This window comes from Lissotriton helveticus, chromosome 7, assembly GCF_964261635.1.
Source record: "Lissotriton helveticus chromosome 7, aLisHel1.1, whole genome shotgun sequence".
NCBI lineage: Eukaryota > Metazoa > Chordata > Amphibia > Caudata > Salamandridae > Lissotriton > Lissotriton helveticus.
This window is the reverse complement of record NC_136068.1, coordinates 922,274,849-922,529,582: the sequence shown is the minus strand read 5'-3', so window position 1 is coordinate 922,529,582 and position 254,734 is coordinate 922,274,849. Positions and strand designations below refer to the sequence as shown.

The 254,734-nt window shown below is 46.9% G+C and overlaps 2 long non-coding RNA genes across 3 annotated transcripts; one reads left to right on the top strand and one right to left on the bottom strand.

Annotated features, from left to right (window-relative positions):
* Positions 1-13,565: 13,565 nt before the first annotated feature.
* Positions 13,566-189,446, top strand: LOC144767133 (uncharacterized). 2 transcript variants are annotated; one of them, XR_013598069.1, is made up of 3 exons: positions 13,566-13,582; positions 13,715-13,802; positions 188,585-189,446. It is a non-coding gene; the product is annotated as an uncharacterized LOC144767133 (long non-coding RNA). The 2 variants fall into 2 exon arrangements; XR_013598068.1 differs by lacking the exon at positions 13,566-13,582 and having other exon boundaries at positions 13,631-13,802.
* A 27,602-nt stretch (positions 189,447-217,048) lies between these two features.
* LOC144767132 (uncharacterized) lies at positions 217,049-236,646 on the bottom strand. The gene is made up of 3 exons (XR_013598067.1): positions 236,506-236,646; positions 217,683-217,763; positions 217,049-217,178 (listed from the first exon to the last, which is right to left on the bottom strand). It is a non-coding gene; the product is annotated as an uncharacterized LOC144767132 (long non-coding RNA).
* Positions 236,647-254,734: the final 18,088 nt, after the last annotated feature.

Below are 254,734 nucleotides of genomic sequence, written 5' to 3'. Positions count from 1 at the left end.
GATACTACAGACCATCGACAAAAGACATTGGCAAGTCACATGGTGAAAAAGGCAAAACCTATTGGCTTTGCCAATGCTTGTTTTTGTAACCATTATTTACTCTGCTAACAAAGTAATAAAACCGTATTTCTTAACATCTTGTGAATGGAAACAAGTATTACTACTGGAGGTCATCCTAGAATAATACTTCTGCATATTGACACCGCCATGCAGTAATACAGCCAGAACCCATCCTGCAGTAATACATACTCATTATTAATTAATCAACTACTACGGTTCCAGTCACGTTCTAAAGTTATCCTTGGATCATCCATGAGTAATGCAGCCTCATTCTGAAGTCATCACAAAATGATTCTGTAATAATACAGCCCCATCCTGAAATACTCAAAGGATCATCCTGGAGTAATCAGCCTAATCTGAAATCATCATGGGATCATTCTGGAGTAGTACAAGGTCATCACATGTCTTCCACTGAAGTAATCTGGGACCCATCCTGGAGTAATCCACCCTAATCCTGTAATCAGCATGGGATCATCTGGCAGTAGTTCAAGCTCATCACATCTTTTCCACTGAAGTAATCAGCCCCTAATCCTGGAGTAGTTTCTCTGATGACTCTAGATAAAGATTTAAATTTTCAGCCCTGTGGGCAGACTTTAGGATGGCTTCGGATGACATCCCCAGTTCATTGCAGGAATCGCCTGGCTGAAGTCATCGAATGACTTCAGAATCACTCCAGGATGATCTTCCTTTTTGACTAGGGACGTCACTGCTGTCTCTTTCATGATGGCTGCTTCAACGGGACAGATGATGTTAACGTGAAAAGGAGGAGCGTGAATACAGTAAGGATTGAATACTGAATGATTATTGGAGCCATTGATTGTCACGCAGTACACGTCACACAAAATTCCACCTATAGCTCTTGCAAACACTCAAGCAATTAGCACTTTGGACACCAACTGCCAAGTGAAAGTGAATAACTTTGTACATCTCGGCTCTTCTGAACTGAATTCCAAGTCATTGCTTGTGTAAAGTACAGATTTACTAGCCAATATCAGACTGCAATTTTATCACAAACCACACCATATTTATCAAAGTGAACCAATAAGCACCCAGAGCGAGGCACTGCTGAACTGCCACATAGTGATAGTGTTAAGATTACCCATCTGAATGGTTCTCATGAGGTTGACTTTGGAAAGATGAACATCTGAGTAGACCCTATCTGCAGTTGTATGCTCAGGTCACTGAGTTACCTCTCCTGCCAACACAATTGGAATAAGGGCAGCCAGTTTGCAACTTAACTCTGTCCTGCTAAGCATCAGTGCAACTTGCCAGTAGGAAATGGAATTTCATGTGCATTAAAGGTTGTTTGCATAGTAAAATAGTTTTCGTTTGTACAACTGACTGCTCATGCTAACCTCACATGCATAAAACGCATCTGCAAAAGAAGTGCCCCAGCGTCAACCTAAAATCTAATGGAAAGTACGTTTCCGACTGGTGCTGCTCAGTACACGTCTGCATTTCTGGGTTGGCCCGAGAGTAACTAAATGCAGATAATATGTACTGAAGTATTTAAAAAAAAAAAAGGATATGTCTGTGGTAGGTTTAGCAGCTCCTTACAACGGTTCCTAATATCAAGCTAATTTCATGTACTGAGGATTGTCTCTGTGTGATTTAATGTTATTTTATGGACTACAAATGTATAATATTTTCTTTGATTTTGTGCATTGCCTCGTGACTTCCTTTGAGTACATTTTCTCCCTAAGTGTGTCTGGTGCACAATTGTTCCTGCAACCTTTAAGTCGAAATGTGAACAAAACACAAACATATTTTTTTATGTTATGTTCAGTGAACAAATCTGAACAGTGACCACTTTACAATTATAGCCCAAAATCCAGGCTAACTTAGAGGAACTGAAGCCTGCCCATCGAGGCTTTAAACAACAAAACAAAAAAGCCTGTGGCTTTTCATATTTTAAAATATTTCAATTTTTAATTCTGATAGAGATTGCTGTTTAATTTTGGGTTACAGGAGTTTGAGATTTAAGATCCGATCATGGCTGTTGTCCAAGCAGCATGCCCCAACGGGTAAATCAGCACTGGATAGAGACTGACCTTGGTGTAAAGCCCATGGGCACATCACTGTTGCTTGGATGCTGGCCAGTCAGGTAGTTGTACATTGTTTTTGGAACTGGGTTTCTTTTTCCGCACAATGTGAACCCGCCATGTTTAAATTGGATTGAGAAGATAATGTTCCTTAGCTCTTTCCACTTGTTTATCAGAAGAATACATACCAGTTAGCAACAGAATGGAGTAGTAGTAACAGCGGGAGGAGGGCAGGGAGAGGGAGATGGACCACAGAGACAAGCACCCTGCAATGGTGCATGTTAAAAAGTGAAAAAAGGTACCTCTAGGAGTCTGCAGCCAGTAGAAGGACACTTGCCACAGATAGGAAACTGTACTTGGTCTATGCTCCATGGCAGGTACACACAGAAAGCCCCAGGAGGAAGCTGAGGTGAGGAGGATGCTCTGACCAATAAGAAACAAGGAAACAAGAGTGACTGGAGCCAAGCAATAGTAAGTAATGGGTGGGATATGAGCCCATTTTAAACTTTTCTTTGCATTCACAAGAGATTTCACAAGCGCCGTAGAGGCAAAACCTAAAAATGTCTGCAAATCTAGGCGGGCACATGCTCTGGGGGCTGACAGGGGCATTTACTGATACAGCATATAACCTACTTGTGGAGCAATGGGCTTGTAAATAAACCACCTTGAATGCTACATGGGCTACTGCACTGTTGAATATGATGAACGCTTTAATTCTGCAATAGATACATATAATTGAAGTTCTTAGTTAAAAAAACATAGAACGCTTTCCTTGGTTGTCTGTGATGAATTAACCTTCTGGTACTAAAAAAAAAAAAAAAAAAAAAATTCGACAATTGAATCCTGAAGATCATAAATCCATTTGTTCTTTTTTTTAAAAAAGAGTTATTATGTGCAGCATATCTATCTATAGTTCGAACCCCTCCAGAGCCGATCATCTCCGTCATTTCCCGAATTTAAAGTTATTGTTACAGCCCTACAGCCTTGACTCACAATTGTCTCGGGCCTTAAAAACCAGAACTGGGTTTTTCCTGAGTCCCAACCAGGAGACTTTATTTCTGCCTTAGTATCTAAGGAATGTAACTGATAATCGACTGAGAATAAAAGTAATGCTTTTTCCGGATAAAACGTGTACTCGTGGAGTTTGGGCACACTATGGGGTGAAACTTCGGGGAAGATTGTGCTCCTGGTCTTGAATCTCACAACACAAAAGCTGCACGTGCACGCGTTACTGGGGTAAAGAGAGCTGCACTGCAGAGAGTATGTCTCGGAAATATAATAACAGCAGTTAATACGGCCCTTTTACTGTGTCTGAGAGGTGTACATGTCTTCCACTGTGCTAGGATGATAACATTTTACACGGTATTACCAATAATTACCTTCGGCAGAATTTCAAGTAAAGTAACTGGCTATATTTGGCAGTGTTAACCTACTTTTTGTTTTCATTTTTCTCTTTTGAGGCCACCAACTTGACTCAATTTAAGTTAAATGAATAGTTTTTAGGAGTGGATGTCCTTTTCATCTTGCCGCCTTGTTATAGAATTATTAAAGACATCAGCAGCAGTTTGCTACTGTTGTAGCCTTGACGCCAGCGATTGCTTCCACGCAGGGCAGGTTGTTTCTGACTCGGGGTGGTTCCTTTATGTCCTGTGGAGATGGTGCTTTAATGCCTGTATTTATAAATCGGTGAGAAGCAGCAGGAGGTAGACACCGCACTCCTCTTCAGAGCACCCCTGCCAGGGCCAGTGTGGTCCTGGTGCCCGGCAGCAGTGTCTTATATCTACACAGCAGATCTTGTCTTGATGGGCCCAAGTGACAACTTTCACATCTTCGATTCCTGTGTTGTGTCCTTAAAAGAGTCACTCAGCCCTCCCAGTTAGACTCCCCTCCCCACTAGACTTCCACCAGGCCTGTTGTTGTTGTGCAGATTTCTCCTGTCTCCTGGCAAGGTCAGTCTGCTTGTAGCTGCAGTGAGGCCCACTCCCAGGGCCTCACTGGCAGGTGGTGAGAAAGGCCAACTGGAGCCTGGAGGCCAGCAGGCCACAGTCAAGAGAAACAAAACAAGGGAAAATAAGCATGAGCATAGCAAATAGTTCTCACCCTCGGGACCTTATAAGTGTTTATGAGCCAGAGCTATTGGCATTGCCAGTGTCCTTAATCTATGTTGTAGAGCAGTGTGGCTGCTGTGCAGCATGTTGAAAACTTATAATAAAAAAGTGTTATAAACATTTTTGTTACCTTATATATATAACCAAGAAAACATTAAGGACAGCTGAACGACCGTATTAAAAATAATTAACCTTAAAAATGTCTTCTAGTTTTTTTGTCCTTGCAATGCCGATAACTTCTTCCGGCCTTTTCTAATGCTGGTTTGTTATTTTTGTTTGGGGGGGACTTAACAATGGGAGGGTGGAGGTTGGGAAATAGAACCTAAATTACAAACACAAGTAGTTAGTGGACACTAGAGGAGAATCAACTTAAACTTAAAACATGAGAATCAACTAATGTCAAATTTCAAGGGCAGACTGAGGTGGTGCTAAGTGATGCTGAGGTAGTGCTCTGCTGGTGCAGAGGTGATGCTAAGTGATGCTGAGGTGATTGTGTGCTGCTGTGGAAGTGATGCTAAGTGATGCTGAGTTGGTGCTGAGGTGGTGGTGTGCTGGTGCAGAGGTGATGCTGAGTAATGCTGAAGTGGTGCTGAGTGATACTGTGATGCTGAGTCATGTTGAGGTGGTGGTGTTGCACTGGTACTCAGGTGGTACTGAGTTGGTGCTGTGCTGAGGTAATGCTGCGCTGATGCTGAAGTGGTGCTGAATTGCTGCTGAGGTGGGGCTTCGCTGGTGCTGAGGTGGTGGTGCACTGATGCGGAGGTGGTGCTATGCTGAATTGGTGCTGTGCTGATGTTGAGGTTGTGCTGCGCTGTTGCTGAGGAACTGCTGCTCTGATGCTGTGTTGGTGTGGAGGTGGTGCTGTGCGATGATGAGGTGGTGCTGTGGTGGTGCTGAGTGATACTGAGGTGATGCTGAGGTGGTACTGAGTGATGCTGAGGTGGTGGTGTTGCATTGGTGCTCAGGTGGTACTGAGCTGGTGCTCAAGTGGTGCTGATTGATGCTGAGTTGGTGCTATGCTGAGTTGATGCTGCACTGATGTTGATTTGGTGCTGAATTGCTGTTGAGGCGGTGCGACGTTGGTGCTGAGGTGGTTCTGTGCTGATGCTGAGATAGTGCTGTGCTGATGCTGAGGTGTTGTGGTGGTGCTGTGCTGATGCTGATGTGGTGCTGCGTTGGTGCTCAGGTAGTGCTGAGTGATACAGAGGTGGTGTTGAGGTGGTGGTGTGCTTGTGAGGAGGTGGTGCTCAGGTGGTGCTGAGTGATGGTGAGTGGTGTTGAGTGATGCTTTAGTGGGGCTGAGATAGTGCTGTGCTGATTCTGAGGTGTTGTGGTGGTGCTGTGCTGATGCTGAAGTGGTGCTGAGTGATACTGAGGTGCTGGTGTGCTTGTGAGGGGTGCTGTGCTGGTGCTCAGGTGTGGCAGAGTGATACTGAGGTGGTGCTGAGTGATGCTTAGGAGGGACTGAGTGATGCTGATGTAGTGGTGCTGCACTGGTGCTCATGTGGTGCTGTGCTGGTGGTCAGGTGGTGCTAAGTGATGCTGAGTTGGTACAGCGCTGGTGCTGAGATGGTGCTGCACTAATGCTGAGGAGGTGCTGCGTCGGTGATTGTCATCTTGTTCATGTCTGGTTGTAGGGCGCAGCACTCTTCTGTGGTGGTCATTCCTCTCGGTCTGTATAACCTCGAGCAGGCCCAGGTAATCCTTCCACATGGCAAACTCCATTGGATCTCTGCTGCTGGAGCCTTACACGGAAATGAAAAACGGATGAATTGTGACACTGAAAACTAAACACAACCGTTGGTCAAAACCTCGAGACATGTCAGAAAAAATGATTGGCACCTGCGCCTCCAGCGCATCGTAACTTGTTTTGCAAGCGGAACTACAACCACTAACCGCCATATGCTGCATTATAACACATTAGTTGAAAGGCAAAAGGCACACGTCTGAAGTACAGAGCAAATACTGTCGTTCATTTAAAGCTGGGATACCCCTGCTGAGTGTTCAAGAGGAATGGTCTGGTGTGAGAGAGCCAGGTGATATCAATGAACAATCCTCATCCACTCTACAGTTTCTTTAACAGTGACATTTTAAGCTGGTTCGCTTACGTGGGCTTTATTCACTTAACTTTGGGGATGACACTGACGTCACACCGAGGCTTATTTCACCAAACTCACCTTCACTTCACCAGCTCACCTTGCACATAGTATGAAAGATGACACGACACCAAAGGATTTGAAATGGAATCCTAGTGAAATAAAGGTCTTCATTTGTGGCCCATTGTGGCTTTTATTTTACAGAGTTTTATATAGCGGGAACTTGACCAGAATTGGGTTTAAGAGCGCTTTAAATAGCACAAGTTGCATTACATGAGGATACATTCATGTTTGTTAGGCACGGGGAGATTAAGTGATTTGCCCAGAATCATAGGATGCTCAGCGTCATTTCCGAGACTCGAACCCAGTTCCCCCGATTCGAGGTCGGCCGCCCAAGCCGTTAGGCCAACTCCTGGCCAACTCCTCTCCACTCTCCTCTTCTACTTGCCAATGTGACCTAGACCATCACTAAAGAGAACAATCATTGGCAAGTCATTAGATCTGGGTGTGATGGGCCAAAACGTGCGGTATTAACATGCTACGGTGAGACAAACCAGGAGGAGCCAGTAGGAGCGGCTCACTGCAGACACTGGAGGGAGGAAGGTAAGCAGACAGGGCCCAGGCTGCAGCACATACACATCAACCCCCCCAACCTGCCACCCTCCCATTCAGGCAAGAGCTGACCAATTTAAAGCCAGTTTCCTGCCTCCCGATCCTGCATTCAAAAACCTGATTCCTCGGAAGGCTGCAGCTGGGACTGGTCTAGTCATTCTCGTAGTATTCAGTGACAGCAATTGTAAAGTGGGTAACTTTATATTAAATAATTGACATGAAGAGGAAATGGTTGTAGAACAAATCCTTGAGGTTTTATTCATAAGTAAAGCGGCATATACAGGAGCGCATCTGAACCAGTTGAAGTCCAACAGCTGAATGCCCAATACAGCAGTTGGAATACATAAGTTAACATACTCCACGAGCTATGCACTTTTGAAGACAAACACTGTCTTCAAAAGTGCGCGCCATGGAATCAAGCACTACATCACCAAGTACATCAACATAGAAGAAGTACAAAGAAACTTACTTGTACTATACATCTTCTCCCTTTATACATAAATGAAAAGAAAACAATTAACAAAAATTTAAATAAACTTAAGACAAATAATAGTCTTTAAAACATGAAGGAAAAGAACAATTCCTATGACTCCTAGATGTGAGAGTCAAAGAAGCATTAGAAGAGCTAGGTACAATATGAGGATCAATAATGGGTTCAACATCCACATCAGAATTGTTATCTGAAGTGCACATGTTTTGTGCATTAAACAAACTATTATTATCAGAAGAAGTACCTATAAAGGAAAATAAGAGCAAGAAGAAACATCATCAACATGTTTAGTTGTAAAAATCTTTTTTGCCTGTTCTGGGGTAAGTTTAACAATCACCCGTTTATTCCACCACCCTTTTCTGTCAAGAAAAAGAGACCCTTTTGAAACCTTTAGAACTTGTGTAGGTAATGAAAATGTTGACATACCTTTCCTAACTCTGTCATGAAATTTGACCATGACCCAATCCCCAACTTCAAAATTTTGTGATGAGGAAATAACCTTGGAATCAAAATTCTTCTTTTGGATCATTTGTTGACTTGACACATTTTTCTTAACAATATCCCTATCATGACAAGCTAAACAAGGTCTGTCTTTAATTTTTAAATCTTTGATCCAAGATGGGCAAATGTTCGCATTTGGATTATGTTTCTTTAATAATCTAAAAGGAGAAATCCCCGTGGTGCAATGAGGAGTGACCAAATAAGACCACAACTTCCTCCTAAGAAACTCCTCCACATCTACTTTAGAGGCAATAGCAGTCTGTATTCCTTCTTTAATAAATGTATTCATCCTTTCTATCAAACCATTTGAAGAAGGCGAATAAAGTGCCATCCTGAGATGTTTAATATCATGAAATTTAAAAAAAAATTCAACCATAGAAGAACAAAAGTGAGAACCATTATCACTCACTATTTCTTCAGGAGTACCCTTTGAAAGAAATACTTTTTTCAAAAAGTGAACAACAGTTAATGAATTAGGATTTTCAAAAAAGTCAAATTCACACCACTTGGAGTGATAATCAATCAGTGATATGATGTAACGTTTGTCATTAGGCAAAATCTCAAATGGTCCCGAAAAATCAATGACTAATTTTTGCCAAGCTTCCTCTGGCAAAGGAACTGTATGCAAAGGCAATTGAGGTGTCTTCCAATGTTTGTCTGATTCTAGACATGTGGCTCAAGAATGAATCCACAATGCGACGTCTCTATCGAGACTAGGCCACCAAAAATGTTCTTTTATCTTTCTTGAAGTACCCCCAATTCCTAAGTGTCCCTGATGAGCTGAATCAAAAAGTCTTTTACGAATGTCATTAGGAGGGACACATAGATCACCTCTAAAAACAACATCTTTTATGATTGAAAGTTCTTCTGAAATTTGTGCATAAACTTTTAAGGAAGCAGGAAGAGCGCAAACTTTCGGCCAACCTGAAACAATCATGTTTTTAACAGCAACTAATACTGTGTCCTCAGAATAACTTTTCAACCAATCAACCTCTGAAATAGAAAAATGTGATAATACTAGCTCTTCAATTGAAGCTACTACACACTCTATATCATCTGCATTACAGTTTCCATCATCATCATTCTCAAAACTCAGTCTTGAGAGAGCATCTGCTCTTGAATTATTACCTCCTGATATGTGTTTAATGATAAAATTATACTCATGAAGTCTTGATAGAATCCTAACCAGTCTGGCAGAAGCTTTTCCTGTTCCGTTCCCATTATGAAGATGTAAAAGTGGTGTGTGATCACTAAGAAGTGTGAAATGTGATCCCCAAATATACGTCTTGAACTTTTCTACAGCCCAGGAACAGGCAAGAGCCTCTCTCTAAATGGTGTTATAGTTTGATTCAGCCCCACTGAGAGATCTCGATGCAAAACCCACGGTATTTTCTTTGCAACCATTCCTTTGACAAAGTACTGCACCTAAACCTTTTTGACTTGCGTCTACTGAAATAGTGCATTTTAAACTTGGGTTGAAGGAGGACAAAGCCGGTGCTTCTACAATAACTTTTTTTACCAGATTAAAAGCACAGTTTGCTTCCTCAGACCACACAAACTTTACCTCTTTTTTAAGAAGAATGCGAAAGGGCTGAACAAGTTGTGAGTAATTTTGTATAAATCGTGAATAATATTCTGCTGAACCTAAGAATGATTTTAGAGAGTCCTTATCTTTAGGGATGGGAACATCATAAATAGCTTTTGGAAGACAAACTTTAGGTTTAATTCCCTCAACAGAATTGCTATGTCCAAGATAATCTAACTCTTTTACCATAAATTTGCACTTCTTTTCACCCAGCGTTATACCAACTTCCTTGAACCGTGATAACACTCTTCTTAAAGTTTTTAAATGTTCAGATTTATCTTTAGAATGTATCAGAACATTGTCCTGATAAGCTTGGACATTTTCAATGTCATCCAAAATTGTATCCATGAATTTCTGGAATACACTGGCAGCGGATGCCAATCCAAAAGGAACCCGTAAATACTTAAATGCCCCAAATGGAGTTATAAATGTGGTAAGTTCAGATGATGATTTAGTGAGAGGAATCTGATGATATGCACTTCTGAGATCAAGAAGTGAAAATATCTTTGACTCAGAAATACCTGTAAGTAATTCTTGGATTTTGGGCAATGGATGACAGTCCACATTTATATTTTGGTTTAGAGAATGTAAATCCGCACACAAACGGATGCTTGAGTCCTTTTTTTTAACTACGACTATGGGACTGACCCAGAGTGATGAATCTGTGGGCACAATGATGCCCTCAGATACCAATTTGTCCAAGACTTTTTTTAATTCATCTCTCACATTTAGCGGAATATTCCTTAATTTGTGAACAACAGGAATAGCATTAGGTTTTAATCTAATCAAGTGTTCAAAATTTTTAATATTCCCAACGGATTCATTGAAAGCCTCAGGAAATTCAGATATCAAATCATGAATTTCATTTTTTTTACTATCATTCACCATAAGAATTGGAGTATCATTTATCTGTACTGGTGAACTTGAACCCGCACTAATTTTAGTCCCATTTTGTCAAGATCTTGCCACCCAACAATACACTTACCATCAATAGCTACATAAACCTTTGTTAAAATACATCTTCCTAAACATGAAATTTTGGTCAAAAAATATCCCAACGTATCAATGTCTTTCCCGCCATATGCTTTCGGAATGATATCTAAAGGTAACAGCTGTACTTTCTTGCACCAATGAGCATTAAATAAAACATCAGAGATGATGGTTACAGGAGCCCCAGAATCAGCCATCATATCTAACTCCATATGATCAACAATTACATCACATGTTGGTTCTTTCACACGACTATTGTCAGATGAGGTTTCCACCAAATCAATAGACAATATCTTATTTCGAAATACATTTGAATGAGTATTAAAGCTTTCAACAGTATTAATGTGAACATCATCTAAGGATGATTCAAGAGACGAAACATCAACATTAGAAACATCAACATTAGCATTGTCAAATGATGAAAGAGTGCTAACTTGAACTGTTTTCCTATTTCTACAAACTATGTTGAAATGACCAATTCTACTGCAGAATGTACATTTTTTACCCAATGCAGGACAAATTGGGCTATTGCTGAGGTGAGTCTTGGAACCACATCTGAAACAGAACGAATTATGCTTTTTCTGAAAAGGTTTCACTGCTCTGTTCTTTGTAAAAACAGCATTGACTTGCATCTCACTATCTGGTTGCGAAATATTTCCATCAGCAATGCATCTTGAAGAAACTATAGACCTTTCCACACTTTTTGCCATATCTATCACTTCAGTTAGGGATGGATCACGACAACTTAGTATTCTTTCTTGAATCTTTTTGTGGAAACATTTATATACAAATTGGTCCCTGAGAACAGTATCCAAATATGGACCAAAATTGCATTCTGCAGCTAGATTTCTTAATGCAGATATAAATTCCTCAACGGACTCATGGTGTTCTTGCTTTCTCCTCATGAAGTTAAACCGTTCCAACATAACGCTAGGTTGTTCTTAAAAATGTTTGTTCAGTCTCAAAATTGCATCTGTAAACTCATTCCATCCTTCTCCATTACCAGGTGGAGGTTATGAATTTGGGAGGTTATTAAAAATTTCTCTTCCAGCAGTTCCCAAATGACTGTACAAAATTGCGAGTCCTGCCCCTCCTTGCCCCCCCCTGCGGACGCCCATGCCACGTGCCCTGAAGACCTGACGTACTTCTCTGCAATGCTGTACATACCGGCATTGCACCTCCACCTCTGCATTTTGTAAAATATACCTTAGTAAATGTTGTAAAATTTGAGGTAGTTACCTATGTAAAACATTGTGTGCACCAGTGTCAATGGGTTTGACTGGCCAATGTACCACAATTATGTCTGATTTTCACTACATAACTTGGTGATGGGTGATGGGAATATTTTTCTTGCTTTATTTACGAGATGATACCCATGCCTCACCACTGCACTCCAGAGATCTTTGGGGCTTATTTATGAGCCGCTTGCGACACATTTGCACTGTTGTTGCATCACTTTTCGTGACGCATTGTCAGCGTAAACAATGCTCCATGTTGCGCCATATTTCGCGACACTTTGTGCAAAACCTATGCTAGACACATGCACACACCCTTGCTCTATTACACAAAGGTGTGTGCATGGCGCTTGGCAGCAAACCTTGCGCCGGCGCTAGGGAGAGAGAAGGAGAAAGACATATATTTCTGTAGGTATGGTGCTCTCTCCTTCTCATGCAGCACAGCACAGCATTTTTTGGCTGCTGCACTGTATTTTGTGAGAATTTGGTAAATCTGGCCCAGAGTCTCAGACCCTTCAAATCTTTGAAGGCCCAAACCAGAAATATGCCCTTAAGTTACTGCCCTGTAGCCAGATGCATGGGCTGCGCACCGGTTGATTGATACTACCCTGACTTGGAACCAACAAAGAAGACATGAAATATATAACACGGTTTCCAGTGTCTCTATGTGCAGGGTACAACATTTATTTAGGCGACGAGCGGACCTGGACTCAAGCGTGTTTAAGGAGAGTACCAAGAGAAACTAAAAGACATTACAAGGGACTTGTCTACCAAGTCAGAAGAAATTAACTGTAAAAAAAGTAAAGAGCATCTTGTTTGGAGCAACAGGCAAGCCAGCCCCACCAGTGTCCATGTCATCAGACGGCCCCTACCAGCGTGTTTGACCAGCCTGAACTTGCTCCATCGATTTGACCACAGGTATAGTCTGTACGTTAGGGTATGTCTGGATTATGTTTCACCCTACCACATTCTTTTGTATATGTTGCATGGATGTTCTATGGCATAAAGGAATTGTGGCTGCACAGATATGAGTTATTGACTAACTCAGTTTATGTAATTCACTGGTACCACACAGGAGCTAAGTGGCTCTATTAATTTTGTGCCTTGGATAAACATGGAGTGCGCAAGCAGTGGGTATGAGGAGTATCCCAAATCACTTGCTGTTATTTACATTGGAGCTGGTTTACCCTTCTCATTGTCTGGGACAGCAATCAAATGATCAAACTGTGTTTACAGTTTTACACGTTTAATACAGCGGTCTACCGGCGATCTCCAGAGTAACTTAAAGATGTTATTTGTTACTGATAATTCGAGGTGAAAGTTACTCTACACTACAGCAGTGGTCTGCATGTGTATTGGATTGGCACACATCTGCACACAGTGCCATCATGTTTTGGACGTCGATGACAGAGTTTGGAATGGGAGTGCAACTTTTTTTTGTGTGTTTTGACAAGGTTTGTGCTCCCAGCCTTCAACTTTACAAGTACAGTGGCATGGAGCACTTAGTCCACGTCTAGTGTACTTGCATCGAACCATTGTAGAGAACGTTGGAGGTGAGCCCCTTTTTTTTGTCTTTGATTGTTACCTTCCTTTGAGCAATCTTGCTGCCTGCACCTGTTCAACCGTCTCTCTAGTTTTTTTCTTTTAAATGCTGGCGCATGTCAGTATTAGTGCGCGCACTCCTACCTGCATGATGACGCAGACCTTCTGACTTATAGCTCTTCATGAAGCTCTGTGACGCCTGTCTTCGACCGACTCCTTCTCTTCTTCGGATGTTTTGGTGCACGCACGCATCGTGAACCACTTTGCACCAGCGTGACACAGCGTGCCGTCATATTGGGATTGGTGTATTTCACCAAGGCGGTAGGCTGTGTCTGTTCTGCTTTGCCTGTCACGTTTTTCATTTGCATGGAGTTTTTTCTGTCATCGACAGCTTTGCAGTATTAACATTGGTGAGATTGGCTCCTGCTCTCATGATTTGTCTGTTGTCCGCAGGACAGTGCAGGTCTTGATCTGCTACGCCTGGTTATGGGCTCCACTGCTTTGGTGTGTTACCCGCCGGACTGGTCAGGAAAAAGAAAAGGTATTTCTTTGCATTTGTTGACTTTCGCCAACTTTGTTCTATATCCCTGTGCAGGATGTGATCTCTTTAGTCACACGCTACATGAGGAGCCACAGGAGAAAAAACACACAGGAGACAATATTTGTGTGCTTATATGTTTTTGTGTTCTTGTTTGGGGGATATAGTAATCTTTGGTTTGCATTTTGCAATGCCAAGGTGTTACATGCTTCTTTTGTTGTGATTGACAAGTTTCTGGTAGGGTGCACTATACCTGTGTGTGTGCCCAGAGTAGCACAACTCGGGTGAGAGGTCGCTCACTGGCGAGAGTTATAGGTTTTTAAATTATTACAAGAGTAATTCTTGAAGTGATTACACTGTCTTTTAGTTTATTTTTAGCAAAGTTTAGTGATGCCACAGTTTTTGTCTCTTTTCACTTAGGCGGGATTTACATTACACTTCCTTACATGAGGGTGGTTCTGGTCTTGGCGGGTGGTTTTCAACCTCTATGTGTTGTGGTTACGTTACATATGTGGTTTTGTGTCATGATCAATGTGTGTAAGTCGTCTTGGCTGCATCTTTGGTCTGCACGTTTGGTCTGATGTGTTGGTAAGTCGCCTTGCTCTGCACGTTTTGTCTGTTTGTATGTGTATAAGTCGCCCTGCGCATCACATGTTGCAGTTTTGTGTGTACATCACCATGCGCATCACATTTTGTTGTCTTGTGTGTAAGTCGCCCCGCGCATCACTGGTTAGTGTTGTGTCTGTAAGTCGCCCGGCGCCTAACATGTTATACTGTGTAAGTTGCCCTGCGCTTCAGGTGTTGTTGTGTGTAAGTCGCCCTGCGCATCATGTGTTGTCCTGTGTAAGTCGTCCCGCACTTCAGAAGTTGTGTGTAAGTCGCCCTGCGCCTCACTGTGTGTACCCTGTGTGTGGTCCATTTTGTGGTACACGTGTAGTTTTTGGTGTTGGTTCACCCTTGTTATCGGTTTCTGGCCTGGATCAATGTGTGTAAGTCGTCTTGTGCTGCATGTTTGGTCTGCACGCTTGGTCTGATGTGTTGGTAAGTCGCCTTGCTCTGCACGTTTTGTCTGTTTGTATGTGTATAAGTCGCCCTGCGCATCACATGTTGCAGTTTTGTGTGTAAATCGCCCTGTGCATCACATTTTGTTGTCTTGTATGTAAGTCGCCCCATGCATCACTGGTTAGTGTTGTGTCTGTAAGTCTCCCCGCGCCTAACAAGTTATACTGTGTAAGTTGCCCTGCGCTTCAGGTGTTGTGTGTAAGTCGCCCTGCGCATCACGTGTTGTCCTGTGTAAGTAGTCCCACACTTCAGATGTTGTTGTGTGTAAGTCGCCCTGCGCCTCACTGTGTGTACCCTGTGTGTGGTCCATTTTGTCGTACACGTGTAGATTTTGGTGTTGGTTCACCCTTGTTATCTGTTTCTGGCCTTAGGTGTTAGTCGTGGGGTGTCCACCCTTCACTATATTATTTTCTAATCATTTTTTGGGAAGGATGGGGTTATTGCTTGCATGGTATTTATTATTGCTTGACAATTTTATTCCTTCCTAAAGGTATGCAGTGTTTCTACTGTAGCAAAGTTGCTTTTAGTTTGGCTTCTCTGAGTATTAACCTTTTCTGTGATTGGATATTTTATGGACGGTTCAAAATCTCATTATAATTTTTCATGGGGGATATTGATGCTCATATTTCTTGATGTCGTAGTTTTCCCATCTTTTCTTGATTTGTATTGTTCGCTCTCCTGTGATGTTTTGCTTTGAGTTGCATCCCTGAGTTACGAACATTACTGCTTTCTTGTGTATATTTCTCTCCTTTAGAATTATAATTTTTATTTTTATTTAAAGGAAAGGGATAATGTTATATCCTAAGTACTACATTCATGTATAATCAGCCTAGATCCTCCTAGCTGCTCAGCCAGAGTGAGAGATGGTAACGGAATGTTGGTGTGACTATGATGCATGGAATGCCTGGGTGCCTGTGTCGATGAGTGGTGACAGTTGTAGATGGGCTGAGTAGCTAGGCAGGCTGCTCCTGGTGGGGCTGGTACATGGCTAGTACCCGACTAGAGCTGGCTGAACTAGGATTGATTCTACCCTGACTTGGAACCAATTAAGAAGACATGAAATATACAACATGGTTTCTAGTGTCTCTATGTGCAGGGTACAACAAAGATCCTTTGAATGCTGATAATATTATCACATAGAGTGGATTCAAACAATATTGTATTCTTCTGTTTGTAAGATAAGTTCAGTCCACAAATTCCCCCTAGAAGAAACCCAGAAAAATATCTGTACTAAATCCTTCAGTCTCGTCAATGGTAGTAGGCGTTAAAATACCCATGTGGAAGGTCTTATGCTAAGGGACAGAACATCCCGGCTTGATTCTGATGTATTTTAACTGTCCGAAAGGATAGCAAGAGACCTAATTACCTGAAAATAAATACCAGCAAACCAAAGTTTATGGCATATGATTAAAAAAAAATCCTTTGGTTGGAAGTTAAATGACAGTTGAGGTCGTGAGACGTTACCAAAATGTCGGCTGGTCTTCGGATTGTGCAATAAAGCCGCAATGTTCTTCGGCGGGGGGCAGTGTGAAACTAGCAATGCCTCACACGGAGCAGGAACTTGTTTTGGGAATTAAAAGAAATTGGGCTTATTTACAAGCCCGTTGAGCAACCGATAATCTCACTTTTTCCCATATTAAAAGTGAGGCACTGGTGGCGCAATGGGCTTGTAAATAAACCACCTTGAATGCTACATGTGCTACTGCACTGTTAATTATGATGAACGCTTTAATTCTGCAATAGATAAATATAATTGAATTTCTTAGTTAAAAAAACATAGAACGCTTTCCTTGGTTGTCTGCGATGAATTAACCTTCGGGTACTAAAAAAAAAAAAAACTTTGACAATTGAATCCTGAAGATCATAAATCCATTTGTTCTTTTCTTTAAAAAGAGTTATTATGTGCAGCATATCTATCTATAGTTCGAACCCCTCCATGGCCGATCATCTCCGTCATTTCCCGAATTTAAAGGTATTGTTACAGCCCTACAGCCTTGACTCACAATTGTCTCGGGCCTTAAAAACCAGAGCTGGGTTTTTCCTGAGTCCCAACCAGGAGACTTTATTTCTGCCTCAGTATCTAAGGAATGTAACTGATAATCGACTGAGAATAAAAGTAATGCTTTTTCCGGATAAAACGTGTACTCGTGGAGTTTGGGCACACTATGGGGTGAAACTTCGGGGAAGATTGTGCTCCTGGTCTTGAATCTCACAGCACAAAAGCTGCACGTGCACCGCGTTACTGGGGTAAAGAGAGCTGCACTGCAGAGAGTATGTCTCGGAAATATAATAACAGGAGTTAATACGGCCCTGTTACTGTGTCTGAGAGGTTTACATGTCTTTCACTGTGCTAGGATGATAACATTTCACACGGTATTGCCAATAATTACCTACGGCAGAATTTCCAATAAAGTAACTGGCTATATTTGGCAGTGTTAACCTACTTTTTGTTTTCATTTTTCTCTTCTGAAGCCCACCAACGTGACTCAATTTAAGTTAAATGAATAGCTTTTAGGAATGGATGTCCTTTTCATCTTGCCGCCTTGTTATAGAATTATTAAAGACATCAGCAGCAGTTTGCTACTGTTGTAGCCTTAACGCAGTCTTCGCTTCCACGCAGGGCAGGTTGTTTCTGACTGGGGGTGGTTCCTTTATGTCCTGTGGAGATGGTGCTTTAATGTCTGTATTTATAAATCGGTTAGAAGCAGCAGGAGGTAGATACCGCACTCCTCTTCAGAGCACCCCTGCCAGGACCAGTGTAGTCCTGGTGCCCGGCAGCAGTATCTGCTATCTACACAGCAGATCTTGTCTTGATGGGCCCAAGTGACAACTTTCACATCTTCGATTCCTGTGTTGTGTCCTTAAAAGAGTCACTCAGCCCTCCCAGTTAGACTCCCCTCCCCACTAGACTTCCACCAGGCCTGTTGTTGTTGTGCAGATTTCTCCTGTCCCCGGGCAAGGTGTCAGTCTGCTTGTAGCTGCTGTGAGGCCCGCTCCCAGGGCTTCACTGACAGGAGGGGAGAAAGGTGAACTGGAGCCTGGATGCAGCAGGCCACAGTCAAGAGAAGCAAAACAAGGGGGAAAAAAATAAGCATGGGCATAGCCAATAGTTCTCACCCTTGGGACCTTATATGTGTTTATTAGCCAGAGCTATTGGCATTGCCAGTGTCCTTAATCTATGTTGTAGAGCAGTGTGGCTGCTGTGCAGCATGTTGAAAAGTTATAATAAAAAAGTGTTATAAACATTTTTGTTACCTTATATATATATAACCAAGAAAACATTAAGTACAGCTAAACGACCCTATTAAAAATAATTAACATAAAAAATGTCTTCTAGTTTTTTTGTCCTTGCAATGCCAACAACTTCTTCCGGCCTTTTCTAATGCTGGTTTGTTATAGCTTTTTTTTGTTTGGGGGGACTTAACAATGGGAGGGTGGAGTTTGGGAAATAGAACCTAAATTACAAACACAAGTAGTGAGTGGACACTAGAGGAGAATCAACTTAAACTTAAAACATGAGAATCAACTAATGCCAAATTTCGAGGGCAGACTGAGGTGGTGCTAAGTGATACTGAGGTAGTGCTCTGCTGGTGCAGAGGTGATGCTAAGTGATGCTGAGGTGATGGTGTGCTGCTCTGGAAGTGATACTGAGTTGGTGCTGAGGTGGTGGTGTGCTGATGCAGAGGTGATGCTGAGTAATGCTGAAGTGGTGCTGAGTGATACTGTGATGCTGAGTCATGTTGAGGTGGTGGTGTTGCACTGGTACTCAGGTGGTACTGAGTTGGTGCTGTGCTGAGGTAATGTACAGGAATTTATATAGCGCAAATCACCGAGCGGTTTCTAAGCGCTTGCTTAGGGAACCCGTCCTGGTATTCCCCTGTGAGATAACCCCGGCAGGGTATCCGCAAGGTGAAAGCCAGGCATCCCGCCGTGAGGGGCCGTTGTGGAGATTAAGCAAGCTATTGCCCAGAGTCGCAGAGTGTGAACCCGTGAATCGAGTAGGCACCGGAGCGAGAATTGTCGAGTCCATGGACATTTTAGGACTCAAGACCCCGCCGAGCCGGGAATTGAACCCTGGTCCCGGGCTGACCTCTGCTTCCAGGTCTGCCTCCTCTAACCAGTGAGCCACACTTCTCCACGATGCTGAAGTGGTGCTGAATTGCTGGTGAGGTGGGGCTTCGCTGGTGCTGAGGTGAGGCTACACTGGCAGTGGTGCACTGATGCGGAGGTGGTGCTATGCTGAGATGGTGCTGTGCTGATGTTGAGGTTGTGCTGCGCTGTTGCTGAGGAACTGCTGATCTAATGCTGTGTTGGTGTGGAGGTGGTGCTGTGCTGATGATGAGGTGGTGCTGTGGTGGTGCTGAGTGATACTGAGGTGATGCTGAGGTGGTACTGAGTGATGCTGAGGTGGTGGTGTTGCATTGGTGCTCAGGTGGTGCTGAGCTGGTGCTCAAGTGGTGCTGATTGATGCTGAGTTGGTGCTGTGCTGAGTTGATGCTGCACTGATGTTGATGTGGTGCTGAATTGCTGTTGAGGCGGTGCGAAGTTGGTGCTGAGGTGGTTCTGTGCTGATGCTTAGATAGTGCTGTGCTGATGCTGTGATGTTGTGGTGGTGCTGTGCTGATGCTGATGTGGTGCTGCATTGGTGCTGAGGTAGTGCTGAGTGATACTGAGGTGGTGTTGAGGTGGTGGTGTGCTTGTGAGGAGGTGGTGCTCAGGTGGTGCTGAGTGATGGTGAGTGGTGTTGAGTGATGCTTTGGTGGGGCTGAGATAGTGCTGTGCTGATTATGAGGTGTTGTGGTGCTGCTGTGCTGATGCTGAAGTGGTGCTGAGTCATACTGAGGTGCTGGTGTGCTTGTGAGGGGGTGGTACTCAGGTGGTGCTGAATGATGCTGAGGTGGTGCTGAGTGGTGAGTGATGCTGAGCGATGCTTTGGTGGTGATTAGATAGTGCTGTGCTGGTGCTCAGGTGTGGCAGGGTGATACTGAGGTGGTGCTGAATGATGCTTAGGAGGTACTGAGTGATGCTGATGTAGTGGTGCTGCACTGGTGCTCATGTGGTGCTGTGCTGGTGGTCAGGTGATGCTGAGTGATGCTGAGTTGGTACGGCGCTGGTGCTGCACTAATGCTGAGGAGGTGCTGCGTCGGTGATTGTCATCTTGTCATGTCTGGTTGTAGGGCGCAGCACTCTTCTGTGGTGGTCATTCCTCCTGGTCTCTATAACCTCGAGCAGGCCCAGGTAATCCTTCCACATGGCGAACTCCATTGGATCTCTGCTGCTGGAGCCTTACACGGAAATGAAAAACGGATGAATTGTGACACTGAAAACTAAACACAACCGTTGGTCAAAACCTCGAGACATGTCAGAAAAATCATAGGCACCTGCGCCTCCAGCGCATTGTGACTTGTTTTGGAAGCGCAACTACAACCACTAACCATTATAAAGCATTAGTTGAAAGGCAAAAGGCACACGTCAGAAGTACAGAGCAAATACTGTTGTTTATTTAAAGCTGGCATACCTTTGCTGAGTGTTCAAGAGGAATGGTCTGGTGTGGGAGAGCCAGGGGACATCAATGAACAACCCTCATCCACTCTACAGTTTCTTTAACAGTGACATTTTAAGCTGGTTCGCTTACGTGGGCTATATTCATTTACCTATGAGGATGACACTGACGTCACACGGAGGCTTATTTCACCAAACTCACCTTCACTCCACCAGCTCACCTTTCACGTAGCATGAAAGATGGTCACACGTGTGTGACACCAAAGGATTTGAAGTGGAATCCTAGTGAAATAAAGGTAATCATTTGTGGCCAGTTGTGGCTTTTATTTTTGTTTTAAAGCGTTTTATATAGCGATAACTTGACCAGAATTGGGTATCAGAGCGCTTTACATAGCACCAGTTGCATTACATGAGGATACATTCATGTTTGTTAGGCACGGGGAGATTAAGGGCCATATGTATCATACTTCCGTTTAGCGAATTCCAAATAGCGAATTTTAAGGAATCGCTATTTGGAATTCACAAAACGGTATGTATGTACAAAATTATTATTTAATAGCGATTCCTTACCATTCCTAATTTGCGATTAGCAAATTGCTAATCGCAAATTACCCATTCATTTCTATGGGCCAGGAGGCCCATAGGAATGAAGGGGCAATTTGCGATTAGCTATTAGCTAATCGCAAATTAGGAATTTTTTCAAGGGTGCAGGGGTGTCTCAAGAACACCCTGCTGCACCCCTGAAAAAGACATTTGGGGGCATATGGCGCACATACATGCCCTAAGGGCATGTATGGGCGTCATATGGCACCTTTTGTTTTTTGGAAAAAAGATTTTTGAAAAGAATTCGCAAATTACCACCAACTAGAAGTTGGTGGTAATTTGCGATTCCTTAATGGCATTTTTTGAATATTTTTTGTTTGATACATTGCATTTAAGGAATCACAAAATTTGCGATTCCTTAAGTGCAATCGCAAAATAAGGAATTGCAAATTTTGCTATTCCTTATTTTGCATCAAACATGTTTGATACATACCATTTGTCTAATTAGCATCCACAAAAGCCTTTGCGAATGCTAATTAGCTTGATACATATGGCCCTAAGTGATTTGCCCAGAATCGCAGGATGTTCAGCGTCATTGCCGAGACTCGAACCTGGTTCCCCAGATTCGAGGTCGGCCCCCCAAGCCATAAGGTCCACTCCTCTCCACTCTCCTCTTTCACTTGCCATTGTGATCTACACCATAACTAATGAGAACAATCATTGGCAAAGTCATTCGGTCTGGGTGTAATGTGCCAAAACGTGCGGTTTAAACATGCTACGGTGAGACAAGCCAGGAGGAGCCAGTAGGAGTGGCTCACTGCAGACACTGGAGGGAGGAAGGGGAGCAGACAGGGCCCAGGCTGCGGCACATACACACCAACCCCCACCCCACCACCCACCCTCCCATTCAGGCAAGAGCTAACCAATTTCAAGGCTAGTTTCCCGCCTCCCGATTCCTGCATTCAAAAACCTGATTCCTCGGAAGGCTGCAGCCGGGACTGGTCTAGTCATTCTCGTAGTATTCAGTGCCAGCAACCTGCTCCTGCAGGACAGTGCACAGTAATTTTGTCACAGACTCTTTTCCTGCGCTTTTTCCATGATCCCTCAGAGGTAAGGGAAAAAACATGTATCTTTCCGTTCCTGCAGCAGCACTCAAAGTCCCATTCAGGACAGTAGTCCCTCTTTCCTCTTTTAAAATGTTGGCATGTATGAATATAGCATGCATCCCTCATATGCAGGCAAAGGCAGCAGGAATGCAACACTGCCAGGCACACATGGTCCACACCAGGTAGGAGCTTTGTATGGTTCCCTCACACACAGAACACGTAACGCTGTGGGAGCAGGTGTACAACGGTCTCTGATAAACAGAACACACACTAAGCACCACCACCAGCCCTGCCGGCACTCATCTGCCTCAGAATAAAATGGAGCCCTTCATTTGGCTACCAGGGGGGAACTTCATGGGGGTGTTTGAGGTGCTGCATCCTCTCTATAAATATATTCTGGGGCAAATAGTTGGGTACAGGAGCTTTCAACGGGTATGGTGAGGTGTCTATTGAATTTCACTCTGGATTTTTACATGCACGCACTGACAAAAACACACTCATACACACACACACTCTCTCACACTCGTCTCTGCCTTAAAACTAAGTTGGTTTCAAAGCAATTATGTTTTAAGTGTCCTAACAATCCTCACGCCTCTCTCTTGCCACGGCCTCTAAAGCCCCCCTAGTGTCCTGATTCTTATATTGTATTTTAACCAGTAGCGGCTCCTGGAGGGAGTGCTGCGGGTGGTAAGGCGGGCCGGGGGAGTAGCAAGGTGGGGGTTAGTAAACTCTGGCATACGGCCTAACGGAAGTAAGTACATAAATAAATTAATAAAACTAATTTAATTGTGTTGCCTTGCCAAATGCGATGCAGCGCGCGCAACGAAATTTGTTTTATTTATTTATGTGTTTACTTACCTCTGTTCGGCCATATGCCTTAGTTTACTACCTCCCCCCACCCTGCTCCTCCCCTGCCCCGCCACACCGCCCCACAGCACTCCCTCCAGAAGCCGCTACTGATTTTAATAAGACATGCCAGAGTGATTGTTGGGAAATCTGAAGCTCCCCCCCCCCCCCCGCCATCTTACTGACCAAGCTACAACCCTGGTGGCTACATGCCAATTGCACAAACAGACTTTGTTTTATCGCCCCTCTGAGAGCACATGGTGCCTGTGCCAGCACCCCTCGGGCGCGAAAGAACATAAACAAGAGGGGAGGTCGGTGAGTGAAAGTCAGCCACGGCCCATGCACAGGTAAGAGCGGTGGAGCCGGGTTGGTGTGCGTGGGGGGGGGGGGGTTTGACAGATGACGATTAGACAAAATGTAATAAATAATTCATTTTCCCTCGTCATCATCTATTGAAATACCCCCCCCACACACACACACACACACACACCTGGCCCCACCGCTCTTACCTTCATGGGACCGGCAGCTGAAAGTCAAGTGTCACGCGTGCAGGGCGAGGCTTCCATTCTGCAGTATGGGCTTTCACATGCTGGTGCAGCAATAACTGACGACATGTCTGCGTAAAAGCTGTGAGGATGTATTATCTAAGTGGTTAGCATATCCACAAATGTGTTTGCCCATTTGAGTTTTACTTAGATCTTCAGAAACATACTTAGGATGTACAAAAGCTGGATTTCTGGATGAATAAACGATACCAAGGCAGTATCATGAACACTGACCCAGAGTCGTGCTGCGCACCTTTTGGATGCCTTTTCAGTGCAAACTAATTTTGTTGCGTGCACTGCATTCCGATGCAGTGCACGCAACAAAATGCGTTGTAAACCTCCGTAATACATAGTTTACTACCCCCCCCCACCCTGCCCCTCCCCACATCACCGCCCGGCAGGTACTCCTACTACCGACCACGGCAACAAGGGCTGTATCAAGAACACTGGCCCAGAGTGGTGCTGCACACCCGTTTGGATGCCTTTTCAGTGTCTAAAGCGCATACGTTGAACTCTGGATTTTTCTGGGCAATACCATGAGCTGCAGACAGCACGATGTGGAAACAGACAGAGGCAACCACTGCTTCGTTTCGCTGAACAGTATGCAGCAGCTCATGCAGTAACTCGGGACATTCCGAGCTCAAAGTATGCTATATAGATAATGCAATCACATAAAAAGCATTGGCAAAATCAATAGGTCTCTGCTATGCGAGAGCTATTAGCTGTGACAATGTCTCTTAGCCATGTTGTACAGCAGTGTGGCTGCTGTTCAGCATGGCTAAAGGTTAGTGACATGGAACACAGTGGCATAGAAAACGGGACATCAAGTGGAGTGACGTACAGTAGTGTAGAGTACAGTGGCAAAGAATAGAGTGTCGTAGAGTAGAATGGTGTAAAGTAGAGTGGCATAGAATGCAGTGGCGTAGACTACAGTGGCTTGAAGTGGCATAAAGTAGAGTTGAGTGGAGTGACAGAGTGGACTGGCGTAGAGTTGTGGAATGGAGTGGAGTAGCATTCAGTTGTGTAGAGTGTTGAAGGGTGGTGCAGAGTGGTATGGAGTGGTGTAGAATGAACTAGCATATAGTGGATATATATCTAATGAAAACATGAGGCCAGACCTCCTAGAAGCAGGCGTCAGTGTAAGGTCCATGCATGTCTTGCTAGGTCTGAGATCATAGGAAGGATAGATACATAAGCAGTGACCCCGCCATGACAGCGTCCTCACCGGGTGAGCAGGAGGCAGTCTTGCTCTAGGGTCCCCCCTAGTCCTGGAGAAGGCCTCACTAGGGGGCTGAGGGTGTCACCTGCAGTAGGTGTGCACTTACTCATGCTAGCATACATGCCATCATTTTAGGACAGGGACATTGGAGATTTTATTAGGAGGGGCCCTTTTGTAGGTACAATTGCTGATATAAACCAACATAAAGCTGGAACAGGACCCCACCCCTGGAAAGTACAGAGGCCCTGCTGGGACATTGCAGTACTGTTCACTTAAAGGTACAGGGGCCACAGAACCTGCCAGCAGGGGCCACTTACAGTACAAAGGGCCCAGCGGTAAGGGCTGGTTCAAGCACCTCGTTTAATTTTAGGATTCCTTAAAGCAGGAAGTGCAAATTCATGAAGAAGAAAGAAAGATAGAACGGAGGGGAGAAGATTGAGAGAGGGGACGTGCAGCATGAGAAAGAGGTGCACAGTATCAGCCGTGGCCGGTAGTAGGTGTACCTGCAGGGCAGTGACGTGGGGAGGGGGAGGGGCAGGGTGGGGGGTATTAATGTATGGATTACGGTGGACTACAGGTAAGTAAACATATAAATAAATAAAAAGAATTTCGTTGCGCGCACTGCATCGCATTTGGTGATACAGTGCACACAACAAAATGTGTTTTATTTATTTATATGTTTACTTACCTGTTAAAGTCCGTAATCCATACATTACTACCCCCCACCCTGCCCCTCCCCCTCCCCACATCACCGTCCTGCAGGTACACCTACACCCGGCCGCTCAGTTTATATGTCCAGTTACCTGGGACAAGACAAGGGGTCTACCTCCGCCCACCCGAGCCCATCAAAGTGCTGATTTCTTTGCAGATATGAGGGGATGCGCTTACTTTTAATGCCAGCAGCTGCGACCCCCCTTTCCCCAGAAATGCACCCCCAATCACCCCACCCACAGCTCTGAATTCGACTTGGGGAAGGGCGCAGCCTGCAGACCGCCCACAGTGACCGAGATCTGGGTCAAAATCCGCAGGTTCCAGGAGTAACTTTTACTTGTTTCGGTACAGATCCAAGCGGTGCACTGAGCTGGGTAGCAGTGGATATTTGAGGCGCCTAAATACGGAGAGTCAGCACTAGAGCTATGTGTAAAAAAAACATTATCCCTATGAACACTTAGTTACCGCCGGCTTCCTCTTTGTTAACACAGAGCACACTGTGTGCTCGCCTGCAATGGATTAATTACCAACTCTCTCATCTCATTTAAACATAGCGTAATTCCCTTTTATCAACACATAGAAGCTGCTTTTATAAGAAGCGCCTAGAAAGCAGTTTTATCCATGCAAACTCTTGTTCAAAAAACAACGTATTTTTTGATTGTGCTTGCTGCCTCCGGGCGCTAGATTGTTCTTGCAGCCTCTGGGCGCTAGCACAGGAAATGAAGACACACTGATCTCTTCTACCTTCTCCCAACCTTCCTTATATCCATATGTTGACATGTCCGAAGAAGCGCCAAAGGCTGGCCTTAAGGCGGTTTTGGTGAAGGGCAGATTTACAAGCCCCTTGCGCCAATTTTGCGTCACTTTTCCCATGTTAAAAGTGACGCAAAAGTGGCGCAAGAGGCTTGTAAATATGCCCCCACTTGTGTAGTGCAGAGTTCTTCACGGGTTTACGTGTCACTGTGCGGGGAGCGCAGCCGCCTGTCATCCCATGCAAATATGATCTGGTTTGTTGGGGGCTCTTTTACAGCTCCGAGCAGCGCTTGGAAGGCCTGCCCAGGTTCCAGGGATTCATGGGGGGGAGGTTAAAAGCGGGTGTTGATAAAAGCGTGAATGAATCGGGTATCTTTTAAGGTGTGTATACGCTATATGTTTACAAACACGAACGAAAAGCCGAACCCTTAAATGTATGTATGTATTCACCTATACAGCCAAACACAGAGCAACAGGTGTTCATACCCTCGCAGAGTTGAGTTTGCTGATTCCTCTTTTTATTTCAATGTTTATACATAAATGACAAAGTACTTAGTGTTCGAACAGTGTCTTCAATAAGAAACAGGGTGGTTTAGTTATGAGCTAATTTAAAATTTAGAAATATTGAATACGCAAATATTTATGATAAAGATGAGCGTGAGTAACTTTCTCAGACGCTGAATTATCTACACCTTGACAATAGCATCGTAAACATTTTGCAACAATTCCATAGTTATACCGCCGTTCGAAGTCAGATTGTAAAATATAGTTTATATTCTCATAATGTTCACGCATTGAATGTATTCAAATAAGGTGTTATTCTTATATTTCTCAGATCGCTTCGAATATTTTCGTTCAATTTACTTTTTTCCTCCGAGATAGAACCCCGAAAATATCTGCACTAAACACCTCAGCGCCTCGTCAGTGGTAGTAGGCGCTATATAAATACCCATGATGCGAAGATCTGATCCCACGGGTCAGAACACCATCCGGCTCGGTTCCCATGTATTTAAACTGTTGAAAGGATGTCACGTCAGGAGACATAATCACCTGAATATAAATATCAGCAATCCGAACCTTACGGCATTTGCTAAAAAGAAATGTGTGCAGAAATGAAATGACACTCGAGTTGAGGTTGTGATAAATTACCAAAATGTCGGCTGATCTCCGGATTGGGCATTAAAGCCGGAGTGTGTGTAAGCGGAGGGCAGCGTGAAACGATCAATGCCTCTCACGGAGCAGACACTTGTTTCGCGCATTTTAAGTCCTGGAATGCAAAACGGACAATGACGAACGCTTTCATTCTGCGATTAATATAATTGAATTTCTGGAGAAAAAAAAAGAAAAAAGCCTTTCCTTAGTTTTCTGTGATAAATCAACCCTTTAATACATAAAAAAAAAAACTCTTTGACAATCGATTCCTGAATGTCATATATATTTTTTTCCGTAGGAAAGAGTTTTGTACAAACTATAGGAGCCTTTCGTGCAACTTTCTTGCAAAAGACGTCACATACGCATAATTTGAACCTCGGCCCTGCTGGAGCCCTGCGCAGGGGAGACGGTGCTTCCAAGCGCCTGGCGGCAGCGACTGCTATCTACGCAGCAGATCGTGTCTTTAAGAGCCCAAGTGACAACTTTAACATCTTCTCTTCAAGTGTTTTCATCTCTAAAGAGTCGCTCAAGCGCTCCCCGGGAGACCCTAACCCCCCCACCCCCTACACTTCTGTTGTGGGTGTGTGTGCTGGGCCTCCTGGGGCAGGTGAAGCTTGCGCAGGGGCCTGACGAGGTGCCGCGGCAGTGAACACACACACACCTCGTCACTGTCGGAAGTGACGTGCACGAGCGCCCGTCCTCCTTTTATTGGACCCCGCAGGCCACGCCTGGCCTGCGGATGTGTGGATGCGTGTGCGCAGATAAGCTAGACCGTTACATCCCTACATCCCTATCCAACTCTATAAACATTTTCAATGAAGTCCAATGTTTTCTTATACACTTTGGTGCGGGTTTCTAATCAAAATGCTCCTGTCCTTGCATGTCCCTTGGTGTCAACATCAGGGCCTCAGCAGACAGGCATAGTCCTTTAACTTTTGACTCGGTGGTGGTTTGGGTCGCAGGTTGTACCTTTGAGCGTGGCCCCGGCCACTTTCCATGCTCTGATAGCTGTCTGTGACCGTGTCCGGCGGAGTCGTGGACATCAATTCCGGCTCGACTCTCTCCGGCTGACTCCCGGATGGCGAGCAACTTTCTTCTTCTGGCGGGGATGCCACCTGTAGTCCGCGGCTCTCGCCTGGGACTTCCACGTTTGGTCTCGATGTTGGTGAGATTGCTTTGAACCAAGAGACATTCCTCGATATTTCCTCTTCGCCTTTTCTCGCCGTGATCATGGTGCCTTTGGCGGATGTTATAGTCCAAATATCTGGTTCGTATCGTGTTTGGAATTTTCCTCCCGGGCGCCTATTCCGTAGGACCACTCGGGTCCCCTGCATCAGGAGTCTTGGAGTCGCTCTCCGGCGTCTGCTCGCTCGCTGATTCCCTTGGCGCCTCCGTTCTTGAGTCTCCCTGGTGGACGCTAGATCCGGTGTTGGCTCCGGGACGCTGGGAAGAAGGTCACGTCGTTGGCCCTGGAACATGAGGGTCCAGGGGCTCCTTTGCGTAGTGCAATGAGGAGTTCCTCGATATTCCCGTAGGAACTCATGTAACCTTTGTTCGGGGTCAGCTTGCTCCACCACTGCTATCCTGAATGTCTTGTTGAGTGTTCGCATAAACCTTTCTACGTCCCCATTGGGTTGGGGCCATTGGGGTGTTATGCGACGGTGTTGGATGCCTCTGGATCTCAGGAAAGTGGCAAACTCAGCTCCCTGGAAGGGCGGTCCGTTGTCGCTTCGTACTTCGGTAGGATAGCCAAACATGGAGAATATCCTTTCTAGTGCCGGGCCAACATGTGTGAATGCAGTGGAGACAACCCTCTCCACCAGAGGGTACTTCGAGTAAGTGTCAATGACCACAAGGGTGTGTCCTTCCCCCGGGAAACTGCCGAAGTCTATGCTGACTTTGGTCCATGGTGCCGTACAAGCCTCTTCCGTGATTACAGGTGCGGGTCTCTCAAGATCGCCGGTCAGCTGACAGGATAGGCAGTTTTTCACGCAGTCTTCCACGGCGGTCTCCAGCTCCGGGAACCACACCTTCTCCCGCATGCGTGCCTTCATTTTCGTCGCACCTTGGTGTCCTCCGTGGGCGAGCTGCGTTGCCCGGTGCCTCAGGCTTTGTGGGATCACCAGCCGGGATCCTCTGAGTAGCACTCCGTCTTCGGTGGCACTTAGCTCGTGTCTGACGCGCCAGATCTTCGTGAGCGCCTCTTTGTCTTCCGCAGCCCAGGAGTTGGGTGGGTGTAGGTAGTCAGCCCACGAGTCTTCCTGAACTGCCTGTAACGACCTCAGATATATGTTGTCGGCGGTGGCCGCTTCCTTGATATCTTCTATCGACAGGTGCTGAGGGCAGGAGGTGAGCGCCACCCATTGTGCGTACTCCTCACAGTCGTCATCCACGGGGGCCGGCCCCGGCTGTGTGGGATGGCGCGATAGATAGTCTGCAGGATTCTTGGCCCCTGGGCGGTACACTACCTCCATTTCGTACGACTGGAGTTGGATCACCCACCGCTCAATGCGAGGGGGGGGGTGCGGAGCAGATCCTTTGAAGAAAGGCACTAAAGGTTGGTGGTCGGTGACCATGACGAAAGAGTGTCCTTGTAAGTATAAGTGAAAATGACTGCAGGCCCATTTGATGGCGAGGGCCTCTCTCTCGATTTGGGCGTACCTTGTTTCGGTAGCGGTCAGAGCCTTGCTGGCGAACGCTAAAGCTGTCCATTGGCCGGGTTCATATTCTTGGGTCAAGACGGCGCCAAGGCCCACCGGGCTGGCGTCGACGATCACCTCTGTGCGCTTGGCGGGATCAAAGTAGGAGAGAGTGGCCTTCTCCAGGAGGGCGTCCTTGATCCCCTGAAAAGCTTCATCCTCCCTCCGACTCCACTGCCACGTGGCGTCCGCCTTGGTCAGGGCTTGCAGTGGCTCGCTTCAGGTAGCCAGTCCTGGAATGAACCGGCCACAGTACATGGCCATCCCCAGGAAACTTCTCACTTCCGTCAGGGATTTCGGTGCTGGGGCGTCCTTTATGGCTTTTGACTTCCTCGGGTCGATCTGGATCCCCTCCTGGTTGAACACATAACCAAATAATTCAATTGATGGTTGAAAGAATTGACATTTTTCTCTGTGGAGTGTCGCTCCAGAGGTGCTCAGTCTCTTTAGGACATCCCGGAGTTGCTTGTAATGTTCAGACGCGGTGGCAGAGTGTATCAGGATGTCATCGCTGACATTTATCACCCCGGGTAGTCCAGATAGTAGTTCTCTGATTGTGTTTTGGAACACCTCTGCCGCTGATGAGATGCCAAAGTTCAGCCGCTTGTAGCGCCGGAGACCTAAGTGGGTACTGAAGGTGGTGATGAAGCGACTCTCTTCCGCTAATGGCAGTTGGTGGTATCCCGCGTTGAGGTCAATTTTGGAAAACCACTTCGACCCATTGACGTCGGCCACTATGTCGTCCATAGTCGGGGTTAGATGTCTTTCCCTTCGAATGGCGGTGTTTGGTAGCCACATGTCGATGCACAGGCGGATCTCGCCCGGCTGCTTTGGTTTCTCTACAATCACCATGGGTGAGACCCACGGAGTGGGTCCGGTGACCTTTTCGATGACGCCCAGGCCTTCTAATTTCTCGAGTTCCTTTTCCACGAGGGTGCGGAGGTGAAAAGGTATCCGCCTGTGGCATAGTGCAGTGGGAGTGACGGATTTGTCAATGTGGGGTTTGACAGGTTCACATTTTATACATCCCAGGCCTCTGAAGAGTTCCGGGAAGCGTCCTAGTAACTCATCCACTTGGTGTGCTTGTATGCGGTTGGCGAATGCTATTAATTTCAGACCCTCCGCCGTGTGGCTGCTTAGCAGCGTGTCAGCCTCTCGGTTAATGATATGGACAGTTGCCATTACTGATGACTCGTCGGCTTGGATGGGTATTATGATTTTTCCCTTGAGGGGCAGTGGTGTGTCAGCCCCATAGGCGAAGATCCTTGTCTTGGATGGTAGTACCTCAGGCCGGGGGCGTAGCTTGTTAAATTGTTGCAAACCCATTACATTGACCGTGGCACCTTTGTCAATAATGGCCTTGACCTCGTTGTTCCCCATCTGGACAATGCATGTTGGTTGCGGTCGTCGTCTTTGTTTGAGTTCCCGTGCGAACGAGACGATGTAGGCCTCTTCATCCTCCGACTCAGAGTCGTCATACAATGTGGGTAGGTGTCTTTCTGTTTTCACCGGGGATGGTTCAGCTAGTGATAGTTGGCGAATGGCCTTGGTAGGTGTTCGTGGTCCCTTGAAGTTCTTGGATTGATTCTTCCTGCGACAGACCGATGCAAAGTGGTTTGGGATCCCACAATTCGCACATGTTTGCCCCTGAGATGGGCAGTCTTTTGCTGCATGGGGCTCATGTCCGCAATATCCACACTGAGTTTGTGGTGGATCTCTCCGATTTCCCCTCGGTGGCGGTCCACGTGGTCGCGGCCGCACGGCGTCTGCACGTTCTGCCTTGATAGGTTCAGGCTTGACTGATGGTCTGTGTAAGGCCTGTTCCATGGCCGTGGCTCTGACGCTTGACAGTTCGTGGGACCTGGCCAGGATTAATATGTCTTCCAGTGATATTCCGGGTTTTCTCAGGATTAACCCTCTCAGTGTCTTGTCTCTACACCCTTGAATGATCTGTCGTCTTATGGCTCTTGGTTGGTCTTCGTCAGTGGAGCTGGCTAGTTCCCTGACGCGGGTGTGGAATTGGTCCATCGACTCACCCTCTCGCTGGCGTGCCTGGCCCAATTTGAATACTTCGAAGTCTACGTTTCATTGAGGGTCAAAATGGCCATTGAGGGCTGCAACAGCCGCGACATAGCTGTCCGCAGCACCCGTATTGGGTAGGTGTTTGAAGAGCCTGAAGATCTCATCCCCCGCATAGTGGAGTAACAGCGATCTTTTTACTGCATTGTCTGTTTCTCTCGTGACCACTAAATAGTTCCCAGCCTCTCAAGCCAAATTTTCCATCGCGGCGAAGCTGTAGAGAGGTCCGCTGCCTCGCTGAACGGTGGTAGCACCCCCGCAGCGGCATGCTGAAACGGGATATTGATGACGGGGGCAGGTGGATCTTCGTCCCCCATGTCGAGAGTGTTTCCGCAGGCACGTGGTCCGCTGCAGGAAGCGTTGCTGTCTTTCCGGCGCCGCTCTGTGGTGCCACATGGAGGCTGTGCGGCCTACCTCGGTTCCGTTGCGGTTGTGGCAGTCCTCTCGAGGCTTGAGGGCGTGGTGTCGCCTCCTGGGATCTTCCTGCCAGTACCAGGTCTTCAGAAGTGTCCCTCTAGGACGTGGCAGGGCCTTCTCTTGCCAGCATCCAGCACACGCGCAAAGCGTGGGGGACCACAGGGCGTATTTCCGTGGCTCACGCGCAATGCGTGAGCATTGGCAGGGTGTTGTGCCGATTCTGCGCTAACGCGGGATGCGTGACACTTGGCAACCGGTCGCGTATCTAAGCGGCCGGAGCAGTTTCAGCGTCGGATGAGGTGCCGATGGTGCTGTCCCTTTTCTTTTCCCCCGCACCTCTCCCCAGGAGCGAGGGCCAAATGTCCCAGTATCTGTAGGGGGAACGGAGAGGAGGCACTCACGGCCTGAGCCAGGGACACGTGGGCCGGCCCAGGGAGGGCAGGCGGCGCTGCTCGGAAGCGCGCGGGCAGGCACCGCGGAGATCAGCAGACCGCTCCGGGCAGGCTGTTGGTGGACGGGCGAGGGTTGGGCCCCCTCCGCTCGTCGCCAGTGTTGTGTGGGTGTGTGCTGGGCCTCCTGGGGCAGGTGAAGCTTGCGCAGGGGCCTGACGCGGTGCCGCGGCAGTGAACACACACACACCTCGTCACTGTCGGAAGTGACGTGCACGAGCGCCCGTCCTCCTTTTATTGGACCCCGCAGGCCACGCCTGGTCTGCGGATGTGTGGATGCGTGTGCGCAGATAAGCTAGACCGTTACATCACTACAACTTCCACCAGGTCTGTTGTTGTTGTGCAGATTTCCCGTCTCCAGGCAAGGTGTCCGTCAGTCTGCGCGGAACTGCAGCCCCGCTCCCTATGGCCCCACTGACAGGAGGTGCGAAAGAGGCCGAGAAACCTAAGGAACAGAAACAAAAAAACAAGCACTGGCAAAAACCAAGAGTTTTTTCGCCTATGCGAGACCTTTTGATCTTCTCAATGTTTTGCAATACTTTGAAAAATTGCTGTGCCACGTGCCTTAAAGGAAAGGAAATAATAGCGCTACAACGCCACCAGTGTGTGAACAGTGTCATACCACTATTGCTTTCTTTACTTCTAGCCAGAGCTTTAAGTGGGATGAAAAAAGCAGGGAATCCGTTTTAAGAGGTTGTCGTGTTCCCCGACCCCAGGAACACACAGGAAGCGGTAGGGTCATGCGGTTACTTCTTTTATTGGTTGCTCTGATACATGCATGCAGCCCGCTGTGTCCCCGACCTCTCACCCCGAGGTCCTGCTCCTTACTGTCCCGTGGTCCCCTCCCTTGACCGGATGTGGTGTCCGGTGTCCCCTGTCCCCCACCCTGTGCCCCAGGTTCCTAGTGCCATTCCCACGGAACGACATCTCCCCCTTTGTTGTGAAGATGGAGAGATCTCTATCCCTCGGACATGTACGTGTCTACCTCTTCTATCTCTTTACATCTCCTCAATCTGTCTTTTTGTCTTCTTGCACTCTCTTCTTGGTCGTGGTTCTCTGACGTCAGTTGGTGATTCTGTTTGTGGTGTGTCTTCCTTCTGTTCTTGCTTTGGTATCTCTTCTTCTTTTGTTTTCAGTTCTCTGAAGTGGGAGCTGTTCCGCGTGATGTGATATCTGCCGGCTGATGCCGTGACAATTGGCCCCTTGACTTTGGTCACCTTCAAAGGTTCCTTTGAGAAGGCGCTGTCCGACTTTTTTACTCGTCTCTGTTTCACTAGCACGGTGTCTCCTTCTTTTAATGTTGTGCTTGTCGCTTGTCTTCTCTGGTCAGCATATGCTTTCATTTTTGCTTTCTGTTCCTTGTCTTTTGCCGCAATGTCTTTTTGTTCTGTTTGCTCCACCTCTTTTACTTGTGGCAGTCTTGTTCTGCTGGAGCGTCCTAGTACCAGTTCTGCAGGGCATTTCCCCGTGGAGCTGTGGGGGTTTTTACAATAGTCTCTTAGTACCCGACATAGGGCCTGCCCAGTTGATATTTGTATCAGTTTTGCTCTCTGTATCGCCTTCTTGATGGTTCCCATGAACTGTTTTGCCATGCCGTTTGCCTGTGGCCACAGCGGCGTTATTCTTCTGTGGCTTACTCCCAGGTATGCCATGAACCTTTTGAAATCCTCGCCGGAGAATGGCGGGCCATTGTCTGTTTTTAGTGTCTGGGGTGAGCCCCATGCTGCGAATACATCATCTAGCACAGGCAGTGTCGCATTGGCTGACGTTGAGGCTACTGGTCTCACTATTGGGAACCTTGAGTATTCATCTATGATCACTAGCAGGTAACTTCCTGTTTCCAGGGGGCCATAGAAGTCTGCTGCCAGCTCTGTCCACACCGCCTTCGGTAGTGGGGACATTTGCAGCGGTTCTGGTTTTGATGACGGTCCTGTTATTTGACAAATGTGACAGCGCATCACCATTTCTTCCACCATGTTGTCCAGTCCCGGAAACCACACTTTTTCCCGCAACATTTTTAGGTCGAGCCTAGACGTGCAATAAATGCGAAGCATTGATTCTGTCTGCTCGACGACTATTGTTATCCGTTTCTGGGAATGTAGACATGAGTCGGACGCGCGCTTCTCCAGTGTCAGTTTTGTCCGTGTGAGCGCGCCTCTGAGACGCGCTTGCGCAGACGCACACACAGCCACACTCACGCATGCGCACATACACAGCCACACGCATACACAGGCACACACACACTGCATACACACACGCACCCCCCTTAAACAGACCCACGCGCACACAGACAGACACACGCACAGACACACTCGAACACACACAGACACACGCGCGTACACCCCCCATCCCCCTCCACTCACCGGGCTCTTTCCGCGTGTCCCTCGGCAGCCAGCATTCAGCGTGCAGTGTTCCAGGATGTTCTCCCGGCAGTTCCTTCCTGTTTCTTTGCAGGCCCCACCCACGTCCCAACGAAGGCTGCCTGACTTCTGCTAGCTCTTTCGGTCATGAAGCAGACAATGCCGGACACGGGTGAGTGACGACAATGGCTGCAGTTAAAAGTGTCCGGGTTCGAGAGCCCGGCGAATAGATCCGAAAGTGTGTAGGAATTACAAAAGGAAAGGTAAAAATCGCTTAGTTCCAGGCGGGTGGCCTTACTTGCCGGCCGCACGTTCAATGTCCTACAGACCTAATCAGCATCGTCCACTCTGAAGCACTAATCAGAATACGGGCTAAGGGGGTAATCAGAGTTTTCTAGCTGACACACAGGTTTGGTAACATTTCTTAGGAAAATATCCTTTTTGCCAATTGTGTGGTTGCTCCGTGAGGAGGAGCTGGGGGTGGGTGGGAGGAGGTGGGCAGCCGCAGGTGCAGGGGGAGAGGGGCTGCCACCCATCGCGGCCAGGAGCCCCTGCTCCTTCTCCCGGGTCCTCGTCAGGTTGCCTCAGCGCAGAACCACAGGTTATCAGATAGCAGGATGGCGAAGAAGAGCAGGGAGGCCAGCGAGAGGCGCCATTTCTGCGCCCTCTCCGAATCAGTGAAGGGCTTCTCGTTTTCCTGCGGTGCGAAACAGATCCGCAGGCCGGCATCGTACTGTCAACACATCCAGACGCCCCTGCCCATATTTTGGGATCGGGCTGACTCCACCGCCAGGGCTACGCTGCTCCCAATGGCTCCACAATATTCATTGGTCCGGGTCTAGGTGGCCACCATCTTTGTCCTGAAACTCTTTTTGGGGGAGCTGCCTCTTCTACGTCATCCCTGACACAGAGTGCTCTCTGCCCTGGCGGCTATGCTTCATGCTTGAGGAGGAGAGGGAGAGGGTGGGGGATCGCGGGCAAACACATGTCAGTTGCCTCATCATTTCGGCGTTTCCTTGAAATCCCCCCATTTACATAGTGCGGTGGAACGGCGAGGAACAGAGAGGGTCCCCAGGCATGCGTTAATGGAGTGCTGTGACTGGCAGCGAAGGGGATGGTGGGCGACTCCTGTCTTCATTAAAACCCCAACACAGACCAGGAAACAGCGTGCTGGCGAGTTTTATTCACTCTCACATGCATCAGCTATGACTCTTAGCACCCGCAATTTTATGGTCCCTCTGACCACCACAGTCCCTAAAAAGCGATGACAAAAGCAACGGGATGTGCAGATGAACCATCCTCGGACCTTTCGAGCATGCAGACACCCACTAATAATAATAATAATAATAATAATCCACATTTGTAAAGCGCACAATCACCCGTAAGGGTCTCTAGGCGCTGGGGGCCGTCGGGAAGATTAAGCAAGCTATTGCCCAGAGTCACATGGTGCTGGGCTAACCTGCCGCCGGAGCCGGGGATCGAACCCTGATCCCCAGATTCCAGCGTCAGTCGCCCTGGCCGCGGCGCCACACCTCTCCCTCAAACATCTGCAACATTTCCCATACAAAAATCTGCATTTGTGCTCTTATTGCCCTTCTGCAGCACGCGTGCCACGAAAGGGGAAGATTTCTAGAAGTTCTTGTGTCTTGTGGTCCCATTGTCCCGGTTACCACCGAACCCGTCGTTACTCCCTTGCGCTGTTTTTTTCTGAGCACCTTTCCCTCGTATAAGTTATGAGTTCACTTCTGCAGGAACCGGTTACTGGTGTATTTCCCTGCTGTAGCCCAGATCTCTGGTGCCCCTTAGTGTTAGCGTTTTGAAGCCCAGCATAACAAACAAAACCAGCATTTGCAATGCAATAGGTCTCGCATTGGCAAGAGTTGGGGCTATTGGCATTGTAAATGACAATGCTTTTTATTAATTTGTTTATAAAACCTGCAATCGGTGCATAAATACGCACTTTGAACGTATAGTCCTTGCTTACGAGAAACAAGGCTGGCAGTAAAAGACTGCCAGCCTTGCTTTTCATAAGCATGGACTATAAGTACAAAGTGCTTGTTTACGCACAGCTTGCAGGTTTTCAAACGCATAAATAAAAGGCATTGTCATTTACTATGCCAATAGCTCAAACTTTCGCAAATGCGAGACCTATTGCATTGCAAATGCTTGTTTTTGTTGCTACAATTCCTCTGTGTGATTCATGTGCCAGTTCTACTGTCCTTTTTCTCAGTCTTGGGTCGAAATAGGCCAGATGATCCACTGCTGTTACGGCCTGTCTTATTTCTTCAAATGCTTTGCTGCATTCGTCGGTCCACAAGAAACTTTGTCCTTGCTTTGTCAGCTCTCTTAGCGGTGGCAAAGTCTTTGATGTACCTTGCGCAGTAACTTGCTAGACCAAGAAATGACCTTACTTCCGCTACATCCGTTGGTTTCTTTGCTTTTTCCAATGTTTCTACCTTGCTTTGATCCGGCCTCATTCCTTTCCTGGAGAAGATGTGGCCGAAGAAAACCAGTTCATTTCGCCCTAGCTCGCATTTATCTTCATTCAGTGTCAGCCCGGACTGCTCCAGGTGTGAGCACACTTCTCTTAGAGCTTTGTCATGCTCTTCGTCTGACTTGCCAAATACTAGAATGTCGTTGCTATAATTTAAACTGTTCTTTATTGGCCTTATTATCTGTCTTATTGTTTCTTGGAATATCTCTGCAGCCAATGAGATTCCAAAGCTCAGACGTTTGTATCTAAACAGACCTAGGTGGGTGGAGAATGTTGTGATATACCGAGATTGAGGATCCAGTTCTAGTTGATGGTATCCTTTACACAAGTCCAGTTTGGAAAAACGCCTTGTGCCTGTAAGATAGCTGATCATATCATCCAAGTGTGGTCCAGGATGTCGTTCACGTTCAATGGCCTTGTTCGGTATCCTCATGTCTACACATATTCTTATTTTGGATGTGTCTTTCTTTGGGACAGCCACAATGGGCGACACCCAGGGCGTCGGTCCTTCCGCTGGTTCTATTATGTCTTGTTTTAGTAGTGCTTCAAGCTCTTCTTCTACCTGTGGTTGCAGATGTATCGGCACTCTTCTGTGGTGTTGTGCGACTGGCCTCACTGTCTCGTCAATGTGCAGCGTAATTTGTCGGTCTTTCAGCTTTCCTAGTCCTTGTAGTAACTTGGGGTATTCTCTCAGAATATTTTTCTTTTCTGACATGTTGTATGTCATTGCCATGAGACCCATTACTTGAGCCGTGACATTGCTCAGCAGGCATGGTGCTGGGATGTCTCCTTTTAGTACGTGTATCTCTTCAGTTGTCCTTTGATCTTTGTACGTCAGTTCTTCTTTGAATTTTCCCATGTTTGTCACTGGTCTTTTGGCCCCCCACGTGAATACTCTGACCCGAGATGGTCTTAGAATCGGCTTTATTTTCATTTTTTCATATTCAGAGACGCACATAATGTTGCATGTTGCACCGCTGTCCAGGACAAATTCTGCTTCATGTGGCCCCACCTTTATGTTCACCGACTCTGTTTTCTTTATTTTCTTTTTGTCTATCAGGCATATCCTTTCTTCATCTTCCTCTTCATCTTCCTCTTCTGTTTCTGAATCTGCGGTAATGAGATACAATCGTTCCGGTTTTTCTTCTTCTTCCGACTCTATTGATGAGCTTCTTGCCCCTGTCTCGACATGCCTGATGTGTCTGTTTGTTGGCATTCGTGCTCTTCCCGGCCTTCCTCGGTCGTTTCTGAACTGCCTCCCTTGGCACACACTGGCATAGTGGTCTCTTCCATTGCACTTTCTGCAGGTCTGGCCAAAAGCCGGGCATGGGCCTCTGTGTGGGAACTCAAGTCCGCACCTGTAACATGTTCCTTCCGGCTGTTTCTTCGCCATCTGTTCACTCTTTTCTTTTCTCCAGCTTCCTGAGCGGTTGTTGTTCGTCATTCGTTGAATCTGTTCTGTACCTCTTGCTTTACCTCGTTCCATTTCTTTTGCATGCGCTGTCGCTCTGGCTTCAGCCCTTCCCAGCGCCAGGATGTTTTTTCGATGTAACGACAGCCTTCGATGATGGGCAATCTTATTGCCTGTTCATTGTCGAATTTGTCAAATTCGCAATGAGTTACCAGTTTCTGCAGCCTTGTTGCAAACTCATCCAGAGACTCTTCTGCTTGTTGGAATACGATCATAAAGCTGTATCGTTCGAAATCAACATTTCTCTGGGGATCAAATTTGTCCGTTAAGCATTTCTTTAGTTTGTCATAGGTGGCAATCTCTTCTTTTGGCAGTGTCACCAGTAGGTCCTCCACTTCATCTCCTACTAGGTTCAGAAATAAACCTTTCATCTTTGCTGTTGTTACATCAGTTGCTTCCACATAGTTTTCAAATCGTCTGACCCACTTTTCCCATCTGATTCCTGTTTGTGGTTCAGATAGGCTGAATGGTAGTGGCCTTCTGTATTGCGCACTTGGTTTCGGGTCTGCCATTTCTTTGTTCCTCCTTCTTTTATGTCCTTTTGTTCCTGACTTCTTGTCTTTCTTTTTGCTCTTTTTCTATTGGTTTCTCTTTCTTTACTTCTATCTCCTTTGTTTGCTTATTAATGTCCTTTATTTCCCTTTTTATTCCTTTGTTTCCTCTTTATTTCCTTTTCTTTTCTTCTCCTTGTCTTTGCCTGTGCTTTTTTTTTCTTTTCCTTCATAAATCGGCACTTTCCTTTGTTTTTCGATCTTTCCTGACCTTAAGATGGCCGCCGAGCTGTTCTCGGTTCCTATTGGTCGATTTGCCTTACTCCAAGATGGCCGCCGATAGTCTTGCGGGACTTCGCAGCCAATTGTGGTGTTGCCTGACTTTAAACTGGCCACCCGGGCTTTTCTGCTCGCTGATTGGCCCTCGCACCTGACTCCAAGATGGCTGCCGAGACTCTCGCGAGAGCTCGTGCCAATTCCTTTAAACTTCGCGCTTTGTTACACGGCGCTTACCGGCACAATCAGTCTTTTCTCGCAGCGGTCGGAGTGGGCTCCCGTGTCGCTGTGCTTCTTTGTTGGGCACTTGCTGCAGTCTTCTCTTCTGGGCACGATGCGATCCAGGGTGCGCTCCTGGTGTAAAATCGCTATTTTCGTCGATGGGCACGCAAATGGATGCCGTCGCCTTCGTCGCCAGATGTTGTGTTCCCCGACCCCAGGAACACACAGGAAGCGGTAGGGTCATGCGGTTACTTCTTTTTTTGGTTGCTCTGATACATGCATGCAGCGCGCTGTGTCCCCGACCTCTCACTCCGAGGTCCTGCTCCTTACTGTCCCGGGGTCCCCTCCCTTGACCGGATGTGGTGTCCGGTGTCCCCTGTCCCCCACCCTGTGCCCCAGGGTTCTAGCGCCATTCCCACGGCACGACATCGGTGACCCCTGTAGTTATAGGAGTGGCTTAACCACGTGAACATATACACTAATTTTCTGTCATTTTCATAGTGTGCCTCCAACCGGTATTTTGGTGTCTCTCTGAGCTTTCTGTTATTGAATCTAGATAAATTAATATAACAACTGACACACACCTAAAACCAGGCAGGATTATTCCTTTTCTTTGACAATGGTTGTCAGTGTGTGTATGCTCTGCAGAGAGGCCAACGATTGGATAATCATGCAATGTGTACATGTTTTTGGGCAACTGACAGGTAATGTAAGAGAAACTCACACTGCCTTCGGCCTCACCTCTAGTCCTCTTAAGCGTGGCTCTTATAAACATCTGGTGGCAATTCTTTTCAAAGCATGCGCTTTATAAGAGTAATAAGCTAGATAAAAAAACACAACATCTTGGGAATACCTAAAGCTCTAATAGAGTGCAAGATTCAATAAGACCTCTGAAATATAAACTGGAAGTGAATCATTGACATGGATTAAATGAATATTTATTACACTTATTGCTCAGAAATTATCTGTGTTTACCCAGTAAAGTTAAGGACATGACTAGGGTCTGAGACTCGGAGGGACCCGGCCCACTTAAAGCTCTGCTTTCAGCCATGTTCCACAGCAGCGGGGTCGCTGCTTTTGATCATCCCTAAAAACATTGACAAAGCCAATATATCTTGCATGGGTGAAACCAGTTGGCCTTGCCAATACTTGCTTTTTAATGGTGTCTGGGAGGTCACATAGAGTGGGGAAGTCTCGTGGCACCAAAGAAATGTAGCATGAAACTTTCATTTTATGGGGGGGGTTCATATTCATTAGCCCTACGCAGTGCCGTCGAGCACAGATTTAGTGCAGAAACTATCACTCAGTGGCATAGCACGTGGCTGCTGGAGGGGTCCCTCCCTTCGGTGGCCGCAGAAAAGGGGGGAGGGGGAGTGCTATTCCTCGGATTGCCGCCAGGCGAGGGCCTCACTGAAGAGCGGAGGGTGCTGCTGGCGACTGCCACCCTGAGACTGCAGGTAAGAGTGTGTGGTGGGGGTGGGAGGCCCAGGGCGACCGCACCAATGCCCCCTCATGCCCCCTCTTGCTACGTCACTGCTGTCTCTTTCATGATGGCTGCTTCAACGGGACAGATGATGTTAACGTGAAAAGAAGGAGCGTGAATACAGTAAAGATTGAATACTGAATGATTATTGGAGCCATTGATTGTCACGCAGTACACGTCACACAAAATTCCACCTATAGCTCTTGCAAACACTCAAGCAATTAGCACTTTGGACACCAACTGCCAAGTGAAAGTGAATAACTTTGTACATCTCAGCTCTTCTGAACTGAATTCCAAGTCTTTTTTTTATTTTTTTTTAAGAATCTTTATTCGGTGATTTAAAAACACCATAAAAGCACATATATATATACATAGATAAAAGGTCATTAAACATTAATCAAGATCCTTATACAAAGTTAATACAAATAGATATACCGACATATAAGTCCATAAATTTAAAATAGAAAATCCAAAATCTTTCATTCCTAACCCCTAGTCATCCTTAATCGGACCGCAACCTTAATAAAATTCATAATACAACACAAGGTTAGGGGATCAGAGGCTTTTTGCAAAAAGACTAATGCATCCCTGGCATGTTCCTGTTGGGCTTTTTTTAAAATATTTACAAGAAATCTGCGCCTGGGCATGGAAAAATAGGGACAAAGCAAAACAAAATGGAGGGAATCCTGCGGAGACCTGTTGTCGCAGCCGCAGGGTCCCTTCTGCTCAATTGATGTGGTGAAACCTGCTGGTGAAGCCAACAAAAAAGGAAGTAAATTCAGTCTAAAACGGCACATAAGAAATCTATCCTGTGCATTATGCACGAGGTACAGATAAGGCTCCATACCCTCCACGCTCTTCACCAGATTATGAGCCCTCACAGTCTTTTTAACTCCTTCAGCCTCAGCTCTGCGTTGGATTTTCCGCTGTAGGAAAATTTCCCCTACTTGTTTCTTGTGCTGGGCTGAAATTGTTGTAGGGTTCGTGAAGAGGTTTCCAAAGCCTAAATCCTCAAGGGTGTTTTTCACGTATTTAAGCCAGGGGATGCGCATACAATTAGTCCTATCTAAGCAGTCCAATAAAATTTCTCTGCTTAGATGCGCATCCGGATTAACCCATATTTTTAGCCAGGCCACAATTGGCCTAAGTTTTAACAGGTCATCCAAGTATGGCCTCCCTAGCTCCCTGTGAGCTATGATTCCAGCGGTGCTGGGTGGTGCCCTCAGGATAGATTTCAGATATTTGTTTTCTTCCTGTTGGATTCTAGTGGTGTTCACAAAGCCCCATACTTCTGCCCCATAGATTACTTTGGAGCATGATACGGAGCAATACAAGTTCATCACCTGTTCCAGGCTCCATCTACCTAGCCTCCTGCCATATCCAGCTATTGCCCCATTAGAGGCAATCATTTTGCTACAACGTTCCGCCACCAAGGAGTTAAACTTCAGAGCGCCGTCAAAGGTTACTCCAAGATAAGCGAACGTTTTGACCTCCTCTAAAATATGGGTGCCTATTGTATAAGTAAATTTAGAGGAAGCTTTTTTGCCGGCCAGGAGCACATAAGATTTACCCAGGTTGACAGATAGATCCAGGGTACTCATGAACTTAACAAACCCATCTATCAGGATTTGTAAGCTTCGGGGTGTACGTGCAAGCAAGACCGCGTCATCTGCGTAAAGCAGAACAGGAATATGCCGCGGCCCGACCCTAGGGGAATCTGCCTTTAAACCCAAAAGAAACTGCTCCAAGTTGTTAATATAAAGGGAAAACAAAAAAGGGGCAAGAATGCAACCTTGTCTGACTCCGCTCTTACATGGAAAAGAGTCAGACAATCCTCCCTCCCTATTAAATCGAACCTTGGCCGTGGTGTCGCTATGCAATTCCCTTAATATGGTAATTAAACCACTCTCAATCCCCATACTTGACATCATGTCCCACAGCTTTCCTCTATTGACGTGGTCAAATGCTGCTGCCAAATCCATGAATCCCATATAAATGGGTTCATCACTGGTCACAGTATATTTGGCAGTCAGCATATAAAGGTTCAGGCATTGGTCACTAGTGGACCTCCCTGTCCTGAACCCATATTGAGTGTCCGAGAAGGTGTTATTCTCTTCGGTCCACTCGGACAGTCTGTTAAGGATTGCCCTACCCAAAAGTTTGGCCGATACGTCAATCAGGGATATAGGCCGATAGCACTTGGGGTCATCACTATTGCCCTTTTTGAAAATTGGCACAATAATCGCTTTTGACCAAGATGGTGGCAGGCCACAAGAGATAGCAGTATTTATTACCCTGGTCATCAGAGGGGCCCATAGTTCTATATTGCTAAGAAACAGGTCAGGGGGAATCCCATCCGGACCCGGGGCTTTATTTTTAGTCAGACCCTCCATCCCTGCAGTAATCTCCTTAAGAGTAAATACTACCGGGGAAACCTGACTTGGGGTTACCGGTGACTCTACGGGGATACCGGGCTCATAGTTATATAAACCCCTAAAGTGTGTGACCCACTGCTCCGGGAGGATGTTAGCCCCTATGTCCGGGGAATCATTTTCTTGAAAGGTCGGTTTATTAATGATTCTCCAAAAACCCGCAAGATCCTTTCTTTCCCCTGCCTCTCTTAGATCTGCCCATGCTTCTGCCTGCAGGGCAAGTTTCCTCCTTTTAGTCTCTTTTTTGTATTTTTCTCTGCACACCTTGATTTTTTGAGGGTCCCTTGGTTTTAGCTTAAGGCAGCATTTCAACTCCCTCAATGCCTTAGAGCAGTCTTTATCAAACCACCGGGGATTAACCAGGTTACGTGTGGGCGCACTGGTCTTAAGTAGGCCATCGATCAGGTTAGCGATCTGGTCAAATGCTTCCAGTAACCTTGATCCCTGGACTTCTAAATCTAGACAGTCATTAATGGCCAGTAGGCCCTTGTCGCCCAAAGTTTTATAAAACTTTACCCCGTCTATTTTGGACCATTTCAGTCTCCTGCCTTGGTCTATGGCCCTCTCCTCAATTGTGTGATGGACTCTGGTTCCAGTACCCACCCTATACGAGAGCACCAAAACAAGAGGGTTGTGGTCGCTGAAGCTGCTCCATTCTATCCCTACACTGATTATTTTATTTATCAGGGATCTCCAGGCCAGAATATAATCTATAATAGATGAGCAACCCCTGCCCTTAAAAGTTGGTGGAAGTGTACCATCCAACTGTGGGTCTATCATATTAATGGTATGCTCTAAGTCATACTTAAGCCGAAGCAAACTGAGAGCCGACCCAACAAAAAAACAAGCACTGGCAAAAACCAAGAGTTTTTTCGCCTATGCGAGACCTTTTGATCTTCTCAATGTTTTGCAATACTTTGAAAAATTGCTGTGCCACGTGCCTTAAAGGAAAGGAAATAATAGCGCTACAACGCCACCAGTGTGTGAACAGTGTCATACCACTATTGCTTTCTTTACTTCTAGCCAGAGCTTTAAGTGGGATGAAAAAAGCAGGGAATCCGTTTTAAGAGGTTGTCGTGTTCCCCGACCCCAGGAACACACAGGAAGCGGTAGGGTCATGCGGTTACTTCTTTTATTGGTTGCTCTGATACATGCATGCAGCCCGCTGTGTCCCCGACCTCTCACCCCGAGGTCCTGCTCCTTACTGTCCCGTGGTCCCCTCCCTTGACCGGATGTGGTGTCCGGTGTCCCCTGTCCCCCACCATGTGCCCCAGGTTCCTAGTGCCATTCCCACGGAACGACATCTCCCCCTTTGTTGTGAAGATGGAGAGATCTCTATCCCTTGGACATGTACGTGTCTACCTCTTCTATCTCTTTACATCTCCTCAATCTGTCTTTTTGTCTTCTTGCACTCTCTTCTTGGTCGTTGTTCTCTGACGTCAGTTGGTGATTCTGTTTGTGGTGTGTCTTCCTTCTGTTCTTGCTTTGGTATCTCTTCTTCTTTTGTTTTCAGTTCTCTGAAGTGGGAGCTGTTCCGCGTGATGTGATATCTGCCGGCTGATGCCGTGACAATTGGCCCCTTGACTTTGGTCACCTTCAAAGGTTCCTTTGAGAAGGCGCTGTCCGACTTTTTTACTCGTCTCTGTTTCACTAGCACGGTGTCTCCTTCTTTTAATGTTGTGCTTGTCGCTTGTCTTCTCTGGTCAGCATATGCTTTCATTTTTGCTTTCTGTTCCTTGTCTTTTGCCGCAATGTCTTTTTGTTCTGTTTGCTCCACCTCTTTTACTTGTGGCAGTCTTGTTCTGCTGGAGCGTCCTAGTACCAGTTCTGCAGGGCATTTCCCCGTGGAGCTGTGGGGGTTTTTACAATAGTCTCTTAGTACCCGACATAGGGCCTGCCCAGTTGATATTTGTATCAGTTTTGCTCTCTGTATCGCCTTCTTGATGGTTCCCATGAACTGTTCTGCCATGCCGTTTGCCTGTGGCCACAGCGGCGTTATTCTTCTGTGGCTTACTCCCAGGTATGCCATGAACCTTTTGAAATCCTCGCTGGAGAATGGCGGGCCATTGTCTGTTTTTAGTGTCTGGGGTGAGCCCCATGCTGCGAATACATCATCTAGCACAGGCAGTGTCGCATTGGCTGACGTTGAGGCTACTGGTCTCACTATTGGGAACCTTGAGTATTCATCTATGATCACTAGCAGGTAACTTCCTGTTTCCAGGGGGCCATAGAAGTCTGCTGCCAGCTCTGTCCACACCGCCTTCGGTAGTGGGGACATTTGCAGCGGTTCTGGTTTTGATGACGGTCCTGTTATTTGACAAATGTGACAGCGCATCACCATTTCTTCCACCATGTTGTCCAGTCCCGGAAACCACACTTTTTCCCGCAACATTTTTAGGTCGAGCCTAGACGTGCAATAAATGCGAAGCATTGATTCTGTCTGCTCGACGACTATTGTTATCCGTTTCTGGGAATGTAGACATGAGTCGGACGCGCGCTTCTCCAGTGTCAGTTTTGTCCGTGTGAGCGCGCCTCTGAGACGCGCTTGCGCAGACGCACACACAGCCACACTCACGCATGCGCACATACACAGCCACACGCATACACAGGCACACACACACTGCATACACACACGCACCCCCCTTAAACAGACCCACGCGCACACAGACAGACACACGCACAGACACACTCGAACACACACAGACACACTCGCGTACACCCCCCATCCCCCTCCACTCACCGGGCTCTTTCCGCGTGTCCCTCGGCAGCCAGCATTCAGCGTGCAGTGTTCCAGGATGTTCTCCCGGCAGTTCCTTCCTGTTTCTTTGCAGGCCCCACCCACGTCCCAACGAAGGCTGCCTGACTTCCGCTAGCTCTTTCGGTCATGAAGCAGACAATGCCGGACACGGGTGAGTGACGACAATGGCTGCAGTTAAAAGTGTCCGGGTTCGAGAGCCCGGCGAATAGATCCGAAAGTGTGTAGGAATTACAAAAGGAAAGGTAAAAATCGCTTAGTTCCAGGCGGGTGGCCTTACTTGCCGGCCGCACGTTCAATGTCCTACAGACCTAATCAGCATCGTCCACTCTGAAGCACTAATCAGAATACGGGCTAAGGGGGTAATCAGAGTTTTCTAGCTGACACACAGGTTTGGTAACATTTCTTAGGAAAATATCCTTTTTGCCTATTGTGTGGTTGCTCCGTGAGGAGGAGCTTGGGGTGGGTGGGAGGAGGTGGGCAGCCGCAGGTGCAGGGGGAGAGGGGCTGCCACCCATCGCGGCCAGGAGCCCCTGCTCCTTCTCCCGGGTCCTCGTCAGGTTGCCTCAGCGCAGAACCACAGGTTATCAGATAGCAGGATGGCGAAGAAGAGCAGGGAGGCCAGCGAGAGGCGCCATTTCTGCGCCCTCTCCGAATCAGTGAAGGGCTTCTCGTTTTCCTGCGGTGCGAAACAGATCCGCAGGCCGGCATCGTACTGTCAACACATCCAGACGCCCCTGCCCATATTTTGGGATCGGGCTGACTCCACCGCCAGGGCTACGCTGCTCCCAATGGCTCCACAATATTCATTGGTCCGGGTCTAGGTGGCCACCATCTTTGTCCTGAAACTCTTTTTGGGGGAGCTGCCTCTTCTACGTCATCCCTGACACAGAGTGCTCTCTGCCCTGGCGGCTATGCTTCATGCTTGAGGAGGAGAGGGAGAGGGTGGGGGATCGCGGGCAAACACATGTCAGTTGCCTCATCATTTCGGCGTTTCCTTGAAATCCCCCCATTTACATAGTGCGGTGGAACGGCGAGGAACAGAGAGGGTCCCCAGGCATGCGTTAATGGAGTGCTGTGACTGGCAGCGAAGGGGATGGTGGGCGACTCCTGTCTTCATTAAAACCCCAACACAGACCAGGAAACAGCGTGCTGGCGAGTTTTATTCACTCTCACATGCATCAGCTATGACTCTTAGCACCCGCAATTTTATGGTCCCTCTGACCACCACAGTCCCTAAAAAGCGATGACAAAAGCAACGGGATGTGCAGATGAACCATCCTCGGACCTTTCGAGCATGCAGACACCCACTAATAATAATAATAATAATAATAATCCACATTTGTAAAGCGCACAATCACCCGTAAGGGTCTCTAGGCGCTGGGGGCCGTCGGGAAGATTAAGCAAGCTATTGCCCAGAGTCACATGGTGCTGGGCTAACCTGCCGCCGGAGCCGGGGATCGAACCCTGATCCCCAGATTCCAGCGTCAGTCGCCCTGGCCGCGGCGCCACACCTCTCCCTCAAACATCTGCAACATTTCCCATACAAAAATCTGCATTTGTGCTCTTATTGCCCTTCTGCAGCACGCGTGCCACGAAAGGGGAAGATTTCTAGAAGTTCTTGTGTCTTGTGGTCCCATTGTCCCGGTTACCACCGAACCCGTCGTTACTCCCTTGCGCTGTTTTTTTCTGAGCACCTTTCCCTCGTATAAGTTATGAGTTCACTTCTGCAGGAACCGGTTACTGGTGTATTTCCCTGCTGTAGCCCAGATCTCTGGTGCCCCTTAGTGTTAGCGTTTTGAAGCCCAGCATAACAAACAAAACCAGCATTTGCAATGCAATAGGTCTCGCATTGGCAAGAGTTGGGGCTATTGGCATTGTAAATGACAATGCTTTTTATTAATTTGTTTATAAAACCTGCAATCGGTGCATAAATACGCACTTTGAACGTATAGTCCTTGCTTACGAGAAACAAGGCTGGCAGTAAAAGACTGCCAGCCTTGCTTTTCATAAGCATGGACTATAAGTACAAAGTGCTTGTTTACGCACAGCTTGCAGGTTTTCAAACGCATAAATAAAAGGCATTGTCATTTACTATGCCAATAGCTCAAACTTTCGCAAATGCGAGACCTATTGCATTGCAAATGCTTGTTTTTGTTGCTACAATTCCTCTGTGTGATTCATGTGCCAGTTCCACTGTCCTTTTTCTCAGTCTTGGGTCGAAATAGGCCAGATGATCCACTGCTGTTACGGCCTGTCTTATTTCTTCAAATGCTTTGCTGCATTCGTCGGTCCACAAGAAACTTTGTCCTTGCTTTGTCAGCTCTCTTAGCGGTGCGCTTACAGTGGCAAAGTCTTTGATGTACCTTGCGCAGTAACTTGTTAGACCAAGAAATGACCTTACTTCCACTACATCCGTTGGTTTCTTTGCTTTTTCCAATGTTTCTACCTTGCTTTGATCCGGCCTCATTCCTTTCCTGGAGAAGATGTGGCCGAAGAAAACCAGTTCATTTCGCCCTAGCTCGCATTTATCTTCATTCAGTGTCAGCCCGGACTGCTCCAGGTGTGAGCACACTTCTCTTAGAGCTTTGTCATGCTCTTCGTCTGACTTGCCAAATACTAGAATGTCGTCGCTATAATTTAAACTGTTCTTTATTGGCCTTATTATCTGTCTTATTGTTTCTTGGAATATCTCTGCAGCCAATGAGATTCCAAAGCTCAGACGTTTGTATCTAAACAGACCTAGGTGGGTGGAGAATGTTGTGATATACCGAGATTGAGGATCCAGTTCTAGTTGATGGTATCCTTTACACAAGTCCAGTTTGGAAAAACGCCTTGTGCCTGTAAGATAGCTGATCATATCATCCAAGTGTGGTCCAGGATGTCGTTCACGTTCAATGGCCTTGTTCGGTATCCTCATGTCTACACATATTCTTATTTTGGATGTGTCTTTCTTTGGGACAGCCACAATGGGCGACACCCAGGGCGTCGGTCCTTCCGCTGGTTCTATTATGTCTTGTTTTAGTAGTGCTTCAAGCTCTTCTTCTACCTGTGGTTGCAGATGTATCGGCACTCTTCTGTGGTGTTGTGCGACTGGCCTCACTGTCTCGTCAATGTGCAGCGTAATTTGTCGGTCTTTCAGCTTTCCTAGTCCTTGTAGTAACTTGGGGTATTCTCTCAGAATATTTTTCTTTTCTGACATGTTGTATGTCATTGCCATGAGACCCATTACTTGAGCCGTGACATTGCTCAGCAGGCATGGTGCTGGGATGTCTCCTTTTAGTACGTGTATCTCTTCAGTTGTCCTTTGATCTTTGTACGTCAGTTCTTCTTTGAATTTTCCCATGTTTGTCACTGGTCTTTTGGCCCCCCACGTGAATACTCTGACCCGAGATGGTCTTAGAATCGGCTTTATTTTCATTTTTTCATATTCAGAGACGCACATAATGTTGCATGTTGCACCGCTGTCCAGGACAAATTCTGCTTCATGTGGCCCCACCTTTATGTTCACCGACTCTGTTTTCTTTATTTTCTTTTTGTCTATCAGGCATATCCTTTCTTCATCTTCCTCTTCATCTTCCTCTTCTGTTTCTGAATCTGCGGTAATGAGATACAATCGTTCCGTTTTTTCTTCTTCTTCCGACTCTATTGATGAGCTTCTTGCCCCTGTCTCGACATGCCTGATGTGTCTGTTTGTTGGCATTCGTGCTCTTCCCGGCCTTCCTCGGTCGTTTCTGAACTGCCTCCCTTGGCACACACTGGCATAGTGGTCTCTTCCATTGCACTTTCTGCAGGTCTGGCCAAAAGCCGGGCATGGGCCTCTGTGTGGGAACTCAAGTCCGCACCTGTAACATGTTCCTTCCGGCTGTTTCTTCGCCATCTGTTCACTCTTTTCTTTTCTCCAGCTTCCTGAGCGGTTGTTGTTCGTCATTCGTTGAATCTGTTCTGTACCTCTTGCTTTACCTCGTTCCATTTCTTTTGCATGCGCTGTCGCTCTGGCTTCAGCCCTTCCCAGCGCCAGGATGTTTTTTCGATGTAACGACAGCCTTCGATGATGGGCAATCTTATTGCCTGTTCATTGTCGAATTTGTCAAATTCGCAATGAGTTACCAGTTTCCGCAGCCTTGTTGCGAACTCATCCAGAGACTCTTCTGCTTGTTGGAATACGATCATAAAGCTGTATCGTTCGAAATCAACATTTCTCTGGGGATCAAATTTGTCCGTTAAGCATTTCTTTAGTTTGTCATAGGTGGCAATCTCTTCTTTTGGCAGTGTCACCAGTAGGTCCTCCACTTCATCTCCTACTAGGTTCAGAAATAAACCTTTCATCTTTGCTGTTGTTACATCAGTTGCTTCCACATAGTTTTCAAATCGTCTGACCCACTTTTCCCATCTGATTCCTGTTTGTGGTTCAGATAGGCTGAATGGTAGTGGCCTTCTGTATTGCGCACTTGGTTTCGGGTCTGCCATTTCTTTGTTCCTCCTTCTTTTATGTCCATTTGTTCCTGACTTCTTGTCTTTCTTTTTGCTCTTTTTCTATTGGTTTCTCTTTCTTTACTTCTATCTCCTTTGTTTGCTTATTAATGTCCTTTATTTCCCTTTTTAGGTCTCGCCTGTCGATGCGCATGCGCATCGAGCAAGCGAGACTATGGGGGCTTATCCACTCTTTATCCACTGCAAGGAATCGTGGCGATTCCTTGCAGTGCCCGTGACTTTTAAGCTCAATGCGCATGCGCATTGAGCTTAAAAGCGCGTGCACGTCCGTCTTGTTTTACCCGCTCCGCCCCCTCCCCTTCCCGCTGTGTACCATTTCTCCTCCCCCCTCCCCTCTCCTCCGTCCGTCTTGTTTGTTTAATTTAACCCGCTCCGCCCCCTCCCCTTCCCGCCGTGTCGCATTTCTCCTCCCCCCTCCCCTCTCTTCCCTCCGTCTCGTTTGTTTAATTTAACCCGCTCCGCCCCCTCCCCTTCCCGCCGTGTCGCATTTCTCCTCCCCCCTCCCCTCTCTTCCCTCCGTCTCGTTTGTTTATTTTACCCGCTCCGCCCCCTCCCCTGCCCGCCGTGTCGCATTTTTTTTTATTCGAAGCCTAGTTCAGACTATCGAGGTTCCTGCCATTGTGCCGAGGACCGGAGCCGCACACCGTTGCAACCTCCACGAGACTCCTAAGAGGTAAGCCCTTATCATCATGCTGAGCGCACCCTTGTGCTCCCCATGCCTTCTACCTTTCAATGGTAAAGGATGGCACCGCTGACACAACCTACACCCTTTCCCACTCCCCAGCTCCAACAGCAAGAAACCGCTAATCAGCGAGGTTAAGCTGCCCTACCAGCAACTCCGAGCAAATACGAACCATGGAACCACTTCCAAGGACCGCACTGAGCGAAGAAAAGGTAATGCTCAACCCTTGGCTATTCACATTCTTTTCTGACGCCATATGCCCGGCAACCAGCCCTGACATTCATCACTTTCTTTCAAAAGGAATGACGCAGCGCTCTATACACCTTAATCATTCGGATTCAAGCAATATTTCGCTTGAACTAGGGTAAGGCAGTCCATTTACGAAGTTCCGCCCATTCGTTCACTTTACCCTGCCGCCTTGCAAACTTCTCTTCCCACGTCTCGCCACTAAATTAATTGACCCTCCGCATACACTCGATCACCCCCATAAATCCATTAGAACATAAGTATCACCTTCTTGAACACTTGTGAAAACACTTGCACAGTATACCTCGCCACGAATAACACAAAGCTAGCAGTTTTCCTGACATGCACAAGTGCTATCTAGGAGCACACATCTCACAGGTGGCACGAGTACCCGACTCCAACATTGTTTTAACTTATGTTGTCTACAAATATGGTGGCACTTGATCCCTACACCAGTTGTTGACATATTGAAATGCAACTATTACAGTAATTCTGACAGGTCGCTGTTGTCTGTTTTTCCTCCCCCCTTTTTCCTGTTCCTTATCCCAACAGGCTCCAACGATAGACACCAGGCAATTGTATTTAAATTAGTCCTGATGATGATCCCCCTTATCTAGGAGCTAGGGATCGAAACGTCGACTGTTCTAAAACAATGCCACAAACTGACCATTGAGTGACATTATTGTGGACATTGTTTGGCAAAGCTTGCTTTACTAGATTTCAAGTGCAAGCCACCGTGGCTCCAAAGTTATTGCCTGATATTTTGTATGTTTTGCACTACTTAGTTCGTTCAGCTGTTTTGTAACTGAACAATTCTTGCCCCCTTTTGTTTGGAAAAAAAAAGTTTAGAATACAGTTATCTCGCACCGTCTTTAACTGAGTTCTTGCATTGCCTTACTTCTGGGGCACTTTAAAATAGAATTAATGGATGACTCCCAGGGTAGAAACTATATTCATTTTGCCTTCTGGTTTGATGAGCATTCTTTGCAGAGATGGCGTACTTACTCCTGCCTAGCGCCAATGTGACATGTCTGGGAGCACTATTTCGAATTACTGATTCGATTCCCTCTGTTCCAACCCAGCCTCACCTCCTTCGGAGGGCCCAACAAGTAGGGTTGAGTTTGACATAGTAAGGGGCCTTGTAAAGCTCCAGTACGCTTTATAGAAATATAATCTTCGCAGGGCCTGATACACTTTCTCTGACTGTCGCAACTATTCACCCATTTATCTACGCCCGCTGCATACTTCCTGTAAGACAACTGGACGCTTCTGCTTTGTTCGCCCACCGCATGGCCCTATTTGTGCACATTTTACTTTCGTGCATACCCTTACCCGCAGCCTCTCCTTCCCCACTTCTGCCTTTTCGGGTCTCGCGCTCACCGCAGACCCCTTCACATGGCTCACACCCACCTTTTTTTTCAGGTTACCATGCCATTCCCCACCTATCCCCCAGTCATTTCCGGGTAGGACGCGTGCAACCAGTGGACTCTCGGCCTTGGCCCGCTTATTCTGCCAGACGCTTCTGCTTTGGTCGCCCACCGCATGGCCCCATTTGTGCACATTCACTTTCGTGCACACCCTTACCCGCAGCCTCTCATTCCCGACTTCTGCCTTTTCGGGTCTCACACTCACCGCAGACCCCTTCACATGGCTCACACCCACATTTTTTTCAGGTTACCATGCCAGGTTACCTCACTCACCCTCAACCCCTCACCTTCACTCACCCTCAACCCCTCACCCTCACCCTCACTCACCCTCACTCACCCTCAACCCCTCACCCTCAACCCCTCACCCTCACTCACCCTCACCCTCACTCACCCTCAACCCCTCACCCTCACTCACCCTCAACCCCTCACCCTCACTCACCCTCACTCACCCTCACTCACCCTCACTCACCCTCAACCCCTCACCCTCACTCACTCACCCTCAACCCCTCACCCCCTCACTCACCCTCACTCTCACTCATCCTCATCCTCACTCAACCACCCTCAACCTCACTCACCCTCAACCCCTCACACTCACTCACCCTCAACCCCTCACCCTCACTCACTCACCCTCAACCCCTCACCCTCAAACCCTCACCCTCACCCTCACTCACCCACCCTCAACCCCTCACCCTCACTCACCCTCAACCCCTCACCCTCACTCACTCACCCTCACTCACCCTCAACCCCTCCCCCTCGACCCCTCCCCCTCAACCCCTCACCCTCACTCACCCTCCCTCACCCTCAACCCCTCACCCTCAAACCATCACTCACCCTCAACCCCTCACTCACCCTCAACCCCTCACCCTCACTCACCCTCAACCCCTCACTCACTCACCCTCAACCCCTCACCCTCAACCCCTCACCCTCACCCTCAACCCCTCACTCACCCTCACTCTCACTCACCCTCACTCAGCCTCAACTACTCCCCCTCACCCTCACTCACCCAAAACCCCTCACTCACCCTCACCCTCACTCACCCTCACCCTCACTCACCCTCAACACCTCACTCACCCTCACCCTCACTCACCTTCACTCACCCTCAACACCTCACCCTCAACCTCTCACCCTCACCCACCCTCACTCACCCTCACTCACCCTCAACCCCTCACCCTCACTCACCCTCACTCACCCTCACTCACCCTCACCCTCACTCACCCTCACCCTCACTCACCCTCACCCTCACACAGTGCAATAGTTCTCAGACCATTTCAGTTAGAGCTTTTAGAAATGTTTATGGCTTTTTTTATTTGTAATACTTTAGCATTGGCTACAGGAAACAAAAATGCTAAACATTTACAAAAAAAACCCATAAACAATTCTAAAAACACTAACTCTAATGGTGCGAGACCTATTGCATTTCCAATGCTTGTTATTCCTTTGTTTCCTCTTTATTTCCTTTTCTTTTCTTCTCCTTGTCTTTGCCTGTGCTTTTTTTTTCTTTTCCTTCATAAATCGGCACTTTCCTTTGTTTTTCGATCTTTCCTGACCTTAAGATGGCCGCCGAGCTGTTCTCGGTTCCTATTGGTCGATTTGCCTTACTCCAAGATGGCCGCCGATAGTCTCGCGGGACTTCGCAGCCAATTGTGGTGTTGCCTGACTTTAAACTGGCCACCCGGGCTTTTCTGCTCGCTGATTGGCCCTCGCACCTGACTCCAAGATGGCTGCCGAGACTCTCGCGAGAGCTCGTGCCAATTCCTTTAAACTTCGCGCTTTGTTACACGGCGCTTACCGGCACAATCAGTCTTTTCTCGCAGCGGTCGGAGTGGGCTCCCGTGTCGCTGTGCTTCTTTGTTGGGCACTTGCTGCAGTCTTCTCTTCTGGGCACGATGCGATCCAGGGTGCGCTCCTGGTGTAAAATCGCTATTTTCGTCGATGGGCACGCAAATGGATGCCGTCGCCTTCGTCGCCAGATGTTGTGTTCCCCGACCCCAGGAACACACAGGAAGCGGTAGGGTCATGCGGTTACTTCTTTTTTTGGTTGCTCTGATACATGCATGCAGCGCGCTGTGTCCCCGACCTCTCACTCCGAGGTCCTGCTCCTTACTGTCCCGGGGTCCCCTCCCTTGACCGGATGTGGTGTCCGGTGTCCCCTGTCCCCCACCCTGTGCCCCAGGGTTCTAGCGCCATTCCCACGGCACGACATCGGTGACCCCTGTAGTTATAGGAGTGGCTTAACCACGTGAACATATACACTAATTTTCTGTCATTTTCATAGTGTGCCTCCAACCGGTATTTTGGTGTCTCTCTGAGCTTTCTGTTATTTAATCTAGATAAATTAATATAACAACTGACACACACCTAAAACCAGGCAGGATTATTCCTTTTCTTTGACAATGGTTGTCAGTGTGTGTATGCTCTGCAGAGAGGCCAACGATTGGATAATCATGCAATGTGTACACGTTTTTGGGCAACTGACAGGTAATGTAAGAGAAACTCACACTGCCTTCGGCCTCACCTCTAGTCCTCTTAAGCGTGGCTCTTATAAACATCTGGTGGCAATTCTTTTCAAAGCATGCGCTTTATAAGAGTAATAAGCTAGATAAAAAAACACAACATCTTGGGAATACCTAAAGCTCTAATAGAGTGCAAGATTCAATAAGACCTCTGAAATATAAACTGGAAGTGAATCATTGACATGGATTAAATGAATATTTATTACACTTATTGCTCAGACATTATCTGTGTTTACCCAGTAAAGTTAAGGACATGACTAGGGTCTGAGACTCGGAGGGACCCGGCCCACTTAAAGCTCTGCTTTCAGCCATGTTCCACAGCAGCGGGGTCGCTGCTTTTGATCATCCCTAAAAACATTGACAAAGCCAATATATCTTGCACGGGTGAAACCAGTTGGCCTTGCCAATACTTGCTTTTTAATGGTGTCTGGGAGGTCACATAGAGTGGGGAAGTCTCGTGGCACCAAAGAAATGTAGCATGAAACTTTCATTTTATGGGGGGGGTTCATATTCATTAGCCCTACGCAGTGCCGTCGAGCACAGATTTAGTGCAGAAACTATCACTCAGTGGCATAGCACGTGGCTGCTGGAGGGGTCCCTCCCTTCGGTGGCCGCAGAGAAGGGGGGAGGGGGAGTGCTATTCCTCGGATTGCCGCCAGGCGAGGGCCTCACTGAAGAGCGGAGGGTGCTGCTGGCGACTGCCACCCCGAGACTGCAGGTAAGAGTGTGTGGTGGGGGTGGGAGGCCCAGGGCGACCGCACCAATGCCCCCTCATGCCCCCTCTTGCTACGTCACTGCTGTCTCTTTCATGATGGCTGCTTCAACGGGACAGATGATGTTAACGTGAAAAGGAGGAGCGTGAATACAGTAAAGATTGAATACTGAATGATTATTGGAGCCATTGATTGTCACGCAGTACACGTCACACAAAATTCCACCTATAGCTCTTGCAAACACTCAAGCAATTAGCACTTTGGATACCAACTGCCAAATGAAAGTGAATAACTTTGTACATCTCAGCTCTTCTGAACTGAATTCCAAGTCTTTTTTTTATTTTTTTTTTAAGAATCTTTATTCGGTGATTTAAAAACACCATAAAAGCACATATATATATACATAGATAAAAGGTCATTAAACATTAATCAAGATCCTTATACAAAGTTAATACAAATAGATATACCGACATATAAGTCCATAAATTTAAAATAGAAAATCCAAAATCTTTCATTCCTAACCCCTAGTCATCCTTAATCGGACCGCAACCTTAATAAAATTCATAATACAACACAAGGTTAGGGGATCAGAGGCTTTTTGCAAAAAGACTAATGCATCCCTGGCATGTTCCTGTTGGGCTTTTTTAAAAATATTTACAAGAAATCTGCGCCTGGGCATGGAAAAATAGGGACAAAGCAAAACAAAATGGAGGGAATCCTGCGGAGACCTGTTGTCGCAGCCGCAGGGTCCCTTCTGCTTAATTGATGTGGTGAAACCTGCTGGTGAAGCCAACAAAAAAGGAAGTAAATTCAGTCTAAAACGGCACATAAGAAATCTATCCTGTGCATTATGCACGAGGTACAGATAAGGCTCCATACCCTCCACGCTCTTCACCAGATTATGAGCCCTCACAGTCTTTTTAACTCCTTCAGCCTCAGCTCTGCGTTGGATTTTCCGCTGTAGGAAAATTTCCCCTACTTGTTTCTTGTGCTGGGCTGAAATTGTTGTAGGGTTCGTGAAGAGGTTTCCAAAGCCTAAATCCTCAAGGGTGTTTTTCACGTATTTAAGCCAGGGGATGCGCATACAATTAGTCCTATCTAAGCAGTCCAATAAAATTTCTCTGCTTAGATGCGCATCCGGATTAACCCATATTTTTAGCCAGGCCACAATTGGCCTAAGTTTTAACAGGTCATCCTAGCTCCCTGTGAGCTATGATTCCAGCGGTGCTGGGTGGTGCCCTCAGGATAGATTTCAGATATTTGTTTCTCCAGTATTAGGGGTGTCTTTCATAGATTCACATGCTTGAATATTCCCCGTCGTCGAAGTGGGAGTCCCACGGTAAATAAAATAGCAATAATGCTAATAAATATATATATATATATATACATATAGTATCATATAAGTAATAAAACAGATAAAATATGTACTGAAAAACCTTTACAAAGGTTACTACATAGAAATGCATTAGAGAGAAAAAAAAACTCATTTGTAACATATCAGTGTCATTATGTTAGTCCAAACTGCAGCCAATCAGGCTCAAGCACCCTCTAGAACCTTCTCCTCAGAAGCTCAAGCCCTCAGATTTTCTACCGCACGTCGTGTGAAGGGAGTCTCCCTGAGCTCTGCTCAGTTCTTTTCTACATTTCTACTCTTCACAGGTTTTTGTTTTACACAAGATGTCAAGTAAGAAGTCTTTATTTAGACCTTGTTCCTCCTGTGGGAAATTGCGTTTATTTGAGAAGGACCCTCATGACAAATGTATTTACTGCCTGTATCCTGCTCACAAAGCGGTTGATTGTAGGTTCTGTAGAACTTTCAATCCTAAAACCCTTAAGGACAGGGAGGGTCGCCTTCTACTTTGGCTTAAGCGCCTTCAAGATAAGGAGGACGTTGTTTCTGATGCAGAAAGCCTTCAGTCAGTTCCTTCTTCTATGGCTTCTAAGCGTGGCAGTGTTCAGGAGTTACCATCTCCTTTCCTGAAGAAAAGAAAGCTGGCTTTAACTGTGGCTGCAGTGCCACCTACTGCTTCTGTGCCTATTATGACTACGCCCACGAGACCTGGCTCTCAGGCGCCTTTTCCAGCTTCTGTTAAAGTGGTTACACTTTTAACAGCGCGGTCGTCGACGGGCTCGTCGACGACCACTCCAACGACGAGATTGGCTGCTGTGGCTTCGTCTACGACCACAGTCACGACGACGTCGGCGTCATCATCGTCGACGAGAGTCTCGACGACGGCTTGCACGTCGACGAACGCCTCTGTCTCTTCAATCCCGTCGACGATCCCCATTTTATCGTCGACGAAGAAGCCATCGTCGACGAAGAAACCATCGTCGTCATTGCCTTCGTCGACGAAGCTCCCGTCGACGACACAGCTACCGTCGACGACGACGAAGATTCCGTCGACGAAGATTCCGTCGACGAAGATTCCGTCGACAAAGATTCCGTCGACAAAGATTCCGTCGACGAAGATTCCGTCGACGCAGGCGCCGTCGACGCAGGCGCCGTCGACGAAGACGCCGTCGACGTCAAAAATGCTGTCAACTACATCGTCGACGAAAACATCGTTGACGAGCTCGTCGACGAGCACATCAGCTACACTAGTGCCTAAGACTTCTAGGTCTACGGTGACCCCTACAGACTCATCGTCTACGACGACTGCTTCCAAATCGTCATCGTCTACGCAGGGATCTGCGTTGACAGAAACTTCTGGTTCTTCATCCTACGCCAACGTGCCTTTAGTGCCCTTGGACACTTCAGTTTCTGCTGTACAGTCCTCATTCAATATGGAGGAAGATTCTGCTTTCCATCTACAATCCCCTGCTCCACAACCACCACTTCAGTTGTTTGTCTCAGACCATGAGACTGAGTCTGTCCCGGATGACACTGGGTATGGGGACGCCCGGAGTCCATCAGATTTGATAATTAAATGCCAAGACACTACTTCGGAGGAAGAAGAAGAAGATGAGCAGGTAGATCAGCACGAGGACCAATGCGTGCAACTTCCGATGACGTCTATTCCAATGACGCTTTTCTCTAACCTCCAACACATGTTGGATGATTACAATAGACGCTTTCCGCCTACCCCCCAGGGTACTCCGGTTCATGAATCTGCTGAGGTACCAGTTTCGCATCAACCTCTACAATCGCCACCTAGACCGTCGATACATTTGAGCGCTCCTCTATCTCCTAATCCACAGATGGACACTGACTCAGAACCAGAGAGAGAGGAAGGCGAGGTTTATCCAGATACAGATGGTGAGCAAGACCCTTATATGGCGGAATTCGATGATTATCGAGTTCAAACACCCTCGCCACAACAGGGCACTTCAGGTGATTCACCTCCTGTGGACATCGCTAGTTTTCATAAGCTTATGGACAAAGCGGCGGACCGCTTCAAGTTGACAAGGGTCCAGCGAGACGAAGAATGTTTCCTGTATGATTTTAAGAATCAGCCTTATAAGCAGGTACATACCATACCAATTATAGAATTTATTTGGAAGGAAGGGCAAAAGATTATGAAGGCTCCTAACTCTTTGCCTGCCCAAATACCTAGGTTGGAGAAGAAGTACAAGGCTCCAACAGGCTCGCCTGTTTGTCTGCTATCTCATCCAAAGCCAGACTCTGTGGTGACTCAGGCAGCACAACGTCGTGCGCGCAATCCTGCAGCGCCTGTCACTTCCCCTCCCGATAGAGAGGGTCGACGATTGGATGCAATCGGAAAGAAGTTTTCATCCATGGCATCAACCTCAGCCCGTGCTGCGAATGCTCTCGCAATTTTGGGTCGTTTCGACCGACAAATGTGGTCAGACATGTCCATCTTCCTTGCACAGCTTCCAGAGTCATCCAAAGCAGAAGCGCTCCAGGTCCTTCAGGATGGACAAAGAGCTTCGGAGGAGATTATAGACTGTGCTGTGGATATTGCGAATACTGCATTCCGTATCCTTGCCAGTGCTGCGGCGCTCCAACGCCAGGGATGGTTAAAATCTACATCTTTCAGGCAAGAGGTTCAGTCAAAGATAATTGACATGCCGTATGATGGCCAATCTTTGTTCGGTTCCCAAATCGATGCGTCTTTGGAAGCCATAAAGAAGGATACCGACACGGCAAAATCGCTTGGATCCTTACAATTTAAGAAACAGCCCTTTCGTGCAGCACGGGGACGGGGCACCTCGTCCACTTTTTCCCGAGGAGGACAGTCACAGTACCGCCAGTACAATCAGGGAAACCAACGGTACTCAAATCAACAGTCTTCTCGTCAACAACAATCCAGACCCTATAGAGGAAAGTCCAACTATAGAGGTGCCAACAACGCCAACAAACGGCAATGACTTGCCAGTTCAGCAGGATGTTGGAGGTCGAATCTCGCAATTTACTCTCAGTGGTCTCAAATAACATCGGACCAATGGGTGTTGGACATTGTGCGCAAGGGTCACGCCTTGGACTTCACAGAGTTTCCTCCTCCATTTCCACCTTCGGGTCCGCCACCTCCCCACCTGGAAGAACTGCATCATCAAGTTCTACTTTTATTAACAAAGGGTGCAGTCGAAGTGGTTCCTGTATCTCAGCGGGGGAAAGGCTTCTATTCGAGGTTCTTCCTCATTCTAAAGAAGACGGGGGAGTGGCGTCCCATTATGGATTTGAGGTATCTCAATCTATTCCTGAAACAACAGTCCTTCCGGATGTTAACGTTGTCAGAAGTCTTGCGACTTCTCTGCAGCGGCGATTTTTTAACGACAATAGACCTGCAAGACGCCTATTTTCATGTACCAATTATTCCTCAGCATCGGAAATACTTGAGGTTCACAGTGGGACACAATCACTATCAGTTCAAAGTCCTTCCTTTTGGCCTCAGATCAGCTCCTCGTGTGTTCACGAAGGTTCTGGCCCCGGTCATGGCTTATCTGCGTCTTCAAGGAGTCCAAATATTTCCTTACCTGGACGATTGTCTTTTAAAGTCCCAATCCGCAAGCCAGCTGCATCACGACACACGTCTGTGCCTCACCCTATTCAATTCTCTAGGGTTGACCATCAATGTAAAGAAGTCACATTTCACACCTCTGCGAAACAGGACATTCCTCGGAGCTGTTATAGACACGGACGTGTCAAAAGCGTTCATCTCCGCCGAGCGGAGACAGAGGATACTTCATCTGGTCTCCACCATCAGATCAAAAAAGTCAGTTTCAGTGCGAATGTTAAAATCATTTCTGGGAATGGCATCATCTTGTATCGCACTGATCCCGAATTGCAGGTTACGTACCCGTCCCATTCAGGAGGAATTGGACCTACAATGGCGACAGGTGTCGGGGTCGTTCAACGACCAAGTGACAGTCACATCTTGCATGAAGAGCAGTCTGCTCTGGTGGGAGCAACGAACCAATCTGATCCAAGGGGCCTCCTTCCTTGCCCAGCCTCCAGATCTAACATTGACCACGGATGCGTCCATGGACGGATGGGGAGCCCATCTCATGGAACTTTCCATAAAAGGCAAATGGACAGCGACTCAGAAGACCTGGCATATCAACAGGCTAGAATTACTGGCAATCTTCCTAGCGCTAAAGGCTTTCTTACCAGTGGTGCGCGGAGAATCGGTGCTGGTTCAAACAGACAACACCACCAGCATGCACTACATGAACAAACAGGGAGGCACAAAATCTCAGCCCCTGTCTCGTCTTGCCCAAAAGATTTGGGAATGGGCACTTCGTCATCACATTTGTTTGACAGCAGTCCATCTGCCGGGAGCGTCAAACATACTGGCAGATTCCCTAAGCAGGTCGGCGTCATCCACTCACGAATGGGAGTTACACCAGCCGACTCTGGACCTCGTGTTCCACCAATGGGGTCATCCCAAGATGGACCTCTTTGCAACTCCAGTGAATCGGAAGTGCCAGACTTTCGCCAGTTGGCATCCACATCCGGACTCCAGCGGCAATGCCCTACTCATGGATTGGACCGGCCTATTTGCTTATGCGTTTCCACCACTCCCATTGGTGCCAAGAACGTTGTGGAAGATGCGCAGACAACCCTGCCGCTTGATTTTAATCGCCCCACGTTGGCCCAGACAGGCGTGGTTTTCAGAACTCCTTCTAATGTCCCAATGCAAACCCATTCGTCTCCATCCACGTCCGGATCTTCTGACAATGGACAATGGACAAGTTTGTCACCCAGACCCATCAACGCTTCAATTGTGGGCATGGAACCTGAATTCATTGAATTTGCCTCTTTAAATATACCTCAAGACTGTAGAGACATTCTAGCGTCGGCTAGAGCTCCATCCACCATCAAGACATATAGGTTAAAGTGGAAACGTTTCTGTCATTGGTGCGCAGCATCCAACGTACACCCTATCAGTTCCACTCCAGACCAACTGTTACCGTTCTTTTTAAGTCTTGCTCAGTCTGGTCTTTCACATGCCACATTGAGAGTCTTCTTGGCGGCTATCTCACGCTACCGTCATGATGGATTTACGTCTCTCTGTTCATCCAGAATCATCCGACAGTTCTTTAAAGGACTTTTCCGGAAGTTCCCTCCGTTAAGGCGCCCTCCTCCAGCGTGGCACCTCAACGTGGTGTTATCCCAACTTATGAAACCTCCATTTGAGCCAATTCATCGCTCACACCTCAAGTTTCTGACCTGGAAAGTGGCTTTGCTTTTGGCTTTGACTTCGTCTCGTCGCGTAAGTGACTTGCACGCTTTCACAATCAAACCTCCATATTTACAGTTCAAACCAGATGGAGTATCACTTCGTACCAATCCTTCTTTTCTTCCAAAAGTACCTACTGACTTCCATTTGAACGAGCCAGTGTTCTTAAAGACTTTTTTCCCGGATCCTAAATCCCCTGCGGAACAGCGACTACATTCTTTAGACATCAAACGTTGTCTAAAATTCTACATTTCAAGAACAGCCCCTTTCCGTAAATCCAATCAGCTATTTATAGCATATGGACTACTGCGCAAAGGACACTCAGTGACTAAACAAACAATAACACGATGGCTCTCTTCAGCCATATCATTTTGCCATCAGCAGGCTGGCAGGCCTTTACCTACTCCAGTGAGGGCACATTCTACGAGAGCGATGTCGTCGTCCATCGCATTGTTTGCCGGAGTGCCTCTACACCAGATTTGTCGTGCTGCGACATGGTCCAGCAGGCACACCTTTACCAGACATTATTGTTTGGAAGCTGTCAACGAAGCGGATACCGCAGTGGGGCAAGCAGTGCTTCGTCATCTTTTCAAATAAGGTGAGCCTCTTTCCCTCCTCCATTCTTGAGATTGCCTTGCTTTTATGCTATATATTGTTTCTTCAATGCTTTGGAAATATTGCAATCTCAGCTCTAGGAGGTTACTGCTATCTATTCTATTCAAGCATGTGAATCTATGAAAGACACCCCTAATACTGGAGAAGAACAATTGTTACTTACCTGTAAACAGGTGGTTCTCCAGTATTGGTGTCTTTCATAGATTCACATGCGACCCACCCATCCTCCCCTCAGAGGCTCTGTTCTCCTCATGCGCTATTATTACTAGTGCTACGAAAATCTGAGGGCTTGAGCTTCTGAGGAGAAGGTTCTAGAGGGTGCTTGAGCCTGATTGGCTGCAGTTTGGACTAACATAATGACACTGATATGTTACAAATGAGGTTTTTTTTCTCTCTAATGCATTTCTATGTAGTAACCTTTGTAAAGGTTTTTCAGTACATATTTTATCTGTTTTATTACTTATATGATACTATATGTATATATATATATATATATTTATTAGCATTATTGCTATTTTATTTACCGTGGGACTCCCACTTCGACGACGGGGAATATTCAAGCATGTGAATCTATGAAAGACACCAATACTGGAGAACCACCTGTTTACAGGTAAGTAACAATTGTTCTTTCTTCCTGTTGGATTCTAGTGGTGTTCACAAAGCCCCATACTTCTGCCCCATAGATTACTTTGGAGCATGATACGGAGCAATACAAGTTCATCACCTGTTCCAGGCTCCATCTACCTAGCCTCCTGCCATATCCAGCTATTGCCCCATTAGAGGCAATCATTTTGCTACAACGTTCCGCCACCAAGGAGTTAAACTTCAGAGCGCCGTCAAAGGTTACTCCAAGATAAGCGAACGTTTTGACCTCCTCTAAAATATGGGTGCCTATTGTATAAGTAAATTTAGAGGAAGCTTTTTTGCCGGCCAGGAGCACATAAGATTTACCCAGGTTGACAGATAGATCCAGGGTACTCATGAACTTAACAAACCCATCTATCAGGATTTGTAAGCTTCGGGGTGTACGTGCAAGCAAGACCGCGTCATCTGCGTAAAGCAGAACAGGAATATGCCGCGGCCCGACCCTAGGGGAATCTGCCTTTAAACCCAAAAGAAACTGCTCCAAGTTGTTAATATAAAGGGAAAACAAAAAAGGGGCAAGAATGCAACCTTGTCTGACTCCGCTCTTACATGGAAAAGAGTCAGACAATCCTCCCTCCCTATTAAATCGAACCTTGGCCGTGGTGTCGCTATGCAATTCCCTTAATATGGTAATTAAACCACTCTCAATCCCCATACTTGACATCATGTCCCACAGCTTTCCTCTATTGACGTGGTCAAATGCTGCTGCCAAATCCATGAATCCCATATAAATGGGTTCATCACTGGTCACAGTATATTTGGCAGTCAGCATATAAAGGTTCAGGCATTGGTCACTAGTGGACCTCCCTGTCCTGAACCCATATTGAGTGTCCGAGAAGGTGTTATTCTCTTCGGTCCACTCGGACAGTCTGTTAAGGATTGCCCTACCCAAAAGTTTGGCCGATACGTCAATCAGGGAAATAGGCCGATAGCACTTGGGGTCATCACTATTGCCCTTTTTGAAAATTGGCACAATAATCGCTTTTGACCAAGATGGTGGCAGGCCACAAGAGATAGCAGTATTTATTACCCTGGTCATCAGAGGGGCCCATAGTTCTATATTGCTAAGAAACAGGTCAGGGGGAATCCCATCCGGACCCGGGGCTTTATTTTTAGTCAGACCCTCCATCCCTGCAGTAATCTCCTTAAGAGTAAATACTACCGGGGAAACCTGACTTGGGGTTACCGGTGACTCTACGGGGATACCGGGCTCATAGTTATATAAACCCCTAAAGTGTGTGACCCACTGCTCCGGGAGGATGTTAGCCCCTATGTCCGGGGAATCATTTTCTTGAAAGGTCGGTTTATTAATGATTCTCCAAAAACCCGCAAGATCCTTTCTTTCCCCTGCCTCTCTTAGATCTGACCATGCTTCTGCCTGCAGGGCAAGTTTCCTCCTTTTAGTCTCTTTTTTGTATTTTTCTCTGCACACCTTGATTTTTTTGAGGGTCCCTTGGTTTTAGCTTAAGGCAGCATTTCAACTCCCTCAATGCCTTAGAGCAGTCTTTATCAAACCACCGGGGATTAACCAGGTTACGTGTGGGCGCACTGGTCTTAAGTAGGCCATCGATCAGGTTAGCGATCTGGTCAAATGCTTCCAGTAACCTTGATCCCTGGACTTCTAAATCTAGACAGTCATTAATGGCCAGTAGGCCCTTGTCGCCCAAAGTTTTATAAAACTTTACCCCGTCTATTTTGGACCATTTCAGTCTCCTGCCTTGGTCTATGGCCCTCTCCTCAATTGTGTGATGGACTCTGGTTCCAGTACCCACCCTATACGAGAGCACCAAAACAAGAGGGTTGTGGTCGCTGAAGCTGCTCCATTCTATCCCTACACTGATTATTTTATTTATCAGGGATCTCGAGGCCAGAATATAATCTATAATAGATGAGCAACCCCTGCCCTTAAAAGTTGGTGGAAGTGTACCATCCAACTGTGGGTCTATCATATTAATGGTATGCTCTAAGTCATACTTAAGCCGAAGCAAACTGAGAGCCGACCCAGTAGGCGTATGAGAAAAATGCGGCCCCTTCTCCATTGGGCATTGTGACCAATCTGAGTTTACCTTGACCAGTGCCGGACAAAGATGGCAGTTAAAATCTCCCATTAAAAGCAGCCCATGAGACTGCCCCTTATTTTGGAATGTTGTTTCTTGTCCCAGCCTATGGTCTAGTTCAGCTAGTAGCGGGGTATGGTTGTTTGCTATCTCTGTGTTATATAAGTTAAAAACAGAAAATCTTAGCCCCTTTCCGAGGAACCGAACTGCCTGAATCCCATGTGAATTCCAATCTGGGGAAGACCAGGTGCCTGGGAGGTCTAAATCTACGTAAATGGACAACCCGCCCATTGCTCTCCCTGATCTGGATTTTCGGGCGGGAACAAAGAAACACTTGTACCCCTGTAGGTGATAATTGTTCACCGAGGCCCATGTCTCCTGTACACATATAACATGAAATTTTCTAATAAAATCAACCCATTCCTTATTGCTAAATTTGCCCGCTATGCCTGCTACGTTCCAGGAGATCAGTCTCACTCCCTCCCCCCTCCATTCTGAACCCCTCTGTGGCCTTGATGGTATCTCCTGTATTGACCCTTGCGTGGCCAGCCCATGTCCCCCTCCTATACATTCTATGGCTGTAGCCTTAGGTTCAACATACACGGATTTCCCAACACCACTCCGTAGAATTTGCTGAACCTGAGAGCTTTGCTCCACCAACACCTTTGCCACAACGCCCTTTTCCATATAACCCTGGGGGGCATTATCCATTTGTCAGTCTACCCCCTATAGATCGTTCAGGGAATTAAACCGATTATAGGTGTGAAAGGGTGATTCTGGTCGGCCAAATAATGGCCTAGGATTAAAGTCCTGGTGTCTCCCCCTCCTGCCAACCCTCTCCCAGTTGTTCCAAGTCATTGCTTGTGTAAAGTACAGATTTACTAGCCAATATCAGACTGCAATTTTATCACAAACCACACCATATTTATCAAAGTGAACCAATAAGCACCCAGAGCGAGGCACTGCTGAACTGCCACATAGTGATAGTGTTAAGATTACCCATCTGAATGGTTCTCATGAGGTTGACTTTGGAAAGATGAACATCTGAGTAGACCCTATCTGTAGTTGTATGCTCAGGTCACTGAGTTACCTCTCCTGCCAACACAATTGGAATAAGGGCAGCCAGTTTGCAACTTAACTCTGTCCTGCTAAGCATCAGTGCAACTTGCCAGTAGGAAATGGAATTTCATGTGCATTAAAGGTTGTTTGCATAGTAAAATAGTTTTCTTTTGTACAACTGACTGCTCATGCTAACCTCACATGCATAAAACGCATCTGCAAAAGAAGTGCCCCAGCGTCAACCTAAAATCTAATGGAAAGTACGTTTCCGACTGGTGCTGCTCAGTACACGTCTGCATTTCTGGGTTGGCCCGAGAGTAACTAAATGCAGATAATATGTACTGAAGTATTTAAAAAAAAAAAAGGATATGTCTGTGGTAGGTTTAGCAGCTCCTTACAACGGTTCCTAATATCAAGCTAATTTCATGTACTGAGGATTGTCTCTGTGTGATTTAATGTTATTTTATGGACTACAAATGTATAATATTTTCTTTGATTTTGTGCATTGCCTCGTGACTTCCTTTGAGTACATTTTCTCCCTAAGTGTGTCTGGTGCACAATTGTTCCTGCAACCTTTAAGTCGAAATGTGAACAAAACACAAACATATTTTTTATGTTATGTTCAGTGAACAAATCTGAACAGTGACCACTTTACAATTATAGCCCAAAATCCAGGCTAACTTAGAGGAACTGAAGCCTGCCCATCGAGGCTTTAAACAACAAAACAAAAAAGCCTGTGGCTTTTCATATTTAAAAATATTTCAATTTTTAATTCTGATAGAGATTGCTGTTTAATTTTGGGTTACAGGAGTTTGAGATTTAAGATCCGATCATGGCTGTTGTCCAAGCAGCATGCCCCAACGGGTAAATCCGGACTCCATAGAGACTGACCTTGGTGTAAAGCCCATGGGCACATCACTGTTGCTTGGATGCTGGCCAGTCAGGTAGTTGTACATTGTTTTTGGAACTGGGTTTCTTTTTCCGCACAATGTGAACCCGCCATGTTTAAATTGGATTGAGAAGATAATGTTCCTTAGCTCTTTCCACTTGTTTATCAGAAGAATACATACCAGTTAGCAACAGAATGGAGTAGTAGTAACAGCGGGAGGAGGGCAGGGAGAGGGAGATGGACCACAGAGACAAGCACTCTGCAATGGTGCATGTTAAAAAGTGAAAAAAGGTACCTCTAGGAGTCTGCAGCCAGTAGAAGGACACTTGCCACAGATAGGAAACTGTACTTGGTCTATGCTCCATGGCAGGTACACACAGAAAGCCCCAGGAGGAAGCTGAGGTGAGGAGGATGCTCTGACCAATAAGAAACAAGGAAACAAGAGTGACTGGAGCCAAGCGATAGTAAGTAATGGGTGGGATATAAGCCCATTTTAAACTTTTCTTTGCATTCACAAGAGATTTCACAAGCGTCGTAGAGGCAAAACCTAAAAATGTCTGCAAATCTAGGCGGGCACATACTGTGAGGGCTGACAGGGGCATTTACTGATACAGCATATAACCTACTTGTGGAGCAATGGGCTTGTAAATAAACCACCTTGAATGCTACATGTGCTACTGCACTGTTGAATATGATGAACGCTTTAATTCTGCAATAGATACATATAATTGAAGTTCTTAGTTAAAAAAACATAGAACGCTTTCCTTGGTTGTCTGTGATGAATTAACCTTCTGGTACTAAAAAAAAAATTAAAAAAAAATTTGACAATTGAATCCTGAAGATCATAAATCCATTTGTTCTTTTTTTTTTAAAAGAGTTATTATGTGCAGCATATCTATCTATAGTTCGAACCCCTCCAGAGCCGATCATCTCCGTCATTTCCCGAATTTAAAGTTATTGTTACAGCCCTACAGCCTTGACTCACAATTGTCTCGGGCCTTAAAAACCAGAGCTGGGTTTTTCCTGAGTCCCAACCAGAAGACTTTATTTCTGCCTTAGTATCTAAGGAATGTAACTGATAATCGACTGAGAATAAAAGTAATGCTTTTTCCGGATAAAACGTGTACTCGTGGAGTTTGTCCACACTATGGGGTGAAACTTCGGGGAAGATTGTGCTCCTGGTCTTGAATCTCACAGCACAAAAGCTGCACGTGCACCGCGTTACTGGGGTAAAGAGGGCTGCAGTGCAGAGAGTATGTCTCGGAAATATAATAACAGGAGTTAATACGGCCCTGTTACTGTGTCCGAGAGGTTTACATGTCTTTCACTGTGCTAGGATGATAACATTTCACACGGTATTGCCAATAATTACCTAAGGCAGAATTTCAAGTAAAGTAACTGGCTATATTTGGCAGTGTTAACCTACTTTTTGTTTTCATTTTTCTCTTCTGAGGCCACCAACTTGACTCAATTTAAGTTAAATGAATAGTTTTTAGGAGTGGATGTCCTTTTCATCTTGCCGCCTTGTTATAGAATTATTAAATACATCAGCAGCAGTTTGCTACTGTTGTAGCCTTAACGCAGTCTTCGCTTCCACGCAGGGTAGGTTGTTTCTGACTCGGGCTGGTTCCTTTATGTCCTGTGGAGATGGTGCTTTAATGCCTGTATTTATAAATCGGTGAGAAGCAGCAGGAGGTAGATACCGCACTCCTCTTCAGAGCACCCCTGCCAGGGCCAGTGTGGTCCTGGTGCCCGGCAGCAGTGTCTGATATCTACACAGCAGATCTTGTCTTGATGGGCCCAAGTGACAACTTTCACATCTTCGATTCCTGTGTTGTGTCCTTAAAAGAGTCACTCAGCCCTCCCAGTTAGACTCCCCTCCCCACTAGACTTCCACCAGGCCTGTTGTTGTTGTGCAGATTTCTCCTGTCTCCAGGCAAGGTGTCAGTCTGCTTGTAGCTGCAGTGAGGCCCACTCCCAGGGCCTCACTGGCAGGAGGTGAGAAAGGCCAACTGGAGCCTGGAGGCCAGCAGGCCACAGTCAAGAGAAACAAAACAAGGGAAAATAAGCATGAGCATAGCAAATAGTTCTCACCCTTGGGACCTTATATGTGTTTATTAGCCAGAGCTATTGGCATTGCCAGTGTCCTTAATCTATGTTGTAGAGCAGTGTGGCTGCTGTGCAGCATGTTGAAAACTTATAATAAAAAAGTGTTATAAACATTTTTGTTACCTTATATATATAACCAAGAAAACATTAAGTACAGCTGAACGACCGTATTAAAAATAATTAACCTTAAAAATGTCTTCTAGTTTTTTTGTCCTTGCAATGCCGATAACTTCTTCCGGCCTTTTCTAATGCTGGTTTGTTATTTTTGTTTGGGGGGGACTTAACAATGGGAGGGTGGAGGTTGGGAAATAGAACCTAAATTACAAACACAAGTAGTGAGTGGACACTAGAGGAGAATCAACTTAAACTTAAAACATGAGAATCAACTAATGTCAAATTTCAAGGGCAGACTGAGGTGGTGCTAAGTGATGCTGAGGTAGTGCTCTGCTGGTGCAGAGGTGATGCTAAGTGATGCTGAGGTGATTGTGTGCTGCTGTGGAAGTGATGCTAAGTGATGCTGAGTTGGTGCTGAGGTGGTGGTGTGCTGGTGCAGAGGTGATGCTGAGTAATGCTGAAGTGGTGCTGAGTGATACTGTGGTGCTGAGTCATGTTGAGGTGGTGGTGTTGCACTGGTACTCAGGTGGTACTGAGTTGGTGCTGTGCTGAGGTAATGCTGCGCTGATGCTGAAGTGGTGCGGAATTGCTGCTGAGGTGGGGCTTCGCTGGTGCTGAGGTGGTGGTGCACTGATGCGGAGGTGGTGCTATGCTGAATTGGTGCTGTGCTGATGTTGAGGTTGTGCTGCGCTGTTGCTGAGGAACTGCTGCTCTGATGCTGTGTTGGTGTGGAGGTGGTGCTGTGCTGATGATGAGGTGGTGCTGTGGTGGTGCTGAGTGATACTGAGGTGATGCTGAGGTGGTACTGAGTGATGCTGAGGTGGTGGTGTTGCATTGGTGCTCAGGTGGTGCTGAGCTGGTGCTCAAGTGGTGCTGATTGATGCTGAGTTGGTGCTGTGCTGAGGTGATGCTGCACTGATGTTGATTTGGTGCTGAATTGCTGTTGAGGCGGTGCGACGTTGGTGCTGAGGTGGTTCTGTGCTGATGATGAGATAGTGCTGTGCTGATGCTGAGGTGTTGTGGTGGTGCCGTGCTGATGCTGATGTGGTGCTGCGTTGGTGCTCAGGTAGTGCTGAGTGATACAGAGGTGGTGTTGAGGTGGTGGTGTGCTTGTGAGGAGGTGGTGCTCAGGTGGTGCTGAGTGATGGTGAGAGGTGTTGAGTGATGCTTTGGTGGGGCTGAGATAGTGCTGTGCTGATTCTGAGGTGTTGTGGTGGTGCTGTGCTGATGCTGAAGTGGTGCTGAGTGATACTGAGGTGCTGGTGTGCTTGTGAGGGGTGCTGTGCTGGTGCTCAGGTGTGGCAGAGTGATACTGAGGTGGTGCTGAGTGATGCTTAGGAGGGACTGAGTGATGCTGATGTAGTGGTGCTGCACTGGTGCTCATGTGGTGCTGTGCTGGTGGTCAGGTGGTGCTAAGTGATGCTGAGTTGGTACAGCGCTGGTGCTGAGATGGTGCTGCACTAATGCTGAGGAGGTGCTGCGTCGGTGATTGTCATCTTGTTCATGTCTGGTTGTAGGGCGCAGCACTCTTCTGTGGTGGTCATTCCTCTCGGTTTGTATAACCTCGAGCAGGCCCAGGTAATCCTTCCACATGGCAAAATCCATTGGATCTCTGCTGCTGGAGCCTTACACGGAAATGAAAAACGGATGAATTGTGACACTGAAAACTAAACACAACCGTTGGTCAAAACCTCGAGACATGTCAGAAAAAATGATAGGCACCTGCGCCTCCAGCGCATCGTAACTTGTTTTGCAAGCGGAACTACAACCACTAACCGCCATATGCTGCATTATAACACATTAGTTGAAAGGCAAAAGGCACACGTCTGAAGTACAGAGCAAATACTGTCGTTCATTTAAAGCTGGGATACCCCTGCTGAGTGTTCAAGAGGAATGGTCTGGTGTGAGAGAGCCAGGTGATATCAATGAACAATCCTCATCCACTCTACAGTTTCTTTAACAGTGACATTTTAAGCTGGTTCGCTTACGTGGGCTTTATTCACTTAACTTTGAGGATGACACTGACGTCACACCGAGGCTTATTTCACCAAACTCACCTTCACTCCACCAGCTCACCTTGCACATAGTATGAAAGATGACACGACACCAAAGGATTTGTGGCCCATTGTGGCTTTTATTTTACAGAGTTTTATATAGCGGGAACTTGACCAGAATTGCGTATAAGAGCGCTTTAAATAGCACAAGTTGCATTACATGAGGATACATTCATGTTTGTTAGGCACGGGGAGATTAAGTGATTTGCCCAGAATCATAGGATGCTCAGCGTCATTTCCGAGACTCGAACCCAGCCGATTCGAGGTGGGCCGCCCAAGCCGTTAGGCCAACTCCTGGCCAACTCCTCTCCACTCTCCTTGCCAATGTGACCTAGACCATCACTAAAGAGAAAAATCATTGGCAAGTCATTAGATCTGGGTGTGATGGGCCAAAACGTGCGGTATTAACATGCTACGGTGAGACAAACCAGGAGGAGCCAGTAGGAGCGGCTCACTGCAGACACTGGAGGGAGGAAGGTAAGCAGACAGGGCCCAGGCTGCAGCACATACACATCAACCCCCCCAACCTGCCACCCTCCCATTCAGGCAAGAGCTGACCAATTTGAAGCCAGTTTCCCGCCTCCCGATCCTGCATTCAAAAACCTGATTCCTCGGAAGGCTGCAGCTGGGACTGGTCTAGTCATTCTCGTAGTATTCAGTGACAGCAATTGTAAAGTGGGTAACTTTATATTAAATAATTGACATGAAGAGGAAATGGTTGTAGAACAAATCCTTGAGGTTTTATTAATAAGTAAAGCGGCATATACAGGAGCGCATCTGAACCAGTTGAAGTCCAACAGCTGAATGCCCAATACAGCAGTTGGAATACATAAGTTAACATACTCCACGAGCTATGCACTTTTGAAGACAAACACTGTCTTCAAAAGTGCGCGCCATGGAATCAAGCACTACATCACCAAGTACATCAACATAGAAGAAGTACAAAGAAACTTACTTGTACTATACATCTTCTCCCTTTATACATAAATGAAAAGAAAACAATTAACAAAAATTTAAATAAACTTAAGACAAATAATAGTCTTTGAAACATGAAGGAAAAGAACAATTCCTATGACTCCGAGATGTGAGAGTCAAAGAAGCATTAGAAGAGCTAGGTACAACATGAGGATCAATAATGGGTTCAACATCCACATCAGAATTGTTATCTGAAGTGCACACGTTTTGTGCATTAAACAAACTATTATTATCAGAAGAAGTACCTATAAAGGAAAATAAGAGCAAGAAGAAACATCATCAACATGTTTAGTTGTAAAAATCTTTTTTGCCTGTTCTGGGGTAAGTTTAACAATCACCCGTTTATTCCACCACCCTTTTCTGTCAAGAAAAAGAGACCCTTTTGAAACCTTTAGAACTTGTGTAGGTAATGAAAATGTTGACATACCTTTCCTAACTCTGTCATGAAATTTGACCATGACCCAATCCCCAACTTCAAAATTTTGTGATGAGGAAATAACCTTGGAATCAAAATTCTTCTTTTGGATCATTTGTTGACTTGACACATTTTTCTTAATAATATCCCTATCATGACAAGCTAAACAAGGTCTGTCTTTAATTTTTAAATCTTTGATCCAAGATGGGCAAATGTTCCCATTTGGATTATGTTTCTTTAATAATCTAAAAGGAGAAATCCCCGTGGTGCAATGAGGAGTGACCAAATAAGACCACAACTTCCTCCTAAGAAACTCCTCCACATCTACTTTAGAGGCAATAGCAGTCTGTATTCCTTCTTTAATAAATGTATTCATCCTTTCTATCAAACCATTTGAAGAAGGCGAATAAAGTGCCATCCTGAGATGTTTAATATCATGAAATTTAAAAAAAATTCAACCATAGAAGAACAAAAGTGAGAACCATTATCACTCACTATTTCTTCAGGAGTACCCTCTGAAAGAAATACTTTTTTCAAAAAGTGAACAACAGTTAATGAATTAGGATTTTCAAAAAAGTCAAATTCACACCACTTGGAGTGATAATCAATCAGTGATATGATGTAACGTTTGTCATTAGGCAAAATCTCAAATGGTCCAGAAAAATCAATGACTAATTTTTGCCAAGCTTCCTCTGGCAAAGGAACTGTATGCAAAGGCAATTGAGGTGTCTTCCAATGTTTGTCTGATTCTAGACATGTGGCACAAAAATGAATCCACAAAGCGACGTCTCTATCGAGACTAGGCCACCAAAAATGTTCTTTTATCTTTCTTGAAGTACCCCCAATTCCTAAGTGTCCCTGATGAGCTGAATCAAAAAGTCTTTTACGAATGTCATTAGGAGGGACACATAGATCACCTCTAAAAACAACATCTTTTATGATTGAAAGTTCTTCTGAAATTTGTGCATAAACTTTTAAGTAAGCAGGAAGAGCGCAAACTTTCGGCCAACCTGAAACAATCATGTTTTTAACAGCAACTAATACTGTGTCCTCAGAATAACTTTTCAACCAATCAACCTCTGAAATAGAAAAATGTGATAATACTAGCTCTTCAATTGAAGCTACTACACACTCTATATCATCTGCATTACAGTTTCCATCATCATCATTCTCAAAACTCAGTCTTGAGAGAGCATCTGCTCTTGAATTATTACCTCCTGATATGTGTTTAATGATAAAATTATACTCATGAAGTCTTGATAGAATCCTAACCAGTCTGGCAGAAGCTTTTCCTGTTCCGTTCACATTATGAAGATGTAAAAGTGGTGTGTGATCACTAAGAAGTGTGAAATGTGATCCCCAAATATACGTCTTGAACTTTTCTACAGCCCAGGAACAGGCAAGAGCCTCTCTCTCAATGGTGTTATAGTTTGATTCAGCCCCACTGAGAGATCTCGATGCAAAACCCACGGTATTTTCTTTGCAACCATTCCTTTGACAAAGTACTGCACCTAAACCTTTTTGACTTGCGTCTACTGAAATAGTGCATTTTAAACTTGGGTTGAAGGAGGACAAAGCCGGTGCTTCTACAATAACTTTTTTTACCAGATTAAAAGCACAGTTTGCTTCCTCAGACCACACAAACTTTACCTCTTTTTTAAGAAGAATGCGAAAGGGCTGAACAAGTTGTGAGTAATTTTGTATAAATCGTGAATAATATTCTGCTGAACCTAAGAATGATTTTAGAGAGTCCTTTTCTTTAGGGATGGGAACATCATAAATAGCTTTTGTAAGACAAACTTTAGGTTTAATTCCCTCAACAGAATTGCTATGTCCAAGATAATCTAACTCTTTTACCATAAATTTGCACTTCTTTTCACCCAGCGTTATACCAACTTCCTTGAACCGTCATAACACTCTTCTTAAAGTTTTTAAATGTTCAGATGTATCTTTAGAATGTATCAGAACATCGTCCTGATAAGCTTGGACATTTTCAATGTCATCCAAAATTGAATCCATGAATTTCTGGAATACACTGGCAGCGGATGCCAATCCAAAAGGAACCCGTAAATACTTAAATGCCCCAAATGGAGTTATAAATGTGGTAAGTTCAGATGATGATTTGGTGAGAGGAATCTGATGATATGCACTTCTGAGATCAATAAGTGAAAATATCTTTGACTCAGAAATACCTGTAAGTAATTCTTGGATTTTGGGCAATGGATGACAATCCACATTTATATTTTGGTTTAGAGAACGTAAATCCGCACACAAACGGATGCTTGAGTCCTTTTTTTTAACTACGACTATGGGACTGACCCAGAGTGATGAATCTGTGGGCACAATGATGCCCTCAGATACCAATTTGTCCAAGACTTTTTTTTAATCCATCTCTCACATTTAGCGGAATATTCCTTAATTTGTGAACAACAGGAATAGCATTAGGTTTTAATCTAATCAAGTGTTCAAAATTTTTAACATTCCCAACGGATTCATTGAAAGCCTCAGGAAATTTAGATATCAAATCATGAATTTAATTTTTTTTTACTATCATTCACCACAAGAATTGGAGTATCATTTATCTGTACTGGTGAACTTGAACCCGCACTAATTTTAGTCCCATTTTGTCAAGATCTTGCCACCCAACAATACACTTACCATCAATAGCTACATAAACCTTTGTTAAAATACATCTTCCTAAACATGAAATTTTGGTCAAAAAATATCCCAACGTATCAATGTCTTTCCCGCCATATGCTTTCGGAATGATATCTAAAGGTAACAGCTTTACTTTCTTGCACCAATGAGCATTAAATAAAACATCAGAGATGATGGTTACAGGAGCCCCAGAATCAGCCATCATATCTAACTCCATATGATCAACAATTACATCACATGGTGGTTCTTTCACACGACTATTGTCAGATGAGGTTTCCACCAAATCAATAGACAATATCTTATTTCGAAATACATTTGAATGAGTATTAAAGCTTTCAACAGTATTAATGTGAACATCATCTAAGGATGATTCAAGAGACGAAACATCAACATTAGAAACATCAACATTAGCATTGTCAAATGATGAAAGAGTGCTAACTTGAACTGTTTTCCTATTTCTACAAACTATGTTGAAATGACCAATTCTACTGCAGAATGTACATTTTTTACCCAATGCAGGACAAATTGGGCTATTGCTGAGGTGAGTCTTGGAACCACATCTGAAACAGAACGAATTATGCTTTTTCTGAAAAGGTTTCACTGCTCTGTTCTTTGTAAAAACAGCATTGACTTGCATCTCACTATCTGGTTGCGAAATATTTCCATCAGCAATGCATCTTGAAGAAACTATAGACCTTTCCACACTTTTTGCCATATCTATCACTTCAGTTAGGGATGGATCACGACAACTTAGTATTCTTTCTTGAATCTTTTTGTGGAAACATTTATATACAAATTGGTCCCTGAGAACAGTATCCAAATATGGACCAAAATTGCATTCTGCAGCTAGTCAAGTCAAGTCAAGTCAAAGATTTATATAGCGCACTACATACCCGTAGGGTCTCAAGGCGCTTGAAAAGGGTGGGGAATTACTTGTCGAATATCCAAGTTTTAAGTTGCTTTCTGAATGCTAGGTGGTTCTGAGTGAGGCGAAGGTGAGTGGGAGTGAGTTCCAGGTTTTAGCTGCGAGGTAGGAGAAGGATCTACCTCCCATGGTGGTTTTGTTGATGCGAGGTACGGTAGCAAGGGCTTGGTTGGAGGATCGAAGCTGGCGGGAGGGGGTGTAGAAGGAAAGTCGTGTGTTGAGGCATTCGGGTCCAAGTTCGTAAAGTGCTTTGTGTGCGTGGGTTAGGAGGCGGAAAGTGATCCTCTTATTGACGGGAAGCCAGTGAAGGTTTTTCAGGTTACTAGAGATGTGGTCTTTGCGCGGAATGTCTAGTATGAGTCTGGCTGATGCGTTCTGGATTCGTTGGAGTTTTTTCTGGAGTTTTGCGGTGATACCGGCGTAAAGGGTGTTTCCGTAGTCTAGGCGGCTTGTAACCAGTGCATGGGTGACCGTTTTTCTGGTTTCGGTGGGGATCCAGCGAAATGTTTTTTTGAGCATGCGGAGAACGTTGAAGCAAGATGATGAAACGGCGTTGACTTGTCTGTTCATAGAGAGTGAGGAGTCGAGGATGACGCCCAGGTTCTGTGCGTGGTCCGTAGGGATGGGTGCTTTTCCAAGGGTCTCTGGCCACCAAGAGTCATCCCAGGAGGAGGGGGAGGTACCTAAGATAAGGACTTCTGTTTTGTCTGAGTTTAGTTTCAGACGGCTGTGCTTCATCCACTCGGCCACTTCCTTCATTCCTTCATGTAGGTTGGTTTTGGCGGTGTTAGGATCTTTGGTGAGAGAGAGGATCAGTTGAGTGTCGTCAGCGTAGGAGATGATGTTGAGGTTGTGTTGGCGTGCGATGGTCGCGAGGGGGCTCATGTATACGTTGAAGAGGGTGGGGCTGAGTGAGGATCCTTGTGGTACGCCGCAGATGACTTCTGTGGTCTCTGACTTGAATAGTGGGAGGCGGACTCTCTGGGTTCTTCCGGTGAGAAACGAGGTGATCCATTCCAGTGCTTTTCCTTGGATTCCGATGTTTCTGAGGCGCTGTAGAAGGGTGCTATGGCAGACTGTGTCGAAGGCTGCGGAGAGGTCGAGGAGGATGAGGGCGACTGTGTCTCCATTGTCCAGTAGAGTTCGAATGTCGTCTGTTGCTGCGATGAGGGCGGTCTCCGTGCTGTGTTTTGCTCGGAAGCCGGACTGTGAGGAGTCGAGGGATTTGTTGGTTTCGAGGAAGGCGGCGAACTGGTTGTTGACAGCTTTCTCGATGACTTTGGCCGGGAATGGAAGGAGCGAGATGGGGCGGTAGTTTTTGAGTTCGGTGGGGTCCGCTGTGGGTTTTTTCAGAAGGGCGCTGAGTTCAGCGTGTTTCCAGCTTTCTGGGAAGGTGGCGGAGTTGAGGGAGCAGTTGATGACGTCTCGGAGGTGCGGTGCTATGATGGAGTCTGCTTTGTTGAAGATGTGGTGAGGGCAGGGGTCTGTGGGGGATCCTGAGTGGATGGAGTTCATCAGGCGGATGGTGTCCTCAGTGGAGATTGGGTTCCAGTCATTAAGGATGTTCAAGGGGGGTGAAGGTCCTGCAGATGGTTGGGTGGGTTGGTCTCTGGGTCGGTTGTCGAAGCTGTTGTGGATGTCTGCGATTTTGTTGTGGAAGAATGAAGCTAGGGAGTCGCAGAGGGCTTGAGAGGGGGTGATGTCGTTGGAGTTGGCTGAGGGGTTGGTAAACTCTTTGACGATGTTGAATAATTCCTTGCTGCTGTGGGCGTTGTTGTCTAGTCGGTCTTTGAGTGCAGCTTTCTTGGCAGACCGGATTAGTTGATGGTGTATGCGGGTGGCGTTTTTGAAGGCGTCTCTGGTGCTGGTGTTTGGGTCTTTTTTCCAGGCCTTCTCGAGGGTGCGACAGAGTTTTTTCGATTTCTTAAGATCATCGTGGAACCAGGAGGCGTTTTTGCTGCCTAGTTTGATTTGATGTTTTTTCAACGGTGCTAGGATATCGGCGCTGTTGGATAGCCATTGGGTGAGGTTGGTGGCTGCTTGGTCAGGGTTTGAGGAGTGGGCAGGGGGGTTTTGAAGAAGCGATGAGGAAATCTGGTCGATGGTGATTTTGTTCCAGTTTCTTCGCAGAGTAGGTTGAGGATGGTTGTGAGTTGTGGTCTTATTGTAGAAAAAGTGTACGCAGCTGTGGTCCGTCCAATGGAGAGCTGTGGTGTGGCTGAAGGAGACATGTTTGCTGGAGGTGAAGATGGGGTTGAGTGTGTGACCTGCGATGTGGGTGGGAGTAGTGACAAGTTGTTTGAGTCCGAGGTTGGTGAGATTGTCCAGAAGGGCGGTGGCGTTGCTGTCATTGCTCTTTTCCAGGTGAAAGTTGAGGTCTCCCAGAAGAATGTATTCCTCGGAGGGAAGGGCATGTGGAGTGATAAAGTCCGTGATATCGTCGCTGAATTGTGCACGGGGTCCAGGTGGTCTGTAGAGGAGGGTGCCTCTGAGTGTGGTCTTGGGGTCGGTGTGGATCTGGAAGTGAAGGTGTTCGGCGTTGGCAAGGTTGGCGTCTGAGCTGGTTGAGATGCGGATGGAATTCTTGTGGACGATAGCGATGCCTCCTCCTGTATGGTCGGCGCGGTCCTTACGAATGATCTTGAATCCTTCCGGGATGGCAATGGTGATGTCTGGGGCTGAAGAGGCGTTCATCCATGTTTCTGTTAGGAAGGCGACGTCCGGGGAAATGGTGTCTAGTAAGTTCCAGAGGTCGATGGCGTGTCTGTGGACTGAGCGGGTGTTGAGCAGGATGCATTTTAGGTGGTTGGAGTCAGATATCTGTTTAGTGTTAGTGGATGAGGAGTTTTTCTTGGTGCCGTCGAACTTGCAGGAGTAGCATGTGAAGGGTCCATGGGTGTGTCCAGGAGAGGCTTGGGCGCAGTTGGAGAGTCGGCCGGGGTTGAGTGCTAGGAGGGTGGAGGAGTCATAAGTAATGCGGGGGGATGGGTGGGACGGGCGCCAGGGGGTCTAGCTCTGGGCGCGGTCCAGGGGCGGACGGGCGTAGACGGGCTGACCTTTGGCGCATCTTCGGCGCGGCCGCAGCGCGTGGACGCTGCGCGTTGGGGCATCAGACATAAATGGAGAGTGGAGGGGGCGGAGCGTGGGAGGGGGAGCTGGGAGGCGTGGGCGTAGGGGGAGGGACGGGCTGCAGGCACAACAAAATGGTGTCCAAACAACAACAAGAAGGACAGCACTACGCTATGGGCGCAATCAGGCAGCAATTGACCTCAGGGGCAGTGCGGGAAAAGCGGACTAGTGGTGTAACACAAGATAAGAATAACAATACTTGAAATCACCAGACAAAGCGATGCGGAGCACTACGCCACCGATCGGGTTCTAATTCTATGTCCTTAAAGCTATGGCAGAGGAGAGGAGCAGCGCTACGCACACAGCCACAATATTAATGGAATATGCAAAGTAAGCAGTGCGGAGCGCTACGTTACAGATCGGATGTAGAGGCAATTTAGATAAAATATAAGGCAATGCGGGGCGCTACGTTACAGCTCGAATGCTAAAGCAATTTAGATAAAATATAAGGCAATGTGGAGCGCTACGTTACAGCTCGAATGCAAAAGCAATTTAGATAAAATATAAAGCAATGTGGAGAAGCAGCGCTACGATACCACAGCAGCGCTATGAGGTCGGGAGGAAGGCTGGAGCGACCGCTTTCCAAGGAGTCAAGCTAGTCACGCTAGATTTCTTAATGCAGATATAAATTCCTCAACGGACTCATGGTGTTCTTGCTTTCTCCTCATGAAGTTAAACCGTTCCAACATAATGCTAGGTTGTTCTTAAAAATGTTTGTTCAGTCTCAAAATTGCATCTGTAAACTCATTCCATCCTTCTCCATTACCAGGTGGAGGTTATGAATTTGGGAGGTTATTAAAAATTTCTCTTCCAGCAGTTCCCAAATGACTGTACAAAATTGCGAGTTTCCTTTTAGGAGAGTATTCATCTGCCCTAATTGCTACCAGATGATTCTCAAAATTTTTATACCATAGCTTCCATGCTTCTTTTGGTTTCCCCGGCATTGGAAGGAAAGATTCAAGTAAACACAGCCCGTCCCGTGCAGGGAGTTGCGGAGGGGCAGGGAGGCGGGGCAGGGGAGGGGCAGGGTGGGGGGTGATAAAAACCGGCATATGGATATTTCGAGGTAAGTAAACAGTTTAATTAATAAAACGAATTTCGTAGCGTGCCCTGCATCGCAAAATGCAATGCAGCGCGCGCTACGAAATTTGTTTTATTAATTACATTGTTTACTTACCTCCAAATATCCATATGCCGGTTTTTATCACACCCCACCCTGCCCCTCCCCTGCCCCGCCCCGCCTCCCTGCCCCAGCGCAACTCCCTCCACGGGCCGCGGCTGAGTAAACAATCTGTTGATTTGTAGCCATTTTAATAAATAGATAAATATCCCTTGCAGATCAGAATATCTCCTCTCCTTTAACTTTTAAACTCTACCGATGCTTTATATGAAATCTTATTTTCAATTAATTCTGTCTTTTGTATTCCTGCTCCTGCAGGACAGTGCACAGTAATTTTGTCACAGACTCTTTGCCTGCGCTTTTTCCATGATCCCTGAGAGGTAAGGGAAAAAAACATGTATCTGCGTGGCTGATATCCGTTCCTGCAGCAGCACTTTCAGTCCCATACAGGACAGTAGACACGATTTGGCAGAAAAACAGTCTCCTGATTATTTTCCTGAAATTTCCCTCGTTCCTCTGTTAAAATGTTGGCATGTATGAATATAGCATGCTTTCCTCATATACAGGCAAAGGCAGCAGGAATGCAACACTGCCAGGCACACATGGTCCACACCAGGTAGGAGCTTTGTATGGTTCCCTCACACACAGAACACGTAAAGCTGTGGGAGCAGGTGTACAAAGGTCTCTGATAAACAGAACACACACTAAGGACCACCACCAGCCCTGCCGGTACACATCTGCATCAGAATTAAATGGAGCCCTTCAGGTGGCTACCAGGGGGGAACTTCATGGGGGTGTTTGAGGTGCTACATCCTCTCTATAAATATATTCTGGGACAAATAGTTGGGTACTGGAGCTTTCAGTGGGGTATGGTGAGGTGTCTATTGAATTTCACCCTGGATTCTTACATGCACGCACAGACAAAAACACACTCATACACACACACTCTCTCTCTCACACACTCGTCTCTGTCTTAAAACTTAGTTAGTTTGAAAACAATTATGTTTTAAGTGTCCTAACAATCCTCATGCCTCTCTCTTTCCACTGCCTCCAAAGCCCCCCAGTGTCCTGATTCTTATGATGAATTTTAACCAGTAGCGGCTCCTGGAGGGAGTGCTGCGGGTGGTGGGGTGGGGCAGGGGAGGGAGGAGCAGGGTGGGGGTAGTAAACTCCGGCATACGGCCTAACGGAGGTAAGTACATAAATAAATTAATAAAACTAATTTAATTGCGTGCTGCATTGCCAAATGTGATGCAGCGCGCGCAACGAAATTCGTTTTATTTATTTATTTACCTCTGTTCGGCCATATGCCGTAGTTTACTACCCCACCCCCCTCACCCTGCTCCTCCCCTGCCCCGCCTCACCACCCCACAGCACTCCCTCCAGAAGCCGCTACTGATTTTAATAAGACATGCCAGAGTTATTGTTGGGAAATCTGAAGCGCACCCTCACCCCCAAATCTTGCTGACCAAGCTACAACCCTGGTGGCTACATGCCAATTGCACAAACTGACTTCGTTTTATCGCCCCTCTGAGAGCACATAGTGCCTGTGCTAGCACCCCTCGGGCGCGAAAGAACATAAACAAGAGGGGAGATCGGTGAGTGAAAGACAGCCGCAGCCCATGCAGGTAAGAGCGGTGGAGCCAGGTTGGGGGTGGGGATTTCACAGATGACCACGAGGGAAAATTGAATAAATAATTAATATTCCCTCGTCATCGTCTATCGAAATCCCCTCCCCCCCCCCCCACCTGCCCCACGGCTCTGACCTGCATGGCCCTGGCTGCTGAAAGTCAAGTATCAGGCGTGCAGGGCGAGGCTTCCATTCTGCAGTATGGGCTTTCACATGCGAGTGCAGCAATAATTGACGCCATGTCTGCGTAAAAGCTGTGAGGATGTATTATGTAAGTGGTTAGCATATCCATAAATGGGTTTGCCCTTTGAGCTCTACTTAGATCTTCAAAAACATACTTAGGATGTATAAAAGCTGGATTTCTGGATGAATAAATGTTACGAAGGGCTGTATCATAAACACTGGTCCAGAGTGGTGCTGCGCACCCGTTTGGATGCCTTTTCAGTGCAAACGAATTTCATTGCGTGCACTGCATCCCGATGCAGTGCACGCAACAAAATGTGTTTTATTTATTTATATATTTACTTACCTGTAAACCTCTGTAATCCATAGTTTATTACCCCCCACCCTGCCCCTCCCCACGTCACCGCCCGGCAGGTACTCCCACTACCAACCGCGGCTACAAGGGCTGTATCAAGAACACTGGCCCAGAGTGGTGCTGCACACCCGTTTGGATGCCTTTTCAGTGTCTAAAGCGCATACGTTGAACTCTGGATTTCTCCGGGCAATAGCATGAGCTGCAGACAGCACGATGTGGAAACAGACAGAGGCAACCACTGCTTCGTTTCGCTGAACAGTATGCAGCAGCTCATGCAGTAACTGGGGACATTCCGAGTTCAAAGTATGCTATATAGATAATGCAATCACATAACAAGCATTGGCAAAATCAATAGGTCTCTGCTATGCGAGAGCTATTAGCTGTGACAATGTCTCGTAGCCATGTTGTACAGCAGTGTGGCTGCTGTTCAGCATGGCTAAAGGTTAGTGACATGGAACACAGTGGCATAGAAAAGAGAGAATAAAGTGGAGTGACGTACAGTAGTGTAGAGTGGAGTGGCAAAGAATAGAGTGTCGTAGAGTAGAATGGTGTAAAGTAGAGTGGCATAGAATGCAGTGGCGTAGACTACAGTGGCTTGAAGTGGCATAAAGTAGAGTTGAGTGGAGTGACAGAGTGGACTGGCGTAGAGTTGTGGAATGGAGTGGAGTAGCATACAGTTGTGTAGAGTGTTGTAGGGTGGTGCAGAATGGTATGGGGTGGTGTAAAATGAACTAGCATATAGTGGATATATATATATATATAATGAAAACATGAGGCCAGACCTCTTAGAAGCAGGCGTCAGTGTCAGGTCCATGCATGTCTCCTTAGGTCTGAGATCATAGGAAGGATACATACATAAGCAGTGACCCCGCCATGACAGCGTCCTCACCGGGTGAGCAGGGGGCAGTCTTGCTCTAGGGTCCCCCCTAGTCCTGGAGAAGGCCTCACTAGGGGGCTGAGGGTGTCACCTGCAGTAGGTGTGCACTTACTCATGGTAGCATACATGCCAACATTTTAGGACAGGGACATTGGAGATTTTATTAGGAGGGGCCCTTTTGTAGGTACAATTGCTGATATAAACCAACATAAAGCTGGCACTGAACCCTACCCCGGGAAAGTACAGAGGCCCTGCTGGGACATTGCAGTACTGTTCACTTAAAGGTACAGGGGTCACAGAACCTGCCAGCAGCGGCCGCTTACAGTACAAAGGTCCCGGCGGTAAGGGCTGGTTCAAGCACCTCGTTTAATTTTAGGATTCCTTGAAGCAGGAAGTGCAAATTCGTGAAAAAGAAAGAAAGATACAATGGAGGGGAGAAGATTGAGAGGGGGACGTGCAGCATGAGAAAGAGGTGCACAATATATATGTCCAGTTACCTGGGACAAGACACGGGCTCTACCTCCGCCCACCCAAGCCCATCAAGGTGCTGATTTCTTTGCAGATATGAGGGGCTGCGCTTACTTTTAATGCCAGCAGCTGCGACCCCCCTTTCCCCAGAGATGCACCCCCAATCACCCCACCCACAGCTCTGAATTCGACTTGGGGAAGGCCGCAGCCTGCAGACCCCCACAGTGACGGAGATCTGGGTCAAAATCCGCAGGTTCCAGGAGTAACTTTTAATCGTTTCGGTACAGATCCAAGCGGTGCACTGAGCTGGGTAGCAGTGGATATTTGAGGCGCCTAAATACGGAGAGTCAGCTCTAGAGCTATGTGTAAAAAAAACATTATCCCTATGAACACTTAGTTACCGCCGGCTTCCTCTTTGTTAACACAGAGCACACTGTGTGCTCGCCTGCAATGGATTAATTAACACCGCTCTCATCTCACTTAAACATAGCGTTAAATCCCCTTTATCAACACATAGAAGCTGCTTTTATAAGAAGCGCCTAGAAAGCAGTTTTATCCATGCAAACTCTGGTTCAAAACACAACGGATTTTTTGATTGTCCTTGCTGCCTCTGGGCGCTAGATTGTTCTTGCTGCCTCTGGGCGCTAGCAGAGGAAATTAAGACAAACTGATCTCTTCTACCTTCTCCCAACCTTCCTTATATCCAATATGTTGACACGTCTGAAAAAGCGCCAAAGGTTGTCTTTAAGGCAGTTTTGGTGAAGAGCGCTCGCCAGTGGTAGTAGGCGCTATATAAATACCCATGATGCGAAGATCTTATCCCACTGGGCAGAACACCATCCGGCTCGGTTCCCATGTATTTTAACTGTTGAAAGGATGTCACGTCAGGAGACATAATCACCTGAATATAAATACCAGCAATCCGAACCTTACGGAATTTGCTAAAAAGAAATGTGTGCAGAAATGAAATGACACTGGAGTTGAAGGGTGCACAGACATAATATCGACTCCAAAATATCGTTTGGACAGAATATCGAGGAAAAAATATCGTTTGGACAAAATATCGACTGGACAGAATATCGACAGCCAAAATATCGTTTTTAAGGTAAGTGCAGTAATATCGACTGTAAATAATATAGAAAGTGAAAATATGTAAGTATATACTATAGATAGTAAAATAAATTGTTTTTATTTTTAGGGTTCAGGGTCAGTTTTGGGTTTTTGGGTAAAGGGGTATTTTTAGGGTTCAGAGTCAGTTTTGGGTTTTTGGGTAAAGGGGTATTTTTAGGGTTCAGGGTCAGTTTTCAGTTTTTGGGTAAAGGGGTATTTTTAGGGTTCAGGGTCAGTTTTCAGTTTTTGGGTAAAGGGGTATTTTTAGGGTTCAGGGTCAGTTTTCAGTTTTTGGGTAAAGGGGTATTTTTAGGGTTCAGGGTCAGTTTTCAGTTTTTGGGTAAAGGGGTATTTTTAGGGTTCAGGGTCAGTTTTCAGTTTTTGGGTAAAGGGGTATTTTTAGGGTTCAGAGTCAGTTTTCAGTTTTTGGGTAAAGGGGTATTTTTAGGGTTCAGGGTCAGTTTTCAGTTTTTGGGTATTATTTTATTATATTTTATTACTATATATATATGTTTAATAAATATGAAATAAAAAAATATTTATTTAACTTTCATTAATTATTTAATTATTATAAGTTAATTTAAGTAATTTTAAGTATATTTTAGTAATTAATTATTAATATTAATTTAATTTAACACTGTTTTTAGTAAATACGATATTTTTTACAACTATATTTTTGTAAACGATATTTTGTACTCGATATTTTTGTACTTACCTGTTTGTACATACAAACTCGATATTTTTGCTGTAGATATTTTTTCCTCGATATTTTGGGTAGTCGATATTTTGGTAGTCGATATTCTTTCAGTGATCCGAGTTGAAGTCGTGAAACTACCAAAATGTCGGCTGATCTCCGGATTGGGCATTAAAGCCGGAGGGTGTGTAAGCGGAGGGCAGCGTGAAACGATCAATGCCTCTCACGGAGCCGACACTTGGTTCGCGCATTTAAAGACCTGGAGAGCAAAACGGACCCCTGTAGTTATAGGAGTGGCTTAACCACGTGAACATATACACTAATTTTCTGTCATTTTCATAGTGTGCCTCCAACCGGTATTTTGGTGTCTCTCTGAGCTTTCTGTTATTGAATCTAGATAAATTAATATAACAACTGACACACACCTAAAACCAGGCAGGATTATTCCTTTTCTTTGACAATGGTTGTCAGTGTGTGTATGCTCTGCAGAGAGGCCAACGATTGGATAATCATGCAATGTGTACACGTTTTTGGGCAACTGACAGGTAATGTAAGAGAAACTCACACTGCCTTCGGCCTCACCTCTAGTCCTCTTAAGCGTGGCTCTTATAAACATCTGGTGGCAATTCTTTTCAAAGCATGCGCTTTATAAGAGTAATAAGCTAGATAAAAAAACACAACATCCTGGGAATACCTAAAGCTCTAATAGAGTGCAAGATTCAATAAGACCTCTGAAATATAAACTGGAAGTGAATCATTGACATGGATTAAATGAATATTTATTACACTTATTGCTCAGAAATTATCTGTGTTTACCCAGTAAAGTTAAGGACATGACTAGGGTCTGAGACTCGGAGGGACCCGGCCCACTTAAAGCTCTGCTTTCAGCCATGTTCCACAGCAGCGGGGTCGCTGCTTTTCATCATCCCTAAAAACATTGACAAAGCCAATATATCTTGCATGGGTGCAACCAGTTGGCCTTGCCAATACTTGCTTTTTAATGGTGTCTGGGAGGTCACATAGAGTGGGGAAGTCTCGTGGCACCAAAGAAATGTAGCATGAAACTTTCATTTTATGGGGGGGTTCATATTCATTAGCCCTACGCAGTGCCGTCGAGCACAGATTTAGTGCAGAAACTATCCCTCAGTGGCATAGCACGTGGCTGCTGGAGGGGTCCCTCCCTTTGGTGGCCGCAGAGAAGGGGGGAGGGGGAGTGCTATTCCTCGGATTGCCGCCAGGCGAGGGCCTCACTGAAGAGCGGAGGGTGCTGCTGGCGACTGCCACCCCGAGACTGCAGGTAAGAGTGTGTGGTGGGGGTGGGAGGCCCAGGGCGACCGCACCAATGCCCCCTCATGCCCCCTCTTGCTACGTCACTGCTGTCTCTTTCATGATGGCTGCTTCAACGGGACAGATGATGTTAACGTGAAAAGGAGGAGCGTGAATACAGTAATGATTGAATACTGAATGATTATTGGAGCCATTGATTGTCACGCAGTACACGTCACACAAAATTCCACCTATAGCTCTTGCAAACACTCAAGCAATTAGCACTTTGGACACCAACTGCCAAGTGAAAGTGAATAACTTTGTACATCTCAGCTCTTCTGAACTGAATTCCAAGTCTTTTTTTTATTTTTTTTTAAGAATCTTTATTCGGTGATTTAAAAACACCATAAAAGCACATATATATATACATAGATAAAAGGTCATTAAACATTAATCAAGATCCTTATACAAAGTTAATACAAATAGATATACCGACATATAAGTCCATAAATTTAAAATAGAAAATCCAAAATCTTTCATTCCTAACCCCTAGTCATCCTTAATCGGACCGCAACCTTAATAAAATTCATAATACAACACAAGGTTAGGGGATCAGAGGCTTTTTGCAAAAAGACTAATGCATCCCTGGCATGTTCCTGTTGGGCTTTTTTTAAAATATTTACAAGAAATCTGCGCCTGGGCATGGAAAAATAGGGACAAAGCAAAACAAAATGGAGGGAATCCTGCGGAGACCTGTTGTCGCAGCCGCAGGGTCCCTTCTGCTCAATTGATGTGGTGAAACCTGCTGGTGAAGCCAACAAAAAAGGAAGTAAATTCAGTCTAAAACGGCACATAAGAAATCTATCCTGTGCATTATGCACGAGGTACAGATAAGGCTCCATACCCTCCACGCTCTTCACCAGATTATGAGCCCTCACAGTCTTTTTAACTCCTTCAGCCTCAGCTCTGCGTTGGATTTTCCGCTGTAGGAAAATTTCCCCTACTTGTTTCTTGTGCTGGGCTGAAATTGTTGTAGGGTTCGTGAAGAGGTTTCCAAAGCCTAAATCCTCAAGGGTGTTTTTCACGTATTTAAGCCAGGGGATGCGCATACAATTAGTCCTATCTAAGCAGTCCAATAAAATTTCTCTGCTTAGATGCGCATCCGGATTAACCCATATTTTTAGCCAGGCCACAATTGGCCTAAGTTTTAACAGGTCATCCAAGTATGGCCTCCCTAGCTCCCTGTGAGCTATGATTCCAGCGGTGCTGGGTGGTGCCCTCAGGATAGATTTCAGATATTTGTTTTCTTCCTGTTGGATTCTAGTGGTGTTCACAAAGCCCCATACTTCTGCCCCATAGATTACTTTGGAGCATGATACGGAGCAATACAAGTTCATCACCTGTTCCAGGCTCCATCTACCTAGCCTCCTGCCATATCCAGCTATTGCCCCATTAGAGGCAATCATTTTGCTACAACGTTCCGCCACCAAGGAGTTAAACTTCAGAGCGCCGTCAAAGGTTACTCCAAGATAAGCGAACGTTTTGACCTCCTCTAAAATATGGGTGCCTATTGTATAAGTAAATTTAGAGGAAGCTTTTTTGCCGGCCAGGAGCACATAAGATTTACCCAGGTTGACAGATAGATCCAGGGTACTCATGAACTTAACAAACCCATCTATCAGGATTTGTAAGCTTCGGGGTGTACGTGCAAGCAAGACCGCGTCATCTGCGTAAAGCAGAACAGGAATATGCCGCGGCCCGACCCTAGGGGAATCTGCCTTTAAACCCAAAAGAAACTGCACCAAGTTGTTAATATAAAGGGAAAACAAAAAAGGGGCAAGAATGCAACCTTGTCTGACTCCGCTCTTACATGGAAAAGAGTCAGACAATCCTCCCTCCCTATTAAATCGAACCTTGGCCGTGGTGTCGCTATGCAATTCCCTTAATATGGTAATTAACCCACTCTCAATCCCCATACTTGACATCATGTCCCACAGCTTTCCTCTATTGACGTGGTCAAATGCTGCTGCCAAATCCATGAATCCCATATAAATGGGTTCATCACTGGTCACAGTATATTTGGCAGTCAGCATATAAAGGTTCAGGCATTGGTCACTAGTGGACCTCCCTGTCCTGAACCCGTATTGAGTGTCCGAGAAGGTGTTATTCTCTTCGGTCCACTCGGACAGTCTGTTAAGGATTGCCCTACCCAAAAGTTTGGCCGATACGTCAATCAGGGAAATAGGCCGATAGCACTTGGGGTCATTACTATTGCCCTTTTTGAAAATTGGCACAATAATCGCTTTTGACCAAGATGGTGGCAGGCCACAAGAGATAGCAGTATTTATTACCCTGGTCATCAGAGGGGCCCATAGTTCTATATTGCTAAGAAACAGGTCAGGGGGAATCCCATCCGGACCCGGGGCTTTATTTTTAGTCAGACCCTCCATCCCTGCAGTAATCTCCTTAAGAGTAAATACTACCGGGGAAACCTGACTTGGGGTTACCGGTGACTCTACGGGGATACCGGGCTCATAGTTATATAAACCCCTAAAGTGTGTGACCCACTGCTCCGGGAGGATGTTAGCCCCTATGTCCGGGGAATCATTTTCTTGAAAGGTCGGTTTATTAATGATTCTCCAAAAACCCGCAAGATCCTTTCTTTCCCCTGCCTCTCTTAGATCTGCCCATGCTTCTGCCTGCAGGGCAAGTTTCCTCCTTTTAGTCTCTTTTTTGTATTTTTCTCTGCACACCTTGATTTTTTGAGGGTCCCTTGGTTTTAGCTTAAGGCAGCATTTCAACTCCCTCAATGCCTTAGAGCAGTCTTTATCGAACCACCGGGGATTAACCAGGTTACGTGTGGGCGCACTGGTCTTAAGTAGGCCATCGATCAGGTTAGCGATCTGGTCAAATGCTTCCAGTAACCTTGATCCCTGGACTTCTAAATCTAGACAGTCATTAATGGCCAGTAGGCCCTTGTCGCCCAAAGTTTTATAAAACTTTACCCCGTCTATTTTGGACCATTTCAGTCTCCTGCCTTGGTCTATGGCCCTCTCCTCAATTGTGTGATGGACTCTGGTTCCAGTACCCACCCTATACGAGAGCACCAAAACAAGAGGGTTGTGGTCGCTGAAGCTGCTCCATTCTATCCCTACACTGATTATTTTATTTATCAGGGATCTCGAGGCCAGAATATAATCTATAATAGATGAGCAACCCCTGCCCTTAAAAGTTGGTGGAAGTGTACCATCCAACTGTGGGTCTATCATATTAATGGTATGCTCTAAGTCATACTTAAGCCGAAGCAAACTGAGAGCCGACCCAGTAGGCGTATGAGAAAAATGCGGCCCCTTCTCCATTGGGCATTGTGACCAATCTGAGTTTACCTTGACCAGTGCCGGACAAAGATGGCAGTTAAAATCTCCCATTAAAAGCAGCCCATGAGACTGCCCCTTATTTTGGAATGTTGTTTCTTGTCCCAGCCTATGGTCTAGTTCAGCTAGTAGCGGGGTATGGTTGTTTGCTATCTCTGTGTTATATAAGTTAAAAACAGAAAATCTTAGCCCCTTTCCGAGGAACCGAACTGCCTGAATCCCATGTGAATTCCAATCTGGGGAAGACCAGGTGCCTGGGAGGTCTAAATCTACGTAAATGGACAACCCGCCCATTGCTCTCCCTGATCTGGATTTTCGGGCGGGAAAAAAGAAACACTTGTACCCCTGTAGGTGATAATTGTTCACCGAGGCCCATGTCTCCTGTACACATATAACATGAAATTTTCTAATAAAATCAACCCATTCCTTATTGCTAAATTTGCCCGCTATGCCTGCTACGTTCCAGGAGATCAGTCTCACTCCCTCTCCCCTCCATTCTGAACCCCTCTGTGGCCTTGATGGTATCTCCTGTATTGACCCTTGCGTGGCCAGCCCATGTCCCCCTCCTATACATTCTATGGCTGTAGCCTTAGGTTCAACATACACGGATTTCCCAACACCACTCCGTAGAATTTGCTGAACCTGAGAGCTTTGCTCCACCAACACCTCTGCCACAACGCCCTTTTCCATATAACCCTGGGGGGCATTATCCATTTGTCAGTCTACCCCCTCTAGATCGTTCAGGCAATTAAACCGATTATAGGTGTGAAAGGGTGGTTCTGGTCGGCCAAATAATGGCCTAGGATTAAAGTCCTGGTGTCTCCCCCTCCTGCCAACCCTCTCCCAGTTGTTCCAAGTCATTGCTTGTGTAAAGTACAGATTTACTAGCCAATATCAGACTGCAATTTTATCACAAACCACTCCATATTTATCAAAGTGAACCAATAAGCACCCAGAGCGAGGCACTGCTGAACTGCCACATAGTGATAGTGTTAAGATTACCCATCTGAATGGTTCTCATGAGGTTGACTTTGGAAAGATGAACATCTGAGTAGACCCTATCTGTAGTTGTATGCTCAGGTCACTGAGTTACCTCTCCTGCCAACACAATTGGAATAAGGGCAGCCAGTTTGCAACTTAACTCTGTCCTGCTAAGCATCAGTGCAACTTGCCAGTAGGAAATGGAATTTCATGTGCATTAAAGGTTGTTTGCATAGTAAAATAGTTTTCTTTTGTACAACTGACTGCTCATGCTAACCTCACATGCATAAAACGCATCTGCAAAAGAAGTGCCCCAGCGTCAACCTAAAATCTAATGGAAAGTACGTTTCCGACTGGTGCTGCTCAGTACACGTCTGCATTTCTGGGTTGGCCCGAGAGTAACTAAATGCAGATAATATGTACTGAAGTATTTAAAAAAAAAAAAAAGGATATGTCTGTGGTAGGTTTAGCAGCTCCTTACAACGGTTCCTAATATCAAGCTAATTTCATGTACTGAGGATTGTCTCTGTGTGATTTAATGTTATTTTATGGACTACAAATGTATAATATTTTCTTTGATTTTGTGCATTGCCTCGTGACTTCCTTTGAGTACATTTTCTCCCTAAGTGTGTCTGGTGCACAATTGTTCCTGCAACCTTTAAGTCGAAATGTGAACAAAACACAAACATATTTTTTATGTTATGTTCAGTGAACAAATCTGAACAGTGACCACTTTACAATTATAGCCCAAAATCCAGGCTAACTTAGAGGAACTGAAGCCTGCCCATCGAGGCTTTAAACAACAAAACAAAAAAGCCTGTGGCTTTTCATATTTTAAAATATTTCAATTTTTAATTCTGATAGAGATTGCTGTTTAATTTTGGGTTACAGGAGTTTGAGATTTAAGATCCGATCATGGCTGTTGTCCAAGCAGCATGCCCCAACGGGTAAATCGGGACTCCATAGAGACTGACCTTGGTGTAAAGCCCATGGGCACATCACTGTTGCTTGGATGCTGGCCAGTCAGGTAGTTGTACATTGTTTTTGGAACTGGGTTTCTTTTTCCGCACAATGTGAACCCGCCATGTTTAAATTGGATTGAGAAGATAATGTTCCTTAGCTCTTTCCACTTGTTTATCAGAAGAATACATACCAGTTAGCAACAGAATGGAGTAGTAGTAACAGCGGGAGGAGGGCTGGGAGAGGGAGATGGACCACAGAGACAAGCACTCTGCAATGGTGCATGTTAAAAAGTGAAAAAAGGTACCTCTAGGCGTCTGCGGCCAGTAGAAGGACATTTGCCACAGATAGGAAACTGTACTTGGTCTATGCTCCATGGCAGGTACACACAGAAAGCCCCAGGAGGAAGCTGAGGTGAGGAGGATGCTCTGAGCAATAAGAAACAAGGAAACAAGAGTGACTGGAGCCAAGCAATAGTAAGTAATGGGTGGGATATAAGCCCATTTTAAACTTTTCTTTGCATTCACAAGAGATTTCACAAGCGCCGTAGAGGCAAAACCTAAAAATGTCTGCAAATCTAGGCGGGCACATGCTCTGGGGGCTGACAGGGGCATTTACTGATACAGCATATAACCTACTTGTGGAACAATGGGCTTGTAAATAAACCACCTTGAATGCTACATGGGCTACTGCACTGTTGAATATGATGAACGCTTTAATTCTGCAATAGATACATATAATTGAAGTTCTTAGTTAAAAAAACATAGAACGCTTTCCTTGGTTGTCTGTGATGAATTAACCTTCTGGTACTAAAAAAAAAAAAAAAAAAAAAAAATTGACAATTGAATCCTGAAGATCATAAATCCATTTGTTCTTTTTTTTTTAAAAAGAGTTATTATGTGCAGCATATCTATCTATAGTTCGAACCCCTCCAGAGCCGATCATCTCCGTCATTTCCCGAATTTAAAGTTATTGTTACAGCCCTACAGCCTTGACTCACAATTGTCTCGGGCCTTAAAAACCAGAGCTGGGTTTTTCCTGAGTCCCAACCAGGAGACTTTATTTCTGCCTTAGTATCTAAGGAATGTAACTGATAATCGACTGAGAATAAAAGTAATGCTTTTTCCGGATAAAACGTGTACTCGTGGAGTTTGGGCACACTATGGGGTGAAACTTCGGGGAAGATTGTGCTCCTGGTCTTGAATCTCACAGCACAAAAGCTGCACGTGCACCGCTTTACTGGGGTAAAGAGAGCTGCACTGCAGAGAGTATGTCTCGGAAATATAATAACAGGAGTTAATACGGCCCTGTTACTGTGTCTGAGAGGTTTACATGTCTTTCACTGTGCTAGGATGATAACATTTCACACGGTATTGCCAATAATTACCTTCGGCAGAATTTCAAGTAAAGTAACTGGCTATATTTGGCAGTGTTAACCTACTTTTTGTTTTCATTTTTCTCTTCTGAGGCCACCAACTTGACTCAATTTAAGTTAAATGAATAGTTTTTAGGAGTGGATGTCCTTTTCATCTTGCCGCCTTGTTATAGAATTATTAAAGACATCAGCAGCAGTTTGCTACTGTTGTAGCCTTAATGCAGTCTTCGCTTCCACGCAGGGCAGGTTGTTTCTGACTCGGGGTGGTTCCTTTATGTCCTGTGGAGATGGTGCTTTAATGCCTGTATTTATAAATCGGTGAGAAGCAGCAGGAGGTAGATACCGCACTCCTCTTCAGAGCACCCCTGCCAGGACCAGTGTAGTCCTGGTGCCCGGCAGCAGTGTCTTCTATCTACACAGCAGATCTTGTCTTGATGGGCCCAAGTGACAACTTTCACATCTTCGATTCCTGTGTTGTGTCCTTAAAAGAGTCACTCAGCCCTCCCAGTTAGACTCCCCTCCCCACTAGACTTCCACCAGGCCTGTTGTTGTTGTGCAGATTTCTCCTGTCTCCAGGCAAGGTGTCAGTCTGCTTGTAGCTGCTGTGAGGCCCACTCCCAGGGCCTCACTGGCAGGTGGTGAGAAAGGCCAACTGGAGCCTGGAGGCCAGCAGGCCACAGTCAAGAGAAACAAAACAAGGGAAAATAAGCATGAGCATAGCAAATAGTTCTCACCCTCGGGACCTTATAAGTGTTTATGAGCCAGAGCTATTGGCATTGCCAGTGTCCTTAATCTATGTTGTAGAGCAGTGTGGCTGCTGTGCAGCATGTTGAAAACTTATAATAAAAAGTGTTATAAACATTTTTGTTACCTTATATATATAACCAAGAAAACATTAAGTACAGCTGAACGACCGTATTAAAAATAATTAACCTTAAAAATGTCTTCTAGTTTTTTTGTCCTTGCAATGCCGATAACTTCTTCCGGCCTTTTCTAATGCTGGTTTGTTATTTTTGTTTGGGGGGGACTTAACAATGGGAGGGTGGAGGTTGGGAAATAGAACCTAAATTACAAACACAAGTAGTGAGTGGACACTAGAGGAGAATCAACTTAAACTTAAAACATGAGAATCAACTAATGTCAAATTTCAAGGGCAGACTGAGGTGGTGCTAAGTGATGCTGAGGTAGTGCTCTGCTGGTGCAGAGGTGATGCTAAGTGATGCTGAGGTGATTGTGTGCTGCTGTGGAAGTGATGCTAAGTGATGCTGAGTTGGTGCTGAGGTGGTGGTGTGCTGGTGCAGAGGTGATGCTGAGTAATGCTGAAGTGGTGCTGAGTGATACTGTGATGCTGAGTCATGTTGAGGTGGTGGTGTTGCACTGGTACTCAGGTGGTACTGAGTTGGTGCTGTGCTGAGGTAATGCTGCGCTGATGCTGAAGTGGTGCTGAATTGCTGCTGAGGTGGGGCTTCGCTGGTGCTGAGGTGGTGGTGCACTGATGCGGAGGTGGTGCTATGCTGAATTGGTGCTGTGCTGATGTTGAGGTTGTGCTGCGCTGTTGCTGAGGAACTGCTGCTCTGATGCTGTGTTGGTGTGGAGGTGGTGCTGTGCTGATGATGAGGTGGTGCTGTGGTGGTGCTGAGTGATACTGAGGTGATGCTGAGGTGGTACTGAGTGATGCTGAGGTGGTGGTGTTGCATTGGTGCTCAGGTGGTGCTGAGCTGGTGCTCAAGTGGTGCTGATTGATGCTGAGTTGGTGCTGTGCTGAGTTGATGCTGCACTGATGTTGATTTGGTGCTGAATTGCTGTTGAGGCGGTGCGACGTTGGTGCTGAGGTGGTTCTGTGCTGATGCTGAGATAGTGCTGTGCTGATGCTGAGGTGTTGTGGTGGTGCTGTGCTGATGCTGATGTGGTGCTGCGTTGGTGCTCAGGTAGTGCTGAGTGATACAGAGGTGGTGTTGAGGTGGTGGTGTGCTTGTGAGGAGGTGGTGCTCAGGTGGTGCTGAGTGGTGTTGAGTGATGCTTTGGTGGGGCTGAGATAGTGCTGTGCTGATTCTGAGGTGTTGTGGTGGTGCTGTGCTGATGCTGAAGTGGTGCTGAGTGATACTGAGGTGCTGGTGTGCTTGTGAGGGGTGCTGTGCTGGTGCTCAGGTGTGGCAGAGTCAAGTCAGAGAATTTATATAGCGCACTACATACCCAGAGGGTCTCAAGGCGCTTAGGGAGGGGAGGAGGATTACTTGTTAAATATCCACGTTTTAAGTTGCTTTCTAAATGCTAGGTGGTTCTGGGTAAGGCGAAGGTAGGTGGGGAGTGAGTTCCATGTTTTAGCTGCCAGGTATGAGAAGGATCTGCCTCCCATGGTGGTCTTGTTGATGCGGGGTACAGTGGCGAGGGCTTGGCTGGAAGAACGTAGTTGGCGGGAGGGGGTGTAGAAGGACAGTCGTGAGTTGAGGCATTCTGGTCCGATGTCGTAGAGTGATTTGTGTGCCTGGGTTAACAGTCGGAAAGTGATCCTCTTATTGACGGGTAGCCAGTGGAGGTCTTTCAGGTGGCCAGAGATGTGTTCGTTACGCGGGATGTCTAATATGATCCTGGCTGAGGCGTTTTGGATTCGTTGGAGTTTCTTCTGGAGTTTAGAGGTAGTACCTGCGTAGAGGGTGTTTCCGTAGTCCAGTCGGCTCGTGACCAGAGCATGGGTGACTGTTTTTCTGGTTTCGGTGGGGATCCAGCGAAATGTTTTTTTGAGCATGCGAAGAATGTTGAAGCAGGATGAGGATACGGCGTTGACTTGTCTGTTCATTGAGAGAGAAGAGTCCAGGATAACGCCTAGGTTCCGTGCGTGGTCTGTCGGGGTGGGTGCTTTTCCAAGGGCTTCCGGCCACCAAGAGTCGTCCCATGCAGAGGGGGATGTACCTAAGATGAGGACTTCTGTTTTATCTGAGTTCAGTTTCAGACGGCTTTGTTTCATCCATTCGGCAACTTCTTTCATTCCTTCGTGTAGGTTTGTTTTGGCGGTGCTGGGGTCATTGGTGAGAGAGAGGATCAGTTGAGTGTCATCCGCATAGGAGATGATGTTGAGGTTGTGTTGGCGAGCGATGGCCGCGAGGGGGCTCATGTATACATTGAAGAGGGTGGGACTGAGTGAGGATCCTTGTGGTACGCCACAGATGACTTCAGTGGCTTCGGACTTGAATGGTGGAAGGCGGACTCTCTGGGTTCTTCCGGTGAGGAACGAGGTGATCCATTCGAGTGCTTTTCCTTGTATTCCGATGTTTCTGAGGCGTTGTAAAAGGGTGCTGTGGCAGACTGTGTCGAAGGCTGCAGAGAGGTCGAGGAGGATGAGGGCGACTGTGTCTCCATTGTCCAGTAGGGTTCGAATGTCGTCTGTTGCTGCGATGAGGGCGGTCTCAGTGCTGTGTTTTGCTCGGAATCCAGATTGTGAGGAGTCGAGGGATTTGTTGGCTTCGAGGAAAGCGGCAAGTTGGTTGTTGACAGCTTTCTCGATGACTTTGGCTGGGAAAGGAAGGAGCGATATGGGGCGGTAGTTTTTGAGTTCGGTGGGGTCCGCTGTGGGTTTTTTCAGAAGGGCGGTGAGTTCAGCGTGTTTCCAGCTTTCCGGGAAGGTGGCGGAGTTGAAGGAGCAGTTGATGACGTCTCGGAGGTGCGGTGCTATGACGGAGTCTGCTTTGTTGAAGATGTGGTGAGGACATGGGTCTGTGGGGGATCCTGAGTGGATAGAGTTCATCAGGCGGATGGTGTCCTCAGTGGAGATTGGGTTCCAGTCGTTAAGAGTGTTCGAGGGGGGGAATGTTCAGCATGAGGTTGGGTGGGTTGGTCTTCGGGTTGGTTGTCGAAGCTGTTGTGGATGTCCGCAATTTTGTTGTGGAAGAATAGAGCTAGGGAGTCGCAGAGGGCTTGAGACGGGGTGATGTCGTTGGAGTTGGCCGAGGGGTTGGTGAATTCCTTGACGATGTTGAAAAGTTCCTTGCTGTTGTGGGCGTTGTTGTCTAGTCGATCCTTGAATGCTGTTTTCTTGGCCTTTCGGATTAGTTGGTGGTGTGTGCGGGTGGCGTTTTTGAAGGCGTCCTTGGTGCTAGTGGTTGGGTCTTTTTTCCAGGCCTTTTCAAGGGAGCGGCAGAGTTTCTTGGACTTCTTAAGATCATCGTTGAACCATGAGGCCTTCTTGCTGCCAGGTTTGCGTTGACGTTTTTTCAGTGGTGCTAGGATGTCGGCGGTGTTGGATAACCATAGGGTGAAGTTGGCGGCGGCTTGGTCTGGGTTAGAAGAGTGGGCTGGGGTGTTTAGAAGGAGTGATGAGGAGATCTGGTCGATGGTGATTTTGTTCCAGTTTCTTTGCAGAGTTGGTTGGAGGTGGTTGGTGGGTTTCGGCTTTTTGTAGGTGAAGTGAACGCAGCTGTGGTCAGTCCAGAGGAGATCCGTGGTGTGGCTGAAGGAGACATGATTGCTGGAGGTGAAGATGGGGTCGAGTGTGTGACCTGCTATGTGGGTGGGGGAAGTGACCAGTTGTTTAAGTCCGAGGTTGGCGAGGTTGTCCAAGAGGGTGGTGGTGTTGCGGTCGTTGTTATTTTCAAGGTGAAAGTTGAGGTCTCCCAGAAGGATGTAATCTTTGGAGGGGAGCGCGTGTGGAGTGATGAAGTCCGTGATGTCTTCACTGAATTTTGCGCGGGGTCCTGGTGGTCTGTAAAGGAGGGTGCCTCTGAGTGTGGTCTTGGGGTCGATGTGGATCTGGAAGTGAAGGTGTTCAGAGTTGGCGAGGTTGACGTCAGAGCTGGTTGAGATGTGGATTGAATTTTTATGAACGATAGCGATTCCTCCTCCTGTGTGGCTGGTACGGTCCTTGTGTGTGATCTTATAGTCTTCAGGGATGGCAATGGTGATGTCTGGGGCGGAGGAAGCGTTCATCCATGTTTCTGTAAGGAAGGCGATGTCTGGAGAGATGGTGTCTAGTAGATTCCAGAGGTCAATGGCATGCCTATGGACCGAGCGGGTGTTGAGCAGGATGCATTGTAGGTGGTTGGGGTCGGGAATCTGTGGTGTGGTTGTAGCGGAGATGTTGTCGGTGCCGATGAATTTGCAGGAGTAGCAAGAGAAAGGACCATGGGTGTGTCCAGGAGCGGCTTGGACGCAGTTGGGGGCGCGGCCGGGGTTAAGGGCTAGGAGGGTGGCGGCATCGTAGGTGATGCGGGAGGGCTGGGCAGCGCGAGGGGCAGGGGGTCTGGCACTGGGCGCGGTCCAGGCGCGGACGGGCGTAGACGGGCTTACCTTTGGCGCACCTTCGGCGCGCATGGGGTGCGACCGCTGCGCGTGAACGCTGCGCGCAAAACCATCTGTCATATATGGATAGTGGAGGGGGAGGGGCGAGGGCGGCTCAGCTGGGAGGCGGGGCGGGTCCACGAGGACGACAACAACAAACAAAATGGAGGCGGAGGGGGGAGCACAGCGGAGCGCTAGGGTCAGACGCGCAAACCGAGTACAAACTACAGTTTTAAATAATAAATGTGCAAATGCAGCAAAAGCGGCGAGCAGGCAAACAGCAGGCAAAACAAATTGGCAGTAGCAATTGAAATACAAATCGCAATGCAGCACAACGATACCAGATGCCTACAAGGGACACTGGGAGCGACCACTCAGCCCGAGTGAGAGGAGCGAGTCACGGCGCCTTCAGGTAGGAGAGCGCTGTTGTAGTCAGTGGGAGGGCGGCTCAGCTGGGAGGCGGGGCGGGTCCACGAGGACGACAACAACAAACAAAATGGAGGCGGAGGGGGGAGCACAGCGGAGCGCTAGGGTCAGACGCGCAAACCGAGTACAAACTACAGTTTTAAATAATAAATGTGCAAATGCAGCAAAAGCGGCGAGCAGGCAAACAGCAGGAAAAACAAATTGGCAGTAGCAATTGAAATACAAATCGCAATGCAGCACAACGATACCAGATGCCTACAAGGGACACTGGGAGCGACCACTCAGCCCGAGTGAGAGGAGCGAGTCACGGCGCCTTCAGGTAGGAGAGCGCTGTTGTAGTCAGTGGGAGGGCGGCTCAGCTGGGAGGCGGGGCGGGTCCACGATGACGACAACAACAAACAAAATGGAGGCGGAGGGGGGAGCACAGCGGAGCGCTAGGGTCAGACGCGCAAACCGAGTACAAACTACAGTTTTAAATAATAAATGTGCAAATGCAGCAAAAGCGGCGAGCAGGCAAACAGCAGGCAAAACAAATTGGCAGTAGCAATTGAAATACAAATCGCAATGCAGCACAACGATACCAGATGCCTACAAGGGACACTGGGAGCGACCACTCAGCCCGAGTGAGAGGAGCGAGTCACGGCGCCTTCAGGTAGGAGAGCGCTGTTGTAGTCAGTGGGAGGGCGGCTCAGCTGGGAGGCGGGGCGGGTCCACGAGGACGACAACAACAAACAAAATGGAGGCGGAGGGGGGAGCACAGCGGAGCGCTAGGGTCAGACGCGCAAACCGAGTACAAACTACAGTTTTAAATAATAAATGTGCAAATGCAGCAAAAGCGGCGAGCAGGCAAACAGCAGGCAAAACAAATTGGCAGTAGCAATTGAAATACAAATCGCAATGCAGCACAACGATACCAGATGCCTACAAGGGACACTGGGAGCGACCACTCAGCCCGAGTGAGAGGAGCGAGTCACTGAGTGATACTGAGGTGGTGCTGAGTGATGCTTAGGAGGGACTGAGTGATGCTGATGTAGTGGTGCTGCACTGGTGCTCATGTGGTGCTGTGCTGGTGGTCAGGTGGTGCTAAGTGATGCTGAGTTGGTACAGCGCTGGTGCTGAGATGGTGCTGCACTAATGCTGAGGAGGTGCTGCGTCGGTGATTGTCATCTTGTTCATGTCTGGTTGTAGGGCGCAGCACTCTTCTGTGGTGGTCATTCCTCTCGGTCTGTATAACCTCGAGCAGGCCCAGGTAATCCACTCCATTGGATCTCTGCTGCTGGAGCCTTACACGGAAATGAAAAACGGATGAATTGTGACACTGAAAACTAAACACAACCGTTGGTCAAAACCTCGAGACATGTCAGAAAAAATGATAGGCACCTGCGCCTCCAGCGCATCGTAACTTGTTTTGCAAGCGGAACTACAACCACTAACCGCCATATGCTGCATTATAACACATTAGTTGAAAGGCAAAAGGCACACGTCTGAAGTACAGAGCAAATACTGTCGTTCATTTAAAGCTGGGATACCCCTGCTGAGTGTTCAAGAGGAATGGTCTGGTGTGAGAGAGCCAGGTGATATCAATGAACAATCCTCATCCACTCTACAGTTTCTTTAACAGTGACATTTTAAGCTGGTTCGCTTACGTGGGCTTTATTCACTTAACTTTGAGGATGACACTGACGTCACACCGAGGCTTATTTCACCAAACTCACCTTCACTCCACCAGCTCACCTTGCACATAGTATGAAAGATGACACGACACCAAAGGATTTGAAATGGAATCCTAGTGAAATAAAGGTCTTCATTTGTGGCCCATTGTGGCTTTTATTTTACAGAGTTTTATATAGCGGGAACTTGACCAGAATTGGGTATAAGAGCGCTTTAAATAGCACAAGTTGCATTACATGAGGATACATTCATGTTTGTTAGGCACGGGGAGTTTAAGTGATTTGCCCAGAATCATAGGATGCTCAGCGTCATTTCCGAGACTCGAACCCAGTTCCCCCGATTCGAGGTCGGCCGCCCAAGCCGTTAGGCCAACTCCTGGCCAACTCCTCTCCACTCTCCTCTTCTACTTGCCAATGTGACCTAGACCATCACTAAAGAGAACAATCATTGGCAAGTCATTAGATCTGGGTGTGATGGGCCAAAACGTGCGGTATTAACATGCTACGGTGAGACAAACCAGGAGGAGCCAGTAGGAGCGGCTCACTGCAGACACTGGAGGGAGGAAGGTAAGCAGACAGGGCCCAGGCTGCAGCACATACACATCAACCCCCCCAACCTGCCACCCTCCCATTCAGGCAAGAGCTGACCAATTTCAAGCCAGTTTCCCGCCTCCCGATCCTGCATTCAAAAACCTGATTCCTCGGAAGGCTGCAGCTGGGACTGGTCTAGTCATTCTCGTAGTATTCAGTGACAGCAATTGTAAAGTGGGTAACTTTATATTAAATAATTGACATGAAGAGGAAATGGTTGTAGAACAAATCCTTGAGGTTTTATTCATAAGTAAAGCGGCATATACAGGAGCGCATCTGAACCAGTTGAAGTCCAACAGCTGAATGCCCAATACAGCAGTTGGAATACATAAGTTAACATACTCCACGAGCTATGCACTTTTGAAGACAAACACTGTCTTCAAAAGTGCGCGCCATGGAATCAAGCACTACATCACCAAGTACATCAACATAGAAGAAGTACAAAGAAACTTACTTGTACTATACATCTTCTCCCTTTATACATAAATGAAAAGAAAACAATTAACAAAAATTTAAATAAACTTAAGACAAATAATAGTCTTTAATACATGAAGGAAAAGAACAATTCCTATGACTCCTAGATGTGAGAGTCAAAGAAGCATTAGAAGAGCTAGGTACAACAATAATGGGTTCAACATCCACATCAGAATTGTTATCTGAAGTGCACACGTTTTGTGCATTAAACAAACTATTATTATCAGAAGAAGTACCTATAAAGGAAAATAAGAGCAAGAAGAAACATCATCAACATGTTTAGTTGTAAAAATCTTTTTTGCCTGTTCTGGGGTAAGTTTAACAATCACCCGTTTATTCCACCACCCTTTTATGTCAAGAAAAAGAGACCCTTTTCAAACCTTTAGAAATTGTGTAGGTAATGAAAATGTTGACATACCTTTCCTAACTCTGTCATGAAATTTGACTATGACCCAATCCCCAACTTCAAAATTTTGTGATGAGGAAATAACCTTGGAATCAAAATTCTTCTTTTGGATCATTTGTTGACTTGACACATTTTTCTTAATAATATCCCTATCATGACAAGCTAAACAAGGTCTGTCTTTAATTTTTAAATCTTTGATCCAAGATGGGCAAATGTTCCCATTTGGATTATGTTTCTTTAATAATCTAAAAGGAGAAATCCCCGTGGTGCAATGAGGAGTGACCAAATAAGACCACAACTTCCTCCTAAGAAACTCCTCCACATCTACTTTAGAGGCAATAGCAGTCTGTATTCCTTCTTTAATAAATGTATTCATCCTTTCTATCAAACCATTTGAAGAAGGCGAATAAAGTGCCATCCTAAGATGTTTAATATCATGAAATTTAAAAAAAAATTCAACCATAGAAGAACAAAAGTGAGAACCATTATCACTCACTATTTCTTCAGGAGTACCCTCTGAAAGAAATACTTTTTTCAAAAAGTGAACAACAGTTAATGAATTAGGATTTTCAAAAAAGTCAAATTCACACCACTTGGAGTGATAATCAATCAGTGATATGATGTAACGTTTGTCATTAGGCAAAATCTCAAATGGTCCAGAAAAATCAATGACTAATTTTTGCCAAGCTTCCTCTGGCAAAGGAACTGTATGCAAAGGCAATTGAGGTGTCTTCCAATGTTTGTCTGATTCTAGACATGTGGCACAAGAATGAATCCACAAAGCGACGTCTCTATCGAGACTAGGCCACCAAAAATGTTCTTTTATCTTTCTTGAAGTACCCCCAATTCCTAAGTGTCCCTGATGAGCTGAATCAAAAAGTCTTTTACGAATGTCATTAGGAGGGACACATAGATCACCTCTAAAAACAACATCTTTTATGATTGAAAGTTCTTCTGAAATTTGTGCATAAACTTTTAAGTAAGCAGGAAGAGCGCAAACTTTCGGCCAACCTGAAACAATCATGTTTTTAACAGCAACTAATACTGTGTCCTCAGAATAACTTTTCAACCAATCAACCTCTGAAATAGAAAAATGTGATAATACTAGCTCTTCAATTGAAGCTACTACACACTCTATAACATCTGCATTACAGTTTCCATCATCATCATTCTCAAAACTCAGTCTTGAGAGAGCATCTGCTCTTGAATTATTACCTCCTGATATGTGTTTAATGATAAAATTATACTCATGAAGTCTTGATAGAATCCTAACCAGTCTGGCAGAAGCTTTTCCTGTTCCGTTCCCATTATGAAGATGTAAAAGTGGTGTGTGATCACTAAGAAGTGTGAAATGTGATCCCCAAATATACGTCTTGAACTTTTCTACAGCCCAGGAACAGGCAAGAGCCTCTCTCTCAATGGTGTTATAGTTTGATTCAGCCCCACTGAGAGATCTCGATGCAAAACCCACGGTATTTTCTTTGCAACCATTCCTTTGACAAAGTACTGCACCTAAACCTTTTTGACTTGCGTCTACTGAAATAGTGCATTTTAAACTTGGGTTGAAGGAGGACAAAGCCGGTGCTTCTACAATAACTTTTTTTACCAGATTAAAAGCACAGTTTGCTTCCTCAGACCACACAAACTTTACCTCTTTTTTAAGAAGAATGCGAAAGGGCTGAACAAGTTGTGAGTAATTTTGTATAAATCGTGAATAATATTCTGCTGAACCTAAGAATGATTTTAGAGAGTCCTTATCTTTAGGGATGGGAACATCATAAATAGCTTTTGTAAGACAAACTTTAGGTTTAATTCCCTCAACAGAATTGCTATGACCAAGATAATCTAACTCTTTTACCATAAATTTGCACTTCTTTTCACCCAGCGTTATAACAACTTCCTTGAACCGTGATAACACTCTTCTTAAAGTTTTTAAATGTTCAGATTTATCTTTAGAATGTATCAGAACATCGTCCTGATAAGCTTGGACATTTTCAATGTCATCCAAAATTGTATCCATGAATTTCTGGAATACACTGGCAGCGGATGCCAATCCAAAAGGAACCCGTAAATACTTAAATGCCCCAAATGGAGTTTTAAATGTGGTAAGTTCAGATGATGATTTGGTGAGAGGAATCTGATGATATGCACTTCTGAGATCAATAAGTGAAAATATCTTTGACTCAGAAATATCTGTAAGTAATTCTTGGATTTTGGGCAATGGATGACAGTCCACATTTATATTTTGGTTTAGAGAACGTAAATCCGCACACAAACGGATGCTTGAGTCCTTTTTTTTAACTACGACTATGGGACTGACCCAGAGTGATGAATCTGTGGGCACAATGATGCCCTCAGATACCAATTTGTCCAAGACTTTTTTTAATCCATCTCTCACATTTAGCGGAATATTCCTTAATTTGTGAACAACAGGAATAGCATTAGGTTTTAATCTAATCAAGTGTTCAAAATTTTTAACATTCCCAACGGATTCATTGAAAGCCTCAGGAAATTCAGATATCAAATCATGAATTTCATTTTTTTTTACTATCATTCACCACAAGAATTGGAGTATCATTTATCTGTACTGGTGAACTTGAACCCGCACTAATTTTAGTCCCATTTTGTCAAGATCTTGCCACCCAACAATACACTTACCATCAATAGCTACATAAACCTTTGTTAAAATACATCTTCCTAAACATGAAATTTTGGTCAAAAAATATCCCAACGTATCAATGTCTTTCCCGCCATATGCTTTCGGAATGAATCTAAAGGTAACAGCTTTACTTTCTTGCACCAATGAGCATTACATAAAACATCAGAGATGATGGTTACAGGAGCCCCAGAATCAGCCATCATATCTAACTCCATATGATCAACAATTACATCACATGGTGGTTCTTTCACACGACTATTGTCAGATGAGGTTTCCACCAAATCAATAGACAATATCTTATTTCGAAATACATTTTAATGAGTATTAAAGCTTTCAACAGTATTAATGTGAACATCATCTAAGGATGATTCAAGAGACGAAACATCAACATTAGAAACATCAACATTAGCATTGTCAAATGATGAAAGAGTGCTAACTTGAACTGTTTTCCTATTTCTACAAAAACTATGTTGAAATGACCAATTCTACTGCAGAATGTACATTTTTTACCCAATGCAGGACAAATTGGGCTATTGCTGAGGTGAGTCTTGGAACCACATCTGAAACAGAACGAATTATGCTTTTTCTGAAAAGGTTTCACTGCTCTGTTCTTTGTAAAAACAGCATTGACTTGCATCTCACTATCTGGTTGCGAAATATTTCCATCAGCAATGCATCTTGAAGAAACTATAGACCTTTCCACACTTTTTGCCATATCTATCACTTCAGTTAGGGATGGGTCAAGACAACTTAGTATTCTTTCTTGAATCTTTTTGTGGAAACATTTATATACAAATTGGTCCCTGAGAACAGTATCCAAATATGGACCAAAATTGCATTCTGCAGCTAGTCAAGTCAAGTCAAGTCAAAGATTTATATAGCGCACTACATACCCGTAGGGTCTCAAGGCGCTTGAAAAGGGTGGGGAATTACTTGTCGAATATCCAAGTTTTAAGTTGCTTTCTGAATGCTAGGTGGTTCTGAGTGAGGCGAAGGTGAGTGGGGAGTGAGTTCCAGGTTTTAGCTGCGAGGTAGGAGAAGGATCTACCTCCCATGGTGGTTTTGTTGATGCGAGGTACGGTAGCAAGGGCTTGGTTGGAGGATCGAAGCTGGCGGGAGGGGGTGTAGAAGGAAAGTCGTGTGTTGAGGCATTCGGGTCCAAGTTCGTAAAGTGCTTTGTGTGCGTGGGTTAGGAGGCGGAAAGTGATCCTCTTATTGACGGGAAGCCAGTGAAGGTTTTTCAGGTGACTAGAGATGTGGTCTTTGCGCGGAATGTCTAGTATGAGTCTGGCTGATGCGTTCTGGATTCGTTGGAGTTTTTTCTGGAGTTTTGCGGTGATACCGGCGTAAAGGGTGTTTCCGTAGTCTAGGCGGCTTGTAACCAGTGCATGGGTGACCGTTTTTCTGGTTTCGGTGGGGATCCAGCGAAATGTTTTTTTGAGCATGCGGAGAACGTTGAAGCAAGATGATGAAACGGCGTTGACTTGTCTGTTCATAGAGAGTGAGGAGTCGAGGATGACGCCCAGGTTCCGTGCGTGGTCCGTAGGGATGGGTGCTTTTCCAAGGGTCTCTGGCCACCAAGAGTCATCCCAGGAGGAGGGGGAGGTACCTAAGATAAGGACTTCTGTTTTGTCTGAGTTTAGTTTCAGACGGCTGTGCCTCATCCACTCGGCCACTTCCTTCATTCCTTCATGTAGGTTGGTTTTGGCGGTGTTAGGATCTTTGGTGAGAGAGAGGATCAGTTGAGTGTCGTCAGCGTAGGAGATGATGTTGAGGTTGTGTTGGCGTGCGATGGTCGCGAGGGGGCTCATGTATACGTTGAAGAGGGTGGGGCTGAGTGAGGATCCTTGTGGTACGCCGCAGATGACTTCTGTGGTCTCTGACTTGAATGGTGGGAGGCGGACTCTCTGGGTTCTTCCGGTGAGGAACGAGGTGATCCATTCCAGTGCTTTTCCTTGGATTCCGATGTTTCTGAGGCGCTGTAGAAGGGTGCTATGGCAGACTGTGTCGAAGGCTGCGGAGAGGTCGAGGAGGATGAGGGCGACTGTGTCTCCATTGTCCAGTAGAGTTCGAATGTCGTCTGTTGCTGCGATGAGGGCGGTCTCCGTGCTGTGTTTTGCTCGGAAGCCGGACTGTGAGGAGTCGAGGGATTTGTTGGTTTCGAGGAAGGCGGCGAACTGGTTGTTGACAGCTTTCTCGATGACTTTGGCCGGGAATGGAAGGAGTGAGATGGGGCGGTAGTTTTTGAGTTCGGTGGGGTCCGCTGTGGGTTTTTTCAGAAGGGCGCTGAGTTCAGCGTGTTTCCAGCTTTCCGGGAAGGTGGCGGAGTTGAGGGAGCAGTTGATGACGTCTCGGAGGTGCGGTGCTATGGTGGAGTCTGCTTTGTTGAAGATGTGGTGAGGGCAGGGGTCTGTGGGGGATCCTGAGTGGATGGAGTTCATCAGGCGGATGGTGTCCTCAGTGGAGAATGGGTTCCAGTCATTAAGGATGTTCAAGGGGGGGTGAAGGTCCTGCAGATGGTTGGGTGGGTTGGTCTCCGGGTCGGTTGTCGAAGCTGTTGTGGATGTCTGCGATTTTGTTGTGGAAGAATGAAGCTAGGGAGTCGCAGAGGGCTTGAGAGGGGGTGATGTCGTTGGAGTTGGCTGAGGGGTTGGTAAACTCTTTGACGATGTTGAATAATTCCTTGCTGTTGTGGGCGTTGTTGTCTAGTCGGTCTTTGAGTGCAGCTTTCTTGGCAGACCGGATTAGTTGATGGTGTATGCGGGTGGCGTTTTTGCAGGCGTCTCTGGTGCTGGTGTTTGGGTCTTTTTTCCAGGCCTTCTCGAGGGTGCGACAGAGTTTTTTCGATTTCTTAAGATCATCGTGGAACCAGGAGGCGTTTTTGCTGCCTAGTTTGATTTGATGTTTTTTCAACGGTGCTAGGATATCGGCGCTGTTGGATAGCCATTGGGTGAGGTTGGTGGCTGCTTGGTCAGGGTTTGAGGAGTGGGCAGGGGGTTTTTGAAGAAGCGATGAGGAAATCTGGTCGATGGTAATTTTGTTCCAGTTTCTTCGCAGAGTAGGTTGAGGATGGTTGTGAGTTGTGGTCTTATTGTAGAAAAAGTGTACGCAGCTGTGGTCAGTCCAATGGAGAGCTGTGGTGTGGCTGAAGGAGACATGTTTGCTGGAGGTGAAGATGGGGTCGAGTGTGTGACCTGCAATGTGGGTGGGAGTAGTGACAAGTTGTTTGAGTCCGAGGTTGGTGAGATTGTCCAGAAGGGCGGTGGCGTTGCTGTCATTGCTCTTTTCCAGGTGAAAGTTGAGGTCTCCCAGAAGAATGTATTCCTCGGAGGGAAGGGCATGTGGAGTGATAAAGTCCGTGATATCGTCGCTGAATTGTGCACGGGGCCCAGGTGGTCTGTAGAGGAGGGTGCCTCTGAGTGTGGTCTTGGGGTCGGTGTGGATCTGGAAGTGAAGGTGTTCGGCGTTGGCAAGGTTGGCGTCTGAGCTGGTTGAGATGCGGATGGAATTCTTGTGGACGATAGCGATGCCTCCTCCTGTATGGTCGGCGCGGTCCTTACGAATGATCTTGAATCCTTCCGGGATGGCAATGGTGATGTCTGGGGCTGAGGAGGCGTTCATCCATGTTTCTGTTAGGAAGGCGACGTCCGGGGAAATGGTGTCTAGTAAGTTCCAGAGGTCGATGGCGTGTCTGTGGACTGAGCGGGTGTTGAGCAGGATGCATTTTAGGTGGTTGGAGTCAGATATCTGTTTAGTGTTAGTGGATGAGGAGTTTTTCTTGGTGCCGTCGAACTTGCAGGAGTAGCATGTGAAGGGTCCATGGGTGTGTCCAGGAGCGGCTTGGGCGCAGTTGGAGAGTCGGCCGGGGTTGAGTGCTAGGAGGGTGGAGGGGTCATAAGTAATGCGGGGGGATGGGTGGGACGGGGGCCAGGGGGTCTAGCGCTGGGCGCGGTCCAGGCGCGGACGGGCGTAGACGGGCTTACCTTTGGCGCATCTTCAGCGCGGCCGCAGCGCGTGGACGCTGCGCGTTGGGGCATCAGACATAAATGGAGAGTGGAGGGGGCGGAGCGTGGGAGGGGGAGCTGGGAGGCGTGGGCATAGGGGGAGGGACGGGCTGCAGGCACAACAAAATGGTGTCCAAACAACAACAGGAAGGACAGCACTACGCTATGGGCGCAATCAGGCAGCAATTGACCTCAGGGGGCAGTGCGGGAAAAGCGGACTAGTGGTGTAACACAAGATAAGAATAACAATACTTGAAATCACCAGACAAAGCGATGCGGAGCACTACGCCACCGATCGGGTTCTAATTCTATGTCCTTAAAGCTATGGCAGAGGAGAGGAGCAGCGCTACGCACACAGCCACAATATTAATGGAATATGCAAAGTAAGCAGTGCGGAGCGCTACGTTACAGATCGGATGTAGAGGCAATTTAGATAAAATATAAGGCAATGCGGGGCGCTACGTTACAGCTCGAATGCTAAAGCAATTTAGATAAAATATAAGGCAATGTGGAGCGCTACGTTACAGCTCGAATGCAAAAGCAATTTAGATAAAATATAAGCAATGTGGAGAAGCAGCGCTACGATACCACAGCAGCGCTATGAGGTCGGGAGGAAGGCTGGAGCGACCGCTTTCCAAGGAGTCAAGCTAGTCACGCTAGATTTCTTAATGCAGATATAAATTCCTCAACGGACTCATGGTGTTCTTGCTTTCTCCTCATGAAGTTAAACCGTTCCAACATAACGCTAGGTTGTTCTAAAAAATGTTTGTTCAGTCTCAAAATTGCATCTGTAAACTCATTCCATCCTTCTCCATTACCAGGTGGAGGTTATGAATTTGGGAGGTTATTAAAAATTTCTCTTCCAGCAGTTCCCAAATGACTGTACAAAATTGAGAGTTTCCTTTTAGGAGAGTATTCATCTGCCCTAATTGCTACCAGATGATTCTCAAAATTTTTATACCATAGCTTCCATGCTTCTTTTGGTTTCCCCGGCATTGGAAGGAAAGATTCAAGTAAACACAGCCCGTCCCGTGCAGGGAGTTGCGGTGGGGCAGGGAGGCGGGCAGGGGAGGGGCAGGGTGGGGGGTGATAAAAACCGGCATATGGATATTTCGAGGTAAGTAAACAGTTTAATTAATAAAACGAATTTCGTAGCGTGCCCTGCATCGCAAAATGCAATGCAGCGCGTGCTACGAAATTTGTTTTATTAATTACATTGTTTACTTACCTCCAAATATCCATATGCCGGTTTTTATCACACCCCACCCTGCCCCTCCCCCGCCCCGCCCCGCCTCCCTGCCCCAGCGCAACTCCCTCCACGGGCCGCGGCTGAGTAAACAATCTGTTGATTTGTAGCCATTTTAATAAATAGATAAATATCCCTTGCAGATCAGAATATCTCCTCTCCTTTAACTTTTAAACTCTACCGATGCTTTATATGAAATCTTATTTTCAATTAATTCTGTCTTTTGTATTCCTGCTCCTGCAGGACAGTGCACAGTAATTTTGTCACAGACTCTTTGCCTGCGCTTTTTCCATGATCCCTGAGAGGTAAGGGAAAAAAACATGTATCTGCGTGGCTGATATCCGTTCCTGCAGCTGCACTTTAAGCCCCATACAGGACAGTAGACCCGATTTGGCAGAAAAACAGTCTCCTGATTATTTTCCTGAAATTTCCCTCGTTCCTCTGTTAAAATGTTGGCATGTATGAATATAGCATGCATTCCTCATATACAGGCAAAGGCAGCAGGAATGCAACACTGCCAGGCACACATGGTCCACACCAGGTAGGAGCTTTGTATGGTTCCCTCACACACAGAACACGTAAAGCTGTGGGAGCAGGTGTACAACGGTCTCTGATAAACAGAACACACACTAAGGACCACCACCAGCCCTGCCGGCACTCATCTGCCTCAGAATAAAATGGAGCCCTTCATTTGGCTACCAGGGGGGAACTTCATGGGGGTGTTTGAGGTGCTACATCCTCTCTATAAATATATTCTGGGACAAATAGTTGGGAACTGGAGCTTTCAGTGGGGTATGGTGAGGTGTCTATTGAATTTCACCCTGGATTTTTACATGCACGCACAGACAAAAACACACTCATACACACACACTCTCTCTCTCACAAACTCGTCTCTGTCTTAAAACTTAGTTAGTTTGAAAACAATTATGTTTTAAGTGTCCTAACAATCCTCATGCCTCTCTCTTTCCACTGCCTCCAAAGCCCCCCAGTGTCCTGATTCTTATGATGAATTTTAACCAGTAGCGGCTCCTGGAGGGAGTGCTGCGGGTGATGGGGTGGGGCAGGGGAGGGAGGAGCAGGGTGGGGGTAGTAAACTCCGGCATACGGCCTAACGGAGGTAAGTACATAAATAAATTAATAAAACTAATTTAATTGCGTGCTGCATTGCCCAATGTGATGCAGCGCGCGCAACGAAATTCGTTTTATTTATTTATTTACCTCTGTTCGGCCATATGCCGTAGTTTACTACCCCACCCCCCTCACCCTGCTCCTCCCCTGCCCCGCCTCACCACCCCACAGCACTCCCTCCAGAAGCCGCTACTGATTTTAATAAGACATGCCAGAGTTATTGTTGGGAAATCTGAAGCGCACCCTCACCCCCAAATCTTGCTGACCAAGCTACAACCCTGGTGGCTACATGCCAATTGCACAAACTGACTTCGTTTTATCGCCCCTCTGAGAGCACATAGTGCCTGTGCTAGCACCCCTCGTGCGCAAAAGAACATAAACAAGAGGGGAGATCGGTGAGTGAAAGACAGCCGCAGCCCATGCAGGTAAGAGCGGTGGAGCCAGGTTGGGGGTGGGGATTTCACAGATGACCACGAGGGAAAATTGAATAAATAATTAATATTCCCTCCTCATCGTCTATCGAAATCCCCTCCCCCCCCCCCACCTGCCCCACGGCTCTGACCTGCATGGCCCTGGCTGCTGAAAGTCAAGTATCAGGCGTGCAGGGCGAGGCTTCCATTCTGCAGTATGGGCTTTCACATGCGAGTGCAGCAATAATTGACGCCATGTCTGCGTAAAAGCTGTGAGGATGTATTATGTAAGTGGTTAGCATATCCATAAATGGGTTTGCCCGTTGAGCTCTACTTAGATCTTCAAAAACATACTTAGGATGTATAAAAGCTGGATTTCTGGATGAATAAATGTTACGAAGGGCTGTATCATGAACACTGGTCCAGAGTGGTGCTGCGCACCCGTTTGGATGCCTTTTCAGTGCAAACGAATTTCATTGCGTGTACTGCATCCCGATGCAGTGCACGCAACAAAATGTGTTTTATTTATTTATATATTTACTTACCTGTAAACCTCTGTAATCCATAGTTTATTACCCCCCACCCTGCCCCTCCCCACGTCACCGCCCGGCAGGTACTCCCACTACCAACCGCGGCTACAAGGGCTGTATCAAGAACACTGGCCCAGAGTGGTGCTGCACACCCGTTTCGATGCCTTTTCAGTGTCTAAAGCGCATACGTTGAACTCTGGATTTCTCCGGGCAATAGCATGAGCTGCAGACAGCACGATGTGGAAACAGACAGAGGCAACCACTGCTTCGTTTCGCTGAGCAGGATGCAGCAACTCATGCAGTAACTGGGGACATTCCGAGTTCAAAGTATGCTATATAGATAATGCAATCACATAACAAGCATTGGCAAAATCAATAGGTCTCTGCTATGCGAGAGCTATTAGGTGTGACAATGTCTCTTAGCCATGTTGTACAGCAGTGTGGCTGCTGTTCAGCATGGCTAAAGGTTAGTGACATGGAACACAGTGGCATAGAAAACGGGACATCAAGTGGAGTGACGTACAGTAGTGTAGAGTACAGTGGCAAAGAATAGAGTGTCGTAGAGTAGAATGGTGTAAAGTAGAGTGGCATAGAATGCAGTGGCGTAGACTACAGTGGCTTGAAGTGGCATAAAGTAGAGTTGAGTGGAGTGACAGAGTGGACTGGCGTAGAGTTGTGGAATTGAGTGGAGTAGCATACAGTTGTGTAGAGTGTTGAAGGGTGGTGCAGAGTGGTATGGAGTGGTGTAGAATGAACTAGCATATAGTGGATATATATCTAATGAAAACATGAGGCCAGACCTCCTAGAAGCAGGCGTCAGTGTAAGGTCCATGCATGTCTTGCTAGGTCTGAGATCATAGGAAGGATAGATACATAAGCAGTGACCCCGCCATGACAGCGTCATCACCGGGTGAGCAGGAGGCAGTCTTGCTCTAGGGTCCCCCCTAGTCCTGGAGAAGGCCTCACTAGGGGGCTGAGGGTGTCACCTGCAGTAGGTGTGCACTTACTCATGCTAGCATACATGCCATCATTTTAGGACAGGGACATTGGAGATTTTATTAGGAGGGGCCCTTTTGTAGGTACAATTGCTGATATAAACCAACATAAAGCTGGCACTGAACCCTACCCCGGGAAAGTACAGAGGCCCTGCTGGGACATTGCAGTACTGTTCACTTAAAGGTACAGGGGCCACAGAACCTGCCAGCAGCGGCCGCTTACAGTACAAAGGTCCCGGCGGTAAGGGCTGGTTCAAGCACCTCGTTTAGTTTTAGGATTCCTTAAAGCAGGAAGTGCAAATTCGTGAAAAAGAAAGAAAGATACAACGGAGGGGAGAAGATTGATAGAGGGGACATGCAGCATGAGAGAGAGGTGCACAATATATATGTCCAGTTACCTGGGACAAGACACGGGCTCTACCTCCGCCCACCCAAGCCCATCAAGGTGCTGATTTCTTTGCAGATATGAGGGGCTGCGCTTACTTTTAATGCCAGCAGCTGCGACCCCCCTTTCCCCAGAGATGCACCCCCAATCACCCCACCCACAGCTCTGAATTCGACTTGGGGAAGGCCGCAGCCTGCAGACCCCCACAGTGACGGAGATCTGGGTCAAAATCCGCAGGTTCCAGGAGTAACTTTTAATCGTTTCGGTACAGATCCAAGCGGTGCACTGAGCTGGGTAGCAGTGGATATTTGAGGCGCCTAAATACGGAGAGTCAGCTCTAGAGCTATGTGTAAAAAAAACATTATCCCTATGAACACTTAGTTACCGCCGGCTTCCTCTTTGTTAACACAGAGCACACTGTGTGCTCGCCTGCAATGGATTAATTAACACCGCTCTCATCTCACTTAAACATAGCGTTAAATCCCCTTTATCAACACATAGAAGCTGCTTTTATAAGAAGCGCCTAGAAAGCAGTTTTATCCATGCAAACTCTGGTTCAAAACACAACGGATTTTTTGATTGTCCTTGCTGCCTCTGGGCGCTAGATTGTTCTTGCTGCCTCTGGGCGCTAGCAGAGGAAATGAAGACAAACTGATCTCTTCTACCTTCTCCCAACCTTCCTTATATCCAATATGTTGACACGTCTGAAAAAGCGCCAAAGGTTGTCTTTAAGGCAGTTTTGGTGAAGAGCGCTCGCCAGTGGTAGTAGGCGCTATATAAATACCCATGATGCGAAGATCTTATCCCACTGGGCAGAACACCATCCGGCTCGGTTCCCATGTATTTTAACTGTTGAAAGGATGTCACGTCAGGAGACATAATCACCTGAATATAAATACCAGCAATCCGAACCTTACGGAATTTGCTAAAAAGAAATGTGTGCAGAAATGAAATGACACTGGAGTTGAAGTCGTGAAACTACCAAAATGTCGGCTGATCTCCGGATTGGGCATTAAAGCCGGAGTGTGTGTAAACGGAGGGCAGCGTGAAACGATCAATGCCTCTCACGGAGCCGACACTTGGTTCGCGCGTTTAAAGACCTGGAGAGCAAAACGGACAATGACGACCGCTTTAATTCTGCGATTAATATAATTGAATCTCAGGATTAAAAAAAAGAAAAAAAACTTTCCTTCGTTTTCTGTGATGAATCAACCCTTTAATACTTAAAAAAACTCTTTGACGATCGATTCCTGAATGCCATATATTTATTTTTTCGTAGGAAAGAGTTTTTGTACAAACTATAGGAACCTTTCATGCAACTTTCTTGCAAAAGACGTCACATACGCATAATTTGAACCTCGGCCCTGCTAGAGCGCTGCACAGGGGAGACGGGGCTTCCTGGCGCCTGGCAGCAGCGACTGCTATCTACGCAGCAGATCGTGTCTTTAAGAGCCCAAGTGACAACTTTCACATTTCCTTTTCAAGTGTTTTCATCTCTAAAGAGTCGCTCAAGCCCTCCCCGGGAGACCAGGTGTACTGTCATTGTGCAGGTTTCCCGTCTCCAGGCAAGGTGTCCGTCAGTCTGCGCGGAACTGCAGCCTGCCCCCCCTCCCAGGCCCCACTCCCCTCCATACCCCCACTGACAGGCAGTGCGAAAGGGCAGCCAGAGACCGAGAAACCAAACGAACAGACACAAAAAAACAAGCACTGGAAAAACCAATAGGCTTTTCGCCTAGGCGAGACCTTTTGATCTTCTCAATGTTTTTCAAACAGGTTGCACAGAAGCGCTGGCTGCAGTGCAACGTGGCATAAAGGAAAGAAAATAATAGCGCTACAACGCCACCAGTGTGTGGACAGTGTCATACCACTATTGCTTTCTTTACTTCAAGCTAGGGCTACATTCTACCATTCTCATAGTGTGCGTCCTAAACAGTATTTTGGTGTCTCTCTGAGCTTTCTGTTATTGAATCCAGCTATAATAACATAACAACGGACACACACCTAAAACCAATCAGGATTATTCCTTTTCTTTGACAATTGTTGTCAGTGTGTGCTCCGCAGAGAGGCCAAGGATTGGATAATCATGCAGTGTGAACACGTTTTTGGGCCACTGACAGGTAATGTAAGAGAAACCCACACTGCCTCAGCCTCACCTCTAGTCCTCTTAAGCGTGGCTCTATAAACATCTGACGGCAATTCTTTTCAAAGCATGCGCTATATAAGAGTGATATGCTAGATAAAAAACACAACATCCTGGGAATACCTAGCACTCTAATGGAGTGCAAGATTCAATAAGACCTCTGAAATATAAACTGGAAGTGAATCATTGACATGGATTAAATGAATATTTATTACACTTATTGCTCAGAAAGGATCTGTGTTTACCCAGAAAGTTAAGGACATGACTAGGGTCCGATAGGGACCCCTTTCAATGACCGATCTAGAATACTACCAGGTCTGAGACTCGGAGGGACCCGGCCCACTTAAAGCTCTGCTTTCAGCCATGCTCCACAGCAGCAGAGTCGCTGCTTTTCTTCATCCCTAAAAACATTGACAAAGCCAATATATCTTGCATGGGTGAAAACAGTTGGCCTTGCCAATGCTTGCTTTTTAATGGTGCCTGGGAGGTCAGATAGAGTGGGGAAGTCTCGTGGCACCAAAGAAATGTAGCATGAAACTTTCATTTTCAGGGGGTCTCATATTCATTAGCCGTACACAGTGCCTTCGAGCACAGATTTATCGCAGAGCCTGTCACTCAGTGGCATAGATAGACACGTGGCTGCTGGAGGGGTCCCTCCCTGCGGTGGCCGCAGTGAAGGGGGGGGGGGGGAGGGGGGTACTATTCCTCGGATTGCCGCCCGGCGATGGCCGCACTGAAGAGCGGAGGGTGCTGCTGGTGACTGCCACCCCGAGACGGCAGGTAAGAGTGTGTGGGAGGGGGGGAGGCCAGGGCGGACCGCACCAATGCCCTCCTCTTGCTACGTCACTGCTGTCACTTTCATGATGGCTGCTTCAACGGGACAGATGATGTTAACATGAAAAGGAGGAGCGTGAATACAGTAAAGAATGAATGCTGAATTATTATTGGAGCCATTGATTGTCACGCAGTACACATCACACACGATTCCACCTATAGCTCTTGCAAACACTCTAGCAATTATCACTTTGGACATCAACTGCCAAGTGAAAGTCAATACATGTGTACATCCCAGCTCTTCTGAACAGAATTCCAAGTGATTGCTTGTGTGAAATACAGATTTACTAGCCAATATCAGACTGCAATTTTATCACAAATCACATAATATTTATCAACGTGAACCAATAAGTACCCAGAGCGAGGCACTGTTGAACTGCCAAAAAGTGATAAAGTTAAGATTACTCATCTGAATGAATGTATGACGTTACAACGCATACTTTTACCACGCATGCCTTTACAACGCGGTATTTACAACGAATACATTTACAACGCATACTGCTTTGGGGCGCTGGATAGTGAATAGTTTAATTTACTATTCCAACTCCAGTCCCCGTGGACACTAGGGAAGGTGTTGGACAGTAAATTAAACTTATTCCCTATCCTAGAGCACCCCCCAGCGCAATGCGTTGTAATGATTTGCGTTGTAAAAGTTGCGTCGTAAAGGCACTGCGTGGTAAAAGTTGCGTTGTACAGGATGTAAACCATCTGAATGGTTCTCATGAGGTTGACCTTGGGAAGATGAACATCTGAGTAGACCCTATCTGCAGTTGTACGCTCAGGTCACTGAGTTACCTCTCCTGCCAACACAATTGGAACAAGGGCAGCCAGTTTGCAACTTAACTCTGTCCTGCTAAGCATCAGTGCAACTTGCCAGTAGGAAATGGAATTTCATGTGCATATTAAAGGTTGTTTGCATAGTAAAATAGTTTTAACTGACTGCTCATGCTAACCTCACATGAATAAAACGCAGCTGCAAAAGAAGTGCCCCAGCGTGAACCTAAAATCTAATGGAAATTACGTTTCCGAATGGTGCTGCTCAGAACACGTCTGCATTTCTGGGTTGGCACGAGAGTAACTAAATGCAGATAATATATACTGAAGTATTTAAAAAAAAAAAAGGATATGTCTGTGGTAGGTTTAGCAGCTCCTTACAACGGTTCCTAATATCAAGCTAATTTCATGTACTGAGGATTGTCTCTGTGTGATTTAGTGTTATTTTATGGACTGCAAATGTATAATATTTTCTTTCATGTTGTGCATTGCCTCGTGTCTTACTTTGAGTACCTGTTCAACCTAAGTGTCTCTGGTGCACAATTGTTCCTGCAACCGTTAAGTCGAAATGTGAACAAAACACAAACATATTTTTTATGTTATGTTCAGTGAACAAAACTGAACAGTGACCGCTTTACAATTATAGCCCAAATTCCAGGCTAACTTAGAGGAACTGAAGCCTGCCCATCGAGGCTTTAAACAACAAAACAAAAAAGCCTGTGACTTTTCATATTTTAAAATATTTCAAATTCTAATTCTGATAGAGATTGCTGTTTAATTTCGGGTTTCGGGAGTTTGAGATTTAAGGTCCGATCATGGTTGTTGTCCAAGCAGCATGCCCCAACGGGTAAATCAGCACTGGATAGAGACTGACTTTGGTGTAAAGCCCATGGGCACATCACTGTTGCTTGGATGCTGGCCAGTCAGGTAGTTGTACATTGTTTTTGGAACTGAGTTTCTTTTTCCACACAATGTGAACACACCATGTTTAAACTGGATTGAGAAGATAATGTTCCTTAGCTCTTTATGCTTATTTATCAGAAGAATACATCCCAGTTAGCAACAGGACAGAGTAGTAACAGCAGGAGGAGGGCAGGAAGAGGGAGATGGACTACAGAGACATGCTCTCTGCAAGGGTGCATGTTAAAAAGTGAAAAAAGGTACCTCTAGGCGTCTGCGGCCAGTAGAAGGACACTTGCCACAGATAGGAAACTGTACTTGGTCTATGCTCCATGACAGGTACACACAGAAAGCCCCAGGAGGAAGCTGAGGTGAGGAGGATGCTCTGACCAATAAGAAACAAGGAAATAAGAGTGACTGGAGCCAAGCAATAGTAAGTAATGGGTGGGATATAAGCCCATTTTAAACTTTTCTTTGCGTTCACAAGAGATTTCACAAGCGCTGTACAGGCAAAACCTAAAAATGTCCGCAAATCTAGGCGGGCACATACTGTGGGGGCTGACAGGGGCATTTACTGATACAGCACATAACCTACAGATCACCAGCTCCCAGGGAATGAAAAACAACTCCACAGGAGTACAACAATTTTAAAGCACTCGCTACAATAAAAGATCACAGAAGCAGGACTATTAGAAGACATCTTACATCGTCCTGCCTCACTGCGAGTACATTCTGGGGGAACCCCCTTGCCTCCCGACACCTGTTTTCTTTTACCATGATCTTGCTAGCGCCTATATGCTTCCCCCCCACAGTTCCGTCCCCCCCTGTTACCTGGTGACACCGCTATGCAAACTGTACAGACCCAGATCCTACACCCTCGTGGCGGGAAATCCCATGCCCTATGTTATTCTCCGTCCCCCTTATGGAGCACACTCACTGTATCCCAGCCCGATGACCTCTTTGATTGAACTGTACTGTTTAGTGGAGGAAGTACCTACTTGCACCAGTCTATATATAGAAATGTTGCGCGCATGGCTGCCCGTGGCTGAATGTTGACGCCTCGCCAGCAGCGGATCCGCTCTGTACCCATGTTTTGTGATGCAACAATAAAAACAAATGTACAAAAAAAAAAGAAGACATCTTACATACCTTAGGACGTGCACATGCAAGTCTACCCAACTATCTTCATATGTAACGATATGTGTCACTACTTAAAAGTGACATTGTGCATATCCCACCATTTTGCCAGATGCCAGGCATTACCTTTGGCAACTCGCAGTGGTGTTAAAAAAGCGCTTGGAGGTGCATGGCTCCCTGGATCCACAGTACCCTATAGGCTCATAATATGTGCAGGCAAGGCTACTTCCAGCACGACTATACACATAATTCTAAACTGAAATGCGCTTTTCACAAATGAGTTCCCTTTCAATGAGTGTTGCCCCTCCTTTGAGTGGGGTCTAGCGTGCACTGAAAGGGGGAGAAAAAGGTGGGAGTACAATGTATCATACTGCTTTTCTGTTCTTGAAACTGTTAAGCACATCCACGTGCCCTGAAGACCTGACGTACTTCTCTGCAATGCTGTACATACCGGCATTGCACCTCAACCTCTGCATTTTGTAAAATATACCTTAGTAAATGTTATAAAATTTGAGGTAGTTACCTATGTAAAACATTGTGTGCATCAGTGACAATGGGTGTGACTGGCCAATGCACCACAATTATATCTGATTTTTACTACATAACTTGGTGATGGGTGATAGGAATATTTTTCTTGCTTTCTTTACGAGATGGTACCCATGCCTCAACACTGCACTCCGGAGATCTTTGGGGCTTATTTATGAGCCCCTTGCGACACTTTTGCATCGTTGTTGCATCACTTTTCGTGACGCATTGGCAGCGTAAACAATGCTCCATGTTGCGCCATATTTTGCGTCACTTTGTGCAAAACCTATGCTAGACACATGCACACACCCTTGCACTATTACACAAAGGTGTGTGCATGGCGCTTGGCAGCAAACCTTGCGCCGGCGCTAAGGAGAGGGAAGGAGAAAGGCATACATTTCTGTAGGTATGGTGCTCTCTCCTTCTCATGCAGCACAGCACAGCATTTTTGGCTGCTGTACTGTGTTTTGTGAGAATTTGGTAAATCTGGCCCAGAGTCTCAGACCCTTCAAATCTTTGAAGGCCCAAACCAGAAATATGTCCTTAAGTTACTGCCCTGTAGCCAGATGCGTGGGCTGCGCACCGGTTTAAGATGAACTGGTTTAAGTATAGGGGAGCAATGTATTTGATATGAAGGAGGACTCTGTTTTAGCTGGGGAAGGAGTGGTTGAGAGGGTAAGTGTGGTTAGTCAGGCAGGGTTGCGGTGCAAAGCCCCACCCAGACACCCTGATCTGATGTCCTCACTCCTGATATGTGGCAGCACGTTGTCACTACCAGATTATTTCCACCCACTGTTTGGGAGGGAAGGCTACGAGAGAGTGCATGAGTCCCTTAAAACTCCGCTCCCAGCAAGCGGGAGCAGTTTGATAGTTCTCGTTTGCTGGGAGCACAGTTAGTGTTTGGTCTGACTTGGCGAGAGCGGTCAAAGCTCCCTCAAAGTCAGACCAAACAGCTATGTCCAGGAGGTGTGCACCCCGGGACATAGGGAGCAGGCCCTGGGTGATACACTGGGCCATTAATGACTCCAGGAGACGGTTGCGTGTCCCCCTCCTTCTTTCTTCTTGGACTGGCCCCTGGGAGGTGGTGGTCCCCGGGGTCATATATGGCTCTCCAAGTTTTTTATTTTTGCATAACCCTAGAGAAGTGGTACCCCGGGCTTCTACGATGCCCTGGAGGGGGGTCCCGTGCCCCCCTCCTTTTATAAAAATAAAGTCCCAGGGAGGTGATGGTGTCCGGAACTCAAAGAGCCGTACGAGGGGGCCCCTGTTCGCCCCCTCCTTAAAAAAAAGAAGGCCCTGGGAACCTGTCCCAGCCGGGGGCTTTTTTCAAAACAAACATGAGAGGCCATGCTTGAGAGGTGTGCCGGACAAATACGAATATTAGTAGTCTGTTAAGAATAAAATCCTTATTTATTGAATCCAGCGTAAGTTCTAAAGGAGACTCTTTGACTCTCAGAGTCTTTCAAGACAAAGTAAAAATAGAAACAAAAGGTTTGTGGCACAACCAACGTGTTTCGGCCCCTATAATTGGCCTTTCAGCCTGGGGCTTCTTCAGGGCGCGAACATTTAATACACTTGGGGTTCCTTTCGAGGTTCAAATATTGCAAGAAGTGGACCTTCTCGTTTCTTAATACCTGAAGGTTCTACGTTGATTGTACGAAAAAAACATCAGTTGGCGGGAGGCTGCACTTTTTTTTTTTTTGCAGGAGTCGCTGATCCGTTTTGCTGAAAATAAAAATGCTTTTTAGTCCTGGCAGGGTCTAAAGGGTATCACAGGACCAGAGGTAGGGCTGCAGGGTATTTCTACCCTGCCCCCTTTTCTTTTTTTGAAACATTTTTGGGGGACTCAGCTGAAGTCAAGTCCCAAGATGGCTGCCAACACTTCCTGACTGAAGTGTTGCCAGCCAATCAGATATCAGCACGAGATCGGGAGGGTTCGCAGAGCCTTCGCGTCCCTAGATATTCAAATTAGAATTTCCCTTAATATCTCAAAAACTACTGAACAGATTTACACCAATTCATAAAACAGTCACTTTCTGGAGCAAGAGCTACCTTTCTGCCAAATTTGGTGTAATTCCGTTCCGCAGTTTGGGCTGTAGTCTAGTCTAAAATGCATTTGGTAAATTGCATAAGGGAAAAACATGTTTTGGGATCCCCCCTAAAACTACCCACTGGCGACCACCAGTAGATTATTTATGTGTGTGTGTGAGTGTGTGTGTGTATATATATATATATATGTACAAACAAAAGGAGGTCTCCTTAGAAATCCATCAGGGGACAAGGAGAAACAAGTTAGAAAATAAGCAAACGTCCCTAGAGCCCTGTATCGGAGAGAGGACTGGTAGCTGATTACAGAGCCCACTAGTGCCAAATGATTACCGGTTTATCTTCAAGTTATACAATTGTAATAAAGAGTTATTCCACAAAACATGTTTTGGGACCCCCCTTTTTTCTCAGCCCCCACGTCACGAATCCCCCTGAAACTTTCAGGGAAGGAGTGCAGCGGAGCTGGCCAATAATTTGTAAAATTACACGCAAATTCCTCAACCGGCGCCAAAGTTATTCCCAATAGAATGTTGCGGATTTCCTATGGTAGCTAGGTCCTAACTATATATACCTACTGGCTATCGCCAGTAGGTTATATATATATATATATATATATATATATATATATATATATATATATATATATATATATATTTCACAACAGGTTTTCCCCGATCCTGGGGATGGGTGGAGTCACAGAAAAAAACGGCAATCAATCGCTTACTTTAGTGAAAGTTCCATATTTATTTCATAAATCCATTGGGGGGTCAAGAAACAAAAAAACAACTAACGCGTTTCGACAGCGTCCGCTGTCTTGATCACGGTCAGTTTAGTGCGTGAAGCTCGCAATTTTAAAAGGACAAAACAATGTTTGAGCTACACCCCGTGGTTGCTAGGTCCCTCCCACAAGTGTTGACCCCCCAATGGATTTATGAAATAAATATGGAACTTTCACTAAAGTAAGCGATTGATTGCCGTTTTTTTCTGCGACTCCACCCATCCCCAGGATCGGGGAAAACCTGTTGTGAATTGTCAGCGGTTGGCTCAACCGCAGGAGTAACGCGACCAAGGGAAAGTAGCGCCTAACGAAGAGAAAGGGAGCCAAGCGGTGGATATTGTTTACTCCTCGAGGTGCTCGCCGGCATACCATCAGAGACTATTGTGGCTCACCGGGTAACGGACGATCGACGGAAGAAAGCGGCCATTCACCTACCACGGAGGGAAGACTCCAAGGTAAGAGTGTCTGCCTGCGGGAGTACGCCGATTAAAATGTTGCTTGGGTGCATCTGTTGAATGAACGAACAGACGAAGAAACGCAATAACATGCTAGCCGGTTGCTTGGTTTTCAAGTCCTCTGAACTGTGATTAAGTGCCTGCCAATTTCTAAATCGCTACACGAACCCGACTGAGGGAATTAGCAAAACTGAAAGATTTTGAGGCGCAATCAACGGATACAGAGGGACGAAATAAAAACGGACTTGCTTTTACTATCACAGCTTAAACAGTGTATATCCACTACAGGGGGATCGAACAAAAGAGAGAAATATCATCATGGATAGGCGGGATGCTAAAAGGAAGGAATTCATTGTCACCATGTTCAACAAACGTGATATGAATAAGCCCATTGAAAGTAACAAGGAAACGGAAAAAAACGACACGAAAGACAAACTCCGTCTTTGGGAAAAATTAAACAAAAAAGAGATAAACAAATCTTGGGAACTAATTTCCCTACAAAAATACCTGGAAGTGGAGAGGGTGCCTCGTGGCTTACGAATATTAATAATGCCAAGCCAGCAGGATGTCACAAATGAATTACTCCAGGAGTGGGGTGAGCATACAATTAATTCCTCTTTGGGACTGATAAAAATACTGGTGAAGCACATCGAGGTAGCCCTTGAAAAAATAAAGGAACAGTTGCGAATACTGGAAAAAGAACTTGACAGTCTCAAACTCAATACCGAAATGACAAAATTTAGGGAGGATTTAAACAAACAGATTGAAAAACATGAGGAGGAAGTCAGAATGAGAAAGCAAACCAAATTTGAAAGGGAATGCTAATGATTATGCGCAAGGGCGCATATTCACGTTTGCCCGCAAATATGACCCCTTCAGACCATCCAAAGCCAATATAGCCAGCTCATCATCAAGCATGGCATCCTTAACATCAGCAGACTTAAGTGAGGATGATGCTAACTTGGACCCACAACAAAAAGTTTTTTTAGGGGATATGCGCCTGGTCCTATCACAGCAGAAATGGAAACAAAATCACGGGGCGCAAAGAAATACACGTGGTCGAGCAAGGGGAAGGGGGAGATCCTGGCAACCAAGGTTCACAAAGCCCACACAAGGAGGGGCCGAAGGCGAAACGGCTACAAGCGAAAAAGTTGGCACGGAGACCAGATTAATGAAACAAAAGAGGGGGAAGTGAATGAGGAACTTCAGATAATTAACCTTTCTGGGAAGGAAATTTCGGAAGCAGAAATATCATTACTAAAGAAAGGAATCAATTTCTGCCCAACCGCGCGCATAGACTTGGCACAAACACGAATTGACCTATACCTCTATATTCGAAAAATCAAGCTTGCAAAATTCTTTGCCGAGAGAAAAAACAAACCTAAAATATCAAAATGTCAACCCAGACCAACATCCACACTGTTAGCAAAGGAGTCCGAAGCGTACTTGACAGTATTAAACTTAAACGCACAAGAGGGCCAAGAAATCAATTTGAAGACAGCCATACCACAATTGGGAGCAGGAACCAGTGGATTAAAAGCCAAATCCAAGTTCTACCCCCAGCTAGCGCCTGGAAATAAAATAGACATGTTTCAGGAGGCGGTCATCCATGATCTATACAAAATTAACATCAAAGCCAACGCCAGGGATAACTTATCCAAAAGTGAAAGAGAAGCCCTGACTTCATTACGAAATAATGAAACTTTTGAGATCAAAGTAGCCGACAAGGGCGGAAACATAGTGTTATGGGACCGAAAACTATACACTATGGAAGCTATGGACCAATTGAACAATCCTTATTACTATGAAAAACTGGAAAAAAATCCGATTGATAACATAAAGAGAGAATTGGACAGGAAAATAGACCAATGGGAAAAGGATGAACTTTTGGATTTTGATGAGAAAAAATATCTAACAGTAGACTTCCCAAAAACAGCCACTGTATATTTCCTACCCAAGATCCATAAAAATGCCACCAAACCACCAGGGAGACCAATCGTGTCGGCTAATGGCTCTTTACTAGAACCCTTATCGAATTTCATTGACTTTTACCTAAATCCATATGTGAAACTTCTAAAGTCATACATAAAGGATACTACTGATTTTCTGCATAATCTGAAACAAATAGAGTGGCAACCTGACTTCATTATGATCACAATGGATGTGATCTCGTTATATACAAACATCGATAATGACATGGGTCTCAATGCATGCAAACATGTTCTCCAGGAACGGAACATTCACTATCAACATCATAACAATATGCTATCAGAAATGATTCAGTACTTGCTATGCAACAATGTTTTTATGTTCGGTGACACACTGTATAAACAGAAAAATGGAGCCGCCATGGGCTTTTCTTTTAGCCCTAACTATGCCTGTACCGCCATGGGATGGTGGGAGGAAAAAACGGCATGGAATGAGAGTCTTCAAACATTCACACAGCACATTATAGTCTGGAAAAGATTCATAGACGATTTGTTCATAGTGTGGAATGGCGGGGAAGAAAAATTCCTGCAATATTTCCAAATACTAAACAGTAGTACACCGGGCATAAAATTTACCCACAACATCAGTCAGGTGAAAGCGGTTTTCTTGGACACGGAAGTGTACATTAAAAACAATCAAGTTGAAACAACTCTTCATCGCAAAAGCACGGCAACCAAAGCAACATTGGAGGCCACCAGCTTCCATCAGCGATCGCTCATTTCAAGCATTCCGTACGGGGAATTCTTACGTTTAAGGAGAATATGTAGTGAAGAACAAGAGTGGCAAAAACAGAGCAAAAGCGCCATGCAACGCTTCCACAACAGACAATATAATCAACAGTCCACAAGAAAATGTTGGGAAAGAGCTAATCAAACAGCAAGAGCAATTTGCTTGATGCCAAAAGAAACCCAAACCCCAACGGGAGATGAACCAATCAGATTTATCACAGACTATAGCAAAGAAACCAAACAACTAAATCAAATCTTGAAAAGAAATTGGAAGCTCCTACAGCTGGACCCAGTGATAGGTGAAAAAATGGGTAACCACCCCACGATAACATATAGGAGAGCCAAAAATCTCCAGGACCAACTGATCCACAGTAATTTCCAACCTGCTGTGAAAAAGAAGCAATGGTTACAAACTAAGGGTTTTGTAAAATGCTACAACTGCAAAATCTGTGAAATTGCAAAACCGACAACTGAAATAGTCATGCCAAACAATAAGATCTGGAAAGTCAAGGAATGCATTACATGCAACAGCAAATACACCATATATATGATCGAGTGCCCGTGCAAGTTAAGGTACATAGGCAGTACAATCTGCAAACTAAAAAAGCGCATATTGGAACATGTTCGGGCCACTGTGCACAAGGACAGAGGCAACGCAGTCGCTAAGCATATGGAACTGAGTCACAGTGGGGACTGGAAACAACTTCGCTTTTGGGGCATTGAAACCATGAGCCTCTCAGCAAGGGGCGGCCATAATGAAAAATTCCTTCGACGTAAAGAGTCAAAGCACATTTTGAATTTCAGAACTATGACACCTTTTGGGCTTAACCAATCAGAGGAACTGTATATACACCTATAATTAGTGTAAAAATGAACTACTGAACATTCCTATACCATCCTGCCTATCATAATTTATTCTAACCCCTTTTGTCCCTTTGATTTTCATCACCTCACCTTTTCTCACTTTTGTAAAAAGCTCACAGAATGAAATTCATTGTTAAAAATGTCGGCAGACTTTGCATCGCCCACTAGAGGGCAGTACAAATTGCAAATATAAAATATATGATAAACAATAATTCCAGGCATATCAGCAACCAGCCCACCGGAGGGCGGTATTTTGGTTTATTTTGATTTGGCTTGCTGTAAATTAACAAATTGAATTTTGATTGGGACAAAATGTAACCTTTGAACTAAGAAAGTCAATTGTATAAATCCCCCAGGGTGTGTTTTTTTGAGAGTTTGTCAAAATGATTAATCCCAAATCGAGATAATTAAGAAACTTCCAGTCCCAGAATACCCAACACTTGTGGGAGGGACCTAGCAACCACGGGGGTGTAGCTCAAACATTGTTTTGTCCTTTTAAAATTGCGAGCTTCACGCACTAAACTGACCGTGATCAAGACAGCGGACGCTGTCGAAACGCGTTGGTTGTTTTTTTGTTTCTTGACCCCCCAATGGATTTATGAAATAAATATGGAACTTTCACTAAAGTAAGCGATTGATTGCCGTTTTTTTCTGCGACTCCACCCATCCCCAGGATCGGGGAAAACCTGTTGTGAATTGTCAGCGGTTGGCTCAACCGCAGGAGTAACGCGACCAAGGGAAAGTAGCGCCTAACGAAGAGAAAGGGAGCCAAGCGGTGGATATATATTACCTACTGGCGGTCGCCAGTAGGTATATATAGTTAGGATTTTTTCTCTATGGGATTTTTGAAAATTCTATGTCTAATAACTTTGGCGTTTGTGGACGGAATTGGCTGAAATTTTCAGGAAAATGGAACATTTTGTTTCTGAGCAGCCCCTGAAAATTTGGGGGGGTTTCGTCAAGGGGGGGCCGAGAAAAAAGGGGGGTCCCAAAACGTGTTTTTAACATTGAGTTTTCCATAGGGCGGTTGGCCTCACTTTTAGCCCGAACGGCTGAATGGATTTGCACGAAACTTGGCAAAATTGTAGGGACTGGTAGCCCGATGTGCCTTTGCTAGGTCTCAATATATGTGCTCCAGTGGATTTTGAGAAATTAACGTTCAAAAAAAGATATATATCTGTAACAGCGGACCAGGCAGCGCTCCAGTTCGCGTACTTTTCGCGTTACGGAGCTTTGTGAAGCGAAGCTGATTGGTTCTCCGGCGTCTGTAAACATTCCAAACAGTCCGTAGCGGCCGCCATCTTGTCTCTCGGTAGGATCGAGAGACAAGAGGAGGCCAAAGCGAAGGGGCAAATGACCATAAGGGGGCATAGTAGATCCTCCCTGACCCTCTAGGTTTGATGTGGAAGTTTTAAAAGGGCCCCGCGGGGCAAAAAAAAAATAAAATAATAATAATCGAACGGCTGAATGGATTTGCACGAAACTTGGCAAAATTGTAGGGACTGGTAGCCCGATGTGCCTTTGCTAGGTCTCAATATATGTGCTCCAGTGGATTTTGAGAAATTAACGTTCAAAAAAAGATATATATCTGTAACAGCGCTCCGCTTCCCGTACTTTTCGCGTAACGGAGCTTTGCGAAGCTGATTGGTTCTCCGGCGTCTGTAAACATTGCAAACAGTCCGTAGCGGCCGCCATCTTGTCTCTCGGTAGGATCGAGAGACAAGAGGAGGCCAAAGCGAAGGGGCAAATGACCATAAGGGGGCATAGTAGATCCTCCCTGACCTCTTAGGTTTGATGTACCATTTTGCCAAGTTTGGTGTAATTCCGTTCAGCCATTCAGGCTGTAGACGTATCTAAATGTCCTATGGAAAATTGCATGGGGAAAACACATTTGAAAGTGTTGAAATTTAGAACCAATTAAAATGTTACTTTGGTTTTGTATTTGTGTGTGATGAAAGTTAATTGGTTATGTATATATCTAAAATGAGAGGAAACCACAGCCATTTTGTGATACTACTGTCTGAGGTACATTTGTGAGGAATTTTTGGTGCTCAATTTCTGGTGTTTGGTTTACACAGTACTAACACTTCTCCTACTTTTAAAAAGGTGAGTTGTTAATTTGTAAGGGGAACTATGTTGTACACTTTAAGATAATTTGAAAAATGTTTTCTGTTATTTATTTACAGTCCTTCTGTTATACTAAATACTTGATAAAGTTAGTTTTATATTATGTATTACTAAAAACGATAAATGAAAGTGATTATTTTTTTCTGCAATTTACAGCAAGCAATTTCAAAATAAAATGGCTCACAATGAAGAGACCGTGGCAATTTCTTTTGAATTATCCACTACATTTATTGAAATTGACAGCACCAATAATGAAGTATTCTCACAAGGAGGAGATGACTTGAATGATTTTTTGGATCAATCTCTTGATGGCGAATTTATCGAATGTTTGGAGACCATAGAGTTACAAGAATCATCATTGCAGACTTTTCATGAGGAGATTCCAGATGAGATGATTGAAGAGGAAATTCCTGATGAGGACATGTTACTAGTTCTTTCAAATTTTGAAAATTCAGAAGAATACATTTATATTTAGAAATACAAAAATTGTTTGAGACATTATTCATTTTTATTTTTAATTTATGAGGTTGTAGCGAAGTGATTGTAATATAAAATGAGACTTATAGTATAGAGTGGAATATTTTTATGTTACATGGTAAGTTTACTCATATTTACTTTCCTTCTTCCACTATATTATCTCCAATGTGTATTTGACATCTCTTCTTCATCTCCGGCCTTCTTTCTCTCACTGTCTGTCTCTGATGCATCTTATCGCTGCCATTTTGTGTAATTACAGAAGAGAGTAAAATAAAATAGTTCGGAACGTGAAAAGGGGGCAAAGTAGAGTACCCCTCACCCCCTAGGCCTTCTCAGGTGGTCCCAGGATCAGTTTCTGCTTTCCTGAGAGATTATGGTATGAGTTCCATATACCACAATAACTTGCATTACAACATGCAAGATATCTATCTCCTATTACCAACTTTTGGAGATTTTCGCGCTAAGCGCGAATATCTCCAAAAACTAACACCTGCCCTGAGCAGTTCTTAGCCATGTTATCCAATGGGAGGTGGATAACATGGCTAAGAGCATTAGCTCGGTAATGCATGAATATCGCTGACTTTTTAGCGATATTCATGCATTGCGCCGTTTTTTATCGCATTTGCGATAAACCTTGATAATAGCAAGGTTTATCTTCGATAATTTCTGACGATGCTTAGCGGTAAAAAAAATCGTTGCTAAGCATCGTTAGCGATAAATATCGCTTAAATTTGGCAATATGCACCAACGTCTGTTAACGTTCGATTCGAAGGAAATGAGGAAGTGTTGAAAAACATTGTCTGCGCCATCTTGCCTTTTTTGAAATGCCACACTTTTGTTGTGCACGGCAGCCATTTTAGATGCCTTGACCAGACCCACTCTCTGCACGCTGTCGATTCGTAGCATGGCTCCCCACCCTCGCAAGCATCTTCCCCAGGCACTGCTCACCCCCGCTCTCTGTCTTATGCATGGGCAATAAACCTTCCCCCATCTGCGCTGCTCTTCCCTGAGAATCACACTCTGTGCCCGCCCGACACCTCCCTTTCGCCCTATTCACTACCGCACCCTCTGACACTCCTCTTCTTCTGTGTCCGATTGTCCAGGCCGGTCCTAGGCTATCAGCTAGCCCTGCAGATGTAGTTTATGGCCCCAGCTGTAAAGAATCACCCCTCTTCAAAGGAGTTATAGTAGATCAAGGCCCACACCCGATGAGATCCGTCACACCACACGTGTTCATACTATCTGAAAACCATCCTGTATTGTGATTGGGGAGGGGACCGAGCCTGAAGCGGAAGATTCCAGGGATGACTCTTTGTACATCAAAGTTTTTACAATTATGTGTCACATTAAAAATATATAGCACTCCAACAAAGTAGTAGGAATATAAAACTTTAATAACTTATAAATATATACAACAAAACAAAAACAGTAAAAACATTTAAACAATGAAGAGACCGTGGCAATTTCTTTTGAATTATCCACTACATTTAATGAAATTGACAGCACCAATAATGAAATATTCTCACAAGGAGGAGATGACTTGAATGATTTTTTTGATCAATCTCTTGATGGCGAATTTATCAAATGTTTGGAGACCATAGAGTTACAAGAATCATCATTGCAGACTTTTCATGAGGAGATTCCTGATGAGATGATTGAAGAGGAAATTCCTGATGAGGACATGTTACTAGTTCTTTCAAATTATGAAAATTCAGAAGATGTTGCCTGGGGGTGGGTCGTCAGTAGCAGTCTGTTGTGCGAATAGTTCCAAGGCAGCAGAACGCACTGAAATCTAGATGGCACGAAGGTGATGTCTAGTAAGTTGCCGCCCAGCAAATAACGGCGTGGGGCGCCGCGGGGGGGGGGGGGGGGGAGGCAGTCCAAAGTTCCGTTAAAAGGGCAAAGGAAAGGATCGGTGGTTTGAACCATCAGTCAAAAAGGGGAGGGGGTGCAACAATTTTTCCTACCGGGTCACACTGTGCTTTCACCGGAACTGAGGTCTGCAGGATTCTAGTCATTCAAACTGAGGCTGGCGCCAGCATGGGAGCGCCGACGTCCCGCGGCTACAGTTTCGTCACTCCACGGGCGATCATGGCAGTCATTCCCCATCGGGGGTGTCTGCGGGGGTCGGGGACTCCCGTGGCTCCTCTAGAATCTTCAAGGTCGTGGAGGACTACGGTGGTGGAGTCAACCAGTGACCGGGCCATTTCTTTATGCTGGGCCCGCTCTTGCCAGGTCGACCGCCATTTTGAGAGTTCGGTAGCTACTGGCGATCGCGGGGTCAAATGAGCGGACGGGCTCCACCCTGCCGGGCGAGACGTTGCAGCATCGCCACAGTGGAAGAACCCTTTTCCGGGCGCCTGGAGCGCTGAGGGTGCAGGTGGGAAGCCTCCACCTGGGGAGGCGGGAGAGGCCTGTTCGCACCGTCTCTCCCTCCCAGTGCACCCCACGGCGTCTCGCTTGAGATTTGTTATGGCCGGACCAGGCGATGAGGACGAGAGGGGGGGGGGGGGGTCGGAGGCATGTGCAAGACATCCCCCCCCCAGGGTTGTTGCAGCAATTATTCAAGAAAGAAGAAATGTCCCGTCCGTCTTTGGGCCGGACCTCCGGTGGATGGCGGCCGGACGCCCTTTGCTCTGGCCCCATGAACGGGTTCCTTGGCTCATCGGCTGCAGCCGGATCCCGTCGGCCCCAGCCCCCGGCCGTTGGTGGCCGGACCGGGAGAGAGTGTGGAGGGACAACCTGCAACTCTCAAGGGCCACCGCGGCCGGACTGGGAGAGAGAGGGGAGGGTCGAGGACACGGACATTCCCCCCCCCTAAAACTCTCCAGTGTTGTCAATCCCCCTGGCCGGGTCCCGCTGGCCTCGGCCTCTCCTCCGGCTACACCCTACGTGATGATCTCCTGGCCGAGGCGTGGCAGCAGGACCCGCCTTATATGTGTTGCTTCCGGCTGGGCGTAGCCGAAAACCTGTTGCCCTTTGGAAGTTTCTAGAATGGGGCGGATGTCTGCTGACTTCTATCTTTCCCAGTTTGCCGTTATTTGGCCGTGGCAGGCGGTGGGACAGACACGTTTTGGGGCAGTGAGGGGCGATGTTTTCAGGTTTCTTATTACGGGCTTACTTCTAACGTTTCTTGTTTCTAGGACAATAATAGGTTTTATCATTACGTATTGTTATCGTTTCTTTGTTTGTTATTTAATAAAAAGTTCATCAGTGGCCTACTGATTTTCGTTTTCCTATTCTTTTCTTTCCAGGTTGTTTCATGCTAAAGTTTCTGTTAACAGGATACAGTGATCACTTCGTTATTATTGCATATGTCCTTTTCACTAGGGGTGCTCTCTTGTCGGGCCAGATGACCTATCTCTAGTAAATGGTCCGGGTGAAACAGGTGCATCAATCAGTGGGGAGTAGATAGGCATGACAGATTACAACGGGGGAGAAAGGTCCGCATTACGTACCCTTTCACTACTTGCAAAGATTTTCCTACGTAATACCTCCAAAAAGAACTAATTCCCAAACAGTCAATGTTCGGACAATCAATCAATCAATGAGGAATGAAATAGGTACGACGTGTTAAAGGCTTGCGTTACCTACCCTTCACTATCTGCAAAGGGAGAGAGAATATTCCTATTCTTCCTCGTTTGCAGGCAGAGAAGATCCTTAAGAGAACCAACTTCGAACAATTCAATGCTCGATTCAAACAATCAACAAGGGGTACTGTGAACACAAATGAACGCCGCTTATGTACATACACATTGCTATTTTCAACAGATTGTTCCTAATGTTTCTATTTTAGCGAGGTCAAAAAGAGATCCCATTAGTGGCCTACTGATTTTGCTCGATTTCTTTTGTTTTTTTACACGATTTTTCGCTATCTGCAAAGACTAAACAGAGTATTGCGACTCTGTGCTTGTTTGTAAATAGAGAATGAACCAAAGAGAACAATCAATCAAATGGAGAGAGAAGCAGGCACGACGGATTACAACGGGGGCAAAGGCCTGCGTTAACTACCCTTCACTATCTGCAAAGAGAGAGTACTCCTAATAGAAATGAGGGGTGGGGGGCAGCATTCAAAGCAGATCAGTGTGCATAAACACGAAAATGTTTTTACTTACCACGTACTTGACATTCGACAGCTTATGATATTTGCTATTAAAAAAACATTGAAATTCACTGAAAAAACCATAGGTTATAGACCATATATAGTTAGGAATTAGCATTTACAAAACCTTGAAAATTCACTGAAAAAACCATAGGTTATAGACCATATATCGTTAGGAATTAGCATTTAAAAAACCTTATTTTACTCACACAAAACCATTGAAATTCCATATATAGTTAGTTGCACTAACTATATATCGCGCACCCGTAATCCACTGCTGATGATGTCACATATTACATCATTCATGACATGGTCAGTGACATCACTGATGACATCACTGATGACATCTCAAATGACATCACTGATGACATCACTGATGACATCTCATTTGACATCAATGACCACATCACTGATGATATCATTCATGTGACAATACAATGCATCTCCTCACATTTTAATATAACCTTTGTTACACCCAGTGTTAAATACAGAGTATAATTTTTGAAACCATTCACACACCAATACTAGTTACTACATACGCACTCACTGATTCCTACGTCTACACACACATTCACTTATTCACCCATACAATCATTCATACATACAATCACTCATCTTTACAACACTATCATATGCACTCATACACCTATACAGATACTCACACTCTGCCACTCATCCATGGAGTTACTCACACACCTAGTCAGTCCTGTAAAGAATCAATCACACTTCCATTTTCTTGTCTATACAGTTAAACATAGAGCACCTTACATTTTCAAACATATACTAACACATACTTACTCTCTTATACAATCATTGATACAAGTACACATTGATCTGCACAGAGTCACACACCTCCCAGCCAGCCACACACACACTCAGTCTCCCATACAAATACTTGGACAATCAATCAATAACCCATATAGTTAATCATATAGCTACTGATCAACACATGCAGCAGTTTACAGAACAACAGACATAATGATGCACAAATTAAGACAGTTTAGTCACTAACCCATGCACTCAGTGAGACACATTTAATCACTCACTCATACATTCAGTCATGCACCTACTAAATCCTTCATCCAGACACTTATACTTCCACTCATTCTTCAATATGTAAGACATATTTTAACTTTACAGAAACATACAGTCACTGGATGTTGTCATCAGTGATGTCATCAGTGATGTCATTTGAGATGTCATCAGTGATGTCATCAGTGATGTCACTGACCATGTCATGAATGATGTAATATGTGACATCATCAGCAGTGGATTGCGGGTGCGCGATATATAGTTAGTGCAACTAACTATATATGGAATTTCAATGGTTTTGTGTGAGTAAAATAAGGTTTTTTAAATGCTAATTCCTAACGATATATGGTCTATAACCTATGGTTTTTTCAGTGAATTTTCAAGGTTTTGTAAATGCTAATTCCTAACTATATATGGTCTATAACCTATGGTTTTTTCAGTGAATTTTCAAGGTTTTGTAAATGCTAATTCCTAACTATATATGGTCTATAACCTATGGTTTTTTCAGTGAATATATATATATATATATATATATATATATATATATATATGTATGTATGTATGTATGTATATATATATATATATATTAAAGTTCACATCCTCCGCATAGCCACCGGGACACCAAGACAGCGGTGTATCACAGGGGCCGAGGTAACCCTGTAGCTAGATTCAGGTTCACAGCGCGTAGCCACCGCTACACAGATACACTCTCCTCCGGTAGGTAATAGACCACGCCAGTCACCTTTTGCGCTTTCCAAAAGTGTTAATTAGTTCAGTTGCTGCATGTAAAATACGGGCAAAGGAACAAAACCCAACGCGTTTCTGCGAGCCTCTCGCCTTGGTCACGGGTCACGGGTATATATATATATATATATACCACTCCTGGTATCACTCAAAGTTTTGTTCAACAAGAACCAGAGCCGGGGCCCAAATGGTGCTCAATGCGGTATTTATTAGGCACACGAACAACAAACCCTACGCGTTTCGAAGCACAAACTTCTTGCTCACGGGTAATTTTTTGTTTTAGCGGCCATTCTATTTAAAGTGCTCGATTTTCAAAACAACGTGCACGTGATTAAACAACATAGACAAGATAGTATGTTGCATTGTAAGTCCGATTTTGAAAACAATAAAGTTCAACTTGAAATGTGAACCCGAGTTTTTGCAAACAATTAAATGGCACATTACAATTACATTGAAATGATATAGACCACGTTATGGTAATCAAATTGTCAAAAAGCCACTTATGTATTGCCCAAGTGGGCGCAATATGTTCAGCTATTTGTAAATACAAAACATTCAATGCATTTGATCACGAATAAAGTCACGTGGGCTAGATGAAATCGTCTATGCCAACAATTGTACTTCATGGTGTATCGCCCGAGTGGGCTGTAAAGATCCAACTGCGGAACACATCTTCAAAATTAATCTGTAAATTAAAGGGACAACATGCAGAATATTTACTGTTATAAGTCAATAGATCACGGTTTTGACTTATAACAGTAAATATTCTGCATGTAGTACAATTGTTGGCATATTGCCAGTAGTGTGCACTCATCTTCTGAGCACCGTCTGCTGTGACTAGTCTGCTTTTAAAAAGGCTTATGGGAGGTTAGTGTCTTTATATTGGGTATGTTTTTGCCTGCAGTTAATGGCAAGAATACACTTTATTCCTCAGCAAGGGCATCTTTGCAGGGGCGACGGCGTCCACCCGGTAAAATAAATGGGAGGACGCCGTCCACCCGCGTGGTACCCCGACTCGAGCCCTGATATGAACACACAAATGTGTCGATCTCCAGGTATGTGAACAAGGGCACTAGTTACTCGAAACGCATCGTCAGAGGAGGTGTGAACAATAAAGAACATCTTGCCATCTATCCGGGTTTCAGTTGCTGTCCTTTCGCCGAGAGGAGGTCTTCGGAGCAGTTTTTGTTGTGAATATATATATAGACTTTGCTGTAGAAATGAAAAAAGACTTTGTCCTTTTCTATCTCGGCGTGGATAGCACTCTGCTAATCCTATGCTTAAAAACTTTGATAGAAAAGCAGACATTTGAGGGGAGCAAATTTAGAGTGTAGCTGGTGTTGAGGGTGCTCTATACAGGAGCTGCCTTCTACCCAAACTTGGGAACTACCCAGAGTTCTCTCCTTCTTTTTTGCATAATTTATGCTTCACTCTATGCCTGCAAGGGTATTGTTTTGACTTATACTGGGTGCTCCCTTGTGTCTGGATAAAGCTAAACCTCTCTGAAGAGCTGTAATGACAGCGAACCACGTGTCAGGGGTTGCTGTTATTCATTTCAGGTTGGCTTGGATGGTATTTTACCACTCCAAAGCTTTAATACTGTGCCTGGAGTGGTAAATGTCTTTTGTCATTTTACAGCTCGGCAAGGATAGCATTGTCTAATACTATGCTTAAAGACTTTGCGGTATAAATGAAAAAATACTTTGTCCTTTTCTATTTTGGTGTGGATAGCACTGTGCTAATCCTATGCTTAATAGCTTTGATAGAAAAGCAGACATCTGAGGTGAGCATATTTAGAGTGTAGCTGGTGTTGAGGGTGCTCTATACAGGAGCTGCCTTCCACCTAAACTTGGGAACTACCCAGAGTTTTCTCCTTCTTTTTTGCATAATTTATGCATCACTCTATGCCTGCATGGGTATTGTTTTGACTTATACTGGGTGGTCCCTTGTGTCTGGGCAAAGCTAAACCTCTCTGAAGAGCTGTAATGACAGCGAAACACGTGTCAGGGGTTGCTTTTATTCATTTCACGTTGGCTTGGATGGTATTTTACCACTCCAAAGCTTTAATACTGTGCCTGGAGTGGTAAATGGGTTTTGTCATTTTACAGCTCGGCAAGGATAGCATTGTGCTAATCCTATGCTTAAAGACTTTGCGGTAGAAATGAAAAAATACTTTGTCGTTTTCTATTTCGGCGTGGATAGCACTGTGCTAATCCTATGCTTAAAAACTTTGATAGAAAAGAAGACATTTGAGGTGAGCAAATTTAGAGTGTAGCTGGTGTTGAGGGTGCTCTATACAGGAGCTGCCTTCCACCTAAACTTGGGAACTACCCAGAGTTCTCTCCTTTTTTGCATAATTTATGCATCACTCTATGCCTGCAAAGGTATTGTTTTGACTTATACTGGGTGCTCCCTTGTGTCTGGACAAAGCTAAACATCTCTGAAGAGCTGTAATGACAGCGAAACACATGTCAGGGGTTGCTTTTATTCATTTCAGGTTGGTTTGGATGGTATTTTACGACTCCAAAGCTTTAATACTGTTCCTGGAGTGGTAAATGGCTTTTGTCATTTTACAGCTCGGCAAGGATCTCCACCCTTTCCATGATGAAGCAGGTCAACACCGTCTCCTCCACCTGCTTCAACACCCTCTGCATGCTTTGCAGGATCTTCAAGTGGATCCCCACCAAAACAAGAAATCAATCAATCAATCAATCATGGACATTTATATAGCGCACTACTTACCCGGAGGGTCTCAAGGCGCTTGGGGGGGGGGGGGGGGGGGTGCTGCTACTGCTTGAACAGCCAGGTCTTGAGCTTCTTCCTGAAGGAGAGGTGGTCCTGGGTCAGGCGCAGGTCGGGAGGGAGGGAGTTCCAGGTCTTGGCAGCCAGGTGGGAGAAGGACCTTCCTCCTGTTGTCGATCTTCGGATGCGGGGGACGGCGGCGAGGGCGTGACTGGCTGATCGGAGGTGGCGTTTGGGAGCGTAGAAGTTGATGCGGTTGTTGAGGTAGCTCGGGCCTTGGTCGTGTAGGGCTTTGTGTGCGTGGGTGAGGAGACGGAAGGTGATTCTCTTGTTGACGGGGAGCCAGTGCAGGTCTCTCAGATGTCCGGAGATGTGGCTGCGTCGGGGGATGTCGAGGATGAGTCTGGCTGAGGCGTTCTGGATCCGCTGGAGTCTCTTCTGGAGCTTGGCGGTGGTTCCGGCGTAGAGGGCGTTGCCATAGTCCAGTCGGCTGGTGACGAGGGCCTGGGTGACCGTCTTCCTGGTCTCGGTGGGGATCCACCGGAAGATCTTTCGTAGCATGCGCAGGATGTTGAAGCATGACGAGGAGACGGCGTTGACTTGTCTGGTCATGGAGAGGGAGGAGTCCAGGATGAAGCCCAGGTTGCGTGCGTGGTCTGTCGGTGTGGGTGCGGTGCCCAGGGCGGGGGGCCACCAGGAGTCATCCCAGGCGGAGGGCGAGGAGCCCAGGATGAGGACTTCCGTCTTGTCTGAGTTCAGTTTCAGGCGGCTGGTCGACATCCATTCGGCTACATCTTTTATCCCTTCGTGAAGGTTGGCTCTGGAAGCGGCGGGGTCGTTGGTCAGTGAGAGGATCAGCTGGGTGTCATCGGCGTAGGAGATGATGTTCAGGTTGTGTTGGCGTGCGATGGGCGCGAGGGGGCTCATGTAGACGTTGAAGAGGGTGGGGCTCAGCGAGGATCCTTGAGGGACGCCGCAGATGACTTCGGTGGCCTCTGACTTGTACGGTGGTAGGCGGACTCTCTGTGTTCTTCCGTCGATGAAGGAGACGATCCATTCCAGTGCCTTCTCCTGAATTCCGACGTTGCTGAGGCGCTGCACTAGGGTGCGGTGACAGACAGTGTCGAATGCCGCGGAGAGGTCTAGGAGGATGAGGGCCGCTGTTTCTCCGTTGTCCATCAGGGCTCGGATGTCATCGGTGGCAGCGATCAGGGCGGTCTCGGTGCTGTGGTTGGCCCGGAAGCCAGACTGTGAGGGGTCGAGGGATCCATTCGTCTCGAGGAAGGCGGCCAGCTGTTTGTTGACGGTCTTCTCGATGACTTTGGCTGGAAACGGGAGGAGCGAGATGGGGCGGTAGTTCTTGAGTTCGGTGGGGTCCGCTGTTGGTTTCTTAAGTAGAGCGCTGAGTTCGGCGTGCTTCCAGCTCTCCGGGAAGGTGGCGGTGTCGAAGGAGGTGTTGATGATGTCCCGCAGGTGGGGTGCGATGACAGCGTCGGCCTTGTTGAAGACGTGGTGAGGGCAGGGGTCGGTCGGAGATCCGGAGTAGATGGAGTTCATCATGCGGACGGTGTCTTCGGTGCTGATCGGAGTCCAGGCGCGGAGGGTGGTGGTGGGTGGCGTTGCTGTGGTCGTTGTGTGCGATGGTTGACTACTGAAGCTGTTGTGTATGTCCGCGATCTTGTTGTGGAATTAGGAGGCGAGGGAGTTGCAGAGGTCTTGCGATGGGGTGATGTCGTTGTTACCGGCGTTGGGGTTGGAGAGCTCTTTCACGATGTTGAAGAGTTCCTTGCAGTTGTGTGCGTTGTTGTCTAGTCGGTCCTTGAATGCAGTTTTCTTGGTGGCGCGGATCAGTTGGTGGTGCTTCCGGGTGGCAAGCTTGAGGCTGGTCATGTTGTCCGGTGTAGGTTCCCTTCTCCAGACTTTCTCGAGGGCTCGGCAGCTCTTCTTGGAGCTCTTGAGTTCGTCGGTGAACCATGGGGCTTTCTTGCTGCCGGGTCTGCTGGGCGGGGTCCTCAGAGGGGCGAGTTCGTCCGCGCAGTTGCTGATCCACTTCGTGAGGTTGTCGGCGGCCTGGCTGGGGTTCGCTGAGCTGGCGGGAGGGTGCGGACTCGGAGGCGGTGAGCTGGTCGGCTGTGATCTTGTTCCAGCTTCTTCGGGCAACCTGTTGCTGGTGGTGGTGGGTCGTCGTTCTTCTGAAGGTGAAGTGGACGCAGCTGTGGTCCGTCCAGTGGAGTCCTGTGGCGTGGCTGAAGGCGATGTCTTTGCTGGATGAGAAGACGGCGTCGAGTGTGTGTCCGGCGAGGTGGGTGGGGGTGGTCACCAGTAGCTTGAGTCCCAGGTTTGCGAGGTTTTCCAGCACGGTGGTGGTGTTGCGGTCGTCGTTGTTCTCCAGGTGGAAGTTGAGGTCCCCGAGGAGGATGTAGTCGGCTGAGGGGAGGGCGAGCGGGCTGATGAAGTCGGCGATGTCCTCGCTGAATTGTGTGCGTGGTCCCGGGGGTCTGTAGATGAGGGTGCCTCTGAGAGTGGTCTTGGGGTTGACGTGGATCTGGAAGTGCAGGTGTTCGGCGGGTGCGATGGTGTCGTCGGTGTTGGTCGTGATGCGGATGGTGTTCCTGTGAATGATGGCGGAATGAAAGACGGTCACCCAGGGCCCCGTCAGCAGTAGACTGGACTACGGAAACGCACTCTACTCAGGAGCCCCGGCCAAACTCCTGAAATGGCTCCAACGAATCCAGAACACCTCTGCACACCTGATCCTGGACATCCCTCGCTGCAGCCACATCACACCCCACCTGAGAGACCTGCACTGGCTCCCCATCAACAAGAGGATACCTTCAAACTCCTCACCCACGCACACAAGGCACTCCACAACACCGGACCAGCGTACCTCAAAAGCCAACTCAGCCTCTACACCCCCACCCGCCAGCTCCGCTCCGCAGACTGCGCCCTCGGCACCGTCAACCCCGCATCCGGAGAGTGACTTCCGGCGGCAGACCCACTTCGTAACCAAAACATGGAACTCCCTCCCCATCAGCATGTGGCCGACCGAAGACCTTCTAACCTTCAGGAGACTTCTCAAGACCTTGCTCTTCAAACAGTGCAGCTCCCCCCAGCACCTTGAGACCCTCACGGGTATGTAGTGCATTTTATAAATGCTATGATTGATTGATTGATCGGTAAAATTCAGATTTAAGGTGTTCACATTAAGGGAAGCAAAAAACATTTTGGCATTTTCTGATGACCCATTCCATATAATAAACAGGTCATCTATGAATCTTACCCACAACTTGATGTTATTCTCCTACTCATTCCTGCATGTGGTCCTGAGCACCTGCTCCTGCCACCAGCCCATGTGAAGAATCGCATAGCTGGGGGTGAAGCAGGTACCCATTACCGTTCCCCTTAGTTGTCTGTAGGTGTCATTACCATACTGGAAAAAGTTATTTTCTAAGCATAATTCTGCCATTCTCAATAACATTTCAGAATGTTGGTACGACTGTAAGGGACTGCTCCCTAAAAAATGTCTAGGCGACCTTAGTCAATCCTTATGACCAATACACGTATAGAGCGAGGTGACATTAATCCAGCAGCTCACCAGCAACAGGTACTCCAATACCATATACTCACCTGGGCCCATAAACACACTCACACAACCTGGCAATAACCTCTGGAGTCAAAGTGTATGATTTCAAGATTAGTCACCTTTAGTTTCAACTAATCTTTCAATGATCAAAAAGCACTTTCCTCTGGTCAATGGACCATTAGCTGAACTAGTTGATAGAGATATGAAATAAAATAATCTTCTTACATTTATGAAATGACCACAGACTCGGGAAGTATTTTAGATCTTTATCTAACTTAATTTCATATGAACCACTTACAAAGTACAGTACAGTCTCTGTCTCTCATAGGAAGGAAGATTCAATTAATCAATCATCAAACGCATACTTTTATACCTTGCAATGACTTATGCTCAGAAAGGAGAGGATAGAGAGAAAAGAACATCGGCACATACACAGACATAATAGTTACCTAGAATTGTGTGAAAACCAACCCCCTGACCAAGGAGTTGGGAAAGGTCCCCTGGGAATGATCAGGCGACAAAGGCTTCAGGACAGGAGTCAGGACAGGATAGATGACCTCTCTACCACCGACGCTTGCATAGCACGCCTCTCTGACACTCTCTTCCTCCTCGTGATTCTTACGCGATCTTCTTCCAAGTAAATTCATTTAGGATAGATGGTTCTGCATTCGATTCTTCTTCAGCATCTCTCGTCGCTCTGACAGCATCCCGAGCTCTGCAGCATTCAGCAAATCTCCATCTAACTAACTAAGACTACCTCAATTATACTCTTTGAGATTCATGTACCACCCATTAATGTTTCAATATCGTAAAAACACTAACTCTTATTGGACAGGCAAGAAGGAAAGATCATCACACCATGCTTATTTTTCATCTTAGTCTATCAGTCTATTGTTCATAAATCCAACCCCAAAATCTTTATTCCCACTGTATTCACTTCTTTATTATAAATAAATGTTAAAGTTTCCATGCTTGTCCATTCATTCAGGAGTCTTCAATGCTAGTTCCCAGGGCATGTATCTTTTGTGTCGTTGGAAGGCGTTCAAGAGTCTCGCCACTCTTCCTACTCACTTTCACTAGGCATGCACTGAGGTCAGGTGGGTAAAAGACTCTGGACTCACAAGAAAGGCCCAAAATACGCACTAATAAAAGAATCAAAAAGACAAATATTAATTACAAAAATAAATGGTTTCACCAACTACTCTAATCCCATTTCATTTATTAATGCTTTTCCCGCATTAGCATTAGTAAAATTAACTTGTTTAGTTTCAGCAAAGCAGATGCCAAGCATGTGAGCTTCCAAGCCGCAATCTTAATAGCGTCTGTTCATGCGCAAGAAATTCCCTCAAAGCGACAGCTCGTCATACTGCGCAGATGCAGCTGACACATTAGCAATAAAGATTTCCAGTTAGCAGCCATTTTAGAATTTTGCTCGAGTTACTTATTAGTAAAAACGTAGCCAAGCTTCTCTATCATTTATGTTCAATGTGGTGCGTATTAGTTTTACACAATACATAATTAATCCACTATTAGTAGTTAAATGAGAGGATAGCTTCCAAGCAAGTCTCTTTTCTACGAGCCTTTGCTCCATCAACATGCAAAGTGATTTGCAAGTCAACATCTTCCCACACCAACTCATGTAGCTTCCTCAGGAATACTCCTGTATCTTGAATATGTGATGGCAAAGTTTTAATGAAATCCTGCAAGAAGTGATCTAAAAACCTCGAAGTGGTTTCAAAGAGACTGCCAATGGCTGAATTGATCGGCCTTCCTTGGGGTGTCACCATATCTTTGTGCACTTCAGGTATCAAATATTATATGGGCGTCACTGGGTATCCACTTTCAAATATTGGAGTTCTGCATCGGAAATCAACCCAATGCCCCTCCATCTTGCCAATTCTTTATGATACTTTGCTTTCACTTCCAAGACATTGCTTTGTGGTACTTTCTGGTAACACTATCTCTCAATTTAAATTTCGCTTCAGCATCATATTTGCAAAGAGGCCATAGGACTACATTGCCCCCTTTTTTCTGATTGTCTTATGACTATGTCCTTTCTTGATTTTACTTTATCCATTGTTTTAACATAGTTTGTCTCTTCTTCTTTCATATTTTTGTTGAAGGTTTTACTTGATTCTTTCGCCAACTCTTTGAGGTCTGTGACTACCCCTTCCGCAAATAAATCAATGGAATCTTTTGGCATGATGGGTGTAAACGTTGATTTATTTCTAAATTCAGTGGCACTAGTCCCATAAATGTTAAGCCCTAATCTGTTGACAATGTTGATACTTGATGGTTCCCCATCTGGATTACTAGCATTCCTTTCCAGGACATCCAAGTCTCTAAGCAAATTCAGATCTTCCACTGCTAAAATGCCTCCATTCACATATTCAGATCTAGCCTGATCCTGTCACTTCCGTGTGGCCTGGTTGTTAAAATATTTACTCAGTTTGAGCTTTTGCACAAATTTGAAAAAATCAATACGGGTTTGCGCATAATTGAAATTAGTGTGACTAATGATAGAATGTTCAATTCTGCCTCCGACAGGTCTAGATCTGAGAGATTGATTACAGTGATGGATGTTGGTTTTATTATTTCCGTTTGTTCTCCCTCTTCCTGGAACCCGTCCTTAGTTCCATGCCTTCTCCGCCTTCTTTTTCGTTTCTGTTGTAAACCCCTGCCTCTTCCTTCTCTTGATGGTCTTTGTCTGGCAGTGATATTTCGATCCATACCTAAAAAACACAACGCTTGGACAACAGTGGAGGGTTTATTCAAGTTCCCACTGAGTTCCCAGCTTCAACCATGTCCATGTCCATCTCTGAGCTCCATTCCGAGCTCGTATCAGTGTGTTTTCTCTTTTCTTTATTTTTACTCAGGGATACAGGGTTATAGGACAACTCTTGTCTGCACAGGGTGTCAAACCTCTTGGCAAAAGTAAAGATTTTTCCCCGTTGGTAGACCAGGCGGTCTCTTGTGAACCTGGTCACTTTACTCTCTTTGATAGTGTTTTCATATTTGCTTAATTTGCCAAGTATATTCCGAATTTATGAATTGCCTTAGGGGTTGAAATGTTACTAGTTCTTATTGTAATTTTTTTAATCTCCTCTAGGATCTTCTCTCTATCTTTCTTTGCATATTTTATAAGAATCCTTATCATATTGTTAGAGGATTCAGCACTATTGGTTACCCACTCTTGCAGCATATCGGGGTCCAGATTTTCAAAGGACGGTGCAATCAGAATTCTTAAACCTCGATGGACTCTCCCCACCTCGAGGTATTTATCCAATGATCTGATTTCCCACCATTTGGATATCTCATTATGCTGTAATTTCTCCAGTTGTCGCATGATAGAATGAACATCATTGCCTTTTGTGCTGCCTCTGGCTCCTGCCTCCTTAATGGGACTGCTAGTTCCTGGTCTTTCCTCATCAAACATTGTTCCAACAGCTTCCTCTTGTAATCTGACCCAGTTCTCCATTGCCAATAAGCCTATTCGATAATATGAATCTGTCACTTTAATAGACTGCTCCAACTACCCTGCAGCGTTTCAGATGACGAGCAGAAAGCCCTTGTCACTGCTGTTTGCTTTTTATTTCAACAATGAACTCTTTAAACAACAATGCGGAACTGCCATGGGATTTCCTTTTCTCCAAATTATGCTAACATCACAATGGGGTGGTGGGAGAAAACAGTAGCGTGGAGTGCAGAAAATCAGGAGGATTTGCAAAAGGTAATCCTGTGGGTCCGCTATATTGACCACCTTTTTAGGTCGAGGACCGAAGGCTGGCTTGCCAGCCGGAAGTCGGAGATTTAATGTCTTTCAGTAGGGTGCTTAAACCCGCCTCTCTCCTCGTCTCTCCTCCATTGGCTGGCTTCCTAAACAGAGGCCAGCCATTGGAGGAGAGAGGCGTCCCTCGAAAGAAGCTCCATCTCTTTCGGATTCGGGGGCGTGTTTTTTTCGTTCTTTAGCCCTGTGACGTCACCCGTCACTCAGAACCCAAAAACACGCCCCCGAATCCAAAAATGTTCGGAGCTTTGCGCCGCCATTTCTGCCTGACCGCCTGACGCGACAGACCGCTTCCCTGCCCCTGCTCTCTCCCTCCATTGTTTAATCCTCACTCTCTCTGCCTCCCTCCCTCCCCGCTCGAGTGGTGACGCGCCCCCTTTGCATGCTCTGTCCCTGCTCCGGCTCACTTAACACTTAAATAATACAGCTGGGGAGCATGTGCGTTGATAAGCGGCAGGGAGGCTTGCGGCCTTTGCCGGTATTCACTGCGGGCTCTGCAGGGATTTACCGATGGGGTGCCCTGGAGTGGCCCGCTGTCTTCCAGCTCTGCTGGTGGTGTTGCAGCGCGGCGTGGTTCTCCCCTCATGGCCGTGGTTCCCAATCTGTGCGCCGCGGCGCCCTGGTGCACCGTGATGAGCAGCCAGGGGTGCTGCGCCGCCACGCAGGAAGTGGGTCATATGAATTGCAGCCCAACATGCGGGGGGGGTTTAAAACACTACCTTTGAAATGGTTTTGCCCACACACTGCCGCCATACGCTTCCGTGCGTACGTACGCACGCACGTACGTACGCGTTGTACTTAAGCTTGGGGCGTCCGAGAAATGTGGCTGGTGACCCCCATGTTGTGCCCTGCTTGGAGCGTCGGTGAAACGTGGCTGGTGACCCCCGTGTTGTGCCCTGCTTGGAGCGTCGGTGAAACATTGCTGGTAACACCCGTGTTGTGCCCTGCTTGGAGTGTCAGTGAAACGTGGCTGGTGACCCCCGTGTTGTGCCCTGCTTGGAGCTTCGGTGAAACGTGGCTGGTGACCCCTGTGTTGCGCCCTGCCCTGCCCTGCCGTGCCTCGCCTGATCAAATCGGTAAGTAAGCGGTGTTCTCTGTCTGATAGGATTATTCCCCATACTGCTAAACTTTTATTCATATTATTATTGGAAATTCACCCGGAAGTAACTATCGCACAGAATCGGTCAAAAACCGGCATCTTGTACAATGTTTTCGGACACAACCGGCATTGAAGAGAATGGTCCTGAACAGCGCACTCAGGAATTGAAGTTAAGAAGGCAGCGGCTTGTAAAATCTACTGAGGCTTTTAAGTTGCTAAACGGATGTAGCCAGTTTGGCCGTGTCTCGAGGAGTCCAGATATTCTTTATGACAGCGGCATCCGTGTCTTCTTTTTTTTATATCGCTTTGAAGTGGAGTGACAATTGGTTCCAGTGAACATTGGCTGTCTCCCGTTGATTAAAAGGAATATGCTGATTATAACAGGCTCACAGCGACGCTACACTGCTGATGGAGAGAGACCCTTTGTTCAGTGTTAATCTAACAGCACCTTCCATCTCTGTCCATGGTTAATAATGAGCTGGAATAAATGCAGGACTGTTGCACTTTCATATTAATATTGCTTTAGAATTGTCTGCCTTCCCTTAAACCTGCTTACTCCAAGTGGAAGAGGAGAGAGGTGACATGGGGGTCTGTCCCTTCTGCCTGGTGCTCTGGGGAGCTGTGACCCAGTTTATATTTTTCTGCCCCATGTGCACTTCCCCAGACACCGAGGGGTTAATCCGATCTGTGTCACCTGGGTGTCGGGACCTGCACAGAGGCTATTCTTAGACAAGAGACACATGAACCGAGGGTCTTCGCCACTACAAGAGGTTTAAACTGCCACAGCATACAAGGGCTTGAAGTCTTAACTAGATTATTTTGTCCTCAAACCCACCTGTACCGTCGGCAGGGACATTAATATGATGTTTTAGCCTGGTTTATCTTTTATTTCAGGTTAAAGCAGGGCTCACTTTAATATGATTCCATGACCATCCTTATGTAACGAGTGTTCATTCTAGTACCACTTGATTCTCTACAAGCCATACATTTTTAAAAGCGAGCCAGATGATCAAACCCTTCAGAACAGTGGCTTTTCTAAGTCTTTTTCCAGCTTTCCGGTGGCTTTTCCAGTCTTCCTTGTACCCGTGTGTTCTCGGCTTTTCAGTGGGAGATAGTGTGAAGGGAGGTCTACGTGGAATGCCCGAAGATGTCAGAGCGCTTCACAATAGGAACAGTAATGATACATGAGAAAATTACAAGTGACCAAATTACAAAAGCAAACGTTAAGTTACATGAGGCAGTAATATGAGCAAACAAAATACAAGAGGTAGCAAAAGGTACATTACAGGGGGCGCACGGTGGCAGGTCTGGGGGGTGTTAAATAGTCTAAAATTAACCAGGACAGGTGGGAACAAAGCCAAGCACACACAAATGAAACATCTGTATTTTGCAGTCATGATTGCACTCTTGCAGTTTTCCACTGATGGGTTTCCAAAAATGTATTTGCAAAAACTCAGGGTAAAAAGGCAAAACAACAGAGTCTGGTGCTTTAATGCCACACCTTCATGTTATGCCCCATTTACAATGGAGTGGAGCTCAGAATTTGGAGGTATTTACCACTTCCAGTAAATACCCGATCCTCATCTTCCAGTATTTGCAGGTGCATTAACTGCCCCACCCTATGCCACCCTGCTCAAAATGAGGGCATCGTTATATGTAATAACACCTCACATGGCTATTGTGAAAGTGCTGCACATGTCAGGCACTTGTGGGCCTACGTGGAATGCCCGAAGATGTCAGAGCGCTTCACAATAGGAACAGTAATGATACATGAGAAAATTACAAGTGACCCGATTACAAAAGCAAACGTTAAGTTACATGAGGCAGTAATATGAGCAAACAAAATACAAGAGGTAGCAAAAGGTACATTACAGGGGGAAAAGTGACATGTGTGCAAGTTACAAAAATGTACAAACTACAAGTAGAGGTATAATACTGCAATAAATGGCACCACTGAAGCACGGCTACTTGGGAGTGTCCCGGCGCCAGCTTCCAAAATAGACAAATGCCCGCACAACTGATTTACAAGTCGACCTTCCAAATGGTCATCATCATCACGTGCTGCTATTGGAAATTAACATCAATGATAGATCCATCATTAGAAAGAGGATAACTTTTGTTCTTCTTATACTTGTCTTACCTGGATGTTTTGTACTTCAGACTTATTATACCGTGGAGAATGGATGAGACCCGGAGGAAACCTGGAAATACTTGAGCAAAGGAAAAGAAAAGAAGACCAGGAACTTTACAGATAGAAAGACCTCTCCATCTGAATAATTCAGACACGTGGAACTGATTCCCATCTTTCTGATTGACAATGAAGAGATTTCTAATGCCAAGTTCAAGTTCATCTGCACAAAGTGAAGTTGCAGGTTCTTCTGACAAAGACGATGGGAAACGAAAGGCCAAGTACAGAAAGTACGATGACAGGTATCTGGATTATGGTTTCACGTGTGTTCAGGTTAATATTGAGGAACGTCCTCAATGTGCAATCTGTTTAAAAGTTTTGGCTCTGGAATCCATGCTTCCAAGTAAACTTAAGTGGCATCTTGAAAATCTTCACCCAAATGTGGTCGGAAAGCCAAGGGAATATTTTGTAAGAAAAGTTGCAGAAGCCAAACTACAAACGTCCACTTTCTCTAAACAAACCAAAATGAATAGTAATGCCCTCCTGTCCTCATATCAAGTGGCCTATCTAGTTGCACAGAGTAAAAAACCCCACACAATTGCAGAAGAGCTGATTTTGCCTGCTGCTGTTAAAATGGTAACAAACATGGTCGGCGAAGATGCGGGTAAACAGCTGCTGAAAGTGCCTCTTTCTAATAATACTGTCAGCCGGAGGATAAATGATATGGCTGAAGATATTAATGAACAGCTCATCTGTAATCTAAGAGGAAACGACTTTGCACTCCAGTTGGATAAGGCAACAGACAACCACAAAGACACCCATCTTATTTGCTATGTCCGGTTTCTACACGAAAAACAAATTGTTGAGGATTTGTTGTTCTGTAAAGAAATCAAAGGTGGAACTACAGGTCAAGACTTGTATGTAGTTGTGGATGATTTTATGCAACAGAATCAAATTGACTGGGAGAGATGTGTTGCAGTTTGTACAGATGGGGGTTGTTCAATGGCAGGATGCTACCAAGGACTTTAAGCTCGCATACGATCTAAAGCGCCCAATGCTGTTTGGACACACTGTATAATACACCGAGAAGCACTGGCAGCAGGAAACCTCAGTGAAGAACTGCATGGTATTTTGAAAATAGTAATCAAAGTGGTAAATCATATTAAAACAAGACCAATGAAAGCACAATTTTTTGCTAAACTGTGTGAGGACATGGGTGCCGACCACTCATGCCTCTTGTTCTACAGCAGCTCTCGGTGGCTGTCTCTTGGTAATTCCCTGCTTAGAGGGTATGAGCTGAGGAATGAAATATACTCATATTTACATGATGGTGAACATTGTTTTGCTGACAAATGTATTGATGCAGACTTTCTAATACAAATGGGTTTTATTTTCTGATCTATTTGAAATACTGAATGTACTGAACAAGTCCTTGCAAGGCAATAACACTAACATCTTGCAACTGTCAGCCAAAGTTTCAGGCTTTAAGAACAAAGTGATCCTTTGGGAAAGCAGTGTAAGCAAGGGTGACTATAAATGTTTTCCTTCATTGGACCAGTTTCTGCAGGAGAATAGAATGGTGTTAAAGGAGGAACTGCAGACAGTTTTTGTTCTGTATTTGTCTCAACTGCGTTTTTACCTTGACAAATATTTTCCAGAGGATGAAGTGGAGCCAATAGAATGGGTGAGCAACCCTTTCAATGCTGAGAAACCTCAGCATTTCAATAATGAGGAAGCAGAACAGCTTATTGATGTTGCAAGTGACTTAGCATTGAAAGTAAGGTTCCAGTCTCAGTCACTGTTTGAGTTCTGGTGCCAAGCTGGGGATGAATACCCAATGATAAGCAAGAGAGCCCTGCATGTTTTGATCCCGTTTGCTACTTCATACCTTTGTGAAGCTGGTTTCACAGCAGTTGCAGTAATAAAGTCCAAATATAGGGCAAAAATTAACCTTGAAAAGGAAATGCGTGTTGCGATCTCACAAATAACTCCAAGATTTCAGGAGCTATGTACGGAAAAACAAGCACATCCATCTCACTAGGATTTGCAAGGTAAATTCGGACTCTGTTGTTTTTCCTGGTCATTAAAAACGTCTGTATAATAAAATATCTTTTTCAAACTATTGTTGTGTGGTCTAAAAAAGTCTTGTATTGTTTCTCACTTAACAAGTTTTTATTAAACAACTGTTATCTTCTTATTTTGTTACTAATATCATTATAATACCTTCATTGCGTCGCAATTACTTTAAGGAAGACAACTGGAAGTACTCCCGAGGTCGGGCTTACATCCCGTCCACCGGTAAAAATAAATAAATGGTGAGGAGCCACGGCCAACTGCCGATTAGGTCAAGGGAGCCACTGGTCAAAAAAGTTTGGGAACCACTGCCTCATGGTGTGAGACACACCGATGGCTGGAGTGGCGCTCCGGCTTCAGTGCAGGCTGCGGGGCATTGTCTGGCTAACGTGGCATCTTGTGGACTGGAGACGGGGCACACCGAGATGCTAGAAAGGTCTGCCGGTGCACACGGGGGCACGCATGTATCTGTCAGTACGGTGCACACGACAGGGCCCTGTTGGTGGAGACGGGGCACGCACACATCTGCCGGTGCCCTCCTAGTACAGACGGGTCTCCTGGGGCAGCAGCCGGCAGCGGACCTGCTCCCCCGTGTACAAGTGATGGCGAGCTGAGTGCGCCAGGATTAACCTCCTAAGTGGCGAACATGGGCCTCTGCCATCCGATCTCACGGAGCAGGAGTGGGCGACTGCTGAGACAGCAGCCTGTCCACGGCACGTGTGCCCGGAGTCCGTGCCTACCCAGGGTCTCAGAGCGAGCCCCGCTCACCCACAGCCCCGAGCAGGGGTGGGAGCAGGCGGGGCGCGGCGTGGTTAGTGGAGAGATCCTCGGAGCTCTGCTGTCTAGGAATAGCGCCTAGAGGGCTGCGCTCTACCACAGCCGAAAACAGTTGTGGGGGAGGTTAGGACGGGCAATTTACTGTGTGCAGGGATATCAGGGGTTACGGGCAGTAAACCAGTACCCACTCCAGGGCATCCAGCAGGGGTGGCACACAGCGCATAGAATCGGAATAGCGCCCAATGCGGTGCTCATCGAAGCAGCGAGCAGGCGATGTGAGAGGACGAGGCAGTGTAGGGTGGGTGAGTCCTCTCCATCAGAGAGAGGGGGCAGTCATGCGACCCTGGCATCCGAAGAGGCAGCATCTGATGCGAAGATAGCGCCCAGAGTCGTGGATGCGCAGAGCGGGCACACCGAACTATTTATCCCCCCCACATCTAACATCCACCCCTCACCACAAGCATACCTCATCCGCCCATAGCGCTGCATTTTCACGCTGGTGGGGGCCTCGCTGGCAGCACGCCCCCTACAGGAGAAGTCAGTAAATTCAGGTAATGTTAAGGGAGCGCTCCTCCATGGAGCCAACTAGCTCAATAACGTCTTGAGACAGCAGGACCAACCAAAGTTGGCACGGTACTGGGACGTGAAAGTGAAACATGCAGGTACATTCCTAGACACTACAGGTATCTCACCTGCAGTTTATCGTTTTAAGGTGTCTGTTTTCGCACATCTGGAAAATGAAGCTTTAGCAGTTGAACTGTTTTACCGAGGATCACACAATGTGGTGAAGCAGAAATGGTAACCTTGTAACTCGGGTCTCTAGCGCCCAGTCAGTAAATCAGTCACTAGTAATGCCTCCTATTTAGAGCATGCTTTCATTCTCTAAAATAATCTGCACACAGAACACTCTCTCTCACCAGTGTCCAAATCCAAGGCGAGGTTTCCATACTAATTTGGAAAAAAAACATCACCCCCGCCCCCGAAGACCATCCCCCAAAACGGCTTTATACTGTCCAAGACGCCACCCAACAACTACTGCGAGGGATAGTATAGCTATGTTCACAAAAAGAAATACAGCTTAATCCATCAGATTTAGGTGTACACACTGAAGACTGCTTGATACCCACGTATACCTTTTAAAACTTGTTCACCCTGAAACTAGACTTTCCCCTGCTTATGCCTTCCTGACTGAATTTGAACCGAACGGGTTAACCGCACGCACAGAGGCCTCAATAGTTCTTTATTTTGAAAAGAAATGTATCAGATTTTTTTTTACAGGGGTGCTCAAAGGGTACTCCTTTTTCCAGAGACTCCATCCATCCACAAGCAGGCCAGAGCTAAAAATACAAAAAATGTGTTTAAATTGAACTCCATTTCGAAAACACATCCCTCACACCGCATAAAGGTGGCCTTTGTGCAGCGCAATGGAAATATTATACAAATAAGTCTTTATTAATGCCACAAAAAGTACTTTAATTATATTTACGCAGATCAGAGAACGGGGTCACCTGATTCTTTTCTTGAGATTCACAGCCGTGGGTCTGTTTCCATAAACTGGGCTCTTTAATCTGAATTTCCAGCCCCGGCCTTGTTCATATTACAGCCACTTCTTTCGGCAATTGTAGACTTCTTTCTGGTACCCCTCTGGTTTGCCTCCCCCTGTCTCCTGCCCTCCCCTCCCACGAGCCCCCTTCCTGCTCCTTCTCCCTATCATGGTAGGCGATCACAGTAGCTTCAGCGGGGACCGTCCCGGACTCTCTCCCAGATCCAAGACCGGGTTAAGTTGCAGAACTCGAGCCGCAAACATCCCAACATACGAGTTGAACAGATGATGTACTACAACAGGTTGCCCAACGCCACAGCGCATCAGCCCACTGGGGTGTTTTATTTAATTTTACATTGCTGCCACTTTGAAGAGGCTCACTTGAGACATTATCATAATTGCAGCACCACAAGAACCAGAATGCCGTTTTTTGGACACGCCCACTGGGGCAGGCTCTTAACATCAGAGTGCACGCAAGATTTTCAAAGTGACCAGCTGCCATTGAGAAAGGGATGATGATCCCGAAACCGTTCTGGCAAGAAGAAAGGGAGATGACTGTGTCCGGATGTGTCTCCTGTTACATCTGCTCGAATAAAGAAATGGATGCAAAATTTCCGACTAAGTTGCTGCTTCCTACTGAGGGCTCAACTCGTATGTTGGGATGTTTGCGGCTCGAGTCCAGCCGCGGGGAGCAAGCAAGCCGCTTCAGGGCGGACCCGTGATGGCGCCAACCGGCGTTATCTGTACGGGAGGTCGGAGTCCTTGAACAGATGATGTACTACACCAGGTTGCCCAATGCCACAGCGCATCAGCCCACTGGGGTGTTTTATTTAATTTTACATTGCTGCCACTTTGAAGAGGCTCACTTGAGACATTATCATAATTGCAGCACCACAAGAACCAGAATGCCGTTTTTTGGACACGCCCACTGGGGCAGGCTCTTAACATCAGAGTGCACGCAAGATTTTCAAAGTGACCAGCTGCCATTGAGAAAGGGATGATGATCCCGATACCGGTCTGGCAAGAAGAAAGGGAGATGACTGTGTCCGGATGTGTCTCCTGTTACATCTGCTCGAATAAAGAAATGGATGCAAAATCTCCGACTAAGTTGCTGCTTCCTACTGAGGGCTCAACTCGTATGTTGGGATGTTTGCGGCTCGAGCCCAGCCGCGGGGAGCAAGCAAGCCGCTTCAGGGCGGACCTGTGATGGCGCCAACCGGCGTTATCTGTACGGGAGGTCGGAGTCCTTGAACAGATGATGTACTACAACAGGTTGCCCAACGCCACAGCGCATCAGCCCACTGGGGTGTTTTATTTAATTTTACATTGCTGCCACTTTGAAGAGGCTCACTTGAGACATTATCATAATTGCAGCACCACAAGAACCAGAATGCCGTTTTTTGGACACGCCCACTGGGGCAGGCTCTTAACATCAGAGTGCACGCAAGATTTTCAAAGTGACCAGCTGCCATTGAGAAAGGGATGATGATCCCGAAACCGGTCTGGCAAGAAGAAAGGGAGATGACTGTGTCCGGATGTGTCTCCTGTTACATCTGCTCGAATAAAGAAATGGATACAAAATTTCCGACTAAGTTGCTGCTACCTACTGAGGGCTCAACTCGTATGTTGGGATGTTTGCGGCTCGAGTCCAGCCGCGGGGAGCAAGCAAGCCGCTTCAGGGCAGACCCGTGATGGCGCCAACCGCCGTTATCTGTACGGGAGGTCGGAGTCCATGAACAGATGATGTACTACAACAGGTTGCCCAACGCCACAGCGCATCAGCCCACTGGGGTGTTTTATTTAATTTTACATTGCTGCCACTTTGAAGAGGCTCACTCGAGACATTATCATAATTGCAGCACCACAAGAACCAGAATGCCGTTTTTTGGGCACGCCCACTGGTGCAGGCTCTTAACATCAGAGTGCACGCAAGATTTTCAAAGTGACCAGCTGCCATTGAGAAAGGGATGATGATCCCGAAACCGGTCTGGCAAGAAGAAAGGGAGATGACTGTGTCCGGATGTGTCTCCTGTTACATCTGCTCGAATAAAGAAATGGATGCAAAATTTCCGACTAAGTTGCTGCTTCCTACTGAGGGCTCAACTCGTATGTTGGGATGTTTGCGGCTCGAGTCCAGCCGCGGGGAGCAAGCAAGCCGCTTCAGGGCGGACCCGGGATGGCGCCAACTGGCGTTATCTGTACGGGAGGTCGAAGTCCATGAACAGATGATGTACTACAACAGGTTGCCCAACGCCACAGCGCATCAGCCCACTGGGGTGTTTTATTTAATTTTACATTGCTGCCACTTTGAAGAGGCTCACTTGAGACATTATCATAATTGCAGCACCACAAGAACCAGAATGCCATTTTTTGGACACGCCCACTGGGGCAGGCTCTTAACATCAGAGTGCACGCAAGATTTTCAAAGTGACCAGCTGCCATTGAGAAAGGGATGATGATCCCGAAACCGGTCTGGCAAGAAGAAAGGGAGATGACTGTGTCCGGATGTGTCTCCTGTTACATCTGCTCGAATAAAGAAATGGATGCAAAATTTCCGACTAAGTTGCTGCTTCCTCCTGAGGGCTCAACTCGTATGTTGGGATGTTTGCGGCTCGAGTCCAGCCGCGGGGAGCAAGCAAGCCACTACAGGGCGGACCCGTGATGGCGCCACCCGGCGTTATCTCTACGGGAGGTCGGAGTCCTTGAACAGATGATGTACTACAACAGGTTGCCCAACGCCACAGCGCATCAGCCCACTGGGGTGTTTTATTTAATTTTACATTGCTGCCACTTTGAAGAGGCTCACTTGAGACATTATCATAATTGCAGCACCACAAGAACCAGAATGCCGTTTTTTGGACACGCCCACTGGGGCAGGCGCTTAACATCAGAGTGCACGCAAGATTTTCAAAGTGACCAGCTGCCATTGAGAAAGGAATGATGATCCCGAAACCGGTCTGGCAAGAAGAAAGGGAGATGACTGTGTCCGGATGTGTCTCCTGTTACATCTGCTCGAATAAAGAAATGGATGCAAAATTTCCGACTAAGTTGCTGCTTCCTACTGAGGGCTCAACTCGTATGTTGGGATGTTTGCGGCTCGAGTCCAGCCGCGGGGAGCAAGCAAGCCGCTTCAGGGCGGACCCGTGATGGCGCCAACCGGCGTTATCTGTACGGGAGGTCGGAGTCCTTGAACAGATGATGTACTACAACAGGTTGCCCAACGCCACAGCGCATCAGCCCATTGGGGTGTTTTATTTAATTTTACATTTCTGCCACTTTGAAGAGGCTCACTTGAGACATTATCATAATTGCAGCACCACAAGAACCAGAATGCCGTTTTTTGGACACGCCCACTGGGGCAGGCTCTTAACATCAGAGTGCATGCAAGATTTTCAAAGTGACCAGCTGCCATTGAGAAAGGGATGATGATCCCGAAACCGGTCTGGCAAGAAGAAAGGGAGATGACTGTGTCCGAATGTGTCTCCTGTTACATCTGCTCGAATAAAGAAATGGATGCAAAATTTCCGACTAAGTTGCTGCTTCCTACTGAGGGCTCAACTCGTATGTTGGGATGTTTGCGGCTCGAGTCCAGCCGCGGGGAGCAAGCAAGCCGCTTCAGGGCGGACCCGTGATGGCGCCAACCGGCGTTATCTGTACGGGAGGTCGGAGTCCTTGAACAGATGATGTACTACAACAGGTTGCCCAACGCCACAGCGCATCAGCCCACTGGGGTGTTTTATTTAATTTTACATTGCTGCCACTTTGAAGAGGCTCACTTGAGACATTATCATAATTGCAGCACCACAAGAACCAGAATGCTGTTTTTTGGACACGCCCACTGGGGCAGGCTCTTAACATCAGAGTGCACGCAAGATTTTCAAAGTGACCAGCTGCCATTGAGAAAGGGATGATGATCCCGAAACCGGTCTGGCAAGAAGAAAGGGAGATGACTGTGTCCGGATGTGTCTCCTGTTACATCTGCTCGAATAAAGAAATGGATGCAAAATTTCCGACTAAGTTGCTGCTGACTAAGTTGCTGCTTCCTACTGAGGGCTCAACTCGTATGTTGGGATATATATATATATATAAATATATATATATATATACACACTCCATCTCTCCTCTGTCAAGAAGACCACTAGGGACACAGCGGGACTTTCTAGCAGGTAATTTATTCAGGGCTGTGGCATGACCGCTTTCGGCATGTACCTTTATCAAACGCCAAAGTCCTTAAAAAATGAGAACTCCCACGCAGTGATTATTTATGAGCTCCTCCCTCCTCGTGGTAGTTGGGCTCACCTGGAGCCAATTGTCTATTGCGTGCTTCGGTTTTAGGGACTACCAGTCCCAGGGTACAGCGCGCTGGCAATCCGCTTCAGGTAGTTGGGGGCTTCACTATTTAAAACAAAAGTTTGTGTCTGCTGTTGAGTCCCAAACTCTCTACCACCTCCTCCTTGGCTAAGCAGTTGAAAGCACAGACCGGGTGTCAGCGTCACTCCTCACCCTCTGTGCACGATGTTCCCAGCTGCCTCCAGCGCCTCGGAGGTTCCTGTGGCGGGCCGTCGAACTAACCTGACTCCTCAGCAAAATCACTCCTTCTCCAATTTTCAACTTGGCCACATTACTGAGAGGGTCCCTCGTGCGCGTAACTGGAAACCGCGCTAAATATACACTTCATCTCTCCTCTGTCAAGAAGACCACTAGGGACACAGCGGGACTTTCAAGCAGGTAATTTATTCAGGGCTGTGGCATGACCGGCTTCGGCATGTGCCTTTATCAAATGCCAAAAGTCCTTAAGCAATGAGAACTCCCACGCAGTGATTATTTATGAGCTCCTCCTTCCTCGTGGTGGTTGGGCTCACCTGGAGCCAATTGTCTATTGCTCGCTTTGGTTTTAGGGACTACCAGTCCCAGGGTACAGCGCGCTGGCAATCCGCTTCAGGTAGTTGGGGGCTTCACTAATTAAAACAAAAGTTTGTGTCTGCTGTCGAGTCCCAAACTCTCTACCACCACCTCCTTAGCTATGCAGTTGAAAGCACAGACCGGGTGTCAGCGTCACTCCTCACCCTCTGTGCACGATGTTCCCAACTGCCTCCAGCGCCTCGGAGGTTCCTGTGGCGGGCCATCGAACTAACCCGACTCCTCGGCAAAATCACTTCTTCTCCAATTTTCGACTTGGCCACATTACTGAGAGGGTCCCTCGTGCGCGTAACTGAAAACCGCACTAAATATACACTCCATCTCTCCTCTGTCAAGAAGACCACTATGGACACAGCGGGACTTTCAAGCAGGTAATTTATTCAGGGCTGTGGCATGACCGGTTTCGGCATGTGCCTTTATCAAACGCCAAAAGTCCTTAAGCAATAAGAACTCCCACGCAGTAATTATTTATGAGCTCCTCCCTCCTCGTGGTGGTTGGGCTCAGCCCAAACGTGTAGGCTGTCCTATTTTTTGCTCACTTTGTACAATGATGTGTCAGTAAAATAAATTAATTCAAAATCAATTACCTTGCTTTGGTGCCGTGACTTTAGCCGTGATTGAGGATCTTCACATGGAGGCAAGGGAATTCGATATATATATATATATATATTCAATTTTGAATGCTGAGTATAACAACTAACTTCGAACACAGATCTAAACACAATAAGTACCATTCAAAAACGTTATGAGTTACTCCAGGAAGCATTTGATATCCTAATACCACTAAGAACAAAAAAACAAGAACTTTGGAGGAATGCAGAACTAAAAAAGAAGATAAAACAACAAATGTTTAAGCAGCAAAGCACCTGGCTCAAAACAATTATTAATCAGGACAAACTTCACCTACGCAAACATAACAAAATATGAAAGTCAATAATCCAAAAAGATTAAAAAATGTGCTAGTTAGACAGAATTCAAAATGCTAAAGGTGCAAATAAAGAATTTTATAAAATTCTCACAGAATTTCATCAACCTAAATGCACAGAAGGACTCATCCCATGACTAAAGAATTTACTCACAAACGGGCAAATCATTACACAGCCAAAGCAGATATGTTGGATTCCTATATAAAACAAAGGAAAACCACCAGCATCAAACCATTTCCAACGTTCCTCGTTACAAATTACATCAATTACAATAGCGTAGTAAGTTACAGTAACCAAATATCGAGGTTGAGAGAATTTGTTAGGAAAGGAGGGGAGGAGGGAGCCATAGCAAGGAGACGTTGAAGAACTGTGTCCAATGTCCAGCTGGGTAGGTGACGGTTGAGGGGGAAACCAGGCCCAATCTCCTCATTAGTTGTCTATCAACTCCACAGGGCATCAGCCATGTTGCTCAGGTCTCAAAGTTTGGGAAAAACTGTTTTGAATCGATCCATAGGCTACGACGATAGAGGTTGAAGAAGGAGGTGGGGTGAGGGAGGGAGTAATAACAAGCCAGAGAGAGAGCTGGGGTTACCATATAGGCCGATGGGATCAAGGTCTGGTTAGAGTCCGGTAGTAGGGAAAATTGTGGGAGCCATCTTGGGGTCAGGCAAGGGATTCTGACCTTGCAGTTAGATCCAGAGTTAGAAACATCCGGTAACCATTTGCCATTAACTCTGTGTAGGGACGCCACCCCACATCCATAAGAATCCTCATGGGCCAATGTAAAGCCCTCCCTCTCACCGGTCATTAGGCGCGTGATGTCCCTCATGGAGGGCCTCCGCCACGGTGCTCCCCATGCTCACAGCAGGCTGCAGCCTCCAGACAGTGTCACGTCAGGGGGTAACTCACTCCGGTCACACACCTATATTGTACACTGTGCCCTCAGGCGCCCTTCCACCGCCGGTCCCCAGGCCCCACCTCTCTCTGCTGCCACACCAGTAAGAAAAATCACCAACAGTTCATTACTTTCCAGAAAGGCGTACATACGCCCAAACTAAAGGCAACAAACCTGGACCCGCATGACTCAAACAACTACAGATCGATTACAAATGGACCTTTCCTGGGCAAACTGATAGAGAGAGCAGCATTCACTCAGATGGCATACTTTCCGACTTACACACAGGATTCCAGCCAGGAAGAAGCACAGAATCTGCCCTCATTAACTTCTAGGATGACCATAAAAACACAGTAGACTGGAACTGCTTCACTTGGACCTTTCAGCTGCCTTTAACACCATGACACTCTAATCCAATTACCCTACGAAACCCGCATAGAGGGGACTGCTCTCGACTTGATCACATCGTACTTGCAAAACAGGGCAAATGTCATCTGTACTCCTCCATTCTCATCCAACCCCCCTTCATAAAAGTAGGGGTCCCTCACAGCTCTATCACCTCACCCATGCTTTTCAACATCTACATGAAGTCATTAACAGCAATGATCAATGAATTTCAGCTCATGCTATAACTATTCAGATGATACACAAATACTTCTTAAACTGGAAAGCTCCAAAGACATTAGAAACTCAAAAATATACAGTTACCTCAGAGCTGTTGATCAGTGAATGACATGGAACCATCTCAAATTGAATGCTTCCAAAACTGAAATAATCACACATGGTGATTGGAAAAATTATGACCCACTCTTCGCCTGACCTGGCCTGACAATTTGGGACTACCTCCTAAGATATCTAAGAAACCTTGGAATTACTATGGACCTTACATTATCAATTGGACAAGCTAGCAAGATCAAGCTTCATTACTATGAAAACTCTGTGACGCATCTTCCCTCACCTAGGACTTCCCCACAAGTTCCAAGCCACTATCTCTCTTGTACTGTCTAAACTTGATTACATCAATGGCTTCTACCACCGATCATCTTTAGTAACTGTGAAAAAACTAAAATTATTTCAAAACACTGCTGCCAGCCTATTCCTACATGTAAAGCCACAAGCGCACATCTTCCCTGCCTTGAGGGCCCTTCATTGGTTACTGGCTGCCAGAAGGTCCAACTTCAAGCTGGTTTGTATCCTCCAGAAAGCAATACATGGAACAGGGCCACTTTTATCAGGCATAACATCACCAAATACATACAACAATTAAACCGCTGCTCAAGATTGGCACCTCGCCTCAAAACCCCAGCATACAGCAAAAAACACATGGCTGGTTCATCTTTCTGCAGTCAAGCAGCCAAACTATGGAATTCATTACCCCCAAACACAAGAGCCACGGATAACTAAGTTATATTTAGAAATCTTCTGAAGACTACTCAAGAGTTGGCTCTTTCCAACATGACCACCACAGTAAAACAAAAATGTACAACATATGCCTGTGCATGTAAGCATGTATAATTTGGTTATATGTATGTATTTAGATATGTGTATTTCTCTTTACAAAGATATATACTACTTATGGTTTAAAAATATATAGATATTCTTTAGGTCGGCTTAACACATGTATATATTAGTTATGGTTAAAAAATATATACATATAAATATATATTTATACAGTATTTTATGCTTAATATTTAAATAGCAAAAAACACAGTTGATGGACAGAATGTAGAACAATGTCATACATTCACCCCAGTACAAGCATCTGGGCCTAAATCCTTCGTTTTTTTGCACTCCACACCACCCTGGGTTAGACAATGGCTATATGCAAATCAGCTCTGACCCTGTGCCTCATGGGAACAGTCCAGTCCGAACTACCAAGCCATGTCTATTTAAATAGGCCATTGCATAGTTTTCATCTTAGTTATTTGAATAGATACCTTTGGGTCTCTGTCTATTTGATCTATCTATCTATCTATCTATCTATCTATCTATCTATCTATCTATCTATCTATCTATCAATCTTTTACAATATGTAAATGTCATCATAATTGTTTCTGTAAGTGCTTCAGAATTGAAATATTGAGAAATATAAAAATAAATTAGCTTTAGGTTCAGCAACACCTGAAGCTTTGAATTTCTAACTATCTATCCATACTTGCACATATGGAACTTTATACAATGATTTTTTATATCTCTTTATTATTTTCCATATACTTATATACCCTTTCTATGTAGTTATGTACCTATATATATTGATTACTTTGCTTCTACTGTAGGAAGAAAGGAAATAAAAGACCTTCAACTACCTCGAATGTGCTATTCTGTCTCATTTGCAAAAAACAACAAGTGATGGACTGAATGTGGATCAATGTCACACACCCCCCCAGTCAAAAGATCTGGGCCCAAATCCATCGTTTTTTTGCACTCCACACCACCCTGGGTCAGATAATGGCTTTATGCAAATCAGCTCTGACCCTGTTGCCCCATGGGAACAGTCCAGTCCGAACTACAACAGCCATATCTTTCCCAGACCGGAATCAAGCATCCGAGGACCGGTCCGGTTTCGAGGTAACACCTCTCTTCAGCCCGGCTAGCTTGACTCCAAGTGGTGTGGAGTGCCTGGGACCCACGTCTGGGCATCCCCAGCGCACTTAGGGCGGCAATTGCAAAAAACAACAAGTGATGGACTGAATGTGGATCAATGTCACACACCCCCCCAGTCAAAAGATCTGGGCCCAAATCCATCGTTTTTTTGCACTCCACACCACCCTGGGTCAGATAATGGCTTTATGCAAATCAGCTCTGACCCTGTTGCCCCATGGGAACAGTCCAGTCCGAACTACAACAGCCATATCTTTCCCAGACCGGAATCAAGCATCCGAGGACCGGTCCGGTTTCGAGGTAACACCTCTCTTCAGCCCGGCTAGCTTGACTCCAAGTGGTGTGGAGTGCCTGGGACCCACGTCTGGGCATCCCCAGCGCACTTAGGGCGGCAATTGCAAAAAACAACAAGTGATGGACTGAATGTGGATCAATGTCACACACCCCCCCAGTCAAAAGATCTGGGCCCAAATCCATCGTTTTTTTGCACTCCACACCACCCTGGGTCAGATAATGGCTTTATGCAAATCAGCTCTGACCCTGTTGCCCCATGGGAACAGTCCAGTCCGAACTACAACAGCCATATCTTTCCCAGACCGGAATCAAGCATCCGAGGACCGGTCCGGTTTCGAGGTAACACCTCTCTTCAGCCCGGCTAGCTTGACTCCAAGTGGTGTGGAGTGCCTGGGACCCACGTCTGGGCATCCCCAGCGCACTTAGGGCGGCAATTGCAAAAAACAACAAGTGATGGACTGAATGTGGATCAATGTCACACACCCCCCCAGTCAAAAGATCTGGGCCCAAATCCATCGTTTTTTTGCACTCCACACCACCCTGGGTCAGATAATGGCTTTATGCAAATCAGCTCTGACCCTGTTGCCCCATGGGAACAGTCCAGTCCGAACTACAACAGCCATATCTTTCCCAGACCGGAATCAAGCATCCGAGGACCGGTCCGGTTTCGAGGTAACACCTCTCTTCAGCCCGGCTAGCTTGACTCCAAGTGGTGTGGAGTGCCTGGGACCCACGTCTGGGCATCCCCAACGCACTTAGGGCGGCAATTGCAAAAAACAACAAGTGATGGACTGAATGTGGATCAATGTCACACACCCCCCCAGTCAAAAGATCTGGGCCCAAATCCATCGTTTTTTTGCACTCCACACCACCCTGGGTCAGATAATGGCTTTATGCAAATCAGCTCTGACCCTGTTGCCCCATGGGAACAGTCCAGTCCGAACTACAACAGCCATATCTTTCCCAGACCGGAATCAAGCATCCGAGGACCGGTCCGGTTTCGAGGTAACACCTCTCTTCAGCCCGGCTAGCTTGACTCCAAGTGGTGTGGAGTGCCTGGGACCCACGTCTGGGCATCCCCAGCGCACTTAGGGCGGCAATTGCAAAAAACAACAAGTGATGGACTGAATGTGGATCAATGTCACACACCCCCCCAGTCAAAAGATCTGGGCCCAAATCCATCGTTTTTTTGCACTCCACACCACCCTGGGTCAGATAATGGCTTTATGCAAATCAGCTCTGACCCTGTTGCCCCATGGGAACAGTCCAGTCCGAACTACAACAGCCATATCTTTCCCAGACCGGAATCAAGCATCCGAGGACCGGTCCGGTTTCGAGGTAACACCTCTCTTCAGCCAGGCTAGCTTGACTCCAAGTGGTGTGGAGTGCCTGGGACCCACGTCTGGGCATCCCCAGCGCACTTAGGGCGGCAATTGCAAAAAACAACAAGTGATGGACTGAATGTGGATCAATGTCACACACCCCCCCAGTCAAAAGATCTGGGCCCAAATCCATCGTTTTTTTGCACTCCACACCACCCTGGGTCAGATAATGGCTTTATGCAAATCAGCTCTGACCCTGTTGCCCCATGGGAACAGTCCAGTCCGAACTACAACAGCCATATCTTTCCCAGACCGGAATCAAGCATCCGAGGACCGGTCCGGTTTCGAGGTAACACCTCTCTTCAGCCCGGCTAGCTTGACTCCAAGTGGTGTGGAGTGCCTGGGACCCACGTCTGGGCATCCCCAGCGCACTTAGGGCGGCAATTGCAAAAAACAACAAGTGATGGACTGAATGTGGATCAATGTCACACACCCCCCCAGTCAAAAGATCTGGGCCCAAATCCATCGTTTTTTTGCACTCCACACCACCCTGGGTCAGATAATGGCTTTATGCAAATCAGCTCTGACCCTGTTGCCCCATGGGAACAGTCCAGTCCGAACTACAACAGCCATATCTTTCCCAGACCGGAATCAAGCATCCGAGGACCGGTCCGGTTTCGAGGTAACACCTCTCTTCAGCCCGGCTAGCTTGACTCCAAGTGGTGTGGAGTGCCTGGGACCCACGTCTGGGCATCCCCAGCGCACTTAGGGCGGCAATTGCAAAAAACAACAAGTGATGGACTGAATGTGGATCAATGTCACACACCCCCCCAGTCAAAAGATCTGGGCCCAAATCCATCGTTTTTTTGCACTCCACACCACCCTGGGTCAGATAATGGCTTTATGCAAATCAGCTCTGACCCTGTTGCCCCATGGGAACAGTCCAGTCCGAACTACAACAGCCATATCTTTCCCAGACCGGAATCAAGCATCCGAGGACCGGTCCGGTTTCGAGGTAACACCTCTCTTCAGCCCGGCTAGCTTGACTCCAAGTGGTGTGGAGTGCCTGGGACCCACGTCTGGGCATCCCCAGCGCACTTAGGGCGGCAATTGCAAAAAACAACAAGTGATGGACTGAATGTGGATCAATGTCACACACCCCCCCAGTCAAAAGATCTGGGCCCAAATCCATCGTTTTTTTGCACTCCACACCACCCTGGGTCAGATAATGGCTTTATGCAAATCAGCTCTGACCCTGTTGCCCCATGGGAACAGTCCAGTCCGAACTACAACAGCCATATCTTTCCCAGACCGGAATCAAGCATCCGAGGACCGGTCCGGTTTCGAGGTAACACCTCTCTTCAGCCCGGCTAGCTTGACTCCAAGTGGTGTGGAGTGCCTGGGACCCACGTCTGGGCATCCCCAGCGCACTTAGGGCGGCAATTGCAAAAAACAACAAGTGATGGACTGAATGTGGATCAATGTCACACACCCCCCCAGTCAAAAGATCTGGGCCCAAATCCATCGTTTTTTTGCACTCCACACCACCCTGGGTCAGATAATGGCTTTATGCAAATCAGCTCTGACCCTGTTGCCCCATGGGAACAGTCCAGTCCGAACTACAACAGCCATATCTTTCCCAGACCGGAATCAAGCATCCGAGGACCGGTCCGGTTTCGAGGTAACACCTCTCTTCAGCCCGGCTAGCTTGACTCCAAGTGGTGTGGAGTGCCTGGGACCCACGTCTGGGCATCCCCAGCGCACTTAGGGCGGCAATTGCAAAAAACAACAAGTGATGGACTGAATGTGGATCAATGTCACACACCCCCCCAGTCAAAAGATCTGGGCCCAAATCCATCGTTTTTTTGCACTCCACACCACCCTGGGTCAGATAATGGCTTTATGCAAATCAGCTCTGACCCTGTTGCCCCATGGGAACAGTCCAGTCCGAACTACAACAGCCATATCTTTCCCAGACCGGAATCAAGCATCCGAGGACCGGTCCGGTTTCGAGGTAACACCTCTCTTCAGCCCGGCTAGCTTGACTCCAAGTTCTGTCTCAGCCTTTACCTCTCTCAATGTTTCCTCTACCTCCACTCTCTGAGTCATGCCACCACCAATGTTATTAAGGTAGCATCCTGTGTATCCCGCAACATTCAGTTTTTCACCCGGGGAGACGTTTAGGTTAAAGGCTAGGGCTAAGCTTGTGAGTTACCCTCAAATGTATGGGACTCATTGAGACTGTGTGGCAATGAGGTTGAGCTGTAGCTAGTTATTTTCATACTGAAATGTTCAACATGGTGACATTTTCAGTGTTCAGTATTAAATGTACTTCAAAGCTGATGTGTGGAAAAAATGTTATGATGCTAAACTCAGTAGAATTATGGTTTATTGTGTCATATATATGGGTAAAGGCAGCAGGCCATTACATCAGACAGAAAAGGTGATGGGAGGAGTGCTCTGGGTAGCATTCCAGCTCATCATTGTCTGTCCATTGTATCACTCTAGACAGAGGTCACTTTGCGCAAATCAGTATGGACACTGCTTCTTATGGAACAGTCCATCCCGAACCACCAGGCAAGACCCTCCCCGCCCCAGAATGGAGCACAAGCTGTTTTCCTCTTGATAGGCCTCATCATTGAGGTACAGCTTGGAACCCGTAGCATAGTTAGCAAGGGACCTACATCTGAGCATACCCTCGGAATCCTAGTACATTACTTCAAACACTCAAAAAGTTGTGAGATGAATGCTTGTAAATAATCTAAGCCACTGGCAATTGCAATAGGCCGTCTTCATCGATTGTGTGCTAACCTTTCAAACTCCGAAGGCAGAACAGTTTTATTTGTTATTTACAAGACTTTCTTTAGTAGGGATATAAAATACTGTTACCACTGTCATTTTGCCTATTTTCTATGTACTATTTTTGTCAACTGTATATTTTATATGTATTTGTGATTCTGTGTGGAGCAGAAACCTCAATGCCATTCGCCTCCCTGTCCTCAAAGAAACCATAACTTCACCTCTCACACCCTCCACAGACAACCTCAACATGGTCGAGCTCACTACACTGTGTACAACAGGACAATGACAACTGCTCTTGACCAACCAGCCCCCCTGAAACTGAAAAGAGTCAGAGACACCCCCTCCAGAGCCTGGTTCAAGAAAAGCCTCAGAAGGTACCTACTAATGCCGACTCCCAGCCTTTATACAAATAACCTACATAACAGAATCAAAATGACACATGCCAATCTAACCTCCCACGGACCCACACAGCGAACAGTTTAAAACCCAATGGCCCGAACTGCTTTTCCATCATCTTCCCTACCAACCTCTCACTCAAAGCTAAAAGAATTTTAAGCACAGGCTGATAAGACAACACCAGGAAACACTTTTTGCAGACATATACCACCGCCCCGCTAAAAGCCAACAGAAAATGGATCTCATTTTCCACACCCTAAGTCCGGCGGAATGGAACACCATTCTCAGATCCCACCTCCACATCTCTAAAACAACTAGCATCCCTCTCAGCTGCAAACTAACGTTCCTAATATCAAACCACCATACACGTAATGGCAAGACCTTTGCCACCATCTATAGCAATGGCACATTCCTAATCCAAGCCAACAATGACAACCTGGATGCATTTGAATCCCTCTTTCCTACACGCCTTCACTCTTTTACACCACTCCCACCCGAACAAAACCCTATCCTCGAGCCAATCGACCCTCCTGGATAATTCCGATTGAAACTATCTCATGACCCAAACTCAATGCTACACCCTATCCACCCCAAGCCCAACCTCCCCACCGCCTACAACCCCTCCCCAAATTTGCACAACACATTCCCCTCAGCCACTTCAAACACAAGCCACGCCCCGGATGAGACACTACAGTCCCCGCCCAGCCCCCTCCTTTCCCACCCCCCACTCATCGCTACTCCCAGAAAGATACAAAGGAAACCGACCCACAGACAACAGCCCCTAACTCCCTCCATGCACCAAAGCCAAGGAAGCCGCTGCCCAATTCCCGGAGCAATCAGTCACAACACACCTCCATGACTCTCAAAGAGAACCACTTAGGCGCCAGAAACACGGAGAGCCACACCTACACTGACAAGCTCTCTCCACCCATAGACACAAGCATCAGCAACACGATGAGCCACTCCTCCTCAGACAAGACCCGCCCATCCACAAACTGCCCTGCTCAGGATATCCTGTTAACAAACTCCGTCCTCTGTGAGCACAACCCACAGGCTGGCACGGCTGGAATACCAGCTGGAAATCGTAATACAGGGCATTAATAAAATCTTATCAAACCGCACAACTCCCAGGGACCCTACCCAACGCCCACCCCCAACACACAAAGGGACTTTCAATAAGCACACAAATCCCCACAAGGCCCAACGACCCAGATGGAACATAACCCCCTTCAGGAACTAACCGCATAGACCCAAAAGAACAATTTCCATGGAAGAGGCAAGAGATCTCACCGAATCCTATAAAGCAGTCTCAGATATCCTCCCCATCTCCATGATCCACGTAATCACTGGATTTGGTAAAGACCATATCGTACCGACCGAAAACGCTTAGACCTCCAGCTTACCTAACCAATATCCCCATTGCTTCCCGAATGAGAAACACAACATCAAAAGGGTGACCAACTGCATGCTCACAAACTTCAGATCTGCGACCAAACACCAACCGAACTGGCAGAAACCATTCTAACCCATGACATAGACATCACGTTCATCACAGAAACCTGGTTGAATGAATCCTCACACCCCATCATCGATCTGTTTGTACCCCCGGGGTTCTCAATCAACAATAAAGACAAAAGAACCAGCGAGGTGGGGGGACCACTATCATCCACAAAAGTAACATCTCTATACCAGAAACAGACTCCTTCAAATACAACTCATTTGAATACCTAACTGCTACCATTAAGACGACAGACAACAAACCACTTTATTGTCACCTCCTCTACCATCCACCAGGAAACACCCCCCCATTTGTAGAACGCCTCTCTGACCTGATAACACACTGCTCACTCTCAGATGTGAAAAACCTAATACTAGGTGACCTAAACCTACACTGGAATGATGAAAACAACCCCCTGATCCAATCCTTGAATGAGCTCCTCAGCAATAATAATTTGAGCCAACACTGCACCGAGCAAACCCACAACAAAGGCGCAATCCTGGATGCCATCATAGCACACAAAGACTCAATCACCATCGACCTTGCCCCCCCTGTTGACTGGTCAGACCACCATATTATTCTATTTCATATCAATCAAATGACACAACAACTTCCTCGCACCAATGAACCCTTTCACTGGAAGAGAAACTTAAGCCAGATCCACCTTGCAGAACTGGAAGAAAAAATAAACACACTCCTCCCCTCCATAACATGCAATCATTCCACAACAGAACTTACCTCACATTACAATGCGACTAGGACCTCCATACTTGACCAAATAAGTCCCCAGAAACAAAAAAGAGTCAAGAACATTCCATCGAGATTGTGGTTCAACACAGACTTAAACTTGGAGAGAAGACAACTAAGAGCTGCTGAAAGATGCTGGTGTAACAACCCTTCAACAATCCACCTTGAGCAACTCAAAGAGGAACACAGGAAATACAAAAAGCACATCAAAATTGTAAAATCCACCTTCTTCTGTGGTGCACTAAACAATCACCCCAAAGAACTCTTCAATCTCAACAGGCAACAAACTTCCAACCCCCCCCCCTTCCGCAATTCCGGCTTCCAAAGACCTATGTGACAACTTTGACAATTTCTTCAAAGAAAAAATCTCAAACATCGAGCTCTCACTTGAGGACCACATCCGCCCACCTGACGAAAGCATGTCTCCCTACAAAGAACCCAATAACCCACCCAGGCAAACCTCAAATAACTGGAAATCATTCAAACCAATCTCTGAAACAGAAATTATGGAGTTGACTACCGGAACCAAGCCCTCGTCACATATCAAAGACCTCCTCCCTGCCTAACTGGCTAAAAAACTCAAACTATCCCTAGCCCCACTCTGGACAAAGATTATAAATAGCTCACTGAAAACTGGGATCATACCTGATTGCCTCAAAATCGGCCAGGTAACACCACTACTGAAAACAGCAGGTGCTGACCCAAACGATCTCACTAACTTCAGGCCTGTCTCCTATCTCCCATTCTTAGCCAAACTGCTAGAAAAATGTGTTCTCTGTCAACTTACCCAACACATGGACAACAATGATCTTCTAGACCTTCACCAATTGGGCTTTAGAAAAGGCTTCAGCACAGAGACAGCTATCCTGAATGTCATTGATGACGTCCGCAATTCACTCGACAAGGACCGCTGCTGTCTACTTATACTCCTGGACCTATCGGCAGCCTTTGACACGGTTGACCACAAGCTACTCCTCAACGTACTTCGTGAAAGGGTAGTTCACCTACTTCCTGCAAAATCGGTCTCACAAAGAATAAAAATTTGAAACTTCACGTCGGACCTACGCCCCTTAAGCAGAGGCGTTCCCCAAGGATCAGTTCTTTCTCCCGCACTGTTCAACATCTACATGGAGCCCCTCACCACCATACTCAAAAAAGCCAACATACCCTTCCACCTCTAAGCTGACGACACCCAGATCTAGCTAGAAATCTCCACCAGGGCTGACATGAAAAGACTTAATGACACCCTAAGAGAAGTCCAACAACGGCTCTCCCAAAACCATCTGAAACTCAAATAGGATAAAACTGAAATCCTCCTCATAGCCAATAAAGAGCAGACCCCCCGAATCACTGAATGCCTAAAATCTATTGACGCTCTCAACTGCACTCTCATCCCAGCTGACTCCGTGCAATCACTGGGAATCACTCTGGATCCTAACCTAGACATGGTCAAACACATCAAGAACACGTCAAGGTGTGCTTTCTTCAACTTAAATCTAATCAACAAAATCACCCTTCATCCCCCCAAAACACCTTAAGCAAGATACGCAGTTTCTTGTGCAATCCAGATTAGATTACGGGAACGCAACCCTCACAGGCATATTAAAATCACACCTTGCGCCTCTCAGAGCAACCCTAAGTTCGGCCGCCAGAATGGTGACTGGAGTAAAGAAACTCGAACACATCTCCCTAAACTGGCTCCCAAGAAAAAATGCACACCAACTTTAGAGCTGCCTGCCTCACCCACAAAGCTCTGCACACTGGCAAACCCACCTATCTGGCCTCCAAACTCAACAAAGCTGGGCAGACAAGAAATCTCAGGAGCACTAACACTCTACTGCTCATCCCTCCGAAAACCTGCAAACAAAGAACCTTATCATGCTCCTTCTCTGGACATGCGCCCAAAATTTGAACGACATCCCTGTCCATATCAGGACTAACCCCTCCTTCAAAAAATTCAAAAGCCAACTCAAAACCCTCTCCCTCAATCGAACCCTCATGAAGTGAGAACGGTCACACAAGATGGAATCGCGCCAACCTGAGCATCCAATCACTGTGACAAGAATAACTTCTTACAGCATCTACCTCTTGGCTCACACCTATGTCCCCCACTGAACAAGACCTGTCACGATTCATTGTGCTTACCAACACTACTCTCTGTACTTGAATGCTACCTGACAAATCCTGAACACGAACCCATCAAGAATCACTGTATTTATAATTACTACTGTTTGTACTCGATTGCTACTTTACAAATGTTGTAAAGTGCTCCGATACCCTCGGGTCTGGCCAGCGCCATATAAAACTCCAAATATAAACTCAGAAAGAAGAAAAGTAAGAGCCGCTGAGAGACTCTGGAGAGGGAACCCATCCACAACCAAACTCTTCCAGCTCAGAAAAGAACGCAGCAATTACAAAAAACACATAATCAAGGAAAAAGCCTCCATCTTCCGGTGTACACTAGACAAACCAAACACAGCCCCAAAGAACTATTCAACATCATCCAGAAACAGACCTCCAAGCCCACCAAAGCAAACCCCCATGCCTCCAAACTTCAGTGTAACAACCTGGCCAAATTCTTAAATGACAAAATCACCAACATTGAGCTCTCCCTAGATCAGCACCTTCAATCCCAACACAGCAAATCCTCACCCATAACTAAACCTAACTCAACCCCAGTTCACGACATACTCCCCGAAGACGAGACCCCTTTTCTGTCAACCACCAAAATAAGCCTACCCCCTAGTCCCCAGTCCCCCATCTTCCCCCAAGTGTTGGAAGGACTTCAAGCCTCTCTCCAAAGAGGACATCTCCAACGTGATTGCCAACTCCAAACCCTCCAAAGCAAAACCAAAGGGGATGATGGACGAAGTGTTGAACATTGCACGCACTCACCCCCAGTCAACTGATCTGGGTTTAATCAATCATCAATCTTTAGCTCACTCCGCCGCCCCAGTTCAGACATAGCCATATGCAAATCAGTCTGACCCTATGCCTCATGGGATCAGTCAAGCTGAACTGCCAAGCCATGGTTTCCGTGGACCGGACACAAGCATCCTGGGACCGGTTTCTGGCTAATCAGCCGTCATCAGCCTGGCTAGCTTGAATCCAGTGGCAAGGTGAGCAAGGAACCCACGTCTGGGCATACCCTGCCAACTTAGGGCGAGCAAAGCAAAACCAAAGGGGATGATGGACAGACTGTTGAACATTGCAAGCACTCACCCCCAGTCAACTGATCTGGGTTTAATCCATCACCATTCTTTAGCTCACTCCTCCACCCAAGTTCAGACATGGCCATATGCAAATCAGTCTGACCCTGTGCCTCATGGGAACATTCCAGCCCAAACTACCACGCCATGTCTTCCCTGGACCGAAAACATGCATCCTGGCACCAGTTTCTGGCTAAACAGCCGTCATCAGCCAGGCTAGCTTAAATCCAGTGGCAAAGTGATCAAGGGACCCACGTCTGGGCATACCATGCCAACTTAGGGCAAACAAAGCAAAACCAGAGGGGATGATCGATGGAGTGTTGTACTGTGGAAAAGTAAATTTTGCCATGTTCTGTGTCCCTACTCTTCATCCATCATATGTTATGTGTGCATGACCAATATGCATATGTTATTCCCCATGTCCGATTAATGACGCAATTCCAGTTGTGTCCACCTCTAGTATGTTAGTTTCCAGTCCTCGTGAATACTACGAATATCAGGCCTATGTAGAGTAATGTTGCCACGTTTCCCAGTGTGCACGTTATTCCATTATAAAGTCCCCGTTTCTAGGCCTCAAAAGGGCCCAGACCACAGATTCAGCTCCTGTCTCCTGAAAGCCTCGCTAAGGAGCGATACAGCCCCCACCTGTATCCTCGACCCTTCACTTACTTCCTGCCTCGCAGTGCCCGGTGCAGCTTGGCTCTGCCTCTGAGTCTGCCAAGAGTATGTTATAGTTCCAGTTATCAGTTCAGTCCTCCTCTTCTGCATTCCTAAGCTACTGAACTGCATCAATAGTTTTCGTCATTGTCTAGCCTATTCGGCTCCACGTTAGAGAAATACTGTATTAATGGTCATTTAATATTCTTCATCACGCATTTCATGTAGAATAATGCATGGTCCAGACTTAGAGTCAAGTTAGCTTTTCCCCTCATGACTTCTAGTTTATATCAACATGTTCCCTAAACATCAGATACCAGATAGGGTTTAGGTACATGTCGCTCCGACCCTCCAGACTCTAGTCTCTGCTCCTAGCACAGAGTTCATAGCCCCCAGCTTCTCCTAGTAACACGTCATTGCCAGTTTTCGCGCACCATTAGGTTAGAGGTCCCGGCTCCTTAGGTAGCCCCCCCCAAAGTTTCCGCCCATTCATGACATATTCTGTTACGTTTGCACCACATGTCTATGTATACGCCCAGTTACACCTACTTTTACTGTTATCTCTCGCGACTGCTACACGTCACGCCTTCTGCTCCACCCACTGCTACGCCTACTGCAATGTAATGCTATGTGTTTGCGCTATGTATATATGCCTGTGTTTTGTTATTGAATGTTAGCGCGCTCATCCCAGACCCAGCCCCGGCAGCTGCCGGGCCTTATTGTCCTATTCCTATGCAGGTTGTCCTGATCCTGTCCTTATGCTGTAATAAACCTGCAGAAACTCCTACTACCTCGAATCTTGACTCTTATTTTATTGAGCTATCTGTTATGCTATAAGTCTAGTCAAAAATAGGGTATTATTTATTTATTTACCACATAATGGCGCCCGAACAGGGACTTGCCCTTTCCCCACGCGTCGGTGAAGCCACGCCGACCCCCTGACCCTCTGCAGTCGTGACGGAACCATACCGTGCACTGGCAGATATTTCTGCTCCAAGTATCCCTCAGGCCCACGGAGGAGACGGAGGAGGCGGTCCAGCATCCAAACGAGACGGTGGAGGAACGCGGCGAGTCCCGACCAGAGCCCAAGCCGAGAGTCCAAGGTCCGAGGTATCCGGAGGCCCACCCGTAACTGAAGTTCGAAGTCCGAAGTTCGTCGTCCGTCGTCCAGTCCCGTTCGAGGCCTTCCGTTCCGTGCTGCCCGGTGAGTACCATTGCTGGGGTAGTATCTAGACAGGACCAATTTAAATTGACTCCTGGTCCGTGGGTTGGTGGTGCCCAGACTCACAAACGAAGTGTTCACCTAGGTGGATACGGGTCCTGATGTGTCCCTTTATGGGACCGGTATGTTCCGTACTGTTACAGCAGTGCATCCAGTAATTCTAGTCTGTTCCGTTCTCGAGAAAATTCTGTTCTGTTTCTGTTTTCAGTATTCCAGGTAATATTCTGTTCGAACTGTTATTTATAATGTTCTTCATGTAATTTACTGTTGTGGTATGAGTGCGATGTGATTTCGTGTTTTTATTGTGTATTGTATTGTGTCCAGATTACAGTTCAGTCATGCCTATATTTTCCAAGTTACGTCAGTTGAAAACTAGAAAGGGTCTGTTAGAGGAAGCAGTTCCTGTCCCGCCTAGGGACAGTCCAGGTCATTTTATGTATCAGAAACATGGCATAAGCGCCATATTGTATCTAGATTTATGGGTAGAGTATACCAGACAGTTAGAAGAAAAGTATAGATGGCCCGTATCGGGTACATGGGATGCCGAATGTATCATGCGAGTAGAAGAAGCATTATGGAAAAAGAAAGCCAGACAGTCACAGAAAGATGCCATCGAGTTATGGCGTAAAGAGGCGCATAGAAGAACGGAAAAGGAAGTCAGAAAGTCAGAGTTAAGTAGAGAATCCCAGGAACGAGCTCAAGAAAGAGAATTAATCGAGATAGGTGAACAAGTCAAAGCCGAACAGTCAGACAGACAGAGGCATGCCCTCATTAAGGGTATGTATCCTCTCCTTGCCGAAGGTTTGCCAAAAGCGACCCCAGAGGCATCCGGTAATTTCCCGCCACCATTAGTTCCGACCAAGCTACGTCACAAACCGACCGCAGCTGATATTTTTATTTCGTCCTATCTGGACGACACAGTCCCCGAATATGCAAATCCTGTTCGCGCTCCGCCAGTCCCTGCAAATCAGGCACTTCCCGCTCCTCCAGACACCGGAGTACCTGTTACGGTACCCCCGGTCCAGCCTACAGTTCCATTTCCCACTCTGCCAGGACGTAGAGCCTCAGTAGACGACTCCAGTTTAGGGGCCGCAGGAGGAGCTACTCCTCAAACCCCGCCGCCACACAAGCGTTTATCGGCACTCGAATTGCATGCTCAAGCATCACAGCGTACTCCTAAAAGTAATAGGTCTGTCACAGAAATCAGGCAAGCCCTTAACGAATGTGTCTATGATCCAGTTCCAGGCGAATATACTATGGTTTTATATTCCTTACGTGTAAGGAGAGTGACCGAGTATCTAGTCACCTTGCCGAATATGAAAGAAGATCTAGACAGAATATATCGTTTCATCCGTACAGGGGATGATCCAGAAAGTATTGGCGAAATTATGTCTCAAAGGAAAGCCGAGATTCAGCTCATGATATTAAAGTTCCTGCTCAATTGTCTAATAAGAGAACAAGATTACCCGTCTAAAGATCCCGCCGAAATGAGAATCCTGACAAGGTGGAGTGATAATATAGCCGAGGGTAAGCACAAGACCGTCAGTGCCATGGAGAGTATGTACAAGAAAATTCGTAAAGAAATAATAAGGTTACACGACCAGCGTAAAGCAGCACAAGTAAGTGAGAAAGAAAGTATCTCTGATCCTGAAGAGGAAGACGAGAATCCCGCCAGAATAGCATATGTAGGAAAATCTAGATTTCCAGATCGCCATTTACGTCTAGAACCCAAGTCTTTTTTTCAACATCTAGCACCAGAACAAGGTTCCCTAGAACAAGTATTTCAAGCTACCGATCACATTCTGAAATCACGAATCGGTTACAGTGAACTAAGTACTATGCATGAACAAGAACTAGCCCGATCAGCAGTCCGATGGATTACTGATTCTACCACTTTTCCAGACGAAATAGTGGCACAAATGTTTCTGAAACTGCCCCCAGCCGAGCAACGACTGGTGGGTATGTATATGATCCAGCACCTCATTACTCAGTATGAGGGTCAACATTCTGATCCAGGCCCGTTACACGATATCCTGAACGAGTTACTCCAGTATAGATGGAGAGGTCTAGGTACCGATTTAGTTAGTGTCATTCTAGAACAGCGCCACAAATATAGAACGTTTTTGAACCCGCATTTTGTTCATGTCTCACCCCCAGAAAATAAGCCATTCTACATAGACAGACAGAATCCGTTACGAGAAGTCCACCCAGTCCAAGGGGCGGGTGGCGTAATGCAACGAGTGTTTGTATACACTCCAATATCAAAGATGGAACTTCTTGAAATGAAGAAATTAATTCCCTGTCATGACAAAGATCCAGCAGGGTTCCATAGAGAATTAAAAGACATGCTCCGTATGGGAGAATACACTTACCCAGATATCATTAAAATGTTAAAGGTCCTGTTACCCGCAGGGGTGTATGAAAAGTTAAAGGAAAAAGAATGGGAGGTGGGAGAGAAAAAGATCGATTGGACAGCTCTAGAAGCTGAAGACAAGGCACGAGTACCAGGTACCGGTCTTGGAGATAAATGTAAAGAATTACCAGAATTATTGATTCAAGTTTTACCCAGATTATTGACAACTAGGAAAGAAGACTGGGATGCAATCTCAGCCTGTAAACAGAAACAAGATGAAGATATTAGTGATTTTTATTCTAGATTTGAGAAATGTTTCAGTATTAATAGTGGTCTCAAGACAAGTAGTGAGTCATACCCTCACCTTTTCGTTACCAAATTAGTCGAGAATTCAAGTCCACAAATTAAAAATCGAGTTCTGAAAGTCGAAAGCACCTGGCAAGCAAACACTCCGTCCCAGATGCTCCAGATGCTCCAGTATCACCAGAATAGAATCAGGGAAGAGCAAGAACACGAGAGAAAACGTATGAAAGACACGAAAATGAAAGTGCTAATTGCACAATCTATTCCTCAAGACAGTCAGAAGAGGGGTCCGAATCAAGCCAGTCATCCTGCAGCTCCCGTTAAAGGGAACTGCAATTATTGTAAACAGCCAGGTCATTTTATAAACGAGTGTGCAGTTCTGAAACACAACATAGCTACTGGTAAGACTAAAGAAAGACCACGTCCGCCGAGACAAGAACAAGTTTCACAGACTCCTCAGTCACAGAATGCACCACAGACAGTTACAGTACCGCAGCCTATTGCTGCAACACAGCATGTTACATCACAGATGTACCAGTATGCACAGTCCGAGTATCCAGAGTACCAGTCATATTCATGTAACAGCCTAGAGAGGGAGGTAGGCTTGCCTCTCATCGAGATACCTGTAGATCAAGAAGGTCCCTATGTTCACAGTCAAGTATTAGGGAAAGACAGAAAGTTTTTGATCGATACAGGGGCAAGTAGGACCACAATTAGTCATGCCGAAGTTCCAGGGGCTCCGCTCTCAGGCTCAAGAAATGTTTCCCTTGGATTTTCAGGAAAACCAATAGTTAATGAAATATCAAAGCCAGTCACTCTAGAAGTAGGTCCATTGTCCCGTACTACTGATCTGTTACTTACTAAGTCATGTCCAGAAAATCTATTAGGTATTAAAACACTGAAAGAGTTAGGTGCAGTTATTTGCTGTTCCCCAGAGGGAATACGTCTGTTCCTACGTGACTTTAAGGGTCACTATGTGTTACGAGATTTTGATTCAAGATTGTCTAATGTTCCACAGCATTTATGGGCGCAAGGTCCAACTGATGTAGGTTACATGCAAATCACACCCCATCGTGTGACTCTCAAACCAGGTGTAGTGTTACCCCGAATCAGACAGTACAGATTGCCACCTGAGGCTGTAGCAGCCTTATCCAAAATTATTGACGAGCTCATGGCTCAAGGAGTAGTTGTAGAAACTGACTCCAATGTATGTAATTCTCCGATCATTCCAGTCATGAAACGTACTGATCCGAATGCACCCCCAGTATATCGATTAGTGATTGATTTACGAGAGCTTAACAAATGTATTATTCCTCAGTACCCAGTTGTTCCAGATATTTCTTCCCTGTTAACTGCTATTGATTCCGAAGCCATGTTCTTCACTGTCATAGACCTTAAGAATGCATTTTTTAGTGTTCCAATTCATCCAGACAGCCAGTTTCTTTTCGGATTCTGTTTAAATGGAAGGAGCTATATGTTCACACGCGCTCCTCAAGGTTTCACAGAAAGCCCTAGTATTTACAGTCAAGCACTCAAGAGACAACTAGACAATATTCACATGCCAACTGACACTGCCCTGCTCCAGTATGTCGATGATCTACTGATCACAGCCCGTTCTGAACGTGCTTGCGAGCGAGCATCACTTACAGTTCTGTATTTTCTAGCCGAGATGGGGCACAAGGTGTCACCTTCGAAGCTTCAATTCTGTGTCCAGCAAGTGGTATACTTAGGACACTTGCTGTCCAAGAGGGGTAGGCAGTTGACACCCGACCGTATCCAGTTAATAGCGAGTCTTCCCCGGCCCAGAACCCAGAAGGAGGTACGTGCCTTTATCGGCCTTACTTCTTATTGTAGACAATGGATTCCCCAGTATGCATTTCTAGCCAAGCCACTGATACAGTTAACGACACAGGAGGCAGCCGTATCGACTGTCCTCCCTTGGACATCTGACCATACACTTAGTTTTAACGAGTTAAAGAAAGCCCTATGTCAAGCTCCAGTTCTAGCTACACCGAACTACAGTAAGCCTTTTACACTTTTCGTTACTGAACGGGAAGGTACAGCATTGTCTGTTCTCACACAAGATCAAGCAGGACAATACAAGCCCTGTGCTTATTTTTCGAGCACATTAGATCCAGTCGCCCAGGTGTTGCCTGCGTGCCTCAAGTCAGTTGCAGCCACAGCACTAGCTATCAGACAAAGTGATTCCATAGTTTTAGGACATTCCTTGACAGTACAAGTTCCACATTCAGTAGAAGTTCTTTTAAACCGAACACAAACACAGCACTTGACAATTGCACGTTTAACAGGTTATGAATTGACACTGTTCCAGCCACACATAGAAATCAGACGCTGCAACGTTCTGAATCCTGCTACACTGTTACCATCAGTTAATTCAAATCCAGACCCACATGATTGTGTGGAAGTAGTTAACATTACGACAAAGCCAAGACAAGACCTGACAGACATTCCGTTACCAGATCCTGACCTGACACTTTATGTGGATGGTTCATGTATGAGAACTAGTACAGGAGAACTAGTCGCCGCGTATGCAGTGACTACTGACACTGAAGTTATTGAAACACACCGTATTGACACCCTGTCCGCTCAAGCAGCAGAGCTAGTCGCTCTGACACAAGCCTGTATACATGCCAAGAACCTGAAGGTTAATGTTTACACAGATTCACGTTACGCATTCGGAGTTGTACACGACTTCGGAGTGCTCTGGCAGGAGAGAGGTTTCATGACTTCTCATGGAACCAAGATTCAGCATGGTCTCCTTATTCAAGCCCTGTTAGATGCCATACATTTACCGACATCTATTGCTATCATGAAGTGTAAAGCACATACGAAAGTTACTGACATTATTTCCCAAGGTAATGATCTAGCAGACCGCACAGCCAAGCTTACAGCACAGACTCCAGACATTCCAGTTAATCTGACACATACTCCAGATCCGATTACATGCATGACAGTTAAGGACCCTACACAAGATGTCATAGATATCCAGTTACATGCTACTCCCGATGAAATCAAGAAATGGTCTGAACAAGGAGGGGTCCAGACAGATCAAGGATGGTTAACGAAGGGTAGAGCCACATGGTTTCTCCCCGATTCTATGGTTCAAGTCATTATCAATACCGCACATAGTCCAGCACATTTAGGAGAAAAAGCTATGTTAGACAGTATCCAGAACATTTGGTTCAACAAGCATTTACGAGCTGCAGCCAAGCAGAAAGTCCGTACCTGTATGATATGTTGTCAGTTTAATCCAGGTAAAAGTGTCCCGGTGGAACAAGGTGGTTTCCAGCCCCCTGACCACCCTTTTGAGGTCCTCCAGATGGATTATATTCAAATGGAGCGATGTCGAGGTTTCAAGTATGTCCTTGTAGTTGTATGCGCTTTGTCCAGGTGGACAGAAGCATATCCAGTCCCAGATTACACAGCCGCGACCACTGCCAAGCAGTTGGTTCGTGAATTTTTCCCTAGATACGGACTCCCTAGAGTCGTATATTCTGATAACGGTCAGCCATTCTCCTCAGAGTTAATGAAGCACGTTTCCCTTTTGTTAGGGTACCAGTGGAAGTTCCATTGTGTACGCCATCCTGAAGCAGCCGGTCTCGTAGAGAGACATAATCAGACTCTGAAAATCCGTATTGCAAAAGTCTGTAAAGACAAAGGTGTGGACTGGTTAATAGCTCTGCCAGTCGCTTTATTTTATATGCGCATGGTCGCACATTCCAGATCAGGTCTGTCCCCGTATGAGGTCGTATTCGGCCGCCCCCCTAACATGTGGGGTACTCCTAGACCCCGAAGTATTACCGATGTTTCATGTAATATGCTGACAGATTACCTAGCTTCCTTGATGTCTGCCCTCAACTCATGTCGTTCACAGGTTGCCGCCGCATTTCCAGACAATACCGAGGTGGCACCGCACGAGATCGTTCCAGGCTCCCTTGTGATGATCAGAAATTTCGACAGATCAAGTCCGCTGGAACCACGTTGGAAGGAGCCACGTCAGGTCCTCTTGACCACCCGAACTGCCGTCAAGTTGGAAGGCAGGAAGGGGTGGGTCCACCTTTCTCATGTAAAACTTTTCAAAGGATTGAAACCAGCGTCTAAAAACATTTCCCAGGATTCGAAAGACTGCCAAAATATTACTCTTAAGGACTGTCCCGCACAAGACATTATTACAACCCCTCCCTTGTTAGAGAAAACTCCGCAGCAGGAGTATAAGTTGAAGTTAAGGTCTAGTAAAACAAGTCAGTCAGTTTGATTGTATAAGTCCTCCCCTAGGTGAAACGGTTAAATTGTTTCTGACATGTATAAAATAGACCCCCATAGTGAGAGAGTCAGTCGAAGTTCACTTCAATGTATCGTTTTTCTGAGTTTCATATTATTTCTCAGCATAATGATTTCCTGCACCAGCTACGCACTTTTCCTGTGTTTTCCAGTTCCTCATGCAAATATGTCTGCTAATGCTACAGTAGAGCACACGTTTAGTGATCTGCCTCCTCACGAATATTCTTACCGCCTCGCTATGCGCAACAACACATTTATCCGTATGTTACATTATTCACACCAGACCAGCAATGCCACTAATTGTTGGGTGTGTGGTCGACTCCCCCCTTTTCAGACACCGAAGGGAGTTCTGCCACTTTTTTCTTATCCATTCTCACACAATGGTTCGTGTGGAGCATGGTCCACGTTAACGTCATCCTCAACAGATATGTCTTTTCTTAACAGTACATGTTTTCCAGACAAGCAAGGTCTCCCCCACAGAACAGGTTTAGATCTAGAAAATGAAGTTTATAATTTAGGTAATTATTCGTCGAATTTCATGGTCCTGAATGTTCAGTCTGATACTACTCCAGACTTACCTGCTATTTCAGTACTACCTGTCAAAGGCGAATTATGTGTCCGTAGTTATGGTTCTGTACACATAGGTCATAGTGAATGTACTACTGTTATCCAGTATAGTGACAGTGGGAAATCTGTTTTCAAAGCTTCACGTCATTCTTATTTTATTTGTGGTCAAACTGCATATGTCCGTCTGCCCCTCGATTGGGAGGGAACTTGTTACATTGCTTTCCTACTGCCACCTGTTTTTCTAGCCCCATCTGATTATCACAGAAACACACATCTAGTACACATTAGACATAGAAGGGAGTCCCCAATTGTCGATTATACTGAAACTACTCTAGAACAGTATACAGATTTCAATAAAGGTTTCTTCTTCTTTGTAGGACCTGTCCAGAATAGTAAACTGATCCGTAGGTTAACAAGAACCCTTGAAGCTGTAGTTAATGAGACTGCCTCTGCTCTAGGTAACCTAACCGAAGAACAATCTGCTATGAGATTTGTCGTTTTGCAAAATCGTCTCGTCCTTGACGTCATACTGGCCGATAGGGGCGGGGCCTGTAGAGTCATCGGATCTAGTTGCTGCATTTTCATTCCAAATAACGCGCCGTCTGTTTATTCAGCTATAACCAGACTCCATAAGATTGCCCACCTGTTACACCAAGATCCAGGCACCTGGACATGGTCCGGTTGGTTCTGGAATGTAATTTCCGTATGGGGATGGAAAGTCCTGTCCTTTCTAGGTATTGCAGTAGCGATCATATTTAGCTGCTGCCTCTGTATACAATGTGGCCCTGCGATTTGCAGCATGTGTGCTACCTCTTGTATTCCTAGTCCCAAGCCCCGTTCCAAATCCCGTTCCAAGACAATTCGAGACGAGCAAATGGTACTGTATGAAATGATAGATGGTATCATGAAAATTGATGTTTCCTGATGGAAACGTAGTGACAAGGAGGGAATGTGGAAAAGTAAATTTTGCCATGTTCTGTGTCCCTACTCTTCATCCATCATATGTTATGTGTGCATGACCAATATGCATATGTTATTCCCCATGTCCGATTAATGACGCAATTCCAGTTGTGTCCACCTCTAGTATGTTAGTTTCCAGTCCTCGTGAATACTACGAATATCAGGCCTATGTAGAGTAATGTTGCCACGTTTCCCAGTGTGCACGTTATTCCATTATAAAGTCCCCGTTTCTAGGCCTCAAAAGGGCCCAGACCACAGATTCAGCTCCTGTCTCCTGAAAGCCTCGCTAAGGAGCGATACAGCCCCCACCTGTATCCTCGACCCTTCACTTACTTCCTGCCTCGCAGTGCCCGGTGCAGCTTGGCTCTGCCTCTGAGTCTGCCAAGAGTATGTTATAGTTCCAGTTATCAGTTCAGTCCTCCTCTTCTGCATTCCTAAGCTACTGAACTGCATCAATAGTTTTCGTCATTGTCTAGCCTATTCGGCTCCACGTTAGAGAAATACTGTATTAATGGTCATTTAATATTCTTCATCACGCATTTCATGTAGAATAATGCATGGTCCAGACTTAGAGTCAAGTTAGCTTTTCCCCTCATGACTTCTAGTTTATATCAACATGTTCCCTAAACATCAGATACCAGATAGGGTTTAGGTACATGTCGCTCCGACCCTCCAGACTCTAGTCTCTGCTCCTAGCACAGAGTTCATAGCCCCCAGCTTCTCCTAGTAACACGTCATTGCCAGTTTTCGCGCACCATTAGGTTAGAGGTCCCGGCTCCTTAGGTAGCCCCCCCCAAAGTTTCCGCCCATTCATGACATATTCTGTTACGTTTGCACCACATGTCTATGTATACGCCCAGTTACACCTACTTTTACTGTTATCTCTCGCGACTGCTACACGTCACGCCTTCTGCTCCACCCACTGCTACGCCTACTGCAATGTAATGCTATGTGTTTGCGCTATGTATATATGCCTGTGTTTTGTTATTGAATGTTAGCGCGCTCATCCCAGACCCAGCCCCGGCAGCTGCCGGGCCTTATTGTCCTATTCCTATGCAGGTTGTCCTGATCCTGTCCTTATGCTGTAATAAACCTGCTACCTCGAATCTTGACTCTTATTTTATTGAGCTATCTGTTATGCTATAAGTCTAGTCAAAAATAGGGTATTATTTATTTATTTACCACAGTACATTGCAAGCACTCACCCCCAGTCAACTGATCTGGGTTTAATCTATCATCATTCTTTAGCTCACTCTGCCACCCCAGTTCAGACATGGCCATATGCAAATCAGTCTGACCCTGTGCCTCATGGGAACAGTCCATCCCAAACTGCCAAGCCAGGTCTTCCTTGGAGCAGAAACAAGCATCCTGGGACTGGTTTCTGGCTAATCAGCCGTCATCGGCCAGGCTAGCTTGAATCCAGTGGCAAAGTGAGCAAGGGACCAACGTCTGGGCAAACCCTCCAACCACTATGCAGACCCTCTACCCGCCTCCCTGGCTTAGAACCTCAACCTCAACCTAACCCCACTGTGGACAAAGATCATCAACAGCTCCCTAAACAACTGACTGATTCCCGACTGCCTCAAACAAGGCAGAGTCACCCCCCTTCTAAAAAAAACAGACGCTGACCCGAATGACCTCAAAAACTTCAGGCCCATCACCAACCTTCCTTTCCTAGCCATAGTCCTGGAGAAATGTGTTCTTGCCCAACTGAACCAACACCTAGAATCTAACAACCTACTTGACTCACACCAATCCGGGTTCAGAAAGGGCTGCAGCACAGAAACCGCTATACTGAGCTTAAACAATAACATCTATAACTCCCTTGACTCAAACAGATGTTGCCTACTTGCCTAGCTGCCTTTGACACGGTAGTCCACAAGCTACTCTTAGACGCCCTAAAAAAGCGTATCGAAGCAGATGGCAATGTCCTAAAATAGTTCTCCTCATTTCTATATACCCGCTCCCAATTCATAAAAAACAAAAACTCGATGTCTGACATCTCCCCCTCAACTCGCGGTGTTCCCCAAGGCTCAGTCCTCTCCCCCACACTCTTCAACATTTACATGGAACCACTCACAACCATTCTAAAACAAGCAAACATCGACTACCACCTCTATGCTGACGACACCCAGATGTACCTCGAGATATCCTGCTTCAATGATATCCTCCGACTCAACTCCACACTATCAAAAGTAGAAAACTGGCTAACACTCAACCATCTCAAACTAAACCAAGAAAAAAACGAAATTCTTGTTTTCTCCAATCACAAACAACCCCCTCAAATCCAAGAATGGATAAACAACCTTGATTCTATAAACTGCAAACTCACTCCAACAATCTCAGCTAAATCTCTAGGGATCTCTCTAGACTCAAGTCTCAACATGAGCTCCCACATAAACTCCACAGCAAAAGATGCCCTTTACAACCTAAAACTCCTCAACAAATTCAAACCTTTCATACCCCCAATGACCTAAAAATCGCAACCCAATCTCTAGTTCTCTCCAGACTTGACTATGGAATGCCACACTAACTGGGACTGCTAAAACACACATAGCCCCCATGAGAACCACCCTAAATGCAGCAGCAAGAATGGTCACAGGTACCAAAAAATACTACCACCCCACCCCTGCACTATAGGATCTAAAATGGCTACCCATCGAAGCACGCTGTGCTTTCAAAACTGCCTGTCTCACACATAAAGCTGTACACACAGTCAAACCGGAACACCTCGCAGCCAAACTCACAAAAGCAGGACAATCAAGAAACCTAAGAAGCTCCAACTCGCTCCCTCCAAAAAGACATAAACAAAAAGCCCTCTCCTGCACTTTCTCTGGGAATGCCCCAACAACCTGGAACTCTCTCACTACCCATCAGGACTAATCCCTCCTTCACGAACTTCAAGAGACAACTAAAAGAATTTCCCCTCAAGCGTCATCTCTTTGCATCTCTTTGCATCTGGTCAATGACCTTGATCTATGTGACCTCCAGTACTCTAGATGCTAGTCACTGTATTCTAATGTTTATGTTGCTATTCATGTATGCTGCTGTAAAGTTCTCTGATACCCCTCGGGTCATGTACGTTTTTTGCTGGAAAAGTCAGTTTGAATTTGACAGGCTATATGATTAATAATTTTAGATTTCCTGCAACAGCCATAAATGTGAAAGGAATGGACACAAAAGATAATATGTACGCTGGAAATTCCTATAGGTGTTTGTAGACCTGCACAACAGTGAAAGTTCATGAATGAATAATATACACAGATGCAAAGATTCAGAGTATCAACAGTATCTTCCTTTTTTAGTAAATGATACGTATTTCCTCAGCTACTTGGGGTTGGGAGAGAAAACTAAATTGTGTAACATCTTCCCCTGCCAGTTCTCTAAAAATTCGTTTTATACTCACTGCTAGATTCAAGAATGCCCTCCAGTCATTGGAAGAGAGAGGTCGGACGCGATGCACAGCCTGACTGCAAGACGTGGAACACCTATGACCACGACCAAGGTGGAGCCTGTGGTTCTGAAAATTCTGGATTCATGTAATCGTTCTGGACTTGAGAATTAAAACTTCGTCGAAACATGACGAATTTGGTATCAAAAGACCGAGAATGACGAGCACACCATGTACATATATTTTCAGCATATTCGGGTAACAATTTTACCTCGAAATCGTTATTTGCGTTCTGAACCCTTGGCTTCCATTTATGTGTTGCCCTTTACATAGGCCTTAATCCAGCTGAATTCAATTCCACAAGGACACATACTCCTTAATCGACTTTCCTATGACCTGTGCAAGTTGGAACCATTGCCCCAGGCCGAACCCGTTAGGTCAGTTCCCCTCCCAGTGGCCGAACAAGATAGCATCAAGGCTCAACAAGCCATAAAACCATTTCAGCGCGCACACCTGCCGTATCTTACTCACATCTGTCTCTACTCTTTTTGCTTCACTTACTTTATGGTGGGGAGGTGCCTGTTTTATTGGGGGTCCACCGATATCTGATGAAATGTTAGGCCTTGCCGGGTGATTTGTTGTGGGCAGCACGACGTGAAATATGTACATGTCATCATGACTCTGCTTTTTCTTTGTAACCAATAACTGTAAATGACATACTACAAATTCGAAGAATGTTTGCCTGAAGCTGAATATTCTGTATAAAGAGAGAAGCCTGACTTTGTAAATTGAAGCAGTCTCCTGAGAACATACTCCCCGTGTGTTGTACTTCTAGGACACTTGTTACCTTGGTTGCAGCCAATAAAATCGATCCTTGACTTCACCTAGAAGACTCTGAGTTTCTGTGGTCTGGATCAGGAAGAACCCGAGGTCTCTGGGTGTACCCTGACACCACTGGGTTACCGGTTCTGTGCCGGTTCTTAAAAACCCAGTACCTCAGCTGGCGCCCAACGTTTGGGGCGATTCCAGTGGTACCAGTCAGCCAGAGGTTCGTGAGGAGCTTCGTGTGGAAATTCTGGAGGACGGCCAACCACCTCATCGACCCCTGCATGTCGACGTGGTCCGAAGGTCTTTGCTGCGAGGTTCCCCGCTTCCCGACGGCTACGAGGACTGCTGCCCTGGCTATCGCCCTGATTTGGACCCTTGAAGTTTTGTAGAGCGAAACACTAAGACGAGTCTTCTGGTGACATCATCGATATCTCAGTTAAGTATAAGTGGAGCGTCTCCCAGTCCTTAGTTGGTCTTAATCTTGGGTATCCTTTGGGATAATTGTTGGTACTTGCAAGCACCAAAACCGAAGGACTCGTTTTTTCACGAGAAAAATCGTAATCGATAATCCTTTGAAGTTTGGAACTAGACTAGAGAGCGAAGATGCCTAGTCTTAGACTTGGAAATTTGTTTTGTCTTGGTTGTAATAATAGGGACTCTCGATTGGAGGACTCATGTCCGGTTCCTCCGGTTGGAACTCCAACTTACGAGTTATATGTGAAACATGGGGTAGGCCCCATCACATACAATGAAGTGTGGATCAAATACACAAGAAAAGATGGTGTTTTAAAATGGCCCCAATATGGTAGCTTCGATACCGAAATCTTAGATAACCTTGAAGTTAAACTGTTCAAAAAGAAAGCCCGGCCGGCGATGTTTGACTCTTTCCGCCTATGGCGTAAAGAAGCCAAACAAAAGGAAATCAAATTAGCTAAGAAAAATAAGAGAGAAGGAGGACTTTCAGTAATGCAAGCTGCTATGCAGTTTAAAGACGATGAAGAAGAGCAGATGAGTGAGCAGTTGCACAGGCAACGTAAAATGGCAATAGATAAATGCTATCCAGTTTTGCCGTCTCTTCAGCGAGAGGCAGCAAAAGAGCGTGAAAAAGATCCATTAATGTCGCATTTATTAAGTTCGCCACCCCCCTATGCGCAAAATGCCACGGCACCCCCGCAACATTTAGTTGTCCAACCTACGCCTTCTGTTCCTCCGCAGCACCCACCAGCTGTTCTTCAGCTGACTCCTATCTCTACGGTGCAGCCTCTTCCAGGCCCACCGACCACATCTGCTCCACCTGTGCTTTCTACGATTTTGCCTACTGTACTTTCTACTTCTCCTAATGCTCCCTCTACGATTTTGTCTAATGTTCCTTCTATTTCTCCTGATGCCTCCTCTGTTATTGTCTCTGCCCCTGCCTTATCTCACCCCGTTTTTCCACCCGTTCTTCCTTCAGTTTCACCTTCCATTCGGCAGAAAATGGCCAGCACTGTCGCTAACCTTTTCTCACCTCTTTTTGGGTCGCCTACTACGACCCCTAACATGGGACGAAGACAGTTGCGAAGTCGACTGCCTGACTATCAAGAGAGAGACTCATTGAATCGTTTAGCACGGAAATGGGTTATGGACACTGTAAAGTATGATGTAGAGTCTGTCATGGAAGTCTTCCATCAATGGGAAGCACCGACGCAGAGATATGTTTTTGAACAGATGTGTGTTTTTCTTTGTGAGGATTTGGAAGACAATGATCTGGAATGCAACCCGCAAGAGTTGTGTCGTGTACGGTTTAAGTTTGGAGAGGGCATGATTGTAGGTCCCGATGTAGAGAAAGCGGTTGAAATATTGTTATCATATCGGAGTAAGGGGAGCAGTTCTGGGTCACAATCTGAGCCTAGTGCATCTAGTAGGAAAAAGGCGCGACAATACCCCATGAGAGAAGTTCCCCCACAATGGAGAGAGGGCGACACATCTGTTGACCCACCTATTCTGCCACACTTTCAGCGTGTATGGGTACATGTCCCATGGAAGCGAGCTGAAGTTTTAGCACTCAAACAGACATTACCTGATCCGCGTAAAAATCCTGCAGGATATTACAAAGAGTTGTCACAAACTGCTGGATCATGTATAATGAATTTAGCCGATATCGATATGCTATTTGGGAATGTTGTTCCACAGCCTTTATGGGGTAAAATTCGTCATACAGATCATGATCAGGAGTTAGGTGACTCATGGGCTAATATTGCCGCTGCAGATGCCCGACACGTTGGTGGTGCTAAGCCTGAGCCTTTGATAGCAGAACTCCCTGGTAGAATAGTTGATTACATGAAAACGATAATGCCTGCAATACGCGTAAATTGGGATAAGTTGTCTGCATGCAAGCAGAAGAAAGAAGAAACTGTCTCAGATTTCTTCACCAGGTTTGAAGAAACATTTGTCGACCACAGCGGTCAAGATATGACCACAGAAGGTGGTCAGAGATTGTTCGTCGATAAATTCGTGCACAATCTGCTTCCAGAATTGTGTAAAAAGTTAAAGGATTCGGAAGGTTCTTGGGCTGTGTCATCTTCAGCCCAGATATTGGCTACTGCACAATATTACGAAAATAGAGACAAGGACGAGAAAGATAGAGTAGAAAAGAAAACTAAAGAGCTGAAAACGAAGGTTTTGCTACAGCAAGCCTATCCGCCACGTGGTGGTGGTAATCAAAATAATAATGGCCAGAATCATTACCAGAATAATTTTCAGCACCCTCAACAGTATCAGAGGAACTCGCAAAGAGCCGAGTATACTCAGCCACGTGTCCCTGTAGGCCCCAACCAGTGTTCGTATTGCAAGGAAGAAGGTCATTTCAAGTATAGTTGTCCTATTTTGTTACAACGTGCAAATGGTGCTTCTGGTGTAAGAGGTCGTGGTGTTCAGCAACGCCTAGAGGTAGAGGACGTGGAAACGTCCCCCAGAACACACGTCCCTTTCCACCACAAAATTCTATGAATAGGTTTGATCAGCAGAACAACGCTTCTGACAGGACAGCTCAATACTATGTTGATGATTACTATACAGAACATGAGTATTTGGAGGGTAATGATTGCTAGGACAGCCAAAGACAAAGAGAGGGAGTTGTTTCAGTTCCAGTAGATCAGAGTGGACCTTACGTTGAGGTGATTACATCAGGTGTGTCAGAGCCTTTTCTGTTGGATACTGGTGCTACAAAGAGTTCTATTATGCACTCCAAACTCCCTGGCGCACCTTTGTCTGGCGAAATGAACGTTTCTGTAGGTTTTTCTGGCGCCCCAGTTAGAAATCCGATTTCTGACCCTTTGTCTCTTTCTGTTGGTCCTTGCGAATTCGAAGCACCCCTTATTCTGACAACAGGTTGTGGTGAAAACTTGCTAGGATTGGATTTGTTAAAAAGATTGTATGCGACTTTGTACTGTTCTCCTTCAGGAGTACAACTTACTTTAGGTAAGAAAGTGGTTTCTCCCATGTATTTGTCGAGAGATAAACTTCCAGCAGAATTGTCGTTTCTTCCAGATATTCTTTGGGCTGCTGGTCCTAATGATGTGGGTCTTTTAGAAATTCCACCATATGTTGTAACATTGAAAGCCAATGTTCAAATGCCACGAATTCCACAATATAGGATATCTAGTGAGGGTGAAAAAGCTTTGCTAGCGATCGTTTACGAATTGATTGAAAAGGATGTGATTGAAGAAACACGAGGCAACGTTTGCAATAGTCCAGTTCTGCCCGTTTTAAAACGAACTGACCCTTCTCAGCCGCCTGTGTACAGATTCGTGATTGATCTGAGAGAGGTGAATAAAATAGTTGTGCCACAATTCCCAGTTGTCCCCGACATTACCACATTATTAACTATGATTCCAGCTTCTGCAACTTGGTTTTCGGTGATTGACCTGAAGAATGCCTTCTTCAGCATCCCGATTGCTGAGGAAAGCAGGGATATTTTTTCCTTCAGTTTAGGAGGTCGCAGCTTCCGCTTTAAACGCGCTCCTCAGGGCTACTGTGAAAGTCCTACAATATACAGTCAAGCTCTAAAAACACAGCTTGATACGATTGTTTTACCTAAAGGTGCTACTCTTGTACAGTACGTGGATGATTTGCTCATTGCTGCAGATACTGAGGAAATTTGTAAAAAGGCCACGCTGTCATTATTGCGTCATCTGTGTGATCTTCATCACAAGGTGTCACTTTCCAAACTGCAATATTGCCGACAAGAAGTGACCTACTTAGGTCACCTTTTATCGAAGGAGGGAAGGAAACTGACCCCAGAAAGAATTCAGGCAATAGCGAAATTGAATGTGCCAAGAACACAGAGAGAAGTGCGTGCTTTCTTGGGCATTACATCGTACTGTAGACAGTGGATTCCAAATTTTTCGTTATTAGCCAAACCCTTGGTGGCATTAACGTGTAAAAATACACCCAATCCCATTCCTTGGTCTGAAGAGTGTCAGAAAAGTTTTCTCGAATTGCGCACAGCATTATGTTCGGCTCCTGTGTTAGGTACCCCCGACTACAGTAAGCCTTTCACATTATATGTCCACGAGAAAGAGGGCTGTGCATTGTCTGTGTTGACTCAGTTGTTTGGAGGTAGGCAGCGTCCATGTGCCTATTTTTCGTCGACCTTGGATCTGGTAGTTAAAGCATTGCCAAGTTGTTTAAGAGCCACAGCAGCAGCAGCTGTCTCTATTCGACAGTCTGCTGGTCTAGTAATGAATAATACACTAGTCGTGATGGTCCCACATGCAGTAGACACGTTGGTAAATAGAACCAAGACACAGCACTTAACTAGTGCTCGATTGTCCAGTTACGAATTGACACTGTTAGCGAGTCATGTGCACATAAAAAGGTGCAGTACCTTAAACCTAGCTACGTTGTTGCCAATTGCAGAGGAATCAGATGCTTCAGAACAGCACGATTGTTTTCTCAGAACAGAGGAAGAGACGAAAGGGAGAGTAGATCTATCCGATACTCCTCTTGCTGAGTGTGATGGTACATTATGGGTGGATGGTTCATGCTTCAAGCTCCCGTGTGGTGATACGACTGCAGCATATGCCGTTACAACTCTGCATACAATTGTTGAAGCTGCACGTGTGCCACATAATTCAGCTCAAGCGGCAGAATTGATTGCACTCACGAGAGCATGTGTGTTGTCTAAAGGGATGAAAGTGGCTATCTACACTGATAGTCAGTATGCATTTGGAGTGGCTCACAGTTTTGGGCGATTGTGGAGAGAACGTGGGTTCCTGACCTCGCATGGAGCTAAGATTCAACATGGTCAGTTGGTGAATGAGCTTCTTGAATCACTGACCTTGCCCCTGCAAATGGCGATTGTGAAATGTAGTGCTCACAAGAAGGTGACGGATGATGTTGGTTGTGGAAATGCATTTGCTGATGAGATCGCGAAAGGAACGGCAAAGAATGTAATGAGCCGAATGTATGTTGCAGGCCCTGCAAGATGGACTGGTGATGTTGGAATGTGTGAAGATACGATAGAAAGTGTGAAGTCCATCCAAGCTGAGGCCACAGAGAAAGAGTTGAGCACGTGGAGAGAAAGTACGGGTAGAATGGATGCAAATGGTTGCTGGATTGAATTATCAGAGCATCAGAGATGGTTGTTACCCGATGCATATGTGCTTGCAGTGGTTACAATGGCCCATGGAATGGCTCATATCAGCGTGAAAGGGATTTGCGAGTTGTTGGCCCCAGTATGGAAGAATTCAAGGATTCCCAAATGTGCAGAGAATGTTGTCAAGATTTGCATGGTATGTTTGAAACACAATCCTGGTAGGGGAACCCCAACTCCAGCTGGTCATTTTGCGCCTCCTACGTACCCGTTCGAGGTTTTGCAGCTAGATTTCATTCACATGGAGAGGTGCAACAATTTAAAATACGTACTCGTTGTTGTTTGTGCCTTCTCAAGATGGGTAGAAGCCTATCCCCTAAAAGACAATACTGCCTTGTCCACAGCAAAAGCCCTTGTGAAAGAGTACTTCCCCAGGTTTGGAATGCCTAGAATGGTCTGGTCTGATAATAGAAGTGAATTTGTGGGTCGTGTGATGAAGAGAGTGTGTGAAGGGCTAGGTATTCGGCAGAAGTTCCACGCTGCAAATCACCCCCAATCAGCTGGATTAGTAGAATGTTACAATGGCACTTTAAGACTTAAACTGGCCAAAATCCAAGCGAGCACAGGTCTTAAATGGCCTGACGCTCTACCCTTAGCACTCCTATCCACTAGAATGACTGTGCATTCATGAGTGAAACTTAGTCCATATGAGTTTTTGGCCGGCCAGCCAACATATGGGGAGTGCCTAGACCCACAAAATTTAGTGAACTGGAACACCCTGTTTTGCTCGATTATCTGTATGAATTGATGGCTAAATTGCGTGTTTTGCATCAACAGGTCCACAACACCCTGCCTCCGGTCTCTGAGACTCCGGGTCACGCCATTGACCCTGGTTCCTGGATTCTTGTCAGAAACTTTCAAAGAACGAAGAACGACCAGCCCAGGTGGACCGGGCCTCACCTCGTCCTTCTTTCTACAAGATCAGCCGTTCGGGTGGAGGGGAAGGCCAACTGGGTCCACGGGATCCATTGTAAGAAAATCCCTTTTCCTCTGCCTTATGACCAGTGGGTCCAGAAGGGTGTCACTGACCCAGAACCTGATACCGTGCCACATGCCAGCCTTTTAATGATTTGCATGTAAAAGGAACTGACTCTGAACGAGAAAATGAAAACACTTTGCACAAGGCTGTGCCGCCATCCAACCGATTGAACACTACAGAGCCTGACCTTTTGTTCCAGGATCAGACAATACCTGGAAAACAACGATATAATTTGAGACCGAGAAAAACGAACTAATAAAACTATTTCTTTTGCAATTTGAGACCAAGATCCATGGACTAATAAACAGATATTTCTTTTTCCTCCCAAGTACTATTTTTGAAAGTGCAGCTCTCCCATCTAAGAAACTTGCTTATTTTTGTTTTTCGAACCGCCATCCGGGTTCCGCTGCTAGGGCCGCGGTTGATTAAAGTCTTTGGGGTGCAGCTGACGACGTTAGGTCGGTAGTTCTGGTTGGTCCAAGGGAGTTGCCCTAGACTGACAGAAGCATCCCTTAGCAGAGGCAACCTCCCACCGCGGGCAGCACTTTAGAGAGGATGGAGTTTCCCGATGCGGAGAGACCTGCCAAACGAACGAACGTTAAGCACAAATTGTGTAACGTGATGACAAAGAAAAGTTTTATAATATTGTGTATTTTTATGCTATTCAGTATAATGATGTTTTTAATAAGTTATGTTTTATTCTCTTTTCGTGTAACATTTACACCCACTGCATCACCAATACCTCCTCCTACTGTTTCCTCCCATTCTTTCCACCCTCTGCCTGACCACGAATCAAATAGGAGATTGGAGTTCATCAATAACTCCTTTGTTCATTTATTACACCAACACCAACTTGTAATGAACACAACTAACTGTTGGGTGTGCGGTCTTATGCCTCACACAACGGATAAAGGTATCCCTTATTTGGTCCTGCCATTTAGTCACAATGGTTCTGTATGGGCATATAGGACAATGTTCATATATGCACACGAAATCTACCCCCTGCGTTCTGTAACAGACAATCCTAGAAAAAGTGCTCTAGTCAAGGGTATAGTAGACATGATTAAGGAAGGTATTTCTTATGAGACTATCCCGAGAGATGAGACACTAGTCTACATAGGATGGAACATGACTGGATATAGAGCTACTCTGAGTGAGAAACAGCAAGCTAAGAGATCGTCCCCGATTTGGATTGTACCCCATCAGGGTCATCTGTGTCTGCAAGGTAATGGCACGAATCCCAGGGCTCAGTTAGGGAAGAGTGTCTGTACTGAAACGTATGTTTTTGGATCTCAGACTTCCCCTGCATTTTTAGCAGCTAAGGGTACCTATTTTATCTGCCACGATAGAGCCTATACATGGTTGCCCCCTGACTTTTCGGGCTCATGTTTTGTTTCCTTCCTGTTGCCTCCCACCTACACAGCAGCGGCAGACTACCACAGGACAAGGATAGTTAGAGGTGTTTTGAGTGAAGAAGACATTGCAGGTCAAGAATTTGGGGACTTTGCAAAGGGTTTTCTGCCGTTCTGGGGATCCATGGCTAACAGCAGGAACATAAGGCAATTGACAAGGGTAGTTGAGTCCACCGTGATTGAAACTGCTGGTGCCCTTAGTAACCTGACTGCTGAGCTCCAGTCGGATCGACTTATGACCCTTCAGAACAGGGCCGCTTTAGATGTCATACTTGCAGACCGAGGTGGGGTATGCAGATTGATCCAATCTAGTTGCTGTATCTTCACCCTGATAACGCTCCAACAGTGTACCAGGCCATCTCCAAACTACATAAGATTTCCGAATCTATTCATGTGGATAAAGGAGATTGGTCGTTAATGGGATGGTTCTGGGAACTGATATCCGCCTGGGGATGGAAAATTCTGATGGTCATTGGGATGGTCTTAGCCATTCTTTTCCTGTTCTGTCTGTGCATACAGTGCGCTCCTGCAATATGTGGCCTCTGTGTTACATCATGTGTAAGGAAGCCTGTGTCAAGAGATGAACTAAGTACTAGAATGATGCTACAGCAACATCTCAATGACTTTACAAAAATAGATCTGGACTCAGATTAACATGAGGATAGATTAATTGCCTATGTAAGGGCAAAAGGAGGGTTTGTGGTTCTGAAAATTCTGGATTCATGTAATCGTTCTGGACTCGAGAATTAAAACTTCGTCGAATTTGGTATCAAAAGACCGAGAATGACATATATGTACATATATTTTCAGCATATTCGGGTAACGATTTCACCTCGAAATCGTTATTTGCGTTCTGAACCCTTGGCTTCCATTTATGTGTTGCCCTTTACATAGGCCTTAATCCAGCTGAATTCAATTCCACAAGGACACATACTCCTTAATCGACTTTCCTATGACCTGTGCAATTTGGAACCATTGCCCCAGGCCGAACCCGTTAGGTCAGTTCCCCTCCCAGTGGCCGAACAAGATAGCATCAAGGCTCAACAAGCCATAAAACCATTTCAGCGCGCACACCTGCCGTATCTTGCTCACATCTGTCTCTACTCTTTTTGCCTCACTTACTTTATGGTGGGGAGATGCCTGTTTTATTGGGGGTCCACCGATATCTGATGAAATGTTAGGCCTTGCCGGGTGATTTGTTGTGGGCAGCACGACGTGAAATATGTACATGTCATCATGACTCTGCTTTTTCTTTGTAACCAATAACTGTAAATGACATACTACAAATTCGAAGAATGTTTGCCTGAAGCTGAATATTCTGTATAAAGAGAGAAGCCTGACTTTGTAAATTGAAGCAGTCTCCTGAGAACATACTCCCCGTGTGTTGTACTTCTAGGACACTTGTTACCTTGGTTGCAGCCAATAAAATGGATCCTTGACTTCACCTAGAAGACTCTGAGTTTCTGTGGTCTGGATCAGGAAGAACCCGAGGTCTCTGGGTGTACCCTGACACCGCTGAGTTACCGGTTCTGTGCCGGTTCCTAAAAACCCAGTACCTCAAGCCGCAGAGCAAAGATATGCTGGACGAGGCACTAACACCGACAAGGAGAATGAAAGAAAGAAGGGCTGTCCAGAAGCCCCAGCCTGTTGGTCTACTTGTGCCTGAAGTCTCAGCCTATTGGGCCTAATTTGTGGGCTCACTTGTGCGGAGCCTCTGTCCCCCTTGGTCCATCTCCAGTCTGACCCCACTCCACCCTCTCTTCTTTTGGCTCCCTCAAACCCCCCTTTTTCACATGTTTTTTTTATCAACTTGATGAAGGAACAATGCACAAAGATAGGATAGGGTTAGTAGGGATGGACTTCACGGATAAAGAATAAGGTGCGGGTACCCTGCCTAAGGTACCAGCGATGGATTAGTTAGTGAACAGGGAAAAGGGATTGTGATCCCAGAGAAAGAACTACCTCGCCCTGCAACGTGGAATCTGGATCCGAGCTGAACGCATAGCTCCATCGCCGGTGCTCAACAGCGCCAATGCTAAGATGAACAATGGGAGCCTACCAGTGATGGCTCACTGTAAAAGGACACTGGAAAGAAGAGTCTAACAACACTAATGCCCTGAACATCTATTATATAAGGTTAAATTTCTCTCCCAATCACCTAGTATTCATTATGCCCCAAATGGACAGGAAACATTTTTTTTTTCTGTGAAATTCTACATCCCAATGCCATGATGATGATCGAGAAAGAGGTCCAGGAGATGATGGACATTGACCTGGATGACGACTGATTGTTGCCTCTGCATGGCAAAAGGAGGGACTGTTGAACTGTATTTTAAAATAACCCACATGACTCCATTTTGTGTTGCCATGCTCTCGGCAACCTGATGAAGAATTGCTTTCCACGTCCCTGTTGAAACTTGCCCAACCCTCCCTGCTCCTTGTGGTTGAGCCGATCCCGAGAAGCTGCCTGTGTGCCTCACCCCCCAGTTGTGCCAGAGACTCAGCAACATCCTGTCCATTGTTGGTAACTCAACCAGTCACGACCAGCTGCCCTGTGACCACACCAACTGATAGAGGAAGCACAAGGCTGTGCCCTGTGACCACAACAATTGATAGAGGAAGCACGAGGCTTGGCACTGTGACCACACCAACTAATAGAGGAAGCACGAGGCTGTGCCCCATGACCACACCAGTTGGGCAAGGAAGCACGGGGCTGTGGACATTGTGCAATCAGAGAACAGATGTCCCCTGACCACGATTGCACCACCAGACTGACGAAGAACTTGTCAGAATGAGAAACTTATCAAAATGTGGACCTTTGTATTGTACAAATGGGCGTGGCTAGCGCTATAAATATGTGTAAGATGTGTAGTAAAAGCAGCAGTCTCCGTAGACTTGTCTTTGTACCATTCTGGGACCTCTGTCCTTCGCTCGAGCTAATAAATAACTTACTTCCCTCCATGGCTGGTTGTCCTGGTCTCTTTGGTAATGTATGACTTGAACAAGGAGAACCCGTAGATTCTAAGGTGTGCCCTGCACCACTGGCTTTGACTCTCCTAGTGGGGGAGAGGTCTCCAAAAATCCAGTTCTACACACTGGTGACTGTGTGTTTTGTGCTACATAAGTGTGGCAGGGTATGCTCAGACGTGAGTCCCTTGCTCACTTTGCCACTGGATTCAAGCAAGCCGGGCTGAAGACGGCTGTAATGCCAGAAACCGGTCCTCGGAAGCTTGTTTCCGGTCCAGGGAAGGCATGGCTTGGCAGTTCGGGCTGGACTGTTCCCATGAGGCACAGGGTCAGACTGATTTGCATATAGCCATGTCTGAACTGGGGTGGCAGAGTGGGCTAAAGAACGGTGATGGATTCAACCCAGATCTTTTGACTGGGTGTGAGTGTTTGATTGGTTCGGATGCTCCGTCCATCACCACCCCCTTTTGTACTGCTTTTGGCCGCCATAAATGTGGCAGGGTATGCTCAGACGTGAGTCCCTTGCTCACTTTGCCACTGGATTCAAGCAAGCCGGGCTGAAGGCGGCTGTAATGCCAGAAACCGGTCCTCGGAAGCTTGTTTCCGGTCCAGGGAAGGCATGGCTTGGCAGTTCAGGCTGGACTGTTCCCATGAGGCACATGGTCAGACTGATTTGCATATAGCCATGTCTGAACTGGGGTGGCAGAGTGGGCTAAAGAACGGTGATGGATTCAACCCAGATCTTTTGACTGGGTGTGAGTGTTTGATTGGTTCGGATGCTCCGTCCATCACCACCCCCTTTTGTACCGCTTTTGGCTGCCATAAGTGTGGCAGGGTATGCTCAGACATGAGTCCCTTGCTCACTTTGCCACTGGATTCAAGCAAGCCAGGCTGAAGACGGGTGTAATGCCAGAAACCGGTCCTCGGAAGCTTATTTCCGGTCCAGGGAAGGCATGGCTTGGCAGTTCTGGCTGGACTGTTCCCATGAGGCACAGGGTCAGACTGATTTGTATATAGCCATGTCTGAACTGGGGTGGCAGAGTGGGCTAAAGAACGGTGATGGATTCAACCCAGATCTTTTGACTGGGTGTGAGTGTTTGATTGATTCGGATGCTCCGTCCATCACCACCCCCTTTTGTACCGCTTTTGGCCGCCATAAGTGTGGCAGGGTATGCTCAGACGTGAGTCCCTTGCTCACTTTGCCACTGGATTCAAGCAAGCCGGGCTGAAGACGGCTGTAATGCCAGAAACCGGTTCTCGGAAGCTTGTTTCCGGTCCAGGGAAGGCATGGCTTGGCAGTTCGGGCTGGACTTTTTCCATGAGGTACAGGGTCAGACTGATTTGCATATAGCCATGTCTGAACTGGGGTGGCAGAGTGGGCTAAAGAACGGTGATGGATTCAACCCAGATCTTTTGACTGGGTGTGAGTGTTTGATTGGTTCGGATGCTCCGTCCATCACCACCCCCTTTTGTACCGCTTTTGGCCGCCATAAGTGTGGCAGGGTATGCTCAGACCTGAGTCCCTTGCTCACTTTGCCACTGGATTCAAGCAAGCCGGGCTGAAGACGGCTGTAATGCCAGAAACCGGTTCTCGGAAGCTTGTTTCCGGTCCAGGGAAGGCATGGTTTGGCAGTTCGGGCTGGACTTTTTCCATGAGGTACAGGGTCAGACTGATTTGCATATAGCCATGTCTGAACTGGGGTGGCAGAGTGGGCTAAAGAACGGTGATGGATTCAACCCAGATCTTTTGACTGGGTGTGAGTGTTTGATTGGTTCGGATGCTCCGTCCATCACCACCCCCTTTTGTACCGCTTTTAGCCGCCATAAGTGTGGCAGGGTATGCTCAGACGTGAGTCCCTTGCTCACTTTGCCACTGGATTCAAGCAAGCCAGGCTGAAGACGGCTGTAATGCCAGAAACCGGTCCTCGGAAGCTCGTTTCCGGTCCAGGGAAGGCATGGCTTGGCAGTTCGGGCTGGACTGTTCCCATGAGGCACATGGTCAGACTGATTTGCATATAGCCATGTCTGAACTGGGATGGCAGAGTGGGCTAAAGAACGGTGATGGATTCAACCCAGATCTTTTGACTGGGTGTGAGTGTTTGATTGGTTCGGATGCTCCGTCCATCACCACCCCCTTTTGTACCACTTTTGGCCGCCATAAGTGTGGCAGGGTATGCTCAGACGTGAGTCCCTTGCTCACTTTGCCACTGGATTCAAGCAAGCCGGGCTGAAGACGGCTGTAATGCCAGAAACCGGTCCTCGGAAGCTTGTTTCCGGTCCAGGGAAAGCATGGCTTGGCAGTTCGGGCTGGACTGTTCCCATGAGGCACAGGGTCAGACTGATTTGCATATAGCCATGTCTGAACTGGGGTGGCAGAGTGGGCTAAAGAACGGTGATGGATTCAACCCAGATCTTTTGACTGGGTGTGAGTGTTTGATTGGTTCTGATGCTCCGTCCATCACCACCCCCTTTTGTACCGCTTTTGGCTGCCATAAGTGTGGCAGGGTATGCTCAGACATGAGTCCCTTACTCACTTTGCCACTGGATTCAAGCAAGCCAGGCTGAAGACAGCTGTAATGCCAGAAACCGGTCCTCGGAAGCTTATTTCCGGTCCAGGGAAGGTATGGCTTGGCAGTTCTGGCTGGACTGTTCCCATGAGGCACAGGGTCAGACTGATTTGTATATAGCCATGTCTGAACTGGGGTGGCAGAGTGGGCTAAAGAACGGCGATGGATTCAACCCAGATCTTTTGACTGGGTGTGAGTGTTTGATTGATTCGGATGCTCCGTCCATCACCACCCCCTTTTGTACCGCTTATGGCCGCCATAAGTGTGGCAGGGTATGCTCAGACGTGAGTCCCTTGCTCACTTTGCCACTGGATTCAAGCAAGCCGGGCTGAAGACGGCTGTAATGCCAGAAACCGGTTCTCGGAAGCTTGTTTCCGGTCCAGGGAAGGCATGGCTTGGCAGTTCGGGCTGGACTTTTTCCATGAGGTACAGGGTCAGACTGATTTGCATATAGCCATGTCTGAACTGGGGTGGCAGAGTGGGCTAAAGAACGGTGATGGATTCAACCCAGATCTTTTGACTGGGTGTGAGTGTTTGATTGGTTCAGATGCTCCGTCCATCACCACCCCCTTTTGTACCGCTTTTAGCCGCCATAAGTGTGGCAGGGTATGCTCAGACGTGAGTCCCTTGCTCACTTTGCCACTGGATTCAAGCAAGCCAGGCTGAAGACGGCTGTAATGCCAGAAACCGGTCCTCGGAAGCTCGTTTCCGGTCCAGGGAAGGCATGGCTTGGCAGTTCGGGCTGGACTGTTCCCATGAGGCACAGGGTCAGACTGATTTGCATATAGCCATGTCTGAACTGGGATGGCAGAGTGGGCTAAAGAACGGTGATGGATTCAACCCAGATCTTTTGACTGGGTGTGAGTGTTTGATTGGTTCGGATGCTCCGTCCATCACCACCCCCTTTTGTACCGCTTTTGGCCGCCATAAGTGTGGCAGGGTATGCTCAGACGTGAGTCCCTTGCTCACTTTGCCACTGGATTCAAGCAAGCCGGGCTGAAGACGGCTGTAATGCCAGAAACCGGTTCTCGGAAGCTTGTTTCCGGTCCAGGGAAGGCATGGCTTGGCAGTTCGGGCTGGACTTTTTCCATGAGGTACAGGGTCAGACTGATTTGCATATAGCCATGTCTGAACTGGGGTGGCAGAGTGGGCTAAAGAACGGTGATGGATTCAACCCAGATCTTTTGACTGGGTGTGAGTGTTTGATTGGTTCGGATGCTCCGTCCATCACCACCCCCTTTTGTACCGCTTTTAGCCGCCATAAGTGTGGCAGGGTATGCTCAGACGTGAGTCCCTTGCTCACTTTGCCACTGGATTCAAGCAAGCCAGGCTGAAGACGGCTGTAATGCCAGAAACCGGTCCTCGGAAGCTCGTTTCCGGTCCAGGGAAGGCATGGCTTGGCAGTTCGGGCTGGACTGTTCCCATGAGGCACAGGGTCAGACTGATTTGCATATAGCCATGTCTGAACTGGGATGGCAGAGTGGGCTAAAGAACGGTGATGGATTCAACCCAGATCTTTTGACTGGGTGTGAGTGTTTGATTGGTTCGGATGCTCCGTCCATCACCTCCCCCTTTTGTACCGCTTTTGGCCGCCATAAGTGTGGCAGGGTATGCTCAGACGTGAGTCCCTTGCTCACTTTGCCACTGGATTCAAGCAAGCCGGGCTGAAGACGGCTGTAATGCCAGAAACCGGTCCTCGGAAGCTTGTTTCCGGTCCAGGGAAGGCATGGCTTGGCAGTTAGGGCTGGACTGTTCCCATGAGGCACAGGGTCAGACTGATTTGCATATAGCCATGTCTGAACTGGGGTGGCAGAGTGGGCTAAAGAACGGTGATGGTTTCAACCCAGATCTTTTGACTGGGTGTGAGTGTTTGATTGGTTCGGATGCTCCGTCCATCACCACCCCTTTTGTACCGCTTTTGGCCGCATAAGTGTGGCAGGGTATGCTCAGACGTGAGTCCCTTGCTCACTTTGCCACTGGATTCAAGCAAGCCGGGCTGAAGGCGGCTGTAATGCCAGAAACCGGTCCTCGGAAGCTTGTTTCCGGTCCAGGGAAGGCATGGCTTGGCAGTTCAGGCTGGACTGTTCCCATGAGGCACATGGTCAGACTGATTTGCATATAGCCATGTCTGAACTGGGGTGGCAGAGTGGGCTAAAGAACGGTGATGGATTCAACCCAGATCTTTTGACTGGGTGTGAGTGTTTGATTGGTTCTGATGCTCCGTCCATCACCACCCCCTTTTGTACCGCTTTTGGCTGCCATAAGTGTGGCAGGGTATGCTCAGACATGAGTCCCTTGCTCACTTTGCCACTGGATTCAAGCAAGCCAGGCTGAAGACGGCTGTAATGCCAGAAACCGGTCATCGGAAGCTTATTTCCGGTCCAGGGAAGGCATGGCTTGGCAGTTCTGGCTGGACTGTTCCCATGAGGCACAGGGTCAGACTGATTTGTATATAGCCATGTCTGAACTGGGGTGGCAGAGTGGGCTAAAGAACGGTGATGGATTCAACCCAGATCTTTTGACTGGGTGTGAGTGTTTGATTGATTCGGATGCTCCGTCCATCACCACCCCCTTTTGTACCGCTTTTGGCCGCCATAAGTGTGGCAGGGTATGCTCAGACGTGAGTCCCTTGCTCACTTTGCCACTGGATTCAAGCAAGCCGGGCTGAAGACGGCTGTAATGCCAGAAACCGGTTCTCGGAAGCTTGTTTCCGGTCCAGGGAAGGCATGGCTTGGCAGTTCGGGCTGGACTTTTTCCATGAGGTACAGGGTCAGACTGATTTGCATATAGCCATGTCTGAACTGGGGTGGCAGAGTGGGCTAAAGAACGGTGATGGATTCAACCCAGATCTTTTGACTGGGTGTGAGTGTTTGATTGGTTCGGATGCTCCGTCCATCACCACCCCCTTTTATACCGCTTTTAGCCGCCATAAGTGTGGCAGGGTATGCTCAGACGTGAGTCCCTTGCTCACTTTGCCACTGAATTCAAGCAAGCCAGGCTGAAGACGGCTGTAATGCCAGAAACCGGTCCTCGGAAGCTCGTTTCCGGTCAAGGGAAGGCATGGCTTGGCAGTTCGGGCTGGACTGTTCCCATGAGGCACAGGGTCAGACTGATTTGCATATAGCCATGTCTGAACTGGGATGGCAGAGTGGGCTAAAGAACGGTGATGGATTCAACCCAGATCTTTTGACTGGGTGTGAGTGTTTGATTGGTTCGGATGCTCCGTCCATCACCACCCCCTTTTGTACCGCTTTTGGCCGCCATAAGTGTGGCAGGGTATGCTCAGACGTGAGTCCCTTGCTCACTTTGCCACTGGATTCAAGCAAGCCGGGCTGAAGACGGCTGTAATGCCAGAAACCGGTCCTCGGAAGCTTGTTTCCGGTCCAGGGAAGGCATGGCTTGGCAGTTCGGGCTGGACTGTTCCCATGAGGCACAGGGTCAGACTGATTTGCATATAGCCATGTCTGAACTGGGGTGGCAGAGTGGGCTAAAGAACGGTGATGGTTTCAACCCAGATCTTTTGACTGGGTGTGAGTGTTTGATTGGTTCGGATGCTCCGTCCATCACCACCCCCTTTTGTACCGCTTTTGGCCGCATAAGTGTGGCAGGGTATGCTCAGACGTGAGTCCCTTGCTCACTTTGCCACTGGATTCAAGCAAGCCGGGCTGAAGGCGGCTGTAATGCCAGAAACCGGTCCTCGGAAGCTTGTTTCCGGTCCAGGGAAGGCATGGCTTGGCAGTTCAGGCTGGACTGTTCCCATGAGGCACATGGTCAGACTGATTTGCATATAGCCATGTCTGAACTGGGGTGGCAGAGTGGGCTAAAGAACGGTGATGGATTCAACCCAGATCTTTTGACTGGGTGTGAGTGTTTGATTGGTTCGGATGCTCCGTCCATCACCACCCCCTTTTGTACCGCTTTTGGCTGCCATAAGTGTGGCAGGGTATGCTCAGACATGAGTCCCTTGCTCACTTTGCCACTGGATTCAAGCAAGCCAGGCTGAAGACAGCTGTAATGCCAGAAACCGGTCCTCGGAAGCTTATTTCCGGTCCAGGGAAGGCATGGCTTGGCAGTTCTGGCTGGACTGTTCCCATGAGGCACAGGGTCAGACTGATTTGTATATAGCCATGTCTGAACTGGGGTGGCAGAGTGGGCTAAAGAACGGTGATGGATTCAACCCAGATCTTTTGACTGGGTGTGAGTGTTTGATTGATTCGGATGCTCCGTCCATCACCACCCCCTTTTGTACCGCTTTTGGCCGCCATAAGTGTGGCAGGGTATGCTCAGACGTGAGTCCCTTGCTCACTTTGCCACTGGATTCAAGCAAGCCGGGCTGAAGACGGCTGCAATGCCAGAAACCGGTTCTCGGAAGCTTGTTTCCGGTCCAGGGAAGGCATGGCTTGGCAGTTCGGGATGGACTTTTTCCATGAGGTACAGGGTCAGACTGATTTGCATATAGCCATGTCTGAACTGGGGTGGCACAGTGGGCTAAAGAACGGTGATGGATTCAACCCAGATCTTTTGACTGGGTGTGAGTGTTTGATTGGTTCGGATGCTCCGTCCATCACCACCCCCTTTTGTACCGCTTTTGGCCGCCATAAGTGTGGCAGGGTATGCTCAGACGTGAGTCCCTTGCTCACTTTGCCACTGGATTCAAGCAAGCCGGGCTAAAGACGGCTTTAATGCCAGAAACCGGTTCTCGGAAGCTTGTTTCCGGTCCAGGGAAGGCATGGCTTGGCAGTTCGGGCTGGACTGTTCCCATGAGGCACAGGGTCAGACTGATTTGCATATAGCCATGTCTGAACTGGGGTGGCAGAGTGGGCTAAAGAACGGTGATGGATTCAACCCAGATCTTTTGACTGGGTGTGAGTGTTTGATTGGTTCGGATGCTCCGTCCATCACCACCCCCTTTTGTACCGCTTTTGGCCGCCATAAGTGTGGCAGGGTATGCTCAGACGTGAGTCCCTTGCTCACTTTGCCACTGGATTCAAGCAAGCCGGGCTGAAGACGGCTTTAATGCCAGAAACCGGTCCTCGGAAGCTTGTTTCCGGTCCAGGGAAGGCATGGCTTGGCAGTTCGGGCTGGACTGTTCCCATGAGGCACAGGGTCAGACTGATTTGCATATAGCCATGTCTGAACTGGGGTGGCAGAGTGGGCTAAAGAACGGTGATGGTTTCAACCCAGATCTTTTGACTGGGTGTGAGTGTTTGATTGGTTCGGATGCTCCGTCCATCACCACCCCCTTTTGTACCGCTTTTGGCCGCCATAAGTGTAGCAGGGTATGCTCAGACGTGAGTCCCTTGCTCACTTTGCCACTGGATTCAAGCAAACCGGGCTGAAGACGGCTGTAATGCCAGAAACCGGTCCTCGGAAGCTTGTTTCCGGTCCAGGGAAGGCATGGCTTGGCAGTTCGGGCTGGACTGTTCCCATGAGGCACAGGGTCAGACTGATTTGCATATAGCCATGTCTGAACTGGGGTGGCAGAGTGGGCTAAAGAACGGTGATGGTTTGAACCCAGATCTTTTGACTGGGTGTGAGTGTTTGATTGGTTCGGATGCTCCGTCCATCACCACCCCCTTTTGTACCGCTTTTTGCCGCCATAAGTGTGGCAGGGTATGCTCAGATGTGAGTCCCTTGCTCACTTTGCCACTGGATTCAAGCAAGCCGGGCTGAAGGCGGCTGTAATGCCAGAAACCGGTCCTCGGAAGCTTGTTTCCGGTCCAGGGAAGGCATGGCTTGGCAGTTCAGGCTGGACTGTTCCCATGAGGCACATGGTCAGACTGATTTGCATATAGCCATGTCTGAACTGGGGTGGCAGAGTCGGCTAAAGACCGGTGATGGATTCAACTCAGATCTTTTGACTGGGTGTGAGTGTTTGATTGGTTCGGATGCTCCGTCCATCACCACCCCCTTTTGTACCACTTTTGGCCGCCATAAGTGTGGCAGGGTATGCTCAGACGTGAGTCCCTTGCTCACTTTGCCACTGGATTCAAGCAAGCCGGGCTGAAGACGGCTGTAATGCCAGAAACCGGTCCTCGGAAGCTTGTTTCCGGTCCAGGGAAGGCATGGCTTGGCAGTTCTGGCTGGACTGTTCCCATGAGGCACAGGGTCAGACTGATTTGCATATAGCCATGTCTGAACTGGAGTGGCAGAGTGGGCTAAAGAACGGTGATGAATTCAACCCAGATCTTTTGACTGGGTGTGAGTGTTTGATTGATTCGGATGCTCCGTCCATCACCACTCCCTTTTGTACCGCTTTTGGCCGCCAAAAGTGTGGCAGGGTATGCTCAGACGTGAGTCCCTTGCTCACTTTGCCACTGGATTCAAGCAAGCCGGGCTGAAGACGGCTGTAATGCCAGAAACCGGTTCTCGGAAGCTTGTTTCCGGTCCAGGGAAGGCATGGCTTGGCAGTTCGGGCTGGACTTTTTCCATGAGGTACAGGGTCAGACTGATTTGCATATAGCCATGTCTGAACTGGGGTGGCAGAGTGGGCTAAAGAACGGTGATGGATTCAACCCAGATCTTTTGACTGGGTGTGAGTGTTTGATTGGTTCAGGTGCTCCGTCCATCACCACCCCCTTTTGTACCGCTTTTAGCCGCCATATGTGTGGCAGGGTATGCTCAGACGTGAGTCCCTTGCTCACTTTGCCACTGGATTCAAGCAAGCCAGGCTGAAGACGGCTGTAATGCCAGAAACCGGTCCTCGGAAGCTCGTTTCCGGTCCAGGGAAGGCATGGCTTGGCAGTTCGGGCTGGACTGTTCCCATGAGGCACAGGGTCAGACTGATTTGCATATAGCCATGTCTGAACTGGGATGGCAGAGTGGGCTAAAGAACGGTGATGGATTCAACCCAGATCTTTTGACTGGGTGTGAGTGTTTGATTGGTTCAGATGCTCCGTCCATCACCACCCCCTTTTGTACCGCTTTTGGCCGCCATAAGTGTGGCAGGGTATGCTCAGACGTGAGTCCCTTGCTCACTTTGCCACTGGATTCAAGCAAGCCAGGCTGAAGACGGCTGTAATGCCAGAAACCGGTCCTCGGAAGCTTGTTTCCGGTCCAGGGAAGGCATGGCTTGGCAGTTCTGGCTGGACTGTTCCCATGAGGCACAGGGTCAGACTGATTTGCATATAGCCATGTCTGAACTGGAGTGGCAGAGTGGGCTAAAGAACGGTGATGAATTCAACCCAGATCTTTTGACTGGGTGTGAGTGTTTGATTGATTCGGATGCTCCGTCCATCACCACTCCCTTTTGTACCGCTTTGGGCCGCCAAAAGTGTGGCAGGGTATGCTCAGACGTGAGTCCCTTGCTCACTTTGCCACTGGATTCAAGCAAGCCGGGCTGAAGACGGCTGTAATGCCAGAAACCGGTTCTCGGAAGCTTGTTTCCGGTCCAGGGAAGGCATGGCTTGGCAGTTCGGGCTGGACTTTTTCCATGAGGTACAGGGTCAGACTGATTTGCATATAGCCATGTCTGAACTGGGGTGGCAGAGTGGGCTAAAGAACGGTGATGGATTCAACCCAGATCTTTTGACTGGGTGTGAGTGTTTGATTGGTTCGGATGCTCCGTCCATCACCACCCCCTTTTGTACCGCTTTTAGCCGCCATATGTGTGGCAGGGTATGCTCAGACGTGAGTCCCTTGCTCACTTTGCCACTGGATTCAAGCAAGCCAGGCTGAAGACGGCTGTAATGCCAGAAACCGGTCCTCGGAAGCTCGTTTCCGGTCCAGGGAAGGCATGGCTTGGCAGTTCGGGCTGGACTGTTCCCATGAGGCACAGGGTCAGACTGATTTGCATATAGCCATGTCTGAACTGGGATGGCAGAGTGGGCTAAAGAACGGTGATGGATTCAACCCAGATCTTTTGACTGGGTGTGAGTGTTTGATTGGTTCAGATGCTCCGTCCATCACCACCCCCTTTTGTTCCGCTTTTGGCCGCCATAAGTGTGGCAGGGTATGCTCAGACGTGAGTCCCTTGCTCACTTTGCCACTGGATTCAAGCAAGCCGGGCTGAAGACGGCTGTAATGCCAGAAACCGGTCCTCGGAAGCTTGTTTCCGGTCCAGGGAAGGCATGGCTTGGCAGTTCGGGCTGGACTGTTCCCATGAGGCACAGGGTCAGACTGATTTGCATATAGCCATGTCTGAACTGGGGTGGCAGAGTGGGCTAAAGAACGGTGATGGATTCAACCCAGATCTTTTGACTGGGTGTGAGTGTTTGATTGGTTCGGATGCTCCGTCCATCAATACCCCCTTTTGTACCGCTTTCGGACGCCATAAGTGTGGCAGGGTATGCTCAGACGTGAGTCCCTTGCTCACTTTGCCACTGGATTCAAGCAAGCCGGCCTGAAGACGGCTGTAATGCCAGAAACCGGTCCTCGGAAGCTTGTTTCCGGTCCAGGGAAGGCATGGCTTGGCAGTTCGGGCTGGACTGTTCCCATGAGGCACAGGGTCAGACTGATTTGCATATAGCCATGTCTGAACTGGGGTGGCAGAGTGGGCTAAAGAACGGTGATGGATTCAACCCAGATCTTTTGACTGGGTGTGAGTGTTTGATTGGTTCGGATGCTCCGTCCATCACCACCCCCTTTTGTACCGCTTTTGGCCACCATAAGTGTGGCAGGGTATGCTCAGACGTGAGTCCCTTGCTCACTTTGCCACTGGATTCAAGCAAGCTGGGCTGAAGACGGCTGTAATGCCAGAAACCGGTCCTCGGAAGCTTGTTTCCGTTCCAGGGAAAGCATGGCTTGGCAGTTCGGGCTGGACTGTTCCCATGAGGCACAGGGTCAGACTGATTTGCATATAGCCGTGTCTGAACTGGGGTGGCAGAGTGGGCTAAAGAACGGTGATGGATTCAACCCAGATCTTTTGACTGGGTGTGAGTGTTTGATTGGTTCGGATGCTCCGTCCATCACCACCCCCTTTTGTACCGCTTTTGGCCGCCATAAGTGTAGCAGGGTATGCTCAGACGTGAGTCCCTTGCTCACTTTGCCACTGGATTCAAGCAAACCGGGCTGAAGACGGCTGTAATGCCAGAAACCGGTCCTCGGAAGCTTGTTTCCGGTCCAGGGAAGGCATGGCTTGGCAGTTCGGGCTGGACTGTTCCCATGAGGCACAGGGTCAGACTGATTTGCATATAGCCATGTCTGAACTGGGGTGGCAGAGTGGGCTAAAGAACGGTGATGGTTTGAACCCAGATCTTTTGACTGGGTGTGAGTGTTTGATTGGTTCGGATGCTCCGTCCATCACCACCCCCTTTTGTACCGCTTTTTGCCGCCATAAGTGTGGCAGGGTATGCTCAGATGTGAGTCCCTTGCTCACTTTGCCACTGGATTCAAGCAAGCCGGGCTGAAGGCGGCTGTAATGCCAGAAACCGGTCCTCGGAAGCTTGTTTCCGGTCCAGGGAAGGCATGGCTTGGCAGTTCAGGCTGGACTGTTCCCATGAGGCACATGGTCAGACTGATTTGCATATAGCCATGTCTGAACTGGGGTGGCAGAGTCGGCTAAAGACCGGTGATGGATTCAACTCAGATCTTTTGACTGGGTGTGAGTGTTTGATTGGTTCGGATGCTCCGTCCATCACCACCCCCTTTTGTACCACTTTTGGCCGCCATAAGTGTGGCAGGGTATGCTCAGACGTGAGTCCCTTGCTCACTTTGCCACTGGATTCAAGCAAGCCGGGCTGAAGACGGCTGTAATGCCAGAAACCGGTCCTCGGAAGCTTGTTTCCGGTCCAGGGAAGGCATGGCTTGGCAGTTCTGGCTGGACTGTTCCCATGAGGCACAGGGTCAGACTGATTTGCATATAGCCATGTCTGAACTGGAGTGGCAGAGTGGGCTAAAGAACGGTGATGAATTCAACCCAGATCTTTTGACTGGGTGTGAGTGTTTGATTGATTCGGATGCTCCGTCCATCACCACTCCCTTTTGTACCGCTTTTGGCCGCCAAAAGTGTGGCAGGGTATGCTCAGACGTGAGTCCCTTGCTCACTTTGCCACTGGATTCAAGCAAGCCGGGCTGAAGACGGCTGTAATGCCAGAAACCGGTTCTCGGAAGCTTGTTTCCGGTCCAGGGAAGGCATGGCTTGGCAGTTCGGGCTGGACTTTTTCCATGAGGTACAGGGTCAGACTGATTTGCATATAGCCATGTCTGAACTGGGGTGGCAGAGTGGGCTAAAGAACGGTGATGGATTCAACCCAGATCTTTTGACTGGGTGTGAGTGTTTGATTGGTTCGGATGCTCCGTCCATCACCACCCCCTTTTGTACCGCTTTTAGCCGCCATATGTGTGGCAGGGTATGCTCAGACGTGAGTCCCTTGCTCACTTTGCCACTGGATTCAAGCAAGCCAGGCTGAAGACGGCTGTAATGCCAGAAACCGGTCCTCGGAAGCTCGTTTCCGGTCCAGGGAAGGCATGGCTTGGCAGTTAGGGCTGGACTGTTCCCATGAGGCACAGGGTCAGACTGATTTGCATATAGCCATGTCTGAACTGGGATGGCAGAGTGGGCTAAAGAACGGTGATGGATTCAACCCAGATCTTTTGACTGGGTGTGAGTGTTTGATTGGTTCAGATGCTCCGTCCATCACCACCCCCTTTTGTTCCGCTTTTGGCCGCCATAAGTGTGGCAGGGTATGCTCAGACGTGAGTCCCTTGCTCACTTTGCCACTGGATTCAAGCAAGCCGGGCTGAAGACGGCTGTAATGCCAGAAACCGGTCCTCGGAAGCTTGTTTCCGGTCCAGGGAAGGCATGGCTTGGCAGTTCGGGCTGGACTGTTCCCATGAGGCACAGGGTCAGACTGATTTGCATATAGCCATGTCTGAACTGGGGTGGCAGAGTGGGCTAAAGAACGGTGATGGATTCAACCCAGATCTTTTGACTGGGTGTGAGTGTTTGATTGGTTCGGATGCTCCGTCCATCAATACCCCCTTTTGTACCGCTTTCGGACGCCATAAGTGTGGCAGGGTATGCTCAGACGTGAGTCCCTTGCTCACTTTGCCACTGGATTCAAGCAAGCCGGCCTGAAGACGGCTGTAATGCCAGAAACCGGTCCTCGGAAGCTTGTTTCCGGTCCAGGGAAGGCATGGCTTGGCAGTTCGGGCTGGACTGTTCCCATGAGGCACAGGGTCAGACTGATTTGCATATAGCCATGTCTGAACTGGGGTGGCAGAGTGGGCTAAAGAACGGTGATGGATTCAACCCAGATCTTTTGACTGGGTGTGAGTGTTTGATTGGTTCGGATGCTCCGTCCATCACCACCCCCTTTTGTACCGCTTTTGGCCACCATAAGTGTGGCAGGGTATGCTCAGACGTGAGTCCCTTGCTCACTTTGCCACTGGATTCAAGCAAGCTGGGCTGAAGACGGCTGTAATGCCAGAAACCGGTCCTCGGAAGCTTGTTTCCGTTCCAGGGAAGGCATGGCTTGGCAGTTCGGGCTGGACTGTTCCCATGAGGCACAGGGTCAGACTGATTTGCATATAGCCATGTCTGAACTGGGGTGGCAGAGTGGGCTAAAGAACGGTGATGGATTCAACCCAGATCTTTTGACTGGGTGTGAGTGTTTGATTGGTTCGGATGCTCCGTCCATCACCACCCCCTTTTGTACCGCTTTTGGCCGCCATAAGTGTGGCAGGGTATGCTCAGACGTGAGTCCCTTGCTCACTTTGCCACTGGATTCAAGCAAGCCGGGCTGAAGACGGCTGTAATGCCAGAAACCGGTCCTCGGAAGCTTGTTTCCGGTCCAGGGAAGGCATGGCTTGGCAGTTCGGGCTGGACTGTTCCCATGAGGCACAGGGTCAGACTGATTTGCATGTAGCCATGTCGGAACTGGGGTGGCAGAGTGGGCTAAAGAACGGTGATGGATTCAACCCAGATCTTTTTACTGGGTGTGAGTGTTTGATTGGTCCGGATGCTCCGTCCATCACCACTCCCTTTTGTACCGCTTTTGGCCGCCATAAGTGTGGCAGGGTATGCTCAGACGTGAGTCCCTTGCTCACTTTGCCACTGGATTCAAGCAAGCCGGGCTGAAGACGGCTGTAATGCCAGAAACCGGTCCTCGGAAGCTTGTTTCCGGTCCAGGGAAGGCATGGCTTGGCAGGTCGGGCTGGACTGTTCCCATGAGGCACAGGGTCAGACTGATTTGCATGTAGCCATGTCTGAACTGGGGTGGCAGAGTGGGCTAAAGAACTGTGATGGATTCAACCCAGATCTTTTGACTGGGTGTGAGTGTTTGATTGGTCCGGATGCTCCGTCCATCACCACCCCCTTTTGTACCGCTTTTGGCCACCATAAGTGTGGCAGGGTATGCTCAGACGTGAGTCCCTTGCTCACTTTGCCACTGGATTCAAGCAAGCCGGGCTGAAGACGGCTGTATTGCCAGAAACCGGTCCTCGGAAGCTTTCTTCCGGTCCAGGGTGTCAGGCTCCGCCTCTATCTCTTTGGAACTGTGCTGAAAGACCCACACCTTCCCCCGAAGAACTACCCCAATGTCCGGGTTAAAACACAGACCATTAAGGCAGTTTCACCGGGGAGGGTAAGGAAGGGAACAGCGTGGAGGGAGATCTGGAATGACAAATGAACAAGCTATTAGAATAAATCCCCCCCGTACCCACTGCTTTCTAACACTCCTCCTACTCAAACACCAAGCAAGTATTACTCTCTTTCCCTCATACCTGTAAAGGAAAATAACAAGGACTAGCGCGAGGAGAAGAGACTTGAGGTGATACCAGGGATTCTGTTTAGCTGTATAAGAGAAAAAAGAACTTGCATGAAACCCTGATGCTAACAGAGACTACGCTATTCACTCATCACGCTCCACACATACCATTTCAGTGATGCTCATACAACAGCACAGGACCCCTCGAACTTGATACCCCTCTCTCGTTTCTCCTGCGTGGAAGAGAAATAAACAATATTGTGGAGAAAACAAAATACAGCAAACAGGGTTAATTCATCCTTAACGTTGTCTGCATACTGGAAGCTTTAGTGTCTCTACTGTCGTGGCGCCAGTCCAGTGAATTCGAACTGAATAAAGTATCTAGGCGACGCTGTACAACTGCGCCTGTAATTATGTACACAGGAAGTCCTCTCTGAACAAATATGACCTCTCTCAGCCGAGAGAGTCACTTGGAATCCAGCACACACGCTACTTGCGTGCTCGAATCTGAAGCTCAAGAAAAGTCACTGGACGTCCAGCACACACGCTACTTGCGTGTTTGATACAGAAAAAGGAAGAACGGCTGACAAAGGTTATGCACAAGTGCCTATGAAGTATGATATATGTGTCAATGTTCTGTACACAAAACGTCCAGAGTGTGCCGTATCAACACTCCACTGCGAGGCAGATCCAAAAGTCATATACAAGTGAACGGTGCACCAGAGAAGAGAGTCCACAGCATCCAATTCGTTATAAGTGATTCTTTTATTGAATTTCCAATTAAAAAACAAACTCCTCAGCCAACGCGTTTCGTTCTCTAGGAACTTCCTCAGGGCTGAAAACAATCCAAAACAAATAATCAGAATTACGTAACAAAAATATAAATATAAAAACACCTAATGTGAGGAATATACTAAAGAAAAAATATGGGAAATGAAAACAAGTGAAAAATGCCCAGCTCAAACCACCATTGCATACTTATACAATTAAAAACATTTAGTAAAAAATTAAGTTAAACCATCCTAAATATTTCAATATATATACACACAGCATCTTCGTAAAATCACATAGTGAGAGTATCTATATAATAGAAAAAATATATATATAAATAAAATCACATAATGGAAATTACGTGTTATCAACATTGCATTGTAAAAAATACATCCTTTACAACAACCAAAGGGACGACATGAATGTTATATTTAACTAGACATATTCAGTAATACACCCACAGTAACATTTCAAGGAATTGAAAGTCCCAACAGAATACAACATAGTAACCCTTTGGGGTTACAATATCTATAGTTCCATATCGCACAGTGATTCGAACCTAAATGAAGTGTCTTATAACTCCATTTTACATAACGACTTAAGATTAATCAAACCATATCCTATCCGTACAATTGTAACATCAGAGGACAACAGAAGACAAAAGAGAGGCTCATCTTACCTATAGTATAAGGGGGAAAGTTCCCTGTAAGTTAGACCAATATATGAAAGTTGGAGTATTAACTAATCGGCCACTGAATAAGAGGCAAGTATATTTCCTTGGCGATAGTTGATGTATACTGCAAGCGAGTCTGTAAATAAACGATAAGGTCATATTATAGAGAGCTGAAGAAGATTAAGCTCCTCAGGCTGGTTATAGCAAAGACGCTTGCAATCCCCAATTATAGGTAGGTCCCAAAATAGTGGACAATATTCCTATCAACATTGGAAGCCAGGTGTTCAGTTCTCCAACAAACACTAGATAGATGTATACGAGTAAGGGGGGTCATGAATCAGTTATAAACGTATTTAAAGGTAAAAAGCAAATATAGGGTAAGGCGTTCAGTTCTCCGACAGGCACTAGCAAGGTGTGTCCGAATCAGGGGGGTCATTTATCAATTATAAACTTGTTTAGAGCTGCTATAATAAGAACGAACATAAGGTAACCAATTTCAAGGTCTAATCTTATTCATGCCATACTTACTAATAACGTTGACAGATATACGTCTACACAATATATGGCATGTAGATAAATATCACCGGTTAGAAACCATTGAATGGAGAATATATATATATGTATGTCTTTATACTCTCACCTTATATATTTTGGGCCGACAAAAGATGTGTCTCCCGTCGTATGATAGCTTGGGGGAAAGTTCTTATGGCGGTCACTCGCTCTAAGTTAGACAAAAGCAAAGGGGGGATATCTATTCAATTTCGATATACCAATATGCTGGTAAAAACAGAGTTACTCCAATGTGCATGGTTCCAGAATCCCAAAATGAGACATTGCTACCAACATTAAAAACAAAGAAAAAGATATTAAATTAATATAATGCCCAGTGTCGATATTACGACTACATACGTGGCATATCGTCAGGTTAGCATTGATAGAGGCGGGACCATTTACATATTAAATAAAGTGAAAGGCATCACTCTCGATCTTTACCGTCCCACCTTAAGAGTATATGAATTTACTTCACTTGCGTGGCCTGATTTAAAGTCTAGTACCCAGTATGTAATCCACCACTCGTATCACGTTGGAAATCGCATTAGATACCCAAGGCAAGTTTATATACTAAAACAAAACCCGCTCCCGGTTTGTCGACTTACCGCAATCTCCATATTCGGGAAATAAAGGAATGAACCGAGCTACCGAATGTATACCATTTAAATATCCCGGCAGGCTGATTAAGTTACCGCCCACCTCGAGAGCAAGCTTCCGCTTTCAAACAGATCACGTGATAATATGTGCCTGCATGGGCACCATCTTGTAGCGGACAGGAATACGTTTTTCAAGCATACTAATAGTTAGCGTCTTGGGTTTGTAAAACCTAATCTTTGGGAATGAACGATGGAAAATCAAGTCTACTCAAGTCCCTATATTTAAACATGAATAATATCCAAATTACCCGTACTCGCTCCTATGAGATAAAACATGCTTTAATCCTCATATGCGGATATAGTTAATATATAAAAGACAACTTTTTTGCTAATTATTTATGGCAATCCCACGTGTTCCACAGTGCATCTTCATTGTATAGGCAAACACATGTCAGTAATCCATTTTCAACCTCTAAAACCTAGAAACAAGACTGCATGCTTGTGTGGAGCCTCTCATGTCCAATAACGATATTTACATCTGTGGATGGTAGTGAGTTGCATATACAAACAAAACAAATATGTACTACATGTTCCAATCCCAACACAAGTTGTTAGACCTATCTTGATCAATCGTTTGGGCATGTAATTACCATTTGTGTAAAATTATAAGCAACTAAGCAAAAATAAAGACATTTTAAAAAACGGAAAGAGGAAAACAAAAACAAAAACAAAAACAATAACAAAAGGAGAGGAACAGCATAGAATGAACAAAGTACATTATAGGACCTTCCGTTCAAGAAAGTGAACAGGTCCTCTTCAACATCCCATGTTTGCATTAATTCCTTAAAAGGAAAACTAAACAAATATCAAATCTACGCCAGGTGTCCCCATATCCCTATTTCAGAGAAGTGAAATCCTTTGTAGCTACCGGAATACTATACATAATCTCCCTCGAGCCCTATGGGAGGGTGCAATTAGTATTACCAGATGTTATAGGAAATGGTGCATTTCGTGATCGGTATTATGACCTGCATGGATGGCCTTGAGGCGACAAATCCATCTTGCTTCTTTCTGCCTCAATAGAAGTTCTCTATTACCACCCCTTTTGGGCACGGGAACATGGTCAATGGCATGGAACCAAAAATCCAAATCATATGGATGTTCGGTTGCATAGTGATTCGTTATGGGGTATCTGATATCTGTGGTTCTTATTGCACGTTTGTGTTCCTGTATTCTAGGTTTCAGTGCACGTATGGTGCTACCAACATATATGATGTCACATCTGCAGCCAAGCACATAGACAACATACGTGGTATTACAATTCATAAAGAAATCCACATTGTACTTAGTATTTGAATTGTAACTGAAACTAGAAATCTTATTTTTCCCCATCGGACAAACATTGCATGTCCCACATGTAAAGAAACCCTTCGGCCTAACCGGAAACCAAATGGGGGTGAGTTTTGGCGTGGTTACATAACTCGGACAGAGAGTATTTCTTAAAGAAGTACCCCTCCTGTAGGTTACTGAGGGCCTATTTTCAATATGCTCCTTTAAATCTGAGATTTCTTGCAGGAGATGCCAATGTTTGCGCAGGATGTTGAAAATAGCACCACTCCGTGTGGTATATTGGGTCACGAACCTAGCCAATTGACGCCTGTTCACATTCCTGTCCCTATTCATAAGGGTATCATCTCTATTTAGTCTTTTAATTCTGTGTTCAGATCTGTCAAGTCACTGTACGTCCAGCACACACGCTACTTGCGTGTTTGAAACTGTAGCCCCCGAAGGTCACAGAGAGTCTCGAGGGCACCCGCAAACAACAATCCGAGTGCTTACCGCTACCACCGCTTACCGCCACAACCCCTCCAGACTTAGCTGAATTATCGGTGCCGCCACTGGTTTCAGATGCGGTCTTTATTTCCGGGTGTACGTCTGACCCCTCGTCTCTTGCATGACGCGATTCTCGGCATGCCGGGAATTGTAGTTCTGACTCCGACCTTCGCGGGACTTGGTAAATGTTCGGTGTTGCTCCTCACACGGGGAGGGTGTTGATTCCTTGCCATTCCGAGGGGACGAGATCTGACAGTACATCCCCCTTCACAAGGGCCACCGACCCTATACGGGTTTGTCCGGACAGGCTTTGTGGAAATTAGCCACCAACCGGGGGGCGTGCACAGCTTCAGCAGGCTCCCACGAATTCTCCTCCGGGACGTAGCCCTTCCAGGATATCAAGAAGAGCAAACGCCCCCTCACCCTCCTGGAATCCAGGATCCTCTGCTCCTCATACTCTCTGTCATGTTGAACCCAGATGGGCACGGGCAACCGACGTTGCGGACAACGGGACGGCTTCAAAAGGGATACATGGAACACCGGGTGTATCCTGAAATGTGCAGGTAGGCGCAATTGCACAGCCACTGGGTTAATGTGTTTCACAACCTTGTAGGGCCCTATAAACCTTGGATTGAATACGCTGTGCCTTCTGAATCTAATGTGCTTCGTGGACAACCATACCATATCACCACACTTGTACACCGGACTCTGCCTACGATGTTTGTCAACCTGCCTCTTGTAACTAGCCTTGGCATGTACAAGATTCTTGCACGTGGCAAGGAGCACCTTGCGAACACGCAACAACCTCTCCCTGACGTCTGGCAGCTTACTGCACGTACTAGGCAGCAACAGAGGGGTAAATCTGGGATGATGCCCATACGAACAAAAGAAAGGAGTATGCTGTGTGGACGAATGTTGGGTGCTGTTATAGGCGATCTCTGCCACCCACAACCAATCCACCCAAGCATCTGAGTTGTTCTGAACATAACAGCGCAAATACTGCTTCAGAGTCTGGTTTAGCCTCTCAGTCTGCCCATCGGTTTGCGGATGGAAACTGGTGGACAAAGAGGACGCTATTTGTAACTCCGCACACCAGGTTTTCCAGAAGCGGGCAGTGAACTGCGCCCCCCTGTCGGACACTATAGCTCTAGGGAGACCGTGTAGCCTTACAACGTGAGCCAAAAGGAGGTGAGCCAACTGACCAGCCGTAGGGACCTGCTTACATGCCACGAAGTGACCCATTTTTGTTAGGTAATCCACAACAACGATGATGGCGGTGTTCCCCTGATCTTTGGGGAGGCCGACTATGAAGTCCACTGAAAACCTCTCCCAAGGGTGTTCTGGCGTGGGCATTGGTTGCAGAAGTCCCTGTGGTTGCTGTCGATTGGATTTCATCTCGGGACATGTCGTATACTCCCTCACCCACTTCGGTACATCCGGCCGCACAGAAGGCCACCAGAACTGTGAGTCCTGAACTGCTGTTTTTCCCGCCGCTTTTCCCGCCTTCTACCATCGCACCCCGCTCCCCGCTCCCTGCCACTGCTCCCCTGCGGCCCTGCCCCCTCTCGCTTAGGACCTCTCCCCTTCCCTTCCCATTCGCCACCCCGCTCCCGCCTCCCAGCTGCTCCTCCCTCCCACTGGACACTTAAGGCGCCTCCACGCGACGGTGAGCGGTGACCTGACCTGACATCGTCAGAGACGGTCGCTCCACCCGCCGCGTGGCCCCTCCTTGAGTCACCCGGTCTCCCTGCTCCCACCGCTCGCCGCCGCTCCTGAAGGCGTGACCCCTGTGCCTTCCGCTGGTTGTTCCTCTGTGCCAGTTGTGCTTGTGCTACTATCCCCTGTGCCTTTCTCTGCTCTGTTTCTCTGCACCTGTTGTGCTGCTGTACTAGTTCCACTAGTGCCACTTTCTCCCCTGTGTTGTTTCCCCCCCCCCGTGTGGTGACTCTGCTGGGTGAGTCCTGAACTGCCATTTTTCCCGCCGTTTTTCCCGCCTTCTACCGTCGCACCCCGCTCCCTGCCGCTGCTCCCCTGCGGCCCCACCCCCCTCTCGCTTAGGACCTCTCCCCTTCCCTTCCCATTCGCCACTTCGCTCCCGCCTCCCAGCTGCTCCTCCCATGCTCTGCCCCCCCTACTCTCCACTAATGGCAGAGTCCGCACGGACGCTCAGCAGGCGCGCCAAAGGCAAGCCCGTCTACGCCCGTCCGCGCCTGGACCGCGCCCAGTGCCAGGACCCCTGGCCCCCGAGGATGCCAGCCTACACGACGGACTTACGACGCCGCCACCCTCAACGCACTCAACTCCGGCCGGAAGCCCACCTGCTACCGAGCCACCCCGAGACGCACCCACGGACCCTTCACCTGCAAGGCCTGCAAGTTCACCTGCCTCCGACCCTGCACCGCACCCGCCAAGCCAAACACCAGCAAGACCCACCTCAAGTGCATCCTGCTCAACACCCGCTCCATCCACAGACACGCCATCGTACTCTGGAACCTGCTCGACGCAACTTCACCAGACGTCGCCTTCCTCACGGAAACCTGGATGAATGCCTCCTCTGCACCAGACATTGCCATCGCCATCCCAGACGGATACAAGATCACCCGGAAGGACCGTATCAACCAGACGGGAGGAGGCATCGCCATCGTACACAAGAACACCATCCGCATCACGACCGACTCCAACGACACCTTCCCCGCCGCAGAGCACCTCCACTTCCAGATACACGCCGACCCAAAGACGACGCTCAGAGGCACCCTCATCTACAGACCCCCGGGACCACGCACACAATTCAGCGACAACATCACGGACTTCATCAGCCCGCACGCCCTCCCCTCCGCTGACTACATCCTCCTAGGGGACCTCAACTTCCATCTGGAGAACAACAAGGACCGCAACACCGCTGCCCTACTGGAAAACCTCGCCAACCTCGGACTCAAGCAACTGGTCAACACCCCCACCCACTACGCCGGCCACACACTGGATCCCGTCTTCTCCTCCAGCAAGTACATCACCTTCAGCCACTCCACCGGACTTCACTGGACCGACCACAGCTGTGTCCACTTCAGCTTCAGAAGAACCACGACCCACCACCACCCGCAACAGGTTCCTCACAGGAGCTGGAGCAAGATCACCGCCGAGCAGCTCACCACCTCCCTCAGCCAGAACCCACCCGCCAGCACAACGGACCCCAACGAAGCTGCCCGCAACTTCACGCAGTGGCTGACCGCCTGCGCCGACGACCTCGCGCCACTGAAGAACCCTCCCACCAGACCCAGAAGCAAGAAGGCCTCCTGGTTCACCGACGAACTCAAGGACTCCAAGAAGAACTGCCGCACCCTCGAGAAAGCCTGGCTCCGCGACCAGACCACTGACAACATGACCGCCCTCAGACACGCCACCCGCAAGCACCACCAGCTTATCCGCACCACCAAGAAGAAATCACTGAAGGAACGACTGGACAACAACGCCCACGACAACAAGGAGCTCTTCAACATAGTCAAGGAGTTCTCCAACCCCAGCACCGGCAACAACGACATCACTCCTTCACAAGATCTCTGTGACTCTCTCGCCTCGTTCTTTCACCGCAAGATCGCCGACATCCCAACAGCTTCGGCGCAACATCCACGCACCCTACCGTCGAACCAACACCCCCCACCGCCACCCTCCGCACCTGGACCACGATGAGCACCATCCACTCCGGATCTCCAACTGACCCCTGCCCCCACCACGTCTTCAACAAAGCCGACTCCACCATCGCACCCCAACTCCGGAACATCATCAACACCTCCTTCGACACCGCCACCTTCCCGGAGAGCTGGAAACATGCCGAGCTCAGCGCCCTACTGAAGAAACCAACAGCGAACCCCACCGACCTCAAGAACTTCCACCCCATCTCGCTCCTCCCTTTTCCTGCCAAAGTCATCGAGAAGACCGTCAACAGACAGCTTGCCGCCTTCCTGGAGACAAACGGATCCCTCGACCCCTCGCAATCCGGTTTCAGAGCCAACCACAGCACCGAGATCGCCCTGATCGCAGCCACCGACGACATCCGAGCCCTGCTCGTCAACGGGGAAACAGCGGCACTCATCCTCCTGGACCTCTCTGCAGCGTTCAACACTGTCTGCCACCGCACCCTAGTTCAACGCCTAAGCAACATCGGTATCCAAGAGAAGGCACTGGAGTGGATCATCTCGTTCCTCGCCGGAAGAACAAAGAGAGTCCCACTCCCCCCGTTTCGATCCAAGGCCACCAAAGTCATCTGCGGCGTCCCGCAAGGATCATCACTCAGCCCCACCCTCTTCAACGTCTACATGAGACCTCTTGCAGCCATCGCACACCAGCACAACCTCCACATCATCTCCTACCCCGACGACACACATCTGATCCTCTCCCTCACCCGAGACCCCGACACCGCCAGAACTAGCCTACACGAAGGGATGAAAGACGTCGCCGAATGGATGAAGAATAGCCGCCTGAAACTGAACTCAGACAAGACGGAAGTCCTCATCCTGGGACCATCGCCCTCTGCCTGGGACGACTCCTGGTGGCCCCCCGCCCTGGGCACCACTCCCAAGCCAACAGACCACGCACGCAACCTGGGCTTCATCCTGGACTCCTCCCTCTCGATGACCAGACAAGTCAACGCCGTCTCCTCATCATGCTTCAACACCCTACGCATGCTCCGCAAGATCTTCCGCTGGATCCCGACCGAAACCAGAAAGACGGTCACCCAGGCTCTCGTCACCAGCCGACTGGACTACGGAAACACCCTCTACGCCGGAACCACAGCCAAGCTACAGAAAAGACTCCAACGCATCCAGAACGCCTCCGCCCGACTCATCCTGGACATCCTCCGACGCAGCCACATCTCCGGCCACCTGAGGGACCTGCACTGGCTCCCCGTCAGCAAGAGGATCACGTTCAGGCTCCTCACCCACGCACACAAGTCTCTCCACGACCTGGGCCCCAAGTACCTCAACGACCGCCTGTCCTTCTACACGCCCACCCGTCAGCTACGTTCTACTAGCCTCGCCCTCGCCACCGTACCACGCATCCGAAGAGCCAACGCCGGAGGCAAATCCTTCTCCTACCTGGCGGCCAAGACATGGAACTCCCTCCCCATCCACCTTCGGCTGACCCAGGACCATCTCACCTTCAGGAAACAACTCAAGACCTGGCTGTTCGAGCAATAGCAGACCCCTTCCCCCAAGCGCCTTGAGACCCTTCCGGGTGAGTAGTGCGCTATACAAATGTTATGATTGATTGATTAATTGAACTGTCTCAACACATTCTCCAACGTTTTCACGTATCCCATGTGTCCTGCACAAGGGGTGTCATGGCACCAGGAATACACAAGCCTTCTCAGGATGTTTGTTGGCACGAGTACTTGATTTCCTCTCATGGGTACTCCATGTTTCATCGTCCATTCAGGATGATGCCTAATCCATGTTCTCCACACACAGGTCTGTACACCGTTTCTCACTCCGGAGAGGAAATCCCTGGTTTGTGTGACACCAACCACTCGAGAAGGTTCGATGATCGCTCTATCTGGTTTCAGGGTATGCAGTGTTGGATGTTCTTGTCGGGTCAAGGCATCCGCTTTCTTGTTGTTTGAGCCAGGTCTGAAAGTGACAAAAAACCGATACTCCTCAAAGAACAACATCCATCGTAATTGTCGCGGGGTGAGATGTCTTGCGTCCCGCATGAACTGTAGGTTCCGATGGTCGGTATAAACGGTGACCAATAATTTTGCACCCAGCAACCAATGTCTCCATTCCAAGAAGGCATCCCGGATGGCCATCAGCTCCTTTTCGGCTATTGTGTAATTACATTCAGCCGCTCTTAATTTCCGAGACATGAAAGCGATGGGGTGCAACACTCCGGTGGTCTTGTTTCTTTGGGACAGTACTGCACCAATCGCAACTTCCGAGGCATCCGCCTCCACCACAAACGGCAATTCAGGATTGGCATGGATCAATATCGGTGCCGTAGAGAAGGAGGTCTTTAACTGCTCGAACGACTGCTGCGCCTTCTGATCCCAAACAAAGGGGGCGTTCTTCCGTGTAAGGCGGGTTAGCGGGGTCACCAATCCAGAAAAATCATGGATGAATCTACTATAAAAGTTAGCGAACCCCAATAGGCTCTGTATATCCTTGACGTTACAAGGACGTGGCCATTCTTTCACCGCCTTGACCTTTCTTTCCGCCATCACTTGTCCCGATGGGGTAAGCATCACTCCCAGAAATTCCACGGTGGTGACATGGAACTCACATTTAGTGATTTTACAGTATAGATGATGGGACAACAGGGCTTGCAACACCTGGCTTACGTGTTCTTCGTGGTCTTTCATGGAATCCGAGTAAATCAGGATGTCGTCGATGTACACAACAACATGATGGTCCAGGAATTCTCGTAAGACTTCATTAATGAAGAATTGAAATGCCGCCGGGGCATTGCACAATCCGAAGGGCATCACGAGATACTCATAAAGCCCATACCGCGTCTTAAATGCTGTTTTCCACTCGTCACCTTGCCGTATTCTGACAAGGTGATAAGCCCCCCTCAGGTCTAGCTTGGTGTACGCGGTGGCTGATCTTACTTGCTCCAACAGGACCGGAATCAATGGCAGTGGGTATTGGTTCTTTACCGTGATGGTGTTCAAGGCTCTATAGTCAATACAGCATCTTTTCTCGCCATTGGCTTTAGGAATGAAAAACAGTGGCGATGCCGCTGGGGACCTAAAAGGCCTGATATATCCAAGGGCCAAGTACTTATCTAGATAGGCTCATAGGATTTCGTTCTCTGGTATCGTGAGTGCGTATATTCTGCCATTGGGCACCACCGATCCTGGAAGGAGGTCGATCCGGCAGTCATACGAACGGTGAGGAGGAAGCGTCTTGGCTTTAACATCGCTGAACACTTCTTCGTACGCAGAATAACAAGGAGGAAGGGAGACTTCTTTTTCAGCGGCCGTGGCTATATGTAGTCCCGAAGCCAATGCCCCTGAAGGGTTTATTCTTTCGTAACAGCAATGGTCTTGGCAGTATACGGACTGGAAAAGCACCTTGCCGGAGGTCCAGTGAATATGGGGTTCATGTGTCTTCAACCACGGTGGTCCCAGGATGACCCCATACTGAGGTGCCTCTATAATATTGAATGATATCTCCTCATGGTGTGTTCCGCCATAGGAAAGAACATATTCCGGGGTGTGATACAGTATGGGTCCCGCATTCAACTCTTTACCGTCAACTGCATATACCGTTTCTGGTTGTTCTTTGGCAATTAAGAGTACCCCTAGGCGCTCGGCTTCCGTGAAATCCATGAAACAACCGGTAGCGCCCGAGTCGACCATAGCTCTGATGTTCCTTTCCTTAGATGCGATTACTAGAGACATGTGTAAGAACTGGTGGTTCTTCTCGGTTTCTTTTTCTGGTGTGATGGAAGGGATGGTAATTCTGCTTGATGGTTCCCCTCCACTCGCCTTCAAGCTTTGTAGTTTTCCTGTTCCGTTTCAGTGGTTCCTGCTGCTACTTGTCCAATCTTGCCCCTGCCAGGCTTGGGTTTTACCGGACATTCCCTCAGGAAATGTCCCTTCTTCCCACAATATAAACAGAGACCTTGTTTCCGGTGGTAGTTCTTTTCACTGAGCGTCAACGAGGCTCGAACTGCTCCGATATCCATTGCTTCCGGCCCCGAGGAAATCTTTTCCCCGTGCCCTGAGTTTTCATAGGGTAAAACAGGCTTTTCCTTCGTCCGATGATCCCCTTTTCGCTCTTTCATCCTGTGATCAAGGCGTAAAGCGAGTTCAATTAGTGCGGAGCAAGTACGAGGTTGTGGATCAATTTGAGCCAACACATCCTTTAGGTCATCATTCAAGCCTTGGTAGAAGAGGGCAGATTGTTTGTCTTCAGGCCAGTCTGTTTCAGCCACCAAACGACGGACGTTATTCAGATATGTAACCAAATCTGAGCTGCCTTGTCTTAATTTCAGCAGGTCTCTATCAGTTGTAAAGGTCTCAGCTCGCCTGTCAAAGGTTTTCTCAAAAGCAGCACGAAAGTCATCCGAAGCATAGAGTAAGGGGTCGTCTCTCCTCACAACAGGGACAGCCCATTGGGCTGCCTCACCCCCTAAATGCGAGATGAGAAAGGCCACTCTTGCTTGATTGGTGGCAAACATCTTTGGTTTGCACATAAAGTGCAACAATACTTGTGTTATGAACACTTGTATTTTACTGTTGTCTCCGTAAAAACGTTCAGGTGGGGCTAGAGGTATCTGAGCGGGCATCTCCACTATCACTGAGGTAGAAGGAACCTGACTCCCCTTCCCAGGGCCTGGGGCGTTTGGGTTCTGTCCATTCTGGCTTTCAATTGGGCATTCTCTGCTCTGGCAGCCGCCACTTCTCTATTGGAGGCTGCAAGTTCGCCTTGAACCTGCACCAGAGCTGCCAGTACATCGTCTAGCGTGGTCATGGTGTATTCCAGCACAGCCAAGAAGAGAGCATATTCTTGGGCCGATAATTCTGTCAGGCTCCGCCTCTATCTCTTCGGAACTGTGCTGAAAGACCCACACCTTCCCCCGAAGAACTACCCCAATGTCCGGGTTAAAACACAGACCATTAAGGCAGTTTCACCGGGGAGGGAAAGGAAGGGAACAGCGGGGAGGGAGATCTGGAATGACAAATGAACAAGCTATTAGAATAAATCCCCCCGTACCCACTGCTTTCTAACACTCCTCCTACTCAAACACCAAGCAAGTATTACTCTCTTTCCCTCATACCTGTAAAGGAAAATAACATGGACTAGCACGAGGAGAAGAGACTTGAGGTGATACCAGGGATTCTGTTTAGCTGTATAAGAGAAAAAAGAACTTACATGAAACCCTGATGCTAACAGAGACTACGATATTCACTCATCACGCTCCACACATACCATTTCAGTGATGCTCATACAACAGCACAGGACCCCTCGAACTTTATACCCCTCTCTCGTTTCTCCTGCGTGGAAGAGAAATAAACAATATTGTGGAGAAAACAAAATACAGCAAACAGGGTTAAATAATCCTTAACGTTATCTGCATACTGGAAGCTTTAGTGTCTCTACTCTCGTGGCGCCAGTCCAGTGAATTCGAACATGAATAAAGTATCTGGGCGACGCTGTACATCTGCGCCTGTAATTATGTACACAGGAAGTCCTCTCTGAACAATTATGACCTCTCTCAGCCGAGAGAGTCACTTGGAATCCAGCACACACGCTACTTGCGTGCTCGAATCTGAAGCTCAAGAAAAGTCACTGGACGTCCAGCACACACGCTACTTGCGTGTTTGAAACTGTAGCCCCAGAAGGTCACAGAGAGTCTCGAGGGCACCCGCAAACAACAATCCGAGTGCTTACCGCTACCACCGCTTACCGCCACAACCCCTCCGGACTTAGCTGAATTATCGGCGCCGCCGCTGGTTTCAGATGCGGTCTTTATTTCCGGGTGTACGTCTGACCCTGCGTCTCTTGCATGACGCGATTCTCGGCATGCCGGGAATTGTAGTTCCGACTCCGACATTCGCGGGACTTGGTAAATGTTCGGTTTTGCTCCTCACACAGGGAGGGTGTTGATTCCTTGCCATTCCGAGGGGGCGAGATCTGACACAGGGAAGGCATGGCTTGGCAGTTCGGGCTGGACTGTTCCCATGAGGCACAGGGTCAGACTGATTTGCATACAGCCATGTCTGAACTGGGGTTGCAGAGCGGGCTAAAGAACGGTGATGGATTCAACCCAGATCTTTTGACTGGGTGTGAGTGTTTGATTGGTTCGGATGCTCTGTCCATCACCACCCCCTTTTGTACCGCTTTTGGCCGCCATAAGTGTGGCAGGGTATGCTCAGACGTGAGTCCCTTGCTCACTTTGCCACTAGATTCAAGCAAGCCGGGCTGAAGACGGCTGTAATGCCAGAAACCGGTCTTCGGAAGCTTGTTTCCAGTCCAGGGAAGGCATGGCTTGGCAGTTCGGGCTGGACTGTTCCCATGAGGCACAGGGTCAGACTGATTTGCATATAGCCATGTCTGAACTGGGGTGGCAGAGTGGGCTAAAGAACGGTGATGGATTCAACCCAGATCTTTTGACTGGGTGTGAGTGTTTGATTGGTTCGGATGCTCCGTCCATCATCACCCCCTTTTGTACCGCTTTTGGCCGCCATAAGTGTGGCAGGGTATGCTCAGACGTGAGTCCCTTGCTCACTTTGCCACTGGATTCAAGCAAGCTGGCCTGAAGACGGCTGTAAAGCCAGAAACCGGTCCTCGGAAGCTTGTTTCCGGTCTAGGGAAGGCATGGCTTGGCAGTTCGGGCTGGACTGTTCCCATGAGGCACAGGGTCAGACTGATTTGCATATAGCCATGTCTGAACTGGGGTGGCAGAGTGGGCTAAAGAACGGTGATGGATTCAACCCAGATCTTTTGACTGGGTGTGAGTGTTTGATTGGTTCGGATGCTCCGTCCATCACCACCCCCTTTTGTACCACAAACAGAGGTAAAGCAACTCAACAACATCTACAACGCCGCTGCAGAGTCCTGAAGGCACCGCAGAGGGCACCGCCGCACCGCAACCTTGGTCTCACCGATGACGCCTGTTGATGCCACAACTGAGCCGCTGCTTGCACCGCAACCTGTGGGCACCGCACTCTTCACCTCCTTGCTTCACGCCGAAGCTTTGGCACCATAGAGAGCACCGATGCAATGCCGCACCGAAACCTTGGTCTCACTGCCGCCGCCTGTTGATGCTACCAATGAGCCACTGGTCGCACTGCGACCTGTGGGCACGGTACTCCGAACCGCCTCACTTCACGACAAAGCTTTGGCACCGCAGAGAGCACTGCCACAACGCGACCTTGGTCTCACCGACGACACCTATTGACGCCACCACCGAGCCGCTGCTCGGACCGCACCTGTGGGCACCGCACTCCACACCGCCTCGCTACACGCAGAAGCTTTGGCACCGCAGAGGGCACCGCCGCAATGCCGCACCGTGACCTTCCTCTCACCGACGATGCGTGTTGATGCCGTGACCTGTGGGCACCACACTCTGCACCGCCTTGCTTCGCAAGATTGCCTTGGCCTTTCTGAAGCCGCCGCTCCACACCAAAATCAACTCCGCTGCTTGCACTGTGGTTCGAGGGCACCGCTCGTAAGTTACACGACGTATCGCCCTCATCCCGCACCGCAGCCGTGGCCTACTGATGCCGGTGTCATCGACTCCAGTTCGTCAGCCGACAAGAGTGCTTCAGCAACAATGACACCACTGCTGGTACCGTGACCTGCTAGCACCATGGCGAGCACCGCCTTCATCTCGCTTGGCGACTCTGGTCTCACCGACGACACCATCTGACGCTGTCACTGAGCCGCTGCTCGCACCGCGACCTGGGGGCACCTCACACCGCACCGCTGCACTTCGCACCCCAGCACCCGACACCTGCCAGCGCTCCTGATTCCATCAGAGTGGAGCTCGGCCTGCAACTCAAGTGACTTCATGGGTATCAACGCCCTGCATGTCTCACAGGTACTGTTTGCAAGTTTTTGGACACCGTAGCTGGCCTGCGACCCCACGACCAGCCAGAACTGTTGGATTTTTTGTTCACGATGCCGTGAATGCCTCGGACTGAGCTATTGACCTCAAGGACCTATTTTTAAAGCTTATTTTGATAAGTGAAGATTTTGAAGTATAGTATTGTGGATTTTTATCATATTTGGTCTTGTCTTAAGTATATAAAAATGTGATATTTTTCTGAACTGTTGTGGTGTCCTTTTGTAGTGCATACACTGTTTTACTGTTGGTTATGTGCAAAGGCTTTACACATTGCCTCTAAGATAAGCCTGGCTGCTCATGCCAAGCTACCAAGGGATGAGCAGGGTTTATTTTAGAAGTGTAACTCCCTTATCCTGACTAGAGTGGTAGTTTCTGCCTCGCTTTGGCGCAAGTCTCAGCTAGCCAGAAATCCAATTTCTAACAGTGGCTCAAGTAACAATGGATAGACCTTAATAGGACTTCAAAGATCACTATGCAAAGTGATATTTGGATTTTACTCTAAGATCCTTTTTAGAAAAGAAGTGCAAATGTGTCCATTTAAATCACTTTGGGCCAGCCATATTGGCAAAAACACGATAAGCTATAAATTTCAATTAAAATTTCCAAACATCTTTTCTCCATATGTATCTAGCTCTCAGTTTGCTCCTTAAGGCTCTATTTCACTTCCTCTCTTCTCTTCTCATCTCTTAATCTCTGTCCCCGCTGCCTCCTCACCCTTTTCCATTTTACCCCTTTCTGTTGGCCTCTCAATCTGTCTCTTTCCATTCCAGCCTTTCCTGCCCTCTCTCACTTTTTCTTTTTACTATCCTTTCTTTCTCTCCTTCTCCTCTAATGTCCTAGAACCACTTCTCTCTCTCTTCGCTGTAATTCTCAATATTTGTAGTCTGTTCCTAGCCCTCTTCTCCATAGACCATGTATGTCAAAATAACCTTTCTCTTGGCTGTGAATGGCCATGAGCAGCAGCTGTCACCTTCCTTTTCACCACTGTACTTTTCCCTGGTGCTAGTCCTGGAAGCCTACCATCCTGGGGGCCTTCTGGAGCGAAAGAAGTACCCTACGACCTTAGAACAAAGAGGTCAGTGCAGTGTGCCCATCATATCCCTGCCACTTGTTTTCCAGTCTTGTTGGGCAAGATATCAAGTTGCAAGTATGTTGTGGGTTTAAACTATTTTAGGCTAGAGGACAACTTGTTGACTCCCACCACACTACCTTCACAGTGCGTGGATTTCAACCGGTCGTCCACAGTAGTGGAAAAGCAAATGTTTCTGGTAAAATAACCATAAACATTTTCTTTTCAAAATAAAAGTTGGAAGTGCTTCCCTCGAGTCCTAAATGGATTTATTTTTTGTTTTGTTGGATTGCGCCTCATGTAGTGATACTGATATCACAGCAAAACAAAATTGAAAATAGACTGTGCTGATAGAGTCTGCGGGAATCTACAAATGTCCTACCACACAGCATTCCTACTCTTCTCCCAATAACAATAGTATCCCACTTGTGTGGCAAGCCTATTGCCCACGAAAGCAACGGTCTCAAACATCAAGATTTTGCAAATTTACTAATTCTGGCAATGTGGGTAGCGGCTTTATTTAGGCTAGGGCTCAGACGTCACCTAGGGGGGCATGCCAGGGCCAGACATTTCGAGAAAAAAGGCACTAACGGTAGTCAGGGGTGGTGTGGCATGCATGGATCCCAATACCTTTTCTTACTCAGAATGTCCTGCAAACACCAAACTTAGGCTACATCACAGATTTTCCTCATCTCTCTGTGAATGAAAATTCTGGAATCTGTGAGGATCCATACAAATGCTACCACCCGGCGATCTCACACTTCTACCAATTAAAAGGATACTCCAAAGGTTCACTAAGTATTATGCATTGAATACATTAAATATATGGGGCCTCATAACATCAGTTTATTTTCTATTAACATAAATTAAATTAAGAAAAAGCAGAATATCAAAGGAGTCAATACATTTCCAAAAGCAGATTCATACTACACAGATCTGGGATGGCAATATGTAAAAATTAGAAGATGCTAGTGAATGTTGTGTGGAGGTGTCTAGAGAGCTAATACAAAGGCTTTCAGCCTCAGATGCCCTGATTATGGTATCCACAATATTTGGTTCAAGGAGACAAATCCTCACTGCGTTGACCCACACAGGTTTATCTAGATATTAATCCATTTTTGAAAGATAGGTAGTCAGTTATAGCTGTCCATTGTGACATGGCAGGGTATTTTGGATCATTTCAGATTCACACTACTGCTTGTTAGACTATTTACAGCCCTCAGCAGCAAGTGCATTAACCTAGCAAACCATCTAGCTCCTGCAAACAAAATAAATATATCTAGAACTGATACATTACCTCACCAGACAATATTTATCAATAGGTCATTGCCCCTAGAAAATGTGTAGGCTGTAACAATGCAAGTCAAATGTAAGTATTGTCTGACTTGTGATGGCTCTTCCATAGCCCAATAGACTAAACAAAGCATTATGCCATATTAGAGTTTGGAGATTTCCTGATTGGACATTGCTTCTAAATGGCTGGTAGGTTTAGGTAGTGGCAACGATGTATGGATCAGGAATAGGAAAAGTCATGAAAGTTGCTAACTTAAGGAGAATATGACTCAATGATATGCCCAGTTGTGCAATCTTTTCACACAGCAAAATCTTGTTTGACACATCGTATGTGAAAGGTGAGAAGGGAGTTTCGTTAAGGTCCATTGATGATTTCTTGGTCTAACAGCTATGACTGGGAACTACTGTTGGTACCACCTTTCACATCAGCTCCTCACACACAACTTGTGTCATCCCGCAAGGGTCTATCCCCTCTATTATTCAACATCTACCTAAACAACTTACCGAATCTGATAAAATTATTCTACTTCATTGGTTACAACTATGCTTATAACACCCAAATCATTTTGGAAATGGATGTTCTGGAAGAACAATTCAAAATGTCGTGACTGCTGACGGGCCAGGAACACATAGATGATGAATAACCATTTTCAGCTTAATACCGCAAAGACAATTATGATCTGCGTACAATGGCAGAAATGCCAGCTTACCACCATATGGCCTAAGGAACATGAGCCCTCTCCAACAATATCAAAGTCAAAACCGAAAGGCAACCATGGATTCAGACCTTTACTTGGTACCACATCTTAACAATGTCACGCAGAGCGACTTCTACACAATGAAAACACTAGGTTGCTTCTTCCCATGCCTTGAATGTCAACATAAACTGCAAGCCATCCTCACACTCATAATCCCCAAGCTTGACTATGTCTACAGCCCATACCTTAACATGCTCACATTCATCATACGCAAAATACAATGAATCCAACATGCTGCGGCAAGACTTATTCTCCACCTTCACTCCATTCTTGCAATCACTCCACTGGCTATATATGGCTATAAGAGCAATGTTCAAGACACTTTGCATTGTCCACAGAGCCTCCTAAGAAAAAGTACCACTATACCTCCAAGTTAAAACTAAGCAATAGAAACAAAACTAGACACTGCACTCCAGGCTTGCACCAATTGTCAGCATAACATCTTAGTATAAGAAATCGGTAGGAGGCACTGCTTTCTCAGTACAAGCTGCCAAGCTCTGAAACTCACTACCAGCCAGCATTTGAAACATTCAGGAGCATATACACTTCAGAAGACAGTTGGAAATATGGATATTTCCAAGACAGCTACACTATCCCACATCCCAGCAACAGAAACCACAAAGACAATTGCACCCTCAGACTCAATCTTCAGCTTACAATCCACAGGTTGGAAACAACCCAACCAGCAACTACTTTTTATAGGCATGTAAGTTCAGGAGGGCTGACCAATGTTCTCCAGTGTATTTCATGGTCATGTAATTTCATATTCACATTTCTGGCCCACACTAATACTAACAACATAACACTCAGAGGTTATCAGCCAACTGTAATGTACACATCTTACATTCATGTAAGCCGTTATCTGCTACAAGTGTTGCTATTCAATAGTACTGTGCAGGCAATAAACCAGCCATTGAAAATTGAACAGCCATGGAATAACTGAAGAGATCTGTCACACACTGCTGGTCAATCAGAGGACTTTAACCTTCTATGTGTCTGCATGTCCCAAGTATCTGAACACCGTGGCTGCTTTCTTACATCTCACAATGACACTCATATATGGGATGACAGTAACGATGCCCATCCCAGCAGATTTCTCCACTTCGCTCTCCCTTCAACCATATCAGCTCAGGACCACAAATATACAAACATCTCAGATTTGTCAACACCGTGCAGTAATCAGCTAATGCGCATCTGTCTCTCACATTTTATCAACCACCACACTGCTACGCCTTGAATCCCATCCGATAACTGCACCTCAGTGATCAATATGCACAACATGGAAACACTTCTGTGGCGGGGTTGAATGAAGGGACCGGACACTTGTTCTGGACAAGTAGGGTTTTATTTTTATGAAAGTTCTCTTATAGCGTGATGTGAGTCTCTCTCTTGCAAAGTCTCCTGGATCCGTGTTTGCGGTTTCCCTCTTACAGGGTACAGGTTCAGTGGCCTTGTTCTTCCTGCTTTCACTCCCCTCTTCGTGGACCTGGATTGCTCGCACCACCAGCCATACGGGAAAGGAACACAGAGAAGTGGCTTTCAGGACACTGCTTGTTGGTCCAAATGCCCAAGGGGAGCCGGGAGTGTTTAGGGTCACCGCTGCACACGTGCTTTGTCAAGAGTTCTATACAAGGGCGTGTGAGGATGTAGTTGTGAGGAAAGGGTGAGGGGAATGGAAAAACCGGGTAAGGTAGGAGTATTTATACTATATACAAAAGCGGGTAGCCAGATGTTAGCGTTCTAAGGTGGGAAGCCTCCCCGCCTCCCTACCCAGCCTGTGAACCGGCTCCGTACCTGCTTCAGCCACACTCCTCCCTCGGGAGTGTGGCACGGCGCTTCCTGGGGACGGTGGCCTCCTGGCTTCTCTGCTCCCTCAGCGAGTGCGCGTCTTCTTCCCTCGTTACGAGAACAGCCTCCTTCGTCTTGCTCCAAAAAACCAACTCCGTCTCCCTCCTGGGTGTCGTCACACGCTGAGCACTGTTCTTCCGCTCTTTTGGCCAATCCTGCGGTTCCTACATCAGACGGGGGCGGGACTTCATCCTCCACATATGCCCAGTTAAAGGAGCCGTCTCCCATGTCCTCTTCTGGCGACGCGAAGAGGGGATGTGGGTCTGAACATCAGTCGTTCTGTGGTGATTGAAGAGATGGGGAAGAAGCAGAGTCAACGGCCCACCAGTCATTTGAGGGTGGCACCTCTTCCTCCCGCCCGGACACCTTTTTACAACTTCCCATATAGGAGCCAAAGAAACAACATTCTTCGAAGCACAGACTCTACACTGTGTACCATGCTACTCATGAAGGCAAGTGCTTTAGCACCCCACATAGGGGTAGTAAGCGCTATATAAATACTCCAATACAATACTATGTGGAAAAGGGAGTGTCAAATCAGCATGTATTTCGGTAACAGGTAGTAATGTCCTACAAAAAGGTGTCAGTAACACAAGATTACAACAGTATTAGGAAAGAGGAGATGGGTCCAGTCACTCTATCTCTCTTTCTTTAACAGCAGCTATGGGGTTATTTTTGCCAATTGTTGGGGTTTGGAGTACACCTTTCACTATCGAGGGCCATGGATCAGGGCATTTTCTGAATGTGTGGGGTTGCTGGGCAGCTGCTATGTTATGCTATGTTATTTGAATCTTGATGTAGCGCATGACTTGTCCCTGGAGGGACATCTCGGTGCTTGAAAGACGGGCACTGGATAAAGGCGGCATTAGAAGAGCCAGGTTTCTAAGGTGTTTTTTGAATTCTGGTAGACTTGGACACGAACATAGCAAGTTTGTTCCAGTGAAGTGGGCCAAGCTGGGAAAAGGCTCTGCCTCCATGTTTAGTGGTGCGAAAGTGACGTGGACATAGTAGCAATTGATTGCTTGATCGCATCTTCCTGTTTGGGACATGAGGAATGAGTCTATTCTGAAGGTACTTTGGGCCGGAGCCTGACAAGGCTTGGTAAATCAGGCAAAGCAGTTTGCACAGCGCTCTCTTGTGGATCGGTATCCATTGTAGGGCTCTTAATGTAGGGGCTGAATGAGTTCTTGGTGTCAGGTTGTTTACTATGCGTGCTGCAGTGTTTTGGACCACTTGCAGTTTTGAAAGGAGATATTCATTTGAGGAGATGAACAGTGCACTGCCATAGTCTAAGAGACTAATGACTAGGGCCTTGAGAGTTTTACACGAGTTCAGCGGAAGCCACCAAAATATTTTCTTGGGGAGACACATGGTATCAAAGCAAATTCCACATATGGAGGTAATATGGTCCCGCATAGATAGTTCGTCATCCATGAGTATGTCTAGGTTTCTCGCGGTTCAGCTGGACAAAAGGGGAGGGCCAAGTTCTGCTGACCACCAATCCTTTGTCCAGTAGAGCTGAGCTTTTCCAAACAGTAGAATCTCTGTCTATGCAATGCAAGCAAGGAGAATAGATGTTGGAGCTACGCAGAATAAACATTTATGAGACGAAACAATATTTTTGTTTTCTGCTTTCTTAAAAATAAAAAGTATGGGGCCAAGTAAGCTGAAAATTGCTTGTTGATGTATGTGTGAAGTGAATAAACCCTTTAGCACAGAGTAGTTAGTGAACTTTTGGCCACTCATAAACCTTAGGTAGTTTACCTGATTGAAATCTGTGTAGTATATGTGAGAAGGTGGCTTGATATAGGCTGTCCGGTAATTAAAGTGGGCACCCTGTATCAACCCATAGGACCATTATGATGTATGAGGTAAAAGATAACTTTTATGAAAGCTATCCTAGTGGTAGCTATGGAGAGCAGCCTTCAGTCTTAATCTTGAAGGAATGTAAAGCAGCTTGTTTTACCAGAATATCTCCTCCTGAATGACTAAATGAAGGGGAACCACACAGTAGTTATGTAAAAATATGTATTTATTAATATAACGCTCTCTACTATCCTCAACACGGGGATAGAGCACAAAGCACACAATACTGGATCAATATAACAGTTGTAAGTAGCACAATAGACAGCGGCCTCCAGGGAATAGACCGAACCATATACTAAAATAGTGGTATAACAATCATGACTTGACTAGACACAGTGCCTAGAGCATGTAGAATCGCTGGGACCCCTAGGAACCACCCAGGGGGATGACACAGGAGATCCGCGGAGGACTGGTGCAGTGAGAAAACACGACTGCGTACTCCGTACAACTCTATGGGAAAGTCGTGGTTGCAAAGTTAAAGTTTAAGGACCCTTCTAGGAGAACTTCGAGCAAACCCTTCGAAACTTACAAGTTTAAAGAGCCACCCCACCCGTGGATACCGCAGTATTGGAGTTACCTAACTCAGGGAATCTGGGTGCATAGGTCTGAAGTGGCGTCAGAAACTCTTGTGGTTCTCTACGGCAGGAAGTGAAAAAGTACTGCTGCTGTGAAGGTGAAAAGGGTCTGGTGGAATCCAAGCCTGGATTCTGGATGGAAGGAACCTCAAAGCAGAGTGGACAGAGTCTGAGTCACTTCAGAGTGACATGGGGCTCGGGAGACAAATGCCTACCGATGTCGGGTGCTTCAGGTGCGAAGAAGGGATGTTTGACTCTACAGTCACAAGGTCCCGGAGGTGTCGACGATGACTAGGTGCAGGAGATGAGCTGTCCCACAAAGGATGTCGAGTGCTGAGGGGTCGACGTCTGGTAGGAGCACCAAGCAGCCCTGGCAACGGCAACCCACGCAGGAAGTACTAACAGGTTATCGTGTGGACCAGCAAGGTCCATGGGACTCTCCAAGCAATAGAGAGTCAGGGCACATATGGAGCAACCAGGAAAGCCCAAGAACAATCAAGATGACCCTCAGGGGGATCCACAGGCTGGAGTACCAGGAGTCACGAGGGGACCTCAAGCAAGATTGCAAAGTACCAGCCCGCGGAGCACACGGTAGGAGGATGCTGGAGTTCTTTCGTGCAAATACTGCTCAGGGTCAGGACCACACGGGATCCAATGCACAAGCTCAGGAATCGCCAACAAGCATATGCATTTGCAAATGGATGCAGTGCACAGGGGTTCAGGTTACGCAGCCCCCACGAGGGATACTGGCCTCAAACTCAGTGAGGGGGAAGATCAACCTCAGGGACCTTCAGGAGCCCACTTCCTCTGTTGCTGAAATCTTCGGCGTCTGCAGGAGCTCAGGAGCAGCTACCAGTCAGTTGTGCTTTAGGTGCCTGCGAAGCAGGGGAGTGACTCCTTCACTCCAAGGGAGATTCTTCTGTTGTCTTAGGTGCCCCACAGGTCCTGCACGGAGCCTGTATGGAGCCACGGCACAAACTAAGCTTCGGACGTAAAGGGGGGCCAAGTCAAGCCCAGTCGAGGTCCAGCGAAGTCCAGGTGTCCAGGCGGTCGAAGGTCAGTGGTTTCTTCTTCGTAGAATCTTGTCCACGTAAAATCCAATGTATTGTAGCCAGGTAATCCATTTTATAACCACGGGGTGAGGGATGGACAGATTATGGGGACCCTCCTAGGGTAGAGGAGTGGCTTCACCCATGTCCTTTGTCCAGTTTCGCGCCAAAGCAGGAGTCAATGGCTCCCAGAACTGGTTTGAGCTGGACTATGCACAGGAACACCTAATGTGGCCCAAGTGCAGACTTTCAGGAACTCTCAGAGTGCACCCACCCAGCCCCAACACACTAAATCCTGTCTGGGACGTGGTCACTCCTCCCTGTCACAGGATGCGTATTGTGCTGTCTTCCTCTGCTCGAGCTTGGATCAGCAGCAGGAGGGCAGAAAAGTGTCTCTGTTTTTCACCGGTAAGACCAGTGACCCCACAAAGCTCGCTTCAGAAGGGTGGAATCATACCTCGCACACCAGTTACTTGTGTGGAGGTATGATTCCAAGGTGTTTGACAACAAACTCGATATGTTTCTATGAAGCCGTTTTTGAGATAGCATTTACCGAGAGGTTATAATGCACCTCTACCTATATGTCCTGCTCAGTCACAGACAACATGGGAGGATGGTCTCTTAAGGCTGCAGAGAGGCTCTGCCCATGCAGGGGCACCCTCTTACATAAATAAAACCGCATACCCTGCCTTCAGGATTGTTAAGGCCTGCTATAGGGGTGACTTATAAAGTTTTAGGTGTAGTGACCATTAGATATAGTGAAATTATAACTAAGGTAAGTGGTGCAAGCACCACCTTACATAGGTTGCAGTAGCAGACCTAGGGTTCCATTTTGATTGGCCTCTCATGGGAGGCATAATATATGCTTCATTCAGCCCATGGGAGGCCTCTGGGATTACTATACCCTGGGTACATGGTGTACCATATACCAGGGACTGATAAGGGTACCCCAGTATCCCATCTGGAGTGTACCAAAGTACATGTATGTCAATTTAAGGGAGAGAGCCCTGCTTAGCAGGATCCCAGCCAAACTAGTCAAAAACAGTGAGACAGCAAGCAAAAAAAAAGTGGTAAATTACATAGAAATTAGAAACTGAAATTACACAACAGAAACTCATAGCTGCACTACAGGTCTTAGCAGGTGGACAAGCAGCAGGGTAGATGAAATTCCCCTTTATAAAAGCCTACTTGCTCCTGTGAAGACTATGGTTGCTAGGAAGATTGAAAAGGGGTTAAAGACTATCTTCAAGGAATGTAATAAATATTGTTTTTCTGGGGAAAACAAATCTACAGAAGATTGTGGCCCATATTGGCTATTTTACCACACTTTTGAATGTATTTATTCCAACAGGAACCTTTCCCACTGAATGGAAGAAAGAAGTCATTCTTCCCCTGCTGAAAAAATCTTCACTGGACCCTGAGGAGGCAAAAGGTTACAGACCCATTACTTGGCTTTCTTTTCCAACAAAAATATTGGAAAAGTACCTCTACTCAGATTTTCTGGATGCAAATGAAGTCTTTGACCCAGTGCAGTTTGATTTTCCGGAAAAACCACAGCACAGTCAGCCTTGGTGGCAGCGGTGGAAGAAATAAGAATGATCATGGCTAACCGAGGCAAAGCAGCAATGATATTATTATAACATTCCACTGCATTTGATACAGTCTCCCACTCAGTACTTACGATGCGGCTAGAAACTATTGGGGTTGGTGGATCAGCACTTGCTTTGCTGCCACTTTTCTGATGGACAGAGAACAGATGGTTGTATTTGGTGATTTTACTCCTATGCCTTTCATTTTGCCCTCTGGTGTTCCTCCAGGATCTTCCCTGAGTCCAACCCTTTTTCGGACTCACCTTCGCAGCGCGCAAGCGCTGCTTAGGAGTGGACCTTTAGCAATCGATCACCGCTTTTGCCTAAACGTGTGCACGTTTTGCATTGCTTTGTATTGCAATGCATGCACATTTGGCGTTTCCCTTGCGGGAGTGAGCAGCAGCACCATCTGTTAGTAATTATCTTCAAACCAGATGGTGCCGTTGCTCACTCCCACAAGGCAAACGGTGTGTGTGCCAGCTCCCCAAGCACGTCCCCTCCATCCCACCTCCATAAGAGTGCACGTCGCTTTAACTGTCACGGCTGCGCTTAATAGGTCTCACCTGAGCCAGCGAGCATGCGCTGCTCTGCGAGAGGTTTAGTAAGGGCTATAAACTTTGGAAAACACGCTCGTGCATGTGCTTTTGTTTTCTTCCCCCGCTATTGGCCTTTGCATGCGTCTTTCTAAGAAAGACAGCACGCACTTATGTTCCGCCTTCTCTCTGCCCTGGTCTAGGGTCCACGGGAGCGAGCGCGACTTTCCTCCCTCGTCATGGCTCATTAAGCACAGCGTGCACTTTCAGCTCCAAACGCTGTCGCTTTCACTTCCGCGTACTGCGCTTGTTTTATTTATTTATTCTTCTTTTTGTGAGCTACTCTTACTGCAAGCACAACCTTTTTTTTTTATTAACAGAGCATAGCGCTTTAATGCGCTTTAAAAAATATTTTATTAACGCAGCATTGCGCTTTAATGCACTTTAAATTTTAAATGCAGTACTGGGCTTTACAGAACCCTCATTGCTGTGCGTGCCCTACATGAACAGATATTTGTTTGTTGTGTAGTGTGCAGTTCTGGGCTGTAGAGAGCCCTCATTGCTGTGTGCTCGCTTCATGAACGGATATAGTAGGCTCTTGCTCTACAAGGTCTGCTGGCAGTTTGTTTAGCAAATTCATACAGCACAAACTGAACTCAAGAGTAGTAGAGACCTTTACAAGACACCCAGTTACATTACATGAGCCACCCTCACTTCAGGCATGACGTGTTTTTTTAATTAAAGGAGCATTGCGCTTTAATGAGCTTTACATTTTAAATGCAGCACTGGGCTGTAAAGAGCAATCATCATGCGTGATTAATCAATGAATCTCCCCATGGTCACCATGTTTACTAAAAACGGGGTGCTAAGGAACATTCACATGCGCTATAAGAAGGGACCACCCCGTTAAATCTGTTTTGAGTTCTATCTACGCGTCGTTTTTTGTTTCTAATATGCGGCCTCTTTCTGCTTCCCATGTGCCCCCTTCAAGATCTTCCTCTCCTTCTGCATTCTGCCAGCACCCTCCTACCCAATAGTCATCCACAACCACCACCACCACCATGTCCACCACTTCCACCACCACCAACACCACCAACATGTCCACCACCACCACCACGTCCACCACTACCACATCCACCACCACCACGTCCACTACCACCACGTCCACCACCACCATGTCCACCATCACCACATCCACCGCCAACACCACCACCACCACATCTACCACCACCACGTCCACCACCACCACATCCACCACCATGTCCACTACCACCACATCCACCACAACCACTACGTCCACCACCACATCCACCACCACCAGCACGTCCACCACCATCACCACCACCACCACCACCATGTCCACCACATCCACCACCATGTCCACCACCGCCTCGTCCTACACCACCACATCCACCACCACCACGCCCAGCACCACATCCACCACTACCACCATGTTCACCACCACATCCAGCACCATGTCCACCACCACCACCATGTCCTCCACGTCAACCACCACCACGTCCACCACCTCCACCATCACCACCATCGCATCCACCACGTCAACCACCACCTGTGTCAGGTAAAGTGTCACTGGAGGGAAGGGGTAATAGGAATGTCAACCCCAGCTGTACATGGGACATTTAAGGATGCCTTGGGTGCGACAAGACGGGAATAGGGGCTAGAAGTATTAAACCAGACCCAAGATAAGCAGAGTGGACAGAGTCTGAGTCACTTCAGAGTGACATGGGGCTCGGGAGACAAATGCCTACCGATGTCGGGTGCTTCAGGTGCGAAGAAGGGATGTTTGACTCTACAGTCACAAGGTCCCGGAGGTGTCGACGATGACTAGGTGCAGGAGATGAGCTGTCCCACAAAGGATGTCGAGTGCTGAGGGGTCGACGTCTGGTAGGAGCACCAAGCAGCCCTGGCAACGGCAACCCACGCAGGAAGGACTAACAGGTTATCGTGTGGACCAGCAAGGTCCATGGGACTCTCCAAGCAATAGAGAGTCAGGGCACATATGGAGCAACCAGGAAAGCCCAAGAACAATCAAGATGACCCTCAGGGGGATCCACAGGCTGGAGTACCAGGAGTCACGAGGGGACCTCAAGCAAGATTGCAAAGTACCAGCCCGCGGAGCACACGGTAGGAGGATGCTGGAGTTCTTTCGTGCAAATACTGCTCAGGGTCAGGACCACACGGGATCCAATGCACAAGCTCAGGAATCGCCAACAAGCATATGCATTTGCAAATGGATGCAGTGCACAGGGGTTCAGGTTACGCAGCCCCCACGAGGGATACTGGCCTCAAACTCAGTGAGGGGGAAGATCAACCTCAGGGACCTTCAGGAGCCCACTTCCTCTGTTGCTGAAATCTTCGGCGTCTGCAGGAGCTCAGGAGCAGCTACCAGTCAGTTGTGCTTTAGGTGCCTGCGAAGCAGGGGAGTGACTCCTTCACTCCAAGGGAGATTCTTCTGTTGTCTTAGGTGCCCCACAGGTCCTGCACGGAGCCTGTATGGAGCCACGGCACAAACTAAGCTTCGGACTTAAAGGGGGGCCAAGTCAAGCCCAGTCGAGGTCCAGCGAAGTCCAGGTGTCCAGGCGGTCGAAGGTCAGTGGTTTCTTCTTCGTAGAATCTTGTCCACGTAAAATCCAATGTATTGTAGCCAGGTAATCCATTTTATAACCACGGGGTGAGGGATGGACAGATTATGGGGACCCTCCTAGGGTAGAGGAGTGGCTGCACCCATGTCCTTTGTCCAGTTTCGCGCCAAAGCAGGAGTCAATGGCTCCCAGAACTGGTTTGAGCTGGACTATGCACAGGAACACCTAATGTGGCCCAAGTGCAGACTTTCAGGAACTCTCAGAGTGCACCCACCCAGCCCCAACACACTAAATCCTGTCTGGGACGTGGTCACTCCTCCCTGTCACAGGATGCGTATTGTGCTGCCTTCCTCTGCTCGAGCTTGGATCAGCAGCAGGAGGGCAGAAGAGTGTCTCTGTTTTTCACCGGTAAGACCAGTGACCCCACAAAGCTCGCTTCAGAAGGGTGGAATCATACCTCGCACACCAGTTACTTGTGTGGAGGTATGATTCCAAGGTGTTTGACAACAAACTCGATATGTTTCTATGAAGCCGTTTTTGAGATAGCATTTACCGAGAGGTTATAATGCACCTCTACCTATATGTCCTGCTCAGTCACAGACAACATGGGAGGATGGTCTCTTAAGGCTGCAGAGAGGCTCTGCCCATGCAGGGGCACCCTCTTACATAAATAAAACCACATACCCTGCCTTCAGGATTGTTAAGGCCTGCTATAGGGGTGACTTATAAAGTTTTAGGTGTAGTGACCATTAGATATAGTGAAATTATAACTAAGGTAAGTGGTGCAAGCACCACCTTACATAGGTTGCAGTAGCAGACCTAGGGTTCCATTTTGATTGGCCTCTCATGGGAGGCATAATATATGCTTCATTCAGCCCATGGGAGGCCTCTGGGATAACTATACCCTGGGTACATGGTGTACCATATACCAGGGACTGATAAGGATACCCCAGTATCCCATCTGGAGTGTACCAAAGTACATGTATGTCAATTTAAGGGAGAGAGCCCTGCTTAGCAGGATCCCAGTCAGACTAGTCAAAAACAGTGAGACAGCAAGCAAAAAAAAAGTGGTAAATTACATAGAAATTAGAAACTGAAATTACACAACAGAAACTCATAGCTGCACTACAGGTCTTAGCAGGTGGACAAGCAGCAGGGTAGATGAAATTCCCCTTTATAAAAGCCTACTTGCTCCTGTGAAGACTATGGTTGCTAGGAAGATTGAAAAGGGGTTGAAGACTATCTTCAAGGAATGTAATAAATATTGTTTTTCTGGAGAAAACAAATCTACAGAAGATTGTGGCCCATATTGGCTATTTTACCACACTTTTGAATGTATTTATTCCAACACGAACCTTTCCCACTGAATGGAAGAAAGAAGTCATTCTTCCCCTGCTGAAAAAATCTTCACTGGATCCTGAGGAGGCAAAAGGTTACAGACCCATTACTTGGCTTTCTTTTCCAACAAAAATATTGGAAAAGTACCTCAACTCAGATTTTCTGGATGCAAATGAAGTCTTTGACCCAGTGCAGTTTGATTTTCCGGAAAAACCACAGCACAGTCAGCCTTGGTGGCAGCGGTGGAAGAAATAAGAATGATCATGGCTAACCGAGGCAAAGCAGCAATGATATTATTATAACATTCCACTGCATTTGATACAGTCTCCCACTCAGTACTTACGATGCGGCTAGAAACTATTGGGGTTGGTGGATCAGCACTTGCTTTGCTGCCACTTTTCTGATGGACAGAGAACAGATGGTTGTATTTGGTGATTTTACTCCTATGCCTTTCATTTTGCCCTCTGGTGTTCCTCCAGGATCTTCCCTGAGTCCAACCCTTTTTCGGACTCACCTTCGCAGCGCGCAAGCGCTGCTTAGGAGCGGACCTTTAGCAATCGATCACCGCTTTTGCCTAAACGTGTGCACGTTTTGCATTGCTTTGTATTGCAATGCATGCACATTTGGCGTTTCCCTTGCGGGAGTGAGCAGCAGCACCATCTGTTAGTAATTATCTTCAAACCAGATGGTGCCGTTGCTCACTCCCACAAGGCAAACGGTGTGTGTGCCAGCTCCCTAAGCACGTCCCCTCCATCCCACCTCCATAAGAGTGCACGTCGCTTTAACTGTCACGGCTGCGCTTAATAGGTCTCACCTGAGCCAGCGAGCATGCGCTGCTCTGCGAGAGGTTTAGTAAGGGCTATAAACTTTGGAACACACGCTTGTGCATGTGCTTTTGTTTTCTTCCCCCGCTATTGGCCTTTGCATGCGTCTTTCTAAGAAAGACAGCACGCACTTATGTTCCGCCTTCTCTCTGCCCTGGTCTAGGGTCCACGAGAGCAAGCGCGACTTTCCTCCCTCGTCATGGCTCATTAAGCACAGCGTGCACTTTCAGCTCCAAACGCTGTCGCTTTCACTTCCGCGTACTGCGCTTGTTTTATTTATTTATTCTTCTCTTTGTGAGCTACTCTTACTGCAAGCACAACCTTTTTTTTTTATTAACGGAGCATAGCGCTTTAATGCGCTTTAAAAAATATTTTATTAACGCAGCATTGCGCTTTAATGCACTTTAAATTTTAAATGCAGTACTGGGCTTTACAGAACCCTCATTGCTGTGCGTGCCCTACATGAACAGATATTTGTTTGTTGTGTAGTGTGCAGTTCTGGGCTGTAGAGAGCCCTCATTGCTGTGTGCTCGCTTCATGAACGGATATAATAGGCTCTTGCTGTACAAGGTCTGCTGGCAGTTTGTTTAGCAAATTCATACAGCACAAACTGAACTCAAGAGTAGTAGAGACCTTTACAAGACACCCAGTTACATTACATGAGCCACCCTCACTTCAGGCATGACGTGTTTTTTTAATTAAAGGAGCATTGCGCTTTAATGAGCTTTACATTTTAAATGCAGCACTGGGCTGTAAAGAGCAATCATCATGCGTGATTAATCAATGAATCTCCCCATGGTCACCATGTTTACTAAAAACAGGGTGCTAAGGAACATTCACATGCGCTATAAGAAGGGACCACCCCGTTAAATCTGTTTTGAGTTCTATGTACGCGTCGTTTTTTGTTTCTAATATGCGGCCTCTTTCTGCTTCCCATGTGCCCCCTTGAAGATCCTCCTCTCCTTCTGCATTCTGCCAGCACCCTCCTACCCAATAGTCATCCACAACCACCACCACCACCATGTCCACCACTTCCACCACCACCAACACCACCAACATGTTCACCACCACCACCACGTCCACCACTACCACATCCACCACCACCACGTCCACTACCACCACGTCCACCACCACCATGTCCACCATCACCACATCCACCGCCAACACCACCACCACCACATCTACCACCACCACGTCCACCACATCCACCACCATGTCCACCACCACCACATCCACCACCACCACTACGTCCACCACCACATCCACCACCACCAGCACGTCCACCACCATCACCACCACCACCACCACCATGTCCACCACATCCACCACCATGTCCACCACCGCCTCGTCCTACACCACCACATCCACCACCACCACGCCCAGCACCACATCCACCACTACCACCATGTTCACCACCACATCCAGCACCATGTCCACCACCACCACCATGTCCTCCACGTCAACCACCACCACGTCCACCACCTCCACCATCACCACCATCGCATCCACCACGTCAACCACCACCTGTGTCAGGTAAAGTGTCACTGGAGGGAAGGGGTAATAGGAATGTCAACCCCAGCTGTACATGGGACATTTAAGGATGCCTTGGGTGCGAGAAGACGGGAATAGGGGCTAGAAGTATTAAACCAGACCCAAGATAAGCAGAGTGGACAGAGTCTGAGTCACTTCAGAGTGACATGGGGCTCGGGAGACAAATGCCTACCGATGTCGGGTGCTTCAGGTGCGAAGAAGGGATGTTTGACTCTACAGTCACAAGGTCCCGGAGGTGTCGACGATGACTAGGTGCAGGAGATGAGCTGTCCCACAAAGGATGTCGAGTGCTGAGGGGTCGACGTCTGGTAGGAGCACCAAGCAGCCCTGGCAACGGCAACCCACGCAGGAAGGACTAACAGGTTATCGTGTGGACCAGCAAGGTCCATGGGACTCTCCAAGCAATAGAGAGTCAGGGCACATATGGAGCAACCAGGAAAGCCCAAGAACAATCAAGATGACCCTCAGGGGGATCCACAGGCTGGAGTACCAGGAGTCACGAGGGGACCTCAAGCAAGATTGCAAAGTACCAGCCCGCGGAGCACACAGTAGGAGGATGCTGGAGTTCTTTCGTGCAAATACTGCTCAGGGTCAGGACCACACGGGATCCAATGCACAAGCTCAGGAATCGCCAACAAGCATATGCATTTGCAAATGGATGCAGTGCACAGGGGTTCAGGTTACGCAGCCCCCACGAGGGATACTGGCCTCAAACTCAGTGAGGGGGAAGATCATCCTCAGGGACCTTCAGGAGCCCACTTCCTCTGTTGCTGAAATCTTCGGCGTCTGCAGGAGCTCAGGAGCAGCTACCAGTCAGTTGTGCTTTAGGTGCCTGCAAAGCAGGGGAGTGACTCCTTCACTCCAAGGGAGATTCTTCTGTTGTCTTAGGTGCCCCACAGGTCCTGCACGGAGCCTGTATGGAGCCACAGCACAAACTAAGCTTCGGACGTAAAGGGGGGCCAAGTCAAGCCCAGTCGAGGTCCAGCGAAGTCCAGGTGTCCAGGCGGTCGAAGGTCAGTGGTTTCTTCTTCGTAGAATCTTGTCCACGTAAAATCCAATGTATTGTAGCCAGGTAATCCATTTTATAACCACGGGGTGAGGGATGGACAGATTATGGGGACCCTCCTAGGGTAGAGGAGTGGCTACACCCATGTCCTTTGTCCAGTTTCGCGCCAAAGCAGGAGTCAATGGCTCCCAGAACTGGTTTGAGCTGGACTATGCACAGGAACACCTAATGTGGCCCAAGTGCAGACTTTCAGGAACTCTCAGAGTGCACCCACCCAGCCCCAACACACTAAATCCTGTCTGGGACGTGGTCACTCCTCCCTGTCACAGGATGCGTATTGTGCTGCCTTCCTCTGCTCGAGCTTGGATCAGCAGCAGGAGGGCAGAAAAGTGTCTCTGTTTTTCACCGGTAAGACCAGTGACCCCACAAAGCTCGCTTCAGAAGGGTGGAATCATACCTCGCACACCAGTTACTTGTGTGGAGGTATGATTCCAAGGTGTTTGACAACAAACTCGATATGTTTCTATGAAGCCGTTTTTGAGATAGCATTTACCGAGAGGTTATAATGCACCTCTACCTATATGTCCTGCTCAGTCACAGACAACATGGGAGGATGGTCTCTTAAGGCTGCAGAGAGGCTCTGCCCATGCAGGGGCACCCTCTTACATAAATAAAACCACATACCCTGCCTTCAGGATTGTTAAGGCCTGCTATAGGGGTGACTTATAAAGTTTTAGGTGTAGTGACCATTAGATATAGTGAAATTATAACTAAGGTAAGTGGTGCAAGCACCACCGTACGTAGGTTGCAGTAGCAGACCTAGGGTTCCATTTTGATTGGCCTCTCATGGGAGGCATAATATATGCTTCATTCAGCCCATGGGAGGCCTCTGGGATAACTATACCCTGGGTACATGGTGTACCATATACCAGGGACTGATAAGGGTACCCCAGTATCCCATCTGGAGTGTACCAAAGTACATGTATGTCAATTTAAGGGAGAGATCCCTGCTTAGCAGGATCCCAGTCAGACTAGTCAAAAACAGTGAGACAGCAAGCAAAAAGAAAGTGGTAAATTACATAGAAATTAGAAACTGAAATTACACAACAGAAACTCATAGCTGCACTACAGGTCTTAGCAGGTGGACAAGCAGCAGGGTAGATGAAATTCCCCTTTATAAAAGCCTACTTGCTCCTGTGAAGACTATGGTTGCTAGGAAGATTGAAAAGGGGTTGAAGACTATCTTCAAGGAATGTAATAAATATTGTTTTTCTGGAGAAAACAAATCTACAGAAGATTGTGGCCCATATTGGCTATTTTACCACACTTTTGAATGTATTTATTCCAACAGGAACCTTTCCCACTGAATGGAAGAAAGAAGTCATTCTTCCCCTGCTGAAAAAATCTTCACTGGATCCTGAGGAGGCAAAAGGTTACAGACCCATTACTTGGCTTTCTTTTCCAACAAAAATATTGGAAAAGTACCTCAACTCAGATTTTCTGGATGCAAATGAAGTCTTTGACCCAGTGCAGTTTGGTTTTCCGGAAAAACCACAGCACAGTCAGCCTTGGTGGCAGCGGTGGAAGAAATAAGAATGATCATGGCTAACCGAGGCAAAGCAGCAATGATATTATTATAACATTCCACTGCATTTGATACAGTCTCCCACTCAGTACTTACGATGCGGCTAGAAACTATTGGGGTTGGTGGATCAGCACTTGCTTTGCTGCCACTTTTCTGATGGACAGAGAACAGATGGTTGTATTTGGTGATTTTACTCCTATGCCTTTCATTTTGCCCTCTGGTGTTCCTCCAGGATCTTCCCTGAGTCCAACCCTTTTTCGGACTCACCTTTGCAGCGCGCAAGCTCTGCTTAGGAGCGGACCTTTAGCAATCGATCACCGCTTTTGCCTAAACGTGTGCACGTTTTGCATTGCTTTGTATTGCAATGCATGCACATTTGGCGTTTCCCTTGCGGGAGTGAGCAGCAGCACCATCTGTTAGTAATTATCTTCAAACCAGATGGTGCCGTTGCTCACTCCCACAAGGCAAACGGTGTGTGTGCCAGCTCCCCAAGCACGTCCCCTCCATCCCACCTCCATAAGAGTGCACGTCGCTTTAACTGTCACGGCTGCGCTTAATAGGTCTCACCTGAGCCAGCGAGCATGCGCTGCTCTGCGAGAGGTTTAGTAAGGGCTATAAACTTTGGAACACACGCTCGTGCATGTGCTTTTGTTTTCTTCCCCCGCTATTGGCCTTTGCATGCGTCTTTCTAAGAAAGACAGCACGCACTTATGTTCCGCCTTCTCTCTGCCCTGGTCTAGGGTCCACGGGAGCAAGCGCGACTTTCCTCCCTCGTCATGGCTCATTAAGCACAGCGTGCACTTTCAGCTCCAAACGCTGTCGCTTTCACTTCCGCGTACTGCGCTTGTTTTATTTATTTATTCTTCTCTTTGTGAGCTACTCTTACTGCAAGCACAACTTTTTTTTTTATTAACGGAGCATAGCGCTTTAATGCGCTTTAAAAAATATTTTATTAACGCAGCATTGCGCTTTAATGCACTTTAAATTTTAAATGCAGTACTGGGCTTTACAGAACCCTCATTGCTGTGCGTGCCCTACATGAACAGATATTTGTTTGTTGTGTAGTGTGCAGTTCTGGGCTGTAGAGAGCCCTCATTGCTGTGTGCTTGCTTCATGAACGGATATAATAGGCTCTTGCTCTACAAGGTCTGCTGGCAGTTTGTTTAGCAAATTCATACAGCACAAACTGAACTCAAGAGTATTAGAGACCTTTACAAGACACCCAGTTACATTACATGAGCCACCCTCACGTCAGGCATGACGTGTTTTTTTAATTAAAGGAGCATTGCGCTTTAATGAGCTTTACATTTTAAATGCAGCACTGGGCTGTAAAGAGCAATCATCATGCGTGATTAATCAATGAATCTCCCCATGGTCACCATGTTTACTAAAAACGGGGTGCTAAGGAACATTCACATGCGCTATAAGAAGGGACCACCCCGTTAAATCTGTTTTGAGTTATATCTACGCGTCGTATTTTGTTTCTAATATGCGGCCTCTTTCTGCTTCCCATGTGCCCCCTTGAAGATCCTCCTCTCCTTCTGCATTCTGCCAGCACCCTCCTACCCAATAGTCATCCACAACCACCACCACCACCATGTCCACCACTTCCACCACCACCAACATGTCCACCACCACCACCACGTCCACCACTACCACATCCACCACCACCACGTCCACTACCACCACGTCCACCACCACCATGTCCACCATCACCACATCCACCGCCAACACCACCACCACCACATCTACCACCACCACGTCCACCACCACCACATCCACCACCATGTCCACCACCACCACATCCACCACCACCACTACGTCCACCACCACATCCACCACCACCAGCACGTCCACCACCATCACCACCACCACCACCACCACCACCATGTCCACCACATCCACCACCATGTCCACCACCGCCTCGTCCTACACCACCACATCCACCACCACCACGCCCAGCACCACATCCACCACTACCACCATGTTCACCACCACATCCAGCACCATGTCCACCACCACCACCATGTCCTCCACGTCAACCACCACCACGTCCACCACCTCCACCATCACCACCATCGCATCCACCACGTCAACCACCACCTGTGTCAGGTAAAGTGTCACTGGAGGGAAGGGGTAATAGGAATGTCAACCCCAGCTGTACATGGGACATTTAAGGATGCCTTGGGTGCGAGAAGACGGGAATAGGGGCTAGAAGTATTAAACCAGACCCAAGATACATTTTGAAGAGGCGCAATGTCACAGGGGCTCCTGTGAAAGCACTTGCAGGATCTCTACCTCACAGTGGCATACATGCACGAGCCCCTCCGTCAAAATAAGCAGCCTTTGGGATTTTATAAGTGTATAGCCATGCAACACTTGATGTTGTTGCACCAAGGATATTGTGCTGGATAACTAAACACTTAGAAGGTCCCAAAGGGGAGACCGATTGGCTATGCCAATGCTTGTTAATATTTATGTGGCACCACTGGCTAAACTGAATAAATCATTTGGCTTCTCCACTGTATCATGTGCAGATGATACAGATTGTAGTTTCAATCTTTGGGAGATCCATCAGAGGTTGCAAACCGTTACAGATCTTGTATGCTGGAAGTTGTGAGCGAGATGGGCTACAACTGTCTGAAATTAAACTCAGATAAATCAGAGGTACTATTGTTCAGAAAAGACACTACCTTCTGGAATCCCACGTAGTGGCCCTAGGAATTGGGCTCCCTTCTCTCGTCTCCAAGGTCAGCACACACTCCATTTAAGTATCAGAGTATCTCCTACCCCCCTGTCATTTAGGAAATAATGAAAAACATGGCTCTTTTCAGAAAAGCATGTTCTTTAATATCTTCATCTTTGACTAACATATTTGCTTTCAGTTTTGGATGTTAGCACCAAGACGCACTAGGGCATTCGAGCTCTCTACAAACATTTTGAGTATCAACATCAATATCTCATTCAGAGGCTAACATATCAAGGTATTACATTAACTTAGAAAGATGCCACTGATATTAACAAACATTGGGAAGTCAATAGATTGCTTGTAAAGGAGAGTCATTGGCTTTGGCAATGTCTTTTAAGCATGTGTGGCTGCTGTTCAGCATGGCTAATAGTGAGTGGCGTAGAGTAGAGTAGAGCAGAGTGGAGTGAAGTGAAGTATAGTTTCATAGAGTGGAGTGGCATGGCTTAGAGTTGAATAGAGTGATGTAGAATAGAGTGACATAGAGTTAATAGAGTGAAGTGTGGAGTAGCACAGATCGGAGTGACATGAAAGAGTAGCATAGAGTAGAATGGCATTGTGTTGAGTGGAGTGGCGTAGAGTGGCATTGAGTAGAGTGGCATAGTATGGTGTGGAGATGGGCAGACTGTTGTGGAGTGGCATAGAGTATAGTGGTGTGGTGTGGAGAGGCAGGGAGTAGAATGGTGTATAGTAGAGTGGAGTACCGTTGAGCAGACCGGCATAGAGTAGAGTGGCGTAGAATGGGGTGGCATAGAGTTGAGTAGTGCAGAGTGGTGTGGGGGAGAGTAGAGTTGTATAGAATACAGTGGCTTAAAATGGCGTGGCAAAGAGTGGAGGGGTGTGGAGTGGCATAGTGTAGCATGGCGTAGAGTTGGATAGCGTGATGTACAGTGGGGTGGGGAGTGGCGTA